The 233,731-nt window shown below is 41.5% G+C and overlaps 1 protein-coding gene and 1 long non-coding RNA gene across 2 annotated transcripts; both read left to right on the top strand.

The window, feature by feature from the left end:
- Positions 1 to 27,131: 27,131 nt before the first annotated feature.
- On the top strand, positions 27,132 to 191,373 carry LOC124466116 (glutamate receptor ionotropic, kainate 1). The gene is made up of 16 exons (XM_047017796.1): positions 27,132 to 29,358; positions 112,974 to 113,141; positions 113,323 to 113,580; positions 118,901 to 119,082; positions 119,349 to 119,402; positions 119,776 to 119,949; positions 120,184 to 120,327; positions 148,567 to 148,674; positions 148,865 to 148,906; positions 149,219 to 149,332; positions 149,432 to 149,635; positions 149,886 to 150,109; positions 150,275 to 150,393; positions 189,880 to 190,097; positions 190,685 to 190,910; positions 191,084 to 191,373. Exons 1-16 carry the CDS (start codon positions 29,274 to 29,276, stop codon positions 191,371 to 191,373), a joined length of 2,610 nt encoding a protein of 869 aa, XP_046873752.1. The 5' UTR covers positions 27,132 to 29,273.
- Positions 191,374 to 203,239: 11,866 nt separating this feature from the next.
- LOC124466126 lies at positions 203,240 to 204,064 on the top strand. The gene is made up of 3 exons (XR_006955889.1): positions 203,240 to 203,358; positions 203,864 to 203,957; positions 204,025 to 204,064. It is a non-coding gene; the product is annotated as an uncharacterized LOC124466126 (long non-coding RNA).
- The last annotated feature ends 29,667 nt before the right edge of the window (positions 204,065 to 233,731 follow it).

Here is a 233,731-nt window from a genome sequence, read left to right as displayed (position 1 = left end):
CAGGTAGCCAAACATGAAGCATACATTGTGAAACCAAATAAGTCCCAAAGGGAAGAACAATGAGAGCATGTAGTTAGACAAGTTACAATTAAACAGGAAGAACCTCAAAAGTGCAAGAGCGTACCTGTGGAAAAAGCAAGCAACAATAATATATTTCACAGCGAGTACAATAATCTTAGGAAAGTTACAACAAACCAACAAGTCTCTCAATAAGAGTCATTGTGATCCTGGGGAAAACTAACATTAGGTCCAGCCAATCATTCCTAAGTGCCGTTGTACTCCCGGAACAGAGCTTTTTCTTGAAGGTGGGTAAACAGTCAGTTTCCCTGATGGAGGTGTGGAGTTGATTCCACCATTGGGGGGCCAGAAAGGAGAAGAGCTTTTGTTGGGACCGTCGCTCTTTAGCGGTGGGACCACCAGATGGTTGTCAGAAAAAGACTGTAGGTGGTGGGTGGGGGTGTAAGGCTGGAGGAGAGACTTGATGTAGTCGGGTGCAGTCCCGTTCACCGCTCGGAAGGTCGGTACCAGAGTCTTGAATCTGATACAGGCCATGATGGGAAGCCAGTGGAGGGAGATGAGGAGCGGGGTAACATGGGAGCTTCTGTGTGGTTTGAAGACCAGACGGGCTGCCGCATGAATCCTCTGGAGAGGGCAGGTTGCGCATGCTGGGAGACTGGCGAGCAGCGAGTTGCAGTAGTCCAACTATCAGGGATTGGGTTAGGGTGAAACACTTGTCTTTTTCTGTGTGCACAATTCTCAACAGGTTCTATCACTCCTTGAACAACAAAAGTGCAGTAGAAGAAAACCAAAAAATGTGTTAGAAAAAGAGAAAAAGTTGTATAAGTATATCTTGCTCAACTCTCTTCGCACATGACTTCTTCCTTAACAAAGTCCCCTTTTTATACCTTGCCTAACATAACCAAATAAATAACAATGTAGCATCATAGTCTTCCTAAAATGTTTGTAAAAAAATCCTGCAAATCCATTTTTTTTAGGCAATATTGTCAGTACACAAGCGTCCATTTGTTCTGGTAATGAATATTTTTATAATTTGCCCATATGTATGATTTTTAGTTTTAATTGTCTTTCAAAATGTTGTATGACAAAAGCAATACTTATGTCAAATGACATGACAAAATGTAAAAGTATTGTAATTGAAAGTAGAAATGTCACTTGACCAAACAACATATTTTTTTTTACTTTTGAAGGTCAATGTGACAGTCAAATTGGTCAACTTGAGATAAGAAAAGGACGCATTTACGCAATATCAGCTAAAAATGCATCTCAGATCGTACAACATTGTGGACAGCACAGGAAGCATGTCATTGACGGTGTGGAGTAACAAATTACTGTCAACTGAAACCAATTATGAAATCACGAACACATCTGTACAAAACTTCCAAAACAAGACCTGCTTGTTGTCAACAACTGAGTTGTTTTACAATTTTGGAAGATCAATTTTGGAAGATCATGATTCTAATGTAGCACCGGTCATAGATGACAATGAAACCAAACTTGGGAAAAACACTACAGTTTTTCTCAATTACTAAAACACTAAAAACCCATTGGCTGAACAAAGTGCTCAGTTGCCTGAACTCATTTAGCTAATGTGCTTGTCTGTTGACAATACCTTAAACCATTTCAAAGGTAAAACACAATTTTCAGATCTCACTTAAACTTTTCAGCAAAACTCTACACACATTCTCATTCTCAAAACACATTCTGCACTCTAATGGACATGTCATCCATACTGGTAAACACAAGTGCCAACAATCAAATACAAATAGAGAAAACATGTCAGTGATTACAGTTTTTCACGATTACTAAAACACATTTCTCGAAACAGTCAACCATTTTCTCAAATTTTCGCAAGCACAACGATTCTTCCCCTGTTGCATCGCAGGGGAGAACTTCAGATGTGATGTCAATGAAATATGTGGCCAGACAGACAAGAGTGCAAGGATGAGCAGGAGAGTGAGGACAACAACTAGTGAAACTCCAGCTTTGCTTTACTTTCTTACTGTATGTGTTTCCTTCTTGCCATGAAATGCACCCTCTGCAACTCTGACTAGGAAGGGGTCACATGCCTGAAAATGACCATGGTTACTCATACTAGTCCCCTCAGTGTACAATAAGAATCATTTGATGCTGATGTAACAGACGTGGTCTTGCAAGTTCCATTAGAGGTATACAGGCCTCCGTCAGATTGATACGGGCCTCCGTCCGCTCCCACCGGGAGTCGAACTCACCACCTCTGACTTCCCAAGCGCCACCACTACCAACTACGCCAACGAAAAGCTAGCAATTTGTTGACGCAGGTGGCCTATAACATACTTGAGGAGTGAGTTTCAACACACACTGGTTACATTCACCCCTCAAACTCACTCCGGCCGGCTAGCTGATGCCAACCTAGTGTTCCGGGTCACGGCACCAGTGTAACAGACGTGGTCTTGCAAGTTCCGTCAGAGGTATACGGGCCTCCGTCCGCTCCCACGGGGAGTCGAACTCACCACCTCAGACTTCCTAAGCACCACCACTACCAACTACGCCAACGAAAAGCTAGCGAATTGGTTGATGCGGGTGGCCTATTACATACTTGAGGAGTGAGTTTCACCACACATCGGCTACACTGGGATATACCGAACAGACAATAGAGGGGGTGCATTTCATGCCAGGCTTACTGTAATGCACCCCCTGCTAACTCTGACTAGGAAAGTGTCACTTGCCTGAAACTTACTGTGGTTACTCATACTACTAGTGTAGGTTATACATAATGTTAGTTTTGATGTGCTTATTGTATGATAGTATATTTTGCTTTACACATTTCCTGTTACAGTAACCATGATATATGGCAATTACAGTAACAATTTCCATGGCAGTTTAAGTGCAATATGTGATGTGAAACCTTGTAGGCTACTCTTGAATTACTGTAATATTTTTTCTGTTTGATACACATTTACATTTTACATGTATCCATTTAGCAAACGTTTTTATCCAAAGCGACTTCCAAGAGAGAGCTTTACAAAAGTGCATAGGTCACTGATCATAACAACGCGATAGCCCCAAACATTGTGGGTAGCCAAAACATGAAGCATACATTACAGTATTGTTGCTTGCTTTTCTACAGGTACACTCTTGCACTTTTGAGGTTCATGTTGTTTACTTGTTTAGCTACATGCTCTTATGGTTCTTCCCTTTGGCACTTACAGTTTTTTACAATCGCTATGACACTTTTTTCAATACCTTTAACAAGTTTCCTAAACTCTTGACACATTTAGCACAACATCCGCCTGTTGGCTATACAATCACAGTTTTTTACAATTACTTTGACACAAATTTCAGAACCTTGATGTCCTTTTTCAAAACTCTAGATACATAACTTGAAACATTCATTACTTGTAACACACACTGCCACAAAAAAAGCATAGCATTGTATGTTCATATCTTTAAAGACACCTTGCGCATGTAGAATCATTAGTTCAAAAAATTAATTGATCATGAAATACCATAGGAACATTCACTTAGATCATCCACACACAATATACCCATAGTTTCACCATGTAGTTGTTTGTACAATCATTAAATATTATACTACAAAATGTGTGATACATGTTTCATAAGACACTACATCACATAAATGGAATAAGAGAAAATACTACAAACAGTGGCGGAACCAGACTTGTATATATAGGGTGGCCAAAGGGTGGCCAGGGCTACTTCAGGGGGTCCACAGACCAAGACTGAAAATGTGTGTGTAACCTTAGCCTGGCATCTAAGCAGCGTAAATTATTCATATGATTGCTGATGAGAAATGTAAATTGAAATTCACTTAGCCTGAGTTCTTCAGTGTGGCCTAGTATCGTCCACTAGGGTTACTTTTATCAAATTATATATTTACTATGAATAGACTGTCTCTACATTTACATTTATGCATTTAGCAGACGCTTTTATCCAAAGCGACTTCCAAGAGAGAGCTTTACAAAAGAGCATAGGTCACTGATCATAACAACATCATGTCTGATCATGTCTCTACATCTGAATTGCAACTCATTTCTTTCTTACACACTAGAGTGTAGGCTACTCACAAACTGGAGAGACGTTGGTCACTCTGTTTTCATGAATACACTGTATAATCTGGGTCTAACCAGGTTGGATCCTTCTTTTACATTACAGTTTTTTACAGTCGCTAGGACCCATTTCTCAATACTTAAGTCACGTTTTCAAAACTCTTAACGCAGTTGTCCTAACCAACTTTCAGCTCAGCACAGCAGTTAATTTCACATTCAAAATGCACTAAAACTACCAAATCACTTCATACATGTCTCAAATCAACTCATTCCTCCATAACACTAGCAAAGGATGACAGCCAACAAAAAATACTTTGTCACCCACAAAACAATGACCTAAAAAACACTAACAACAAGTAGCATTACACAATGTTTTATACAATGTAAAACCAGGACAACTGTCTACTGTTTAGAATGTACTGCAATATATGTTACTGGAATGAATCAGACATGATGCAGTATGCTTCAATGTGTTGTATATCTTTCTTTTTTCCCCCACTAGTAATTCCAGAATACAAGAATTTGTATTCACACCATCCACTGATACAGATACAATAGGAATGCTACTGTAATATTCTGCATTTGGCCATAGGTTCTCATCCACACCACATCTTATGTCATCTAAGGCAATACACCTAGGAAAGAATCTTCTGGCATGCCTGATCCATCCCTGGCAATGTCCAGGCATTCAGCATTCATTGCGTCCAGGAGGGACATTTGATCATGTGGATGGTGGTCATACAGTAAACCTTCCACCTCCATGAGGAAAATAATTATTCTATGGGGTTGAGGAATGGAGAGTAAGGTGGGAAGAAAAGTGAGACCATTCTGGGATGGGCTGCAAACCACTCGGTGACTGCACTGGAGTGGTGAAACGCCACATTGTCCCATACAAATGTTGTCTTTCTTCTCTCTGCATCCTTTTCCTCACCAAGCACAACCCTTTTTGGAGAGATCATTTTATAGCATTTAATTTTTTTATTCTAAATATATTTCATTATAATATTACTGTAGAAATGTAGCTAATTTCTGTCTCATTCAGCTTTGTATTATGTTATTGTTTTGAACTGAAGTTTAACAGTTTTGAAACAGTATGTAAGCATGTGCAAATTGGCCTATAGGTACATAGAGTTTTGGCAGTTGTTGTGTCAAAGTGAGAAAAGAATGAATGAAATTTGAAAGATGTAGTCATTGAATGCATTTTGTGCCAAAGCAATGATAAATGGTTCACAGTTTAGTCCACATGTACTTCTGTTGTGCCCGCTGTGTGAAGAGTTTTGAAAACGTGACTTAAGTATTGAGAAATGTGTCCTAGCGACTGTAAAAAACTGTAACACAGTTAGCACAACATCCGTCTGTGTTGGCTATACAATTAACACATTTCTTGTTGCTTTGACACAAAATGCATAGAGTAAACACATTTTAAATGCTTGAACTTCTTTTACACACAAGCTCAACCAAGACCAAAACAATCGATTTTTACGGACCAATGTACCAATGCTTTAACACTGTATGTCAAAAGTCAAAGTGAACAGCTCATCATATTGTGAATTGAAACACAAAAATATCCCCTGTATTTTATTCAATTGCTACTCAGAAAAAGCTGGTTGAAGTTATGCAAATACTATAAATTACAGTTGATTCCCAACTTGGAAACACTATGCTGTTGAGGTTCTTTCAATCGCATGACAATATGGTATATATAATGCAAAGTGGAGCTCTTTGTCCTAATCTTGTGAGAAAAAAAACAATATAGATGAACACGAAGAAAGTAACAATACAGTAATACCTGCACGAAGGAGAGGAAGACAAGTACCAGGACAAGGGAGAGGAGTTAGAATGTGTGGTGGCGCTCAGAGGCCAGGGCTAGGGTAATACTGTAAATGGAAGCTATATTGTATATTTCTTGCAGTAATGTCCTGTTGCAAATGAAGCCTTTACTGCAGCAATTATGTTTCTGTCTTCTTTTTTTCAATACAGAAACCATACATTCTATAAAGCTACTCTGAGGTGGGTCATTCTTTTTTTTTCTGAATTTATGCAGCAAAAGAAACAAAATGCATGCATTTACAAAACCCAACAAAACATAAATGTAGAAGGGATTCAAAAGAAACTGCATTGCAAACACAATCTATAATCCATATACTGTGAGACCTGACACATAACTACATAAATGACTGCAGTTTCTGTAATTCCATCTGATGTTAGTTTTTTATGACATTGTGCTATGATTGACTAAATGTTCCTGTGAAAAGAGAACGTATGTTAGTGTTTGGTAGACATGGTGTCATGGTGCTATGATTGACATTTAATCAATGGCCATATGGTCATGTGATTGAAAGAACCTCGACATCTGAGTGTTTCCTAGTTGGGAATCAGCTGTGATTTACAGTATTTGCATAACTTCAACCAACTTTTTCTCAGTAGCAATAGAATAAAATACAGGGGATATATTTGTGTTTCAATTCACAATATGAACAGCTGTTCACCTTGACTTTAGCCAATAAGTTAGGTTTTGAACACGATGTTATCTGTTCTGACATTTACAGTTTTTTACAAAAGTTTTCTAAACTCTTAACCCACCAACACACCTACCACACACAATTGGCAAAACTGTTAATTTCATGCTCAAAATCACACATTGTAAACTAAACTCAAACACTAATTGTCATTACACAAAAATACACTAAACATGACACCATGTCTACCAAACACTAACACATGTTCTCTTTTCACAGGAACATTTAGTCAATCATAGCACAATGTCATAAAAAACACTAACATCAGATGGAATTACAGAAACTGTATTTTTTACAGGTCAGGTCTCACATTATATATAGATTATCGATTGTGTTTGCAATGCAGTTTCTTTTGAAGCCTCTACATTTTCGTGTGGTTGGGTTTAGTAAATGCATGCATTTAGTTTCTTTTGCTGCAGAAATTCAGAACAAAAAATGAATGACCGATCTCAGAGTAGCTTTATAGAATGTACGGTTACTGTATTGATAATTGATACATAATTGCTGCAGTAAAGGCTTCATTTGAAATAGGACATTACTGCAAGAAATATGCAATATAGTTGCCATTTATAGTATTACCCTAGCTCTGGCCCTTCTCTGAGCGCCACCACACATTCTAACTCCTCTCCCTTGCCCTTGTCCGACTCCTCTTCCTTGTCCTGGTACTTGTCTTCCTCTCCTTCGTGCAGGTATTACTGTAATTTCTACTTGTTGCTCTATACTGTTTTGTTCCACACAAGATCAGCACAAAGAGCTCCACTTTGCAGTATATATACCATATAGTCATGCGATTGAAAGAACCTCAACACCATAGTGTTTCCCAGTTGGGAATCAACTATGATTTATAGTATTTGCATAACTTCAACCAGCTTTTTTCTCAGTAGCAATGGAATAAAATACAGGGGATATATTTGTGTTTCAATTCACAATATGAATAGCTGTTCACTTTGACTTTAGCCAATAAATTAGGTTTTGAACATAGTGTTATCTGTTCTGACATACAGTGTTAAAGCATTGGTAAAATGGTCCGTAAAAATTGATTGGTTTGGTCTTGGTTGAGCTTGTGTGTAAAAGAAGTTCAAGCATTTAAAATGTGTATTTACTCTATGCATTTTGTGTCAAAGCAACAAGAAATGTGTTAATTGTATAGTCAACACAGGCGGATGTTGTGCTAACTGTGTCAAGAGTTTATGAAACTTAATAAAAGTACATTTTCTTGCTGTGAACTTAATCAAATGTTGTGTCAAAACAAATTGATTCAGGTAGAAAAACTTATATCATACATGTCAATGAACTTCCAACATATAAAACCATGTGATTGATGCTAGCTGAACATTAGGCTGAATTGCTAAGAGATGTTGTTTTTTCTAAAATAGTGGCTATGGGGTAAAGTAAGACAAATACTATGGGGTAAAGTGAGACACTGTCTTACTTTACCCCACCATGAAGCACAAGTTAAGTTTAGTCTTAAACATAATTTAGTGTAATATTACATGACATATGTTTTATTTTTAATGTCATAAACATTGTAGAAAAGCCATCATGCCAAGGAACTACACCAGGAAGACAACCTGGGGCCAAACACCCCTCGCAGAGATGGAGAGTGCAGCCGCTGAGGTCATGCAAGGAAAGAAGTCCTGGGAAGAGCTACAGCCTTCAATAAGACTACAGTGGGGGAGTTCTTTGAAAATCTGTCTGTAGTGATGGACAGGTGACAGAATTAATTCTTTAGTTGCAAATGTTTTTTGGAGGTTGTACCTGTAAGTTTTGGTTTTGATGAGGTTTTCCCTTGCCTCTCTTCTTTAACAGGCACACATTCCCTCCACACATGATTTTTAATGTGGATGAAACAGGCGTCTTTACTGTACAAAAGCCACGGCAGGTAAGCTACACATGATACACTAGAAAGCACCAGACTGATACTGAGTGGCTTGTGATAATGAGCAGCTAGCTATTGGCAGAATGGTGAAACTAATGCTATTAGTAATGTTGTGAATCTGTGAACTGGGAAAAATGAATGGACTGAAACGAAATGGACCAATAGTAGCCTACTGATTGCACATGCCATTGATTCTAAACATTCTATTTGATTCAGGTTGTGACAGAGAAAGGAAAAAAGCAAGTTGGTTCTATCACATAGGCTGAGAGAGGAGAACTGGTGACTGTGGTGTGTGCAGTGAATGCTGCTGGGAATGCCATACCTCCCATGTTTGTCTTCCCCCGAGTTAGGTTTAAGGACGACTTCATGATAGGAGCACCTCCAGGAGCCAAAGGTGCCTCCACCAGAACGGGATGGATGAATGAAGGGAAAAAGCAAAATTGCAAAGAAAAGGGAAAAAATTATTCTGTTACAAGTCCAATATTAGTTTTGGAATGTGTGGTTGTCAATCTAGCTGTCAGGATTTTAACGATTACAACATGTGTTGTTATGGTAGTTTTAAAGTGGAAAATGTAAGTGTCACGGCCACAGCCGTGCCCCCCGATTGTTTTTGGTTTTGCCCTGCCCTAGTGTTTCCCTGTCATTGTCGTCACCTGTCTCGTTCAGTTGTCGTTAGTTTCATTGTGTTCACCTGTGTCTTGTTTGTTTCTGTGTATTTAGGTTCCTGCTTTGTGTCCAGTCTTTGTCTTAGCATTACCCTTTGTCATGTGTGTACCCTGTCTGTTTCCCGTTTTGAGAATTAAACCTGTGTTCCTCGCTATGCCTCGGTACTCCCCTGCATTTGGGTCCAACCCCACCTCACAACGTGACAGAATGCTAAGACCAAGATGGGACCCAGCAGAGAGTTCACCCAACCCTTTCCTAGGGACCCGCCTGGCCTTTGGTGGACCCCGAAGCCTGCAGCTCAAGGCCCACCCCAAGTCCTGGTTCCAGCCCCAGCCGGAACTCCGACTCCAGCCTCGGTCCTGCCCTGGGCCCCTGCCTCGATCCTGCCCTGTGCCCCTGCCTCATCCTGAGGTTGTGCCGCCCTGCGCCCGGACAAAGAAGGTTGCGCCGCCCAACACCCAGACCACCAAGGCTGTTCCTGCCAGGGAGTTTCGGCCGCCTGCCGCCAGAACCCAGCCCCGTTCCTGCCCTGTACCCCTGCCTCGTTCCTGCCCTGTACCCCTGCCTCGTTCCTGCCCTGTACCCCTGCCTCGTTCCTGCCCTGTGCCCCAGCCTCGTTCCTGTCCTGTAGCCCAGCCTCGTTCCTGCCCTGTACCCCTGCCTCGTTCCTGCCCTGTAGCCCAGCCTCGTTCCTGCCCTGTGCCCCAGCCTCGTTCCTGCCCTGTACCCCAGCCTCGTTCCTGCCCAGTGCCCCAGCCTCGTTCCTGCCCGGTGCCCCAGCCTCGTTCCTGCCCGGTGCCCCAGCCTCGTTCCTGCCCTGTGCCCCAGCCTCGTTCCTGCCCTGAGCCCCTGCCTCGCCCCGAGGTTGTGCCGCCCAGTGCCAGGCCATCCGAGGACTCCTGGCCGCCTCCTCCTCCTCCCGAGGACTCCTGGCCGCCTCCTCCTCCGCCCGAGGACTCCTGGTCGCCGCCTCCTCCGCCCGAGGACTCCTGGTCGCCGCCTCCTCCGCCCGAGGACTTCTGGCCTCCTCCTCCGCCCGAGGACTTCTGGCTGCTGCCTGCCATGGTGCCCGCGCTCCCATGCGCCCCGGTGCCCGCGCTCCCATGCGCCCCGGTGCCCGCGCTCCCATGCGCCCCGGTGCCCGCGCTCCCATGCGACCGCGCTCCCATGCGCCTCCTCGTCCGCGCTCCCAGACGCCTCCTCGTCCGCGCTCCCAGACGCCCCCTCGTCCGCGCTCCCAGGCGCCTCCTCGTCCGCGCTCCCAGGCGCCTCCTCGTCCGCGCTCCCAGGTGCCCCGGTGCCCAGGTGCCCCCGTGCTCTGGCGTCCGGGCCGCCCCCCGGACCTGCCTCTACCCTCTGCCCTGCCTCCGGGTCGCCCCCCGGACCTGCCCCGACCCTCTGCCCTGCCTCCGGGCCGCCCCCCGGACCTTCCCCGACCCTTTGCTCTGCCTCCGGGCCGCCCCCCGGACCTGCCCCGACCCCCTGCCCTGCCTTGTGGGTCGTCGGGTGACGTCCCTTGAGAGGGGGGTACTGTCACGGCCACAGCCGTGCCCCCCGATTGTTTTTGGTTTTGCCCTGCCCTAGTGTTTCCCTGTCATTGTCGTCACCTGTCTCGTTCAGTTGTCGTTAGTTTCATTGTGTTCACCTGTGTCTTGTTTGTTTCTGTGTATTTAGGTTCCTGCTTTGTGTCCAGTCTTTGTCTTAGCATTACCCTTTGTCCCTGTGTGTACCCTGTCTGTTTCCCGTTTTGAGAATTAAACCTGTGTTCCTCGCTATGCCTCGGTACTCCCCTGCATTTGGGTCCAACCCCACCTCACAACGTGACAGTAAGTTTACCCATAGCTGGTCCACTTTACCCCCTTGATTTCTCTGGTCTGTCTCACTTTATCCCTAAGCTGGAGTAAAGTGAGACACAAGACCACTTTTTTAAAACAATCATATTTTCACTGCCCTTTGTCCTGAAGACATTCTGATAATTTCCATTGCTAGGAAACATCTTGAATTAATGGGAAGTGTGTATATTTTACTGATACATCATTTTAGCACGCCTAGAGGGGAGCAAATGTAAATAATGTCTCACATTACCCCGCTCTCCCCTACTGTCCTTATAACTTGCGGTGGCAATGAGCAAATGGTCGGAACAGCACCTCTTTCCAGGTTCAGCTTCCTAGCAAATCCTGCTTGAAATTGTCCAAGGTTGTCAAAACTGTCTTGGGTGAAATGTTCAGAGCGAATGATTGAGTGTCAAACTTCGCCGGGAGCTTCTCATAGACAACAGCAGCCATGCCTGTCGAATGTTTGGCTCCTTGGGAAGACAGTGAGTGTTAGCCTTCCCTGTACAGCCTGGAACTCAGCATTTACGACCGTGGTCCATTTTCAATATCCTTGTTATAATTCAAAACGTTCTTCTTTGTAATTCCTTATAAGTAGCATACACAGAGCAGCGCGCAGCTAAACTAGTATCGGAGATAGACCGTACTTTGGGCTGGTCTGGATGTACATTTTGGGGCGTGACAAAGATACAGACCAGAGCCAAAAAGGGTGGTCCTACGTCACACCGGTGGCTTTGTTGAAAAGCTAGCGTTTTACAGCAAAAAAAAATATTTTTGAGATTCGCATAGGAAAGAGGTGTCAATGGATTTTGTTACTCACTGTATGTTCATGTTACCCACGAACTGTCGTTATTCAACTATGACAAGGTAAAATCGGTTTTGCAATCAATCGACCCTTTAAGGTTTTCTCCTTATCTTGGTTGTATACTTAAGGATTCCCTTAAAGTTTGTTAAAGCGTTGCACGAAAGACCTTAGCAAACAAAGTAAGGATTATTGGGGTCAGATGGCTGAGCGGTCAGGGAGTCGGGTTATTAATCAGAAGGATGTTTTTTTTTTTTTTTTTTGAACCGTCAATTGTTGCTGTGTTTGGCTGTTCGTCGAGATTGGGGAAGAACAAGTTGTCAACAAGTTTAAATTTCCTATAAAAACGGGACTACGAGATGACTGGGTTGCTGCTGTAAACAGTGTTGGGGTAGTTACTAGTTACAAGTTACTAGTTACTTCTGAAAATTGTAACTAGATTACTTTACTAGTTACTGCATTTGAAAAGTAACTTCACTACTAGTTACTTTACTTTCAAATTTTTTAAGCAAATGTCCAAATTTACCGCAAAGATACATGGACAAACATCATGGCCCTTTCATCACTTTATTTTTCAATTAAGCAATAAGGTACGAGAGGCAGTACTTTATCGTCAATAATGTACGGGTTCCAGGTTGTTGTTAGGCCCGACGCGCAGCGGACACATTGTGTATTGTAATTGTAAAGATGTAAAACAAAATGGCATATAAAACTCAGCAATTCACTTTAACAAATATTAAGCCTGTACACACTCTGACCAAAGAAATATGCCTCACTTTAAAATCTCATTGAGTTGACAGCAGTTGACAGACAGCTCTCGCCTGGACATGAAGTGCATTTTACTGTAATATTTTTGTCCTTTCGAGCAACAAAGTTAAAATAATGATAATATCGCCACTGGCTGAACCCTCCTGTCTCCGTCTCATCCATTTTCCCGCTTCCCTACTTCCCTACTTCTAAAAAGCGCTGTTTGCTTACTTGACTTTATAATTTAACTTGGTCTTTCCTTAAAAATGTGTTGAAGAAAGGGTTTTAGTCAGTCTTCACTAACGGAAAGACTAAGTTAAATTATAAAGTAAAGTAAGCAAACAGCGCTTGATCGGCCATGACTGACATCAGCGCAGCAAACCACGAGAAGCTGGAATGTCCGACTTCACAGAGCCGTTTTTAACTCCTCTTCGACTGCAAGCGGCTACTCTCGCTGGTCGTTTCATGCAGCCGCAGTCCATGTCGAACGCACCTAATAGACTTCATGCAACGCAGGCGTCGTCTGCAGCCGCCTGCAGCCCGGCTGACTTGAAGCAGCCAATGGCATTCTCAGATTCAAGGCAGCCCATGTCGAACGCGCCTAATGTCTACGCACCAGCAGCTACGTCACTCAAATCACTCAAATCGGTCTCTGTGGCAACGGTGGCCAGACAAGCAAGCACACAGGCAAGCATGCAAGCACCACTAAAAGAGAACTTTTCGGACCGCCAAAAATGGCTTGGGTAACGCAGGAAAGCGCGTTCCTTAGGTCTAGTAAAGTAGTGTAGTTACCAATATTTTGAATGTAATGCGTTACTTTACTTCGTTACCTATAGTAGTAATATCGTTACTGTAATCCGTTACTTTGTAACTCGTTATCCCCAACACTGGCTGTAAATAATGGCTTGTTGATCTTTCAACGTTGTTGAAAGTAGTAATATTGGTGGAAATTCCGTTAGAATCGCGTTGGTTTTTTATCGTTGTTTCAATATTAAATAAGGGTGCAAAATGATGATGGGTCAACATAGTCTGACGTTGGTTTAATGAAATTAGCGTTGAAAGTGGAATGTTGATTCAGCGTAGTTTCAATTAAGTTTGCTATCTGGGTTAGTGCTTTAAAAAGGTGGTTTGGGGTGCCATAACTTGTCATGGAAGGAAATTTCCAATTATGCCTAGCATCAGTGGCGATGTGTCCTGGCTTAGGTTACTGAAATGAATTTGCGCAACAGGTAAGGGATCCACTTGAACAATGACTATACTTCAGTAGAGATAACTCGGTTGTGGATCTGACACTGCATACGTAGTCCTAGGCTATGGCTAACTCTCATATCCACCTGTTTTTTTAACCCTCAACCATACACTGGGTTCAGAAATGACTGGTGGGTGATGTAAAAACAACAGATCATATTGAACATTTATCGGTGCATTTATTAATTACTACAATTTCACAGCAGTTATTCAACAAGTAACCAGCAGATATAGCCTACCCGCTGCACACCTCCCCGACCGTTGCATTTAGTATGCAGGCATCATAGCTGGTCTAGGTCTTATTAAATCGTCTCTATCTTCTCCCGAGTCGGTGATCGCGCCGGCGCGATCAGAGCGCAGGTCGGCTTTCGGACCACGCAGCATGATGGCGGAAAAGACGAAAGAGAGAGCGGTGATATTCTCGCCATCTGAGCAAACTATTATAATGAGTCTCTACGAAGACAATAAGCATATTATTATGGCTAAGTCAAACACCGCCACCGCTGCCAGAGCAAGACAGGCAGCTTGGCAAAAAAATTGCCGATAAACGAAATGCATATTTTGGTAAAATGTATAGGCTCATCTTTAGTGCCTTATTACCCCGATCAATCAGATCACATTTCTTTAAATGTGCCTGCTGGCAGTAGGCTTAATGGAAATTAATCATCGAATGAGATCTTGCTAGCGAAAATAATGATATCAACTCTTTCAGAATAAGTATAAAAACAAGGCCGAATAGTATCTAATTGATACGAATTCATAGACACTTATGAGGATACATGTAGGCCTACTGAAAGCGCATGTACTAGGGTGATATCAGGTAAAATGGGCCACTTTTTGGTAAATCGTTTGGGACAATAATACATTACCATATATGCGTTTTCCATGTGTTTTATGATAACTAATGACTGTTTTTGATAATTTTTGTTGAAATGATGTAATAAAATATAATTATTTAGGCCCTACAGTTCTTGAAACATCAGCTGTGCCAACTTTTTTGGCACAAGCAGTTTCAGGTAAAATGGACCAGCTGTTCAGGGAAAATGGGCCAGTGAAATTGCAAAGGGAAATAGTAATTTATCATCAATTTAAATTTTTAAACACAGTTGCTTATACAGCTACATACAATTTAAACTGCATTAAACAAACATATTCATATGTGCCATAATAAAAAAAAATGTCCTGAAGCCCAGACTCGTCACAGTTCCATATATATGTGACGGTGTGCCCTCAATACCCAGCTTGACCAAAAGGCTCTCATACTGGTAAAACCACTGGCTAACCACCTCTTTGTTGAGTCCAGCATCCCGTGCTGCAGACAGGACCTCTGGCTTGCGCAACCCAAGCTCTGGGTTGCGCTTTAGAAAGATCTTAAACCAGTAATATCCGGCCCTCCCTGCTGTCTTGGAGAAACCAGATATGTTGTTCTTGGCTGCAAAATCAAAGGCCACTTGCTGGACATCACGTTTTGTGAAGGAAAACCCCCTCTGCGCCAATGTCTTGAGGGCGGCAGCAAGCTCCCTTTCTACTTGCTGTGGAAGATAGGGCTTCCGCCCTGACACATGTTCACTGCCAGTCACCTTTCCACTGATGCGTCTTTGCAATGTGGATCGCGGCACACCCCATGCTCTTGATAAGAGGTGCACACTCACTGTAATTCCTTTCTTCTCTCCCTCCATGTATTCATCTAAGGCCCCCTTCATCCTCTCCTCTTTCTACAGATTGTAATTGTTTGGCCTTCCTTTCCATCCCTGTTTTGTCTTTGTATCCTTTCCTCTCTGGTCCTTGCTCCTCTTATTTCTCTCTCTTCCTTCTCCCTGTCTCCTCTCGCTTCCTTCTCGTTTGCCATACTCACTGTACATAAAATATCTACTACCATTATTACTGTTGGGGGAGTCATGATGTGACACACACACACACACTCACACACACACACTCCAACACATGTGTATGTGTGTTTGTGAGTGACACAGATGACAGCCCATTTCATCTGAAACCATGTTGCCCATTTTACCTCAGTGGGTTAAGGTAAGGGTGTTGCATTTATTTTAATATGTTTCTCGTTTTTTGTCCAAAAATGAAACAGAGAAAAACGGGTGATTCTACTGACTCATAGCTATAGGATGCATGAGAAAACGAGAGGACAAAGAGACGTCTAAGAAAAAACTAATTTGGTTTATTATGACTAATTTTGAGTAGTTTGGGGGAGATTTTTGAGTTGTTTAGTTATACATTTGGACTTAATTGGGGGGAAATTAGGCGGAAACGCTGTCCAACATGCCCTTCGACTTGCTATTTCAACCTCAGAGCAAAAAAAAAAGAAAAGATGGGCGACCAAGATTTTTTTGTTTACAACGAGAGGTGTGAAAAACATTAATTGCTTTCGTTTATCTTATTATATTATTCTATTCTACTTCACTGTAGTACAAATGCCCCTGAACATACTGATTTTTGAATCTTTTACATAATCTTTTTTTTTTACGTTTTATTGAAATACAGAGAAAAAATAGCCATTGTGGCATAGACGGTCTCTGCGGAGGTCAAAGAGAAGGTTATAAATGAGCCAAGTCTGACATCTAGTGTAAGACTTGTAGTTTTTAATATTTTGTCAAATTTTTTATAATGGGACAAATATGGATGAATAACAGTGCATATGGATAGACCTGCTCTCTTTGTAAATAGCTTGATTATATATCAACTTTACCTTTTTATGTTCACATATACAACTTGTGCTTCAATTTCAAACTTTTGAAATGCTTCATTGAGCATGTGTGTGTGTGTATTATAGTCAAAAAACCATAATTTTTCCACACAGAGCTTGTGTTTTTTTGTCTGTTTGGGTCCAGTATGTTGAAAAGTATGCCAAAGTGAAAAACTTAATTTAACTGGTCATGTAGGTGAGATTGTTCTGAAAAAAAAGATACCAAACATTGGTATGATGAACATTTCTTAATGTAGTATATCAAGGCAAAATCAAAGGTACTCAAAAAAGGCCAAAATAGCTCCAGACTCCATAGACATTGTTTGTTGACTCCCATTAAAAAAATAGTTGTAGGCATCAGACTTTTAGGCTCCTCTTTACTGAAAGTAAACACACTTTACCAAATAGTATTTGGTAGGCTAATGTAGCTACTATTTGAAATAGTGGTAGACATCGGGATAGATTAGCTCTAGCTCTACTTTAGGTAGGCTATCAATTTCAGATCAGCCTAAAATAAATTATAGCCTAAAATAAATAACGTTCTGATCCAGTGGGTTGGTTAGGGGACACTATTCGATGCATCTCTGCTATTCACAGCCAGTTAATTGATGGTAATATGCGCTAGTCATGTTAACGCGTAGCTAGTAAAGTAGCTAGCAACTAATGTATAAGATGCGCTAACCGGATGTAGTTCAGGGCCTTGCGTTCTAAACTGGTCTGTTATTGTTTACGTTTCAAAAAGGTCTATAGCACTCTGTTAGGCTACTGGGCTGCAGTCTAAATATGAAAGCTATTTATGCGTCGGCTAGTGCTGTAAATAAAGTAGCTAGCCTAGACTCACGCCGGTAAATGCAGGACAGTCAAGTTATCATATAGCTAGCTATATATTTTATTTCTTGAATTGGCTGCTTCACCAAACTTCTGAAATTTATTTTTGATGCAATTTCGTCCTACATTCGTTGTTTTTTGTTTGCCGTTATTTGTGGATCACATTCTGTTTTAGTATGTTTTCTGTTTTTGTATTCCTGTAGAAGCACAATATTTTCCTCCTCTGACTAATTTGGTTTTCTCGCCTTCTATTCGCAGGTCCGCTACCTAGATCTAAGCTAGAGCTAACTAGCCCTGACTACTAAGGTGATGCACTAGACTAGTGATACAACTGACAGGGACGTGCACAGGAATTTTGAAGGGCAGTTGCTCTGGCCTGAAAAAGGGGCACCCCCCCCCCCCCCCCCGCCAAAAAAAGAAGAAAAAAATGCATTACTTCCATCATTTATACTTTTTGTTAAAACAAAATGTTATAAACTAACCATCAGCGGACATGTAGCTTTGTTTTCCGACCAAAAAATTAGCATGTGATAACGGGCTGGTTGTCTGGTAGGCAAGCTAGCCGTCTGCTTATTTAGGCTAAACGTGGCAAACAGAGCTAGCCTGGTCCTAACCAGACCCTCGTACATTTCATTTGTACAGATCTCTCGAATGACAAACGTTAACTTCCTTGAAGGCGGGTCCTCTGTTGAAGTTTAAAACTATTGGATCCGCCCAGAGCCACTCTGATTTGCCATAACCAATCGCAAGCGTTCGCCTTAGCCAACTCCTTCACCACTACTGTAACGGAGCTAGCTGCCGCAGCTGGAAAATCATAACTTTTCCCAAACCCCGTGGGGAGGAGGGCCACAACATCATGGCCACCAACAAAACTCAGCAAGGAATGTTCTTGCTCCGGCTTTAACCTATATTCGGCAGCGTTGCCACAACCGCAGAATAGTTTCGCTCGCATCTTTCTCCGCCGCCATTACTGAACTACTCAAACAAGTGCACGACATTAACGTCATCGTTCTCTGCCACTCCCTCTGTTCGCTGCTTGGACCTACAAAAAATGTGTTTCTGGAAACCGACTTAACCGCTCCCAGACCTAGTACAGAAGCAAAATCTAAATTGAGCGGAAGTACGTAGGAGGGCAGAGCCAGGCTAAAACAGAGCCTGGATTTACAAAGATTTTAATTGATTTCATAAAACTTGATGATGATTGTTCGTTTGTTATACATTTCTCCAACTTAAAACTCACCTTTTCTGACAACTTTAAAGCAGTTTTTTATCGACACAGAATAAAACAACCGTGACCGTCTCTTAAGTGCAAGAAAATGCAGGCTCAGGTGGCAGTGCCGTAGCTACCGCAGAGTAAACAAAGTAGGGGGCATACCCCCTTCCCCCTTGTGACTTCCACTCTCGTTGCCCATAGGCTTATCGATTGGAAGTGAATAAGGCTAGTTTATGAAATGTTTCGAGTGGCGATTTTTAAAATCTAGGTCTACATGAAATTCTGCAGCTGTTTAAATTCACTATTATTTATTTATTTTCCTCGGAGGGGCACTTTGACTCGAGGAGAGCAAACGGGCAGTTGCCCGGGCAACCTTAGCCATAGCGTGTGCACGTCCCTGACAACTGAACAACGCAGTCTCCGTGGAAACGATTGATTTTACTGCTGTGAAATCACGTTCAATGTAGTAAATCCCTTAACGTTTCACCTTGGCTAAGGAAACCATTTAAGGGATTCTGAGCAACCCCCTTAAGTAAATCCCTTAGCTAAGGAGAAATTTACCCTAAGTGTCATAATTAAGGAAAAAACTTAAGGTGTTTTGTGCAACCAGCCCCTGGAATAATGTTTAGGACAAAAGGTTAGGCTGTGATGTTTGTTTTAATAATGGTATTAGTTCATAAAGAGTGTTATCATAACCTTCGTTCTGAAATGATTTGGGAAGTGTCAGCGGGTCTGATGGTTTCATATGGTTTCATGGGTGAACATGTTCATATCAGGGGAGTCAGATGGCTGAGCGGTTAGGGAATCGGACTAGTAATCTGAAGGTTGCCAGATCGATTGCCGGCCATGCCAAATGACATTGTGTCCTTGGGCAAGGCACTTCACTTGCCTCGGGGGGAATGTCCCTGCACTTACTGTAAGTCGCTCTGGATAAGAGCAACTGCTAAAATGACTAAATGTAAATATACTTTTGTGGTTATGATACAGTTCAAACTAACTGGCTATTTTGTCTGCAGCAAAGTAGTTATGTTATAATATGTATGTAGGCTTATTGTGGGGAAAATGGTCAACGGTAAAAGGGTGAACATGTTTGGTTTATGGCTATGTTAAGAAAATGATGTGGACTATATTTCATTTGAGAAGCATACATACTAAATTCTGGTTAGTGGCGATAGTTTTTCTCATGTGTTTAACAAAATAGATGTGATTTGGTAACGTATGAACAATTCTAATGATGCTATACAACAGATGCAATGATTTCAACTGTTCCACCGGTAACAATGCAATTGCTGAACCAACTAGAGGGGAGTGTAAATGATAGTATGAATTCAGATTTGCAGATTGGTTCTTTGAATACATTTGTTAAGTTTTCTGTAAAGCAAGTTATAGGAAAGGAAGATGTTCTATTGGAAGTCGCTTTGGATAAAAGTGTCTGCTAAATGAATAAATGTATTGATTATGCCAGTACTATTTAATTCGACTAGTTGTTATGATTTCAGTTATAACCAAGTATATACGTAAAACCATAGTGAGACTGCTCACTGAATCAATTGAGTAAGAGGGGAGAGAACTTGTTCCAGTTAATTTTATTACTGTTCCAGAACGGAACTTTGAATGATTTGAGAAAAGTTATGCTGATGTCAAAGAGGAATTTGTAGTGGTAGGCAAAGGCAGGAGTTTGATGTATGTTGCACATATATTCCATTACAATGGTTTTTATGTCTATTGTTAAGGAACATCCTGAGACTTGGCAGAAATGAGTTGGGGCAACAGGCACAGGCTGAAAGGGAATGCATGTTTGTCCAGAGGCTTCTCACCATCCTGTGGGACAGTAGACCCTGGGTCATAGGTGTGGTTTGGGCGTAACATGCAATAAACCAATCAGAGCGTCATCTCACATTCCCTTGAAAAGCAGGCGCACTTGTTCCATGGCGGATTGTTACTATAATGGCGGATTTGCCAGAGGCACGCCAGAAGCGGTTCACAGCCGAGGACAACGACGTTCTCGTCAGGGCCATAAAAGACAGAGAACTGACATTGTATGGGGATGGGAGAAACCCACCCAAATTAGTTTTGTCCTTACATACCTATGTGTCTTGCCACTATTGGTAAAACAGGTTTGATCCGTCATTACTGCAATTAGCCTGAAATATTTGGGTAAATGTGTTTGCTAGATTTATGCCTTTTTTAACATCTTCATGAAAGAAGCAAAGTATGCTTGTTGTGCACACGCTACATTATGGCCAAGCATGCGCCCTTAAAATAGCATCTGAATAACGCGCAACTGACTTTAGACTACTTTTTTCCTGGTCTGTGGAGGAATTGTTTTCTGAAAGTGCAAATAGCACCAGGGAACGTTTGTGCCGGAACACACCTCCTCTTTTAGCTGATCTGCTCCCGGGAGCGCAAGTTTATTCCCTAATTTACCGGCGTGCTAGCCTGGCTGCCAGCCGAACTTCGTCCCGCCCTCAAAAAAATTTGGTCGGGAAGTTGGGTCTGGAGGGTCTCGTATTGGGGACAACTACAGAAAACCAGGATCTGGGCGGACCAATTATATTGTCAGGGCAGGCTTTATACGATTATGGACAGATGATCAACAGTAACGTAATCAACAACGTCACCAAAGAGCGCTTGGGTTGAATTTGTTTTCAACAAACAACATATTACGTTGCTCTGATTGGTTGTAGGTCTATCCAATTGAGCGAAGAGGCATTTGTTTTACGAGCTCGGTTGACACACGCCCCATAGTCACAGCCCAACGGAGAGTTTTCAGACTCATATTCTGACTAGAATTATGAGTATGACAACGTCAGGCTACCGGCGTGCATCTGTGGAGGGAAAAGTCCGCTGTGCGTCGGGTGCAAACATAGGAATGATAAATGCGTCAGTGTACAAAGTAAATTGTGCTGGGTGCAAGATAGGACCCTGGGTGTGTATTTGAGTCGGTATCACTCGACTGAAACGACACTAGCGATATGTGTCCTTCAGTGGATCGATCACAGAAGGTTCGGTTAGGTAATGTACGCTACAGATTTTTTATTTATTTATTAATCCGGCATCCTGACCATTCGAGTACACAGTGTCTTCAGATTTTCCACCACAGTCTGCAACGATGCTTAGGTAGCTTGTCACGGCTTGCCTTGTTACCAATGTGCATCCTGGTGCCATGTGTTATCCAGGTAAGCAAAGAACAGGCACTGAAGGACTCAAAATCTTTGTGTCTATAACAATATGTAATTATAGTATTCAATGCTTCTGCTTCCGGTGCGCCTAAGAGATGGCCGCATCGACAAGAGCTCCGCAAAAACCCAGCTTTTTGTTTGTCATTTTAGTGTTCGTTACTTGTTTTGTCAATGTTATATTGTCGTTTATTCAGTATGACCGGCAGACACTTCTGGACATTAAGTTGTCACTTGGCAAGGATCATTTTACGAACTTTAATTCCACTTTTCGGAGTGCGAGCTCGGACTGCAGCTGGCCCTTTGTCGTCATGAGTGCAGTCTACATCCCCCCCCACGTAGACAAGGCCGCTGCTTTGGATGAACTGTATGGGATTATCAATGGTCTGGAAAATGTGCACCCAGAGGCAGCCTTCATTGTTGTTGGTGATTTCAACAGAGCTAACATGAAGAAAGTCCTGCCCAAGTACTATCAGCACATTGACTTCTTCACACGTGGAGACCAGATCCTTGACCATTGTTATACAACATTCAAGGGCAGTTACAAACCCCTCCCCGCCCTGCTTTTGGGAAGGCTGAGCACACCTCCATTCTTCTCCTCCCCGCATATGAACAAAAGCTCAAACAGGTCAGACCGGTTGAGAGGTCAGTTCACCTATGGAGTGACGATTGTGTGGCGACCCTCCAGGACTGCTTTGACACCACTGACTGGCTGATGTTCAAGGAGGCAGCAAATGGGGACATTGATGAATACTCAGACACTGTTTCCAGCTACATCCAGCACTGCATTGACAATGTTGTCCCCAAGAAGGTTGTCCGGTCTTTCCCAAATCAGAAGCCCTGGGTTGATGCCGCGGTCCGGGCCAAGCTGAGAGCCCGTACTGTCGCCTTTAATTCTGGGGACCCTGATGAGTACAGGAAGGCCAGTTACGACCTTCTGAAGGCCATCAAAGCAGCGAAAAGGGCTTACAGCCCTTACGGAAGGAAAATATATTGCAGTATATTAGAAAATATCATGTGATATATTAGGCAATATATGTCCATATATGGGATGTCATATTTTCATGAACGTTTATGAATTGTACGGAAATACATGGGATAATATATTGATGATGAATATATATTATAGTTTATAATATATTAGTAATATATTTATGTAATACAGCAATGATTGCCGTTTTCCATATACTGCAACATATTCAACATGAATATATAATTTATGTGTTTATATATCCCAAAATATGTGCAATTTTATATCTATAAAAACCACCATAATGTATGCCGATTTATATGGGAAAATGTATTGGTAATATATGTAAAGATATAGTGTCACATGGATGTTTAATATATGGTAGAATATATTTGAATTATATGTAAAAAAATATAGCTGCAAGCAGCAATGGCAAATGGCAATTCCTCCTTCAAAATGTCAAAATATTGTAAAATTGACATAATACATAGTTACACAGGGATTACCCAGAAAACCAAAAACTGTTTTGTAAAAAATAAAAAATGCCTATGTCTGGAGTTGAACCTGGAACCCTTTGTTTACCAGCACAAATTATCATCCAATTGAGCCATTCCAAGATCTAGACTTTCCCGTGTTCAGTTACTGAATAATAAAATAAGACGTTTCTCCTATGGCAATCATAGTCACATTTGGTCCAAGCTCAAACAGCTCAAATTCAGTCATATTTTCACATATTAAGGTGAAACTTTGCAGGGTACTTCAGGCGGAAGTCACCTTAAAGCCTATTCCTGACGGGGGAATCCTAATTATATGGAAAGATATACATGAAATAAATGTACAGATATGTGTTCAATATATTGTGGAATATATTTTAAATATAAGTAAAATTATATGGAAAAATATTTGAAATATATTTGAAATATATATGACAATGATCGCTTCCAGCAAACTTCTTTTGAATTAGCCATTTCCCCCTAAATAAATGTCAATCTTACGGTATTTACGTTTTTGGGGGCACATTTTCAGTTAGCAGGTGGTACTGTTTGAATCGGGATTCCATTCGCAATAATGCCGTTGACAACCTTCTTAGAATACCTTCTAGATGGCTGAGCGGTTAGGGAATCAGGCTATTAATCAGAAGGTTGCCAATTCGATTCCCGGAACCGCAAAAATGAAGCTGTGTCCTTGGGCAAGGCAATTCACCCTACTTGCCTTGGGGTATGTCCCTGTACTTACTATAACTTACCTGTAAGTCACTCTGGATAAGATCGCCTGCTAAAGGACTAAATGTAAATATCACCATATATGTCTGTACATTGTATGGGCATGTTCACATTTATATACACATGCATTGTACAATATATCTTTCCATTAAATTTGACATATATTTAAAATAAAGTCTACCATATATGAAGCATACATGTGACACTATATCTTTACATATATTACCCATACATTTTCCCATATAAAGCGGGATATAAATTGCATATATTTTGGGATATATAACCACATATATTATATATTAATGTTCCATATATTGCAATATATGGAAAACACCAATCATTGCTGTATTCTGCAATATATTGCAATATATGACATGAATATATATTATAGTTTATAATATATTAGTAATATATTTATCATCAATATATTATCCCATGTATTTCTGTACAATATAAATATTACATCCCATATATGGACATATATTGCCTAATATATCACATGATATTTTCCAATATACTGCAATATATTTTCCTTCCGTAAGGGAAGGACATTTTTACTGCACACTAGTCACTTATACACTGTCACTTTCAGCTACTGGTTGCTCTTTCAGTAACATTGCAATACTGTACCTCACTGTACCTCGCCACCAGGCTCCTGTTTGGTCATTGACATAGTCACTGATCTGTAAATTTGCACTATTGCACTGTACTCCACCTAGGTTAGAATAGGTTATAGGGTTGAAACATTTTTTTTTTTGTGCATTAGGGTTAGTATAGCGTACTATTTATTGTTATCTGTAATTTAGGAAGTTTTTGTGTTAGGGTTAGTATAGGCGTTTATTTATCTATTTGTATATTTAGGAAGTTCACTTATCTAAGCTCAGCATAGATGTAAATTTGTTCCGTGTACTTATATGTTATGTTATGCCAGGTGCTTGCGTTGTCTTGTCTTCTGTGCATCTGACAAATAAAAGACTTGAACTTGAACAATGACAAAAATATGTGTTCTAGAAAGAGTGGTCTGGAGTCGCAGAGGTCCGATAATATCAGCTTTAATGCAGCAGTTGGAAATCAACAACAGTGCAGTAAAACAAAAAACACAAGAAGAGGGTTGAGCTTGTTCTCCTGTGCAGTAGGGAGTTGTTCTTGCCTACGAGTCCCACCTTCTCGGGTGCTGTCTCAGCCCGGTTTCAAGGTTGCTTCTGAAATGGAGAGATAACGACACAAAATACAGCCTGTTTCCCGCACCCTGTGTGAGACACAATGTTTAAGCCTGAGCACACTTCTAAGTTCATAAGACATAACTTTAATAAGCACAATACATAACTTTAATACATGCATCCTTTATAGAGTCGTGCGAGCATCGATCCCGTTGCTATATTCACTAGTGCACAGTGCCCGTGATGCAGCTAATGATTATAGTTCTAGAATTGTACTGTAATGTTTTATAAATTCTTTAGCACCCGGCCATCCATGTGATGTAAAAGAAAATGTGATTCATCAGACCAGGCCTCCTTTTTCCACTGCTCCGTGGTTCAGTTTTGATGCTCACGTGCCCATTGTAGGTGCTTTCAGCAGTGGACAGATGTCAGCATGGGCACCCTGACTGGTTTGTGGCTACACAGCCCCATATGCAACAAATTGTGATGCACTGTGTGTTCTGACACCTATCTATTAGAACCAGCATTAACTTTTTCAGCAATTTGAGCTACAGTAGCTTGTCTGATCAGGCCATGCGGGCCAGCCTTCTCTCCCCACGTGCATCAATGAGCCTTAACTGCCCATGACCTTGTCGCCATTCAACGATCTTCCATCCTTGGGCCACTTTTGACATGTACTGACCACTGCAGACCGGGAACACCCCACAATAGCTGCAGTTTTGGACATGCTCTGACCCAATTGTCTAGCCATCACAATTTGCCCCTTGTCAAGTCGTCATTTTTACGCATGCCCATTTTTCCTGCTTTAAACAATTCTAAATTTCTAAAACAATCATTGTAAGGTGACATTGATTTTAATGATAAATGAAATATGTAATAACTTGAATGCAAGTATTTAAGACCCACATTTGTAATTCAGTAAAATGCAAGATTGGTCAAGAGTAAATACTTTTGTTTAAATTCACCAATATTATTTTCCACCAGATGGCGCCTAAGAACAAGTGCTTGTACAGGTCTGATTATGTAAACTGTAAGGTACATGTTATGCAAGGGAAGTAAGTATCCATAAGATAATTAAGTTTGACTAAGGAACTCACTAGGTTCTCTATCATCACAATCATATGGAAGTAAAACAAACAAGAACACTGTAGACCCCCTTAAATATAAAATGTCAACATGTAATTAATACCATATAACCCAGATAAATGAATTAATTTAGCAGATGCTAAGAATTTGAACCTAAGACCTCTTGATCTGCAATGAAATAATAGTCAAATACTGTTCTACTGAGCTATAACCATCCTCTCATCCCACGCCACCCATTCCTATACTTGTAAAATTAGCAGACAGTGGCACAACATGAGAACACTTCTGACTGTACTATGCTTGAATAGATGTTTAGATATTCAGATTGACCTTCTAAGATGTAATGTTCCTTCTTCTACTTACAGTGTAGAAGACATACAGTGAAAATTCAAAGACAGAAATGGGAATGGCAGCAAAGTTTAAATCAACACAAATTTCAACATAGCTGGCACAGCATCCTACAATAGCCTAAAACAAATCAGCCAAATATATCAGTCAATATATTTTCTCTGTGATTTCTTCGTTTTTCATCAACCATTCCATCCTGAGACAGAGAAAAAGACACTAGTTCCATCGCATCTTAAACTTCTTACTCGTTGGGCACCAGGACCTAGAGGAGGCTGCTGCAGCATAGGCTGCTACATGCTCTTGTGACAGTGGCCTACTTGTTTTGGTTAGCTACTTATGGGGGAGTAAGTCCAGACCCCCTAAAAGAGGCTTAGCCCCCCTACCCATTAATCTCTAGTGATGTCCCTGCGTACAAACACAACTCAACATACCAACACAAAGATAAGAAACACACGGACAGTGAGAAGAGTGTGCCAGACATGGCAGACTTTTATTTAGTCAGAAACAATAGTTTGATCAAGTTTATGCAAGCGATACCTTTTTGCACATAATTTGATGGTACATGGACATGGTTTCAGGTCAGGGGTAACCTGATAAAATTTACATTTAGTCATTATACTCTTATCCAGAGCGACTTACAGTAAGTACAGGGACATTCCCCCCCGAGGCCAGTAGGGTGAAATGCCTTGCTCTCAAGGACACAACGTCATTTAACACAGTCGTGTTCGTTGTCCGTGTCCCTTGTTGGACTTCAAGGAATTTGGTCAACCTAGCTTTGGAATTTCAATCATGTTTGTTTATATTTCATATAAGATTGGCGTTATTCGTATTGCAACTTGGAAAGCCATTACCCAGCTCTGGTTTTCTAATCACACAAGCAGTGGTCCTATTGAAAAACTTTAACACAACATGCTGAATCCAACATGCGTGTCCAATGTTTCCATCAAAACATACAATAATGTGAAAACAATAATAATTTTTTAACCACATCCACCAGAATTACTTTAACCCCTCCCCTTCCAGTTCGTATCATTGGGGCATTCACCCCACCAGCAACCACCTGCTCATCCCAGACATCCCCTTCCTGCTAGCCCGATTCGCTAACCGCTCAGCCATCTGACCCTCTTCGGATTCCTGATTAAGGAAGTGTACGATCCCAAGTTAACTTTTGCGCATATCATCAAATGTGACCCCCCTTCGTTGTCCGTGTCCCTTGTTGGACTTCAAGGAATTTGGTCAACCTAGCTTTGGAATTTCAATCATGTTTGTTTATATTTCATATAAGATTGGCGTTATTCGTATTGCAACTTGGAAAGCCATTACCCAGCTCTGGTTTTCTAATCACACAAGCAGTGGTCCTATTGAAAAACTTTAACACAACATGCTGAATCCAACATGCGTGTCCAATGTTTCCATCAAAACATACAATAATGTGAAAACAATAATAATTTTTTAACCACATCCACCAGAATTACTTTAACCCCTCCCCTTCCAGTTCCTATCATTGGGGCATTCACCCCACCAGCAACCACCTGCTCATCCCAGACATCCCCTTCCTGCTTTCAACAAAACAGCACCACAATCCCTCTGCCTACCATGCAAACAAGGATACAAAACATCCAAGCTATGTTACCCCCATTCAAATTGTATTATTTATGTTCTTCTTCACGCCCCTGTCCCCTGTGGATGGGGGCACTGTCATCCTGAAAGCGCACTCCCATCAGGTGAGAAATGTTTCATAGAGAATTAATATATTCAATCAAAGGTCGTATCTGCAGTTACCCTTTCCTCCAAGGGCACAACTGAACCCAACCATGCGAGGAAAATGCCCCCCACAGTATTATAGTGCCATGTATGGCAAGCATCAAGCCTGTTAAAAAAGGACAAATGAACACTATTCTGTCTAGCTGTAAATGCAATGTATCTGAGTAAAAACACTTACTTTCATCAGTTAAACAGAAGGTTTTCGTCATGGTTATGAAAAATTACTTGATGGATTGGATAATGTAGCAAAGGACTGCTGAGGCATTACAGAAAACATACAATCTCAAATATAGAAAGATCCCTCCCCGATACCTATCCATTTAAAAACAACAATAAATATATGAGAATGAAAGCCCCTTGTAGAGTTAGTTGAACTTTATATAAAAATTGGGAACAACCATACTCTACTGGATGATTTTTATTATAAAATAAATAAATAACATGCATCCTTAAAGAAGTGTGGAGAGTATAAGTTAAACTGTGAGAAAGAGGTAATGCACGGAATGGTTTTATCATACTTTAGAAAATAAACAGTTTGGGAGATGGTTAATCTTCTGGGAGCGCTTCTTACCATAGAGATTAGATCTGCGTTTCCACTGGTGCTAAAGCAAAGATTTAATCATTCCTCGGTGTACCAAAGCAAAGACATTGTCGAGGTCGAATGTTGCCAGATTTGAAGTTAATCTTCAGAATGTATCCATGTTTGAGGATCAGCCGCTCGGCGCTGACCTCAATTAAGCGTGTGCACAAGAGAGACTCACTGGCTGCGCACGGCTCGCACAATTTCTATCACAATTCAAATAATGACAGGGAAAAATTGTACTTTGAATATATACTATAGATACTCATTCTATTGGGGACCGTACTCTTTACACGTGTCATTTTTGCATGGTAAAACTGTGCTACAATTGTAAGATGATGTGCGACGGAGAGATGTGGACTGGATTACAGATTTTTTTAATTACGGACACAAAGACTTTATCAGCATGAATTAGATGAAGAAAATATATCAATGTGAAATCTGATCTTGAATTTAGTACCATGGCGAATAGGAAAGGACATTTATTTTCCCTGTTCTACTTCATCGTGGAGTTTTGTCTGAGTTCGCAGCAAGTCCTAAGAATTGGTAAGTGGATCTATGGAATCTGGGGAATCTGTATGAATTTGTCTCATAATATGTATAAAACAAACAACAGTTCACCTGCTAGGAATTTTTAAGATAATTTTCTATCAGCTCTTATTCCTAGATTTTTAGGTGCCAAAAAAATATTTTATATAGACATAGAAATATACATTTTAAGGAGGACTAAAAAACTGATGTGGGGCTGTGCATATTTGTGAATGAGTGAACAAATGGCTGAATGGTGTTATTTTTAATTAATTAATCAATTGCCAAACCACCTCAAATTGCAACATGGAATTTGGACATAAGATAAAGGATCAAAGGGTTCGTTTTATCACAGTAATGTAGTGAAGAAAGCAAACTCTAAGTAAAATATCAACATTGATTAAAATATTTTTTTCTGCTGCAATCTAATGGTTTTAATCACATTGTGCCACTCATATTCATAGTGATTTCCCATTAGTTCCTATATTTTCTCATAACTTTTGAAGGACTTTTCTGACTTTTTATTGCATTAGTGCACAACAACTGACTGATTTTACAAATGTATTTATATTTTTTACTTACTGCAATTTTACTGTTGTATAACAGAATGGCTAACTAGATATCATATCAAAACTACATCCTGTCCTCCCTCTCAAAATTCTAAATCCTAATCAGTTTTTCATATTGTTAATCTGTCTAAATAATTTCGCACTGTCTGAGGCTGCTCCATCTTTGTAATTTCCTTCATGATCCCCGTGCAAGCTCTTAATCTCTCCCATATTGTATGTGTGGTGTAGAACATTTCCACTTATTGTAGCAGGTCAGATTGTCCCGAACATAATATCCCTTCGCTGGAGCTAGTACTAATTGTGAATAAGTTCACCAAGTCCTATAAACAACCAACATTCCTCTTTATGTAGGACTTTTTTTCTTAAATGTGGTACTAGTGTCAGGGACAGCTCACCAATGGTGTTTTCTTTACATGATACACTCCTTTCATACGCTGTAAGAAAATAATTCCTTCCAGTTCGACGCATTTTGCAGATTTTGTGACATTTTGTGACAACATAGTGCGATGGCACTATGTTGGTTCTAGTTTTGTTATACTGAACAGAGAGAGCTCAGTATCTCACATCAAACGAGGTAGTATTGCAAAATTAGACTTTGTAATAGAGCCCACAGTATCATTAGTGACTATGTTACTAATGTGAAATGCTACTTTAGTTTGTTGCTAGCAGCAGACTTTGAAAGCTGATTCCTGTGTTTTCTATATGTATATATTTGAAAACATACCCACAAGTGTATCAGTATGCGGATACAAGACAGTACTACTACGTTGTGTCGGCTCACGGAAATTCAATGGCATCCAGGGTGGTGGGCCTTCTTAAAAATCCTCCGACAACTGAGAAGTGTACTGCACTCAAAGCACACCTGTTGAAAACATTTGAACTGTTGGATGCTGAAAGGGCCAGCAGGCTTTTCTCCCTTCAAGGACTGGGTGACAGCAACCCGTCCGAGCTCATGGACCGTATGCTGGATCTCTTGGGTGAGCACAGACCCAATTTTCTGTTCGTACAGCTTTCCCTGCATCAGCTGCCTTCCCAAGTTAGAGCTGCACTAGCCAACACCACAATCACTGACTGTTGGAGAAATGTTTCCGGGCGAGTCAGGGAAATTGTGTGGCTTGTGTGCGCTTGTTTACGCGCACGTCGCTCCTAAGATGGAGGCGGTCACACAGTTCCCACGCCCACTCACTTTCAAGTCCCTGCAAGAGTTCCTCGGCATGGTGAACTTTTACCACCACTTCATTCCTCAAGCCGCTCAGCTCATGCGGCCCTTGCACGAGGCCTTGAAAGGTAAACCCCAGCACGTTGTGGACTGAATTGAGGGCAGGGACAAGGCTTTTGCTGCCAATAAGGCACCCCTGGCTGACGCCACCATGCTGGCGCATCCTTCTCCTACAGCCTCCATCGCCACCACCTCTGCGCCTCGGAATACGCTGTCGGTGCTGTCTACGAGCAGTGGGTTGGCGGGGCCTGGCAGCCACTGGCGTTCTTTAGCCGTCAGTTGCACCCCAGTGAGCGGAAGTACAGCACTTTCGACCGGGAGCTTCTGGGTCTCTACCTCGCCATCAGAAACTTTTGTTCCCTGCTGGAAGGTCGACAATTCACTGCTTTTGTGGACCACAAGCTTTTGCCATGACCAAGGTGGCTGAGCCGTGGTCCGCCCGCCAGCAACATCATCTGTCCCACATTTCTGAGTTCACTACGGACTTGCAGCACATTCCAGGTAAGAACAACCACTTGGCGGACTGTGTCACAGCCTCTGGCAGCGGCAGTCCATCTTGGTTTGGAGTACGACCCTACAGCAAAGGATCAGACCACAGACCCGGACGTGCAGCTCCTGAGGACCTCGACTACTGGGCTGCATATTGAGGACGTGGTTTTTGGCGATGTAGGCACCACACTTCTGTGTGACAGCAAGTTTTTTATGCCATCCATGGTCTCTCCCACCCAGGTTCAAATGCGTCACATAGAGTTGCAGCAAAGTTTGTTTGGCACGGCCTCAAGATTCTTGAGGTGTTGTTAGACATAAAGCCCTACTGGGGCACAGGCCCCTATTCATATCCCTTTTTTTTCTTTCAAGCTTGCTGCGCACAATGCACTGCCAGGCTATAGAAACTCACTATACAACAGTTCAGGGATGCAAGTTTGATATCAGCTTTGGCAGGGACATCAATAGTTAATGCGAGCGCGCACATTTTTTTCAGCTTCATGTAATATTGTTATGTTTTAGTCTAAATAAAATGATCGGTAGGCCTATCATTTAGAAACTCTTTAGTTTTGTAATGTTTTCTTAGCCTACCTCAATTCTGACGTGCGGAGTATGACACTTGTGTGTGCGTGCTGCTGTGGCTATTTGACAAGCTCAGAAGAGCGCCCTGACATGGAATTCTGTGTGCATCAGTTTGTGTTTTCGGTTAAACACTTTTACAAGCGTTGATTGGGATACTGCATTTATTTATTTCGGGATTATCAATCTAAATGAATGCACTGACTAATAAAGTACATTGTTAAAACTCAAACTTTAGATTTTACTAGGGCACAGTAGATTTATACTGGGGCACGTGCCCCAGCAAAAAGGGTCTAACGATGCCCCTGCTCAAGAAGGACGTTAGGGTCTGGGCTAACACCTGTGTGTCACGTTTGAGCATGTACGCCATTCCTACAGAGGGCGACGCATATCTTAGGACACCCCTTTCACCTTTGACTGACTTCCTATTTAATGGATGGATTCATGGATTCTCGTGAGCGCACGTGAACTGAAGTAGGTGACAACTATGCTGCCGTGGATTATTGTGGACTATACTGACTGTTCTGCTCTGTGAAGCTCACAGTAGCCAGATACAAAATGTCATTGTTTTTGTTTCCTGTGTGGATTACCCTTTGTTGATTATATTGCCTGCTCTGTTTCGAGGAAAACTCAGCATCAATGAACTTGTTGAACATTTCACCTGCATTCTGCGCTTGTGCATCAGACCTAGCCTGATACTGCGTTGAGTGCCAACGGGCCAAAGTACCACTAAAGCCCCATTAGAGTTGTTCCTGGTTCCGGAGAGACGTTTTGGCAATGTAAAAGTGGGTCTGGGGTGCGTTTCCCAAACGCGTAGCTTAAGTTGATCGCAGAGTCCATGGTACGATGGATCTTAGTTTTATGGGCTGTTTCCTGAAGCCATCGTAGCTAAAGAGGTACTTGAAAATGCTTGTAGATTAACGAGAGCTCCAGAGCAGTCGTAGATCGCTAAATGCATCGTAAGCAAAGAGACTCAGTGGAGACACATGTGGCCGACTATGAAAACTACATTAGAATTATGCTGAAAGTTACTTCAGATGGAAAATAAGATTCTTTTGGTTCTATTTTTACACCAGTTACTCTGGAACTGGGGTATTTGTTAGTGAACCATACAAGTTTAAGTGCCGAAAAAATATCAGAATCCGGTTTATTCTCAAGTAAATTGAGGCTACACAAAATAATTTGATTTGGTGGGTTTGGCGCATGCAATAAACAAAGGTTATTCAAAATACTATAACATTGAAATATGGCTGTTGTAAACTGCAATTGTAACTAGAAATGCATTAACGAAATGCTTTTAAGAGTGCAATAACACAACAACAATTGAACATTGAAGATGTTTATTAGAATTATATGGGCTTCCTTATTAGCCTCTGCAGGTCTGCTTCTACGAGGTTCAGGAGCATCATGATGTCATCTGACATATCTTACACTCATAATGAGTATAATTGGAGATATGGTGATACCATATTTATATGCATGGTTTTTAACCTTGTAGTTCAATCAAGTAGTGTATATGTATGTGTATATTTGCCTATGGAAAGTGGAGTACCAAGAAGAGTTAAAAACCAAGGCACAAGTAATTTGAGAAATAGTGGTTTTATTGGAGTTTGTTGTCCCTGCTCCTCACATGGATCTATAAGTTGAAAAAACTAAAATATGTAAGGATGGGACAGGCAACACTGAATATATGATAGGGGTCAGATGGCTGAGCGGTTAGGGAGTCGGGCTATTAATCAGAAGGTTGCCAGATTGATTCCTGGCCATACCAAATGACATTGTGTCCTTGGGCAAGGCACTTGACCTTACTTGCCTCGGGGGGAATGTCCCTGTACTTACTGTAAGTCGCTCTGGATAAGAGTGTCTACTAAATGTAAATGACTAAAATGACTAAATGTAAATGATAAAATACACAATTCAGCCTTTACTTCAATTAAAATAAACATTGTATGCTTGGGCTATAGGTAACCTAAATGTGACACAACCTTGTTGGTTGGGCAGAAGAATAAGCACAGAAATGGAGGGCCTTGTGAACTTCATCTCTTCAAACAATAACTTCCTCTCCTCAATTTGGAGACAAGCCCACTTAATTTACAAGACCTCCTCTTGGTATTTAGCATACTGTGTCGCTGATTGCAGGGTCCTGACACCGGTGTAAAATTCATATGCAGCACAGTTTGCATGTTCACCTTATTGTCTTTGCCTTTATGTAGCATTATACAATCTACATTGAAAAGTACTCAAATAAGTAGCTTATAATACATATGAAACGTTTACTGTAGTGACAAAAAATATTTGTGTACCGTAATTCGTCAATTATTTTGGTTAATGTTTTAATTTTAAATTCTTTAAAGTTAAGTCAGAAGAATTACATTTCAGTACAATAAACAGCGTCTTGTTAAGTGGAACTTAAGAGACACGTACGATGGTTCTCCTTACGAGCATGTTCGAGAAACGCACATAAGAAATAACGATGGATCGTTATTTTGATCGTAGAGAACCCTCGTAAGAGCTACAATCCATCGTTATTGGGAAATGCAGCCCTGGTCGGTCCCCTGCCCTCCTCTCACGGTTTCACATACCTGTTAACCATGGTTGAAAGCACCACCTGCTGGCCTGAGGCTGTGCCACTGACGTCAGTGATGTCTGTCGAGATGACACAGGCATTTCTCGTCACCTGGGTTGCCCGTTTCGGCACTCCTTCAGACATATCCTCTGACCTGGGCACACAGTTCACGTCTGAGCTGTGGAACACTGTCGCACAGAGCCTTGGCGTGAAACTCCACTGCACGACCGCATATCACCCGCAGGCTAACGGACCCTGAACGTTTTCATAGGTCGATGAAGGCTGCCCTCTGTGCCAGCCTTACAGACAGCAATTGGGTCGACAAGCTCCCATGGGTGATGCTGGCCATCAGGACTGCGCCAAAGGACCTCAGTCCTCTTCTGCGGATCTCGTTTATGGACAAATGCTGTGGGTTCCAGGGGATTTTGTCCCGAGCAACACGGTTCCTTGGGTCTCCTACTCTCCAGCGGTCTACTCTGCAAGGCTTTTCGTACCTGTCCCCACTTCCTGTCATGGCCTCCCTCAGTCGCACATCCCCACTGGGCTTCAGACGGCTGACTATGTTTTCATTCAACATGACGCCCCCAGGGGACCGCTACACCCGCCCTACGAGGGCCCACCCCCTGCCTCCCCCCCCACACCCGTGTCATGACTAGTCACCGGCCGCAGTTGGGCCTTGTGTACTTACACAGAATTACAGAGAAGAACGTTTTTCAAGGAAAATGGACTACGGTTGTAAATGCAGTGTTCCAGGCTGTACAGGATATGCTGACACTTCTAAGGAACCAAACACTCGACGGGCTGTGATGTTTGTCTATAGTATGAGAAGATCCCTGTGCAGTTCGACCCTCAATGACACATTTGCTCGAACCATTTCACCGAGGACAGTTTTGAAAACCTGGGACAATGTAAAGCAGAATTTGCTATGAAGCTGCTGCTGAAAAGAGGTGCTGTTCCGACTTTAAGTTCATCACAACCGCGAGCTGTGGTATGATGTTGTCGTTAACAGTTATTAGCAATGCTAATGTACCTGCCTGTATCTAGCATTGGTAGAATGTGTGATGATTTTGTTTATTGGCAATGGGGCTAACGTTATTTCATGTTTCTTTCAAGTAAATAACCTGTGTTGTCATTTAAATCTACAATTCAAGATGCATGTTTGTAATTGTTTTGCAAGATAGCTAGAGCTAACTGAAGCTGAGTTGAATCATGATAGTTTGTTTGCTAAGTTGTAGTGCTAACGTTACCCACCTAAGTCGATCCTGTTTGCTTCGAAAACAGAAGTGGAAACAACTAACGTTATCATTTCAAATGATATCTAGTAAATCGGTTGAAAACGGTGTTGTGTAGACAATAGTTTCATTTGTACGTTTTTATTTCAAGTCTCCACCTTCGATGTTTCAGTGAGTGCTGTTGGCTGTGTTGCGTCTTTGCTCGGCAGCTTGACTCGTTGTAAACCAACCAATCAGCGTTCAGCTCATCTATATATTCATGAGCATACCAAAAAAGGGAGAAAACTTTCACAGGATGCATCAGGGATCATAAAACAGCACCCACGCCATTTTTAGCCCAACCAATGTTACATATCCTATTCGGAGACTTTAAGGAACAGGGTGAAATACCCCCAAAAAACGTTAAATACATTATTTAATGTGACATAACTTACTGTACATGCAAGTCTTGAATTGATTAAATGTATGATGCTGCTAGTACACCCCGGCACGACAAGATACTTGTTATGCAACAGTCTTACTAGCACATCTAGGCATTCGTATCTATGCGTCGTTGCTAACGTGTGCTGACGTTGTGCTACCACTGAGTTCCCTTTGTGCACACAAAGCACTTTTTCCCAAAACATTTTGTAACCTCCTAAACCGTGCAACGGAACGTAAATCCCAACAAGTGTAGTGCCCTCTCAGGCCAGTTGACTACGCCACCCCTTGAAGTGGACTAAATCATCTTGGAGCAAGGGGAACTCAATGCTATTACACTGTTTATTTTTGAGAAAGTATACAAATTATCTTTATTAATAAATATCGCACAACAGTGGAGTTGGTTGGTCACCAGATAAAGAAAATAATAATAACATACATGGACACAGTATGGGGGCTGGGGAACCTTGGCAATGGGCCACTAGAAGAACTGATGTCAGGCCAGGTCTCTATAACACACGTGGTCTTGTGCACACTAAATAACATGTGTTTAAATGCACAACAATATTCAATACACTCAGGTGATTCGTGACCAAGCATTTAAGAGTTCCAACTACAAGCACAATGCAATCTCTGTAGGCTACTACAGTGAGAAAACTACAGAGACTGGCTATGGGTAAGTTACTAATGGCCTTATCAGCACCGAGGCTATTAGCTGTGAAGGGGGAAGGGAAACACATGGACTGGAAATTAAGTTAAAAACAAAATAAGTCCACTCTAGCCTGCGGCTCACATTTACACCTATACATACATACATACATACATACATACATACATACATAACACAGGCCATAAAGTAGAGAATCTATGAGCGGCACCAATGATTCAAACACACATAGAAACAAAAAGAGAACAGCAACTAGCACTCCTGTGTAGCTGCGAGGGTCTGACACTGCAAGCATATAATACAAACACTGGTAGAAGATACATAAACACTACATCATGATTTGCCCATATTATACTACAACTAGAGTAGTACAACACCGCGGCTACGTTTAATAACGTCCCTTGTTACGCACAACAACAACACAGCGTCACTCCCCCCGCGCACATCGACATTCAGCGGTTCCGCCAACGTCTGCCTTCCTATAGACCAATTATCACCCTACGTCACACAACTGTCAAGCAGGCTCAACTGCGCATGTCGGTTGCTAAAGAAGAAACTTCTCCCCATTCTATTACACTTGGAGTGTCGATCAGGTCATCATATATCTCCACTGGATTGTAGAGTTTGATATTAACTTTTTGAGGCTCTTGGCCTCTGGACAAATACATTTACGTTTCACTTGTCTATGCACAAAAGTCACTTGACCCTGATACCCTTAAATAGCCTGACCAAGTGATCGGGCAAAATTAGCCTGGCTAACGGAGGTCGCTTTCTCAGGCAAATGAGGAATGAAACAGGCTCGATGAAAGAAATCCGAGATGCTGGCTATCTTCATCAGGCTCGTATCTACATTAGGCTGTCCTCTCTGACGTTTCTGGTGTATAATTGAGTGAAATACAACATTGTGCACACTGCCAGTGAACGAGTCTGACTGAGGCTAACGTCAAAACAGTGTAACGGGGACGCAGTCTCAGATTGCCAGTTTAAACAAATCAGAAAAATAATCGGACAAGCTGGCTAAAAGCAGAATTTGCATATCTCTTGAAAGCTGCCCTGCTCGACTTTTTAGATGTAAAATTGACTGTAAAACTGTATTAACTTTGTGACATGACGTGAAGACATGGTTGCCGCTCGACTATGCGGTCTGTATATGGAGCTAGAAAGCTGACAAAAGTATCTGAATTTGAATATGAAATATCTGAAACATTTGTGTGTCGAATTTCATAAAACAGAAATATTTTGCTGTTGAATATATAATATCTGAATTATTTGTATGCCGAATTTAATAAAACTGAATTATTTTGATCCAAAAATACAACTTTCTAAAATTCAGATTCTTGAAATTCAGATTTTGTCTGAACTAGGCCAAAGGTGAAACAGCTTGCTTTCACAGGAAAAAGTAGATGATTTCTACTGGCTGGGCTTCAAGACTGGCCACTCCACAGAGACTGCCCTTCTTTCAGTCACAACTGTCCTCCAGTCTGCCAGAGCGGCTTCCAGGTCATCCGTCATCATTCTGCTGGGCCTTTCTGCAGCGTTTGACACGGTTAACCACCAGATCCTGCTGTACAGACTTTCTGAGATGGGCATCACTGGCACTGCACTCCAGTGGATCTCATCCTACCTATCGGGAAGATCCTACCAGGTCTCCTGGGGAGGCAAACTGTCAGGCCCTCGCCAGCTCTCCACTGGTGTCCCACAGGGCTCCGTCCTTGGCCCCCTCCTCTTCTCTCTGTACACCACCTCACTTGGACCAATCATCACCTCCCATGGCTTCTTCTACCACTGCTACGCTGACGACACGCAGCTGTACCTGTCGTTCCCCCCGACTGATCCGGGGATCTCAGCTAGGATTGAGGCCTGCCTCACAGACATCTACGCCTGGATGACCGAGCACCACCTCCAGCTGAACCTCGCCAAAACAGTTCTTCTCATCATCCCTGCTAAACCCTCCATCTCCCATGATCTGTCAATCACCCTGGGATCTGCGATGGTGACCCCTTCATCCTCTGCCAGGAACCTTGGGGTTACCATGGATGACGAGCTCTCCCTCACGGCCCACATTGCCGCAGTCTCCTGGTCTTGTAGATTCACCCTCTACAACATCTGGAAGATCAGGAGATACCTGTCTGAGCACTGTCTGAGCACTTCAACCTGGATTTTCTGTGTGGGTATTATAATTAAGAGACACAATTGAAGTTCATGATTTTATATCAGGCTGGATGTTGATGCCACCAAGCTCTTAAAAGAACTCCAACACAGAAAAGAGAACAACGGAACATAAATATATAGGCTATAGCTTTGCCAGTTGTTCCGCGTCTTCCATCGGTCTCGCCGCCCTCCGACTCTGTCTCGACTCACTTGGTAACAGTAACTGCCGATTTTGGTAGAGAAGACACACGTTTTTACAAGTTTCATAAGCACTTAATCCATACTCTTCCTCCAACGAGCAACTCTTAGCTTTTGTTCTGAGGTAAAATTCGGTCAGAGAATGTCTTGATTTGGTAGTTCTGAAATCGTCTCCTTTTACCTGTGAAAGCAAGCTGTTTCACCTTTGGCCTAGTTCAGACTAAATCTGAATTTCCGCAATCTGAATTTCAGCAATCTGAATTTCAGCAATCTGAATTTCAAGAATCTGAATTCCCGCAATCTGAATTTTAGAAATTTGTATTTTTGGATCAAAATCATTCCGTTTTGTTAAATTCGGCATACAAATAATTCAAATATTATATATTCAACAGTAAAATATTTAAGCTTTATGAAATTCGACATACAAATATTTCAGATCTTTCGCATTCATACTTTTGTCAGCTTTCTAGCTCCATATCAAAGTCAAGTCAAAGTCAAAGTACTTTATTGTCAATTTCCGGCATGTCAGACATACAAGGAATCGATAAAAACGTTTCCCACTCTCCCACGGTGAAACATATAAAGTGCACAGGCACAACAACAGACAAGACAAGACATTTAGATACATATAGATATGCATATAGATATAAAAAAAACATACAGATACACGTACAGCAGCAGCAGCATAAGTTTTTCTTCAAAGTGAGGTTATGGTAGTGCAAAAAAGGCAATTTAGTAATGGCAGCAAAAAGACATCCTGTAAGATGTATTTGTCACATTCCCAGTGCAGGTATAACAGTAAGTGGTTAATCAAATCAATTTCTGATTCCAAAAGTGCAAGAGACAGTTTTGTTGCAGTCCTGAATGATTTAAGAGGGGGGGGGGGATTTCAGCCGCATGTCAGACTGACGGATATGGCTGGGGGGAGTGAGGGGAGAGAATTTAGCTTTCTGACAGCTTGGTGTATGAAGCTATCTCTGAGTCTGGTGGTGCGGCAACTGAGGCTCCTACACCATCTTCCGAAGGTTAGGAGGCTGAACAGACTGTGTGCAGGGTGGCTGGTGTCACTCGCAATCGAGGTAGCTTTCCGGGTGAGGCGGGTGTTGTATATGTCTTTCGAGGAAGGGAGTGGGAGTGGGGCACCAATGATCTTACCAGCTGTGTTCACTATGCTTTGCAGTTCTTTCCTGCTGTTTTCAGTACAGCTACTGCCCCACACAGTGATGCAGCTGGACAGGATGCTTTTAATGGTGCCCCGGTAGAATGTGTTCAGGATTGGTATGGGAGCTTTCACTCGCTTGAGCTTGCGGAGGAAGTAGAGGCGCCGCTGCGCTTTCTTCGCCAGTGATGTAGAGTTGGTGGCCCAGGAGATGGTCCTCACTGATGTGCACCCCCAGGAATTTGGTGCTGCTCACTCGCTCCACAGCAGCACCATCGATGGTCAGTGGTGGGTGTTCAGTGTGGCTTTTCCTGAAGCTAACCACAATTTCCTTAGTTTTGCTGATATTCAGCAGGAGGTTATTGTCTCTGCACCACAAGGTCAAAAGGTTGACCCCCTTCCTGTAATGGGTCTCATCGTTCTTGGTGATGAGACCTACCAGAGTTGTGTCGTCCGCAAACTTCACCATGTGATTGGTACAGTGGGTTGTTGTGCAGTCGTGAGTCAGCAGGGTGAAGAGCAGGGGACTGAGCACACAGCCTTGAGGGTCCCCTGTGCGGAGTGTGATGCTGCTCGAGATGTTGTTGCCGACTCGTACTGCTTGGGGTCGCTCGCTGAGAAAGTCCAAGGGTGGGGGGGAGGATGGACTAGATGTGAGACATGACTAGCCGTTCAAAGCACTTCATTATGATGGGGGTCAGTGCCACAGGGCGATAGTCATTGAAGCAGGATGGAGCCGGTTTCTTTGGCACAGGTATGATGATGGAGGTCTTGAAATGTGATGGAACAGCAGCTTGACTCAGAGAAGTGTTGAAGATATCCGTGAAGATATCCTTAAAGGGGCAATTGACTGCAAAACCGATTTTACCTTGTCATAGTTGAATAACGACAGTTCGGTGGGTAAACTGAACATACCGTGAATATCAAAGTCCATTTACATTTACATTTATTCATTTAGCAGACGCTTTTGTCCAAAGCGACTTCCAAGAGAGAGCTTCACAAAGTGCATAGGTCACTGATAATAACAACAAGATAGCCCCACAGCATTGCGGGTAGTCAAAGAAAAGAAGTACATATTGTGAACAACCAAAAAATAGTGCTAAAGGGAAGAGACCATAAGAGCATGTAGTTAAACAAGTTAAAATTACACAACATTGATCTTTAAGTGCAGGTGTACCTGTAGGAAAGCAATAAAAATAGGATTAACTAAAAAAGAAGAATACAACAGTTTAAATCAGCTACCACTAACCAACAAGAGCAACAGTCTAAGCAAGAGTCATTGTGAACCTTGAGGAAACTAGCGTTGGATTCAGCAAACCATTCCTAAGTACCATTGTACTCCCGGAACAAGTGCGTCTTGAGCCTTCTCTTGAAGGTGGAGAGACAGTCCGTGTCTCTGATGGAGGTGGGGAGTTGATTCCACCACTGGGGTGCCAGGCAGGAGAAGAGCTTGTGCTGGGAGCGGGCGGTCTTGAGAGGTGGGACCACCAGGCGGTTGTCTGAAGAAGACCGTAGGTGGCGGGTGGGGGTGTAAGGCTGCAGGAGAGACTTGATGTAGTCGGGCGCAGTTCCATTCACTGCTCGGAAGGTCAGTACCAGGGTCTTGAATCTGATGCGGGCCGTTATGGGTAGCCAGTGGAGGGAGATGAGGAGCGGGGTAACGTGGGAGCTTCTGGGTAGATTGTAGACCTCTTGTAGACCATTGACACCTCTTTCCTATTCAAATCTCAAAAAGAAAAAATTTGGTTGTAAAACGCTAGCTTTTCAACAAAGCTACCGGTCCAACGTAGGACCGGTGATCGCCCTCTTATTGGCTCTGGTCTGTATCTTTGTCACGCCCCAGAATTTACATCCAGACCAGCCAGAGGTAGCGTCTATCTCCGATACTAGTTAAGCTGCGCGCTGCTCTGTGTAGGCTACTTATAAGGAATTACAAAGAAGAACGTTTTGAATTATAACAAGGATATTGAAAATGGACCACGGTCGTTAATGCTGTGTTCCAGGCTGTACAGGGAAGGCTAACACTCACAGTCTTCCCAAGGAGCCAAACATTCAACAGGCATGGCTGCTGTTGTCTATGAGAAGATTCCGGCGAAGTTCGACACTCAATCATTCATTTGCTCTGAACATTTCACCCAAGACAGTTTTGACAACCTTGGACAATTTCAAGCAGGATTTGCTAGGAAGCAGAACCTGGAAAGAGGTGCTGTTCCGACCGTATGCTCATTGCAACTGCAAGCTATAAGGACAGTATGATGTTGTGCTAACAGTTATTAGCAATGCTAACGTTTCCTGTATATAGCATACCAGGTAGAATGCTAAATACGTTTCTACACACATCCAATGACTCTAGCTAGACTAGCTGTAGTCGGCATTAGACGGGAAGCTTCCGAAAAATAGCCAGAAAACGAACAGCAGTCTGGCTTATTGCTAACGCCTGTCTAGATAATCTATTTGAAAGAACTGGAGAAAGGCAGGTTCTAGATACAGGATACGTTAGCATTGCTAGTAACTGTTACTAGTAACACCTAGAATGTAAGCATGTAAACAAGTTTAGCTTGCTAGTTAACGCAAGAGCATAGGTAGAATGTGTGATAATTTAGCCTAGTTTATCGCTTCCCTCTTGGCTCTCGACGAAGGCGGTCGCATTTTTCTATCCTCCCCTCCCTGACCTTCCCTGCTTCGCTCTGTCTTGTCTGTCTTGTCTGTCTCAAGATACTCTCTCACCATCACTCTCCGAAACTGGAAGCATGGAATTAATTAGCTGGTCTCTCAATGCAATTGACACCATCTTCTCGAAGAGAAGCTCGGGTTCGGGGGAACCCAAATGTCCCGACGGGACGTTTGCAGCTGGCTACACGATGGACGCGTGGGACAATTGGCGTGTTGTGTGTCTAGCGGCGCTTTCCGTTGAGGATGTTGAAGACATCTTTATTTTTCGGAACCATGATTACAGGCTTTCTGCTGTGTGGATTAGGCGGTTGGCTTGTGTATCGGAAAGTCAAGGAAACGGCTGCAGCCATCAAAAGCCCCCTTAGGCTGCCCGACCTGATTGAGACGGTGGGCAGAGCTGTTGGAGCACTGACTGTGAACTTACAGCAGAATAGGGAGTACAACAGGGATAAGTTCGCGGCTCAGCAAAGAAGGTTTGAGGATCTGGAGGCCTTCCTGAAGGGTGGACGTGAAAATTGAGTCGCATCTACTCGTCTAAACATCTACACCAATCTCATCTACTTTCGGCCCCGTAACCAGCTCAGGCCTTGGCCAAGGCCGTTGCTGGAAAACAACTCCCCTGGAGAGCGCTGAAGCGAGACTATCTTGCCTTCCCTTTCCACTCCCCCACCATCAACATCTGTGGCTTGGTCTCTACCCGGGTCATGACCAAGGACGTCTCCTTGCCAACACTATCTGCATAGAGAGACTCGGACTGATTGTGGCCTAGGTCGAGGGCGCCAACCCAGACCTACTCACACACTAACTTTCACCTACTACAGATACCACCACCCCCCCACCCCCATCCAACGCCTTCGATTGCTTTTCCCTGGGTGGCTGGCGGGTCTGTGTCCAGCGCCTATTACGGTCGCAGGTCCAGATGCTGCTGGTCTACCCCACTGCCCTTTCCCATTGCAAGTGTTTGTAATGTTGTGTTGTTAATGTTTGTGGGCTTATGTGCTGAGGTTTTTGCCTGTTCCCATACTGTACTCCTCTAGGAGCATTGTATGGGGGTTGCCTTTTTCTCTCCTCCTCTCTCCTCATGTTATGCTTTGCTGTAATCTTTCTGGTGGGCGCCTTTGATGGCTGCCTAGGTAGGCTCTCCTGCCAAATCAAATTCCGTGTCTGTGCAAACTTTCATGGCCAATAAACATCAATTCAATTCAATTCAATTTATTGGCAATGGGGCTAACGTTGATTCATGTTCCTGACTGTGTTTCATTCAAATAAATAACCTGTGTAATGAAAATCTACAATTCACGATGCATGTTTGTCCAGATCTTTGTCATGTTATTTTACAGCAAGATATCTAGAGCTAGCCTAGATAGCTAACTGAAGCCGAGTAGAATCATGTTATGGTCTGGTTGCTAAACTGTAGCCTAAAGTCTACCCACCAATCCAGTTTGCTTCAACAACAGAAGTGGAAACAAGTAATGTTATCATTTCAAATGATATATAGTCAATCTGTTGAAAACAGTGTTGTGTAGACGCAATAGATTTATTTACGCGTTTTTATTTCAAGTCTCCAACTTGGGTGTTTCAGCGAGTGCTGCTGTTGGCCGTGTTGCGTTTTTGCTCCCAGCTTCACTCGTTGATAACCAACCAATCAGCGCGCAGCTTGTCTAAATATTAATGAGCATACCATAAAAGGAGAAAAGCTAGTGTTTTTTCCCGGGAACATTTCAGAGGATCTGTCAGAGGGCATAGAACAGCACTCGGGCCATTTTCAACCCAACCAATGTTACATACCCTATTTGGAGACCTTAAGGAACAGTGTGAAATACCCCAAAAACCCAGTCAATTGCCCCTTTAAGCTCCTCTGCGCAGTCCCTCAGTACACGGCCTGGAATGTTGTCAGGGCCTGTTGCTTTTCGGGGGTTGATAGTGGAGAGTGCCCTCTTCACACTTGGGGCAGACAGGCACAGGGCCTGGTCGTGGGGGGGGGGGGGGGGGGGGGTGGAGTTTTCTGTGGGCTTGTGTGATTTGTTGCTTCGAACCGTGCAAAGAAGCTGTTGAGGTCGTTGAGCAGAGAGATGTTGTCGTCGCAGGTCTGTGATGCAGGCTTGTAGTCCGTTATGGACTGGATGCCCTGCCACAGGCTGCGCGTGTGTCTGCTGTCTTTGAAGTGGCTGGTTATTTTTTTGGAGTAGTCCTGTTTTGCTCTTCTGATGCCACGGGACAGGCTGGCTCTCGCTGTTCTCAGGCCAGTTCTATCCCCGGCTCTGAAGGCTTTGTCTCTGGCCCTCAGCAGCCGATGGACAGCTCCTGTCAGCCATGGCTTCTTGTTAGCCCAAATGATGATGGTCTTTGTGTGCGTCACATCATTTGTGCATTTGCGGATGTAAGAGCAGACAGTGTCTGTAAACTCCTCATTGTCTATGTGGTTGTTGTGTGTAGCTGTTTGCTTGAACATGTCCCAGTCTGTTGTCACAAGACAGTCCTGAAGAGCACACATTGATCCATCCGGCCACACTGAAATCTCTTTCCGGACCGGTTTTTCCACTTTTACGTTTGCTTGCATTAGCATAACAGTGATGTGGTCAGAAAGTCCGATGTGGGGGAAGGGGGAGGCCTTGTATGCTCCCTTGTGTGAGGTGTAGGCCAAGTCCAAGGTGTTTTTCTCCCTTGTTGGGAAATTGACATGCTGATGGAGTCTTGGTAGTACAGTTTTAAGATTAGCATGATTAAAATCTCCGGCGACGATAATGAATCCATCTGGGTGTGCCTTCTGTTGTTCGCTGATGTCATGATATGGTTCACAAAGTGCCGCATTCCTGTCACTGCTGCTGGAGGTTGGAGGGTTATATACCGCGATTAGCAGGACCGCAGTAAATTCCCTCGGCAGATAGAAAGGACGGCACTTTATGATCATAAACTCCGCCAGTGGTAAGCAATGTCTGCATACTACCACAGCGTCCTGGCACCACGCATCCCGTATGTCTGTACCGGGCGACATTCTCACTCAAATTTCAAGACTTTCATGACCCAAATCAAAATTCTGATGCGACAGGGCAATGGGTAATCGCTTTCTCTCTTAAAGACTGTCCTCCTCGACCTTTTTGGTCTTTTTAAATGTAACTATTTGTATTATCCGTGTGGTCCTTTTGCCATTTAAAATGCTATCCTTTCCTGGTTTTCTGCAACCACGTTGCGCGCGCATTCCGAATGTTTACAAACAAATAATTGGTCTATACAATAGTTAAACAACTAGCCACTTAGCAAGCTAGTCATCAGTGACGGTAGAACTTAAAGAAACCTTTGCTCAGACATACCTGTCGATTTTACGCAGCACCCGTGACTCTGCTACACAGCCCCAGAACCAGTGGTGTTGACAATGAGCTACCGGCTTTATGACCCCGGGTGTCTATTTATAAGCCTGTGGGTAATACGTCAGGTAGCTTAATTAATCGCATCCCCTTTCCCAATTAGCGACACACTGCTGTATGACAGGAAGAGAGAGACTGAGAGAACTAACTGTGCAATTGGAGAGGGGCAGGGAGTAGGCGCCAAACTACTACTACTTGCCCACTTGCTACACAAGCAACCCAATTGCTAACAAGACAAACCTTTTGACAGACGTTGTCTATGTAGCCCAAATATTGGGGTCTCCTTAGGGGTGGGAAAATAATTACAATAATAATATATATGTGAGAGAACAATGGTTGTGCTCGCCGAAGGCTGGAGCCCACCCAATAAATATAACTGCAAGCAGCAATGCGGGTTCCTCCGCAAAATGGCAAAATATTATAAGAAAGTACATTGTAGAAGATCGAGAGTTAGACAACAAGAGAGCAAAACTTCTTAATCTTTTAGACAAACCAGTCTCCTTAGGTCAGGGACCTCACTGGACTGAGACATCATCTCTCTCCTGTCTGCGAATTTCACAAGAAGTAGACTACACAGTAATTGGGGTGTGCTTGCCTTCGGCGAGCACAAACCATTGTTATCTCACATATATATTATTAATATTATTTCTTTTTGCCCCCCTAAAACTTTGTTAATATTTGGACTACATAGACAACCTCGGTGTTAAATGTTTTGTTTTGGTAGGAATTGAGTTGCTTGTATTGGGATTTACGTTCCGTTGCACGGTTTAAGTAGAAATTACGTTTTTGTGGCGAAAAGTGAAGCTAACGGTGGCTAACTTGCTAGCCACAGTCACTGACGCCACTAACGTCACAAAAACTCGCGTGACTATCTCTAGCAGAACATTAGTTTAGCAGCTCGTTAACTTCTGGGAGATGGCTAGGCTAACTGCTTTACTGCAAGGCAGCTGCAGAAACGCCACAAGCAAAGAGGTCTGGGTGATAACTATTTGCTCATTTTACTTCGTGATATGACACACAATTGTAATGTGTATTGTACAAAACACGCTAATATCATTAAGGAAGTATATCTACTTTCGGAAACAGTAGTCTACTATTTCACTGAAGCATTGATGCTAATGTGACTATCTCTGGCAGAACATTAGTTTAGCAACTCGTTAACTTCTGGGAGATGGCTAGGCTAACTGCTTTACTGCAAGGCAGCTGCAGAAACGCCACAAGCAAAGAGGCCTGGGTGATAACTATTTGCTCATTTTACTTTGTGATATGACACACAATTGTAATGTGTATTGTACAATACAAGCTAATATCATTAAGGAAGTACATCTACTTTCGGAAACAGTAGTCTACTATTTCACTGAAGCATTAATGCTAATTAGCATCATGACATTAGCCTATGTTGCCACATACTACAGCGGTCTATGATGCATCTGTATTCAATCGTTAATAAACATTGCTCACAAATACATTTTCGTTGTAGGATTTATTATGACATTAGATTACAAGTAAACGATTTGTGGGTGAAATTATCATTACCTGTGGTTTCAAACCAGTGTAGTTCACTGCATTGCTGTAGCTACAGTAGCGTAGTCTAGCAGCTAACAAAAACATCTCCACAGCTGTTTACAGTACTAGGAAGTCAAACGGCGGCACATGTTTGGCACTACTGTACCCTTACTTAAATAAAAAGTATTTCAATAGGTGAAACTATCTGACTAGCGACTACTAACCTGAACTCCATTGCCACAGCCTAAACTTCAATCTGTTCATGAAAATAATTCATTTCAGCCTAGACCGTACAACGGAAGTAATGTTCAATCGAATTCAACCAACGCAATCGCTACAAAGACAGTCTAGTAGTAGTAGTAGCCTACAATTTACCGGGCCAGGTTCTCCACACAGCAGGGCTATATCGCATTTTGCCTTGTTACTGACAATGATCGCTACCACTGACATTTTTATGAATGAGTGATTTTCCCCTAAATAACTGACAATCTTATTTACGTTTTGGGGGCATATTTTCAGTTAGCCTATGGTAGCCTACTATTTGAATCGCGATTCCATCTGAGATAGCTACTGCTGGTAACGTCGTTGTTAAAATAAGCTTCAAATGGGGTTCTTTATTAATGAATGAATGCAATATGAGTAAGCTAAATGCCTGAAAATATCACGAGAAGGGCAAAACTTACAATGACGTTTAAGTCATAGAGATTAGGTCAATTTTTACACCAGTCTGCCAAATGTATTGGTTTTGATTCAACTATGAGGTTGCTGATCACCATTCCCTCTTGCAGGGGAAGTAACAACTTTGTTGCACGAGCAGTCTTTGCTAGCTACAAACTTCTGCTGGGCGTCTAGCATATGGTCTAGCTCAGAGCCATAGAAAAATATATTTTTTTCTATGGCTCTGGTCTAGCTGGCTATTTGTTACTAACTAACAACTTTGTTGCAGGAGCATTCTTTGTGCATTGCGAGCTAACAGTGTCCGGTAGGCTTCTTCGCTATAAATGATGATGTCGCTATAAATAATGATGTAAACCGAGACCACTATCCCTTAAAGAAAATGATAGGTGAAAGAAACAAAAGAAAGGTTTGAGGTTACTCTGAAAATTATTGATAAAATAGGCTAATGTAATAATAAAACTGCTAAATCCTTCTCTAACTAGGCTCCTCTATCTTGCATAATGAAACAAAACGTTTTTTAAGTAATCAATAAGCCTGTGCTTGCCCTCATTACTCAAATGATGCCGATCAGGGTGGTAAAATTACAAAATAGGACACGAGTGTCTCAGAAATAATACAGAGCTATTTGTCTTCTAGGCCAACCAATGAGAATATTGTGAATAAAAACAACACAGACACAGGCAGCAAATAATCAGGCAGATGTTAGCCTTGCATTGTTTGAAAAGCGGGAAGCCAGCTAGAGGCAGATGTTGGATGTTGGATCACACCATGGAAAACCACAGTCGTCCCCACGTCTGGATCGTTGGCAGCTCGTTGGTATACTGGCTTGCGCAACACGCGGAGGAAGTCGGACTGTACCCCAACCTTGCACTGGAGTGCCATATTGAATGGGTAGGGGTGAGGGGCATGAGGTGGGCAGACCTTGTGCCTAAGCTCCGTGAGAAGCGTGGCATGCTTCCCAGCCCGGACATAATGGTGCTCCACGTCGGGGGAAACGACCTCAGCCAAGTGACTGGGCTACACCTGACGAGGCGGATGAAGCGAGACCTGGGGGCCATCATGGAGATGTTCCCAAACACTCTGCTGGTGTTTTCGGATATCCTGGAACGCTGCGTCTGGAGGTATCAGATGAGCACCAGCGCTTCTGGTATTGACAGGGCAAGACATCGAGTCAACGCAGTGGTGTCTAGCTTCCTGGCCGACCGTGGGATGGGGAGCATTCAACACCCCCAAATACGACACGGTTTCGTGTGGATGTACCGACCCGACGGTGTCCACCTTGATCACGTTGGAAACAATGTGTTCTTGGGAAACATCCAAGACGGTCTCCGACGACTCCTGTGCTAGCCACAGCACACACAACAACGGCTCTTTTAAGAGCCACACATAATGTAAAAAAAAGAGCAATTAGACCGTTCAAAGTGCCGTTGTAATTTTACAACCATGGGGTCTTACAGGGTTAAATGGTACCATCTTTACATCTTTGAAGTGTGTCATAAAAAGCGGCGTCACGTAGGCTAGGCATTGCGAGCTCAGCTCACGGTGTAGGCTATACGGTAGGCTACTCCATATAGCGAGCAACTCTACATTCATACGTCTCTGAGCTTGCTTTAAAATAACAGAAAACATTAATATATTGACGTTGATAGGCCACATTTAGATGCTCTTATGAATCAAAACGTCCTACCACTTGAGAAATACGGTCCTACACATAATTAGACAAATGCAATATTAGATGTCCCATAGCCTACAACCTCATAACCAGGTGCAACAGTTGCCTCGAGAGGATTAAGGAGTTGAAGAAGCAGATGCTGTGTCTTCCTAGCCTGGCTGCCAGCCCAACTTCTCCCCGCCCCCAAAAACATTTGGGTCGGGAAGTTGGGTCTGGAGGGTCTCGTATTGGGGACCAACTACAGAAAACCAGAATCTGGGCGATCCAATTAAATTGCCAGGCGGGCTTTATACGATGATGGACAGATAATCAACAGTAACGTAATCACCCACGTCACAAAAGAGCGCTTAAGTTGAATTCGTTTTGAACAAACATTGCTACCACTGTAGATCTGGGATGTTATGATTCTGCCATCGAGTCTGTTTTAGAAGACATCGACAGCGCATTAATTTTGAAAGAGGAACAGAGAGACGCAATCAAGGCATTTGTGATGGAAAATATGTTTTTGCCGTCCTTCCTACGGGGTTCGGTAAAAGTTTAATTTATCAGCTGGCCCCGATGGTCGCGAAGAAGATGGGACACAATGAAAACCCAGTGGCCATTGTGGTTTCTCCATTTCTTTTGTGGAGTTGTAATCCTAAACGGAGAACTTGTTCGTATATGCATTGCCCTTTATTGTTTCGCTCAAAAAGGTTGACCGTGTGAACAAGTACTCCCCCTACCCTTAAATTAATTTTACAACACCGGCAAAAATCTTTGTATTCATTCTTCAAGCATACTTCAAGTCTGCTTGCAGTTTAGTCAGAGAATGTATAATAAAGATCCTTAAACAGGCTCTGGTTTAGTTCTGTTGACAACAACTATGCGGCGCTTAACATACGTCACATACTCTGTTGCTCTGGTTGGTTGTAGATCTATCCAATTGAGCGAAGAGGCATTTGTTTTCCAGGCTCGTTTGAAACACGCCCTGTAGTCAAAGCCCAACGGAGAGTTATCAGACTCATATTCTGACTAGAATTATGAGTATGACAACGTCAGGCTTGTGTCTTCCTCTTGTTAGGCAACCAACAAGTTGTTTATATCTGATTACAATTTAATAAGTTACCTAGCGCTGCATCTTCATGAGCTACATTTGGCCTCCTCCTTACCAGTATCACCTCTCCTCCATCTGAGTGATACATGTAATTTTTACAAAATTGTTATCAAGGGAACACAATGGTCAGAAGTATGGAAGCAAATCGTGACCAAAATTCAAATGAAAATGCATTTCCAGAAATGCATTTTCATTTTAAGAATGTGGCTGCATTATTTGACTCATAAATCAAATTAGTATTCAATCATCCTATTTGCATTTTCATTTTCTTCTTTAAGACTGCTCATTCTTTCCCTTAATTAAAATGAAAACGAAAAAGACATTTGAAATTTAATTTTCAAAACATGCCCCAGCAAATAGATACCAAAATTCAATTTGAAATGTAAAATTTGAAAATGAAAATGCATTTCCAGAAATGCATTTTCATTTTAAGAACGTGGCTGCAAAATCGTGACCGCAATTCAAATTCAAATGAATTTCCAGAATTGCATTTTCATTTTCAAGAACGTGGCTGCAAAATCGTGACCACTTCAAATTCAAATGCATTTCCAGAAATGCATTTTCATTTTAAGAACGTGGCTGCAAAATCGTGACCACAATTCAAATTCAAATGTATTTCCAGAAATGCATTTTCATTTTAAGAATGTGGCTGCATTATTTGACTCATAAATCAAATTAGTACTGATTAGTACTGAGCGGACATTGCATTTTCATTTTCATGTTCTGCCCGCAAAGAACTGCCCATAATTCGAAAACGAAAATGCATTCTGAGCGGCGAAGTAGAGTGACGTCAGTAGCCGCTCTTCTTCAGCTCCCTGCTGACCGAGCTACCCATCTTGTTCGGTAGGGGGCGGTGTGCACATACGCATTGCATTACATGACAAATGTGCCGGGAAATTGATTGAATTGCCGGGTCTTTAGAGGACGCATCACAGATCATGGCGCTCCCTCAAATTGTGCAGACACTGATAGAATTAGCTGAGCTGGTAGAAACTAATAATATATCTGAGTCTGATGCCCGTGACCGAGTAGAACAAGTCACAGAGAGCTTGGCTGCATACTCTGCCGTCACAGACGTACACATTAATGAGGTTGCCATAGTAAACCTCTCTTCAGTCCTGGAACGGCTGGATGCTGTGGAGCCTCAAATGGGACGGGGACGACCAACCATCCACATCCCGTTCGAGTCCATCGAAAACTATTTATTAAATGGTCTACTTTTTCCTGTGAAAGCAAGCTGTTTCAAACAATTTCCCCAGAAATTGTTTGCTCTCTAGTTCTATATAAACTATCGTTATCATCATTTTGTTTCATGAAATCCATGTTCGGACAGTTAAAACTGCTTCCAGACCTAAATCACTCATGCCAGTATTACGCTCCATAATCACGTCAACCAAACAATGCACTTAAGACACAAGAAAATATAAAATCTCCCTTTTTCTTTTTAAACCTTTAATTCACAATTTGCAAGAGTAACAAGCCCGTAAAACAAAACCGTATTCTTTAACTTCTCAAAAGTCTCATCAAAGCATACAGAGAATACTCCTTTGAATATAGGCCTATATTTACCAGCCATTACGCTCTCGACATGCGTAATGCGCGGACAATTCTTCAAATCTCGATTTTGCGGACCAAAAACCCTAAATGAAAATATTTAATTGGAATATTTTGTAGTTTGTATTATGATTTAATTGTTACTCTTGTTACTTTCTCAATTACTCTTAGTTTTGACGTGAATAACTCAAATCTATCACCTTTTTTCCATCAGCGCCTGCTTCAAACTCAAATCAAACAAACAGCGCGCTCTGGAACAAAGCAAAAACTCAAAACCTTTTTTTTTTCTCCTCTTTGAACAACACAGATGGTTGGCGTTTACCTTCTATTCACTTAATTTTGCTCTAGTATAACTCTTCTGATTGTAGGTATTAGCACGTAACATATTTCAAAAGTAAACCAAATTAATATAAAATTCGACTATTTCTCTAAATTTGCGTCTTTTCAATCTGTGGTTTCTCATCCTAGATCTCAAATGTCAAGCTGCAATTCCTTTGCTAGCCTGTACCCGCCGCCATCGCTGTTGAGTCTGTCTGTAAATTTGTTAGCTATAAATGTCGTTGCCATTGTTGCAAATTCAACTTCCTGGACTCTCCTCGGTCTCAGGACAGCGCAAAATGTACTTTCTCCATGTTTTCACGGTTAGCCATTAGCTATTAGCTAACCAAGCCACATCATTGATCTTTTCCTTTCAGATCCCAAAGCTATCCTAGCCATTTGTAAAAGACTCAACAGACAGCGGACTGGCAAATTCGCTAAAATCATGTCAGCATTCTGATTTCCTTCTAGGGACACATTTGAGACTAAATTGAACACATTCTCCTCACTTTATTCTTTTAACTTAAAAAATCAGAACTCAAACAAAACTTCAATTTCACCACTGAACCCAAATTTTGGTTTCCATATTTCTAAGCATTTAACACTTCCTCTGTACAATTTTTAAAACAATTAACCATGGTTATATTTACCTATATAGAACTTTGATATTTGCAAGTCTATCAACCCTTAGTACTATTTCAATTTCAACATAAAACTTGGTCCAAAGTCTACATATGCACCTAATATTACTCGTCAGAGATGTTTATGTTTAGAATCAGAGTTCTGGTTGGACTAGTCTTCAACTAGTCTATTTTATAAGGTAAATGTTAATACCACCAAACTCATACATTTTAGCAAAACAACCTCAGCAGCATCAAACACATATATGAAGCACCTTTGCCCTTAACAACATGTAATTTAAAAAATAAGTCACGCGTCTATCCTCAATAAGGCTATTAACTTTTACAGGTTATATTTACTTCAATGGCATTCTCACAGAATTAGCAAAAATCTTTCCATTTGGTTAGGTATTTGAATATCACCAAACACAGATATATTTCAGTATAGTCAGACCGTAACAAATTCTGCTTCCCAGATGATGGATCTCTTCGGTTCTAGGGGCTGCTATAGACTCCAATGGCAGAAGAAGTGTAATAATAAATATAGCTGCAAGCAGCAATGAGGTGTCCAAGCCGGTTACACAGGTAAAATGAACTAAAAACATTTTAGACATCCTCAGAACAGGGTTCTGAGTAAATGCAGCTTTGAATCCATCAAAGATTTGCTGAGATACGACCCAACTTCCTGTTTGCCGGCTTTGGCGCAGATTTTGATTGGCTTTACCGATCAAACCGTTTCGAAAATTTAAAATAATTTTGATAGTTTGTGTGAGGATTAGGGATGAGATAAGATTTTAACAATTCCGATTCCTTATCAATTTCTGCTTATCAATTTGATTCCTTATTGATTCTCTTATCGAGTCTTTGCGGGCAAGGGGGGGGGGGGGGGGGAAAGAGCACAAACGGGTTTATTGTTGGAATACTGTTTCAGCATTCAAAGTACTGATCTTTGAATCTTTATTCAACTTCTACTATTTCTTCCGTGACACCCTTCAGCACCTTTAGATATTCAGCTATTAAAACCGTTCAACTATCAAAAAATTCATCAGTTTCAGGCTATGACTGCTGTGATTTTTCAGCTTTCTACCTCTTATGTTTGAATTAATATAAATCAATATTCATAATATTTTGTACATGGTTTTCCAATGGAGTTCTTTTTCAAATCTTAAACTTCTTCAACTTTCAAATCCTTTTTCTTCCTCAATATTTTAGCTGCAGCCACCATTTCAACTTTAAAATGTTGACAAAACTCTAAAAAAAATGTTTTATTCAGCTTTTTGATATCTATTCAACTTTATTCTATATCACTGATTATGTTCTATGAGTTTTTCAAATAGTTTCTGAGATTTACATGGGTGTGTATGTGGAGAGCCTAGAGTGCTGACTAAAACGCTTAGAGCTTAGAAATCTGTTTCAAAAAGTATTTAAAATTTGCCAGCATTGCAACAACTTTCACTCTTCATGCTTCATTTTTGGATCAATAGATAACTAATTTTGTGTTGGTCATAGACAGTTGTCTGTGGAATCCAACAGACTTACACATTTTTTCAGAGCCCCACGAAAGCGAGACAAAGTCCAACTCTTGCCCCATAGAGACCAATGCAAATCTGGTGACAAATTCGTCAGAGATAGCAGAAGGAACACGTTTTTGAAACTGCCGGTAGAGTAGTATTTCTGTTTCTATAATTTCAGCTACTAAAACAAATATTTTACTTCTTCTACAGTTTAACAGTTCAGCTTTCTGTTTCTCCCGCATTGAATTTTAGCTCTTAGCATTGTTAGATGATGGAGTTTAGCTTCCACACTGCCTCTTTTGTGTGACTCACACATTTTTTAAGTTCATTTCAGCTTGTGGATATTTTCTCATTTCTGTATTTTCAGCATTTTTTTTAAATTAATTTCAGCTTTCAGCATTCCAACGCATTTTCTGCAGGAAATGCACTTTCTAGTTTACTTTAATATTCTTTTATATAATTTTCTATAATGCTGCACACCATATACAGTATGTATACATACACATTTACATTTTTCCGTTGCTCTTCTTCTACACTTCTATTAGCTTCGCTAGCTTAGTTATAGGATCTTCAATTTTCAGCCAAGGTTAAATCATATAATATGACAGTGTCAAACATCGGCCATTCTGTTAAACAATTAAAATGCAAGTTCAATGATGGAATAAAAATCGATATGCTCAGTTTAATAATGGGTTGACACGACAACGCGAACATTGCTGATAACACACGCCCCCCGATAATTAACGTGAAGTGATCAACAATGGGAGACGAATGCCGGAGCTAAAATGTATGCTTCAAACGACGGGACAGAAGATAACTTGATCGACTATACAAAATAAACGCAAATTGCTTTACACAGTGACAAGTGGTTGTGATCACTTTTGAGGAGTTTAGCTCCTTTGATAGTTAGAAATGAAGTGCAAACGTTAGCTGCGCTGCTGCATGCATCTAACACGACATTCCAGTAACTTCATTCCATGCTGTGTGTTCAAATACTTCTTCATATTTGTTGTATTTCCTCCCTTCAACGAAATATACTTTTTACACGCGTTACAAGTGGCGTTGTTGTCATTTTGTCGTGTGAAATACAACCAAACTTTAGAACGCTTCTGCCTAGTTGCCATGTTTGCTAGAGGGTTTGAAATGGAGACATGAAACTTGGTGAAATTGATGAGGGGAATGGCCCCAAAGAGTGTGCCAAATTTCACAACTTCTAACAATACGGTTCTAGGGGCTGACAAAGACTCCCATGGCAGAAGAAGATGTATACTAATAATAACTAGAGAGTGCTTGCTTGCTTCAGATGCAGGTGGGTCCGTTTTCCCTTCTAGTGATATTTTCAAGTATTTAGCCTACTCATATTGCATTATTCATTAAGAACACCCTTTGAAACAAGGAACCCCCTTTGAAACAAGCTACTGTAACAACGTACCGTCTGCTATCTGGAAAAATAAGTCCCCCTAAAAGTAAATAAGTTCCATATTAATTTAGGGAGACATGGCTAATTCAAAAGCAGTTTGCTAGAGGTAAGCTAGCTGCCGTTGCTATCCACACTTCACTGATTATTTGAAAGCGCAGGAAATTAGAACGTTTCTTTTGTAAGGGATAATTAAGCAATAAGCCCCAAAAGGCCGTGGTTTGCGCTGATTTTAGAACAGGTAAGGGGAGTTGTTAGGCACGACGCGAAGCGGAGTTTTCGCCAGTTTTGGTTCGCCATGAAGGGGCTTATTTCCCCGATAATGACCGGCGTTCTATACATTATCCCGCTTATTACACAGCTACTCGCCAACAAAAATAACTTAACACAGTGTGTCTTTTTTACAATGTATTTGTTACCATTCGTATTGTTGATCAGCAGAGAAATAGTTTGCCAAAGAGTTGAACTTCATATAGCTTCACATAGCCATGGGCGTCAGCAGCATTTTGAGAGTGGGGGGGACACATTATGCGGGGGGTCTGGGGGTTTCTCCCCTATAATTTTTTTTTTAGATGTAGATGCAATTTCCCACATTCTGGTGCATTTACCACAACTATTTACCATAGTTGTTATACATATACTGAGGGACTGGACATTAAAATATTTGGAAAACTAAACTTCACAATAAGCAATGGGACATCTTCAACTACCTGTCACCTCTCAGTGTCAGCACTCACCTCAGCAACAGAGCTGTCTCCACGTGCCCCTGCATGCTGCCCCTGCCTCACTCTCAATGTCTACCACCTATATCAGGAGACATGGAGATGCATTGAGCATTCTTTCATATTGATAATAATAAGCTTAATGTAGATTTTTCATATGAAGATTTCTGAGATGTAAATCGTGTTATCAGCATATAAAATTCCCAATTGGTATAGGTTTAGTAGCCTAATAATTATGTAGGCTACATTAAAAAAAATAGCATCTCCCTAAAGCATGACTGGTCAGTTCAGAAATGATCATATTTGTGTTCAAACCTGTAGTCTTTTCCACAGATCACATCCTTAGGATGTAAGCTTTCAGAAAATACATGGTTTAGGTGGTTGAATCAGTTTCCCTAAATGGCACAGCCCAAAAAAGTATCAGCCATATAGCCTACTCCATTTACCAATACCGAATTTATTATGCATGGGCAGTATACTAATATGGAGAGATGGACGTGTCTCTTGTCTCATTAGATAACATCCTGAGAGTATAAGCTTTCAGAGGATATATGATTTTAATGGTTGAATCAGTTTAGCCTTCCTGTTACAGACTAACATGTAGCAATAAAATTATGCGAATTGCCAAAATTACAAGTTGAGCAACCTTATTTAAATTGGAAGACTATTCCGAAATAACGTTTTTTTTCTTCTTTTTTTCAGTCGTTAGAAAAACTAGCATGTACGCTAAGGTTAACTCCAGATTAGCTCACGGTTGTTATGGCAATATAAAAAAAACACCAGCAATTTATTTTGTAGCTACTTGGAAAAAACATACTTGTCATCTCTTTCTGCCTGAAACAGACGCCTAGGTCTGACAATGGCCAAAAGCACAACATATTTCAGACCCAGATTAAGAAATCAACAAATGCTGTTCCAATTGTAATGGGTAAATAAAGTATGGTATTGCCTAGTGCTAGATGTAGGTAAAGAGCTTGCTTATCTAGCTAGCAATAATCATAATGTTTGCAGAACGATCTTTGTGACTTAACTAATGCTATTATCATCAGAGAATGTCTCATAAGATAAGGGTACTTTGGCCACTGAAGGGAAAACTGGGCAACTTTGACTTACTTTCCTCTTCCTCAAAAAAACCCTCCTTATGTCCATCTGTCTGTGGAACAGTCATGTCTGAAGTACTAGCTACAAGCCCGATGCGTCGATCAAAGAGTATGGGAGTTGAATCTGCGTGCGTGATGCTGTTTTTCTAGAAAACGTGGAGTGGAATTCTATTGCTATGGGTAGTCTCCCTACCAGGGCCGGATGCAGCCTGCTTTGACTGGGGGGGCAGTGAACATTTCTGGGGGGGCATCATGATTATGGAAGGGGATCGTATAATTTTGTTTATAACCATTGTTATCATTTTTGAGTCTGCTTAACGATCCGAGTGTTATTCAGGCATGGAGCCGGACGTTATACACATTCGGGGCTTAACCCAAACCCATGACATATCCTGGGTTTGATGTGATGCTGGATAGGATCCTCCACAGTGCGAGCGCGTGCAGCGAGCAACATTTTTGAACATTCATTTGAGCGCAAAATAGTTTTTTGAGCTCTATGTAAAATAAACCGCCGCCGTTTTCCAATTGGTAAAAAACCTTCTCTATGAAGGTGATGTCTTTATCATTCTGGCTCCAAATTGTCGACAGGGGAAGCAGAAACATGCATGTAGCTTGGCTAAGTATTCTAACTAAGTTTGAGAGCGAGACCAAGGCCGAAAATGCGCATGGGGTACGTTTGCAGAACAGGCTGCATTGGATTGCTGTCATTCAAACCATGCTCGCCTTCACCCACAGCAGCGGTAACGTTGGTACCGAGAGACAGGGAAGTGCTTCCACTAGGACCAGCAAGCTCTGCCTGCTCTGGAGTATGAGTTTAATATCCCTTGTCGCAGGGGCTGTAGTAGATGGTTTGGGGATCAGAAATCGATGCATGATAAAAGGTTTTTCTCTGTAGGTAAAAACACGCATGCAAAGAACTTATGGCTAACAAAGCTAAAAGACTGTAAATGTGTTTAACCCGTGTATCTTTTATGAAAACAAATACAGATTACAACTGAAACAGAAGTATGAAATTCCAGGGTCTAACATTTAACACCAATGCTGCACTTTACTATTCGTCAAAAGCCCTCCACAGAAGACCGATATACATTAACTTCGAGACCAAGTGAGTGGCAAGAGATTCGAGGTTGATTTCACTTTTATCCGTAAACGTGGATGCGGAGCTCTAACCTACGTTGCCCATTATCAACCAGACAATCACTGGGGAATCTTTTAAAAAGATTGGTTGAAAAAACAGCATATTACTGAAAGCACTAACAGACTTTTTCATAGCTTCAATATGTAACTATTTAGGCTGAAGTCAGAAGGAACTTGGGGCTGGAATCTGGTGGGGCGCGGCAGAAATCTGGGGGGGGGGCACAGGCCACCCCAGCCCCCCCCTGGATCCAGCCCTGCTCCCTACTGATAAAGTGGAACGGATTTGATTGTGAAGCAATGGAAAGATCGCTGGACTAGTAGACCAGTCATGCACTAATATTTTGATCGCAAATGTGGGAGGGTCCAAACAACTTCTTTGGGGGGACCCACCCAAGTTACATTGCGGCGACGCCCATGACTGTAGCCAACTACTACACACTGCCAGTGAGCGAGCCGAGTCTGTGACTCTAACGTCAAAACAAGACAAGACAAATCACGTCATGAAGCGTGTTCTGTCAGGCCACCTGTGCTCTGGTGAGGCAGAGATCCATTCTTTAAAAGCTTTGATTACAACAATAACTTTATGAAAGGGAAGATACACTTTAGCAAAGGACGTGTATGTAATGGTAGGACGACAACTACAATAAGGCTATAAGTATAGTTATATATGTATTATATGTTGTATACAATATAGCGATAATAATTCACCAACATTTTGAACAATTTCATGCTCCAAACTTTGTGGGAACAGTTTGGAGATGGCCCCTTCCTGTTCTAATATGACTGTGCACCAGTGCACAAAGCAGGGCCCATAAACACATGGATGAGCGAGTTTGATGTGGACGAACTTGTGTGGCCTAACCTCAACCCAATACAACACCTTTGGGATGAATTACAGCAGAGACTGCGAGCCAGGCGCTTGTTGACATCAGTGTTGAAACTCACAAATGCACTTCTGGAATAATGGTAAACATTTCCATAAAACTCTTAAACCTTGTGGAAAGCCTTCCTAGACGAGTTGAAGCTATTATAGCTGCAAAGGGTGGGCCGACATCATATTAAATCCTATGGTTTAAGAATGGAATGTCACTCAGGTTCATGACCGTGTAAAGGCAACCGAGTGAATACTTTGTCAATTTAGTGTACAAAATAGATACAAATATAAAATGTTATCAAGAGATTGTGAAGCATAGTACAAAATGCCGATATTCCTAAACGATCAAACCATGAACCCAAATTAAGCTAGCAAATAAAACAACCATGGTACCATTGCTACTTGTTTAATGCTAGGTAGCTCTAAATATGCAGCAAACTAGGCTACCTAGCTACAGTTTCGAAAAGAATAACTCACGATGTGAAGAACGTCCAAAAAACTTGGAACGCACAAACAAAATTACATCAACAATGACATGTAGCTAAAAATAGAATAACACAAGCGTAGGTACGTACAGTACATTCATTCGAAACGCCGTCCACAGACGCAAAAACTAGCCCATATGTTAAGGGTTATAGCTTGCTACGCTGCAATACAGACATAGCCTACTTTAGCAAACACGAATTCTTGGCTCAGCTAAAAGAAGCGTAAGAACAGTAAGCTATAAAATCATGTTCAAGTTATCATACAAATTAAAATGCTATAATACATTTGGTGTGTTGCTGTTATAGTTTTGCTGTCCTTACTTACTGTGCGGTCAAATGTAAACAAAAATCGAAAAAGCTGTCGAATGAAAGATTGTTCTTCTCTCGGTAATGAAGGTGGTATTTATCTTGTGTTCACCTCAGACTCTGGCCCCTCGGTTTGAGGTAACAGCACCGGTGTGTTGGTGGTATTGCATTTCCAATCTGGTACCCAACCTGTCGACTTTATTCTATTAACTCCAGTCAACTATCCAATCCTATCTCCCGCAATAAATTTGATTTGAAACCAATCCAAAGAAAAGTTGCCTAAAAATGTCTAATAATCTAGGGGAGAGCGGGGGCGAAAGTACAATTTTTCAGAAAAAAATTAATTTTAAAAGAGAATGTTTAAGACATAGATATATTTTTGCTTGGGTCCATAATTTATAAGTGTGGTCTATCAATACCGGTGGTATTTTGTAGAAATGTCCAACAATTTCAGTATAATTTCATCTTGAACACAAGTTGCACATTGTTACTTTCAACCCCATCAGTTGGGACGAAAGTAACACAGGGGTGAGTCAAAAGTAACACAACGATACAAGCTAGATTTTTTGTGTTACTTTGGTTTTTATTAAATATACCTGACTATGATCTTGTTAATATGTAACTGCAAACATATTTTGTCCATTAGTTTTGCAAAAAAACTATGAATTTTACATTTCAGTTGCATCAAATATTTATTATAATTTTTTACTGAATCAGACCTCTGTCTGTCTTTCTGACCCTCACTCTTGGCATATTCTGTTATAATATGACATAAACATGTTTTAATACATGCTTTCCACAAACAGAAATTCACCACATACTATTGCATTCGCGGCGGAACAAAAGTAACAAGTGTTACTTTCGTCCCGACAGGAACTCCTGACATTTAAACCAGATTTACTTTTATACTGAACATTTCTGACAAGGCAACCTTCAGAATGTGTTACAGCACTAAATAACCTGTATATTGATCTGTGACTGTGACACATGAAATGGGAAACACAACTTGTAATTAGCAAAAAAGGACCGCCTCAGTAATTTACTTTGCGCACTCGAAATGTGCTTCCCGCACCTAACCGCGGCAAACGATGATGACATCACGTGAAATTTGGCAGTTCCATCAATGGTTGCATGCTGAAGGTGCTATCATAACTTGGAATGCAAATGAAGTGAGGGCTCTGAGAAAATCAATTCGTTACTTTCGTCCCGTGTTACTTTTGCCCCCGCTCTCCCCTACAGTGCGCCTGCCTTGCTGTAGCCAGTTTTACAAATGGTTGCACACATACATGACGGTTGTTTAAATAGTTAAATATTTCCGTTATTTTAAAGCAAATTAACAGTTTGTAATGAATAATAATATGTTCATAGCATGACAAACGTAACTAGAGAGCATACAATTTCTGGGGAAAATGTGAGGGTGTGCTTGCGGCTGCCCCAGCCGCCCATAGTCTCCTGGTGTTTAAATATTTCAAAAAGCATTTAAATGTATGACTGCAGTTCTGACCATTGTGTTCCCTTGATAATAATTTTGTAAAAATTACATGTATCACTCAGATGGAGGAGAGGTGATACTGGTAAGGAGGAGGCCAAATGTAGCTCATGAAGATGCAGCGCTAGGTAACTTATTAAATTGTAATCAGATATAAACAACTTGTTGGTTGCCCAACAAGAGGAAGACACAGCATCTGCTTCTTCAACTCCTTAATCCTCTCGAGGCAACTGTTGCACCTGGTTATGAGGTTGTAGACTATGGGACATCTAATATTGCATTTGTCTAATTATGTGTAGGACCGTATTTCTCAAGTGGTAGGACGTTTTGATTCATAAGAGCATCTAAATGTAGCCTATCAACGTCAATATATTAATGATTTCTGTTATTTTAAAGCAAGCTCAGAGACGTATGAATGTAGAGTTGCTCGCTATATGGAGTAGCCTACCGTATAGCCTACACCGTGAGCTGAGCTCGCAATGCCTAGCCTACGTGACACCGCTTTTTATGACACACTTCAAAGATGTAAAGATGGTACCATTTAACCCTGTAAGACCCCATGGTTGTAAAATTACAACGGCACTTTAAACGGTCTAATTGCTCTTTTTTTTACATTATGGGTGGCTCTTAAAAGAGCCGTTGTTGTGTGTGCTGTGGCACAGGAGTCGTCAGAGACCGTCTTGGATGTTTCCCAAGAACACATTGTTTCCAACGTGATCAAGGTGGACACCGTCGGGTCGGTAAATCCCCACGAAACCGTGTCGTATTTGGGGGTGTTGAATGCTCCCCATCCCACGGTCGGCCAGGAAGCTAGACACCGCTGCGTTGACTCGACGTCTTGCCCTGTCGATACCAGAAGCGCTGCTGCTCCTCTGATACCTCCAGACGCAGCGTTCCAGGATATCTGAAAACACCAGCAGAGTGTTTGGGAACATCTCCATGATGGCCCCCAGGTCTCGCTTCATCCGCCTCATCAGATCCAGCCCGGTCACTTGGCTGAGGTTGTTTCCCCCGACGTGGAGCACCATTATGTCCGGGCTGGGAAGCATGCCACGCTTCTCACGGAGCTTAGGCACAAGGTCTGCCCACCTCATGCCCCTCACCCCTACCCATTCAATATGGCACTCCAGTGCAAGGTTGGGGTACAGTCCGACCTCCTCCGCGTGCCGCGCAAGCCAGTAGATCAACTAGCTGCCAACGATCCAGACGTGGGGACGACTTTGGTTTTCCATGGTGTGATATGATCCAACATCCAACATCTGCCTATTATATACTAGCTGGCTTCCATTATTACATTAGCCTATTGTAGCCTATTGTATTGATAATTTTTCGAGTAACCTCAAACCTTTCTTTTCTTTCTTTGACCTTTGACCATTTTCTTTAAGGGCTTATGGTCTCGGTTTAACATAATTATTTATAGCGAGGAAGCCTACCGGACACTGTTAGCTCGCAACGTAGACAAAGAATGCTCCTGCAACAAAGTTGTTACTTAACTTCATTGCCACAGCCTCAACTTTGTCAATGTCAAAACTTTGTCTGTTCATGAAAATACTTCATTTCAGCCTAAACTGCTAGCTAGGATATACATTTCACTGGGTCTTGCAGCGCTGCTTGATTGAATTAGCCGGTCTGTAGAGATCTTGGGACGAAGCCACTTTTTTGGTTTTTTACTGATGCAGAATTCAGTCAAATAAAATCAATCGACGTAGCCTAATGAGTGGCACATAACTTGAAGTAGGCCTAACATTGCATTTCATTTTATTTGAGTTTTAATAACTTGTCCAGTGCAGTGGGGCAAGTAGCACTAGCCTAAATTTATCTTCCAGATTTCGAAAATCCACTCTTCCCGGAGAAGGCTAAGCTACATGGCTAGACTGTTGCTACAGATCAGAATCCTTCATATCTTGGACACCCAAAATCAGCAAATCTTGCAGCCAAATCAAGTAGCCTATATATATAGATAGGCCTTATATGGCTACAAACTTCTGCTGGGCGTCTAGTATATGGTCTAGCTGGCTATTTGTTATTAAGACAACTCTTTAATGTGACACATTAGGCTACTTATATGCAGGTTTTAAATTGTCTGAATATACCGGTGTAAAAAATGACCTAATCTCTATGATTTAAACATCATTGTAAGTTTTTCCCTTCTCGTGATATTTTCAGCCATTAGTAGCCTATCATTGCATTGATTCATAAGCTTCTTTTAAAAAACGTTACTGTACTGTACCAGCAGTAGCTATCTCAGATGGAATCGCGATTCAAATAGTACCATCTGCTAACTGAAAATATGCCCCCCAAAACGTAAATAAACTTGACATTTATTTTGGGGGAAATCCCTCATTCATAAAAATGTCAGTGGTAGCGATCATTGTCAGTAACAAGGCAGAATGCGATAAGCCCTGTGTGGAGAAGCTGCCCCGGTAGATTGTACTACATACTAAACTGTTCGTCTTGGTAGTGTAGCGATTGCGTTGGTTGAATTCGATTTAACGTTACATCCGTTGTACGGTCTAGGCTGAAATGAATTATTTTCATGAACCGATTGACAAAGTTTAGGTTGTGACAATGGATGTGCCGCTGTTTGAATTCCTACTGTAAACAGCTGTGGAGATGTTTTTGTTAGCTAGTGTTAGTACACTAGGCTACAGCGTTGCAGTATCGTGAGCTATACTGGTTTGAAACCACTGGTAATGATAATTTTACCCTCAAATCGTTTACTTGTAATCTAATGTCATAATATATCCGTGTGAGGAATGTTTATTTTAACGATTGAAAACAGATGCATCATAGACAGCTGTAGTATGTGTTTCCCGGGCAACAGAGGCTAATGTCATGATGCTAATGCTTCAGTGAAATAGTAGACTGTTTCCGAAAGTAGATGTACTTCCTTAATAATATTAGCTTATATTGTACATTACACATTACAACTGTGTGTCATATCACAAAGTAAAATGAGCAAATAGTTATCACCCAGGCCTCTTTGCTTGTGGCGTTTCTGCAGCTGCCTTGCAGTAAAGCAGTTAGCCTAGCCATCTCCCATAAGTTTAACAAGCTGCTAAACTAATGTTCTGCTAGAGATAGTCACGCGAGCTTTCGTGACGTTAGTGGCGTCAGTGACTGTGGATAGCAAGTTAGCAACCATTAGCTTCACCTTTCGCCACAAATTCTTAATGTCTACTTAAACCGTGCAACGGAACGTAAATCCCAATACAAGCAACTCAAACGCTACCAAGACGAAACTTTTGACACCTAGGTTGTCTATGTAGTCCAAATATTGACTGACTTTTAGGGGTGTGAAGAGAAACAATAATAATAACTAGAAAAGGCTGTTCCTGCGAAACAGCAGTGAGAATGCTGAAAACCTGAATGGGGATAGATGACCATGCTAAAAAAATCTGAACATAGTGAACATTTAGTAGAAAGTTATAAGCTGAATGTCTTGTGAACATTTTAAAGGTTGAATGGTGTCTCTATCTGAAAGTATGCTGAAGTAGTTAAGTTTGAAAGAGGAGGAAGCTTTTTTAATGATTTGAAAGGATTTACCATTACTTTTAAAGGGAGAATAATTTGCACAAAAACCTTAATATTTTTTTAAGTATAAAAGGGAGAAATACCAAAACACATAGCACACATCTCCTGAAGGAGCTGAACGTTTTTTTGAAAGATTTTTTTATTTTTATTGCTGAAAATACAGAAATGAGAAAATACCCGCAAGCTGAAAGCTGAAATGAATTTCAAAAATGTGTGAGTCACACAAAAGAGGCAGTGTGGAAGCTGAACTGCATGATTTAACAAAGCTAAGAGCTAAAATAGCCTACAATGCGGGAGAAGCTAAAAGCTGAACTGTTAAACAGGAGAAGAAGTAGGCTAGCTAGTCGTAACAAGAATATTATCGTTTTAACAGCTGAAATTATAGCCATACCATTGAGTGCATTTACTCGGCTTTCTTAGTAGGATTCAAACATACAGCAGTAGGGCCGATACAAGAAGACACGGCGACACTTTGTTGCAGAAGGATGATGGTGCAAATTTCGTCCGTGGAGCATACAACGATTAATAAAAAATAATCATGTAGACGTGTTTATTGAGTAATCGCATAACTAATTACACATGTAAACGGAGTAATTGTATTATTGGCATAAACCGACAATTGCTAGTAATCGGGTTTGATGAATGATGAACTTCATTGGTTCGTCGAGAATAACAGAAATGTGCCTAGCATCCAGACCTCAAACAAGTTAACCTAGACGCAAAACTATACGTCCAATCCAAAAAATAAGGATATTTTCAGAGACCCAAGACTCTGCCGAAACCATTGATATCCTTTCTGCGTCTGTGCGGTCAGAAATACAACTCTTTTTGCAGTTTCCAAAACGTTACCCAATTCTGCTTTCATGGTGCGTGTCTGTTTGGTTGTCACGGCAATGGAGCAGCTGTACTCGCTAACGAGCTGGGCAGAGAGAGTGACACTTTCAGCTAGCATCCACACCTCAAACAAGTTAACGTAGACGCAAAACTATACGTCCAATCCAAAATATAAGGATATTTTCCGAGACCCAAGACTCTGCCGAAACCAGAGATGTCCTGTATATGTCTCTGCGGTCAGAAATATGACTCTACCTGCAGTTTCCGAAACGTTACCCAATTCTGCTTTCATGGTGCATATTTGTTTGGTTGCCACGGTGATGGTGCAGCTATGATTGCTAACACGCTGAGGGCAGAGAATAACCAACATTTACCTAGCATCCACACCTCAAACAAGTTAACCTAGAAACAAAACTATACGTCCAAAAAATATCCAAAAATTAGGATATTTTCCGAGACCCAAGACTCTCCCGAAACCAGACATGTCCTTTATATGTCTGTGCGGTCAAAAATACGACTCTACCGGCAGTTTAAAACCAGGTCTACTTTCGAAATTCTATGACGAATTTTACCCACCTCTCCATTGAAGTTAGTGAGAGAATTTGAAAGGCTGCTCTCGCTTCAAGCCTCAAAGCTGAAAATCTGTAAATGTGTGCTCTTTAGTAGTTAAATTGGCTGAAAGAGGACAAGTTTTCCTACATTTTAAGGTAAAACTTGTTTCTGTAAGTTAAACTATATGAACGTCAGAGGAATTTGTTTAACAATTTAGTTGAATATCAGATCAATCATAAAAATCAAGGAGCTACATTTTTCATGTATTTCAAACTGTCACAATTCAAAATTGGCTGAATATATTTGAAAAAGCTGAATCATTTGGGAATAGCTAAATGTCTTGTAAACATTTTTAAGTTTGAATGGTGTCTCTAGCTGAAAGTATGCTGAATCAGTTAAGTTTGAAAGAGGAGGAATCTTTTTAATGATTTGAAAGGATTTACCATTACTTTTAATGGGACAATAATTTGCACAAAAACCTTAATTCTTTAAAATGTATAAAGTCATAGCCATCATCTCCTGAAGGAGCTAAACATTTTGATACAAAAATTGTAGGAATCGGAGAAAGTATGCAGAACTAGTTAAAGGCCAAAAAACGGCGGAAGAACTAAGAAGTTGATATAATAACAATAATAATAAAGAGAAACAGCATTCTCACAATAATAAAAATAAAGAGAAACAGGAAAACAATAGTGAGAATGCTTAACAGCACTCTCACAATAATAATAATAATAAAGAGAAACAGGAAAACAATAGTGAGAATGCTGACAGCATTCTCACAACTAGAACATGCATTTCCTGCTGAAAATGCGTTGGAATGCTGAAATCTGAAAAAAAAAAAATTTAATGGCTGAAAATATAGAAATAAGAAAATACCCGCAAGCTGAAATTAATTTTAAAAATGTATTATTCACACAAAAGAGGGAGTGTGGAAGCTGAACTGCATCATCTAACAAAGCTAAGTGCTTAAATACAATGCGCGAGAATACGTTTGAACGTTGTGAAGCAATCAAAGAAATAGTTGAATTTCAAGAGGCAGTGTGGAAGCTGAACTGCATCAACAAAGCTAAGAGCTTAAATAGCCTACAATGCGGAAGAAGCTAAAAGCTGAACTGTTAAACAGAAGAAGAAGTAGGCTAGTTAGTCGTAACAAGAATATTATAGTTTTAACAGCTGAAATTATAGTTGGGATAGTAATATCAGTAGCAGATGTAGCCTATCATTGAGTGCATTTACTCAGCTTTCTTAGTAGGATTCAATGTACAGGAAGACACGGCGACACTGTTGCAGAAGGATGATGGTGCAAGTTTTGTCCGTGGAGCATACAACGATTAATAAAAAGAATCATGTAGACGTGTTTGAGTAATCACATAACTAATTACACATGTGAACAGAGTAATCGTATTATTGGCATAAACCAACATTGCTATCAGGTTTCTAATGGTCAAGTGAACGCACTCAGTGGCGTTGTAGAACAAAACAGTTCCATTAGAATAGTAGTTGGTAAAAGAGATATTTGCAGCATCTGCAGAATTAGTAGTTGTAGTAGTGGCATAAGATATAGCAGTATCAATAGTGGTAGTAATTGTGTTGTGGTGCTCTTATTCTTTGAATGAGACGAGTTGACTGAATAGCTTGTCTTGTGTCTCCACTAATCAGCTAATACCAATCACCTGTGTAAGAGACTGGCGCTTGTTTGTGTGGTTGCCACGGTGATGGTGCAGCTATGGCTGCTAACGTTCTGAGGGCAGAGAATACCAGAAATTTAGCAAGAATCCACACCTCAAACAAGTTAACGTAGACGCAAAACTATACGTCCAATCCAAAAAATAAACATATTTTCCCAGACCCAAGACTCTGCCGAAACCAGAAGTGTCCTTTATATGTCTGTGCGTTCAGAAATACGACTATAACGGCAGTTTATAAATCTTGTTATTTTTTGTTTTCTGTGACGAATTTGTCACCACATTTGCATTGGACTCTATGGGGCGAGAGATGGACTTTGTCGCGCTTTCGTGGGGCTCTGAACAAATGTGTAAGTCTTTTAGATTCCACAGACAACTGTCTACGACCAGCACAAAATTAGCTATCTATTGATCCAAAAACGAAGCATGAAAAGCGAAAATTGTGGCAATGGTGGCAAACTAGAAATATGTTTTCAACGACATCCAAAGCTCCCCTCCGCTCTAAGCGATTCAGTCTGAACTCAGGGCTTTCTCGTAAACACCTATGTAAATCTCAGAAACGGTTTGAAAAAGTCACGAAACATAATCAGTGATATAAAAAAAAGTTGAATAGATATCAAAAAGCTGAATTATGTAAAAATAGTTTAGGGTTTTGTCAACGTTTTAAAGTTTAAATGGTGGCTCTAGCTGAAAGATTGAGGAAGAAGGAGGATTTGGAAGTTGAAGAAGTTTTAAGAAGTTTGAAAGGATTTGAAAGAACTCCATTGGAAACCCATGTTAAAAATATTATGAATATTGATTTATATTAATTCAACCATAAGAGGTACTAAGCTGAAAAGTCATACCGCCCATGGCCTGAAACTGCAGAATTTTTTGATAGCTGAACGGTTTTAATAGCTGAAGATTTGAAGGCGCTGAAAGGTTGCGCGGAAGAAATAGAAGAAGTTGAATAAAGATTCAAAGAACAATACTTGGAATGCTGAAGCAGCATTCCAACAACAATAAAGAGAAACAGGAAAACAATAGTGAGAATGCTTAACAGCATTCTCACGATAATAATAATATATATGTGAGATAACAATGGTTTGTGCTCGCCGAAGGCAAGCACACCCCAATTATAGCCTAGTATATTTAGTGATATCGTGGCATGTTAAGGCGTCATTGTAGATTGTTGACATGTTCTTCTGGAGCAAAGACAAAGATAAATAAATCATGTCAGATAACCACAATATTGTTATGGTTATGCAACGTTATATCAGTTAAGACCACAATGATGGCATTAACAATGACATTAACAATGACAGTGAGCTAAAGCAACACTCCTTGAATGTGTGTGAGTCTCCCTAAGCTTGCGCGAATGTGTGTGTGAGAATTTAATGCAGGCGCATTTGGAAGAATACCTAGCAATTAGCCAAGCATGCATATTTCTAATATTCACAATAAATCTACTTCAAACCAACCCAAAATGCCTGTAAAGTAGCCCAATATTTGCCCAACAAAGGAGTTACCACTAGTTCCAATAGATGCCTCCATATTTAAAATGTAAAAATGACTGGTTGATTAATATTTTCCTTGTTTTCTGCTGTTTTTGGGGACTTTCCACATCAGCACCCATTTCCCAGTGTCATGTAACTGGATCTAGTTAATGGCGTATTGTTATGGGCATGGAGGTGAGGCTTCTACAAGGGAGAACTTGGAGAACTTTTTACCATTGCATACAAAATCGGAAATAAAATACCATTAAGATCCACAAGGCCTTTGCTAGAGACTAAGGAATGAGTGGGGGCTTGGTCAGCCCACACGCTCCTGAAATGTTGCGTGTGCGTCTTGTCAAGCCCGCGCGTGTGTCAAGGGAAGGCTGAGTGTGTGAGAACTTGGAGCAGGCGTGGGCAGGAGCAGGGGACACATTTCATTGTAAATATCCCTAGAAATTAGCCAAGCATGCATGTTTCAAATATTCACCAAAAATCGACTTTTCATCCTACAGTCAACTTTTTCTCAGATTTGTGTACTAAACATTCTCAGGTGTCTTCATATGAACTGGTGATAGTATCAGGTTTTGTTTCGCCCTGAAGGGGCTTATTTTCCCAATAATGACCGGCGTTCTATACATTATCCCGTTTGTTACACGGCTACTTGCAACGGCTACTTGCTAAACAAAAATAACTTAATACAGTATGTCTTTTTACGATGTATTTGTTACCATTTGTATTGTTGATCAGCAGAGGAATAGTTCGCCAAAGACGTTGAACTTCATAGACTTTGAACATTCTTTAGGCTTCAAATCAGCTGACGTCGCTAAGCAAGAGAGTACGCTGGTGTTGAAAAGTTACCTGACTACTTGCGGAGTGCTACGAAAGACGTGAATCCGAGGCAAAAAGGCCACTTCCCTTGACAGCGGTCAAATATGCATAGCAACGGTCAAATATGAGAGGGAAGCCCCATTCAAGTGAATGGAGCATTCTACAGCTTTAAGAACAGCCGTGTAATAAGACATAATAAAGTTTAGTCATAGCTGTGGCATTGAAGACAGTACTGTAGCCTACTACTACATACTGCCAGTGACAGTGGGCGAGCCGAGTCTGTGACTCAGAGGCTAACGTCAAAACAAGACGCGGTCTCACTCAAATTCCAAGTTTTACACAAATAACAAAAATATGCTGACCCGCTGGCTGTCTTCACAATCGCCATATCTTTAAAACACTGCTCTCCATTTGGATGAAGAATTGACCCTGGTACGAAATTAAGTTACTGTGTGACTGATAAGTAAGCTAATCGCTAAACATTATGTTTTAATCTAATTAAGCGCATGATCAGACCTTGCATTAAAAAGTGCAGTTTTCAGTTGTCGCGCATGTTCTCTTTCTCAAACACAAGTACGTGTACCAAGATGTGGAGACAACCCTAAACCATAATTTATTGTTGTGGAGGGAGTTAGCTAGATTAAGCTGATGCGAAAATAATAAAATGGAAGGGATTATGCGCGCTCGCATTAATGTGAAGTTCCGATTTCACATCACATCAAAACCTTGACTAGGTCCTAGTAATCCCAGGGACGTGCACAGGAATTTTGAAGGACAGTTGCTCTGTCTGCTCTGCAGATATTGTAACTCTTCTTGAGTTGATCTCTTTCCAGAATCTCCGTGAATGCACGATTAACAATAGTCATGTGGGCAGAGCTCATATTCAGCTCCTTGCGTGAATAGGATATGTCAGTACAGTAGCTGACTCTCTGGTCCTATTAAAATACACAACATGCACAATCAGGGTGACCAACAAGATTATATAAACTGATAAACAATACAATTACAAACATGTAACTGAACAAACACAACAACTGAAATCCCTCGCACGGCTGTTGTAACCGCACTATTTTCCACAAGTCTTTGCCTATTTGACATACCGCACTGCATGCTGGGTACCCAAGGGGCGCTGACGCTGATTATCTAGCTATGCTCCGACTGATTTGAGTATTAGCTTTGGTCAGCTTTGGGATAAAGGTTAAGAAACGGTTGACATTTCAAGGTGGAATTGTGACCTCGCTCCTTGCAGTGCACTGTCTTGGCTTATTGAGCTATTCTCAGTGTTGAGAACCATTGGTTTGAACAGCTGTAATTCAGTGATCTTTTGAGATATCAAGGCAGGGGCATGGAGGCAGGGCAGGCCAGCTGGATGAAGCTGTCTTGGGGGCAGGGCTGAAGAGAAGCTGTCCAGGTAGAAAGGGGTAGTCCAGTAAGGGGTCTGTGTTGCTCCAGCATCCTCTGTTGCATCCTCTGTTACACTTACCATCCTCTCTTTTTGCTCTCATTATGCTCTGTTGCACTCTGTTGAGCAGGCCTCTGCATGACCTGTAAAAGTGAAGAAAGGGTCCATGTCAGTGGTGAAAAATGAAGCTTTTTCCATCTACACTTGATACAGACTTCAGTTTTGACTCTGAAATGCAGTGGCAATACTTGAACTGGAATCCCAAGGTGTTGGAAACCCATGCAAAGTCACTCAAAACACAGGCTCTAACAAGAGTATTTAGCTCTAAACTGGTCAATATATAGACTAATTATTTGTTTGTAAACATTCGGGATGCGCACGCAATGTGGCTGCAGAAAACCAGGAAAGGATAGCATTTTGTATGGCAAAAGGACCACACGAATAATACAAATAGTTAGATTTAAAAAGACCAAAAAGGTCGAGGAGGACAGCCTTTAAAAGAGAAAGCGATTACCCATTAATCTGTCGCATCAGAATTTTGATTTGGGTCACGAAGGTCTTAAAATTTGAGTGAGAATGTCGACCGGTACAGACCGCATAGTCGAGCGACAACCATGTCTTCACGTCATGTCAAAGTTCATAATTTTACAGTTTTACATTCAATTTTCCATTTAAAAAGTCGAGCAGGGCAGCTTTCAAGAGATACGGGAATTCTGCTTTTAGCCAGCTGGTCCGATTGTTTTTCTGATTTGTTTAAACTGGCAATCTGAGTGAGACTGCATCCCTGTTACACTGTTTTGACGTTAGCCTCAGTCAGACTCGCTCACTGGCAGTGTGCACAATGTTGTATTTCACTCCATTCTACACCAGAAACGTCAGGGAGGACTGCCTAATGTAGATACGAGCCTGATGAAGATAGCCAGAATCTCGGATTTCTTTAACCGAGCCTGTTTAATTCGTCATTTGCCTGACAAAGCGAACTCCGTTAGCCATGCAGCCAGCCATGCAGCCTTACACCCCCACCCGCCACCTACGGTCTTCTTCAGACAACCGCCTGGTGGTCCCACCTCTCAAGACCGCCCGGTCCCAGCACAAGCTCTTCTCCTGCCTGGCACCCCAGTGGTGGAATCAACTCCCCACCTCCATCAGAGACACGGACTGTCTCTCCACCTTCAAGAGAAGGCTCAAGACGCACTTGTTCCGGGAGTACAATGGTACTTAGGAATGGTTTGCTGAATCCAACGCTAGTTTCCTCAAGGTTCACAATGACTCTTGCTTAGACTGTTGCTCTTGTTGGTTAGTGGTAGCTGATTTAAACTGTTGTATTCTTCTTTTTTTAGTTAATCCTATTTTTATTGCTTTCCTACAGGTACACCTGCACTTAGAGATCAATGTTGTGTAATTTTAACTTGTTTAACTACATGCTCTTATGGTTTCTTCCCTTTAGCACTATTTTTTTGGTTGTCCACAATATGTACTTCTTGTTTTTGACTACCCGCAATGCTGTGGGGCTATCTTGTTGTTATTATCAGTGACCTATGCACTTTGTGAAGCTCTCTCTTGGAAGTCGCTTTGGACAAAAGCGTCTGCTAAATGAATAAATGTAAATGTAAATGTAGCCAGGCTAGTTTTGTCCGATCACATGGTCAGGCTATTTAAGGGTATCGGGGTCAAGTGACTTTTGTGCATAGACAAGTGAAACGTAAATGTATTTGTCCAAAGGCCAAGAGCCTCAAAAAGTTAATATCAAGCCCTGCAATCCAGTGGCCAGAGATATATGATGACCTGATCGACACTCCAAGTGTAATAGACCGGGGAGAAGTTCATATTTTGCAACCGACGTGCGCACTTGAGACTGCTTTACAGTTGTGTGTCGTAGGGTGATAATTGGTCTATACACATCTGACAAAAGACCAGCTCAACTTTTGCCTGTAAACAGTGATTCTGACTGTCAGAGACCTTTAAATAGGCTGACCGAGTGAAACTAGCCTGGCTAACGTAGGTCGCTTTATCAGGCAAATGACGAATGAAATAGGCTTGTTTTGAAAGATGTATCTATGTACTGGCTATCTTCAGCAGAATCTTGTTACAAAAAGCAGCCCTCCCTGACGTTTTAGGAGTAAAATTGAGTGAACTACAATATTGTTTACACACTGCCAGTGAGCGAGCAGAGTCTGTCTCTGAGGCTAAGTCAAACCCCCGGGACGCAGTCTCACTCCACTTGCAAGTTTTCCACAAATCACAAAAATAATCGGAGCATCTGGCTAAAAGCACAACTCCCACATCTCCAAAAGGCTACCCTCCTTGAGGTTTGGTAACAAACACATTTTTGGTGTCCACTGAACTGTAAAAAGGTGAACTTATGAACATGACACGACCAAAACATGGCTGCCGCCTAATTGTGTGTTCACAGTGCAGCCTTTTTTACTGCTCAGCACCGCCGGCCTTCCCACAGTCCACCACGCTCGGGGGCGTGTCAGACAGATTCATTCAGAGCTGTAGTTCTCTTAAATCACTGTTGTAGTTTGTATAATGTCAGACAAATAGAATGGCGCACAATAGATTTATCTTTTTCCACTTCTTTTAGGCCGAGTGAAAGATTAAATGCCACCCGCACTCTATGTAACGGGTCTTGTTCCGGCTGGAAAAAAAGATGCATCTGACATAAACATTGACATGTGTAATCTTTTATTATATTACTCGAATTCTCTGTAAATCAATCGCTAGATTATGACTTGCCACTACACATTCACTGTATGGATAGCGAGTGGCTGCCAGCCAGCCTTTCAGCGTTGAATGTCAATCGTGTGCCGGGTGAGCTAGCTAGACTATGCAGCTAGCACAGAAGAAAGTTACGTAATGTGAAGAAACTGAATTAAAATACAAAATACAACACACCAGGGACGCCGACAACCTCATCAACCCTGCGCCAGGCATCATTTTTTTTTGATAACGTCTCTGTAAACGAACATAGACGTATTATACAATACTGGGTATGAAGACACACATACGATGAGTAGCTCTTCCATCTTGAAATTGTCAAACCTAGAAATGTTTACCATGACCAACAGTTGCTACGTTACAAGAAACAAGAAACCAACCCGATTGGCCATCGCTGGCGTTTGCACGCTCCTCATTTACATGAAGTTGAGAAAAATCCAACTTTCGCCGCCCCGCTCGCCTTCCCACAATGCCCTACGCGAGCGTCGACGCCCCGCTCGCCTTCCCACAATGCCCTACGCGGGTCTCAACGCCTGGTTTAATTGTAAATTAATTGGAAGCCGACGCCGCGCTCTGCCCGCCCCTCTGCAGTGTGAACGCACGCATAGGCTTATTACAAAGACTTTTATGACCCAAATCACAATTCTGAGCGTGCATTTCTGTGGGGAATCGCTTTTTCTCTTGAAAGCTGCCCTCTTCTACCTTTCCGATGAATTCGCCGAGATGCTAAATGACTCACTTGTTACACAGAGGGAAAAAGCTAGCTTCTTTTTGAGTTTGGTGTTCCGTCACTTCAAACTCACGATTTAAAGGTCTCAAAGTGCTCAAACCTTCACCATAATTCAAGAGTAGTGTACTTTCATGAACCCAATCATTGATTCTAGCTTAAAATGTGTAAAAATTGGACTTACCGAATGTGGCTGCCTTCAACACGGCTATTGGCGATTCCAGTTGAAAACAACAATGGCCGCCGAAAAATAATTTATATTCGTAACGGCGAGCTGCGATTGGAAGCGAAACTAGAGAGGGTACAATTTCTGGGGAAATTGTAGGGTGTGCTTGCTTGCGTCAGTTTCACAGGGGTCCGTTTTTTAATGACATTTTTACAACTGATATTTCGGTATATTTTATATAAAAATGCATAGGGCCTACTTATTATTTAGAAAGATTAGATTAGATTACATAGATTTAAAAGCATCTTTTTTTGCTTCTCAGAACTGCTCTTTTTCAGAGCTATCAAATTGGGAGCCTATCAATTCGACGTGTGAGTGTTTTCTTATGCTTTCTGATTGATTGTTTACAACTCAAAATACGAGTGAAGTGTAGAATGAAATATGATGTCTTCTCATTTCCCCTGGAAAAGGCTTCCTCATAGCTGAATAAGCGAATACATTTGTCAGACCAGTGTAAAAATTTACCTAATCTCTATGACTTAAACGTCCTTTTAAAGTTTTCCCTTCTCGTAATATTTTCAGGCATTTAACCTACTCATATTGCATTCATTCATGAGTAAAGAACCCCCTTTGAAGATTATTCTACGACGTTACTGGCAGTAGAAGATGGAATCGCGATTCAAACAGTACCATCTGCTAACTGAAAATATGCCCCCAAAGACGTAAATAAGCTTGACATTTATTTAGTGGAAAATCGCTCATTCATTAAAAGCTCAATGGTAGCGATCATTGTCAGTAACAACGCAAAATGCGATATAGCCCTGTGTGGAGAAGCTGCCCCCGTAAATTATACCACAGTACATGTGGTGTGTTAGGAATCACACACACGAAAGTATGTCCGTTTTATGGAGCTTTAATAAACACATTCACCTCGCATGGACACGTGTTTCAACGGTTCACTCTCTAACATTCTAGTCTTGTTATGATCTCGCGATAGTATACTTCTATTATAAAAACGCTACATCTTCCCTCTTTTTAATAATGAACTTCCTGGAGGTAGACTGAAAGAAAAATCATATCTACATCACTGTAGCTGTACTGTATTAACTTAAGTGTTCTTTTCTTTCCTAGATCTGAATGGAAACATAAACTTCTGTTTAAACCAAACTTAACAGTAATTCACCCTTCCCTCCTTCTTAACAACAAAATCATTCCTTCTATTTCCGTAAGAGTTCAGGCAGACATCACAGTCCTTCTGCCATGCAGGTGGGGACCTGACACGAGTCGACGTCCCAAGAACAACAGGCGACGGTACCGCTGCCATTGGCTCTGGACCTATGGAAGGGGGAAAATGGGTGGGCACGGGAGTGGTGACAGGGACAGACTCAGCTGGTGTGGTAACTGGGTTTGGAACGGAGGGGGCGCTGAGACTGACATCACCGTTGAACCTCTTGACATGAGCGGCGTTTCTCATTTTGGGTGGGCTGTTGGGTTGTTGAATAATGACTGCATTTCCTTGTTTACTGATGACTTCATATGGTTGTGATTCAAAGTTGGGGTCTAGCTTGTTGGACTTGTGTAGGTTCTTGCAAAGAACAGTGTCTCCTGGTTGTATGTCCTGATCCTTGGCTCCTCTTCTCTGATTAGCAGCGATGTTGCGTTTCAACTTGTGCAGAGCGTCCTTGTCATGAATCTCTTCTAAAGCGGTGGCATGGGGTTCATCACCGTCCGCAGGCATATTGGTGAAGCTTGGCAATTTGTCGCGGAGATCTCTGTTCATCAACAGCTTTGCCGGGGTCACTCCTGTGACTGAGTGAGGAGTGGAACAGAAAACTTTTCAATCTTGGCTATTTTGACTGATTTCAGAAAGGTTCTGTTAAATCTTTCCACTTCTCCGTTTGACTGAGGCCAATATGGTACTCCTTTCAGCTGCATGATGCCATGTGTAGTGAGGTAATCATGGAACTCTCTGGATGTAAAGCGTTGACCGTTGTCACTTCTCAGGTACTTAGGATAGCCATGAATTTGGAACATCATTTCCAGAGCATTAATCACATTGGTTGCATTTGTGACTTTCATGTAGGCAACTACATGGCAACTCCTGGAGTAGTAGTCGACTACAGCAAGCAGGTAGTTATCTTCGGAGATGCTCAGCAGGTCAATTGCAAGGCAAGTCCAGGGCTGGTCTGGCAATGGCGTGCGCTCTAACTCTTCTGGTGGAGCGTTCTTGCCACTTACTTCACATGGGTAGCACTTCTTTACTCGCTTTTCAACCATTTTGTCAATTTCAGGCCACCAGACTTCGCAGTCGGTTCTTTTTTTGGCCCATTCCTTGATGTCCTTCATGTCCTAACTGTATTACGTGCTCTTGCAAGGCTTCGGGAATCATGATCCTGTTTCTTCGCATGACCAGCTGTCCAGCCGACCAAAGTTCATCTTTGACCGCCTGGTATACTGTGCCTTTAAAGCAGGTCCAGTCATTTTTCTGTATGGCTTGACGTAGCCTGGAGATGCTCAGATCATTCTTTGAAACCTGCTCGATCTCACGGGGGGTTAGAGCGTGAGGTGTGGAATCTTTGATGATGCTGTAGATGTACTCATCCGTTTCCCTCTCCTCAGCTTTATCGCAATGACCAACGGGTTGACGACTCAGGGGGTCGGCCTTGTTGGTTTTGCCGGGAATGTGGACAATTTGGAAGGTAAACTGTTGCAGGTACAGCAACCACCGTTCCACTCGGGCTGATGGGGGTAGTGAGTTGGGTGATAGCACTTTCACAAGCGCCTTGTGATCTGTGAGGATCTTGAATTCACATCCGATGAGGTACAAACTGAATTTTCGACAGGCCCAAAATACTCCGAGAGCTTCTCTTTCGAACTGAGAGTAGCCTGTCTCAGTAGGCGTGAGCTTCCTGCTGGCGTAATAGACAGGCTTCCAGACTCTGTCTGTCTGTTGTTGCTCTAAGGTGCCACCTAAGCCGATAGGAAAAGCGTCACAGGTGACTCTGGTTGGTCTTCCAACTGAGTAGTATGCCATGACGGGGGCGTTGATCAAAGCGGTTTTGAGCTGGTCAAATGCACTCTGTTCTTCCCTCTCCCATTTCCACTCAGTATCTTGCTTAGTGAGCTCCCAGAGAGGCGCAGTTATGGTGGCGAACTGTGAGACAAACTTTGCACAGAACTGGGCCAATCCGAGGAAGCTGCGCATTTGTGACGCATCAGTTGGTGGGGGGAGCATGCGCGATGGCTTTGACCTTTTCATCTGACACCTTTAGGCCTTCTTGTGATAGTACATGACCCATGTACTTGATGTCAGTTTGATCTGGCATTTCTTCTCATTGACTGTCAGTCCTCTTTCAGCTAGCTGTTGCACCACGGTAGCCAGCCTTGTGTCATGTTCAGCTTCTGTGCCGCCAACTATGACTATGTCGTCAGACATGTTGTATGCACCTGGGCAGTCTTTGATAACTTGGCTGATTATCTGTTGGAATTTTTCAGATACCATGTTCACTCCGAACAAGAGCCTCTTGTATATGTAGAGTCCTCCTGGTGCAGCGAATGTTGTGATTTCTCTTGAGTCGGGATGGAGCACTACTTGGTGATACGCCATGTTGAGGTCAATTTTGGAAAATTATTTTCCTCCGGCAAATTCCTTGATGTTCTCGTCGATGGTAGGCACTGGATGACGCTCACGGATGATGGCCACATTAGCTCTTCGCATGTCAATGCATATTCGCACATCTCCATGTTTGCGGTCATTTTCTGGCCTTTTCTCCACGGTGACTAGTGGATTTACCCAGTGAGCTGGTTCTGACACTCGCTCAATGACATCTAGGTCCACTAGCTCTTGTAGTTTTTCGATGACGCGCTGTCGTCGATTGAATGGAATCCTCCGCACAGGCTAAATGACTGGAGTGACGTCTGGATCAATTTTCAGTCTGAGCTGGTAGTTCTCGAGTTTCCCCAGCCCAGTGAAGACTTGAGGTTACTTTGTGCGTAGACTTGACCATACGTCGGCTCCAGAACAGCTCAGGATGTTTGCGTCGATGCCCACTCTCAACAGTCCTAGGTCTTTGCTGGTTCTGCTGCTTAAGAGTGATGCTTGTGCTTGTGGCACCACGAAGAACGAAGCAGTGGCACGCCGTGTTGTGTTTGGGACTTCAACTTCAAGTGTGCACTTGCCTAAGAGCGTGAGGGGTTGTTTGCTGGCATAAGAATACAGTTTGGTGGAGGCAGACTGCAGACTGACTTCGGGCCTAGCCTTCTGTAATCTTTCGAAATCATGCACGGACAGTGTGTTGTGGTGAGCACCAGAGTCTATCACCATGGGTAAGGTGAAACCATTCAGGCGCAGGTCTAAGGTGTCCTCTGTTTTAGATATTCTGAATAGGTAGAGATCTTCAGAATCACTCCGTGAGTCATTACGTTCTCCTTCTTCTACCCTATGTTGGCCTTTTTTGTTTCGACCTTTGCTTTGCTCTGGATCATCCTTGCTGCGACCTGAGGCTCTGCTGCGACCCTATGAACTCGGCATGTCATCTGGGTTTGACTTGCATTTGTCTTTGTGGAAACAGAGATCATCAAAGTGAACCCTTTTTGCCACAGTGGCTGCACTTGTGGTTCTTGGATCGGATGCATTCGCGACCTATGTGTCCTTGTGCACCACATTTGTAGCACCCTGACTGTGATGCTGACTTGGGCTTTGGTTTGGTCCTTGCTCTGCTGGAGACATGGTTTGTGTTGGATGGAGGACTGAGAATTAGAGCCTCCTTGTGGTGGTATGAGCCAATTACTTGGATAAGGCGATCCAATGTGAGATTATCTTCTCTGTATAATTTGGTTTTTAAATCTGATTTTTTTATGTGCAGTAGTACTTAATCTCTTACATGGTTATCAGCTTCAGCATTGAAGTTGCATGTTTTCACTAGCACTTTGAGGCGAGTGATGAAATTATTTATTGTTTCACCAGCATTAGGCTCAGTTTCCCAGAATGTTGTACGGGATTTTTGTATGTTCTCCCTTAATGCAAAAGCGTTATCGAAGATTCCGATGGCTACTTGATACACATCTCGTGCATCTCGCTGATCATTAGCAGGTTGGTGGGCTTTCTGCTCGTCAGTGAAATTTTTCCAAATCTCACGCAGTCCCTCTCCCCCTGTTAGCAATAACACAGCTCGCTTTTGTGCAATGCTGTGATGTATATTTCAAGTTCATCCTTCCACATTTCCCATCATTGATGTAAAGTTTCAGGCTCGCCAAAAGTGTCTAATGGTTTCGGTGGCGCGAGACCATCAAGGGCAACATGAGCCATCTTTACTTTCGATTTCAAACGAGGCTTCTAACAGGTTTCGTAAGCAGTAATTCTGGCATATTTATGCTCAATTTCGGTTATTAAACGTTTTGGCATCACACAGAAAACTTATTTCACTTCCCTGAAAGAGTGTTGTCGAATTTTCCAGTGAAGATCCGGAATTGTAGATCCGACATTTGTTACAATGTCCTTGCGAGGTCGTGAGTTGCAGATATATTTTTTTTCTGCTTCCTTTCCGTCCACAGCTGAGAGGGATTTTTTAATTCCGTCCTTCTATGCTGTCGGGTATGGAGGACCAAACCTGCCAAAATAAAAAATAAATAAATAAATGTATAAATAAATGTACTTATACATAAAAAAATTTAAATATATAAAAATAAATGTATGAAAAAATACATGGCCATTTATTTCTGTATTTATTTATTTTTGTATTTATTTATTTCTGTGTACATTTATTTCTGTATTTATTTATTTCTGTGTACATTTATTTCTGTATTTCCTTGTCCTTAAGCTAATGAGGTAAGCTGTCAATCAATGTATGTCACGGTGTCACCTTAACCCCATTGGTTGATTGGTATCAGAGTGCGAAGATGGACTTTCCATGCCTGGGGTTGCTATGAATACCTTGGTAAACAAAAGACTGCACACACGCAACAGATAGCCAGAGATTTGAGTTTTGGCTAGCTAACCTTGCTAAAAAAGTGCTAGTCAAGATGTTTTACTTTTTTGCGTTGAGGCTCTGCATACCAATTTGTACCATTTAGCTGCATGCAGAGTCATAAAAAGAAAGAGTTGCATCAACTGATTGGCTTTACGTTCATGGTACTGCACTGTAGGTTAGTTAGAACTAGAGCGAGCTAGCATCAGTTTCAAACACAGCAGCATCGTCGTTGTGGAACAGTTGTACTGCATTATATGAAGGAGCTGTGCCAAGGTAAGAATGTGTAAGTTCTTGGCTCATTTTCTGGCATCTAGTACATTTAATATTTCAGTATCTTAAAGTGCCGAGATTTTTTGATGCTAGCTAGAAATGAAGAAGCCAGAACGTAGCAAAAACAATGTGCTACGAAGTGAGTGATGACCTGTTTATGTAATGTTAAGTGTAGCTTGCTAATTTAGTGCACTATTTATGTTTATTGAGAAACTAATGCCTACAAACAAGTTTGTGTGAGAGGAAAGCTGTATTTAATCATTAATTCATGAAGGTGGTCGCTTATTTGCACCAAAGTCTGGGAGTTAGTACGGTAAGAAATTGGATGATATTATACAGTATCAAGGAACCATCAAAGAACAGAGTACAACATGGTTAATCTATTCATAAAGTGAATGTTTACTAAGCAAACTATGAGTTAGAGACCATTGTAACATTCAGTCCATCATGAGAGATCATTAGCTTAAGGATGAAGAAATACAGAAATAAATGTACACAGAAATAAATAAATACAGAAATAAATACAGACAGAAATAAATTATGTAGAAAACAAAAGACTATAGTAAAATAATTGTAAAATTATTTCTATGTATGCAATATATTTATTGATAGATTTATTTCTGTCTGTATTTATTTCTGTATTTATTTATTTCTGTGTACATTTATTTCTGTATTTCTTCATCCTTGAGCTAATTAGGGGGCGGGATCAGGGCGGGATCAGGGCAGGACGTTCAGCCAAGCATCATGCCATAGCAAGACCAGATAGATTAGAGACGTAAAGTCACAGTAAACATGTCCAGACGGATATTGGAGCTACTAAAGGCAGCTGATCAAACTATTGATATCTTGTCAGATGATATGTGGATATTTTGAAGTGTAGCCCACTTATCGCGTACACGGCAACCACAAATTCAGATGAATTTAGCTCTAGCTAGCAATGATCTGTCATAGGGGTTAAACTAAGGAACTCGTGTAAATGAGTAAAACGTAGCTCTAATAATTTTAATCCAATGTTGTAACATTAGGCAGGTAGCCGGTAAACTTCCCTAGCAGGTTAGCATGGTTATACTGTAATACTCTGCAGTTTGACCGACACAATTTAGTCATAGTTTATGGAGTGCATTTGTAGTGGCGTGTTCTGCATTTTTGTCATTATCAACAGCAAGTCCATGAGGCAAATCAACCGCCACATAGATGCAACCAGAGCTGTACTCCAACTTAAGAATCTCTTCATACCCTTCATGTGTTGTCATTAAATGTAACTTACAAACAAGTAGTATATTCTGCATCTTTATTTAATCTTGCCCTACTTATTCCTTTTTATTGAATCATCAATAACTGACAGCACACAAGGTGATTATGACCATGTAATGATAGAAATAGGAAACAGTTTAATAACATTTTAAGCATGTGTAGTGCACAATTATTAAACCTCAAGGACTTGGTTGTGAAAGGCTACAGTACAACTACATGATAGTCAACATGACTATACAAATATGTACACGTTATTTTAGTCTCTGCTATGAAAAGAGTGTCACAATAAAGGTAACACTTTTGTCTACACTGCGCTGTCTTGGTCTTGCACCAAGCATCTTGGATGTATTGCATGCTCCAAATAGGGAGTCGTGATGTAGGCTACAGCTTCCCAGCTGATAGTGAGAGAAAGAGGTGGTTTGCTAAAGTCAACAGGAGCAAACTCAATATAACTCAATAACGACCACAATTAAAGCATAGTAATGACAAAAATACTATGGTTCAAATATAAGACAGCCCACTCCATCACATTTTCCCTCATCCAGTGGTCCCCCTTCCAGCTCTCTCTCATCCAGTGTTCTCCCATCCAGCGCTCCTTCAACTAGTGGTCTCCCATCCAGCGCTCGTTCGTCCAGTGGTCTGACATCCACCTCCAAGGCACTGGGCCTCCTTTTCAGCTCACATCAACCTCAGTAGCAATGCCAGACTGCAAGGGCCATAACCACAACACACACATAAACAGACAGTAAGCTGTAATGATAATCACATGATGGACTGAATGTTACAATGGTCTCTAACTCATGATGGACTGAATGTTACAATGGTCTCTAACTCATAGTTTGCTTAGTAAACATTCACTTTATGAATAGATTAACCATGTTGTACTCTGTTCTTTGATGGTTCCTTGATACTGTATAATATCATCCAATTTCTTACCGTACTAACTCCCAGACTTTGGTGCAAATAAGCGACCACCTTTATGAATTAATGATTAAATACAGCTTTCCTCTCACACAAACTTGTTTGTAGGCATTAGATTCTCAATAAACATAAATAGTGCACTAAATTAGCAAGCTACACTTAACATTACATAAACAGGTCATCACTCACTTCGTAGCACATTGTTTTTGCTACGTTCTGGCTTCTACATTTCTAGCTAGCATCAAAAAATCTCGGCTTTAATTTACCGGCTACCTGCCTAATGTTACAACATTGGATTAAAATTATTAGAGCTACGTTTTACTCATTTACACGAGTTCCTTAGTTTAACCCCTATGACAGATCATTGCTAGCTAGAGCTAAATTCATCTGAATTTGTGGTTGCCGTGTACGCGATAAGTAGGCTACACTTCAAAATATCCACATATCATCTGACAAGATATCAATAGTTTGATCAGCTGCCTTTAGTAGCTCCAATATCCGTCTGGACATGTTTACTGTGACTTTACGTCTCTAATCTATCTGGTCTTGCTATGGCATGATGCTTGGCTGAACGTCCTGCCCTGATCCCGCCCTGATCCCGCCCCTATCCCGCCCCCTAATTAGCTCAAGGATGAAGAAATACAGAAATAAATGTACACAGAAATAAATAAATACAGAAATAAATACAGACAGAAATAAATCTATCAATAAATATATTGCATACATAGAAATAATTTTACAATTATTTTACTATAGTCTTTTGTTTTCTACATAATTTATTTCTGTCTGTATTTATTTCTGTATTTATTTATTTCTGTGTACATTTATTTCTGTATTTCTTCATCCTTAAGCTAATGATCTCTCATGATGGACTGAATGTTACAATGGTCTCTAACTCATAGTTTGCTTAGTAAACATTCACTTTATGAATAGATTAACCATGTTGTACTCTGTTCTTTGATGGTTCCTTGATACTGTATAATATCATCCAATTTCTTACTGTACTAACTCCCAGACTTTGGTGCAAATAAGCGACCACCTTTATGAATTAATGATTAAATACAGCTTTCCTCTCACACAAACTTGTTTGTAGGCATTAGATTCTCAATAAACATAAATAGTGCACTAAATTAGCAAGCTACACTTAACATTACATAAACAGGTCATCACTCACTTCGTAGCACATTGTTTTTGCTACGTTCTGGCTTCTACATTTCTAGCTAGCATCAAAAAATCTCGGCACTTTAAGATACTGAAATATTAAATGTACTAGATGCCAGAAAATGAGCCAAGAACTTACACATTCTTACCTTGGCACAGCTCCTTCATACAATGCAGTACAACTGTTCCACAACGACGATGCTGCTGTGTTTGAAACTGATGCTAGCTCGCTCTAGTTCTAACTATCCTACAGTGCAGTACCATGAACGTAAAGCCAATCAGTTGATGCAACTCTTTCTTTTTATGACTCTGCATGCAGCTAAATGGTACAAATTGGTATGCAGAGCCTCAACGCAAACAAGTAAAACATCTTGACTAGCACTTTTTTAGCAAGGTTAGCTAGCCAAAACTCAAATCTCTGGCTATCTGTTGCGTGTGTGCAGTCTTTTGTTTACTAAGGTATTCATAGCAACCCCAGGCATGGAAAGTCCATCTTCGCACTCTGATACCAATCAACCAATGGGGTTAAGGTGACACCGTGACATACATTGATTGACAGCTTACCTCATTAGCTTAAGGACAAGGAAATACAGAAATAAATGTACACAGAAATAAATAAATACAGAAATAAATGTACACAGAAATAAATAAATACAAAAATAAATAAATACAGAAATAAATGGCCATGTAAATAAATAAATACGTAATTAATATTTTTTCATACATTTATTTTTATATATTTACATTTTTTTATGTATAAGTACATTTATTTATACATTTATTTATTTATTCATTTATTTTTAATTTTGGCAGGTTTGGTCCTCCATAGTCGGGCACATCCTCGTCGCCAGTTGTGGTGTGTTAGGAATCACACACACGAAAGTATGTCCGTTTTATGGAGCTTTAATAAACACATTCACCTCGCATGGACACGTGTTTCAACGGTTCACTCTCTAACATTCTAGTCCTGTTATGATCTCGCGATAATATAATTTTATTATAAGAACGCTACAGTACAGTACTAGACTACTGCTGTGTTCGTCTTGGTAGTGATTGCGTTCGTTGAATTCGATTTAACGTTCCGTTGTACGGTTTAGGCTGAAATGAATTATTTTCATGAACAGATTGACAAAGTTTAGGCTGTGCCAATGAAGTTCAGGTTAGTAGTCGGATAGTTTCACCTATTGAAAGACTTTTGATTTAAGTAAGGGGTGTGCCTACATGTTCTGTCGCCATTTGACTTCTTAAACAGCTGTGTAGCTGTTTTTGTAGTGTGTCTCGCGTAGGCTACAGCATTGCAGTGAGCAACACTGGTTTGAAACCACAGGTAATGATAATTTCACCAACAAACCGTTTACTTGTAATGTAATGTCATAAATCCTACAACAAAATGGTATTTGTGAGGAATGTTTATTTTAACGATTGAAAACAGATGCATCATAGACCACTGTAGTATGTGTTGCCCGGGCAACAGAGGCTAATGTCATGATGCTAATGCATCAGTGAAATAGTAGACTACCGTTTCCGAAAGTAGATGTGGGCCTACTTCCTTAATTATATCAGCTAATATTGTAAATTACATTTCACAATTGCGTTTCACATCACAAAGTAAAATTTGTAAATAGTTATCACCCTGGCCTCTTTGCTTGTGGCGTTTCTGCAGCTGCCTTGCAGTAAAGCTATAGTTAGCCTAGCTATCCCCCAAGTCAACAGATGCGAAACTAATGATCTGCTACAGGTAGTCAGGCGTGTTTTCGTGACGCAAGTACCATCAGTGACTGTGGCTAGCAAATTAGCCACCGTTAGCTTCACTTTTCGCCACAAAAACTTAACTTGAGCCTAAACCATGCAACGGAACATAAATCCTAATAGAAGCAACTCAATCGCTACCAAGACGAAACCTTTGACACCTAGATTGTATAAGTAGGCCAAATATTGACTGAGTTTTAGGGGGGCGAAAATAAACATTATTAATAATAATAAATATATATGTGAGAGAACAAAGGTTGTGCTCTCGCCGAAGGCTTGAGCACACCCAATGAAACAGGAGCTAAAGACCAAGGGTGGGGCTTGGTCAGCACAGCATTTCCAGAAAGAATGTGTGTGCGTCTCACCAAGCTTGCGCGTGTGTCAAGTAGGGTGACCACCTGTCCCTGTTTGCGCTTTGTCATACAGCATTTTCAATGTGCGACGTGCGGGACAGGGGTCAAAATGCTGTGCGTCTAGTGTTAAGGGGCAGAATGAGTCTGTGAGAATTTGAGGCGTGCGCGCCTTGGAGCAATTAAACCCCAGCAGTTATTAGCAGTCAAATGACCCTGAAAACATTTGTAGACATCCTCAGAAGAGGGTAAAGAGTACACGCAGCAAGTTTGGTGTGAATACATCAAAGATTTGCTGAGATACGACCCAACTTCCTGTTTGCTGGCTTAACGGCACATTTTGATTGCCTGTACCGGGCAAACGGTTTTCCAAATCAAAAAACCATGTGATAGCTTTTGTGAGGCTTGGTCTGAAGATAATCTCTGACAACTTTGGTGAAGATTGGACAACAACATGTGTAGAGAAAAAAGTTTTTTAATTAATTCAAAATGGCGGCCGCATCAATTCGGTTATTATCACAAATTATGTGTCACACACGGGACGTCCCAAGATATCATGAGACAAAGGAATCACTTAATAAAGGCAAACAAATCAACAGTTATTGGCCAAAACGCATTTTTGCTTCCTGCGGTGGAATTGTATGAAATAGCCCATGGTATATCAGAATGATGTCATCCTGTTTAACTAAACAGATATTCAAATTTAAGACCGGCTAAAAGACTGTGGCTGGATTCAAACCTACAACCTTATACTTTGCAGGTCACTGTCCCAGTCCATTGAGCTATTCTCAGTGTTGAATATTGTCATGTTCAGTTACTGTATAAAAAAGAAAGCTGTTTCGTCTGTGGTAAGCGTTGTTAGATTCAGGCAAAGTTTAAACTACTCAAATTCAATCATATTTTGACATACCAATGTGAAATTGTTGATGGTACTTCAGAGTGATGTCATCTTGAACCCAATAAGGTTTGATAATAATAATCAGTCAAAATGATATTTGATTTATTGACACAAATATATTGAGGCAATGTGGACATTTAAATAAATACACCCCTTTCAGACATTTTGTATTATCTTTCTCATTCCATTTCACCCTACATAAAAACACACTTGCCCGCACACAATCCCAATCCGTGCCGTTTAAAGTTCAAGTTTTAAGTTTATTATCATTTACTCATAAACAGCATTTATCAGTAATAAAATTCTTTGTGCTCAATGTCCGTTCAATTTAGAGAATAAATAAATTAAATACTGGAGAATGGAGAAAAAGGGTAGGAAAAAGAGAGAAAAAAATAAAGAAATTGTAGTGCAAAAAGATATTTCAAGGACAGTTCAGCATCCTGATAGCCTGACATTGTCATACTCATAATTGTAGTCAGAATATGAGTCTGAAAATCTCCGTTGGGCTGTGACTACGGGGCGTGTTTCAACCGAACTCGTAAAACAAATGCCTCTTCGCTCAATTGGATAGACCTACAACCAATCAGAGCAACGTAATATGTTGTTTGTTGAAAACAAATTCAACCCAAGCGCTCTTTCGTGACGTTGTTGATTACGTTACTGTTGATCATCTGTCCATCATCGTATAAAGCACGCCCTGGCAATTTCATTGGTCCGTCCCGATTCTGGTTTTCTGTAGTTGTCCCCAATACGAGACCCTCCAGACCCAACTTCCCGAACACATTTTTTAGTGGGCGGGGAGAAGTTGGGCTGGCAGCCAGGCTAGCATCCTGATGGCATGTGGGTAAAAACTATCCCTGTATCTGCTGGTACGGGACCTTATACTCTTGTATCGCCTTCCAGAAAGCAGGAGGGAGAAAAGACTGTGGCAGGGATGACTAGGGTCAGAAATAATCCGCTTGGCCTTCCTCCTGCAGCGCTGGCTGTAAAGGTCCTGAATGGATGGCAAAGCAGTCCTTGTAATACGCTGTGCAGATTTGACCACTCTTTGTAGTGTCTTCCTGTCCTGGGCAGTGCTGTTGCCAAACCATGTTGTAATTCCACCAGTCAGTATGTTCTCAATGGTGCAGCGGTAAAAATTGGTCAGTACAGTGCAGTCCATGCTAAATTTCCGCAGTCGCCGCAGAAAAAAGAGCTTCTGTTTCGCTGTCTTTGTAACCACACCAATATGGTGTGTCCAGCTCAGATCCTCACTGATATTGATACCAAGAAATCTGAAACTTTTGACTCTCTCCACAGCCGTGCCCCCGATGTGAATGGGTGCATGTTCTCCCTGCAGCCGCCTGTAGTCCACTATCAACTCCTTGGTTTTTGCTACATTAAGCAGCAGGCTGTTATCCTGACACCAAGATGTCATTGTTGCCACCTCTGCTCTGTAGGCAAACTCATCACCATTCTTGATGCAGCCGATAATGGTGGTGTCATCAGCAAACTTAATGATGGTGTTGGAGCTGTTAGTGGTTGCACAATCAAAGGTGAACAGGGAGTACAACAGTGGACTTAACACACAACCCTGTGGGGCACCAGTGCTGAGTGTTAGACTGGTTGAGGTGATGTTACCTAGCCGTACTGCCTGTGGCCTGTCTGTCAGGAAGTTCAATATCCAGCTGCACATGGAGGGACTGATGTTCAGGTCCTGTAGTTTCATGATGAGCCTGGATGGTACTATGGTGTTGAAGGCGGAGCTGAAGTCGATGAAGTTGATCTCCCTCCGTTTACCTCCCTCCCTGCGCAAGTCACGCCCAAGCAGAAATGCTATTGCGAATGCATGAGGTTAAGATTTCGACCATGAATTACCTCCCTCAATCAAAACACATTAATCGCAACACTGTTTCCAGAATTTTTCAAAGATGGCTCAAGACCGCTTTCCAGAACCACAGTCAATTTCCAATCAAGAATATCCTCATTGGCAATAGTTCTATGGCACAACCCATGCACAAGTCCTTACAAATAGTAATGTACAATGGCCGACTCTCAGTTCCCTTTAAACCACACAACATGCACTCTCAGGGTGACCAACAAGATTATTTTAACTAACAAACAACAATATTACAAACATCTAACTGAACGAACGCAACAACTGAAATCCCTTGCATAGCTGTTGTAACCAAACTATTTTCCACAAGTCTTGGCGTTTTTTGACATGCCTCACTGCATGCTGGGTACCCTGATTATCTAGCTGTGCTCCGACTGCGTGATATGACGAGATGCTAGTAACTCGCTAAGGTCTCGGAGTTTCCTGAAATGGAACGCGTCTTTCTGCCTTGAAGCTGCGTGCGCATCATCATCAAAACCCCATGTATATGTCAAGATAACATCCAAGCAAACAATTGACATTTACATTTAGTCATTTAGCAGACGCTCTTATCCAGAGCGACTTACAGTAAGTACAGGGACATTCTCCCCGAGGCAAGTAGGGTGAAGTGCCTTGCCCAAGGACACAACATCATTTTGACCCGGCGGGGAATCGATCCGGTAACCTTCTGATTACTAGCCCGAATCCCTCACCGCTCAGCCATCTGACTCCCTGACTCACGATCTTGTTGCTTCAATTTAGCCAAATCTGACTGCTTTGTATACCATATGTACTGTGTTATGGTTGTTTGAGTTAAACAACTTGCTTAATGAATGAAATGGCTGTTAAATGTCAAATCCAACTATAAATGTATAAAAGAGAGAGTTCCAATCAAATCCGAATTATTTTTAAACCTAGCGGTCCCGCCCGCGGCCCGAAACACTGCCCCCTCCTCCCCCAGTTACTACGCACTAAGTATCAACAAATATATTTTTTAGACTGCTACACATGTTATATATCATTGGAAAGCTACGATTCTTGTGCTTCCATTGAAATAAACCAATTAAAGATCAACTCGCGACAGCAAGTACCGTCAACGTCTTTGTCCGGTGACCGTTCCTTCAGCAAAGTCAGAGAAAAAAGTTACTACTTACCTACGATTACTTCGGAATGTCGAAGGTTCAGAAAATCAGAAGGTTGCTGGATCGATTCCCCGCCGTGCCAAATGACGTTGTGTCCTTGGGCAAGGCACTTCACCCTACTTGCCTCGGGGGGGAATGTCCCTGTACTTACTGTAAGTCGCTCTGGATAAGAGCGTCTGCTAAATGACTAAATGTAAATGTAGTTCTAAGTACCACCTTTCATTAGAGATAACAATTATACCTTTTTATCCTAATAATTTGACCTTGGTTACAAGGGTCATTTCTGGAGTCTCCAAAAGGCCCTTTTAGAAAACGCCTGGATGTACTCTTATGAAAACATGTGACAAATATGAATATATTGTGGTATTATGTTTGACTTTTGATTTGAATTAGGTAAGGCTTCAACCTGTGGTCCAATTCTGTCTTCCAGCTAATACATTCCATCTCTGGGCCTCTTCAGGCCTCTGTTTTCAAAACAAAATCTAGGCGGAAATAGAAACGTTCACTTTCCTTGTGTTCAAGCTTCTATTACTGAACACCAGTAGGACTGATAGGGGTCCTGACAACAGGGGAAATAACAAAGTGCATGTACTCCAAATGGTTCAAGAACAGCTTTCAATCTACTTTGGGCATGCTGTTTAGGAGTTTTTAGGCACACTTAACAGGTTCCCAGAAAAGGTTGAAAGACAACCTTTGCCTAAACTGACATGCACCAACTCAGAGAACTGAGTTTCAACATCCATTTACACATTTAGTCTCTATTTTTTACTCTACTCTTATGGCATAACTATGTTTAACTTAATGGCTGCACCTCTCTGTCACCAACTTTCTCTGGAGTGGGGGGTGGTAGAATGACATGGTAAAATGACAAAAATCTGTTAAGTTTAAGAACATTGACTAAATGTGTGTAATGCGAAAGGATAACACCAAAATGGAATTGCTGTCCTAAATTATATTTTTTATTAAACAACGTAGCAACTAGCAATTCCATGAATCCCATGGAAACAAAGGCAAATGTGTGAGATGATCTGATGTGGAGCACAAATCATCCAAGAAGCAGTACTTCTCTTGAGTGTTTTTTATTCAGATTACTTATAATTGGATTCAGGTCAAAAGTCTATAACTTGAACTGGTTTCATTACTTAAGACACTAAAAGTCAGCAGCTTGGCATGCTGGAACATGGAAAGGATTAAACATTTAGACTTTCATCAAAGTAAAAATTGCTGGTTTGTCCTTTTTCATCAATGTCCTCAAAAAAGCAGTCTGCAGAGCTAATGTGTCTGTGGGGTGACTGTCTGTCTCTGGAGGGCTGGCAGGCAGGGGCAAGCAGGGCCTGCAGGCAGGCAGTCAGGGCAGGCCAGCTGGATGAAGCTGTCCTGGGGTCAGGGCTGAAGAGAAGCTGTCCAGCTAGAGGGGGTAGTCCAGCAAGGGATCTGTTTTTCTCTCAGCATCCTCTGTTGAACTCTGTTGAGCAGGCCTCTGCATGACCCTCCAAACCTGTAAAAGTGAAGAAAGGATCCATGGCAGTGGTGAAAAATGAAGCTTTTTACATCTACACTAGACAAACTACAGTTTTGACTGTGAAATGCAGTGGCATTACTTGAACTTGAATCCAAATGTGTTAACCTGATGGAGACCCGGCCATGCAAAGTCACTCAAAACATTTGGCTCGATTCCAGGCTCTGGCAAGAGTATTTAGCTCTAAACTGTTCAATATACACTTCTGACCAAAGACCAGCTCGACCTTTGACTGTAAACAGTGATTCTGATTGTCAGAGTGAAACTAGCCTGGCTAACATAGGTCGCTTTCTCAGGAAAATGACAAATGAAATAGGCTTGTTTTGAAAGATTCTATATACTGGCTATCCTCAGCAGACTCTTCCTCAGCAGTCTACAAAAAGCAGCCATCCCTGACATTTTAGGAATTGAATTTAGTGAATTACGATATTGTTTACACTCTGCCAGTGAGCGAGCCAAGTCTGTCTCTGAGGCAAAGTCAAAACAATGTACCCCCAGGATGCAGTCTCACTCCACTTGCAAGTTTGTGGTCACCCTAGTGTCAAGGAGCAGGATGAGCCTGTGAGAATTTGGAGCGCGCGCTGTGGAGCAATTCAATTGAATTCAATCATATATAGACATACCAAGGTGAAATTGTTTATGGTACTTCAGAGTGATGTCGTCTTGAACCCTATTAGGTTTGAAAAACCATGAGTCAAAATAATATTAGATTTATTGACACAAAAATATGAGGCAATGTGTACATTTACATAAATACACCCCTTTCAGCCATTTTGTATTGCATTTCTTATTCCATGTCACCCTATGTAAAGACATGTATTCTACACATCTGTAACACATTTCAAGTCGATTAGATCTATGGTTCATAAGGAGAAGGGTTCTGAAGTTTGGACCAAATTTGGACAGTACAAGAAAAGTCTGACAATATGGTTCCTTGAGGCTTTTTTGTTCCCATGAGAAATAATGTATACCAATTTACAGGCATTTTAGACTAATGGGGCGCTGGGGAAATCACGTAGACTTTGGGCGTGTTTTATAGCGCCACCTATGGGCGCACATGGGCCACTAGCCGTGTGGTAGTAGTGAGGGACCTGTTGTTTCATTGGGCCAAATTGGAAAAAATTGGGTCCAGGACTTTTTGAGCTATTGGGCCATTTAGCGGAGAAATAATATCATTAATCATAATAAGAAGAATACTGACAAAAACAATAGGTTTCCTCCTACCGGAGGAACCCTAATAAGAATACTAACAAAAATAATAGGTTTCCTCCTACCGGAGGAACCCTAATAATAAGAATACTAACAAAAACAATAGGTTTCCTCCTACCGGAAGAACCCTAATAAGAATACTAACAAAAATAATAGGTTTCCTCCTACCGGAGGAATCCTAACTAATAAAAACAATAGGTTTCCCCCTACTGGAGGAACCCTAATATATATGAGAGAGAACAATGGTTGTGCTTGCCGAAAGCTTGAGCACACCCAACTAGCAGTGGAATCGCGATTCTAGTACCACCTGCCCACTGAAAATAAGCCCCTAAAAATGTTTATAGCCTAAGCTTGAAATGTTCTGGAAAACTGGCTAATACAACAAGTTTACTGGAAGCAATCATTGTCAGTAACAACAACAGCAAAATGCGACCATTTGGTCGCAGTCTACAGCCCTGCCTGGAGAAGCCAGCTGTGCTCCGTTTTGCTCCTAGTTTCAGACTTCACCCCCAGTAATTTGTACAGCTGAGCTAGCTAACTACTACACTACCACTGTGTGGGAATCGCTGGAGCTAACCAGGGCGTACAAAAATAAAGGGTTTAGATATTACAGCCTGGAAACATTGCTAGCTACTCTGGCCTTTGACCTGCAGGGCTCTACATATGCGACCAAAATGTGTACGGGTGCGACTTACATTTTTCCTAGGTCGCACCAGTGCACCTAACCTCCGCTGTCTCTCCAGGACCGAAGCGTTTGTTTCTTCTTTGACGGAACTCACACTCATGGTTGGATCATATTGTGGTCTAAACTAATCAGAGACAGAGATGGGGCGGGTCTTTACCTCTGATTGGCTGTGGTCCAGATATTCCAGTAGGCCTACACTGCTCCGTGCTGCGTGATTGAAATTACAAGTTGAGCACCAGAGAATCAGTTATGGCAGACCTGGGCATTGTATGGCCCGCGGGCCACAACCGGCCCACAGGCTGTCCCAATCCGGCCTGCGTGAGGTAAATCAAAAATTAAAAATAAATACATGTGTTGAGCTGTAGTAAATATGTAGTCCTGAAAGAGTAGTGATCAGGCAATTTACAAATGTGCGCTTGTGCAACCTCACCGACAGGAGAGTTAGCTGTTGGTTAGCCCTCGAAAATGAAAAACGAAAGGTTGACACAGAATGTAGAATTTTTAACAAGACACAGTCCTGCATTTGTGCAATGGGCAGGAGGGGCTGCTGCCCTGGGCCACTAGGGGGCCCCGGCACGGGAGATTAAAAAAAAACTTTTTGATGCATTTACCCACCTGTAGTGAAGTCCACGTTCTATTAGCGTCACGTGTCGTTGCCAGTATCAAAGCATGCAAGACAACAATGGCTTCGCATGAAGGCGATGTCAAACGAGTTTGACCTGCTTCGCCAAATTGACTTCAATTATTTGATTTGTGACTTTGCCTTCAAAAAAAGTAGAAGAGTGGACTTAAACTTGTCCCACACTGATTATCTAGCCTATGTTCTTTTTAGTAGGCGGCCACAGCCTGATAATTAAATTGTTCAATCGAGTTGTTTATAAATATGTGTTCACTACCCTTACGGAAAGAAAATATATTTACCAATACATGATTTGAAATACATTTTAATATATTGTAATATATTATTTTCCATTACATTGACCAATATATTATATATGGATTACATGAGATAATATATTGATGATAACTATATTACTAATATATTATAAACTTTGATATATATTCATTTAATATATTGCAATATATTACAGAATACAGCAATGATTGCCGTTTTCCATATATTGCAATATATGGAACATGAATCATCATTTTTGCGCTTCCGGGAATCAAACCAGCAACCTTCTGATTAATAGCCTGATTCCATAACCGCTCAGCCATCTAGAAGGTATTCTAATAAAGTTGTCAACGGCAGTATTTCAAATGGAATCCCGATTCAAACAGTACCACCTGCTAACTGAAAATGTGCCCTCAAAAACGTAAATACCGCAAGATTGAAATGTATTTAAGGGGAAATGGCTAATTCAAAAGAAGTTTGCTGGAAGCGATCATTGTCAGTATATATTTCAAATATTTTTCCAAATTGTACCTATATTTCAAATATATTCCACTATATATTGAACACATCTGTACGTTTATTTCATGTTTATCTTTCCATATAATTACGATTCCCCCGTCAGGAATAGGCTTTAAGGTGACTTCCCCCTGAAGTACCCTGCAAAGTTTCTTAATATGTAAAAATATGACTGAATTAGAGCTGTTGGAGCTTGGACTAAATGTGACTATGATTGCCATAGGAGAAACGTGTTATTTTATTATTCAGTAACTGAACACTGCAAATTCTAGATCTTGAAATGGCTCAATTGGATGAGAGTTTGTGCTGGTAAACGAAGGGTACCAGGTTTAACTCCAGACATTTTTTGTTTGTTGACAAAACAGTTTCTAGTTTTCTGGGCAATCCCGGTGTAACTATCTATTATGTTAATTTTACAATATTTTGCCATTTTGAAGGAGGAATTCGCCATTGCTGCTTGCAGCTATAATTTTTACATATAATTCAAATATTTTCTACCATATATTAAACATACATGTGGCAGTACATCTTTACATATATTACCAATACATTTCCCATATAAATCGGAATACATTATGGTGGTGGTATTTATAGATATAAAATTGCATTTGTTTTGGGATATATAAACACATATATTTTATATTCATGATGAATATGTTGCAATATATGGAAAACGGCAATCATCGCTGTATTCTGCAATATATTGCAATATATTACATGAATATATATTATAGTTTATAATATATTAGTAATATATTTATCATCAATATATTATCCCATGTATTTCCGTACAATATAAATATTAAATCCCCTATATGGACGTATATTGGCCAATATATCACATGATATTTTCCAATATACTGCAATATATTTTCCTTCCGTAAGGGCATTTTGTAAAATGTCACAGAAACTATTCAAGCTCAGTCCCATCTCGGATTTTGCAACTGTAGTTAAAATACAAACTGCAGCCACCTATTTCTTGGTATTTGCTTGGCGAAATTGCTAACAAATTGTCATCGTAAATTTCATACAATTATACACTACGTTCTTTGTTTCAGTTTTACCTAATTTCCACATTTCCTCCTTGATTAATATTGTTTTGTTAGATCGTTCATTCGTTCATTCATTAATTCATTCAGTAGGCTAGGCTTGTCGTAGGGGTGAACTAGCCAAATAGGATGCTGGCCGAAAATGAGCTTCCCCTCTTTGAAAGACCAGCAGCCGCCACTGATTACAATGTATCACATACTGATATTTTTGTCTGTCATATAATTACCAATCCCTCTCTCTCTCTCTAATAGGTATTGATAAAAATCATTATATATTTATATATATATATATATATATATTGTGGTGGGCCGTTATCTGCGTTAACACGCTGCGACTTTTATCGGCGATAAAAAAAATATCGCCCTTAATTTAATCTCAAAATTGGGTTGGGAGCTGGGTCTACACCACGCAAGCTATGATGACTTTCACCTTGATATTTTTGCGCGGATGTATACCTAGCCGAATTGCACTGTAAGGGGCAATAACGAGTCTTCGAACGTGTGTGTATGCCTTGTGTATGAAATTATCACATCAAACGTGACGTGGTAACATGGATGCAGCTATGAAGCCGCCGGGTTTGCTTCAGGGAAAATGTATTATTAAGAAGCTTCCCAATGGAAACCTCTGCTTTTTGTATAAAGATGATCCATTTCATATTTTTAACATACAGCAAAACAACTTTTTAGTGTTTGTGAAGATTAACTAGTTAAAAATAAAATGAAACACTGATGTAATTATTATTTTAGTTTTTACTGTTACTTTGATAGTCTTTTCCTAGTTGACCAACATGTAAAATATTTACATAAATATTTATAGAATATCCTAATTCTTCTGATAACCAGTAGCAGCTAATCAAAATATATACTTTACTGCTTTTTACAATGGGGGAAAATGAATAGTAAGCAGAATTAAGTTCAAGTTATTGTTGATGCGGCCCTTCAACACATTTCAAGTTTCTCATGTGGCACCTTGTCAAAATTAATTGTCCACCCCTGAGTTACGGAGCTGGGCCATGGAGCTAACCCATGGAGCTGGGATTTTGATGCTAAGGAGGGTGTGGCAAGCTGGTTTAGCCAAGGCCAAAGGGCAATATAGCCAAATTACAGGTGTGGCCATCAGAAGGGCATGCGACAGCAAGGGGGGACCCGCTATAAGACTTTGAGCCATGAAATGTTAGGTCAGTAGCACTTTCTATTTTGAAATGTTTTATTTTGCTTGCAATGTTTTAGTTTGGCAGCTCATTGAAGCACTGTTCACAATATTTTTATTTGATATACTGTTGAATTGTCCTTCAAATAAAACCAATATTTACCTACACCTTATTCTTGTTTAAGATTATTTACATAATATATATGAATGCATATGGAGCGTGATAAAAAGGTGACCTTGAAATTCTGGCGACGCAAGGAAAAGTTTGGGTGCACCTAAATAAAAAAAGTTAGGCGCACTAGGGGGGTATTCCAAGTAGCGGGTTTAATGAAAACAACATTCTCAGCCCTTGGGTCTTCATCGATAGTGTTACTCGCCGTGGATTTGCACTCAGAATTGACCAAATACCTTTTGCCACTGAAATAAAGAAAAATAATTGAAATTATATTTGGTCTTCTTTATTGCCTACAAATAGAAATCTAACAATGAGTAGCCTATTTCTATCGGCTATTGTTCCTACAATTTACATGATTCATATGATTCCTACAATTTACATGATGTAGGCTGAACAGACTGAACAGTGTATTAACATTAACCAAATAATGCCAATACCGATGGAATTACAGTTATTTGACTCTTTGGGTTAAATCAGAGCAATAATGGTCAAATTAAGGTTAAATAATATTATCATTTTATCATATTGCAAATGAATGCAATCAATTAAGTTAACTCGTATGCCTACTCTACCATGATTATTGTAAACCAGAGATAGAAAGCATGAGGTGAGGAAGAAGGAGTAGGCCTAGGCCAGGCCAGAGCTGAGGAGAGGGTCTCAGGAGATCAAGAATCCACAGAACAATACTTCACAATTCCTTTTATACCCAAGAACAACTACAATCACCCCAGAATCTTGACCCTTACTTATCAACATGACTAGCAATGCTACAGTAAGTTACACAATGAGATGTGAGAGCCATCAAGTTGAGACTCCATCCAGTAACTCCATATTTTACCATATGAGAGGTGGGGGCAGGTTGATAGCCTTACAAGATCAGCCTTTATTCTTCTGCCCTAAGTACACCATCTCTTGGTCAAAATAGAAATTCAGAAAATTCTACTATTAATATTCATATAGGTTATTGTTCCTACAATTAACATCACCATGCATCCTCTTGTAACTTGTGTTCCAGTAAATCTTTTTTGAGATTAGCCTTTATTCTTCTACCCTAAGTAGGCCTACACCATCTCTTGGTCAGTTTTTGGCACTTTCTTCAAAAGGTGCAATTTGTACAACTAATTTACTTGTAACATGAGATTACATTAGCTACATTTCACTGTTCCACATGCAAAATTCACCTGCCATTAAATGAACATCTCACTGTATACAGCATGCCCTGTTGTCAGAATGTGCAAATCGTTTTTATATTAATTATTCTCATAATGTCAGTGTAACTGACAATAAAAAAAGCCTGTAAATACAAGTAGCCTACATGGAGAGAGAACTACCAGTAGCTACCATACATAGTAATTCTCTGCATCCATTTCTGCGGCAGCAGTCATTAGGTCTCTTTGTCATCTTAATCATCATCATCATCCTTTGATAAAAAGCATTCTGTTGAGGGAAACTCCTACTACCAATTGAAATAGCAATTGATATTTAAACTTTGTATCATGTCGAATATGATTAAAACCATGGTGACGTCGAGGCTACAATCACAAGCGTAGCCTATAAGCAAAATATGCATTACCTGTTCGTAGTATGTTTTTATATGTAGCCTAATATAACATTGAACATGCTATTTTAAGTCCACCACTTTTTCTCCTGTAATATTAACAGACAGTGGGGTTAAATGTTCAATGTATGGACTGGCTATTGCATTCAAATAGTAAATGCATTGACTCGGCAGTCGGCAGCAATTGTTTCCCACGCCAATTGTAGTTAAAGGCTACGCTGCTACAGCCGTGTTGCTTTTTTTCTGGAATATGTGCTCAGATTGACCATGAACACGAAATAAAACGTATATCTAAAGTGTGGTGAAGTATGACAACGTTTTTTGTCGGCGGTTGCCATGGTGAATCCTAGTATCGGAGCTCCATAGATGTTGGCTTTTGGTAGTATTCATGCACACGCTAAAGTTGCCGTACTCCGAGTTGAGTTAACAAGTTCATATCAGCTTTTCTGGAACCGAATTTTCGGAGTTTCCCATGTTAGAGTAACTCAACTCAGAGATCAAGGTTAATCTCAGAGTTTGTTAAACCCGCTACCTGGAATACCCCCCAGACCTGTTCTCCGTACGTCGCTTATGACATCCGAGATCAAATGACACATCCAAGATGACATCATCATGCTAATCATGATCTGGCTAATTCGGTTTTTCCAACACCCTTGTTGTTTATGATTAGTATAGCTGGATTGAGTTGTGCGTTGTTCTAAAAGGGGGTATGTATCGATAGTAGAAACCTTGATCAGCAACGCTGCTACTGGCTGCTCACATAAGTCTATGGCTGATCAACATGGCCAAAAAGAACGCCCCGTGTTTTCCGCAACAGAGCAAGAGCTTGCTCGAAAGTTACTCCAAATTGGAAGATTTAACCGAGCTGCAGGGAACACCTCAAAGTCTGCAAAATCCAGGAGAGGGCTGGCAAAAAGTAGCAGACAAAGTAAATGTAGTGACCACGTTAGATGTTTTATCGTATATTACAGTAGGCTATTTGTCTTTGTATTTTCTTATTTTCATAAATACTTTGTTTATCATCTAATGTCATATAATAATTTAATGTGGTTCCAACAATTAATGATGTAAATGACACCCTCACGAGAACACCGATAGGCTATCTCTCATAAAGTACGCTATAGTACCCTGTCTCGCTGTGCTAATTAGATCTATCTATCACGCAATGTGCGATTAATATTAAATTCTACTAATTATTTGTGCACCTTCTGCAACAGGTTTTTGTCATAAAAACGGACAAGACATGGCTGTGACAGACTTCCTGTATCACCTCTGCTTGTAAAGCCGCAATCAAATCCTGTTTACATAAATTAAACCTGCCCCCGAGCAGTTTCAAGCTTACGGACATGTTGCTATGACAGCAAGTCCAGGATGAGCTTCGAAGAACCGAACAATCCAGAATCATGACAAATCGTCAACAATCAAATCCAGCTAACTGAGTTACCGACGTACAGAGAACGGGCCCCAGGTCACTTTTCTTAATTGATTGAACAAGCTACATTGTTGACCTTATATACCTGCAATGCCGGACAGTTGATGCGTTTGCAACGTTACTTGCATGATCAATTTCTCCGATTTCATCATCTGGCTCACTGAAGAGGGTTTTAGTGCAGGGGCGGATCTAGAACAAATATTCATGGCGTGGCAAAGGGTGGCAGGAGATTTTGAGGGGTGGCACCCCCGTGGCAGAATATGCTGATTTAATCGCAGTCATATTAATCAATGTTTATTTTGAATCAATGTCTATTCAAATGGCTGATAGGTTTTTCAGCATTCAGGCTGTCTACTCTTTTACCCCGGTCCCTAAATATGACACGAGGTACGAATATGACTATCTGTTGAATCTCGAATATAAAACTGATTTCACCTTGGTCTCAGTCGGCGCAGTGGGGAGGGTGGGTTGGAGTCGTCTAGTCCTGCATTCACTTGCAGTGGGATATTAGCAGGCCCGAACGTAATTCACGAGCGCAGAATTTTCGACGAAAGACTTTCAAATAGACTGCATTTCTCTAAGGATTTTTTTTTTATAAGCTTGTCAACTCATATTTTGTCTCTATTCTTTCTAAATATTTTACCTGTAAACAGCCCATTGCCACCAGTGTAGCCAGTAGGTCTGTGATAGCAATCAATGGAAGTATGTCAACCCTGAAACTAATACAGTTAAGTCTACGTTTGACTACCTACTGAAGCCAATATTAAAACGTTAGGCTAGTCAAAAATGCTCAGATTCAGAATCCATTCAGCCCTGAAGAATTGACACGGAAACACACCAAAATTACAGGAATACACTGGGCCAGGGAGTTTTCAGGCGATCTTTATGAGGATGGATCAATACTTTTCTGCAAAGTGTGTCAACATTCAATCGAGATCATCTTTGGTCGCTCTGACAAAAGAACAGGACGGCTATCGGAATTACGCAGATATTTAACCACAGAAAATTTGAAAAAAATCTGCAGATTTTGTTTGGGCTTGTATATTAGAAATTCGCTCTCATGTCCGACTCAGCGGAGTGGGTAGGGGTGTTGGAGTCATCTAGTGCTGCATTCACTTGCAGTGGGATATTACAAATTCGCTCTGGAAAATGTCCAACTCGGCGGAGTGGGGAGGGTGGAATCGTCTCGTGCTGCATTCGCTTGAAGTCGGATATTAGAATTTCGCTCTCGCAAATGTCAGATGAGCCACAACTTTTCTTTGTTTTCAAAGCTGCCAACTGGGTTGGCAAGGCTATTTTTAGGGTGGCAGTTGCCACCCCATGCCACCCCGGTAGATCCGCCCCTGTTTTAGTGGATTACTTCACAGTCATGCCCTTAACAATTATATCATGAATTAGGTAAAATAATATAAGGCTACCTTTCCAAATGACCACCGCTCTCTCCTTCGCCAGTAATCCTAACCATAGTCCTAATCCTAACCCATAGTAGGTGAGTCGCTACCAATGATGTTCACTACCATCACTGCCTCATCTGAAAATGTTTTTTGGAGGTGGACCACCACCCTAAAGTGTATTCCAAACTAAGTGTATTTTATGTTAATGTAGTTGTTGTTTCATAGCACTCTGTTAGGCTACTGTTAGGCAGTGTAAACATGAAAGCTATTTATGCTTCGGCTACAAGTAGTTCTGTAGAAGAACAAAACGTTACTGTGTAGCAACTAGACCTACAAGTAAAGTTGATCCCACCAGTTTTATTGGACTCCTTCCTGTAATTCGTAATCTCTTTTTTGGACATATCTTTTTTTTTTCTCTGGAATTGACCGCTTCACCAAACTTCTTGAGTTTATTTTTGTTGCAATTTCGTCTCACATTTGTAGTTTTTTTGTTTGCAGTTATTTGCGGAACAAATTTACTTTTAAGTGTGTGCTTTCTTTTGCTGTATTCCTATAGAATGACAATCTTTTCTTGCTCTGACCAATTTGGTTTTCTTGCCTTCTTTTCTTCCATTTTTACCTCTAGCTCTTGTAACGTGGTGTACTAGCAATACAAGTGAACAAACGCGGTCACCGTTTTACTGCTGTGAAATCACGTCCAATGTAGTAAATCCATTAATGTTTCTCCTTAGCTAAGGAAACCATTTAAGGGATTCTGTGCAACCCCCTTAAGTAAATCCCTTAGCTAAGGAGAAATTGACCCTTCAGTGTCATAATTAAGGAAACAAAATTGATATGCTGTAAAGCATGATTTGCTTCTCAGTACATTATATACGTGTGAAATCAGTTGCTGAAAGCATGTGCAAAGCTCAAAAATGTGTTTCACTGAAATGTGGAGTTAGACCGTTGAACAGTTTCTCACCCGTTTTCAGCTCAGGTTTTGTATAGGCAGGGCAAAACCCAACCTGCCTGCAAGACAGGCAGCTTGGCCAAAAAATTGCAGGTAAACTAAATGCGTATTTTGGTAAAATGTATAGGCTCATCTTTAGTGATCAATCAGATCACATTTCTTTAAATGTGCCTGCTGGCAGTAGGCTAAATGGAAATTAATCTTGGAATGAGATCTTGCTAGCGAAAATAATTATATCAACTCTTTCAGAATAAGTATAAAAACAAGGCCAATAAGTATCTGATTGATACAAATTAATAGACACTTAGGAGAATATATGTAGGCCTACTGAAAGAGCTTATATCATGTACTATAAATGTGTATATCCATGTAGGCCTTATTGTAAATCCCTCTTTGATTTCATTGACTGGGACATGGCCAGGGAATATGATGAATTGATTCCTCAGCTGTTTAATCGCCAATAGCCTACACTTTTCTTACAGCAACGCATGCTGCGGCTTTGCCAATGTTTTCTGCATCGCCTATACTGTATAAAAATTTACCTGACGCCAAAAAAACTCATAGCAATGCATAGAATCTGAAGCACAGTAAAAGTTTCAAGTAGCTTTATTGTCAATTTCTTCACATGTCAAGACATAAAAAGGAATCGATATGACGTTTCCCAATCTCCCACAGTTAAACATAAAAAGCACAGGCACACAGATAAGACAAGACATTTCTTAAAACATATCGTTACATATTCACATGCAGAAGCATACGCTCATGAAGCATAAATCTTGCTGCGGCGTGTGATATTTGCAATGTACGGCCTTGCAAATAAATGAATCCTTGTCGGCTGAATCAATATCGCTCAAACAAGAACTCATCCATGCGAAAATAAAGGAGACTGCCCTCCTTTCAGTCACCACTGCCCTCCAGTCTGCCAGAGCGGCTTCGAGGTCATCCGTCATCATTCTGCTGGACCTTTCTGCAGCATTTAATACGGTTAACCACCAGATCCTGCTGTACAGACTTTCTGAGATGGGCATCACTGGCACTGCACTCCAGTGGATCTCATCCTACCTATCGGGAAGATCCTACCAGGTCTCCTGGGGAGGCAAACTGTCAGACCCTCACCAGCTCTCCACCGGTGTCCCACAGGGCTTCGTCCTTGGACCCCTCTTCTTCTCTCTGTACACCACCTCACTTGGACCAATCATCACCTCCCATGGCTTCTCCTACCACTGCTACGCTGACGACACACAGCTGTATCTGTCGTTCCCCCCGACCGATCCGGGGATCTCAGCTAGGATTGAGGCCTGCCTCGCAGACATCTCCGCCTGGATGACCGAGCACCACCTCCAGCTGAACCTCGCCAAAACAGAACTTCTCATCATCCCGGCCAAACCCTCCATCTCCCACGAACTCTCAATCACCCTGGGATCTACGACGGTGACCCCCTCATCCTCTGCCAGGAACCTTGGGGTTACCATGGATGACAAGCTCTCCCTCACGGCCCACATTGCTGCGGTCTCCCGGTCGTGTAGATTCACCCTCTACAACATCCGGAAGATCAGGAGATATTTGTCTGAGCACTCCACCCAGCTGCTTGTCCAAGCACTTGTCCTCTCCAAGTTGGACTACTGCAACTTGCTGCTCGCCGGTCTCCCAGCATGCGCAACCCGCCCTCTTCAGAGGATTCAGAACGCAGCGGCCCGCCTGGTCTACAATTTACCCAGACGCTCCCACGTTACCCCGCTCCTCATCTCCCTCCACTGGCTACCCATCACGGCCCGCATAAGATTCAAGACCCTGGTACTGACCTTTCGAGCAGTGAACGGGACTGCACCCGACTACATCAAGTCTCTCCTGCAGCCTAACACCCCCACCCGCCACCTAAGGTCTTCTTCAGCCAACCGCCTGGTGGTCCCACCGCTCAAGACTGCCCGGTCCCAACACAAGCTCTTCTCCTGCCTGGCCCCCCAGTGATGGAATCAACTCCCCACCTCCATCTAAGACACAGACTGTCTCTCCACCTTCAAGAGAAGGCTCAAGACGCACTTGTTCAGGGAGTACAACGGTACTTAGGAATGGTTTGCTGAACCCAATGCTAGTTTCCTCAAGGATCACAATGACTCTTGCTTAGAGACTTGTTGCTCTTGTTGGTTAGTGGTAGCTGATTTAAACTGTTGTAATCTATTTTAGTTAATCTTATATTTTATTTTACTGTTGCTTGTTTTTCTACAGGTACACTACAGGTGCACTTGCACTTACAGATTCATGTGTTTTAAATTGTAACTTGCTGAACTACATGCTCTTATGGTTTTTCCCTTTGGCACTTATTTTTTGGTTGTTCACAATGTGTGCTTGTTTTGGCTACCCACAATATTTTGGGGCTATCTTGTTGTTATTATCAGTGACCTATGCACTTTGTAAAGCTCTCTCTTGGAAGTCGCTTTGGATTAAAGCGTCTGCTAAATTAATAAATGTAAAGGATCTTGGCCATCGCGAAGAACTCTATTGGTATGGAAAGCTAATCGAACTAGAATATATCTCCTTGGTCAGCTGGGTCTCTCAAAAATGGAGCTGCCAATTATTTTCAGGGGGTGTGGCAAGCTTATCCAGCTACACTTACATTAGCCTGCTCTGGAGCAGGTTAGTGCTAATTGATATGTTACTATGGTGATTTATCTAAGTTGCTTCCACGAACCAAAAAGAGGGGCGTTTTTATCTTAGCCTGAAAATTAGCTCGCTAAACCACCATCATACCTTTTTTTGAGCATTTAAATATTTTTCTTGTTCTGCCTGTTTTGTAATATACGTGCCTAATATTTCAATACTAAAATAATAGGCCTATCGGCATTATAAGTATTATAACTATTATGATATTTTAGTTGGCAATTTTTTGGTGCCCCCTCAAGAGTTGGTGCCCTACGGACAGCGCGTAGAGCACGTAATAAGAGCGGCGGCACTGGCGACTAGTCTACACAAACACTGTTTTTGAAGTGATTTAACATAATATTTTTATCGAACGAGTTGCAATAAAGTACTCACATTAAGGAAAGTTAGGAGTGCGTTCATAACGTGATATAACATTTTAGTTGACATTGTCCAGGGCCCCTTAGATGTCATGTGCACCTGGGCAAGTGCCCAGTTGCCCTAATGGTTATTCCGGCCTTGCCTGATTTAACATACTTTTTTTTCATTCGAATTTGGATGGGTAGTTAACAACACATTCTTCTGTGGTGTGATGAACTTACAGAAGCTTTTATTCAAGCTGTTAATTTATGTCATACCTAACACTGGAAGAGGGCAGTACAGTGGGGAGTGCAATGGGATACAGTGGTGGTCATAGAAGCAGTAGAATAGGAACTACTATAAAAGCCTGTGTTCCCTGGATTGCTGAAACACTTCCAGGACTTGTCCACATCATTAACTGTGCGAAATACTGTCATTGTGGCATAGAAAATATTGTGGTGCCAGTCTGGACATTATTTATGGCTGAGTAGGACTGGTACAGTACTAGTAAATACAACCATTGTGCAAGCCTAAACATTACTAGAGAACCTTAAAATTATTGACATGCCACATTTTAAAGTCAGCCAAGTGTAATATAATTTTAGGATGTATGTACAATTAATGTGTTTTAAATGTGGTTCATTGATAAGAAACATGCTGGAACAACAACTTGTGTGGTTTGCAGAAAGGGGAGATAATTAAGCTCAGTTTGTAGAAGGTTGAGAGGTTGTAAAGTGTTAGGAATTGTTGGAGGTTTGTTTATAGTAGGTCAGATGGTTATCTGTTAACTATTTCTGAGGGTAATCAGGGGCGCCGTATAGGGGGGAAAAGTTAGGACAATTCCAACAAATAGAAAAACTAATAGAAATGATAATCTCATAAATAATAAATGATTCATGGGGACCAAAATTCCTGGCGACGCCCCTGAGGGTAATGACCCCACAAAGGACAGTTGACCATTTTGGATGACCATATTGTATTAATAACAATAAATAACTAATTGAAAGACAACATGTCTACACATGTCTATCAAATGTCCATTTGGACATCCTACCAAAAGGTAAATTGAACTTGCGGTTCAAGAGGTTTTCCCAAATGTTCACTTTACAAAGAAAATCCATCATGGCGGACCTTTTGGGTCTTTGAGGCTTTTTTGTTTGCATAGACTTACACAGTAGACACAGCAAGCCTGCTCTTTAAAGATGGCATCCCTATTAATTTCTATAGAAAGTGCTCAGTGGCGCAGTGAGGCAAGCGAGACCACGAAACTGCACGCTTGCAACTAGCTGTACACGTGATACTTTGCGACAACCTGTCGCGAGTGAGCTGAGGCATTGCAATAAAGTCAGAAAACTTGCAGATTGGGGTACAAGTCTGATTAAGAATCAGATACATGGTGCGGTTTTTTGTAATAAACACGCACCACTTAGAATGTTTCACACGCACTTAGAATGTTCTTAAGATGCTCTTAGCGTTAAGAGCTTCTTAACGAATCTGGGAAACCCGGCCAATGCCATTATTGTGGCGTTAACTGACAAGTTCAAGTTCAAGTTCAAGTCTTTTATTTGTCAGGTGCACAGAGCAACACAAGGTTAGACTGGGCACTGAAATTCTTAAGACAAGACAACGCAAGCACTTGGCATAACATAACATATAAGTACACAGAACAAATTTACATCTATGCTGAGCTTAGATAAGTGAACTTCCTAAATATACAGATAGCAATAAATAAACGACTATACTAACCCTAACACTAAAACTTCCTAAATTACAGATAACAATAAATAGTACGCTATACTAACCCTAATACACAAAAAAAAAAAAAAAAAAAAAAAAAAAACCTGTTACAACCCTATAAACTAATCTAACCTAAATGGAGTACAATGCAGTAGTGCAAATTTACAGATCAGTGACTTTGTCAATGACCAAACAGGAGCCTGGTGGCGAGGTACAGTAGTGCAATGTTACTGAAAGAGCAACCAGTAGCTGAAAGTGACAGTGTATAAGTGACTAGTGTGCAGTAAAAATGTCCATATCAGTGTCCATTGAGAAGCCTGATGACCCTTGGGTAGAAACTGTTGTCCAGTCTGCGTGTGCGCGACCGGATGCTGCGGTAACGCCTGCCAGAAGGCAACGGGGTAAAGAGACTGAAGGATGGGTGGGAACAGTCTCTTAGAATCCTGCTGGCTTTCCTAAGGCAACGTGTGTGGTAGGTGTCCTGTAGGGCTGGGAGCTTCCTGCCGATGATGAACTCAGCAGAACGGACCACACTTCGTAGGGCCTTGCGGTCCCGGTCTGTGCAGCTCCCATACCACACTGTGATACAACCAGTCAGAATGCTTTCTATAGTGCATCTGTAAAAGTTAGTAAGGATGACTGAGTCCATACCAAACTTCTTCAGTCTCCTCAGGAAGAAGAGGCGCTTACGGGCCGTTTTGACCACCTTGTCCGTGTGAACAGACCAGGTGAGGTCATTGCTGATGTTCACCCCGAGGAACTTGAAGCAGCTGACCTTCTCCACTTCCGATCCATTGATGAATAGGGGTGCATGCTCCTCCTCCTGCCGCCTCCTAAAGTCCACAATCATCTCCTTGGTCTTGCTGATGTTAAGAGAGAGGTTGTTGTCCTGACACCATGATGTCAGGGTGTCAACCTCCTCTCTGTAGGCTGACTCGTCACTGTCAGAGATGAGGCCCACGATGGTTGTGTCGTCAGCAAACTTAACGAGGAGGTTGGAGCTGTGCGTAGCCGCACAGTCGTGGGTGAACAAGGAGAACAGGAGAGGGCTGAGCACACAGCCCTGGGGGGTGCCTGTGTTGGTGATCAGTACAGATGAAGTGCGGTCACCGATTCTCACCACCTGTGGCCTCCCCGTCAGGAAGTGGAAGATCCACTTGCAGAGGGAGGTGCTTAGTCCCAGGTCCACAAGCTTGGAGACCAGTCTGGAGGGGATGATGGTGTTGAATGCAGAGCTGTAGTCAATGAACAGCATCCTCACATATGTATTCCCCTTGTCCAGGTGGGAGAGAGCGGTGTGCATGGTCAGAGCGATGGCATCGTCTGTAGACCTATTGGACCGGTATGCAAACTGCATAGGGTCCAGTGTGGGGGGCAGCGAGGAGCAGATGAATGATTTGACTAGCCGCTCGAAGCACTTCATGATGATAGAGGTCAGTGCTATTGGGCGATAGTCATTCAGACATGTGACCTTGGTGTTCTTGGGCACAGGGATGATGGTGGTCCTCTTGAAGCAGGTGGGGAGTACAGACAGGTTAAGGGAGAGGTTGAAGATGTCACTGAAGACCCCTGCCAGCTGGTCAGCGCAGCCCCTAAGGGCCCTACCTGATATGCCGTCTGGGCCAGGTGCCTTGCGAGGGTTGATCTTCTTAAAGCATAACCTCACCTCAGCTACAGTTAGTGTAGGCACACCACTGGCTTGGCCTTCAGGTAGCTCCACTGCAGGGGGTTCACTGTCCCTCTCAAAGCGAGCGTAGAAGGAGTTCAGCTCGTCTGGCAGTAGGACAGAAGACTGGGTCTCATTGTAGCCTCTCCCTTTGTAGTCTGTAATGGCTTTAAGTCCACTCCACATGCGCCTAGGGTCAGAGCCATGGTAGCTGGACTCCACCTTGGTCCTGTAGGCCCTTTTCGCTGCTTTGATGGCCTTCAGAAGGTCGTATCTGGCCTTCCTGTACTCATCAGGGTCCCCAGAATTAAAGGCGACAGTACGGGCTCTCAGCTTGGCCCGGACCGCGGCATCAACCCAGGGCTTCTGATTTGGGAAAGACCGGACAACCTTCTTGGGGACAACGTCATCAATGCAGTGCTGGATGTAGCTGGAGACAGTGTCTGAGTATTCGTTAATGTCCCCATCTGCTGCGTCCCTGAACATCAGCCAGTCAGTGGTGTCAAAGCAGTCCTGGAGGGTCGCCACACACTCGTCACTCCATAGGTGAACTGACCTCTCAACCGGTCTGACCTGTTTGAGCTTTTGTTCATATGCGGGGAGAAGAAGAATGGAGGCGTGATCAGCCTTCCCAAAGGCAGGGCGGGGGAGGGGTTTGTAACTGCCCTTGAATGTTGTATAACAATGGTCAAGGATCTGGTCTCCACGTGTGAAGAAGTCAATGTGCTGATAGTATTTGGGCAGGACTTTCTTCATGTTAGCTCTGTTGAAATCACCAACAACAATGAAGGCTGCCTCTGGGTGCACATTTTCCAGACCATTGATAATCCCATACAGTTCATCCAAAGCAGCGGCCTTGTCTACCTGGGGGGGGATGTCATAGCGTTGCGTAACCATAAAATTATTGTGGCTATCAGACATGATTTATTCATCTTCGTCTTTGCTCCCGAAGACCATGTCAACAATATATAATGACGCCTTAACATGTCACAATATCACTAATTATATTAGGCTATAATTACGTTTGTCATGCCATGAACATGGAATGGCTACAGCAGGGCAGGCAACTGTAGATTATCAAGCCCTTTCTCCTTGTGCTTATTCAGCTCAGCTCGAGCAAATAAATGGGGTGCTAGTTTACCCATTTTGGATTGGTTTCAAATTTTACCAAAATCTGGAAAAATTATTCTATGAAAAAGCTAGAAGCATGAGCCAGGTTTGAGAATAAAAGAGGGTACAAGCACAAGGGAACATTGGCTGATAGACCAGGATTTCAACAGAAAGCCTGGTTGATGTTCCAAATCATTAGTAAATATTCTTATATTTTTTATTCAATATGAAAGTTCAGGTTGTTTTTATTTATGTCATATATACATTTTTATTTTATTTTTTTACCACAAAACGGTTATCTGTCTTTCTCTCCCTTTCTTTCTGTCACAGGGGGTATATTTGAGACCTTGGAGAATGAACCCATTAGTGTTGAAGAATTGGCCTTCAAATTTGCTGTTACCAACATTAACAGAAACCGGACCTTAATGCCAAACACCACCTTGACCTATGACATTCAGCGAATAAACCTTTTTGACAGTTTTGAGGCTTCTAGGAGAGGTAAAATTTAAATATTTTCCTATTCACTCTATCAATTTTTTTATATAAATGTACTTATAACAGTGAGAAACATTTATTCTAGGTTTTTGATGCCTCTGTGGTTTTCATACTGAAACATGTCATATGACCTTTCCTTTACGCCTGCCGCTTTTGCATATTCATCACCTTTTCTACTTTCAAGCTTGTGACCAGCTGGCACTTGGTGTTGGAGCTGTCTTTGGGCCCTCTCACAGCTCTTCAGTCAGTGCTGTCCAGTCCATCTGTAACGCTCTGGAGGTGCCTCACATCCAGACCCGCTGGAAACACCCTTCTGTGGATAACAAAGACAGCTTCTACATCAACCTATACCCTGAATATGCCTCCATCAGCAGAGCTGTGCTGGATATTGTGCAGTATTATAAGTGGAAGACAGTCACTGTTGTGTACGAAGACGCTACTGGTTAGTGAACAGACATGTAGACCTGTATATAGAATCTGAGTACTTGAGATTTCTAATGATTTGTGAGTGTTTCCAAATTGCCATTATAGATACCTTCATTGTATATGTTTGCATCAGTCAAGAATCAAACATAGATTTTCTCAGACAAGAGCGCTGGCATTTGATAATTTTTTTTTAAGCATTTAAAAAAAGCTATGGGAGTTCAACACATGTACTTCCTCATTATTCATGTGAAAGTATGTATTCATTTTCTAATGTGATTTTTGGCGTAACCTTTCTTTCATGCTTATCTCTTCAATTTGACTCAGAGAACATCCTACATTGATTGATTGATTACCTTAAAGGTCCCATGATATGAACATTTCACTTTAGGGTTTTATTTAACATTAATATGAGTTCCCCTAGCCTGCCTTTGTTCCCCCAGAGGCTAGACTTTTAGATAGGTGTAAAGCAAGCCCTGGGAATTCTTCTCCGCTTTTGAGAAAATGAAAGCTGAAACGCTTGGTTTTGAAAATGCTGGTTTTATGATTTTATTAAGCCGAAGGTTACCTCCCCTTTCTCTGCTTTGCCTGCCCAGAGAATCTGGCACGCCCATGAGAAACTGAGCTACTACGACCGTGCGAGTGCAATATAAATTTTTACTCGAGACATCATGGCTTGCAAACAAACGAAGTACACGAAAAGTTGCTCAGTGTTTGGATGTACAAATGAAAACCAAAAGTGCTTTTTAGTTCCTTCATCTGAGCCTCTGAAGACCCAGTGTTTTAATTTTATTTTACAATTACATTTCGCAGACGCTCTTATCCAGAGCGACTTACAAGTACAGGGACATTCCCCCGAGGCAAGTAGGGTGAAGTGCCTTGCCCAAGGACACAACGTCATTTGGCACAGCCGGGAACAGAACCAACAACCTTCTGATTAATAGCCCGACTCCCTAACCGCTCGGCCATCTGACCCCATTTTCTCTGGAAATGCGCCGACACAACTTCCCAAAGTTTTGTATGTCTGCGCCAAACATTTTAGCCACGACTGTATCCTCAACTTGGGCCAATACAAAACTGGCCTTGCTGACCGTCTGAAATTAAATTCTGGATCAGTACCAACTCTCCTTGGTCCAGCTACAAACCTCTGACAAATAAGTCAACTAACGCTATATCATTTTGTTACTTTACTTTATATGGTTACCTAGCTTGCTACCCTTAGAATGTGGCTGTAACATTAGCTCTGCTGCTAACAGCTTAGTTGCTGTCGCTAATGTAAAGGTAGATAGCATCAAGTATGTGTGTGAATAGACATACTCAAGTGTTGTTATTTAGATAACCATTCTGCTGTTGGTGTTATGGCGCGCGCGATATCCGCCTTTCCCGTCATTGAAATGACTGAGTGTGCACCTCTGCAAACCAGGGTGATCAGATGAGAATGGGGAAATTTGAGGCATCTTACAGCAACGGGGCTACGAGCCATTGCAATACATCCACTGTAAACATTAGCACATGTTGCCACCCCTCTCCTCATCGTAAGTGTTTAATGGAGTCAGATGGCTGAGCGGTGAGGGAGTCAGGCTAGTAATCAGAAGGTTGCCGGATCGATTCCCCGCTGTGCCAAATTATGTTGTGTCCTTGGGCAAGGCACTTCACCCTACTTGCCTCAGGCGGAATGTCCCTGTACTTCCTGTAAGTCGCTCTGGATAAGAGCGTCTGCTAAATGACTAAATGTAATCCTACAGAAACAGCACGTCTTGAGGAAAGCTCATAGTGGGACTGCTCATAGTGGCTGAAATCATGCACCAAGGCTGAATTTTGGGAAAGAGACTTCAGATACAGTATTAGGGGACCACTAAGGCCTATATAAAAGCATCCAATAACCCCAGAATCAGAAGGGATTTTTATTCGCCATGAACGTTTGCACAAACAAGGAATTTACTTTGGCAGGAAGGTGCATACATTAAACATATAGGAATATTTAAACTTAAATATGTGGACGAACTATACAAAAGGAGCAAAGTCTAGCTAATATTAAGGGGGGTCTGGCTAATACTAAGGGGAATAAAAAATACAATATAAGTAGCCATAATTTACAATCTAACCTAAAAATACAGATAGTGCAAGAGAACGATACAATAGTGCAATGTGCAGGGTGTCTTTGTGCAGATTGTGATTTGATTGTCAGTGTGAGACCTTGGCCTTGTTAATGAGGCCAACAGCGGATTGGAAGAAACTGTTCTTGTGGCATGAGGTTTTTGTCTTGTTGGACCGCAGCCTTCTGCCGGAGGGGAGTAGCTGGAACAGGGAGTGTTCAGGGTGGTAGGGGTCAGCCACTATCTTCCTCGCTCGCCTCAGGGACCTCGAGGTGTGCAGATCCTCGAGGGAAGGCAGATTACAGCCGATCACCTTCTCAGCAGTGCGGATGATACGCTGCAGTCTGCTGTTGTCCTTGGCAGTGGCAGCAGCGTACCAGATGGTGATAGAAGAAGTGAGGATGGACTCAATGATGGCTGTGTAGAAGTGCACCATCATTGTCTTTGGCAGGTTGAATTTCTTCAGCTGCTGTAGAAAGTACATCCTCTGTTGTGCTTTTATGGTGAAGGAGCTGATGTTCAGTTCCCACTTGAGGTCCTGGGAGAGGATGGTGCCCAGGAAGCGGAAGGACTCCACAGTGCTGACTGGGGAGTCACTCAGGGTGATGGGGGTGAGTGGGACTGTGTTCTTCCTGGAGCATTGCGCTCTAAGTTGTTCTGGCTACACCAGGTCACCAGGTTGTCAGCTTCCCACCTGTAGTCAGACTCGTCCCCATCAGAGATGAGCCCAATAAGGGTGGTGTCGTCCGCAAACTTCAAGAGTTTGACAGACGGATGACTCGAGGTGCAGCTGTTGGTGTACAGGGAGAAGAGCAGAGGAGAAAGGACGCAGCCCTGAGGATATCCGGTGCTGATGGACCGGGAGTGAGAGACTTGTGTTCCCAGCTTAACGCACTGCTTCCTGTCAGACAGGAAGTCTGTGATCCACCTGCAGGTGGAGTTGGGCACGTTCAGCTGGGAGAGCTTGTCCTGGAGCAGGGAGGGGATGATGGTGTTGAAGGCAGAGCTGAAGTCCACAAACAGGATCCTGGCGTAGGATGCTGGGGAGTCCAGATGCTGCAGGTTGAAGTGGAGGGCCACGTTAACGGCATCATCCATGGCTCTGTAGGCAAACTGCAGTGGGTCCAGGAAGGGGTCTGTGATGGATTTGAGGTGTGCCAGCACAAGGCGCTCAAAAGACTTCATTACCACAGAGGTCAGGGCAATGGGTCTGTAGTCATTAAGTCCTGTTGGCCTTGGCTTTTTGGGCACAGGGATGATGGTGGAGGACTTGAGACAGGCTGGCACATGGCATGTCTACAGGGAGGTGTTAAAGATGTTTGTAAACACAGGAGACAGCTGGTCAGCGCAGTGCTTGAGGGTGGCAGGAGAGACAGAGTCCAGCCCAGATGCTTTGCGGGGGTTCTGCCTCTTAAAAAGTCTGTTAACTTCACCCTCCTGAATGGAGAGAGTCGTCACTGTAGAGGGGGGGGGGAGGCCTCCTGGATGGGAAGGGGTAGTTCAGGACTGTCCAATTGTCTTTCATATTTGCAGTAGAACTTGTTCAGGTCGTTGGCCAGGCGGGAGTCATTGGTGGAGTGGGGGGCTCTTGGTTTGTAGTTGGTGATTTGCCTTGGCCCTCTCCAGACAGAAGTAGAGTCGTTAGCAGAGAACTGACGCTTCAGTTTCTCAAAGTAGTCGTTTAGCCACTCTCACCGCCTCGCTAAACCTGTTCTTCGACTCCTTGAATCTGTCTCTATCCCCACTCCTAAGAGCTTCCTCCTTCTCTGACCTCAACCTTCTCAGCTCTGCTGAGAACCAGGGCTTGTCGTTGTTGTAGCTCACCCTGGTGCGTGTTGGTATACAGCAGTCCTCACAGAAGCTAATGTATGATGTCACAGCCTAGGTGAGTTCATCCAGAGTATTGGTAGCAGTGGTGAACATATCCCAGTCAGTACAGTCCAAGCAAGCCTGCAGATCCTCCGTAGCCTCACTGGTCCACTGTTTTGATGTCCTCACAACAGGTTTACAGAGCTTTAATTTCTGCCTGTATGCAGGAATGGCAGATGGACCATGGTATGGTCAGAGTGGCCCAGTGCTGCAAGAGGGATCGCGTGGTAGGCTCTTCTGACTGTAGTGTAGCTGTGATCCAGAGTGTTCTCTTCTCTGGTTGGGCATGTGATGAATTGTCTGTATTTAGGGAGTTCGTGGCTGAGATTACCTTTGTTAAAGTCGCAGAGTACAATAACAAGGGAATCCGGGTTTGCTCGCTTCACACTCAGAATCTGGTCGGCAAGCGTGCGTTGGGCCTCTTTAACCTGTGGACCGGGCTCCATGTAAACTCCGACCAAAATGAGCGACGCAAATTCTCGTGGCGAATAAAAAGGTTTACAGATTATAAAAAATGATTTCAGATCCGGAGAACACTGTTGCAGAATCACTGTCACATCTACACACCAGCCACTGTTGATGTAGAAACAAATACCACCACCTTTGGTTTTGCCAGAGAGTGCAGTGTCCCGATCAGCTCTCACGAGTTGAAAGCCTGCCAGATGTAAGGCGGTGTCCGGGATCAAATCGCACAGCCATGTCTCCGTGAAGCACAAAACCGAAGATGAAAGAAAGTCTCTGTTTTTCACCATCAGTAGCTGAAGTTCGTCCATTTTATTGCACAGTGAACGTACGTTGGAGAGGAAAAAACTTGGAAGAACTGTTCGGATTCCACGTCTGCGTAGCCGAACTAGCGCTCCCGCTCGCTTTCCCCTTCTTCGGCGTTTCACTGCATGAGCAAAGCCTACCGCGGCATTGGCTAGAATTCCCACTAAATCTGCCGCTGGAAGCAGAAAAGTGGGAAATAAGTCCACAGGAGTTGTGGTCCTTATGTTCAGAAGTACTTCTCTTGTTAGAGAACCCCGGAAATCTTGGCAGAACACTGAATTAACAGACAAAACGAGACAAGACAGAGCGCACCTAGCATCCACGGCCACCCTCACCGACGCCATCTTCATCTCAAGCAACAACATGTCATGGGACCTTTAACATTAGATCCCCACTAAAATGTATTGAAGTATTAGCAATATGAAATCTCCTGAAAATCCTTTTGTTTATCGACTATTTGGAACTCAAAATGCCAGTATCATAACAGACACAAGATCATTGTGTCTTTTGCACTATTACTACTACTTCAACAATATTTGGCTTGTCGTTCATAGTCTTGTTAACTTTTAATTTAGATACACAAAATGTTATTTTTCTTTCTAAAAGGGTTGATTCGTTTGCAAGAGTTGATAAAGGCTCCATCCAGATACAGCATAAAAATCAAGATTCGCCAACTTCCCAGTGGAAGTAAAGATGCTCGTCCACTGTTAAAAGAGATGAAGAAGGGGAAGGAATTCTATGTCATTTTTGATTGCTCCTACCAAACATCAGCAGATGTCCTAAAGCAGGTGAGTATTGTTTATATCCCTGTAGAAAAACTTAAATTAAATTCCAGAGCTTCTTCCCACCCAGAAAGGTTGTTGCAGTCATTAATTGGAAGTTGGAAGATGCATCTGTTTGGGTAGATGTACTGATCTGATCTGCACACAATACAAGAAAAGGTTGAAAAGGTGTAATAATGGAAGTTATATAGTGAGTGAGTTTTGATACTGACCATATTTAATTGCTTTTGAAATAAGCTAATTATTCCAGTCAGTTGGGTCTCTTCCTGCAGATTTTGTCAATGGGCATGATGACTGAATACTACCACTTCTTCTTCACGACACTGGTAAGCGTCAACATTTGGCATTCAATAGGACTCTTATAGTTAGTAATTTGTTTATACAGTGATCCATAAATAAGTCACTGTGTGATTTTGTTCTGTAAGAATGGTATACAGTTTTTATTTATAGATTTATTGATAAATGGCATGATATTGTTCTTCCATGGTCATGTTAAGTCAATCTCCGGGGTCTCCAACTGTGCTCCTGGAAAACTACCTTACTATAGTTTTAGCTCCAGTTCTATTCTAGTACACATCACTCAAGGTAGTTACAACTAGGGTTGGAGCAAAAGAACTACAGGAAGGTAGCTTTCCAAGAACAGGGTTTGAAATTCTCGCTTAAGTGTTTGTTCTGAAGGTTTGGTTTGTGCCTCATAAGGACTTGTTTGCCCTGGACCTGGAGCCTTACCGTTACAGTGGTGTGAACATGACAGGGTTCCGCCTTCTCAACATAGACAATTCCCAGGTGGCCTCTGTAGTAGAGAAGTGGTCTATGGAGCGCATGCAGGCCCCACCAAAACCTGAGACTGGCATGTTGGAGGGCATGATGACAGTATGTTAGCCTTCACTGCACCATACATGTTTACAACTCAAGTTAAATTGTAAACTTGTCATCCACACAGACTCAACAACAATTTGTAGTTTTGTTGTGGGACTGAGCCATTCATCAGTCTTTTTGTAGATAACTGTATAGGGATACTGTTGCACTGACACATCTAAAGTATTGATTTGCATTTGCATAGGTAGTTTCACGTGAGTTGTTCTGATGTGTGTGTGTTCCCCCCAGACAGAGGCAGCTCTGATGTATGACGCTGTCTACATGGTTGCAGCAGCGTCCCAACGCTCTTCCCAAATCACTGTCAGCTCCCTTCAGTGCCACAGGCACAAACCATGGCGCTTTGGATTACGCTTCATGAACATGTTCAAAGATGTACGTTTTTACGTTTATGAATGTATATTCTTTCCCTGTGCCTCTTCTCCCTGTCACAGCTGACTGCCTATATTTAACAGTATTGATTAGAGCATGCAGTAACACGTTCCAGAAGATACATCTTGATGATACAGGAGTGATGCTTTTTTCTAAAGATTTGGATTCTAAATTAATGTTAAATAAATGTACTTTACAGACAGTGACTGATGTCATTCTGTCATCTGTGCTGCAAACACAGATGGTCATGTCACTGCTGTGGAAAGTCTCAGGACAAGTTCATGTTGAGGGTTCTTTATTAAACTAGTGCAGTGCCCATGAAGCCTGTGCCATTGATGGAGCTGGTGATTAAGTAGGCCTACTGTAGTTTATTTGTTGGTAATTTAATTTGACATTTTTGTCCACATGGGCTTCAAAGTTGGATTAATAAATAATTGACAGGCAACTAAACTAAAAAAACATTAATTAATAACCAAAAACTAAACAAAACCAGAGCATATCAATCCAGCAGAATAGATAAACGGTATCGGTCATTTACATATATATATATAGGAGAGATCAGTCACTGAGGCAGGGAGTTCATGATTCTTACAGCCTCCGGAAAGAAGCTGCATTTGAGCCTTGTTGTTCTTCACCAATTCTTTAATTATTATTATAAATTTTTAGGATTCCTCCCAATCCCTCCCCCTTCCTACACCTATTGTAATGGTTAGGTTACTAGAATAATGATAAATATAGCTGCAAGCAGCAATGTGGTGGCCAAGCAGGTCAGATGACCCAGAAGAAACTTTCGACATCTAGTGACTGCGGTTTACCTGGCTTTCTTTGCAGTGGCTTATAGTCTCGCTAAACAGAGAATCAGAGACATGACAAGCTTGTCAGCTTTGGCTGGATTTGAACCTCTGACGTTGCCAGGACACCAATTTATCCTAGTGAGCTATTCTCAGTGCTGGAAATCAGATTTCAGTGACTGCGTAAAAATATAAAGAATTTTTCCTGTGGCAAGCGGTTGTCAGATTTGTCCCAAGTTTAAACAGCTGTAATTCAGTCCTATTTTGATATGTCAATGTGATTGTGGTCTGAAGATAATCTGTGTAAAAGTTGGTGAATATTTGATACATTTTGAGTAGGACAAAAACGTTTTATTAATTAATGAAAATGGCGGCATCAATTTGGCTGGTATCACAAGTTAACATGTGTCAGACATGGGATCGCCCCCCTAGAGGTTAGAGGACACATATCTGTAAAGCACAATAAATCTGACTCTTCTTGAGTATAGATCCCCTGAGATTGAAACATTATCATTACCATTATGATTATACTGTTAGACAGCTACTGTGGCATACCTGGCTTCACTAAACAGATAAACAAGTATCATGACATGCATGATGACTTTGGCTGGATTCGAACCTATGACCTTACACTTCAGAGGAACCCGTCTTATCCCAGTGAGCTATTCTCAGTGCAATGAATTACTGTGTTCAGTTACTATGTAAAAAAAAGTAAGCCGTTTTTCCTGTGGGAAGCGTTGTCAGATTTGAACCAAGTATAAAAAGTTGTAATTCAGTCATATTTTGACAAATCGAGGTGATTGTAGTCTGAAAATGATTTGATTACATGTCCATGAAAATAGGAGCAACGGCAAACGAGGAGTTCAAAAAAGTATGTTTTTATGAAAATTCCAAATGGCCGACGCCCAAAATGGTGGACACGGGACAATGTGATATATTTCGACTTGGTATGCCACGTAGAATCAGAAGAGACCAATCTTGTGATTTTTGACAAATCTGTTCAGAAGTTATGATGCAAGAAATCCGATGCACTGGCTAGATGTAGATTCACTATATCTACAAAGCACAATAAATCGGATTCTTCATGAGTATAAATCCCCTGAGAATGAAACATTATCGTGGCCATTATGATTATACTGCTCGACAGCTACTGTCACATACCTGGCTTCACATATCTCAACAGATAAACCAGTATCATGACATGCCTGAGACTTTGCCTGGATTCGAACCTACGACCTTGCACTTCAACGGAGCCAGTCTATCCCAGTGAGCCATTATCAGCACTGGGAATTGCTGTGCACAGTTACTGAATACAAAAAGGAAGCCGTTTCTCCTGTGGCACACATGGTCAGATTTGGCCCGAGTTTAAACAGCTGTAATTCAGTCATATTTTTACATGGCAAGGTGATTGTGGTCTGAAGATAATCTGTGCCAAATCTGGTGAATATTGGATACATTGTGTAGGAGTAAGGAAAAAAGTTTTATTCATTCATTCAAAATGGCGGCCTCATCAATTCGTCTGGTATCACGCGTTAACATGCATCAGACGCGGGATCTCCTAAGATATCACGAGACATAGGAATTGCTTAAATACGCCAAACAAATCAACAGTTATTGGTCAAAACACAATCCTACCTATTGTAATGCCCCCTAGAGGTCAAATGACACTACCTGTCTCAAACCTCTTAATAAGAGGGCCTTGAGTCCATACACCAAGTTTGGAGTCAATGCATCAAAGCTTGGCTAAGATATTACCTCACTTCCTTTTTCCGGATCAGTTGCTCAATTTGATTGGCTGTAACTAACAAACGGTTGCAGAAATCAAAACGCCATGTGATGTCTTTTGTGAGGCTTGGTCTGAAAATGTTTGATTTGTTTTGATTGGCTGATGACTTTGATTGGCTGTTCCAGTCGAGTGTAGAAAGTCTAAAAAATATGTGATTTCTTTTGTGTGGCTTGGTCTGAAGATGATCTGTGCCAAATTTGGTGAAGATTGGACAAACCTTATAGGAGAGGTAGCGAAAAAACGTTATATTCAAAATGGCGGCCACATCAATTCAGCCACATAAATTTTATGTGGCTGTAACTAACAACGGCAACGGTTGCGAAAATTAAAGCTCCAGGGGATGATTTCTGTGAGGCTTGGTCTGAAGATCATATGTGGCAATTATGAAGAAGATTCGACAAGAATTGTAGGAGGAGTAGCGAAAAAAACGCTTTTCCTTTACATTCAAAATGGCGGAGAATCTATAGAGCTGGGTATGATGTCATAGAGTGCGTTGAACTCGTCTTGATCCAGGGAATCCAACGATACCTCATTTTGGACAATGGGGCATATGGTTCAAAAGTAACATGTGTAAACACACCTTCAACTTTGACCCATTGGTGGCGCTAGATGGCTGGAATGGGAGACATGAAACTTGGTGAAATTGATGAGGGGACTGGTCCCAAATAGTGTGCCAAAATTCACAACTTCTGACCATTTGGTTCTAGGGGCTGCCATAGACTCCCATGGCAGAAGAAGATGTATAATAATAATAATAAGATTAGAACAGGGTCCTGAGTCCCTGTACCAAGTTTGATGTCAACGCAGCAAACATGAGATATTACCTCACTTTTATGGCAGCTTCGTTCACAAGTTTTTTTGGCTGTACCTGATAAATGGTTTTGAAAATCTAAAATGACTTTGATAATTTGTGTGAGGATTGCTTTGACTATATCCAGCAAGAATACATGTAGTTAGCGACTGCGTTGTACCTGGCTTCCTTTGCAGTGGCTTACTGTCTCGATAAACAGAAAACCAGTGAGATGGCAGGCTCGTTGGCTTTGGTTGGATTTAGTTTTTCAACTGCTTATATCAACTGTCAGATTTGGCCCAAGTTTAAACAACTGTGATTCAGTACTATTTTGACATGTCAAGGTGATTGTGGTGTGAAGATGATCTGTGCCAAATTTTGTGAATATTGGATACATTTTGTTGGAGGAATAGGGAAAAAACCTTTTATAAAAACATAAAATGGCGGCCGCATCAATCAGCTGGTATCACAATGTGTCAGACACGGGATCGCCCTCTAGCGGTTAGATGACACAACCTTCTGTGGACCTCTTTGGAACAGGGTCCCGAGCACCTGTACCAAGTTTGATGTCAATTCAGCAAAAATTTCCTGAGATATGATCTCAGTTCCTGTTTTGGCGGTTTCATCGCCGACTTTGATCAGCTTTACCGGAAAAACAGTTTTGAAAATCAAAAACCATCTGAAAACGTTTGTGAGGCTTGATCTGAAGATACTTTTTTGCTTATTGCAGTGCCACCTAGAGGTGAAATGGCATGACCTATTGGACCTCTTTAGAACAGGGTCCCTAGTCTTTTTACCAAATTTGGTGTCAATGGAGTAAGGAGGTGCTGAGATATGACTTCACTTCTTTTATGGTGGCTTGGTTGACGACTTTGATTGACTGTTCCAGTCAAAAGGTTTAGAAAATCAAAAAAACGTGATGTCTTTTGTGAGGCTTGGTCTGAAGATGATCTGTGCCAAATTTGGTGAAGATTGGACAACTATATAGGAGAGGTAGCGAAAAAACGTTACATTCATTCAAAATGGCGGCCACATCAATTCGGCTGGTATCAAAAGTTAACATGTGTCAGAAACGGGATCTACTAAGATATCATAAGACAAAGGAATCACTTAAATAAGACAAACAAATCAAAAGTTATTGGTCAACACACAATCCTACCTATTGTAGTGCCCCCTAGAGGTCAAATGACACTACCTGTCTCAAACCTTTTAATAAGAGGGCCTTGAGTCCATACACCAAGTTTGGAGTCAATGCATCAAAGATTGGGTAAGATATTACCTCACTTCCCTTTTTCCGGATCAGTTGCTCAATTTGATTGGCTGTAACTAACAAACGGTTGCAAAAATCAAAACGCCATGTGATGTCTTTTGTGAGGCTTGGTCTGAAGATAAATGGTGCCAAATTTTTGCCTATTGCAGCGCCACCTAGTGGTGAAATGGCATGGCCTATTTTGGACTTCTTTAGAACAGGGTCCCTAGTCCCTATACCAAATGTGTTGTCAATGCAGTAAAGAGGTGCTGAGATATGACCTCACTTCTTTTATGGTGGCTTGGTTGACGACTTTGGCTGATGACTTTGATTGGCTGTTCCAGTCAAAAAGTGTAGAAAATCAAAAAAACATGTGATGTCTTTTGTGAGGCTTGATCTGAAGATAAATGGTGCCAAATGTTGCTGATTGCAGCGCCACCTAGAGGTGAAATGGCATGACCTATTTTGGACCTCTTTAGAACAGTGTCCCTAGTCCCTATACCAAATTTGGTGTCAATGCAGTAAAGAGGTGCTGAGATATGACCTCACTTCTTTTATGGTGGCTTGGTTGACGACTTTGTTTGGCTGTTCCAGTCAAAAGGTTTAGATAATCAAAAAAACATGTGATGTCTTTTGTGTGGCTTGGTCTGAAAATGATATGTGCCAAATTTGGTGAAGATTGGACAAACCTTATAGGAGAGGTAGCGAAAAAACGTTATATTCAAAATGGCGGCCACATCAATTCAGCCACATCAATTTGATGTGGCTGTATATAACAAACGGTTGCGAAAATCAAAGCTCCAGGGGATAATTTTTGTGAGGCTTGGTCTGAAGATCATCTGTGGCAATTTTGAAGAAGATTCGACAAGAATTGTAGGAGGAGTAGCGAAAAAAACGCTTTTCCTTTACGTTCAAAATGGCGGAGAATCTATTGAACTGGGTATGATGTCATAGAGTGCGTTGAACTCGTCTTGATCCAGGGAATCCAACGATACCTCATTTTGGACAATGGGGCATATGGTTCAAAAGTAACATGTGTAAACACACCTTCAACTTTGACCCATTGGTGGCGCTAGATGGTTGGAATGGGAGACATGAAACTTGGTGAAATTGATGAGGGGACTGGTCCCAAATAGTGTGCCAAAATTCACAACTTCTGACCAATTGGTTCTAGGGACTGCCATAGACTCCCATGGCAGAAGAAGATGTGTAATAATAATAATAATAATAAGAAGAAGAATACGTAGAAACACTTAAGGTGGCTTCGCGGCTTCGCGGCTTGGCCACCAATAATACTATCTCAAACTCATGGGTAAAAAGTAGTGGTGGGCCGTTATCGGCGTTAACGTGCTGCGTTAACGTGAGGCTCTTATAGGGCGATAAAAAAATATCACCGTTAATCTATTCTCAAAGTTGGGTTGGGAGCTGGGTCTATACTACCCAAGCTATGATGACTTTCACCTCGATATTTTAACGCCGATGTATACCTAGCCGAATTGCACTGTGGGGGGCGAGAACGAGTCTTCGAACCTGTGTGTATGCCCTGTGTATGAAATACACCACATCAAACGTGACGTGCTAACATGGATGCAGCTATGAAGCCGCCGGGTTTGCTCCAGGGAAAATTTATTTTTAAGAAGCTTCCCAATGGAAACCCCGACAAGACTTAGGTTGTTTGCACCTTGTGCTATGCGGAATTAATTTACTGTACGAGTTCTTCCAGTCTAAATACCACCTAAACGCAAAGCAGTGTGCGAAATACGGGGGGGTCCGGGGGGGCTCAACCCCCCCGATTAACCCATGAGGGGGGGGAAAGCCTCAGAAGCAAAATTTGAAGGGGGTCTCAAAATTTTTTATAAATAAATTGTCACTAATGGTCACTTAAGTGTTTTTAATGTCACCATGTCCAGTATTCAAAATAAAAACATTTATTTTTGCGAAGCCAGCCAGTCCAGTGTACGTGTAGTTAACAATGTGCGCCAAACAGAAACGTTGAGAAGTCAATGGCTAGCACGCAAAAGCAGAGTATATCATTCACACACTTTGGGTTCACATCCAAAAAGGTGGCACTCAGAGATTAAGAAGAGGCATCGAATGACAATGCTGTTGCAGCTAGCGCAGTGGGCCCACTCACTACCAGAACAGAGGATCCTCTCCCACCTAGTGATTCCCCAGAAGAACAACGTTTAGTTGAGGCCGAGATGCCAGATGGTTGGTCAACAAAGCAGGTAGGTGCATGGAAAGGCTGCAACTGTCTCCGATAGGCTACACCTGCCATTTATTCAGTTAATTGCTCTTGTAAATGTGCCAGATTGGTGCTTGATCATTTGATCATTGATCATTTGTCATGTCTGCATTATAATGCACAACTTTGCCTTCTTGTTATAAAACAACATGCATCCAAACAACTTTAGCCAAGGCAACCTCTTATGTCAGTGTTGCTTTACGAATACTAGCCTACCATATTGAATAATACTAGAATAATAGCATATCGGATTATCAAAAATTGTTAAGTTTGTATGTGTGTTTTGACATGTACATTTACATTTAGTCATTTAGCAGACGCTCTTATCCAGAGCGACTTACAGTAAGTACAAGGACATTCCCCCCAAGGCAAGTAGGGTGAAGTGCCTTTCCCAAGGACACAACGTCATTTTAGCACAGAATTTTTGGGGGAATCGATCCGGCAACCTTCTGATTACTAGCCCGACTCCCTCACCGCTCAGCCATCTGACTAACGATGAGGTGAATTATAGACTGATTGTCTTGGCTTGGTAGCGCCATGTTTATTTTACATAAAGCTCCAAAACACATTTTCGCTCTAATCAGCCCAAATTTTTTACTGTGGAACTCCCTACTAGCATCATATTAAAACGCAGAATGTACATGCATTAGCAGGGCACTGTGGTTACGTATACGGGGGCCGGTTCTGGTGGACCGGTCTGGATCAAAGTCCAGGGCCTATTTTTACTCCCAGTCCGTCCCTGCCTACTGCATATTGAGCATATTTAGATCGGTATTGCGCAACAATCGCGAGATGGGGACCCCCGAATATTGACATGTATTTCGCACACTGACTCAAAGCATCCCTTAGGTAATGCGGAAGGTGCCGGGCCAAGCACTTATGTAGCGCAGGGGAAGAGTTGTCATCAAACTACTGTTTGAGTGCAACCGAGGCAGGCCCGTCAGCACAGCTCTATCAGCCAAGATAACTAATCTCCTCGCTCACCTGGCTTGAGAAACCCGTTCTCAAAGACATACTTTTATTCATTATTTGGGTAGCACACATTCTGAATGCCTTTGGCGGAATTCAAATGAGCCAGTTGAATCTAGATTGAGCTACATGAATTCCAAGATTACAGTGAGATTAATCTCGAAAAAAAAAAATCATCTATGCCCACCACTAGTAAAGTTTTGAAATTTTGCACATTGATACAACATGCCACAACTAACACCCACACCAAGAATGGCCCAGAACAGATCACACAGGCCACGCCCATATGTCCATTTGTGAAAGTGATGGCATTTCCACCTCAATACTCCAATTATCCTGAAACTTGGTGTACATGCCAAATTTTTTATGAGGAACAAAAAAGCCTCAAGGGGCCATAAGGTCTGCCATGAATGATTTTCCTGTACAGTAAAAAATTGGGCAAAACCTTCAGAATTCTTCTTCTCTTGAACCAAAGGTCCAACTGACTTGAAATTTCATACAGATGTGTAGAATTTATATTTTTCAAAACATTACTCGGGAAAAATGAAAAACATGGCTGAAAGGGGTGTATTTATGTGAATGTCCACATTGCCTCAATATGTTTGTGTCACTAAATCAAATGTCATTTTGAATGACAAACCTAACAGGCTTTAGGATGACACCCCCCTGAAGTACAGTGCAAAATTCAAGGCCGTAGCCATGGAGGCAACATGGGGGGGGGGGGGGAATCTGCTGGGGAGTCTGAGGGTCCTCCCCTGAGAACTTTTTACATTTAGTTATGAATATGATTTTTTTATGATAATTTTGGACAGCGTGCGTGGTTGCCTGTCGTAGCGTAGCATTTATATTTTTATATCAATATATTGGGGGGGACATTTTGACCAGATTTGAATATTGGGCGGGATGTGTCCCCCCCAATTTACATTATGATTACGGCCCTGGCAACATTTCACCTTTATATGTCAAAATACGACAGAATAACAGCTGTTTGAACTTGGACCAAATCTGACAATTCCTGCCATTGGAAAAACAAATTATTTTATCAAACAGCAACTGAACGCAGCATTGTCCAGGTCTGGGAATGGCTCAATTGGATGAGATGCTGTGCTGGTAACCAAATGGTCGAAGGTTAAAAACCAGTAAGAGCCATAGTTTTATTTATTTTTTGTTTCTGACAGAAAGAAAGGTTTCTAGTCTTCTGGTCAATCCTGCGGATGTAAAACATAGCAAGCCACTAAAACAAGCCAGGTTCACCACAGTAGCTAGGTACTTGTACTCTAGATGCTAGTGAAAACTCAAATGTTTATCTCTGAGGGGATTACTACACCAAAAAAACCAGAACTATTGTCTATTATTGAACGACATCTAGTTAGCAACCCAAGGGAGCGGTCGTTTTGTTCCATTGCGCTGTTGGCGCAAGGGATTGTGGGTGCCTCAAATTCATGTTCAGATTGTGCTTTATTAATGTTGTGTTTATGTTCTAGTCAGTGTTGTAGTAATCTCAGCTAAGGTTTAACATTTGAAAACAGTGGTGGTTATTAGGGGTGGGGGAAAAAATAGATTTGCATTTGAATCGTGATTCAGTCATCTAGTAAATCATATTGATTCACATAGATTTTTTTTTTTTATAACAATGATTTTACTTCACTGCAAGAAAAAATATACATTTCAAGGTTTTGATGCAGTGGGATTTTTTTCTTCAAAACTTAACTGCCTATCACAAGACAAATAGAAACAGGTAACAGTAATCAGCAAACTAGAACTCAAATGTAAGCATATATTGAATCGATGATTATAAATCGTGAATGTAAAAATCCGTGACTAGAAGAAATTTATTTTTAATCGAATCGTGACCCCAAGAATCAATTTGGTTGGTTAGATGTACAGTTTTTCACAATAAAAGCCTGTAGTTGTACTCTCAAGTTCAAGTTCAAGTCTTTTATTTGTCAGGTGCACAGAGCAACACAAGGTTAAACTGGGCACTGAAATTCTTAAGACAAGACAACGCAAGCACTTGGCATAACATAACATATAAGTACACAGAACAAATTTACATCTATGCTGAGCTTAGATAAGTGAACTTCCTAAATATACAGATAGCAATAAATAAACGACTATACTAACCCTAACACTAAAACTTCCTAAATTACAGATAACAATAAATAGTACGCTATACTAACCCTAATACACAAAATTTGCAAATTTACAGATCAGTGACTTTGTCAATGACCAAACAGGAGCCTGGTGGCGAGGTACAGTAGTGCAATGTTACTGAAAGAGCAACCAGTAGCTGAAAGTGACAGTGTATAAGTGACTAGTGTGCAGTAAAAATGTCCATATCAGTGTCCATTGAGAAGCCTGATGACCCTTGGGTAGAAACTGTTGTCCAGTCTGCGTGTGCGCGACCGGATGCTGCGGTAACGCCTGCCAGAAGGCAACGGGGTAAAGAGACTGAAGGATGGGTGGGAACAGTCTCTTAGAATCCTGCTGGCTTTCCTAAGGCAACGTGTGTGGTAGGTGTCCTGTAGGGCTGGGAGCTTCCTGCCGATGATGAACTCAGCAGAACGGACCACACTTCGTAGGGCCTTGCGGTCCCGGTCTGTGCAGCTCCCATACCACACTGTGATACAACCAGTCAGAATGCTTTCTATAGTGCATCTGTAAAAGTTAGTAAGGATGACTGAGTCCATACCAAACTTCTTCAGTCTCCTCAGGAAGAAGAGGCGCTTACGGGCCGTTTTGACCACCTTGTCCGTGTGAACAGACCAGGTGAGGTCATTGCTGATGTTCACCCCGAGGAACTTGAAGCAGCTGACCTTCTCCACTTCCGATCCATTGATGAATAGGGGTGCATGCTCCCCCTCCTGCCGCCTCCTAAAGTCCACAATCATCTCCTTGGTCTTGCTGATGTTAAGAGAGAGGTTGTTGTCCTGACACCATGATGTCAGGGTGTCAACCTCCTCTCTGTAGGCTGACTCGTCACTGTCAGAGATGAGGCCCACGATGGTTGTGTCGTCAGCAAACTTAACGAGGAGGTTGGAGCTGTGCGTAGCCGCACAGTCGTGGGTGAACAAGGAGAACAGGAGAGGGCTGAGCACACAGCCCTGGGGGGTGCCTGTGTTGGTGATCAGTACAGATGAAGTGCGGTCACCGATTCTCACCACCTGTGGCCTCCCCGTCAGGAAGTGGAAGATCCACTTGCAGAGGGAGGTGCTTAGTCCCAGGTCCACAAGCTTGGAGACCAGTCTGGAGTCTCTCTGGTGTCCTTCAAATTAATGGATGCTGACTTCTAGTTAGCCATACAGGTAAAGTTTAGTTTGTTGGCAACAACGCTAAAATATTATTTTAATTGATATTGTGAAACTGCATTGGACAGTGTATTTCCATTTACGTCACTCAGTACACGTCGAAAAACTTTCATAACATGCAGGTGCCTGTGGTTCAGTTGTCTAGAGCGTGTAGCATCTGTAGTCCAGGGGGTAGTGGTTAAAATTGTGATGCATGCAGAGAATAATTTTTTTCGTTTCCTTTGTCGACAGTTAAGTGTAACCATCTCTTATGTCAATTTTACACTATTTTTGAATTTTGAGGAGGAATCCGCCATTGCTGGTTGCAGCGATTTTTGTTTTTGTATTTTTGTATGATTGTTTTTGGGCACTAGGGGTGCATCTCACTTAGGTAGTTCAGTAAGGCTATTTTTGGAGCAAGGGATGCAGTGGCCTTTATGTACTTTAAATTGTGATTTTAATGAACAGAATGCCACTATAGTATATAGCTCTGGGAATTTTGTTATGTTCATGACTTATCGTGTCTACTCCACAAGTCTGCTAACATTAGAAAGTTAGCATATAGCCCTCGACTGAACTACGTGTTGACCTCTAATTAACTACATGCTCACCTTTAATAAACTACATGCTCACCTCTAATAAACTAGATGCTCCAAATCTAGCACGTAGACTCAATTTAAGGCATATTTACCGACCTGTGATTTACAATAGAAGACAGTAATATTAACACTCTTGCCTTCATTCCATCAGTATTTTCCTTACAGGGCTTAAAGTATTCTGGCACCGTGAGAACTCTTTTGGGGGGGAACTTGCATGCTGTTTAATATTTTCGAGTTAATTGATTCCCCCTACCAATCATACGGGAAGAAGGCAGCTATAGCTAACGTTACAAGCATATCAGAAGCAGAGCAGGGCGGGTCCTGGCAACACATTAGGTGTATTCGACTTCATGCAGCGCCGGCAGCGCCGACAGTCGACAGTTTTTCACAGTCGCCTTGAAGCTGAGAATGAATCGGTTGCTTCAAGTCCGGGCTGCAGGCGGCTGCAGGCGACACCGGCGCTGCACAAAGTCGAACACACCTATTATGAATGAGATCCATACGCCACGTTAGCATTGTCGGTGAAAGCATGGAGCGCAATTTCATGAAGCATGGGGATGATGTCCCAGAGATAAATGGCACTGGGCGTGGATAGAAGAAGGTAGAGACGGCGAGCCTTTTGGCAGTTGGTGCAAGAAACTGAGAGAGGTTCTTGCACGTTTTTCTCGAGGAAGCTACTACTACTACTATATGCCAGCAGCGGTCAAAAAAGTGCTTGCTCATCATGTCATAGAGCAACTGCCCGTGCACTCAAACTTACCACGACGTAAGTTGCTTGCGGAGCAACTGTTAAAGCTGTTACAGTTGTCTATGACTGACCGTGTCTGCGAAATACGATTGTGCACATTTATTGCGGAACATGACTTGTAATTCACAATTTCTTAGCCACTGGTCACCCAATGTAGAAAACTAGCAGAAGTCAAAAAAGCGCTTCTCTCCAATCCCCCCCTAGTTGTATGGAATTGCAAAGACAGCAGAATGGATAGCAGAACCCCATTCCAGAAAAAATCCCTGAAAAGTGTAGGGGTTGTGAGGCAGGTTACCATACACTTTTGGGACATTAACCTTGGAAAGCTACATGCCGTGCCTGACAAAGAAAAGTGCAGTCCCGGGAGCGATGGAAGGGAGCATTAATGGTGCTGTTCTTCAGTGGCCCCAGAAGTTTGTCTCAGACAACTCATCTTTATTTCAGCAACTATCCTGAACTCCTAAACTACAGGCTCTGAATTGTAATGGGTCCTGAAGCCCACTCATTGAAGCCACCTCAAAACTATAAAGAGATGTGATCTTTTTCTACACCTTGGATGTGAAAGCGCTAAACTGGAATCTAGAGCTACCCAACAATCACAGCTCAAGCCCATATTTGAAACAATTCAAACAGATGTGGTAACTCAAAGGCTGCATCTAAAACTAGAAATTGTAGGGTGTGCTTGCTTGCGTCGGTTGCAGATGGGTCCGTTTATTATGAAACAATCTATTCTAACTACGTTGTCACCAGCAGTATTTTTCAGATGGAATCGCGAATCAAACAGTACCATCTGCTAACTGAAAATATGCCCCCAAACACGTAAATAAGCTTGATATTTATTTAGGGGGAAATGGCTAATTCAAAAGAAGTTTGTTGGCAGCGATCATTGTCAGTAAAAAAGCCAAAAGCGACCATTTGGTCTCAGTCTAGAGCCCTGCGTGGAGAAGCTGAATTGTGCTATGAGCAAGCTAGCCTAGCTGCTGTTGCTAGCCAAACTTTACTGATAGTGCCCGGAAATAAAAAACATGTTTTTTATTATAGCATTGAAGACAGCGACGCACCACACAAGCTTGAGTTTAAATACAATATTTAATGTGACATTATTTACTGTACGTGCAAGTCTTGAATTGCTTAAATGTATGAGGCTGCTAGTACACCACGGCACGATACGATAGTACATACTTTGCAACAGTCTATCCAGCCTAGCACATCTATGCACGTCGTATCCATGCGTCATTGCTAACGTGTGCTGACGTTGTGACATAGGCTAGCACTGAGTTCCCTTTGTTGACACAATGCACTTTTTGCCACAAAAACTTAAATTCAGGCCTAAACCGTGCAACGGAACGTAAATGAAAATTCAAGCAACTGAATTGCTACCAAGACGAAACTTTTGACACTGGCGTTGTCTATGTAGTCTAAATATTGATGGATCCTTAGGTGGGCAAAAATAAACAAGAATAAATATATGTGAGAGAACAAAGGTTGTGCCCTTGCCGAAGGCAAAGCACACCCCCAAAAATTATAATAACTAGAGAGGTGACAATTCCTGTGGAAATTGTAGGGTGTGCTTGCTTGCGTCGGTTGCAGATTGGTCTGTTTATTACCTGTAATTTTTTAGCATTCTCATATTGCATTCATTGATTAATAAGAACCCCTTTGAAGCTTATTCTCACAACGTTGTCAACGGCAGTATGTCAGATGGAATAACGATTCAAACAGTAACATCTGCTAACTGAAAATATGCCCCCAGAATCAGAAAGGGATTTGTTTGCCATGAAAGTTTGCACAGACAAGGAATTTGCTTTGGCAGGAAGGTGCATACAATAAACATATAGGAATCTTACATTTAAATATGTGGCCTAACTATACTAAGAGTACTTAAATTAGCAATGCTGAGTGGGATAGAATTAAAATAAAATATACAATAAAATAAGTTGCCTTAATTTACAATATAAATACAAATATTACTGGAGATACAAAAGCGTCAATAAGTTTGAGATTTATTTAGGAGGAAATCGCTCATTCAAAAAAAAAAGTTCACTGGTAGCGATCATTGTCAGTAACAACGCAAAATGCGATATAGCCCTGTGAGGAGAAGCTGCCCCGGTAAATTGTACTTCTACAGTATAATACTAAACTGTACAGCTGTGTTTATCTTGGTAGCGATTGCGTTGGTTGAATTCGATTTAACATTCTGTTGTACGGTTTAGGCTGAAATTAATTATTTTCATGACAGATTGACAAAGTTCAGGTTAGTAGTCAGATAGTTTCACCTATTGAAAGACTTTTGATTTAAGTAAGGGGAGTAGTGCCGAACATGTTCTGTCGCCGTTTGACTTCCTACGACTGTGTAGATATTTTTGTTAGCTAGACTAGCTATAATAGTGTGTATCGCGTGGCGTTGCAGTGAGCTACACTGGTTTGAAACCACAGGTAATTATAATTTCACCAACAAATCGTTTACTTGTAATCAAATGTCATAATAAATCCTACAACAAATTTTATTTTAACGATTGAAAACAGATGCATCATAGGCCGCTGTAGTATGTGTTGCCCGGGCAACAGAGGCTGATCTCATGATGCTAATGCTTCAGTGAAATAGTAGACTACTGTTTCCGAAAGTAGATGTACTTCCTCATATCAGCTTATATTATACATTACACTTCACAATTGTTATCACCCTGGCCTCTTTGCTTGTGGCGTTTCTGCAGCTGCCTTGCGGTAAAGCTATAGTTAGCCTAGCCATGTCCAAGAAGTTAATGAGCTGCTAAACTAATGTTCTGCTAGAGGTAGTCCAAGTGTCTTCATGACGTATAACGTCACGTCAGTGACTGTGGCTAACAAGTGAGCTACCGTTAGCTTCACTTTTCGCCACAAAAAGCAAATTCTTACTTAAACCATGCAACAGAACATAAATAACCTAAACTTTACAACCAAAACAAAACTTTTGACACTTACGTTGTCTATGTAGTCCAAATATTGACAGATGCTTAGGGGTGGGAAAAGAAATAATAATAATAAATATATATGAGAGAGCAAAGGTTGTGCTCTCGCCGAAGGCTTGAGCACACCCAATAAAACTAATAATAACAATAGGTTTCCTTCTTACAGAGGAATCCTAACTAGAAAGGTACATTTCCAGAAGAATATGTGTGTTTGCTGAAAGCAGTTGAAACAATTTTGTTTTGATGGCTTGAATAGTGAAGAAGGTTTTACAAACATGTTAAAAGAGGTATGTGCTTTAAAAGAAGGTGAGATTTTTTTTGTTTGTATATCTGTCATTGTTATGCATTGCGATAGTTTTTTACAGATGAAAAAGAATGCAAAAACAACTGGAAACTGGTTTTGAGCTTAAATCACAAAAAGGTTTGAGCACTTTTTCTAGCTCTCTAGTTAGATATAGTGATGAAGAGCGTTGGCCAATTGGATTGGTTCTTTGTTTCTTGTAACGTAGCAACCATTGGTCATCGTCTTTCTAACCTAGGATCTAGTTCTCTGTATCAACATGGAGGAGAAAATAATCATGTGTGCCTGCACACCCAGTCCTGTTCAGACACTGAATTTAAAGATTACATAAAATAATAATCCATGGTGGAGGGTTGCCGATGTTGTCGTTGTCCCTGGTGAGTTTATTATACTTTTTAATTCAATCTCGTCACATTACGTTATTTTGTTGTGCAACAGAAAAGGCTCACAACGCACTTGTTCCGGGAGTACAACGGCACTTAGGAATGCTTGGCTGGACCTGATGTTAGTTTCCCCCAGGATCACAATGACTCTTATTGAGTGACTTGTTGCCCTTGTAGGTTAGTTTTAACGAAGTTAAGTCTTGTACTCGCTGTGAAATATTTTACTGTTGATTGTTCTTCTACAGGAACAGTCCTGGACTTTTTGTGGTTCATGTTGTTTGAATTTGTAACTTGTATAACTGCATGCCCTTATGGGTCTTCCCTTTTGGCACTTGTTTAGTTTTTTCACAATGTATGCTTCATGTTTTGGCTGCTTGCAATGTTTAGGACTACCTCGTTGTTATGATCAGTGACTTATGCTCTTTTGTAAAGCTCTCTCTTGGAAGTCGCTTTGGATAAAAGCGTCTGCTAAATGCATAAATGTAACTGCAAAAGCTACTCCAACTCTGATTAAAATGTTGCTGCTTCTGCTGCAACAAGGCTGAACTATTGTGGGTAGTAGATAAGGTCATGTTACATCTAGCCAGCGGATCATATATGTCAAAGTGGTATTTGTACAGACTGTGTTAACACTGTAGGCGTGAATAATGCCTGTATTGTCGTCCATCTTTAGCGGAAGCGTAGCTACAGTTGAGAGAGGATTCAAAGGGAGATTTCCTGCAGTAATCTAGATACTGCTTTAAATTGAAAACGGAAACTATCTTTTGATATAAGTTCCTTAACCTCTGTTGTCAATATCGCCAATAAAAAGTAAATACTCTTCAGTTACGAAGCATTTGTTTGTAGCTAGGTAATGAACGTTAGTTATTACTGGAAGACCGTAGCTATGTGACCTGGTTTCGCCGTTATATCGGCAGCCATGATGACAGTAGGTGGACTGATACCCCTTTTCCACCAACGCATTTTGGGAGCCGGTGCCTAATCGCGAACCAGTTCTTCCTCTTTCGACAGACTGGGAACCGGAAAAGTGGTTCGTACGTGGTTCGCAACGAGCACCACTTCGGAGCTGGTCTAGTTTACGAACCAACAAAGAACCGCTTGGGGCGGGGTTACCGTGACCAACATAACGCTTTGGCCGCCATTGCAAAGTTTTTACAATTCATATTTCAGCTAAACGGTACTTGTAAATCAGAATCTGAATGAAAATGTATCGAGAAGTGGGCAGTGTAGTTGCTGAAAATGTGCTTATTTTATTGATGAAACTGCTCATTTGTAAATTTGCTCCGACTTTTATTATTCTCGATTGTAATGTAAACATTCGGGATGCGCGCGCAATGTGGCTGCAGAAAACCGGGAAAGATTAGAATTTTTAATGGCAAAAGGACCACACGGATAATACAAATAGTTAAATTTAAAAATACCAAAAAGGTCGAGGAGGACAGCCTTTAAAAGAGAAAGCGATTACCCATTGATCTGTCGCATCAGAATTTTGATTTGGGTCACGAAAGTCTTGACATTTGAGTGAGAATGTTGCCCGGTACAGACCGCATAGTCGAGTGGCAACCATGTCTTCGTCATGTCACTAAGTTCATAATTTAACAGTTCATAATTTTACAGTTTTACAGTCAATTTTACATTTTAAAAGTCGAGAAGGACTGCTTTCAAGAGATATGGGAATTCTGCTTTTAGCCAGCTGGTCACATTGTTTTTCTGATTTGTTAAAACTGGCCATGAGTGACACTGCGTCCCCGTTACACTGTTTTGACGTTAGCTACAGTCAGACTCGCTCACTGGCAGTGTGCACAATGTTGTGATTCACTCAATTTTACACCAGGAACGTCAGGGAGGACTGCCTAATGTAGATACGAGCCTGATGAAGATAGCCAGCATCTCGGATTTCTTTAACCAAGCCTGTTTAATTCGTCATTTGCCTGAGAAAGCGACCTCCGTTACCCAGGCTAGTTTTGGCTGATCACTTGGTCAGGCTATTTAAGGGTATCGGGGTCAAGTGACTTTTGTGCATAGACAAGTGAAACGTAAATGTATTTGTCCAAAGGCCAAGAGCCTCAAAAAGTTAATATCAAGCCCTGCAATCCAGTGGCCAGAGATATATGATGACCTGATCGACACTCCAAGTGTAATAGACCGGGGAGAAGTTCGTCTTTTACAACCAGGGAGTCAGGTGGCTGAGCGGTTAGGGAATCGGGCTAGTAATCTGAAGGTCGCCAGTTCGATTCTCGGCCGAGCCAAAATTATGTTGTGTCCTTGGGCAAGGCACCCTACTTGCCTCGGGGGATTGTCCCTGTACTTACTGTAAGTCGCTCTGGATAAGAGCGTCTGCTAAATGACTAAGTGTAATGTAAACAACTGAAATGCGCAGTTGAGACTGCTTGACAGTTGTGTGTCGTAGGGTGATAATTTGTCTATGGGTCAATGACGTATAAGGATTTTTAACAAGCCAATTTTTAAATACAATAAATATATTTTTTTATTGCATTTGTTCAAACATTAACAATGTTGTGTATGTATGAATTTATATAAAACAATTATTTAAACTATTTTTAGTGTTTTTTCATGTTCATGAATTGGCCATGACCTTTAAAAATGTCATGTGGTGCGACCGTGAAATATTAAATAAATTAACATATTTCCTTAACCTATTTACATTTATTTGTTAAGTTCTCAGTAATATGAAGTCTTTAGAAACTAATTATTTGGATTTCTTCTGAAATTCTATAGTTGTTGATATTTGTTTTTGTTCAATAACATCACAGTCACCTACCTACATGTAGTTAACATACGCATTTTTCCTATGAATTGCACAAAACTGAAAACAAATTCTAAACAATATAATTCCCTTCAGCATACTTGATCAGAGATTCATATTTTGGCCTCAGAAATGTCATATTGCATTTAGATTTTGATACAGTTATTGCCATTTCTGGTCGCACCACATGATGTGTGGTCGCACCAAATGATCAAAAATCAACATATTAGGAAACAATAATTTCCATGCAAAAATATAACAGATTTTTATTCAAATTTAACAGATTTTAGTAAAGCAAACATCATTTCGTCGTTTCATCCATGGCATTTTGTAAACATTTCATTTTCAAAACATCAAATTTTACTACTTCAACTTATTCTGACGGGACGATTGGGTATAGGCATTTCTTTAACCCCAGGAACTTTTGAACTTTTCCCAGTTAATTTTGCTCAACTTGGAGCAGCGAGAGGTTGCTGGCTCAGGGTATAAGATCACTGACTGACTGAAGTACAAAAATCAAAAACAGATCACTAACTGACATGCAAAAATCTAAAACAGATTTTTATTAAAATGTAACTGATTTTTTTCGGTGAAAGCAAACATTTAATTTTCATTTCCACAACATACCATTTTCATAAAAAATAAATTAAAAACTCTTCAGAGAAATTCATTCATGGCATTTTCAAAACATCAAATTGCTCCTTTTACTACTCCTACTCATTCTGCTGTGACCATTGGGATTGGTGTATAGGCATTTCTTTAACCCCAGGAACTTTCTAACTTTTTCCAGTCATTGTTGCTCAACTTAGAGCAGCGAGAGGTTGCTGGCTCAGGTTCTTTAAGGTGCCCTTCACAGCCATAATCTTGTCTGGAATCAGCTCATCATACTTTTGTATTGCCTCTTCGCTTATCCAGTGATGATGAATGCTTGATCCTGACTTTTTAGCCAGCATTTCATACAAATCCTGTGGAGTCTGCAGCTCGCCTCCTCGTAGAACGTATTAATCGGCCTCCCTCTTTACGGCACCACCAATACCGTCCGGGGCACCCTTTCCATGGGATCGTTCAGAATAGTTCCATGAAACATACTCAAATCCAGACAGGAAAGGTACGGTACTAAGCATGTAAAAGTTTGCTTTGTTCCTGTACTGTGTAACCGGTCCATCACTGATAACATGCAAAGCTGTAATCTTTGGGTAGGTTGCCCGTAGCTCCTTCAGTATGGGCTCCAAATGGGCCCATACTGCCCGCTCATCATGACGGAGGCTGTCTGACAGTGTTGCAAAGGATTTTGTGCCATGGACAGTGTAGAGGATAGCAGTGTGGATCGTGGCTTGCTTTCGACTGCCTCCAAAAAGATAAGCCTGTATCTCTGTGCTCATCTTGCATGCATAGTTCTCTGAGAAATCAAGGTGAAGAACCGCTTCAGAGTCAGTGAGATTTTGTTTAATGTATCGAAACTGCTCTGTTTGGTGGATCCAATTGAACTGATATATGGCTAAAGCTTCTAGCTTTTTTTGGAACAGCTCTTTCAATTCCTGTATTGGCCTGGTATGTGTGCGCTTTACAACGTTTGCAAAGGTTTTCTCTCCATTTGTTGAAGTTACCCGCTCCCATTTTTCCCAAGATACCGTAATACCGTCTGTCTCAGGAAATTCAACTTCGTCAAAGCAGCACTTAGGACAAACACGATCCATACATGCCTTATTTTTGGGGTCACATACAATGATTTTCACCAACTCTGAGATGCTGGTTGTCTTTAGCAGCCCTCTCTTGGCAAGTTTGTTCACCAACAGACGGATGTTTTCGTGTTCTGAACATGCACAGGTATCTCGGTCTTTGGACTTGGGCTCTGTAATGTAAAATGGCCGCCTTCGAACAAATTGTCTGTAAGACATGGACAGATGCTGTTCGACCTCAGTCTGATACTCTGTGTGGAGCTCAGTGAGGGGCTTTGTTAGAACTCTTCTTTGTACCTTCTGTTTATTTTTGGTGATGGTGTCTTTTTTCCCAGCTAAAAGAGTACTATTTTCGTCTCTGGACAAAAACTTGATAACAGCCTGCTTTCTCTCTCCTGACAGTTTCTTGCCTCCCCTTTGCTTGAATTTTTCACTTAGGCCTTGACTTTGTCTTGCCATCAATCTCTTCTCTCTCCTTCTACATTTATCCTTTAGTTTTCTCATTTCTGCCAGCTGTTTCCTCAGATACAAGACCTGCTTTTCTAGTGTTCCCTTCTCCTTCTGCAGTCTTTTGCTACGTTTCTTAGCTGAAGTATTCTTCCTCTCAACTCTCTCTGGCGTGGACGCGACTGGTGGATTAAAATCCTCATTAAAAGGTTCTGGGTCTAAGATAGGTAGACCTGCATTTTCTGATGGCTCTGGAGCTACAGCTACATCAGGCAGAACTGGCAGGGTGTTGTCCATAGATGGTGGTGTGAGGTCTGGCGGTGTGAGGTCTAACACAGCATTCGCCATCTTTTTCCTATCCCTATATGAATTGGATGCAGCCCTCCACTTCTCTCTCTGCTTCTTTTTCTCTCTACCAGACAGCTCACTTGAGTTAACATAGTGAATCTTTCCCTGCTCTTTTCTTCTCTGGTAGCTGAAACAGATATAATGTCATAAATCTACGGCGTAGTGTTTTCTTTTAGACAAATGACAGTAGATGAATATTTCAATGCAAAAATCCATGTCCTCCACACAAGAACAATATGTAGGTCATGGTGCTTTTCAATTTATTTTCTGCATTTTACAGCAAACCTTTCTTTTCTCCTGGCAAGGTACTGTGCTCTTGCTGCAGGGTCGGAATTGACGCGTTCCCTGTGGCGAGCAGTCTTTACCTTACTTGGCAGCGGCATCTGATAAAATGGATTAAAATATATTATTATTATTAAAATGTTATGTTTATGTATTTTTCTCATTATATTGTACAAATACTCATCATTAACCGTTGTCTCTGAAATACATGAAAAAATTGTGAAAAGCCTTAATCTTGTTTATTGAAGATTAAAATGAATTACTATTTGTATATAAACCATCAAAAGAATAGAAAAGCACAAAACTTGTCGATATTGGATATATATCAGTCTTGGAAGGCATAATTTAATGGTCGCACCACATGATATTTGGTCGCACCACATGATTTTTTTTTATTCAGTCAAATTTTACAGGCACAGCATTGGCCACCTAAATAAAACTAGCTAGTTTCGCGCAGAAGGCCACTACGATATTTCCTATCAAAACATCAATTTGTAAATATAAATTAACATTTATTGTCTTTTTGAGGTCATACCACATGACATCCAAAAGTGGAAACTACATACCAGCCATTCAAAAAGTTACTTTCTTCAAAAATGAGAGAGGGTTACAAACCTGCTTGTTGCTTTCAAGGGTAATTTGCAAACTGATGTATGATGCAACTTCCTGTCGTTCAGTGGAATTCAAAATAAAAGCTCCAAAATAGTCATTTCTTGATGGTCGCACCGCATGACATTTCATAAAATGGACATACTCGGACAAAGTTTGTTTGTATATTATAACAGAAATATCAATAAAAGAGTACTGTAATTTCATATAAGACTACAAAACACTTTGGAAATGATGCCAAACAGGGCAGAAAATGCATTTTAATACATTATGAGCAAATTTCCAGAAGTTTCCAAAATGGCACTCATGCCTGACCGGTCGCACCACATGATATTTTGACACTTTCAGTAACAATTTTTTTTTAAATGCCATATGATTTTTGAAAAATGAATGTGGTTACATAAAGTGGAGAGACACTAAATATAAATAGTGTTTTTTTCTATAAATCTTAACAATTTTTTACTGGAGAAAATGCAGTCGGACAGTAAATTTAGGCGTCATGTCATTGACCCCTATACAAATGGCGAGTTGAACAAACACGTCGGATGCGCCGTGTTTTTTATGCCGATGTAGGTTCGCAAAACCATGAGCAACAACAGCAACGAAACTTCCGCCATTGTTTATGTTGTGTTTGGCGCTACCGCGCTAGCGTTGCTGGGAAGTATGAGACGTATACAGTGACGTAATGACGTGGCTCTGTGATGGCTCTCCCCCGTGAAATAGCAAACCGGTTCTTAGTAAGCTCCGTTCTTGAGCCAGCTACGAACTGGCTCTAGCACCAGCTCCGAACTAGCTCCCGGTTCACTTTGGTGGAAAGGGGGTATGAGAAAACATATTTGTTAGTCAAAGCGAAGCGAGCGGATATCGTGGGAGAATTCCTACTGTGTTAGATTTACTGTTTCAAATTGAAAACTGAGAAGATATTTAGAGTAAAGACAAGTTACTTAACATATATGTGTTCAATATCGTCAATTAAAAGTAAAAACCTTCCAGTTATGAAGCGTTTGTTTGTAGGATTAACGCCAGCTGCACCAAGCACTTACCCCAGCCCCGGTTTGGCTGTTCGTGACGGTCAGCTATGACAGTTTTGAGCCTCGATTTTTGCAGATTTCTGTAAAACTTGCAAAAATAAAAATGATCTAGCTAGATTATGTACGCTTTAAGCTCCATGTACATACCTTATTTGGCCAATTGGGTTGGGTTGGAAAAAAAGCCTAACCGTTTTTAGTTATGAAGAGCCATCGCGCTAGCTCGATTATGAGAATAACAGAAATGTAGCTACAATCCACACCTCAAAAAAGTTAATTTAGACGCAAAAATGTACGTCCAATCTCAAAAATAAGGATATTTTCCGAGACCGAAGCCCTGCCGAAACAAGAGATATCCCTTATAAGTCTGTGCGGTCAAAAATATGACTCTACCAGCAGTTTCAAAAACTTGTTCCTTCTGCTTTCTCTGACGAAATTCTCTATATTTCTCACCAGATTTGCACTGATCTCTATGGGGCAAGAGTTGGACTTTGTCTAGCTTTCGTGGGGCTCTGAACAAATGTGTGAGTCTATTGGATTCCACAGACAACTGTCTACGACCAGCACATAATTAGGTGTCTATTGATCCAAAAATGAAGCATGAAGATTGAAAATTGTGGCAATGCTGGCAAACTAGAAATACTTTTTTAAACTGATTTCGAAGGTCCACTCCTATGGAGTCAAATTAGGGTCAATAATAATTTGCAGGAGCAGAAATAAGTTTGCATTCGTAAATAAGTGTTGTATAATGCAAATTATTTTTGACGCACACTTTTTTACGGATGCAAATCTTTTTCTGCTCCTGCAAATCTTGTTTCCTGCTAATCTTGTTCTGCTCCTGCTAATCTTATTCTGCTCTTGCTAATCTTGTTCTGCTCCTACTAATCGTTTTCTGCTCCTGCTAATCGTTGTCTGCTCCTGCAAATCTTTTGCCATGTCAAAATCGGGTCAAAAAGGTGTCCTATCAGCATGTTGCTTGTTGAGTAGCCAATCAGAATGCTGATCACCGACCATCCAATAATGGGGCGCCAAGTTCTCTGGAGTCATTCAACATGGAGGAGCCTGAGGCGAATGCATCAGTGACACAGGTGGGTCAATTACAGGTTAATTATATCACGGAACATGCCAACAAAGTTTTATAGTTAGCTACATTCATGTAAGACACCTTTGCGTGCATTCCAGAGTTTCTTAAGTTCCATAATTGGGTTATGTGGTCGCTGCTAATGTAAACACTTATCCTACTAATATGGGAAGAAAAAGGTAGGCTAGCGGAAGGTTGACTAGGTTCAGTTTCCAATCGGAATAGCTATAAGTGGTCACAAGTTAGAAAATAAGGTAACGTGGGCTACTTTATGCGATCATTAAACAAACTATTCTAGTGGAGTTTGTTGGCTCAAAAGCGCAGCCTTTTTGAGCTTGGATTGGATTCGGGTTGATGTGTGTTTGTCTGATATATTGTGGCCTTTCAAAATATTATTGTTGCAATTGACTTAACTGTAAATGTAGTGAAACACAGGTGATGGCAATGCATACAGAGAGCTTTTAAGAGTTTATAATTTGCGGAGGATGTAGGCAAGGCTATTATACAGAAATTGTTCATGGTATAATTAAATTAATGTATTTTCTTTGCAACTTTGTCAGGTGGGAGGTCATCTTCTCAACCGACTGCAGTCGAGATTGGAGCAGACCTCTCAATGAAAGCCCATGGATCTGGACATTTTGGAGTTCATTTGTTCAAGTGAAATTACTCATTGATAAACTGTTAACACTTCTCACTAGTCACTTTACACACTGTCACTTTCAGTCACTTGTTGCTCTTTCAGCTACTGGTTGCATCAGCAATATTGCACTAATTGTAGGACACACTTGTCTCAGGTTACCTTAGGTTGTATATTACATGTATATTGTATGTATATTACAGGTCTAGTATACCGTTTTGTATATTATTTTGTATATTAGGAAGTTTATTTTGTATTTTGGCTTATCATAGGTGTAATCTATGTTTTGAGTACTCATGTCACGTTATGCCAGGTTGTCTTGTCCTAAGAATTACAGTGCCCAGTCTGACCCTGTGTTGTTCAGTGCATCTGACAATAAAAGACTTGAACTTGAAAAACAGTAGACAAAAACATTTGGTCAATCCCTGAAATAACAGTACTAATCACTATACTATATACTACACAATACTAATCCTCTCAAGATGGTGCTATATTTATCACTAGTCTCATTTTAAACATTCTGTGTTGTGCGGTGGCAGTCTAGGCCTTACATTTAATGGGTAACTCTTACTTGATAGAGTAAGGTCAGCTTTATGTGAAATTGTTGGCAATATACATGCTGCATAACCAGTATGTAAGAGGAGAAACGTATTACTCACACAAACACACACTCTCAGAGCACAAGAGCAATGTGAAGGTTATGAATCGACAAAATAAGTTACTCAAATCAAACGTTTGATCTTATTGATGTAACCTAGACCAGACTGAAGCTTGGCTAAGAATCAGAGGTAGCTAGGAAAGGGGTCATGGACTCGGTATTCCCTGCTATGGGTTATTCAACAAATGAATGAGGAAGGAGACGGCCATAATGCACTTTATTTTCTGATGTCTTGTTTAAAGGTAAAGATTTAAATAGATGTACATCATTCATTAGGCCTACTTAAGTTAGTGTGGCAACAATTCCCATATAGTGCTCACACAAGCCACTAAGCAGCTCCAAAGCTGCGGTTCAGCTACTGTGCCTGCTACAACCGTACCACCAAAACCACACCGACCGTACCACAGCTTTGTCTCCTGTCCATCCTGAACAGGTACAGTAATCTGCAAAAAGTGTGTATTTCATGGACAAGTAAGACTGCACCCTGACAGTGACTGTCTACCAACTCAAATACTATTGAACAAAACATTAGGCTATATCACAACACAGTATCACATCGAAATAAAAAGGTATCTTTACCTGTTGGTATTCTAGCATTTTTTTTACATTATGAATTTCATTACGCTTCTTTGGTGAGACCTCTAGGTACCCTGTTAGCGTGTTAGCCATTAATACATTAATTTTCCAACATGAAATGCACAGTTTTACAGGTGTGTGTGAACAATTTAAAGTTTAAACTCAGTCTTGAAAGCAAATTTAGATTATGAAATTAGGCTGCTTGTTTGACTGTGGGTAACATTGAGAATGTTTTTTGACAATCTTACCAGACATCCCAAGTCTCCCGGAAGGTCAGATTTTGACACGGCAAAGGATTTGCAGGAGCAGAAAACGATTAGCAGGAGCAGAAAATGATTAGCAGGAGCAGAAGACGATTAGCAGGAGCAGAAGACGATTAGCAGGAGCAGAAAACGATTAGCAGGAGCAGAAAACGATTAGCAGGAGCAGAAACGATTTGCGGGAGCAGAAAAAGATTTGCATCCGTAAAAAAGTATTTGTCAAAAATAGTTTGCATAATAAAACACCTTTTTACAGATGCTAAACTATTTCTGCTCCTGCAAATGGTTTTCTGCTCCTGCTAATCGTTTTCTGCTCCTGCTAATGTTTTCTACTCCTGCTAATTATTATTGACCCTAATTTGACTCCATACCCTCCACTCTAAGCGTTTCAGTCAGCACTCTTGGCTCTCACATACACACCCATGTAAATCTTAGAAATGGTTTGAAAAACTTAATATATGATAATATACACATAATCAGTGATATTAAACAAAGTTTAATTGATATCTAAAAGCTGAATAAAAATTGTATATCAACATTTTAAAGTTTAAATGGTGGCTGTAGCTGAAAGAGACAGAAAAAGTTTAAGACGATTGAGAGGATTTGAAAAAAAACTCAATTGGAAAATTGATTTATATTAATTCAAGCATAAGAGGTACAAAGCTAAAAAGATATAGCACCCATTGCCTGAAAGTGCTGAATTTTTTGATAGCTGAACGATTTTAATAGCTGAAGATTTGAAGGCGCTGAAAGGTATTGCGGCAGGAATAGAATAATATTAATATAAAGAATATGAATAAGTTGAATAAAGATTAAAAGAACAATACTTGGAATGCTGAAGAGCAAGATATGAAATAAAAACGCGCAAATAAATCTATTGTGTCTATACAACGCTGTTTTCAACAGATTGACTAGATATCATTTGAAATGATAACGTTACTTGTTTTCACTTCTATTGTGGAAGCAAACTGGATTGAGTTAGGTGGGTAGAACGTTACAGCTTAGCAACCAAACTATATCTTGATTCAACTCAGCTTCAGTTAGCTAGCTCTAGATATCTTGCTGAAAAATAACCTGACAAAGATCTGGACAAACATGCATCGTGAACTGTAGATTTACATAACAACACGGGTTATTTTAATGAAACACAGTCAGGAACATGAAACAACGTTAGCCAATAAACTAGGCTAAATCATCACACATTCTACCTATGCTCTTGCGTTAGCAAGCTAAACTAGTTTACATGCCTACAGTCTGGGTGTTTTTGCTATCTAAATCAGCGTTAATAAAAAGCAGATGACCTAGAGTCTAGCTAACATTGACTAAACAGTCATGGCTGATGTTTGTCTATACCGTAGCGTAGAAGATCCCTGTGTAATTAGACCCTCGACACCACACAAAAGTGCGCCTGAAACCAAAATGGACATGTCATATCATTAACCCCAATACATGGGGAGGCTCAGTAGATGTCGTAAGGGGGTAGCGTTGGGGTGAAAGGGACGAGCCAACAGCCCACCAAGGTTAGCAAAGGTTGAGGCCAAAAAAGTGGTACTGGGATGGATGGGAAAGGTCAAAGCCCCCAGGGGCCTTTGATAATTCCTTTCAGTGGCTAAAGACATTTATTCATTGTTTTGAAACGGTAAATGTCTTTTATTCTGGTTTTGTTAACTCTTAACGTTTCTTTGTTCCAGCATTGGAAGTTTATTTGTTTACCTTTATGAGACGATACACATTCAAGAATAATTATACTCACCCCGTTTTACCTCTACCTCAGGCTCAGTGGAATGGCTTGACAGGGCAAATTATTATTAACAAGACAGATGGCTTACGGAAAGACTTTGACCTAGATGTCATCAGTCTAAAGGAGGATGGCGTGGAGAAGGTGAGCATTTATCTTACTTCAGTGTGTACTCTGATAGTAGATAATTTTAGCATTGAATTACTCTTGAGAACTTCACAAGAAGACGGCAACAACCACAAAATGGGTATGTTGACGCAACTACACACAGGTACAGGTATTTGTCTAGATATGAAATGTAATTCAAATGCTTTCTTTCTATCATTTTTACAAGACAATCGCGGGCAATAGTCGACTGAATAAAGTGTGGAAAAAGGTTTGTATTGTGGTTGTAAGCACTTTTTGCCATAGGTACTCAATATCAATCAAACTGTTCTATATGCTTAGGTAATTTGACTTATTGGATTTAGAGATATATATTTTCCTCACACTTTCTTTAGCGTTTCTTTCAGCTCCTGTCCTAAATGTGCTCTGTTTTGTTCCCAGAATTGTATATGCACGTATTCATTCCATGTCTTCTTTAGACTTTATTTCGATTTCTATACTTTCACAGGAAACTCACAATGTCAAATATTTGTACATGTTTTTTAGTGAAGTGCAGTTTTGATGATTGAGGTTATGTTTGTAGATTGCTGTATGGAATTCCAACACAGGCCTTAATTTAACTGACAGCAACAAGGACTTGTCCACAAATGTCACAGATTCCATGGCCAACAGAACCCTTGTTGTCACCACTATTTTGGTAAGAACATTTTTGACATGAATATGCTGGTCAAACATCTGCTTTTCATGTGGAATAGACAAATGCTCTGATTAATGTATATACTATGTCATCTTGCAGGAAAATCCATATGTCATGCATAAGAAATCAGATAAACCATTGTATGGGAATGACCGGTTTGAGGGCTACTGTCTGGACCTGCTAAAAGAGCTGTCCAACATTTTGGGATTTGCATATGAGGTCAAGCTGGTGTCTGATGGGAAGTATGGCGCTCAGAATGACAAGGGAGAGTGGAATGGCATGGTCCGAGAACTCATTGACCATGTAAGTCCTGTGACTGTGTTTTTGTTATTGGCATCTACTCCTTCAGTTCAGTTGCCATTCGTTTGGTATTGCATCTGGACCAAATGTAAGCCTTCTAGACAGTGGCCATTGCATCTGGACAAAACGTCAGCTTTGTGGACAATGGCTTATAATGTATAAATATGTTCAATGAGTCATACACATTGTGTGAATCAAGTACAGTCTAATTAAGTTTTTCTTCAATGTGTTATCTCCCTGCTCACCGTGTCAGGTGGCTGACCTTGCTGTGGCTCCTCTCACCATCACCTATGTGAGGGAGAAGGTCATCGATTTCTCCAAACCATTCATGACTCTTGGCATCAGTATCCTGTATCATAAGCCCAATGGCACAAATCCAGGAGTTTTCTCTTTCCTCAACCCCCTTTCCCCCGATATTTGGATGTATGTGCTGCTGGCATGCCTTGGTGTCAGTTGTGTGCTATTTGTCATTGCAAGGTAAATGGGCACTTGATAATTGCAAGTAAAACATTCTGTACACTGCATTGGTTGATATTAATATTATAATGCAATTTGAATTTTGCTGGATTTTCTGTTACATCAACCTACTTTTCTGAACTAAAGTAACTCAGTTAGAGTAACTGTGTCCTGGTTTGACTGCAGGTTTACACCATATGAGTGGTACAACCCTCACCCCTGCAACCCTGACTCAGATGTGGTGGAGAACAATTTCACTCTAATCAACAGTGTCTGGTTTGGAGTTGGAGCACTTATGCAGCAAGGTACTGCTTCCAAGAGGCTGAGTGGTATCTGTCATATATAATTACATCTCAAAAACCATTTAGGGTTTGTTAAAAGCATAAAAAGAAAGTAAAATCAAGTGACAACAACCCTTATGCCGCCAACGAACAAGGTGCTTTGTGATGTATGATATTTGAGGTACAGTAGACTATTGTTCCTAATTTTTTTCCATTATGACAAATCAGGTGAAGGACATATTCAATTATTTCATACTGTCCTGTGGTGTTGGATGGTGATCCTGTACTTCCCAGCCCTGTAGCTAACCCTTGCCCAAACTGACAAACGCCCGTGCAGAGCAATTGCAGCAAATGCTCTACTAATTCAGAACCCTGAACACTCCACCATCCATTCACTTGTACATTTTGTACATCTATTCTTTCTGCATAATTGTATTCATCCTATGGTCTGCACCTTTTTGTATCCACAAAAGTCTCTAGAGGTGAGGATTCCTTACTGAACTGCTGCTCCAAAAGTTTCTCTGTAGTTTTTTCTTGTCATCCTTGAGTGTTTAGGTTGGCACAGGTGCAGTTCAATGCTTGTAAAAAGAGTTTGACTTGATTAGAAATGTTAAAGTAAAAAAAATCTCAGCATGTTGAACTTATTTAATTAAGACCAGTGTACGTACACATTGTATATCTCTCCACCTTCAAGAGAAGGCTCAAGACGCACTTGTTCCGGGAGTACAACGGTACTTAGGAATGGTTTGTTGAACCCAACGCTAGTTTCCTCAAGGATCACAATGACTCTTGCTTAGACTGTTGGTCTTGTTGGTTAGTGGTAGCTGATTTAAACCGTTGTATTATATTTAATTATATTTTTATTGTTTTCCTACAGGTACACTTGCACTTAGAGATTCATGTTGTGTAATTGTAATTTGCTTAACTACATGCTCTTATGGTTTCTTCCCTTAAGCACTTATTTTTGGTTGTTCACAATGTGTACTTCTGTTTTTGGCTACCTGCAATGCTTTGGGGCTATCTTGTTGTTATTATCAGTGACCTATGCACTTTGTAAAGCTCTCTCTTGGAAGTCGCTTTGGATAAAAGCGTCTGCTAAATGAATAAATGTAAATGTAATGTATATGTAATGTCAGAATCAGAATGGGATTTATTCGCCATGAAAGTTTGCACAGACAAGGAATTTGATTTGTCAGGAAGGTGCATACAATAAACATATAGGAATCTTAAATTTAAATATGTGGTCTAACTATACTAAGGATACATAAACTAGCAATACTAAGTGGAATACAATAAAATATAAGTGGGCATAAAATAAAATATAAGTTGCCAATTTACAATATAAAACATGATATAAAATACAAATATTACAGGAATTGAATGTAGTGCAAAATGTAAATAGTTTTAAGACATGAAGTCATTTAAAGTCAGTGTGAGCTCTTGGCTTTGTTGAGGAGGCCAACAGCGGAAGGGAAGAAACTGTTCCACACTGTGTGTGGCATGAGGTTTTGGTCCTGATGGACCGCAGCCTTCTGCCGGAAGGGAGTGACTGTCAACCTTGTTACAGACAGTTACATAATAAAGTGATTTTAGTGCTGTCAGTTTAACGCGTTATTAACAGCGTTAAACGCAAACCCATTTTAACGTCATACATTTTTTATCGCACGATTTACGTTTTTTTGGTCAAGCAAACTTTTTAGTTTTTTTCACATGCTGTTGCAGCAACTACTGACGTTAGCAAACCTACAACACCACACCGGATCTAGCTAGACCGAAAACAAAACAACAGGCAAGCTGCACACACTTGTTTGGGCTTGCGAGCTGGATAATTAGGCTAACATTATGCTTTGAGTGGATGACGAGCGGAAGACGCCAAAATGGATGCCAACACAATTCTGAATGTACTTGCCAAATGCCAAATGGTTCCATTGACAAGACCAAAGTGATCTTTCTGTTTTGTCGTTGTGAACTGAGCTATCATAGCAGCACGTCCGGTCTGAAATACCACTTGATGGCAAGCACACAGCTGATGCAAATTCTCCGCCCCCCGTCAAAGTCAAGCGATTGCAAAGTAGTTTTCAATAAAAAAATTAAAAAAACATATACACTAAGCAATCCGATCCACTTTTCAATGTTGATAAGAGCATCAAAATGAGAAAAGATAATGGGACAAAAAGAAATCCATGGACATTTAGAATAGATAAAAATGTGCGATTAATTGCGATTAATCGCGAGTTAACTATGACATTAATGCGATTAATCGCGATCAAATATTTTAATCGTTTGACAGCACAAATTGATTTAGGTGTGTGTGTGAGTGAGAGTGCCTACTCATCCTCTGATGCATCAGTGGGTGTGTGTGTGTGAGTGCTTACTCAACCTCTGATGCCTCAGTGTGTGTGTGTGGGTGTGTGCCTACTCATCCTCTGATGCCTCAGCGTGTGTGTGTGTTTGTGTGTGAGGGAAAGTCTGTGTGACTCATCAGGTGGAGGGTCCTCTCTCTAGGTACAGTAGTTGACTTTGTCAAGGACTTATGCAACACTGCTATTGTGTCAGCATCCCTGTGGAGGGGCAGGTAGTGTGGATTACACACACACACACTCCCCTATACCTATGGGAAAACACACATGGATTTGGCAAAGCATCACGAAAGCTTGTCCCTCTCTGTGCCAACCTGACTCCGCCACGCCTTTCCCACCCATGCCGAGAGAGACAGAATTTTGAATGTTCAACAACTTATTATAAGCTTTGAATGTCAGATCATTTTGAGACCATATTGAATGAATAAATATATTGAAGTTTGTAAGTTTATGGGCTGTTAAGTCCCATTAATAAAAAATAATTATACATAAATTATGTAGATGTATTGATAATGTAACATAGTTGTTAAGTTGTTGTCTTTTAATAGCTTGGCTTAGTTACACTGACATTCTGTGACTGTTTTTTCTTTTTGTGGGGTTCACCAGAGCTTTGTGTACATTATATAACCCAAACCTGAATGCTCTGCTATACCAAATTGTGAGAAAATTGAAAATTAGATTAGATTCAACTTTATTGTCATTGTACAGAGTACAGTACTGAGGCAACAAGATGCAGTTTAGCATCTAACCAGAAGTGGAAAAACAGCAAGAAGTGCAGAGCATGGCATGTGTAAAGTGCAATAAGTGAACAAATAGACAGTAAATACAAACAGCAATTGGGACAAGAATAGCAGCAATGAATAAGAGGTGTAAATAAGTATGCAAAGTGCAGGTGCAATGTAGTAGTGGTATAGTGCAATGTTCAGTGCTGCAAGAGTGCGTGATGACAGTCAAGCCAGGATGGAGGGGGGGAAGTACAGTCACTGGTGGGGGGCTATCCCTGTTGAGTTTAGTAGAGTGACAGCCGTAGGAATGAAGCTGCTCCTGAACCTGCTGGTCCGGGAACGTAGGACCCTGTAGCGCCTCCCAGAGGGGAGGAGGGCAAACAGTTTGTGGCTGGGGTGAGAGCTGTCCATTTCGATGCTGTGTGCCCTCCGCAGACATCTCTTGCTCTGGACAGCCTCAATGGTGGGGAGTGAGGAACCGATGATGCGTTGGGCAGTTTTCACCACCCTCTGCAGTGATTTGCGGTCCGCGACAGAGCAGCTGCCATACCACACTGAGATGCAGTTCGTAAGAATGCTCTCTATGGTACAGCGGTAGAAGTTCTCTAAGATCTGAGGAGACAGATGGGCCCTCTTTGGTCTCCTCAGAAAGAATGAGAAGGATGAGATGTTGAGGGTCCAAGAGAGGTCCTTAGAGATGTGGACACCCAGGAATTTGAAGCTGGCGACACGCTCAACCTCCATCCCGTTGATATGGATGGGGATGTGTGTGCCAGCTTTTTTCCTGAAGTCCACAATCAGCTCTTTGGTTTTTATCCAGAAAAAGTATTTCCTATCTAGAAAAAGTATTTCCTATATTTTAAATACAAAATGTATTGTATTTTGATACATTTTCTGGCACTAGTACGTTTATTTTAATACATTTATTTGAGGGGTATTTTGCATTAAAATACATTTTGATGTATTTTTGCCTATCTCTGTGTGTATGCACACAGGCAGTACCTATTCCAAAGCCCCTGTGCGACTGAAGGAAAAACCAGCGAAAAGCACAATACAGGGTACTGGCATAAACCTGAAAACTAATAGAATGATACAACTAACTAGAAACACGCACTAAACTAACACAGAACAGTTGACAGAAATGAAATACATAACCATAAAACCTGTCAAACACAGAAACAAACGACTCAAAAACAGTCGGACATGGGGGTGTTCCATCAACGTAGATTAAAGTAGGCTGCAGGTTCACAAGCCTCTGTATTACTGAATCCTCTCCTTCAGGCTTCCCCAATGTAATAGGTGCAATAGACATGTGCATATCCAGGCTCCTGGAAGACTTAGGGGGGTGACCACCTGGTGCCCCCATGGTTGAAAAAGCATTGCTAAAATGCCCTCTAGAGTGGTAAAAACTAGAGTGCCCATTTGTTTGCCTCTACATAATAAATGATAGTGTGCCCTTTAGATCTTTTTTAATAACATGTCTTAATGAGTTCCTGTCTAGTGAAGAAAATGTGATGCTGTGGCCTATAAGGTGCCCTTACAATGGCCTAAACTTGACTTCCCGTGCCCTTTCTTACAATGGAAAAGGGTGCTATTATGAAGTGCCCTTTATGCCGCCCCTACTTGACAGTGTCCCAATTGATGCCCTTTCCAGAAGAGAAAATTAGTTCAGTCAAGACAATCAGGTATTAGATTTGAGCATTTATTGTTACATGACATGGACATGTAGATTTACTTTGGCGGAGTGGATGATCTAAGGGAAGCACTCCCTGCCTCCTCGATGCAACACATACATACATGACATATGAGGCAGGGAGCAATAGAGATATAATCCCCCTGTTGGATAGATACACAGACAGCATGGGGGAGAAGGGGACGGTGGAGGGTGGCAGCAGCACTGATCATACAACGACCGGGGTGAGTGTGTGCATATCCGCGCGTCTTTTAAAGGCGCCTTATCGGACGTGGCCCAATGGATATGCGCTGCTTCATGGGTGTGGTAGTGGGAGGAGTAAGGAAGGTGGAGTAAGACGCCTTACGTCCCCGATCACTGACTGACACGCGCTGCCCGATTGCCCTGCCAGAACTAGCTGCGCTTATTTCAGTCAAGACAATCACGTATTAGATTTGAGCATTTATTGTTACATGACATGGACATGTAGGTTTACTTTGGCGGAGTGGATGATCTAAGGGAAGCACTCCCTGCCTCCTCGATGCAACACATACATACATGACATATGAGGCAGGGAGCAATAGAGATATAATTCCCCAAACACACGCCACCACTCCGCCATGCAGACTATGTGTAGAGCGGAGCGCCGCTGCTCCTGAGCCACAGGAGGACCCCCTGACATCCCACTACGTACGTACTAGTGGCAAAAACAGCGTTTTATGGATGCGGGGGTCATGCTAACATTGACGATGACTAAGACTATGTGTGCATATCCATCGTGTTACATACCATCTGATGTGCGGTTTACCGAGCAGTCCCACACGCACATCCCGTCCAGACCCGGCGCTGGACGGAAGGTGAACCTGCGACAAGCCAAATACACCGACCATCTCCCCGGTACCCTTCTCATCCGACATCGGGCAGACAGCTACCTCCAGAGAGCTGCCCCTCTTTGCGCCCGTCAGCAAACCCATCAGGATGTACACAAAGGCAGCATGTACGCCGGAACACGAAGATATGCTTATCTAGTGAGAATGACTAGTGTCAGCAGAGCACCTGCTGTTCCCTGGCCGGTATCCAGGGTGTCTCCGCAGATATCTTGACTCGGCCGCTGGATTCTGATTGATTGCTACCGAATCAGAGCACGTCTGCGGATCACCAGTGCTGAGCCAAGATCTACAGGGACATTCTACAATGCTTGTGATCCGGTAACCTCTCATCCATACAGGGCAGAGTTACAGCTGTCTCTAGAGACCCATTCCTCTAGCGCCCGTCGGCAACCCCAAAGATGTACGCGAGGCGCATGTTGTACCATCAGTGTTCCTATGTGAGAATGAGATAAACAAATGTGTCGGCAGAGCACCCGCCGTTCCCTGGAGTCCAGGGCATCTCTAGAGATATCTCGATTCAGACACTATGGATTCTGATTGATAGCTACCAGATCAGAGCACGTCTGCGGATCACCACGCCTAAACCGAGATCTAAAGAGATATTCTACTGTTATGGGTTAACAAGCCGACCCAGTCACCATCTGCAATGCAGGCTCGTGTATTGACACACTGCGATTAGTCCTTTGACCACATGGCCGCAAGCTCATTCACGTCAAGCTCATAGATCTCTGGACTCCTACGATGTCCAGGGAATTGGGGCGTACATGGCGCTCGTAAGCCGAGGACGACCAGTCCCCATCATTTCAGCGTGGCTAGGCACTTGGAGATGCCCAGGTGGCAGCCCCAATCCGGAAGCTTTGCGATGTATACCAATCCTGGGACAGCCCACAGCGAATCGTTGAGCGAACCAGGATTTCGTCATGGCCTTGCCGGCATCGGTGACAACAGGGACACGGAAGGCGGGACTCGGAAGGCGTCACCCCGGGCGACACCGCGTGACATAGGAGAGTGGACAAAACGCAGTTAGATCGAAAAATCACAATAGAGGCACCTTGCAAAGTATCAGGTTGGAATGTTCAGGACACTAAACGTTCACTGCACAATAGTGGTGAATTCCCCACACCGTGAAACATTAAAAGGTTGTGAAAACACTGACTCGAGTGTTATCGCCGTATAGGGCCTATAGTACCCTTGTTCAGTCGGACACCAGTAATTTGAAGAGCATAGCCCTATGACAAGCAATGTCACGGAAGGCTCACATAAGTGGCCCTTGACCAACATAACCCTCAGTGGCCTATGTGCAAGATGGGTAGATGATAGTAGACGTAATCTTGATCCGAATTCTGCTCTCTTGGCCCGTTCAGCAGCTTGCTGAGGGCTCCAAACACCTTAATTGAACACCCCGATACCAGTGTGTAACACGTCTGCGCTGTGCGCTCATTGCCCCTGCTTAGACCACAAAGTTGCATCCTTCATCCATCAGTGTGGATTGAAAAACGTCCTCATGTATTCGCCGGCAGACAACATAGGCCCTACATGTGCACCGCGCACTCACCCCGGCCTAAGGTCTAGCACCATCCAAGAAATGGCGGCATGCTTGCCAATCGGAACTCCTGAAATTAAAAAGACAGTGAGCCACTCCGTCTCTATAGCCTGAAAGAATGCGGTGCGCAATGAGATTCCCACACTCTGGTCCAAGTGAGCAGTCTGACTAGATTGATATGCACAGACCTCCTTATGATGTGGACCTTGCTTCAATATTATAACAGTAAACTTTTCCTACGCAATAACAAGCATCACGATGGAATGCAATTCGTGTAAAGCCGTGAGATACGTCTCAAGAGCCAGGAAGTAACCCCGTGGCCACAAGGCCTTGTCCGAAGAGCTCGATAACCCCCAACCTAAAGAGGCAGCCGCGTCGATACGAAAATCGAGGCGGAGGACAACTCCACGGAATCGTGATAAAAGAACCGACGCCGCGCCAAAGGCTGCACAGCCCACCCAGAACGTATATCCGACCGCACCAGTCAGCATCATGAAAACTAGCACGGGTTGAGAAGTCCAACGGACGGGACACGAACTCTGGGGCACGATGCATGCATAGAAGCGGTGCCCGAGCGGCCACAACGACGCAGAGGACACGCTCCGAGGGTAACGACGCCCGCATGAAACGCTATCAGGAAATGCCGAGACACCTAGAGGCAGCGCGGGTGGAGATCACGGAACATCTTGACAATCGTCCAGCAGGTGCACGATGCCGACTGGTGCTCATTACCAGGATCCAACATGGAGCCACCGACAGCGTGTCGATGTGTGCGGGCCGCTGCGGCGGCCGATACCACCGAGAGTAGGCTACAGCTGCCGCCCACCGACGCCAATTAGGTGCCACTGAGAGGCATGCAGCAGAATGCGCGGACCACCGGTCGTTGACCTGCAGGCAGCCTGAGAAATAGCTGTCTACTTGAGATGTGAATGCCAGAGTTAAATCCAGTCCTTCAGAACAGACAGGAGGGACCGTTGCAATCGTTTGGTTTCTCGTAACTGATAACCTATGTACTCGCGGTGAATCTAAATATTGGCACTCGGAATAAAGCGTCTGCTAAATGACCAATGTACCGCAGTCACATTAACACTGACGATGTCAGTCGTCCCAACCTGCAGAGACCCATTTCCGGGTGGCGGCTTCTCCCACCGGGAACTCCCGGGAGACGTGGAATGTCTGTATCGGAGTATATTGAGTAGCCTACTATTGGATTCAGACCCCGAAAATGATTGTTCGACTGCAATTTGTAAATTTAAATATACAGTATATATGTTTTACCTCCCAAAAAATCCCAGACCTTGTACAATGTATTTATGTATTATTTTCGCCCCTACCACTAGTAACTTCAGGCACTTGTTTAGTTTTCCACAATGTATGCTTCATGTTTTGGCTGCTTGCAATGTTTGGGACTACCTCCTTGTTAAGATCAGTGACCTATGCTCTTTTGTAAAGCTCTCTCTTGGAAGTCGCTTTGGATAAAGCGTCTGCTAAATGCATAAATGTAATGTAGTAACACTAAATCAACACTTGGTCCAAGGGTTCTTCCCAAACTACCTCAGAAAGGCGGGGTTAATCTCATTCAGTTTTTATATCAAATACGATTCAATATAGTAGTGCATTTGTACACGCGGTGAATCTAAATATTGGCTTCTCCCGCCCGGAACTCCCGGGAGAAGTGGAATGTCTGTCTTGACAGTTTCAAAGCATGTATGCAGATAGACGTACTTTCATGCGATGGTGCAACAGTACCCATCGACCCACTAGACTATAGCCACAGCGTAGGGGCACTCTGACGGCCCATCACACGTCAAATACACCCGCAACGATTTGCATAGCCACACTCCGCACATTAGATGCGTGAGTCCAATTATCCCCACGCTCCCACAGCATGAGTACGGTGGGGCCCACAGCTTGCTAGCTTGTTCCTTCCGGCAAGTACGTAGCATGACACTCGTAGCTAGCAACGCTAGACGCTGGTGTTTACCGTTACGGTACCCTCTTGCCAGAAGGCCTACATGTTTTGCCACACCAGCGTAGTGCATAGAGCTAGATAACCGGACGTTCATTTGAAATGTCCGAAGTCACACATCCGAGATGGTAGTCTACGCTGTGGGCCCACACACGACGACAGACAGATACTGTGACGCTACTCAACTGGTTAACCGATAATATAGGGATACCATATTTCACCTTAGTATGTATTTGACGTTTGAAGTAATTTGGCTGCCTTAACATCTGCCCGGAGACAGCAAACGAATTTAGCGTCTCTGGCTAACTGCTCAATTACACTTTCTATTGATCAGTGCGCACCCCTGAAATTAAGAAAATTACAATGAACAATATTGGCAAGCTGTTACGTAAGCATCGGCTAATACATTCCTGAAATCCGAGTATTCCGTTGCACAGCGTATACTACTGAATGCCATGGCAATCGAGCAATACAATCCATTTAAAGAGCCGCAGATACACAACCCTCTCATTCGGGTACGCCATTCCTGATTACCAGCCGGTGGTGTCCTAAGACACGGTACCACGTCATTCCTCCCCTGAAGTCAATGCGAAGTCGAAGGCCACGTGAGCGCCTCCGAAGCAGTACCGGGGATCGGCGGATCCACCGCTGTCGTCGACCCCTCCTCCAGCGCGACGACCCGAGCACTCGTTTCCGCCAGAGACCTCGACGTCCAGAGGGGCCAACAGCACCGGGTCTTCCTCCCTGGACCAGAGCATTCTCAGCGGGCACCGTTCGGGAAGCGAAGGAAGGAGAAAGGAGCGGCCTTGCAGCACTCCACGAACGTGCAGTTCATCATGATTACACTCAAGGAAAGAGACACGACCAAGACATAGTAGAGTCCAGGATGCGTTGAACCGCCAATCCTGGTAGTAAGCGATCTTTGAGCCGACGCGAGTTACGCCGGGCCTGGCTACCTGCATCGTCGCAACCGCCGTCGGGGTGGTTCTCAGAGGCTGCGAATCCAGGCGAATGCCCGAAACCTCCCGAAAACACCCCCAACAACAACAGGTCACACCCGGATCGCAAGAGCCGGACACAGCAACACAGGCGAAAGCATCAACCGACAATGCAGGAACACAAACACATTGGCAGCAGCACTGATCAAACAACGACCGGGGTGAGTGTGTGCATATCCGCGCCTCTTTTAAAGGCGCCTTATCGGACGTGGCCCAATGGATATGCGCTGCTTCATGGGTGTGGTAGTGGGAGGAGTAAGGAAGGTGGAGTAAGACGCCTTACGTCCCCGATCACTGACTGGCGCGCGCTGCCCGATTGCCCTGCCAGAACTAGCTGCGCTTATAGGCTGTGCCCTACAGTCTCCCCTACAATGTTTAAGATTCCTATATGTTTATTGTATACACCTTCCTGCCAAAGCTAATTCCTTGTTCAAACTTTCATGGCAAACAAATCCCTTTCTGATTCTGATGTGCTCACCAGTGTTGGGTATAACGCGTTGCGTTACAGTAGTCAGACTACTTTTGTTAGGTAACGAGTAACTTAACGCGTTACTTATTTACATTTAGCAGACGCTCTTATCCAGAGCGACTTACAGTAAGTACAGGGACATTCCCCCCGAGGCAAGTAGGGTGAAGTGCCTTGCCCAAGGACACAACGTCATTTGGCACGGCAGGGAATCGATCCGGCAACTTTCTGATTTCCCCGACTCCCTCACCGCTCAGCCATCTGACTCCCTATTTAATTGAATGAATCCGTTACTAGTTCCTTGTTCAAACAAGAAACGCGTTACTTAATTTAGTCCTTTGGTCGAGAGCACTCAGCATGTAGCTAAAAATCCAGGAAAGTTGAGGCTACTTTTCGCTAGGTACCTACGAAAATGTCTTAATCTGCTAGACAGGTGGGTTCCCCTTCGTTCTTTTGGTGCGCAGTCTCACAAGCCCAATATACCCGGCGTCATGGAGCCGACCAGCTAAATAGTTATTTAAGACTTGCATGTACAGGCCTACGTAATGTCACATTAAATGTTGTATTGAACTCAAGCGTGTGTGATGTGTTCCTGTATCGTTCAGTGGTTTCGGTTTAGGATTATATTACAGTAAGTAAAATATTCCGGTTCAGTACATAAGTGAACACCATTTTGCTACCATATACCTAGCTATAGCTTAGCTTCGTTTAACTCCTGGATTCAAACCTAGCCCTTGTAGAGCTAGCTAACTGCAAAACTTTTGCCTGACATTTTACAACATTATTTATTGATTAAAGAGTTTTTTTTATCAAATAACTTCATGCCAATATTGCTTGTCATTATAGTGGATTATTTCCTTGATCCGTCTTGCTGTAAAATGAGGATTGATCATGTTACATGCGATTGACACTTAATATTCAGTACAATATGTGCTATTGCTGAGGTCAACCCATTAAATGTGCCTTCTGGGCATAAGAGTGACCAAGGTGAATTGTCTTAGAAATAAAATACTTTTCTTAATGTAACGCAAAAGTAACTCAACGCCTTACTCTCTACAGCAAGTAACTAAGTAACGTAACTAGTTACTTTACAAGGAAGGTAACTAATAACTGTAATTAGTTACTTTAAAAAGTAACGTTACCCAACACTGGTGCTCACAAGGAAATGGTTTCCCAAAGTGAGGCTGTGACGACACGAGAGGTGACATCACATACATTCATACACATTTGATAAGATTTAGAATTTCTGGGACATGCACAGGTACGGGCTTATTGATGCTTGGGCAACAGTCTTTTTGCCCTGATTGGCTGATCTGCCTCTCTGAAGAAAGAGCCTAAAAAAACGTTGTTTAGTTTTTGTGGCTGCATCAATACGATAAGCCCATCATTAGTCAGAATCAGTGTTGGGTAACGTTACTTTTTAAAGTACATTTATTCATTTAGCAGGCGCTTTTATCCAAAGCGACTTCCAAGAGAGAGCTTTACAAAGTACATAGGTCACTGATAATAACAACAAGATAGCCCCACAGCATTGCAGGTAGTCAAAAACAAGAAGTACACATTGTGAACAACCAAAAAAATAGTGCTAAAGGGAAGAAACCATAAGAGCATGTAGTTAAACAAGTTACAATTACACAACATGAATCTCTAAGTGCAAGTGTACCTGTAGGAAAGGAAATAGGATTAACTAAAATAGAATACAACAGTTTAAATCAGCTACCACTAACCAACAAGAGCAACAGTCTAAGCAAGAGTCATTGTGATCCTTGAGGAAACTAGGGTTGGGTTCAGCAAACCATTCCTAAGTACCGTTCGTTGTACTCCCGGAACAAGTGCGTCTTGAGCCTTCTCTTGAAGGTGGAGAGACAGTCTGTGTCTCTGATGGAGGTGGGGAGTTGATTCCACCACTGAGGGGCCAGGCAGGAGAAGAGCTTGTGCTGAGACCGGGCGGTCTTGAGAGGTGGGACCACCAGGCGGTTGTCTGAAGAAGACCGTAGGTGGCGGGTGGGGGTGTAAGGCTGCAGGAAAGACTTGATGTAGTCGGGCGCAGTCCCGTTCACTGCTCGGAAGGTCAGTACCAGGGTCTTGAATCTGATGCGGGCCGTTATTGGTAGCCAGTGAAGGGAGATGAGGAGCGAGTTAACGTGGGAGCGTCTGGGTAGATTGTAGACCAGGCGGGCCGCTGCATTCTGAATCCTCTGAAGAGGGCGGGTTGCGCATGCTGGGAGACCGGCGAGCAGCGAGTTGCAGTAGTCCAACTTGGAGAGGACAAGTGCTTGGACAAGCAGCTGGGTGGAGTGCTCAGACAGGTATCTCCTGATCTTCCGGATGTTGTAGAGGGTGAATCTACACGACCGGGAGACCGCAGCAATGTGGGCCGTGAGGGAGAGCTCGTCATCCATGGTAACCCCAAGGTTCCTGGCAGAGGATGAGGGGGTCACCGTCGCAGATCCCAGGGTGATTGAGAGGTCATGGGAGATGGAGGTTTGGCCGGGATGATGAGAAGTTCCGTTTTGGCAAGGTTCAGCTAGAGGTGGTGCTTGGTCATCCAGGCGGAGATGTCTGCGAGGCAGGCCTCAATCCTAGCTGAGATCCCCGGATCGGTCGGGGGGAACGACAGGTACAGCTGCGTGTCGTCAGCGTAGCAGTGGTAGGAGAAGCCATGGGAGGTGATGATTGGTCCAAGTGAGGTGGTGTACAGAGAGAAGAGGAGGGGTCCAAGGACTGAGCCCTGTGGGACACCAGTGGAGAGCTGGCGAGGGTCTGACAGTTTGCCTCCCCAGGAGACCTGGTAGGATCTTTCCGACAGGTAGGATGAGATCCACTGCAGTGCAGTGCCAGTGATGCCCATCTCAGAAAGTCTGGAGAGCAGGATCTGGTGGTTAACCGTATCAAACGCCGCAGAAAGGTCCAGCAGAATGATGACGGATGACCTGGAAGCCGCTCTGGCAGACTGGAGGGCAGTGGTGACTGAAAGGGGGGCAGTCTCTGTGGAGTGGCCGGCCTTGAAGCCCGATTGGTTGGGGTCGAGCAGGTTGTTCTGAGAAAGGAAATTAGACAGTTGGTTAGATACAGCACGTTCAATTGTTTTAGAGAATCAGGGTAACAATGATACCGGTCTGTAGTTCTGGAGGACGGCAGGGTTAAGGAAGGGTTTTTTGGGTAGAGGGGTAACTCTGGCCTGTTTGTAGGCAGAGCGAAAGGTGCCAGAGGTAAGAGAGGAGTTTAGAACATGGAGCAGAAAAGTTATGATAGAGGGGGAGATGGTTTGAAAGAGAGGGGAGGGGACAGGATCAAGGGGACAGGAGGTGGGGCGATGAGAGAGAATGAGGTCAGAGAGCTCTGCCTCGGAGAAAGAGTTTAGACATTTAGTTGGGTCAGTAATGGAGGGTGAGGGGGTAGGAAAGGTGGGTTTAGGGAACTGACTGCTAATGTCGGCGACTTTTTTCTCAAAGAAGGAGGAGAAGTCGTCTACTGTCAGGGTGGAGGGAGGGGGTGGGGGAGGTGGATTAAGAAGGGTGGAGAAGGTAGAGAAAAGTTTGAGGGGGTTTGAAGCAGATTTAATTTTGTTAAGAAAGTAGAGGGTTTTGGCACCAGTTATGTGAGAAGAGAAGGATTTAAGGAGGGAGTGATACTTATCAAGGTCCAGACCGTCTTTGGACTTGCGCCATCTACTCTCAGCTGCTCGAAGGGTGGACCGTTCTTCACGAATAACATCCATAAGCCACGGGCAGGGGGCAGAAGATCATGCAGGCCTGGTTGACAGGGGACAGAGAGAGTCAAGTGATGCAGTTAAAGTGGTTAACAAGGTGTCGGTGGCAGTGTTAGTGGGGTGGGACGAGAACTCGTCAATGGGAGGGAGGGAGGATGTTACAATAGAGGAGAAATGGGAGGGGGATAGGGAGCGGAGGTTGCGCCGGAAAGTTGGGAGGGGAGGTGGGAGGGGTTGGAGGGAGAGAGACAGAAAATTGGATAAAGTAGTGATCAGAAATGTGCAGTGGGGTTACAGAGGTTAAGTCAATGATACAGTTACGTGTCAGGATGAGGTCTAGCTGTTTGCCTGCCTTGTGGGTTGCCGGTGTGCTCAGCAGTGTCAGGTCGAAGGAGTTCAGGAGAGACAAGAAGTCGACAGCCTGCGTTCCTTGGAGGTGGATGTTGAAGTCCCCAAGGACTATCAGGGGGGTTCCATCATCTGGGAGGACGCTGAGGAGCATGTCCAGCTCCTCCACAAAGTCGGCTAGCGGTCCTGGTGGGCGATAAAGAACAATTAAGCATGCTTTGATAGGATCAGTTAGCATCACATAATGGTGTTCAAATGATTTGGCAGTAACAGAGATTGGTGTGGATGTGTATTTAATATGTGGGGAAAGAAGCAAACCTGTCCCACCACCCCTGAGCGGGGTGAGTGAGTGAAGGAGTGGTTGACGGAGAGAGCAGCTGGAGTTGCAGTGTTTTCTCTGGGCGGATCCACGTCTCTGTCAGTGCAAGGGCATGAAGAGAAGCATGGGATGCAAACGCCGGGATGAAGTCTGCCTTGTTCACAGCAGACTGGCACTTCCAGAGCCCTAAAGAAAGAGAGAGGGTAGGTGGAGAAGATCTGGATAGGTAGTGAAGGTTAGAAGTTGACCGAATATACTTTGTGACATCTACGTCTACGGGTAGTGTAATGAACAGGAATGCTAAGGAAACACATGCTAGCTATGTAACTATGTAAAGGAACTATTTACAGTTACTAGTTACATTCCTTGTAAAGTAACTAGTTACATTACTTAGTTACTTGCTGTAGAGAGAAAGGCGTTTAGTAAATTTTGCGTTACATTAGGAAAAGTACTTTATTTATTAGACAATCCACCTTGGTCACTCTTATGCCCAGCAGGCACATTTAATGGGTTGACCTCGGCAATAGCACATATTGTCCTGAATATTCAGTGTCACTCGCATGTAACAATATATATATATAACAATATCAATCCTCATTATACAGCAAGACGGGTCAAGGTAATAATCCACCATAATGAAAAGCAATATTTGCATTACGTTCTTGAATCAAGAAACTCTTTAATCAGTAAATAATGTTGTAAAATTCCAGGCAAAAGTTTAGCAGTTAGCTAGCTCTACAATTTACCAGGGCTAAATTTGAATTTAGGAGCAAAACGAAGCTAAGCTTTAGGTAGGTATATGGTAGCAAAATGGTGTTCACTTATGTACTGAACCAGACAATTTTAATTACCGTAATATAATCTTAAACCTTAACCACTGAAAGATACAGCAACACATCACACAAGCTTGAGTTCAATACATTATTTAATGTGACATTACGTAGGCCTTTACATGCAAGTCCCCTTTCCTGCCGGACCATTCAAATATGGGCATTAAAATGCCCATGGTTCCCGCCTTAATATCTTTGCCGTCCAATCACCGATTTTATTTCTGAAAACTTTCAGACACTCATGACAACTTAAGCTCAAAGTACATATCATTGGTTAAGGGGTTACTGGGAGGGGAAAATAAATGTATCGTCAGCAACGGCAGCCATTATTTTCCGAGGCGGAGCCAAAGCGGAGACCATGGGAGATTGCCAAGAGTTAGATTTACAGCTTTGAATTGAAATCGGAGACAATATTATGAGTAAACACTAGTGATGGGAAGTTCGGATCATTTTACTGATTCGGTTCTTTGAATCTCGTTCAGTAAAATGAACAAATCTTTTTCTCGAGTCATTCGTTCATTTCAACGGGGGGGGGCATGTAGGTTAGTGCATGACATGTGCACCAGCAGATACTATTTCAAAAGAAATTCCTGCATTAAAATAATGTATCATGAGAGTTTGTGGGATTTGGTCATTTATTAACACACTAGCATTTAATTATCACGGCAAACGATTACACTGCACTAAACTGTAAGTGTAAATGTAAAGTGAAAAAATGAAAAGGTCAGTATGCTGATTTGAGCGAATAACATTCATGTTTTACTTCCTTATGCAAAAGGGAATGAGGAAACAGTTTCCTTTTCAAAAAAATACAATGCGGGTCACGTGAAAAAATTATTCAAAGACTTGTAGAAAGACCGAGTCTGGAAATGAACGAATCGTTCGTTTCCTCTAGCCACCATTACAGAGCCTATGCAGGTCACGTGAAAAATGATCCAAAGACTCGTAAAAAGACAGAGTCTGGAAATGAACAAATCGTTCATTTCCTCTAGCCACCAGTACAGCTGCACCTCCAGTCATCCGTCCGTGAAACTCCTGAAGTTTGCAGACGACACCATCCTCATTGGGCTCATCTCTGGTGGAGACGAGTCTGATTATAGGTGGGAAGCAGACAACCTGGTGACCTGGTGCAGCCAGAACAACCTAGAGCTCAATGCTCTCAAGACAGGGGAGATGGTTGTGGACTTCAGGAAGAACACAGCCCCACTCACCCCCATCACCCTGTGTGACTCCCCAGTCAACAATGTGGAGTCCTTCCGCTTCCTGGGCACTATCCTCTCCCAGGACCTCAAGTGGGAACTGAACATTAGCTCCCTCACCAAGAAAGCACAACAGAGGATGTACTTCCCTCGGCAGCTGAAGAAATTCAACCTGCCAAAGACAATGATGGTGCACTTCTACACAGCCATCATTGAGTCCATCCTCACCTCCTCCATCACCACCTGGTACGCTGCTGCCACTGCCAAGGACAAGAGCAGGCTGCAGCGTATCATCCGCACTGCAGAGAAGCTGATTGGCTGCAATCTGCCTTCCCTCGAGGACCTGCACACCTCGAGGACCCTGAGACGGGCGAAGAAGATTGTGGCTGACTCCTCCCACCCTGGACATTCCCTGTTTCAGTCACTCCCCTCTGGCAGAAGGCTGCGGTCCATCAGGACCAAAACCTCACGCCATACAAACAGTTTCTTCCCTTCCGCTGTTGGCCTCCTCAACAAGGCCAAAGCTCACATTGACTGAATGTCTTTAAAACTTTTTACATTTTGCACTACACTCATTCCTGTAATATTTGTATTTTATATTGTATTTTATATTGTAAATTGGCAACTTATATTTTACTTATTGTATATTTTATTTTAATTGTATTCCACTTAGTATTGCTAGTTTATGTATCCTTAGTATAGTTAGACCACATATTTAAATTTAAGATTCCTATATGTTTACTGTATGCACCTTCCTGCCAAAGCAAATTCCGTGTCTGTGCAAACTTTCATGGCGAATAAATCCCATTCTGATTCTACAGAGCCTATGCGGGTCACGTGAAAATGATCCAAAGACTCGTAAAAAGACCGAGTCGGGAAATGAACAAATCGTTTGTTTCCTCTATCTACCAGTACAGAGCCTATGCAGGTCACATGAAAAATGATCCAAAGACTCGTACCCGAAGACCGAGTCGGGAAATCAACGAATCATTTCTGTTTACTTGGACGAGCCTATGCAACAGTCCCGATGCACGGCCACGAGAAAATGAACGAATCACTCTTTGAGAGGACTCGTTACTCCCGAGTCCTTGTAAGGGTTCAGAATGAACGAATCGTTCACGAACGACACATCACAAGTTTCTTAATATGTGTTGTTAATATTGTCAATTAAAAGTCGAAACTATGAGTCTAAACGTGAGTTTTTCAGAAAAGAATTACGTGACCGGTTTGGCCGTTTGTGACACAGGCAGCTATGACGGTAGTGGCACTGTTTAGCCTCGATTTTAGCAGATTTTAGTGAAATTTTGAAAAACAACATTAACTGGCTAGATTATGTACACTAAAAAACTAAATGTACATGCCTTGTTAAGCCAATTTGGTCGATTGAGGAAGAAAGTTGAACGTTTTTTCGTTTTCGAGGAGTATCCAGCCATAGCGCTAGCTACTTTTGGGGAAGGAGAATTCCGGTTTCCCCCATGTTTCCACTAGTCACTAGAATGGTCATAACTTTTAATCAAAATATGATATTTCTAATCTGTCTTCTGTTCTACATTGCCTACAGATTTGTGGCTATTCCACCCATTCATAGTTTTCCTCCATCTTGTAATTAAAGTGGTTAACAATTAAGTTGTCTGATGAGGTATGGTGGATGGAGAAGTTTTTGTAAAAAATGGCTGCCTGAAACCACCTTGATAAAATATGATTTGCTATAAGTAATCATATGTATATATTTATTCACATCATAAAAATCCCTTAGTTCTCCTCTTCAATATGGTATAAACAGTTAAGGTGTATGATTTAATATGAACATTTATAAAATATTAATATCATGTTTCAACAGCATATGGAATGTTCGGAATGTTGTCTAACTATTTAGCTGGTCGGCTCCATGACGCCGGGAAAATTGGGCTTGTGAGACTGCTCACCAAAATAACGAATGGGAACCCACCTGTCTTAGACAGTGTCTAGCAGATTATGACGTTTTCGTAGGTACCTAGCGAAAAATATCCTCAACTTTCCTAGACTTTTAGCTACATGCTGAGGGCTCTCGACTAAAAGACCAAATTAAGTAACGAGTTACTTTGAACAACGAACTAAAAACTGATTCATTCAATTAAATAAGTAACGCGTTAAGTTACTCGTTACCTAACAAAAGTAGTCCGACTACTGTAACGCGTTACATTGTTACACCCAACACTGGTCAGACTCAGAATGGGTTTTATTCGCCATGAAAGTTTGCACAGACAAGGAATTTGCTTTGGCAGGAAGGTGCAAACATTAAAAGGTCACATGACATGAAAACTTCACTTAGGAGGTTATTTAACATGAATATGAGTTCCCCTAGCCTGCCTTTGGTCCCCCAGTGGCTAGAATTTTCGATAGGTGTAAACCAAGCCCTGGGTGTTCTTCTCCGCCTTTGAGAAAATGAAGGCTCAATTGCTGTTTGAAAATCTCCTCCTTGTGACGTCACAGGGAGCCAGGCTACCGCCCTTCTCTCCGCCCAGATAATCTGGCCCGCCCATAAATACTGAGCTACGATCGTGCAAACGCAAATACGATATAGTTTTTTCCTGGAGAGATATCATGGCTAGCAAACGAACGAAGCATAACAGTTGCTCAGTGTTTGGATGTACAAATCAAAACAAAAGTATATATTTTTTTCCTTCATCCAAGCCTCTGCACAACCAGTATCTTAATTTTATTTTCGCTGGAAATGCGCCAACACAACTTCCCAAAGTTTTGTAAGTCTGCGCCAAATATTTCAGCCACTACTGTTTCCTCAACTTGAGCCAATACAAAGCTGGCCTTGCTGAAATTAATTTCTGGATCATTATTAACTCTCCTTGGTCAAGCTACAAACCTTGGACAAGTTAGTTAACTAATGCTATATCATTTTGTTGCTTCATTGTATATGGTTACCTAGCTTGCTACCCTTAGAATGTGGCTAGGACACATCAAGTGTGTGTGTGAATACAAACGCTGTAACGCCATTGTTGTACACTTCTTTGTTATCCGGATAACCGTTATGCTGTTGGTGTTATGGGAGTCAGGTGGCTGAGCGGGTAGAGCATCAGGCTAATCTGAAGGTTGCCAGTTCGATTCCCGGCTGGTGCACATGACATTGTGTCTTTGGGCAAGGCACTTCACCCTACTTGCCTCGGGGTGAATGTCCCTGTACTTACTGTAAGTCGCTCTGGATAAGAGTGTCTGCTGAACGAATAAATGTAATGTAAATGTTATGACACGCGCGATATCCTCCTTTCCCCTCATTTAAATTATTATGAGTGTGCACCTCTGCACACCAGGGTGATCAGATGAGAATGGGCAAATTTGAGGCATCTTACAGCAACGGGGCTATGAGCCAGCTGAGATACTGTCGCTAATGTAAAGGTAGATGGCATTAAGTGTGTGTGTGAATACAAACGCTGCAACGCGAGTGTTGTACACTTCTTTGTTATTTGGATAACCGTTCTGCTGTTAGTGTTATGGTGCGCAATATCCGACTTTCTCCTCATTGAAATGACAGTGAGTGGGCACCTCTGCAAACCAGGGTGATCAGATGAGAATGGCATCTTACAGCAAAGGGGCTACGAGCCATTGCGATACATCCGTTGCAAACATTAGCGCATGTTGCCACCCCTCTCCTCATCATTAGCATTTAAAGCTACAGACACAGAAACAGCGCGTTTTGAGGAAAGCTCATTGTGGGACTGCTCGTAGTAGTGGCTGTAATTATGCACCAAGACTGAATTTCAGGAAAGATACTTCAGATACAGTAATAGGGAACCACGAAGGCCTATATAAATGCTTCCAAAAACAGCATATCATGTGACCTTTAAACATATTGGAATCAAAACATTTTATATGAGGACTAGCTAAACTAAAGGTGCATAACTAGCAATACTAAGTGGAATTAGAATTAAAATAAACTATACAATAAAATATATAAATAAAAAAATGTATAAAGTAAAGTTAAATACAACTAAATTGCAATATCATCCAGTTCTGTGTCAATTTACTTTGCCACGATTGCCCTCTGCCCCCAGTCACATGACATTGTTTGTATTCTCACTTTTTGAAGTGAGAGATGGAGATTATGACAAATGCCCTGTGAATAGTAATAAGTAGCTACAGCAACTGGCTAACGTAGCTACGTTATGTCCAGTCTGTTACATTATTGTGCGCTCTGTAGAGAACAAAGAGGCTCAGGTGATATTACTGTACTGTACTTTATAACATGGTATAGTACTGTAAATAAATATAGGATTCAAAATGTTGATCGCTATATTGAGCTTGTATGAGAAAGAAAGTGACTGCGGGGGGGGGGGGGGGGGGGGGTTAATGTTAGAGCAATAGCCCCTCCAAATGTCTGTGCACGTACCTGCTCTCACCCCTTGCTTACATTCAAAACACACTGTATAGGCCCCTGACAAATCTTTTCAGTGTTTTTGCAAAGGGTTGATAAGTACATTGTTGCCAACAATGACATAATAACAGTGTACAATGACTGAATAAAGATATTCTATTCTAAATATTGCTGCAAGCAGCGATGCAGGTTCCTCCGCAAAATGGCCAAATATTATAAACATGTACACTGTAGAAGATCGAGACTTGGACAACAAGAGGGCAAAACTATTTCATGTTTGGCCAACAACAATACGCTGAACGTAGATTTGAACTCATGAGCACAAGGTTACTAGTCAGTCTCTCTAGCCTCTCTGCTCACACGGCGCAGAGATTTTATGATTACTAAGGGCTCATTATTAACTTTTCATAGATTATTAAAACTCTTCTTGAGTTGATCCCTTTCCAGACTCTCAGTCAATGCACAATTAACAATAGTCATGTGGTCCACTCGGCTAGGGCAGCGCTCATATTCAACTACTTTTGAGAATAGCCTGTGACAGTACAGCAGCCGACTCTCTGGTCACATTAAACTACACAACATGCACAATCAGGGTGACCAACAAGATTATATTAACCAACTATCAATAACATTACAAACGTCTAACTGAACGAACACAACAACTGAAATCCCTCGCACGGCTGTTGTAACCAAACCATTTTCTTTGCGTCCAAGTCTTTGCGGTTTTTGACATGCCGCACTGCATGCTGGGTACCCAAAGGGGCTGACACTGATTATCTAGCTGTGCTCCGACTGTGATTTGAGTATTAGCTTTGGTCAGGTTTGGGACAAAGGTTAAGAAACGGTTGACATTTCAGGTGAAACTGCACATGGTATATCAGAATGATGTCATCCTGTTTAACTAAACAGAATCAAAATTATGACAGGCCAAAAGACTGCAGCTGGATTTGAACCTGTGACCTTGCTCCTAGCAGTGCACTGTCTTAGGCCGAATCCCAATACTCCCCCTTACCCCTTCCTCTTAGTTTTGCGTGTTCCCGTGAGAGCTTGTGGTGACCCAATAATGGAGTTAGGGGTAGGGCTAAGACGAAGGGGTATACACCCCTGAAAACCAAGTAAGATCGGGAGCTTACTTGAAACCGAGGGCTATGTGAATACCGCGCGACCGGCAACAATGGCGGCCAGATCATCCAAAGTCCGATGAATGTTATATTTTCGGCTTAATTAATTGATTGAAAAATTATGACAGCCCTGTTTTGTGATATACAGTCCTGTACATATATATTTGTAATATAATCGAAACGTTTCTAAAAATCGCACATTTTGCACAAATTGCACAGTTTTAAGTAAACTCCATTAGCAGCGAATGTCGTTTGATATCAGTGCATAACACTACTTGCTTTGAAGATATCGATACGTGCTAGATGACGTACCCGAAACCAAGTGGCGTCCCATTTCTTAGGGATATATAGCTCTTACCCCTCAGTTTCGAGGGCTAGGGGTAAATTAAGGGCTATGGTTAAAGGGAAGGGGTAATGGGGAGTATTGGGATTCGGCCTTAGCCTACTGAGCTGTTCTCAGTGTTGAGAACCATTGTGGTCAGTTACTGTATAGAAAAGTATGCTATTTGTTCTGTGGCAAGCATTATAAGATTTGGCTGAAGTTTAAACAGCTGTAATTCAGTGATCTTTTGAGATATCAAGGCAGGGGCAGGCAGGCAGGGTAGGCCAGCTGGAAGAAGCTGTCTTGGGGGCAGGGCTGAAGAGAAGCTGTCCATGTAGAGAGGGGTAGTCCAACAAGGGGTCTGTGTTGCTCCAGCATCCTCTGTTGCATCCTCTGTTACACTCAGCATCTTCTTTTGTTGCTCTCAGCATGCTCTGTTGCACACTGTTGAGCAGGCCTTTGCATGACCTCCATCAGGGACACTGACTGTCTCCCCACCTTCAAGAAAAGGCTCAAGACGCATTTAACTTGCAAAAAAGATGTGTGTACTTGCAAAAAGATTTGTATACTTGCAAAATCTATTTGTAACTTGCAAAAAAGATGTGTGTACTTGTGAGAAAAGGTTTTTTGTCCTTGCAAAAATGATTTGTAACTTGCAAAAAAGATTTGTGTACTCGTAAAAGAAAGTTTTGTGTCTCAGTAGAAGAAGGCGGGAACACTGCTCCCAAAACCATCTAAGCCAATCAAATATTGCCATTTCTGTGTCTAGTATCATTGGACATTTTCGTCTGTCTATCACACAAAGAACGTCAGTGTACCCGCCTTCTTCTACGGAGACACAAAACTTTTTTTTACGAGTACACAAATCTTTTTTGCAAGTTACAAATCGTTTTTGCAAGTACACAAAACTTTTTTTCACAAGTACACAAATCTTTTTTGCAAGTTACAAATTGATTTTGCAAGTATACAAATCTTTTTTGCAAGTTACAAATCGTTTTTACAGAGCTCGCTCTCCTGGCACTAATTTCACGCCATACTATCAGGCGATTCCAGTTGAAGGCTGTATTGCACAGCATTTTCAATATGCAGCATGCGGGACAAGGGGTCAAAATGCTGTGCGTCTAGTGTCAAGGGGCAGGATGAGTCTGTGAGAATTTGGAGCGCGCTATGGAGCAATTCAACTCCACCGGTTATTAGCAGTCAAATGACCCAGAAAACATCAGGACATTTTATCCTCAGAAGAGGGTAACGAGTACATGCAGCAAGTTTGGTGTGAATCCATCAAAGATTTGCTGAGATACAACCCAACTTCCTGTTTGCTGGCTTGAGGGCACATTTTGATTTCCTGTAGCGGGCAAACGGTTTCGAAAATCCAAAAACCATGTGCTTACTTTTATTAAGGATTGATCTGAAGATAATCTATGCCAAATTTGGTGAAGATTGGACAACATCTGTAGGAGGAGTAGAGAAAAAAGTTTTTTAATGAATTCAAAATGGCGGCCGCATCAATTCGGCTATTATCACAAATTATTATGAGTCACACATGGGATGTCCCAAGATATCATGAGAGAAAGGAATCACTTGATAAAGGCAAACAAATCAATAGTTATTGGCCAAAACACATTTTTGCTTTCTGTGGCCACGCACAGTGATCACATGACACCAAATTGTGTGCACATCCTCAGAAGAGGGTTCCAAGTTCTCATACTAAGTTTGGTATTGATATCTCAAAGATCTGCTGAGATATGACTTCACTTCCGGTTTGGTGGCTTTTCTGCTGAATTTGATTGGCTGTACCGGACAAACTTTTGTGAGGCTTGGTCTGAAGATCATCTATGGTAATTTTGAAGAAGATTTATTGTAGGAGGAGTAGGCTTTCAAAGGTTTTTGATAAAACCGGAAATTGCGTAAAATCTATATAACCGGAAATTGACGCCATAGGGTGTATTGAACTCGTCTTGATCCAGGGAATCCAATGGTACCTCATTATTGAATATAGGTCATACGGTTCAAAGGTTGCGTGTGTAAACACAAGTCCAACTTTGACCCCTTGGTGGCGCTAGAGTGGTCTAATGGGAGACATGAAACTTGGTGAGTTGGACCAGGGGACTGTCCTTAATGAGTGTGTCAAATTTGTCATAAAGTTACCATATGCTTCTAGGGGCTGCCATTGACTTCCATGGTACAAGAATTAAAATAATAATAAAACTAACAATAACAAAAGGTTTCCTCCTTATGGCCACGCACAGTGTTAACATGACACCAAATTGTGTGCACATCCTCAGAAGAGGGTTCCAAGTTCTCATACTAAGTTTGGTATTGATATCTCAAAGATCTGCTGAGATATGACTTCACTTCCTGTTTGGTGGCTTTTCTGCTGAATTTGATTGGCTGTACCGGACAAACTTTTGTGAGGCTTGGTCTGAAGATCATCTATGGTAATTTTGAAGAAGATTTATAAACAATTGTAGGAGGAGTAGGCTTTCAAAGGTTTTTGATAAAACCGGAAATTGCGTAAAATCTATATAACCGGAAATTGACGCCATAGGGTGTATTGAACTCGTCTTGATCCAGGGAATCCAATGGTACCTCATTATTGAATATAGGTCATACGGTTCAAAGGTTGCGTGTGTAAACACAAGTCCAACTTTGACCCCTTGGTGGCGCTAGAGTGGTCTAATGGGCGACATGAAACTTGGTGAGTTGGACCAGGGGACTGTCCTTAATGAGTGTGTCAAATTTGTCATAAAGTTACCATATGCTTCTAGGGGCTGCCATTGACTTCCATGGTACAAGAATTAAAATAATAATAAAACTAACAATAACAAAAGGTTTCCTCCTTATGGAGGAATCCTAATAATAATAATAAGAAGAATACGTAGAAACCCTTATGGTGGCTTCGCCGATTCGCGGCTTGGCCACCAATAATATATTTCACAGCGAGTACAATAATTTTAAGACATTTACAACAAACCAACAAGAGCAACAAGTCTCTCAATAAGAGTCATTGTGATCCTGGAGGAAACTAACATCAGGTCCAGCATCTGATGTTAGTTTCCTCCAGGATCACAATAATTTCTAAGTATTGTTGTACTCCCGGAACAAGTGCGTCTTGAGCCTTTTCTTGAAGGTGGGGAGACAGTCAGTGTCCCTGATGGAGGGGGGGAGTTGATTCCACCATTGGGGGGCCAGACAGGAGAAGAGCTTGTGTTGGGACCTGGCACTCTAGAGCGGTGGGGACCACCAGACGGTTGTCAGAAGAAGACCGCTCGGAAGGTCAGTACCAGAGTCTTGAATCTGATACTGGCTGTGATGTGAAGCCCGTGGAGGGAGATGGGGAGCGGGGTAACATGGGAGGTATCGGATGTTGTAGACAGTGAATCTACACGACCGGGAGACTGCGGCAATGTGGGCTGTGAGGGAGAGCTTGTCATCCATGGTCACCCCAAGGTTCCTGGCAGAGGATGAAGGGGTCACCGTCGCCGATCCCAGGGTGTTTGACAGATCGTGAAAGATGGAGGGTTTGGCCGGGATGATGAGTTCTGTTTTGGCGAGGTTCAGCTGGAGGTGGTGCTTACATTAACATTTATTCATTTAGCCAACGCTTTTATCCACAGGGTTCGTACGGTCATGGAAAACCTGGAAAAGTCATGGAATTTTTAAATGATTATTTCCAGGCCTGGAAAAGTGCTTGAAAAAAATTAAATTCCAAATGTTTTGGAAAAGTCATGGAAAGTTGTTATAATCATATTTTCATGTTGTTCATTTAGGCTGAGTTTTAAATAAATCACATGCGTTTAAAAGAAATACGTTCAAAATATAAGCAGGCATACGCTCTCATACTAACTGAAAAGTTAGATGGCCATAGCAACAGTAACTCAGAGAAGCGCGAGGGATAATTCAAAATGCCAGGAAAGTGTAGCTTTAACGATGCTTGGCTACAAATGGAAAGATACATTAAACAGACAAAGACCCGGGACGAGCAAAATGTCGGTTGTGTGGTGGAAAATCATTCGACATTTCAAACATGGGGGCGGCGGCATTAACTAGCCATTCCAAAGGTAGCAAACATCAGAGCGCTGCTGCTAGCAAAGCTACAGCTTTCTCACCAGAGCGAGGTCCACTGCTACGCCTACTAGCAGCAGGGGTCGATAACCGATGCTGTGACAAAAAATGAAGTCCTAACTGCGGAGGTAGTGTGGGCTGAAGGGGCTTATTTTCCCGACTATGACCGGCGTTCTATACATTATGCCGCTTATTACACGGCTACTTGCCAAAAAAACTACTTAACACAGTGTCTTTTTACAATTTATTTGTTACCGTTCGTAGTGTTGATCAGCAGAAAAATAGTTTGCCATTGAACTTCATAGACGTTGAACATTCTTTAGGCTTCAAATCAGCTGACGTCGCTAAGCAACGGAGTACGCTGGGGTTGAAAAGTTACCGGACTGCTTGCGGGGTGCTACAACAGATGTGAATCTGAGGCAAAAAGGCCACTTCCATTGACAGCGGTCAAATATGCATAGCAAAGTTCAAATGTAAAACAAAAATTCACCGAAGAACGTTGGGAAGCCCCATTTAGGTGAATGGAGCATTCTACAGTATTACGAACAGCCGTGTAATACAACTTTTTAACGTATACACCACGATTTCACAAAAAGTTTGGTCATGGAAATTTGGTTTAAAGTCATGGAAAAGGCATGGAAAAGTCATGGAAATCCGTTGGTCAAAATGTGTATGAACCCTGTATCCAAAGCGACTTCCAAGAGAGAGCTTTACAAAGTGCATAGGTCACTGATAATAACAACAAGATAGCCCCAAAGCATTGCGGGTAGCCAAAACAAGAAGCACACATTGTGAACAACCAAAGAATAATTGCCAAAGGGAAGAACCATAAGAGCATGTAGTTAAGCAAGTTACAATTAAACAACATTAATCTGTAAGTGCAAGTGTACCTGCAGAAAAGCAAGCAACAGTAAAATAAAAATAAGTTTAACTAAAATTGAATATTTCGCAGCGAATACAACAGTTTAAATCAGTTACCACTAACCAACCAGAGCAACAAGTCTCTAAGCAAGAGTCATTGTGATTCTTGAGGAAACTAGCATTGGGTTTAGCAAACCATTCCTAAGTACTCCCGGAACAAGTGCGTCTTGAGCCTTCTCTTGAAGGTGGAGAGACAGTCTGTGTCTCTGATGGAGGTGGGGAGTTGATTCCACCACTGGGGGGCCAGGCAGGAGAAGAGCTTGTGTTGGGATTGGGCGGTCTTGAGTGGTGGGACCAACAAGCGGTTGTCTAAAAAAAGTGCCTGTGGGACATCAGTGGAGAGCTGGCGGGGGCCTGACACTTTGCCTCCCCACGAGACTTGGTAGGATCTTCCCGACAGGTAGGATGAGATTGTGGAAGAAATTGCGATTTCCTGTTTGCGTACATTATTCACTAATCAATCGAACTAGTCATTGGATACTAGTTAGTATGTTCTCATGTAAGCTTGCTTTAATAAAAGTAGATTGTGTCAGGGTTAATAGATGATTGGGATAAGGAGAAAGTACTGGCTAAATGTTCCTTGTCATGACTACAAGGAGAGCTCCAACTATGAACTCTCTAGTCTGAGAGTGGTCATGTGTTGGGAGATGTGAATCTTTTTCTCTGAGACTGTTGTAACGTCATTACTGCCCGACTGTCACTATCTATGTTTACATTCTTGTGCCCTATAAAAGATGGCCCTCCAGCCTTCAGCGTTGAGAGAGACATCATTGAGACCTAAGCCTGGTGTTGTCATTTATTGTCAGAGGTCTGGTTCTCTCCCAATCTGCAGATTGATAATACTTATTGAAATCCAGAACTCAACTGAACTTAGTCACTCCGTTTATGAAGAGACGGACTTAACACTTTCTTCATCAATATCCACTGAAGTGCAGTGCCAGTGATGCCTATCTCAGAGAGTTTGGCGAGCAGGATTTGATGGTTAACCGTATCAAATGCTGCAGGTAGGTCCAGCAGAATGATGACGGATTACCTCGAAGCCGCTCTGGCAGACTGGAGGGCAGTGGTGACTGACAGGAGGGCGGTTTCTTTGGAGTGGCCTGTTGGTTAGATACAGCGCGTTCAATTGTTTTAGAAAAGAAGGGTAGCAGTGATACTGGTCTGTAGTTCCGGAAGACGGCTGGGTTGAGTGAGGGTTTTTGGAGAAGAGGACTAAGGCCGAATCCCAATACTCCCCCTTACCCCTTCCCCTTCATTTTGCGTCTATCGGAAAATAGTCCCGTGAGAGCTAGTGGTGTCTCAATACTCTTTTTGAGCTAGGGGTAGGGCTAAGACAAAGGGGTATACACCCCTTGAAACCAAGTAAGATCAGGAGCTGACTTGAAACCAAGGGCTATGTGAATACTGCGCGACCGGCAACAATTGCGGCCAGATCATCCAGAGAATCCGATAAATTTAATATTTTCGGCTTAATTCATTGATAAAAAATTAAGACAGTCTTGTTTTGTAGTATACACCGTCCTTTACATATATTTGCAACCATTTTCCCAATTGAAACGTTTCAAAAAATCGCTAGTTTGGTACGCTAATGTTACAGTGCTGATTTGCACAACAGTCCCACATTTCTATGACTAGGCTGTCTACAATTTTAAGTAAACTCAATTGGCAGCGAATTTCATTTGATGGACGGAGAGAGACAGAGAATTGGATGAAGGAGTGATCAGAAATGTGTAGTCGGGTTACAGAGGTTAAGTCAGTGATAGAGTTACGTGTCAGGATGTGGTCGAGGTGCTTTCCTGCCTTGTCAAAGGAAGTCAGAAGAGATTTGAAGTCGACGGCCTGCGTTCCTTCGAGGTGGATGGTCAAGTCCCCAAGGAGTATCAGCGGTGTTCCATCATCCGGGAGGACGCTGAGGAGCATGTCCAGCTCCTCCACAAAGTCAGCTAGCGGCCCTGGTGGGAGATAGAGGACAACTAAAAATGCTTTGATAGGATCAGTTAGCATCACATAATGGTGTTCAAATGACTTTTCAGTAACAGAGTGGGGTGGATGTATATTTAATGTGTAGGGAAAGAAGCAAACCTGAGCGAGGTGATGAGAGAACGAGTAGTTGACGGAGAGAGCAGCTGGAGTTGCAGTGTTCTCTGGGCGGATCCATGTCTCTGTCAGCGCAAGGGCATGCAGAGAAGCATGGGATGCAAACGCTGGGATAAAGTCTGCCTTGTTCACAGCAGACTGGCAGTTTCAGAGCCCTATAGAAAGAAAGAGGGCATGTGGATAAGATCTGGGGCCTCATCTATAAACGTTACGTACGCACAAAAAGCTTGCGTACGCTTGTTTTCGCGCACACTGTGTGATGTATAAAGATTTACTTGACGTGAGAATGTGCGGGCCATCACGGAAAGTTTTGAGTAGACGTGAGAATGTGCGGACCGTCTGCAAAGTCTTGTCTGGCTCTGTAACATGGCAAATTCTAACTGAAAAGTGCCCAAACTCACCAAACAATACAAGATAAAGTTTAACCTACTACGTTTATGATGTTGACTATTCAAAAAAAATAAAAGTTCGATCATTAATGTGGATGATCACATCAAAATGCCAAAACCCAAAACGGAAAATGTTATAGCCTTCTGTTTAATCTGCCACCACTAAATCAATTCTGTTAAACTGGAGGGTGTCAAACAAATGACAAAATCACTTAGGAAATGCATGTCACGCTAACCTTAGCTGCCATGCTGTTACGATGCGCCACCACTCGTTTCTTCATTTAAAGTTTTACATCGGACCATTTCTTCTTAATTTATGCCATGGTCCGGTTCTCTGAACTCACAGCATTTATGGCCCTATAATAATAATAATTTTATTTGTAATGCACTTTACATACATTGAATAAATGCTAAATCTCAAAGTGCTACAGGTTAAAACAAGAAAAGGCGCAAATGGTGACAGTTTTCCACTCCGACTTTCTCTTGTCGCTAGTACCTGATGACAGGCCGCCAAACAGGGCACATTTTCTCTCCTCCACCTCTGTTGTCAGAACCTCAATCTCACAGTCACCGTATTTCTTCCAATAAACTCTGTGGCTTTTAACGTTCATTTTCGGTGCCGCGTTTATTCGAGGGCGGCGTTCATTCAAGGACATACGGTCATTCAGACAAAGAAATTACCTCAGGAGCACATTTATAGGCATCTGCATATTAATTTATGGGAGGAGGCAAGGCGGGGTCAGTGGCTTGTTCACGTGCGGTCAATCTCACGTTGATTGTGATTTATAAAGGAAAGGTGCTCAGGACCTGGCGTACGACCGGTTTTATACATGTGAATATTTCTGTGCGTAGGTACATTTCGAGTTTTAGCCGTACGCCATCTTATGGTATGAAAGCTGCGCAATCCTTTATACATGAGGCCCCTGGATAGGTAGCTAAGATTAGAAGTGGAACGCATATACTTTGTGACATATCTACGTCTAAGTCTGCGAGTGGTGTAATTAGTGGGAATGCTGAAGAAACACATGCTAGCTATGAATATGTTCTAGGTGGATTAGAATACAAATAGGTTGATACCTATCAGACCTTCATGAAAAGGCTCACTTGTTCCGGGCGTACAACGGCACTTATAAATGCTTGACTGGACCTGATGTTAGTTTCCTCCAGAATCACAATGACTCATATTTTGAGACTTGTTACTCTTGTTGGTTAGTTGTAATGGATTTAAATTCTTGTACTTGCTGTGAAATATTTTACTGTTGATTGATTTTCTACAGGTACACCCTTGCACTTTTTGAGTTTCATGTTGTTAAATTGTAATTTGTTTAACTGCATGCTCTTATGGTTCTTCCTTTTGGCACTTATTTGGTTTTTCACAAAATATGCTTCATGTTTTGGAATGCTCGCAATGTTTGGGGCTATCTCGTTGTTATGATCAGTGACCTATCCACTCTTGTAAAGCTCTCACTGGGAAGTCGGATAAAAGCGTCTGCTAAATGCATAAACGTAAATGTAATCAGAAGAGGTGATCCGCCTCGTCGGCCATCCTCGGTGGACTCCCGCAGATAGACTCCCTGTCTTCGTGCACCGAGGCTGCCAGACAAGGCTGCCTCTGCAGTGCTAGGCGCTTTAAATATGCTAATGCACAGCTGACGATGACACTAATTGCTGAGGTGCTGGCACACCTCAAATCCATCACAGGCCTTCTTCTGGACCCCATCATCTCTGGTGGGTATGAGACTGCCGACAGTGGAGATGCTTCTGGACATCAGGAAAAACCCATCCCCACTCAGCCCTATCACCTTGTGCGATTCCCCAGTCAACACTGTGGAGTCTCTCCGCTTCCTGGGCACTATCGTCTCCCAGGACCTCAAGTGGGAACTGAAGATCAGCTCCCTCACCAAGAAAGCACAACAGAGGATGTACTTCCTGTGGCAACTGAAGAAGTTCAACCTGACAAAGACAATGATGGTGCACTTCTACACAGCCATCATTGAGTCCATCCTCACCTCCTCCATCACTATCTGCTACAGACTGCAGTGTCTCATCCATTTATTTATATATTTGAAACACCAAAATCCATTGTTCAACTTGGTAGATGTAGAAAGGGACCGGGAAACTCGCTATTGCCTGTCATGGAGACTGGTTTCCGGTTGGCGACCAGGTCCAGCGTTGGCAGACCGACGACCAGGCAGGTGCTGACAGCTCAAACCCCCCCACACCACAGGGGATGAATGGAGGGGGGACAGAGAGAAGAGAGCAGGGATTAGAGAATGCCAGGGGCAGCTAACAGTTACAGTCATATTAGAATGAGATCCCCACCAGTCAAGTGTGTACTAGTGCAGCAATTTAGCAGAGCATAAAAGGGTATTTGATGCAGCCCTAGACACTAAGACAGCACCAGCCCCCCTCTGTTGGAACATTAAATCTGTTCCAGGGGAAAGAACTTTAAAATAAATTATATTTATAGGATAAGGGTGAGAATGCCCAGTCCCCCGTTGTCACCAACTAGTAACAGAAACTATAACAAATATAGCTGCAAGCAGCGATGCCGGTTCCTCCGCAAAATATTATAAAAATGTACATTGTAGAAGGGCAAGAGTTGGACAACAAGAGAGCAAAACTACTTCATGATGGGTCTACTACAACAGGCTGAATGGGGATTTGAACTCATGAGCATTAGGTTACAAGGCAGACTCTCTATCCTCTCTGCTACATACTAACTGTTGAGAATGTATGAGTAGAAAGGGGACAGTATTAGCTTTGGTCAGCTTTGGGACAAAGGTTAAGAAACGGTTGACATTTCAAAGTGGAATTGCGCATGGTATTTCATAATGATGTCATCCTGTTTAACTTAACAGATATTCAAATTTAAGACAGGCTAAAAGACTGCAGCTGGATTCAAACCTACAACCTTATACTTTGCAGGTCACTGTCCCAGTCCATTGAGCTATTCTCAGTGTTGAATATTGTCATGTTCAGTTACGGTATAAAAAAGTAGGCTGTTTCTTCTGTGGTAAGAGTTGGTAGATTGAGCCAAAGTTTAAACTACTCAAATTTAATCATATTTTGACATACCAAGTTGAAGTTGTTGATGGTACTTCAGAGTGATGTAATCTCGAACCCAATAAGATTTGAAAACCATCAGTCAAAATGATATTGTATTTATTGACACAAAGATATTGAGGCAATGAGGACATTTACATAAATACAACCCTTTCAGCCATTTTGTTTTGCATTTCATATTCCATTTCACCCTATACAAAGACACATCTGCCCACACACAACTTCCATCCATGCTGTTTCCCTATCTCCCAGCACAGGTCATGCCAAGGAAGAAATGCCTCCCACAATTGACACAATTTTCCCAAGATGGCTGAAAAACAGCAGATATTGTAACTCTTCTTGAGTTTATCTCTTTCCAGAATCTCAGTCAATGCACAATTAATAATAGCCATGTAGGGAACCGGGCTACGTCAGAGCTCATACTCAGCTCCTTGCGAGAATAGCCTGTGACAGCACAGTAGCCAACTCTCTGGTCCCATTAAAATACTCAACATGCACAATCAGGGTGACCAACAAGATTATATTAACTGATAAACAATAATATTACAAACATCTAACTGAACAAACACAACAACTGAAATCCCTCGTACGGCTGTTGTAACCGCACTATTTTCCACAAGTCTTTGCCTATTTGACATACCGCACTGCATGCTAGGTACAAAAGAGGCGCTGACGCTGTTTATCTAGCTGTGCTCCAACTGTGATTTGAGTTCTAGGTTTGGTCAGCTTCGGAACGGTTAAGAAACGGTTGACATTTCAAAGTGAAATTGAACATGGTATATCAGTATGATGTCATCCTGTTTAACTAAACAGATAATCAAGATTATGACTGGCCAAAAAACTGCAGATGGATTTGAACCTGTGACCTTGCTCCTTGCAGTACACTGTCTTAGCCTACTGAGCTACTCTCAGTGTTGAGAACCATTGTGGTCAGTTACTGTATAGCAAAGTAAGCTATTTGTTCTGTGGCAAGCTTGATAAGATTTAAACAGTTTAAACAGCTGTAATTCTGTGATCTTCTGAGATATCAAGGTAGGGAAAAGCAGGCATAGCAGGCCAGCTGGATGAAGCTGTCTTGGGGGCAGGCTGAAGAGAAGCTGTCCAGGTAGAGAGGGGTAGTCCAGCAAGGGGTCTGTGTTGCCCTCAGCATTCTCTATTGCATCCTCTGTTACACTCAGCATCCTCTCTTGTTGCTCTCATTATGCTCTGTTGCACTCTGTTGAGCAGGCCTCTGCATGACCTGTAAAAGTGAAAAAAGGGTCCATGTCAGTGGTGAAAAATAAAGCTTTTCCCATCTACACTTGACACAGACTTCTGTTTTGTTCCCCATGAGAAATTAGGCATGTATACCAATTTTCAGGCATTTCGGAGTAATGGGGCGCTGGGGAAATCACGTAGACTTTGGGCGTGTTTTATAGCGCCACCTATGGGCGCACATGGGCCACTAGCCGTCTGGGAGTAATGAATGACCTGTTGAATCATTGGGCCAAATAGGAAAAAATCGGGTTCAAGACTTTTTGAGCTATTGGGCCATTTAGCGGAGAAATATAAGAATAAGAATAAGAATACTAACAAAAACAATAGTACCTCCTACCGGAGGAACCCTAATAACAAGATACAGTAACAGGTTTACTTTATTTGTAAAATCTAGATGGGGCAAAGTGAACATATAGAAGCTTTAATAGCAATAAACAAGTGACATGTGATACACACAGACAAACACACACCCCAGGTTTACATAGAAAGTACATACCCACATATTTACCTTTTCGCAGTCATAGAATTGACTAAACAAGAACATTTTTAACCTCATTTTGAATGTCGAAACAGTATCAGCCTCCTTAATTGAGACAGGTCATTTGTTCCGCTGGTGCTCTATATAACGCCGTGCCTCCAGCAGTTTTTTTCTTAATTTTGGGAACCACCAGATAGCCGGCATCTTGAGATCTAAGTGTCCTTGCGGGGAGATAGGGTGCAAGGAGACCGGAGAGGTACAGTGGTGCCAATCCATGCAGATATTTGTAGGTTAGTAATAAAGCTTTGAAATCAGCTCTGGCTTGAATAGGGAGCCAGTGTAAAGAGACGAGAGTAGATGTTATGTGATCAAACTTTCTGGTTCTAGTCAATAGTCTAGCAGCAGCACTTTGCACCCGCTGTAAATCTTTTAAGTAAGTCATTGGGAGGCCAGAGAACAACACATTGCAGTAGTCCAGTCGGGATGTAACAAATGCATGTATTTGTTTTTCAGCATCATCCTTTGAGAGGAATTTTCGTATTTTGGCTATGTAACGTAGATGGAAAAATGCAGTTCTGGTCATTTGCTTAATATGGTACTCAAATGAAAGGTCTGGGTCCATTGTGACTCCTGGATTTTTTACCAGCTGGCTTTGAGAGACTTTCACGCCGTCTAAGTCTAAGCTCAGATTGGATGAATAATTTCTGTATTTTTTAGGACCGAAAATTTGAACCTCTGTTTTATCCGAATTGAGAAGGACATTTGCTGTCATCCAAGTTCTTAACCAAGAAACACATTTTCCATAGCGTGTGGTAATTCTCCAGGCTTTATAGACATATATAGCTGAGTATCATCTGCATAACAGTGAAAATTTAACCCAGAACTTCTAATTATGTTTCCTAAACGCAACATGTAGAGCTAAATTAACAGAGGGCCTAGAACTAAACCCTGTGGTACTCCGTATTTTACAGTGGAACTCCTGGATGAGCAGCCATCATAGTGGACAAATTGTGATCTGTTAGATGCAACCTAAACCACTGAAGTGAAATACCAGAAATCCCAACATAGTTCTCCATACGTTCCAGGAGAATCTCATGATCCACAGTGTCAAAAGCTGCACTTAGGTTTGGAGAACCAGGACAGAGATAGAGCCTGCGTCGGAGGCTAATAGAAAATCATTGACTACCTTGGCTAATGCAGTTTCAGTGCTTTGGTGAAGACGAAATCCAGACTGGAGAGGTTCAGAAAGCTGATTTGATGAGAGGTGCTCAGTGAGCTGTTTTACCACAGCTTTTTCCCCAAAAATCGCGAGAAATGGCAAATTTGAAATGGGCCTGTAGTTGCTAAGACAACCTGGATCCAGGTTTGTTTTTTTTGAGAATGGGCTTAATAATTGCTTGTTTGAAATTGTCGGGGGACTTGGTCAGTTACGATAGATTCATTTATAATACTAAGCATGGTTGGTCCAATAATAGGTAGAAGAAGGCAGCTGGTGGGTTTCGATGAATCTATCAGCTCCATGAATGCTTCCATAGAAATAGGGTTAAAGTGAGTGAGAGCCTCAACATGCAGCATTCTGGGTATAGAGGAAAATTCAGTGTTCATGGCCATTCCTCCAGGGCTAGCCTGTAGTTTGTCCCTTATTGCATAGATTTTTTGGTCATAAAATTCTAGGAAATCATTGGGAGAGAGATCTGTAATAACACCATGTGTACTTTTCTTACTGAGTTTTGCAAAGGTATCAAATAGGAACTTAGGGTGGTTTCACACCTGACATGTTTGGTCTGTTTCAATCGGACCATGGTCCATTTTTTCTGAAAGTCTGGTTCGTTTGGAGAGGTGAGAACACGCATTCGAACTCTAGTGCGGACCAAACAACTGAACCATGGTCGCCCTAAAAAGACGGGACTCGGTCCGGTTCTAAGTGAACCATGGTTCGGCTCGCTTTAGGTCTGAACGTAATCTGACTTAATATTGACCGATTCCAGGAAGCAAGCCAAACTGTAGCGCATTGTTGAAAAAGGAATTAAACTTGGCGGAGACAGCCGTGCCACTCATTAGCAGCGAAATTACTTAAGGGAAAACGTGTGGGAATGATGAAGTGAAGACTCTTCGGCAAATATGGGCTGACTATCATATTGCAGAGATACTTGTGGACACACATAAGAGTAGCGAGGTATTTTAATTATTTAGTGATATACTCAAATAAAACGTCATTATTGCACAGTGGACCAATGTTGGTTGAAAGTTACAAATGTTGACGCTAAAAGTGCGTGATGTTCTATGGAAAAGTGGTAGCTCGTCGTACGAAAACATAATTCCCATGGTTTGATAACCTGGATATAATCCTGAGTAAAAGACCAACGAGCAGCCCAAAAAACTTGGTCGTGCGACACCAAATCATAACAATTTAAGATAGTTTTGGAATCGTTGCTCCATTGTTGTTTGTGACAAGGAAGTGATTTCCACTCACACATTTTCTGACCAATAGATTAACAACCTGTATGACCGCGTCATTGTTTTTTTTACAAACGTTGCTGTGAACACTAACCGGACCAGGTAACAGGTGTTAAAGCACCCTTAGAGAAGTATTCTGATCTGGACCTGATGAGGACTTGCTTGTACTCAATTTGGCTGTCCTTCCAGGCTAGGTGGAAAACCTCCAATTTAGCCACTTACGTTCTAGTTTTCTAGTGGACTTCTTGAGAGTGCGGGTATCCTCTGAATACCATGGAGCAATTTTCTTATCCTTTCATTTTCTTGGTTTGAATGGGGCATCACGGTCTAGGGATAGCTGAAGAACCAAATTCAGATCCCTCGTTTTAATATTTAATGATTTATTTGGGACGTCAAGTGCTTATAGTGCAGCGGGTAGAATACTAGCCAGTTCCATAGCTGTGTTGGGGGTTATGTAACGGCTAGTAGAAAGTGCTTCCAAGGCTCCGGCAGAGGTCCATTTTGAAGGTAACCAGGCAATGGTCTGATCATATAGGATTGTGGGGGTGGGCAATGATGTTGCTAATCTTAATTCCCCGTGTGAGAACTAAATACAATGTATGCGAGTGAAGATGGGTAGGTTTGGAAACCACCTGTGGGAGACCTGTGGAATCCATTAGAGCAGTAAATGCCTTACTCAAAGGATCTTTTGGGTCTTCCACATGAATTAAGATGTTATCGATGTCACGAGATCAGCACAGGAAGAGGGAGTACCTGCCAGGGGGCCGGTAAAGAGTAACTATACAAAAAGAGGGTGGAGGGGCAGGAGTAATAGCATTACTCGTCTTTAATGTAGTTGGTGGTTTCATGCCAATTATTTCAAATGTTTTAAAGGTGTTCACAGATTTTAGGCTGAGGTTGAAGCTGGCTTCATATCTCACAGCAACACCACCACCTTTTTTTGAAACACAAGGAATATAGCATGCGAAATCTGGAGGCGATGCATCAGTCAGGGGGCAATATTTGTCAGGTTTTAACCAGGTTTCAGTGAGTCCAATCAGGTCCAGGCTGCATTCAGATATCAGATCATTAATCAAAACGGCCTTTGTGGATAGGGATCTGATGTTTAGGAGCCCAAAATTCCAGAATGGGTTTTTGGCAGCTTTAGACGTTGTAGTAACCCAGGGGACTTGAAGGCCCGATACACCATAAAATAGAACTCAGACACGGGGGTTAACATAAATGGGTTTTACTAAAGGTTTCAGGGTAAGGATAGTGGGACAAACTTCAAATTAGGCGTCTTCCCATCCGGGGTCTGGGGTCCTTTTCGGAGTGCGGTTCTGGGGGGTCAAAGCATAGGGCAAGGTTAATGGCAACGCTCATCCAGGGTTGTCTCTCTCGTTCTCTCTCCCCCTGCGGCCTTGGTCTGGCTCCCCTTTAAGCCCTTGCCTGATTGCCTAATGGGCTCAAGGTGTGACCAGTGCCATGTACCCAGTGGCTGCTGCACCTCGACCGGCAGGTAGACTCCCTAGCGTCCAAGGAGTTCCAAGGAAGAATGCCGCGCCGAGTAAACCTATAAATTAGACAATAAATGTGTAGATTAAATCGGGAAGGACAAAATAAATGAAGTAATATGTAATATATAGCGATTAACAGGAAAAAGCTTGGGAAAAGTTTGGAGCAGCAGCTCGGGTGTGCAGCGCGGTATATCGTCAAAATCTTTCAAATGTCTACTTTCATGGAATGACCCTGCTACAATGCTGTTACTTCAGCTTGTATAATAGCTGTATACTGGATAAACCTTGTCTTTACATCGGCTGCCACTCTGTCCATGACTAGTTTTTTTTAGGACCATTTCTAGTTATGCTTACTGTGAAAAGGTCACATGTTTTGAAAGTTCAGGAATGTCATTTACATCATCGTTTCTCCAGTTCTCTCACTTTGTTTTCTTTAATGCACAGGATCGGAGCTGATGCCTAAAGCCCTCTCCACAAGAATTGTTGGAGGAATATGGTGGTTTTTCACGTTGATTATAATCTCATCATACACTGCTAACTTGGCTGCCTTTCTGACTGTGGAGAGAATGGACTCACCTATAGACTCAGCAGATGACTTGGCCAAGCAAACCAAAATAGAGTATGGTGCAGTGAGGGATGGGTCCACAATGACTTTTTTTAAGGTAAAATGTCATTCTCTCAGAAAACAAAAAACGCTAAAATATATATATTTTCTTGAAAGCAGACTATATTGGCAAATTGAAGATTGATACAGAAATACTTTAGATGTGCCTTGTTTGGAAAAATAAATTCAGACAAAATAAAACAATATGATTGGGGAAGACATGGTAGGAGTATGAAGGTTTGGATTCAAGCTAAGTGTTTGTATTGTATCATGTTGCCATCAATATAACATGCTGTGGAAAATTGTTAGGAAAGATTACTGGCCCAGCATATAATACTTGAATGTACACAGAAAATCTAATCAGGAGTGCTAGATTTGCATGGAGCTGTCACATCATAACTGATTGAGGGGATGAAAAGTCAAATAAACAAACACATTTATCACTGTATAACAACAGGGTATGTGTGTCCAGAGTGGTAGAAAACCTTTGTATATTCTGACTAATATAAATACCTAATGCTGAAGTTAATTAATAACATTGCAGAACATTTTTGATTGCGGTAAACATTTTTTTTTTCAAAATGTTTCTTTAATATGTTATTGTGCCATGTCAGTTGCAGTCATATGCTTCCTGTCATTTCCCAGAAATCAAAGATCTCCACCTATGAAAAGATGTGGGCGTTCATGAGTAGTAGGAAGAACACGGCACTGGTGAAGAATAACAGGGAAGGGATCCAAAGAGTCCTCACCACAGACTACGCTCTTCTCATGGAGTCCACCAGCATCGAATACATCAGCCAGCGCAACTGCAACCTCACTCAGATTGGTGGACTAATAGACTCCAAGGGCTACGGAGTGGGAACTCCCATTGGTAAGTTGGAGAGGTCATCTGCTTAACAAAATTTTGAGGAGGAAGTAGTATTCCTGTAATTCTACACATATTGTCACGTAATTAAGAAACCTACCTTCATGAACTTCATGAACATTATCAGTTGAAAAAGGAATACATCAGTTTTCTCATACACCCATGGACTACATTTTTAGGTTCCCCCTACAGAGATAAGGTGACTATAGCCATTCTCCAGCTCCAGGAAGAAGGGAAGCTTCACATGATGAAGGAAAAGTGGTGGAGAGGTAATGGCTGCCCTGAGGAGGACAGCAAAGAGGCCAGCGCCTTGGGTGTAGAGAACATTGGAGGGATCTTCATAGTCCTGGCTGCTGGGCTAGTCCTCTCAGTTTTTGTAGCTATCGGAGAGTTTATATACAAATCCAGAAAAAATTTGGACATTGAGGAGGTGAGTGTTGGTCAGTGTGAGTGGCACAATAAGTATTAACACATTGGGTTAGGGTTAGTTATCTAATTAATGTTGTCCTAATCCATTACACAGTTGCTTTTAAGTTGTTTTCAATTGACAATTGTTTTGTCAGGTCAACAAATGTTGAATATTGAACTGCAGTCCTACAATCACACTTTATTGTAGATTAGTGTTTGATGTAGTTTTATTTCGAAAAACGATGTGCATTTACTCTTGATTGGAATAATACCATTTAGATCCTGTTTACGTCACCGTTTTTTCAATTTAGAAAATATATTACATCTTGGCCAAGGTTTTCACAATACAGTTTTAAATGTGTTTATTGTGAACAAAATGTAATGGTAGTGATGGAATTAACAACAGAGGCCTGTTCCATAAAGCGAGTTTACCAAATAAGCCAAGCTTATGTCAGTTAGTCAACTTCATTTCCAATTGATTCGGTTCCATAAAGCCAGTTTAATGTAGTTCGAACTCAGTTACCATGGCAACTTCTGCCGCAAAACTAAACTGGCAGAATAACTGTGACTTAGCCCATGTTGTTGCTTAACCAGACGTTCCTGTAAAAAGGGGAGATTTGTGGTGAGAAATAAATCATTACAATTAATTACAAGATTATATTGCAGACTTGTATTCTACGGTTTTAATTACAATTACATTATTTTATTACATTAAATGAAGATAGTCAGTCGTGAACTAAAGTGGGTCGGTCTAAGGCATGTAACTCCAGGACTGAAAATGAGTCCCACTCTGGCCCTGGAAGCAAATCATGGAATTTGCTTTACATGATCTTTAAACACTGATGAACAATGATTTCAGAATGATACAAACCCACATTTTACTTATGGTAGTTTGTGAAATCAAATGTTTAGGCTGATGCTACATAAAATATGTCTCCATTACCTCAATAGAATGATCATAGCTACATAAATCATGTACAATTGCAAAAACAAATCTAAATCCATGCCTCTTTCCTCCATTTTCCCAATACAAAAACCATGTAAAAATGTTTTTATTGGATAATTGTAGGCTATTTATGTAAAACAATGTAAAAGTAAAAAGTCTACGTAGATATGTTTAGTGGGCTGATGGTTTTTCTAATCAATTAATTAAAGGTCTATAATAAACAAACTCAACCTACATATTGTTCATGTCAATCATGGCATATCTTTTTGATGAGGTGGTGGATAAGGGAGCTGTCATAGTACGCACCTTAAAGAGAACAATATTTTGGGGAGATGGCACGTGCCATGGTGGATCGATATGATCTATTTTCTACCTCTCCGGTTGCTATAGAATATGGTGCACCCACAATAATCTTGACTACTTTAATCTGACTCGAATTACTCGGATTGCGTGAACTACAATTGGTCTTTATGGAACCGATTTAGCCCCGACTGACTTGTTAGGTTAACTCAAGTCAGGATTGGGACTCTAATTCATTTTCTTTTGAGCGGCCTATATGGAACAGGCCCCTGGAAGATAGTGGAGCTGAAGAAACACCAGATTGTAAACAGTTTGTTGATCACAAATACACAGTAATTAGTTAATTTTAATATCCAGGTATTTTGCAGGATAACAGTGCTCATTACTACGTTGCATGTTTTGATTAATAGCAAAATATATTTTTAATTTGTTAATGCTTGACACAAGTCAGTTTTTCAAAATTCTCAATGGATCAGAGATCTCTCAAGATCTCTCTTTGCTATACATTGCTTTGATTGTGTATACTTATTTTTTGCTTTTGTATCATTTGATGCATGTAAAAGTGTTGGTATAAAAATATGTAAGATCATTTGATTTGTCTTTATTTGTGTCTGTGTTGATTCAGTTTGGATCTGTTTTGTACTGACGTTTTGTATTCAATCTGCGGGTTATTTGTGTCAAATCATTTTACAATATATAGGCTTAAGCTACATCACAGTAGCTATTAAAGGAATAATTTGCCCAGCAACTTAATTACAGGCAGGGTGGGCAAGTTTTGCAAAGCTAGTTATTTGAGCTTCTGTTTGACACAATTCAAACCAAAATAACCCACAAAACTACAGTAATGCACATTGAGTGCAGGGGCAGAGGGACAGGTAGCCCGTCCAATCACTAGTCAGGGTACCCTTTAGTGATTGGTTGTGATTATTACAGTATTGCGACACCCAAAGATGTTGGAATGATATAATATTACTGTCAAATCTTTAAACATATTGGTTGCTATCAAGACGTGAAGTTACTTTCGGCAAATATGACAAAAAGTGCTTCTCAACCACATTGCTTACCCTGAACATTGATGCAGCTATGCTTTTGTTGGGGTCTTTTTTGGGCCTATGTTTGGGTGAGGTGGTACGTGCAGGGAGTTGCCCAGGACAGAGGTCAGCTAAGGCTGAGAAACAGCCCCAGTAAGGAAATAGTCTAAAGTTGAGACATGATGTTCAGTTATGGGACAAGAAATTCTTTGTGGTTCACTCACCCCTCCCGTTAGAATGTTCTTACCATCAGGAAGCCAGGTCAGGATGACCTGACAGCGTGTTCCCCTAGTTAGAACGACCCTGGTATCATAGGAACCCAACAAATAAGCGGATGGATCTGTTATCTTGAGCAAGTATTTGATTGTCTGTATGGCGCCAAGATATTTGTGTGACGTGGGTAGGACTGTATAATAGTACTTGTCTATGATTACATGTCAGACTTCTCTGGCTAGAGAAGTTCAGCGTGTGTTCCCAAGAGCCTATGCAATAAAGACGAAAGCATTTATAATCAACTTCCTCGACTCCAAGCCTGTTATTCTTACACCATTAAGAACCACTTTTGAGCCTCCAACACTTTGTATCCAGGGGATGACATTGGCACCCGCCCACCCGCCAAATGCGGGTAGAATTCGGCTGTGGCGGGTAAAGCAGTCACTCTTACCATCCACTTTGGCAGGTAGAATTCTATCTCTTGCTATAAGATTTTTTATCGTAGTCTTTTAAAAACAAAATAATGAACTCATTGCAGGGTTTTCAAGCCTCACGCATTGACCGTGAGACGCACGCATTTCAACCAGCATGTATCATTTCCCCCTGTGTTAAACAGTCTCGGCCACTGTAAAGTTCTTGCTAAGCAACATAGACGTGCGAACACACGCGAAAGCTCGTCTCGTGGGGCTTTTGATCAAACTTGAAGACCCTGCTCAGTGCAAGGCAAGGATGTGGAGGCTACATAACAGGTGTAGGAAAATTCCGGAGAGAAGACAAAAAAAATGAGAAAAACTGTTGATGAAAGTGAAACCGAAAATAAAGACACAAAAATAATTGTATTGTTTATAAATATTTAACCTGACAATTTTTTTTTTTGTTTAGTTCATATATTTACACCCCATTATATGCAATGAGCTACTCTTTTTGTCTTTGTCTTCATCGTTTGCATATTTTCGAACAAAAGGAGCTTTACACACTTATAAGAGCTGAAGATTTGGCGACAGAGACATTTGCCCCCCTATTTTGCTGATCTGAAACGCAAGTATTAAAACGCAAAGCGCAAGTAACTTTGTGGGCGTGACTTCAGCTTGGTTGTTATTTTGCCGGCGGGATAAATGACTTTGCGCTTGGCGCAAATCTAAAAAGGGTTGGTCTGAAGTAGCTACATTACTAATGGGTATGGTTTGGGCGTAACGTGCAATAAACCAATCAGAGCATCATCTCACATTCCCTTTAAGAGCAGCACTTGCTCCATGGCGAATTGCTATTATAACGGCTGATTTGCCAGGCGAGAGAAGTGACATTGTATGGGAAAGGTAGAGCAGTTTTCTCATTGCACTAAGTTGCCCACTCATGCTGCTCATTCAAAATATTATTCTTATTTATACATATATTAAATTGTTTTAATTGTTATATTGTTTAGTTCTTAGAATGAGTTTAACTAATGTACTTTTGTACCTGTATATGTTTATTGTTTGCACCTTCCTGCCACAGTAAATTGCGTATTTTTGTAACATAGGCTACATGGCGAATAAACCGAATTCTGATTCTGATGGGCATGGGAGAAGAAACCTAACCAAATTAGCTTCATGGGAGGTAATTGCCACAGTTGTTACAAATCAAGTTCACATACATAGAAATTACTTATGAAAATCTTTTTATAATCATTGAAGAAATGTAACATGCCATAAATCAAAACAATGTAACGTAGCTTCGCAGATAGAAGACCCTGGCCTTGCCAGCAGTGGGCACGGACCAAGCTTGTGCCCTTAAAATAGCATCTCAATAATGCGCCATTGACTTTAGACCACGTTTTTCCTGGTCAGTAGCGGAATTGTTTATAGGAAACTGCAAGATAGCACCAGGGAACGTTTGCGCCAGAACACGCCTCCTTTTTCGCTGAACCGCCCACGGGAGCGCAAAGTCATTTCGACGTGCGTCTGTGGAGGGAAAAGTCAGCTTTGAGAGTTTGACAGTGGCTGGTGAGCAAACATTTTAATGTCAGGCCCTGTTTGTATCCCCATTCAGAGTAGGGCTACTACCTAAATTAAGTGAAGAATATAATGTGTGTACAGCTGTAAAATGTTGTCAGACTAAATTACATTTTGTTTGGTTGGTTAGGTAGCTAGACCAAAGCTATGTGCTTATACAGAGCACTGTGCTGTAGCGTGGTTTGCACGGTTAAGATTAGCAATACTTAATTTATAATAAAGTATATAGTTGGGGGCACCACCTCTGATTTATTTAAGGGACAGAGGAAACCTTATTGAATAATATTGAATAATAGCATTCGTAATTAAATTTCAATTCCATGAAAGTAGAGCAGATCAGATAACGTGAGGGATAACGCGAGTATTATAAACAATGATTTATTTAAGAAAATGTAATTATGATGAACAAATACCAAATTAGTTATAGGCTAGTTGAGAGTGAGTTGAGTTAAACAGTATACAATAGGTCCTAAACTATGATGAGAGCGGAATACTAGATGGTGGGTTGAGAGCGCGTGGGGAGGGGAAGAGAGAGAGTGATAGGCTTCAGGAGAACAATGGAGGGAGTCTATTTTAACTAATCCTAACGAAAGTTAGGTTAAATCATTTGCAAACTAAAAATCAAACGTAACAAATTAAATCACAATATGCCAATGTTCACAAGTAAGAAACGTAGCAATATCGCAGTTACTGTTGTCAGTTTGAAGAAGAATAATCAAAGTTCCGTTCGTCGTTGTCAAACGGTTAGAGCAAAGGAATCTTTCGTTAAAGTTCCTGGTGGTCCAGTGAGTTGCTGATTGAGAAGGATAGGTCAGATGTGTCGCGAACATATCCGGTGAATCCTTGCGAAAAAGCAAGGTTTGCTTGTGCGTCAGGGTTTTATAATCCTTGCGAAAGGGGGGTAATCCTTTTGGAGGTGAACTCTTTGATTGGTCTGTTACTCCCACCTGGGCGTCCATCCTGAGATTGACCTATGGGTGTGAAGTAGTTGATAACTTTTCAGAGTTCAGCTATTTCAAATGTCCATGTATTCCTAATACTTCAAAATATAACAATACAACATTAAAAAATTGTTATCAAATTATATCAACACAGCATAAAAGGGAAAGCATACATTATAACACATCAACTACTGTCATTGAAATAGTGTCCATAAGCCATGTAGTCCTTGAGAATATGTTTGTAAATCCAGAAACGTTAGTCTTTCCTTAAAATCTTTTGTCTCCATACTGTAAGGCCATTTTGGTCTACCTTCTGACCCCATGCTGGGCCAGAAGCTTTGAAGGTCCTGCTCTGGAGATAAGGACAAGGGGGGAAACCCCCTTTCTCCTTGTCGGGGGTAGGGGAAAGGTGTGAGGGTATGTGGTTTGTCTGTTGGCTCTGCTACAGTGCAAGCACCTTTATGTTTGTCTAGTATGAATTTAGGAATGTAAAGCTATGTCAAGCTATATCACTACAGCATCATGGAAACCAAACTTCTCTCCTTTGTCTTTCCACATCTAGTTAATATTAAACTAAAAGTTTGTTAGCATCCCACTCCCACCTCCACCTCCCACTTGTAAATAAGCAAGAATTATGAAGTTTAATTAAACATCAGTTGATGTTGCTTATATTAGCACTATTTACATACTTATTTTACTTCAGATAGCATTCTTGCACGGAACATGTTTAGCCTACATATACCACATATAGTCATTCAATCCAAATTAAAATCATTTTAAAGGCCTAATTCATCCGTCTTTTGTAATAAAAACTAAATAAATCGAATTAGCCTATAATAAATAAACTTGGAAAAGGTAATTGTAAAAAAAAAAGTGAAAATATGATTTCGAGATGAGAAAAGGGGTGCTAACTCGTCTCCTTTCGGCGAAATTCGCAGTTTTTGATCTAAAATGGGTCATTTGTGTGATTCGTGTAGATCTGCAATAAAACCATTTGGGGGTTCTCCAAGTAACCTGATCTGCGAACGCAAGCTGTCATGATTATTTTTTTCAAGTTTGTTGTTTGGCCAACCAATGTCAAAATGACACGCACACTGTTTATTTCGAGTCTTCGGTTCTGTCTCCCAGAGCCCCAGACATGAAAACTGAAATGCGTTGTCACAAAATACTAATTTGTGGCCAGTTGAAAAGATGAATAGTGAAGGTTTTTAAAACTTTCTAAAAGAGGTATGTGCTTTAAAAACAAGTGGTGAAAAAGTTTTAAAAGTATGTCTGTCATTGTTGTGCATTGTAATAATTTCTTACTGTTGAAAAAGGAGAAAAAAAAGAGTTCTGAAAACAGTATCTTATTGACTTTCATACATATTTAAGTGTTAAAAGTATTAAAGAATGAAAGACTGAGAAACAGAAAAAAGTTTGAAGTTAGAAAAATTGACCAATTTTAGTGATTAAGATGTATTTGCATAACAGTTATCGATATCATAGCAGACAAAAGTATGTCAACAGTATGAAAGTGAAAAAAATAGTTGCTTTGAAACCAAAATGGTGAGACAAAGTGTTAAAGGCATATCTGTCATTGTTTTGCATTGCAATCTTTTCTAACGGTTGAAAAAGGAGAAAAAAAGCGATGAAAAAAAATCTTGAAAGAAAATCTTATTTAATTTCATAAATAAAGTGTTATGTTATGCTCTTAAGACAGTCACCCCCATTACCCTGTGCAACCCCAGTCAACTGGAGTTCTGCCGTGATTGAGAACTGAACATCAGCTCCCTCACCAAGAAAGCACAACAGAGGATGTACTTCCTACGGCAGCTGAAGAAATTCAACCTGCATAAGACAATGTGGTGCACTCCTACTTCCACGCCTGTTTTACGTTTCTTGGCGAATAAAACCCATTCTGATTCTGAAAAGTATTAATAATTAAAAGATGTACAAACAGAAATACAGTTTGAACAGTGGAACAGTGTTTCTAGCTCTTAAATATAGTGATGAAGAGCGTTGGCTAATCGCATTGGTTCCTTGTTTCTTGTAATGTAGCAACGGTTGGTCATTGTCAGCAAACCTAGAACCTAAAATCTAGGATTCAGGTTCAAGGTGGAGGAGAAACTAATCAGTCACCCAGTCCTGTTCAGACACTCTAACTCAGAATGCTGGTGCAAAAAAAGCGGAACTATTGTGTGTGGTAAATAAGATCATGCTACATTTAACCAGCGGATCATTTCTTGCAAGTGTGTCAAAGTGGTATTTTTACAGACTGTATTACAGTAACACCGTAGGCATGAATAATGCATGCATCGTCCTCGTCGTCCATCTGGCATCGGACTTTAGCCGAAGAAGCTAGAGAGGATGCAATGGGAGAATTCCTACAGTAAGCTAGATACTGCTTCAAATTGAAAACTGAGTCGATCTTTTGATTAAAGACAAGTTCCTTAACCTCTGTTGTCATTATCGCCGATAAAAAGTAAATACTGTTACTAAGCATTTGTTTGTAGGTTACGAACGATAGACGTAGCTAGTTTCGCCGTTCTATGGCAGCTATGATGACAGTCGTAGCTAGCCTTGTAAGCACTCATCACTAGAATGGCCATAACTTTAAAACAAATTATAATATTTCCAATCTGTCTGCTGTTCTACATTGCCCACACAATTATGTATATATTTATCAAATCTAACATGGCCTGTATCTTGCATTGAAAGTGTTCGAAAATTAGCTTGTCTAATGTATGGTGGACTGAGAAAACATATTAGTCAAAGTGGAACGAGAGATGTCGTGGGAGAATTCCTACTGTATTAGATTTACTGCTTCAAATTAAAAACGGAGAAGATATTTAGAGTAAAGACGTTTCTTAACATCTGTGTTCAATATCTTAAATCAAAAGTAAAACTTTTCAGTTACGAAGCATTTGTTTATAGTATGGCCAGCTGCAATAAGCCTTTTTGTGAACCCCGGTTTGGCTGTTCGTGACGGTAAGCTATAACAGTGTTGAGCCTCGATTTTTTCAGATTTCTGTGATACTTGCTTAAATAACAATTATCTAGCTAGATTATGTACGCTCAATGTACATACCTTGTTTGGCCAATTCGGTTTATTGTGGAAAAAAGTTGAACCGTTTTTATTTATGGAGAGCTAGCGCTAGCTTGGAATTGCGTTATACCACTCATCACTTCAATGGTCATAACTTTTAAACAAAATAGCGTATCTTAAATCTATCTTCTGTTCTGAATTCATAACAAAATTATGCACATTTCATACACTCTCACCTGTCCTCTATCTTGTATTGAAAGTGGTTAAAAATGACGTTTTCTAAAAAAGTATTGACGACAGAGAAGATTTTTGTCAGAATGGCTCTGCGAAATCGTCTTGATGATTTGCCTAACATAATCATATAAATATTTACATAATTAGAAAGCCCTACATCTTGTCTTCAAAATGGTATAAACATTTCAGGTATATTATTTAATAAAAGTCTGCATATTCAGGCAAGAAAGTGTTAAACAGTGTAAAACATTTACTCGTGAGAAACAGTTCTGTCAGAGCATGACGTCACAATTAACTTTAAACTCTAATAGCTTAAAAACTTTAAAAGTTATCTGTGAGAAATTGAATAGCTCACTAGAAGAGTTCAGACTTTATCAAGTGAAGTTTGAACAGTGTTTCTAGCTTAAACGGGGTGAAACTAGTAGGCGACGGAAAAAAGTGGGAGGAAAATTAATAACTAGAACATGCATTTCCTGCTGAAAATGCGTTGGAATGCTGAAATCTGAAATATATTTTTTTAAATGGCTGAAAATACAGAAATCTGAAAATACTCGCAAGCTGAAAGCTTAAATTAATTTTTAAATGTAGGGAGTGTGAAAGGTGAACTGCATCATCTAACAATGCTTAGTGCTTAAATACAATGTGGGAGAATATGTTTGAATGTTGTGGAGCAATTGAGAAATAGTTAAATTTCAAGAGGCAAGAAGAGGAAGCTGAACTGCATCATCTAACAAAGCTAAGAGCTGAAATATGGAGCTAAATCAGGGCCAAAAGTTTGACATAGAAAATTTATGTTTTGGTAGAAAACTTGAAAAATAAAACTATATATATATATAAATTAAAAAAAGTGTACCAATTTTTTTTCCAGGTTGAATAACATTTCGATTAATTTTTGGAATAATTTGGAATAAGTTATTCATTTTCATTTTTCACTTTCATATTTTCACATAGTTTCACATTTCATGTTTTCAGATTCAAAACGTTTTTTTACGGCTTCAATTACATTTTTTGGAGTTTAATTTTAAATGTACATTTTAGCAGTTTTTTCAGTTTAATTTAGTTTTTTTAATTTTTTTCAGACTTTTGGCCCCGATTTTGCGTAGGGGGCGTGGCTTCAACTCAGAGGCGGGAATTATGAGTGACAGCCTAACAAAGAGGCAGAATACTCGACAGTCTGCATGGCGTCCGCTCCGCCAACCCAGTCTCATACTTCTGCGTATCTATGACACAGGTTTTGCGTGCCATATATACGCCAAATCACTGTTTTGCGTGCGGTTTATACTCAGATTCAATGTGTTGATTGAATGAGACATAAAGCAGTAGGGCCGATACAGGAAGACACAGCGACACTTTTTAACAGAAGGATGATAGTGCAAGTTTTGTCCGTGGAGCATACAACGATTAATGAAAAGAATCATGTAGACGTGTTTGAGTAATTGCATAACTAATTACACATGTAAACTGAATAATCGTATTATTGGCATAAACCGACAATTGCTATAGGGTTTCTCATGGTCAGTGAACGCACTCAGTGGCGCGGTAGAACGAAACAGTGCCATTAACATAGTAGTTAGAAAAAGAGATATTATCAGCATCTGCAGAATTAGTAGTTGTAGTAGTGGCATAGATATAGCAGTAACAGTAGTGGTAGCTACTGCTAATACCAATCACCTGTGTTAGAGAGAGTGGCGCGTGTTTGTTTGGTTGCCACGGTGATGGTGCAGCTATGAATGCTAACGCGCTGAGGGCAGAGAATAACAGAAATGTAGCTAGAATCCACACCTCAAACAAGTTAACCTAGACGCAAAACTATACGTCCAATCCAAACAATAAGGATATTTTCCGAGACCCAAGACTCTGCCGAAACCAGAGATGTCCTTTGTATGTCTGTGCGGTCAGAAATACGACTCTACCGGCAGTTTCTAAATCTGGTTGTTATTGCTTTCTCTTACGAATTTGTCACCAGATTTGCATTGGACTCTATGGGGCAAGAGTTGGACTTTGTCTCGCTTTCGTGGGGCTCTGAACAAATGTGCAAGTCTGTTGGATTCCACAGACAACGGTGGAGCGACCAGCACAAAATCAGCTATCCATTGATCCAAAAAACAAGCATGAAGAGCGAAAATTTAGGAAATGCTGGCAAACTAGAATTTTTTTTTCAACGACGTCTGAAGCTCCCCTCTACTCTAAGCGTTTCAGTCTGCACTCTAGGCTTTCACGTACACAACCATTTAAATCTCAGAAAAGGGTTGAAAACTTATGAAGCATAATCAGTGATGTTGAAACAAGTTGAATAGATATCAAAAAGCAGAATTATTTCAAAATAGTTGAGTGTTTTGTCAACACCAAGTTTAAATGGTGGCTCTAGCTGAAAGATTGAGGAAGAAGAAGGACGAAGTTGAAGAAGTTTGAAGGGATTTGAAAAAAAAACTACATTGGAAAACCATGTTAAAAATAATATGAATATCGATTTATATTGATTCCAGCATAAGAGGTACAAAGCTGAAAAGTCATAGCACCCATGGCCTGAAACTGCTGAATTTTTTGATCGCTGAATGGTTTTAATAGCTGACAATAATGATTCAAAGAACAATACGTAAGGGATAATGTATAGAACGCCGGTCATTATCAGGAAAATAAGCCCCGACAGGGCGAACAGCACCCCGACGCGAAGGCGTTCTATACATTATCCCGCTTATTACACGGCTACTTGCCAACAAAATTACTTAACACAGTGTGTCTTTTTAAAAAAAATTTGTTACCATTCGTAGTGTTGATCAGTAGAGAAATAGTTCGCCAAAGACGTTGAACATTCTTTAGGCTTCAAATCAGCTGACGTCGCTAAGCAACGGAGCACGCTGGGGTTGAAAAGTTACCGGACTACTTGCGGAGTGCTACGAAAGACGTGAATCAGAAGCAAAAAGGCCACTTTCCTTGATGTTTCCTTGATGTCTGTTATTCATAGCTACGGTCTGTTATCAGAAGATATCAGACCGCAGAACGTTGGGAAGCCCCATTCAAGCGAATGGAGCTTTCTACAGCGTTAAGAACAGCCGTGTAATAATTAACAATAAAGATTCAAAGAACAATACTTGGGCTGTGTTCGAAATGTCTTAAAATGCGTCCTTCCTTCCTTCCTTTTAAGACAGCGATATTACAGTTCGAAATTCCTTAAATCTTCTGTTCCTGTCTAATAAGATACCTTAAAATACGTCACATAACAGTCATTTTTTAAGAGAGCATCTGAGCTGCCTTGCTGTCTTAATGGCGGCACGTATTACCCATAAGTCTGTGCGCCAGAACCCAAATCAGATTTTATTTTAAAAAGATGGCGACCGAAGTTCACAACAAAAGTGTTCATAAATGTAAGTTTCTTTGCTTTTTTTAATTTTTTTTATTGAAAAGTTACCGAGAAATAAACAGTAAACTATGTAATTATGACATGATTTATTGACAAAAATAGTCTGAATTCGTTAGCGAGGTATCCGTTAGCCAGGTCGCTATCGGTAGCTGAATATTGTTAACGGGCTTGCTAACGTTGGCTGTATTTAATTCAAGATAGTTAAGAAAGTGAACGGTTGTTTATGATGTGAAATTGTAAATGTGCACTGTAACTGCACACAAAATGTACTGTAAAAAGAACCTGCTATTAAAAAATATATCAAAGTGTCTTACTAAGTAACGCTAACTGTCAGTTGGTTGCTGTTAGCTAACTGTTAGCTGTAGTTCGTCAACAAGATAGCTAGTTAAGAAAGTGAACGATTGTTTATGTTCTAGAGAATGTGCATTGTGACCCCATACAAAATGTACTGTAAAAATAATCTATTTAAAAATATCAAATGTTTTTCATAATATTTTATATTTATGTAGGGTCTTCAACAGAGGTATGTGCATTCATCAAGGCCAGAGGGGAGGCAGAGCACCTTTTTACGGGCCACAAAAACAGTGCCATGGACGGATGGAAGTAAGTACTCCAAAAGCACTCTTCAGCCACAGAGCTACATGTCTTATACAATTGGCTGTCTGTTCAGACAGGTGCTTGATACCATTGGCCTTGCGGGCGTGGTCAGCCCACTTCAGGCCCGTAAGAAGTGGGACAACTTAAAAACTAAATACAAGGTATTTAGATAGTCACACATGACCTACCATTGGAATACTGCATGCACCGTTGTGGTATTTACTGTAGTATTTATCTGTAGGAGCTGAAGTGCCCACCTACGGGCACGGGGACAGACAATGGGGAGGATACGGCTGCCTCGTGGCCATGGTACTCTGCCATGGACGAGCTGCTTGGCCAGAGGCCCGCCATTGTACCACCCGTACTGCGTGCCTCTTTGCCCTGCAGCTCATCCATGGCAGAGCCCAACTCTATGGGTGCCGTGTCCTCCCCACCAAGAAGTGCGTCTTCCTCAACACCGGGAGAGGAGAGCAGCCAGGAGGTTTCCAAGAAGAGGAGATACAGCTTGGCCTTTGTGGGAGAAATGATGGAGAGGGCGGAGGCCTTGGAAATCGAAAGGCAGCGGAGGCAGGTGGAGCGGCAGGAGAGGGCCGATGTTCGACTGGATAGGCTTCTGGCTGTCATGGAGCGGTTGGCCGAAAAATAAAAAATTATAAACATTACCAATTATACATTTACAGCATTAGTTTTTTTTTAAATAAGTACATGTAAATGATGAGACAACAACAGAGTTCAGTTAAGTTAAAATAAGTGTATTTTATTGGAAAGCTCCCCAAGCAAGCACAAGGGCAACAGTGACGAGGAAAAACTCCCATGTAGGAAGAAACATCGGGAGGGCCCAGGCTCAGGGAGCGACCACCCTCCATGGTCATTTGTGTGATTGAGTGTAGTGAGTAAGGTGGGTGGAGTGAGTGCGGTGTTTCAGGATCCTGTCTGTGTTCCTGCAATGACATGAATGGTGTTATAACTTAATTAATGTAATTACAATGCATCAATCAAATAACTATATAACAATGTATTCATCAAATAACTATATAACAATGCATCAATCAAATAACTATATAACAATTTATTAATCAAAAAACTATATAACAATGTATTAATCAAATAACTATATAACAATTTATTAATCAAAGAACTATGTAACAATTTATCAACAATAATCGTGTCCAGAGGGGAGACACTGAAGTGCGGACAGCTGATTGAAGTGCGGACAGCTGATCTGCAATGCTGTCTCGCAGGGCACCACCACTTGATGTTTCGCCATGGTCCTCTCCCCCGACGGGCTCTTCAGGGTCCTCTTCATCCACCGGTAGGACATCATCATTGCCCAAACATACATTGTGAAGCATAGTGCAACACACAATGACATCTGGCACAAATGAGTCCACCTCCAAGGCACAGAAAAAGATGGACCTCCACCTGGTCTTCATCATGCCAAAAGCCCGCTCAATGATGGAACGAGCTCTGGCATGATGCGCGTTGAACCTACAAGTGTGGGGAAAAAATGAATGTCATTTTTACTCTACTTAATCTCTGTGTCATTGCAATTAAAATCACATATTTTAATGTACCAACCTCTGTTGTGCCACTCCCCTGAGTGGATTCTTGTATGGCATGATCAGGGATATGGGCCTCAGCAGACAGGGGTACCCCCCATCACATTTACATTTAGTCATTTAGCAGACGCTCTTATCCAGAGCGACTTACAGTAAGTACAGGGACATTCCCCCGAGGCAAGTAGGGTGAAGTGCCTTGCCCAAGGACACAACGTCATTTGGCGCGGCGGGGAATCGATCTGGCGACCTTATGATTACTAGCCCGAATCCTTCACCGCTCAGCCATCTGACTCCATCACCCAACAAGAAGGTATCAGGGGGTGGGTACGCGGCAGACTGGAACAGGGGGCTGTGCCTCAGGACCCGGGTGTCGTGGACAGAACCTGGATAACCCACAAAGACATCGATGAAGCGCCCTGCATGGTCACACACCGCCTGCAGCTGTATTGAATGGAACAATTTCCTGTTGAAATAATCCTGGCCATGGGGCTCTCCCGGGGACTTGATACGAACATGGCAGCCGTCAATGGCTCCCATGGCCCTGGCAAAAGCCCCATGCCTAGCCAGTCGGGCAAAACCCTCTGATACTTCTCTCTGCCCCTCTGCAGTGGAAGGCAACCTGATGACTCTTGGCATCGCCACGACTACACAGCCACAGACCCGATGGACAACGTTGTGCACTGTGGTCTTGGGCATGTCGAATGCCCTCGACACCACGCGGTACAAAGCACCTGTTGATAGAGCAATTCACAGTTTCTGACAATCAATATTTGTTGAGTATATTGAGATTAAAAATGAGCCTCTTGGGCTCTGAGGGCCCAGGTAAGACGTACCGCTGGCCAGCCAAAACAGCAACACCAGGACCTCTATGGTTGGCCCCCATCCATGGCACCGCTCCTGGTTGAGCAGCTGCAGCAGACTGGTGATGGAGGCTCTGCTGAGCCGGAAATCAGGGCGGGTGTCTTCCCCAGCAAAATAACGCCGGAGAAGGGGCACTGCCATGTTCAGGCTGGCATACCGTACACCACCCTGAAATTGATGACATGTAAACAATGTTAAACAGTTGTTCATCGAATATGCTATTTATTTAAATTCATCCATCCATGACATGGACAGTGCACATTGATGAACAAAACTGTAAATATCACATAATGGTTGTACGGTGATAATTGACATTTTACTATAATCACGGATAGTATGAACCTATCGTGAGCGACTACTGTATTTACCTCAGAAAGGTAAGGTTGACGATAGCTAGCTAGATGCTGTACGTGGTGATTGTGTCTCGACGATAACTACATACTATAGCAGAATTATGTCACACACGGCGATAATTGACATTTTACTATAATCACGTATTTTCAAAATGATATTTGAAAAACCTACCTCAAAGGAGTACGCTCCCAACATCTCCATCCTTGCGCGGTAGGCTCTGCGCTGAGGCCTGTCCTGCTCCATTCGGCACCTCTCCTCCATCCACTCCTGCATAAGCTCATGAACAATGTGCACCATTCTCGCCATTTTAAGAGTATTTCAAACCTAAAACTAACTAACTAAAGTTTCTCTTAATAACTTTATGTAGATTACCTTAGTTTAGCTTACCTTACAGTACTAGCTAGTACCTAAGCTAACCTAGCTTACCTTGCGGTAACTTAAATTACCTCAACTTTACCTCAAACTACTTTATGGAATCTAACTTAATTTAAATTTTAGCTAAATTTAAGTTTAAATACGACTATAACTTGACCCTATTGTGACAATAAACTTGAGTTATAATGAAGTCTCGATATCAGTTGAAAGGCACGTTAAAACCGCTGGTCGCTGGAAGATGCAATGCAAATGACGGCCGTCTGACAGAGAGTGTGAGCGCTTAAGTACACGCAGCGCGATGACGTACATCCTGTCTTAATAGGCCGTTCGAAAACAACGTTTTTTAAGATACCTTACCCCGAAGAGAGCTGTCTCGTTAGACACCTGTCTAGTAAGACATCAAGGATTAAGACAGTGTCTAAGTTTTCGAACACAGCCTTGGAATGCTGAAGCAGCATTTCAACAATAATTATAAAACAATTGGGTTCTATCGACTTATTTAGCTGTTTCTGATTGGACGAGAGACGTTCCATGAGTTGAAATATCCCAGAACAACCCAACTCATGCTTTTCACAGCTAATAATAAATCACTCCGTGATGAAACAGGAAAACAATAAATATATATGTGAGACAACAACAGGCAAAGCACACCCAATAATAACTAGAGAGGGTACAATTTCTGGGGTAATTGTAAGGTGTGTTGCAGAGGGATCCGTTTTTTAATGACATTTTTTCAACTGATATTTTCTGTATATTTGATATTAAATGCATACTTATTATTTATAAAGATTACATAGATTTAAAAGCATTTTTTTTTTTGCTGCTCATTTACAACTCAAAATACTAAGAGTGAAGTGTAGAATTAAATAGTTGTCTTCTCATTTCCCCTGAAAGAGGGAATGGTGATCGGCTATATACAGTAGCAGCCTCATAGTTGAATCAAAACGAATACATTTGGCAGAACAATGTAAACATATACCTTATTTCTATGAGTTTTTCCCTTCTTGTGATATTTTCAGGCATTTAGCCTACTCATACTGCACTCATTCATCAATAAAGAACCCCCTTTTAAACTTATTCTAGCAATGACGTTACGGGCAGTACTGTAGCTAGCTATCTCAGATGGAATCGCGATTCAAACAGTACCATCTGCTAACCGAAAATATGCCCACAAAAAACGTAAATAAGCTTGACATTAATTTAGGGGGAAATTGCTAATTCATAAAAATCTGGTAGCGATCATTGTCAGTAACACGCAAAATGCGATCCCTGTGTGGAGAAGCTACCCCGGTAAATTGTACTACTACAGTAGTACAGTTACAGTACCTGTGTTCGTCTTGGTAGCGATTGCGTTGGTTGAATTCGATTTAACGTTCCGTTGTACGGTTTAGGCTGAAATTAGTTATTTTCATGAACAGATTGACAAAGTTTAGGTTGTGGCAATGAAGTTTAGGTTTAGTAGTCAGATAGTTTCACCTATTGAAAGACTTAAGATATAAGAAGAGCTAAGGGGAGTGCAAAAAATGTTCTGTCGCCGTTTGACTTCCTAAACAGCTGTGTGATGTTTTTGTTAGCTACTAGTGTGTCTCGCGTAGGCCACAGAGTTGCAGTGACTTACACTGGTTTGAAACCACAGGTAATGATAATTTCACCAACAAATAGTGTACTTGTAATCTATTGTCATAATAAATCCTACAACGAAAATGTATTAGTGAGGAATGTTTATTGAAAACAGATGCATCATAGACCGCTGTAGTATGTGTTGCCCGGGCAACAGAGGCTAATGTCATGATGCTAATGCTTCAGTGAAATAGTAGCCTTCTGTTTCCGAAAGTAGATGTAACTTCCTTAATAATATCAGCTTATATTGTACATTACACTTCACAATTGTGTTTCATATCTCAAAGTAAAATGCGTAAATAGTTATCACCCTGGCCTCTTTGCTTGTGGCGTTTCTGCAGCTGCCTTGCAGTAAAGCCATAGTTAGCCTAGCTATCTCCCAGAAGTTAATGAACTGCTAAACTAATGTTCTGCTAGAGGTAGTCACGCATGTTTTTGTGACGTTAGTGACGTTAGCAACGTCAGTGACTGTGGCTAGCAAGTTAGCCACCGTTAGCTTCACCTCTCGACACCAAAACGTATTTTCTACTTAAACCTTGCAACAGAACGTAAATAAAAATACAAGCAACTCAATCGCTACAAAGACGAACCTTTTGACAGCTACATTGTCTATGTAGCCCAACTATTGACTGCTGCTTAGGGGGGGAAAAAGAATCAAGAAAGGTACATTTCCTGAAGAAAATGTGTGTTTGCTGAAAGCAGTTGAAACGATTGTTTGGATGGCTTGAATAGTGAAGGTTTTAATTTGTTTTTCTAAGAGGTATGTGCTTAAAAAACAAAATGGTGAGAAAAAGTGTTAAAAGTATATCTGTCATTGTAATGCATTGCGATATTTTCTTACTATTGAAAATGGAGAAAAAAACTGTGATAAAAAGTGTATCTTATTGACTTTCATAAATTTTTAAGCGTTAAAAGTATAAAAGAATGAAAGACTGAGAAACAGAAAAAAGTTTGAAGTTAGAAAAATGAACAAATATAGTGATGAAGAGTATATTGCATAACAGTTATCAATATCATAGCAGACAAAAGTATGTCAGCAGTATGTGAAAAAAAAGTGTTGCTTTGTCAGGTGGCTGAGCGGTTAGGGAATCGGGCTAGTAATCTGAATGTCGCCAGTTCGATTTCCCGGCTGAGCCAAATGACGTTGTGTCCTTAGGCAAGGCACTTCACCCTACTTGCCTCGGGGAATGTCCCTGTACTTACTGTAAGTCGCTCTGGATAAGAGCGTCTGCTAAATAACTAAATGTAAATGTAAAACCAAAATGGTGAGACAGTGTTAAAAGTATATCTGTCATTGTTATGCATTGCAATATTTTCTCACGGTTGAAAAAGAAGAAAAAATAGTGATGAAAAGGGTATCTTATTTAATTTCATATGTTAAAGCGTTATGTTAGAGCCATTTTATATTTGATTTCATTCTAAACCTTTTACATTTTTAATCCCTTAGTATTATTCTTGTACACTTATTTAAGATTCTTGTATGTTTAATGTGTGCACCTTCCTGTCACAGTAAATTCCTTGTCAATAATAATTGAATTGTTCAAAATAGTTTGAACAGTGGAACACCGTTTGCTAGTTTGAGGTGTATGCAGGCTAACCATTAAATTAACAGCACATTTCCCATATTTAACAATGATTAAACATGGATTTACCTGAAAGTGATGCATGGGCACCATCTCGCAGTCTTTTTCTTTCTTTTTTTCTTCCCCTGACTCTTGTTATCTTTTTAAGCCCATTTTAGAAAAGTTGACCTAGCCTACTGTCAAAGTTCGTCAGGCCACTGAGATAGGAAAGGGCACCATCGTAGCTTTCTTTGAGCATTTAAATAGGTTATATCTCTTGTTCTGCTTGTTTTGTAATATACGTGCCTATTATTTCTATACTCAAATAATATCGGCATTATGTATTATAACTATGATGATTTTTCAGTTGGCTAATTTTTGGTGCCCCCTCGAGAAATGCTCTGAAGTTTCAATCATTTGGATAGTTTTGATGATATTACTCAAAATCAAGTACTTCTGATAGGGGCAAAGTGGATCGACTACAAGCACAAAAAGGAACAACCTGAGGGACTGAAGCCAAAGGAGAACAGAAGTATTTTTGGCTGCTCTCCCAGACTGACAAGCAAGCTAAAGCTTGTTCCCTGTAGAACTATGGCTTGCAACGACTGCAAACAAGTTACTCAGAGGATAGTCGCACTGGAGCTAAGAGTCAGAACCCTCTTAGATACCAGAGAGACCGAAGACTTAGATAGATTCCATGCTACCTCGCCCGGAGGCTGAGCTAACGGCTAATGAGCCACCCTTGAAACCAGCTTTCTCTCCAGTTGACCAGATGAGTCATGGCCTGGTCTTGGCGCTAAACCAAAGAAGCCTAGCGCCGCTTCTACCTTCATCGGAGATGGGACTGGCGCCAAACATAAAAAGCAAAAAAAGCGAGGCAGTAACTCTTCCTGCATCACCTCTTCTCCTGTCCCACTGAGAAATAGATTAGAACCACTAGGAACTCTCTCTCCCTTGTGTGTGTAATCCAAGGTGAAAAGGCCCATGAGTGCTAGCCACGCAGCTAACAAATATGAAGGGCCCAGATTGCCGACACACCATGATGGTAGCTACTACACACATGCAAATCCAACACATCATCGTGTGCTGCGACCGGGAGTCCCCAATTTCACTCCAAGCCCCTCTCGGACAACTCGGGGCACTGTTCGACCCCCTATCAAGCCTTATCAGACAACAATACCACAGGATTATCAAGATCCAAGGTATGCTAAGACTACCCACAGTCCATTAGAACTTAGAAGAGCTAATGCTGCTAGCACTATAGAATCTACTGCTAGCACGGACACAGTGGCTAACCTTGGTCTAGCACAAGGTCCCATAATTGCTAACCCAAATAAGCTAAGAACTGGCTCCGCACCAACTGATAAGGCAAATGTTAGAAATGCTAACACAATACCACAAATGGCCACTATCTTGATTGGAGATGCCATGACAGCACATGTTAAACTGGCAAAGACAGAAAATATTAGCAACACATCTGTCGAGGAACTGTCGTCAGAGGTACAAACAATCCTCAACAATAAACCAAACAACCGTAAGATTATCATCCACACTGGCTCCTTTGATACCCTACACAAGAAAACTGGCACTGAGATACTTAAAAAACATTTCACCCAGCTACTGAACACACTCAACATATATCAAGATGTATTCATCAGTGGACCGATTGCATGCTTTTGCAGAGAAAAAGAAGCCTTCAGTAGACTCCTATCTTTCAACACGTGGTTGGCATCTGTCTGTCTGGCACACAAACTGAGATTTATCGATCATTTCAATGTGTTCTGGAACTGTGCAGACCTTTTTCAAGCGACGGACTCCACCCAACCATAGAGGGTCTCGGCTACTAACAGCAAACATCAGTCACGTGCTCTTGAGCACCAATAAAGCTTCACCCCCTATCCCTGTTGTGTCTAAGCTGACGCATCCCAAACAACCTCCCATGGAACAGAACATTCAAACAGCCTCCTGCAAGGACTTGGGCTCTGCACTGAACTTCACCCCCTGACGAATTTCCTTGCGATGAAACGGTTCAGTGATATAGATTTTCCCAAAGAAGAGCTACGCTAGGACAGCCACCATGCTATTTCATTAGACATACCGGTCATCATCACAAATAGCAAATGGCATGGTAAAATGCATGGTTACAAACCTGAAGCTTGTGTTAGAAGTCTCACAACTATCCGTATTCTTCCTGCAAATCGATCAACTCCTGTTTTATCTGTTAATACCCCACAGATTAAAATGGCCCTTCTAAATGTTAGATCACTAAATAACAAAACATTTCTAGTTAATGATCTGGTCAAAGAAAACCACTTAGACTTAAATAATTTATAATACATTAAAGTACAACTCTAGAACTATAATCATTAGCTGTATCACGGGCATGGCACTATCTATAATTCTAGAACTACAATCATTAGCTGTATCACGGGCATGGCACTATCTATAATTCCAGTCATTAATAATCATTAGCTGTATCACGGGCATGGCACTATCTATAATTACCAGTTATTAATATTTCTGGCAACTTAATCACCAAATACATCACAGGCACTGTGCACTATATAGCAATGGGAACAATGCTCGTAAGACTTTATTAAGAATGCATGTCTTAAAGTTATGTATTGTGCTTATTAAATGGATGTCTAATGAACTTAGAAGTGTGCTCCGGCTTAAAACATTGTGTCTCACACAGGGTGTGGGAAACAGGCTGTATTTTGTGTGTTATCTCTCCATTTCAGAAGCAACCTTGAATCCAGGCTGAGACAGCACCCGATCAGAAGGGATGCGTAGGGAAGAACAAACTCCTTGATACACGAGAGAACAAGCTCAACCCTTTTTGATATATCTGTTTCAATTGCACTGTATAATATATGCTGGGGCAGGGACAGATAGCCAGTTGGACTTCGTGAACCAACCCAAACTCTGTTGCGGGTAGGGAAACGTAGACAACCCCAGACCTCTGCTTGTTGATTTCCAACTGCTGCATTAAAGCTGATATTATCGGACCTCTGCGACTCCAGATCACTCTTTCTAGAACACATATTTGTGTCATTGGATATCATCATTACATATTGGATTAGACACAAAGATTTTCAATCCTTCCGACTGCATCTGTCTAACAGAAACCTGGCTCAACAACAACACGGCATCGGCAACTTTGATAAAAGCGTGTCCGCCCGATTACAGCTTTCACCATGTTTCTAGGAAATCAAAAAAAGGTGGAGGAGTCGCAACAATTTCTCATCTAAACTGTTGTTCAAAATCACTGAGCTAGGTGAATAATCCGTGTACCCTTCGTTCTTTCATTTTTCCGTTTCAAAACCAAATCGGAAAAAACGAAAAACAAACTTGTTTTTTGGTTTTTCTGTTTTAAAACCAGAACGGAAAAACAGGGGAAAAGAACAACAGAAATCACTAGTTCTGTAGCGGTTTTTCTGTTTCAAAACCAAAAGGGGAAAGGGAAAACTGAAAATCAAGGCATATAAATTCACTTCAAGTTTGGTTTTCCCCATAAATGCAATATGTGGAACTTTTTCCGCCCAAATCACCAAAGTCCTATCCTATTCCCGACTACATGCTGCTGAAAACGACATGTAAGCAGCCTAACTTTGGCAAATGTATATTATTTTTTTTGTTATTTAAATTGTCACATTACATATGCATGCACTGAAGGACCGACGAATCAGCGTTAAGCATATTCCTCTTCTATTTAAAGGGTGTCGTAATTTAAATCCCATCCCCTACCATGCCGAATACATGGGCCATAAATTACACATGGAAAAATTTGCATGTTTGGGGCCACCCACGTGGCCACAATTGTGGCAATTGCAACCATGCCCATTAAAAATAATGTTATTATTTATGATGAGGTGTACAGGTGGTACTATACTATGCAAAGCAAAAGTAATATTGTTTTTCTTAACAAAGGAGCACAGAGGGATGATTGACAGCTATCACTCACCCCATTTCTACTTTGTAGAACATTTTAGCCCTCCTTACCTGTCATCACATGCTTCAGTGCTGCAGAGTCTCACCTCTTCCCCTTTCTCCTCCATGTCACTATATCTAAACTCACATTACCCTTTATCTATAGGGGGTGTCGCCACTTACACACAGTACCCCTCTCCGCAATTAGTAGGCACCCCTTTAGGCATTGGCCAGCTACCAAGCCAGACATGCTTATTATCAAAGCTCCATTTAAAACATGCTTTTTAGCGCTCCCTATCAAGCACTGAATTAGTGAATTTGAAATTGTGGTTTGCAAATTAAATGTATTTTCAGTATGTCTGGTCTATGAATTGTACATCATTGAGTGTAATGCATTTAATGGATTTGTGTATGACTGTTGCACAACTGGACATGTTATATTACCATATACATTTGTTCCAGATGTATAGTAGTCAACAATGGGATGTGAAACCAGGTGAGGGTCGACCATGGAAATGAGTTTTACCAGTGCCTGTACATGCAGGAAATCCCCCGAAAAACAATGAAGCCTTGCAGCCATCTTAAACTGAGCACTAGATGCGCCTGCACCTACACATTTCCACCAGAATTCCACGATCAAAATATTACAATAACGAAACAATCAAAACCTTAATTGTCCCGTTTTTCAGTTTTGGTTTTGAAACACAAAAAACGCTACAGAACTAGTGATTTCTGTTGGTCTTTTTCCCAATTTTTCCATTCTGTTTTTAAAAAAGAAAAACCAAAAAACATTTTTGTTTTTCGGATTTTCTGATTTGGTTTTGAAACGGAAAAATTAAAGAACAAAGGGTACACGGATTGTGAATTTAAATCAATTGAATATCTTGTTATAGAGCCCAAAAATGAATCAATACTTTTTGTTATTATATATCGGCCACCTAAGCACTCCCCAATATTCATACAAGAATTCTCTGAACTATTATTACTATGTGTCACTAGATATGACAAAGTAGTTTTAAGCGGAGACTTAAATATCCAAGTAAATTAAAAAGCAGAACCAATAACTATTGAGCTCTTAATTCTCCTGGACAGTCCCGATCTAACTCAACACATAACAGACCCAACACACCAGCAGGGAAACACTAGATCTAGTAATAACAACTGGACGAAACATCAATAATATTTCCATAACTGATCTACCCCTCTCAGACCATCATTGTATACTTTTTAATGTCGAAATTATCTTAACAAAAAACACAAAATAATTCTTAGTCCAAAGAAGACATCTAGACGATAGAGCTATGATGAAATTTTCTGAAGAATTTGCACTATATGAACCAACTAATCATGAATGCTCCCTGAATGAAATGGTAGAGAACCTTAATAATGCACTATTATCTGTGTTAGACTCAATAGCACCACCAAAAAACAAAAAGAAGTCCACAAGCAGAACCTCCTGAGAAATAAAAAAAATTGTGAAATGAAAAGAAAATGCTGTGCAGCACGGAGAAAATGGAGGAAAACAAAGATTACTATCCACTACAATATCTACAAAGATAAACTAACCACCTATAACAAAACCATCCATCTAGCAAGGAAAGAATATTTCTCTAAAATTATTACAGAAAAAACAGAAATTCCAGAGTCCTTTTCTCCACCATTACACAGCTGCTAAACACTGTCTCAGCCCCCCCTCCAACCTCAGCAGTTAAATGTGAAGAGCTTGCTTTGTTCTTCAAGAACAAAATAACTTAGATCAGAGCTAGTATTATTAATAGTGGGGTTGAAACTGACATCAGTAGATTCTGCAACATGACCATGAGCATATTTACATGTATCGCACTAAGTGAACTTTCCAAAATCGTCAGCGAATCTAACTCCACAACCTCAGATATTGATCCTATACTCACAACAGTCTTTAAGCGATTGTTTGATGGTGTCTCAGGTCCGGTGTTAAATATTATAAACATCCCTTAGAACTGGCATCCTCCCAGACACCTTCAAAACAGCTGTGGTAAAGCCCCTATTAAAGAAACCCAAATTGGATAACAGTATACTTGCAAATTACAGACCTATATCAAACCTTCCATTAATTAATAAAGTACGGGAAAAAATAGTATTAGTCCAATTAAATTATTTTCTTGAAGAAAATAACATCTTGGAAGTCTCACAGTCAGGTTTCAGGAAATATCACAGTCCTGAAACTGCTCTTACCAAAATAATTAGCGACCTCAGACTAAACTCTGATGCAAATAAAGTCTCTATCCTAATCCTGTTAGATCTCAGTGCACCATTTGATACCATTGATCACAACATCCTAATCAATAGACTGGAAAAGCTTATTAAGTTCACGGATATTGTACTGAACTGGATGAAATTATATATCACAGGAAGGATAAGAGCATCTGCTAAATGACTAAATGTAAGGAAGTTGTATGTTAGTTTAGGAGACCATACGTTTAAGAAACGAGAACTGCTACGGGGTTGCTCAAGGAAGCTGCCTAGGTCCATTACTTTTTTCTCTTAATACGTTACCACTCGGTAACATAATCAGAGAACATAACATGAATTTCCATAGCTATGCGGATGACACACAACTATATATATCCACTGAACCCAACGATGCAACGGCCATCAATTCCATTACCAGCTGCCTGTCGGCAATAAACAAATGGATGAATGATAACTTTCTTAAATTAAATGAACACAAAACTGAAGTCCTACTATGTGGCCACAAATCCAAAAGAGAGATGCTTACTAAGAATCTAGGAGGTTTAACCCCCTGGCTTAAACCAGAGGTGACAAGTCTTGGTGTTATCCTGAACTCAGATTTGAATTTCAACTCTCACATTAATAAAGTGGCCAAAACTGCTTTCTTTCACCTGAGAAATATAGTGAAGGTACGACCATTCATAAACCAAAATGATGCAGAGAAGTTAATTCATGCTTTTATATCAGGCCGGCTGGAATACTGTAACGCACTTTTTGCTGGTCTTCCCAAGAAAAAACACTTAAAGACTACAGCTCATTTAAAATTCTGCAGCTAGATTATTAACCAAAACTAAAAGGAGAGAACACATTAGTACGGTGGCCCTGAAGTGCAAAACACAATGGCAAATAGCAAAACGCAATGGCAAATACGAAAACACAATGACATTAACTTCTGACGGAAAAGGTAGGGCCTATCTAGCAGTAGACAGACCCTCCTGATTGGACAGACGGACTGTCTGTCTTTTAACAGGAAGGAGCGGTGAAATACACGAACAGCTACTGTTTTCGACGGGACAGACAGCAGCACCACCTCGATTTACTGACATTATCGGTATACTAACACATAATATCAATTGAATACTGGTGTGTGGCCTATATGTCTCATACTTTATTAACATTCATGTATTACATGATTAACCTATAACAATAGGCAGCCATATTGTGAAGCAGAGCTAGAAATGGCTATGCTAGCAGCCCATTGTAGCCTAATGATTGAGGACTATTGTTCTACTGAACATTTATCTTTGACTGTTGAAGTAAATGGGACTTGTTTTATCCATCAGCCCACTTACAATTTACCACGTTAACAACATGCGTTATGTTCTGTGTACTTATATGTTATGCCAGGTTGTTTTGCTTCTTGTCCTAAGAATTTCCGTGCCCAGTCGAACCCTGTGTTGTTCTGTACACCTGACTATAAAAGACTTGAGCATGTATATTTGTCATAGCCTACTTGATGCAAGTTGAATCTAATCTAGATAGCAATCACACCAGCGACTGCTCAATTTAAGACAAGAAAGGAGTTTGTAAATAGAACAGAATATGCAAGGCAACCAATTGCATTCATTAAAACATTTTATTATACAATATGTCCAGTGAGAGGGTCATTGTTTTTAGTGCGTGGACCTGAAATTTCTGCCAAGCGTTGAGAGCTAGCTGGACGATAGGAACCCTTGATCTGCAATTCATTGTTGCTAGCTCTAATCACTAACTACGCTAATAAGAGAAGACTAACTTTGTATGCCAACAAACACCGATAACTAGAACTAATTTGACAAACGTGATTTCAAGTGCTTATACTCATCCTGATGTTGTGATTAGTTGACAACATATCAACTATCACGTGGTATGTAGCCAATGCCTAGCATCAAAATCATTCTTAAAAATAGCGAAAGTATCTTCGAGGGATTCATGTTTTCAAAATAGGCGTTCTCCTTCCTGTTAAAAGACACACAGTCCGTCTGTCCAATCAGGAGGGTCCGTCTTCTGCTAGATAGGTCCTACCTTTTCCGTCAGAAGTTAATGTTGTTGTGTTTTCATATTTGCCGTTGCGTTTTCCTATTTGCCGTTGTGTTTTGCTATTTGCCGTTGTGTTTTTCTATTTGCCGTTGTGTTTTGCACTTCAGGGCCACCGTACATTAGTCCTGTCCTAGCTACTTTAAAGTTAAAAATTCCTGGACCCGATTTTTTCCAATTTGGCCCAACAATTCAACAGGTCACTCATTACTCCCAGATGGCTATTGGCCCATGTACGCCCATAGGTGGCGCTATAAAACACGCCCAAAGTCTACGTGATTTCCCCGGCGCCCCATTACTCCAAGATGCCTGAAAATTGGTATACATGCCTTATTCCTCATGGGGAACAAAAAAGCCTCAAGAACCCATAAGTTCCGCCATGATAGATTTTGCTGTACTGTCCAAATTTGGTACAACCTTCAAAACCCTTCTCATGAACCATAGATCCAATCGACTTGAAATGTTTTACAGATGTGTAGAATACATGTTTTTATAAATGTTCAAATTGAATAAGAAATGCAATACTAAATGGCTGAAAGGGGTGTATTTATGTAAATGTCCACATTGCCTCAATATCTTTGTGTCAATAAATCTAATATAATTTTGACTGATGGTTTTTCAAACCTAATAGGGTTCAAGACGACATCACTCTGAAGTACCATAAACTATTTCACCTTGGCATGTCTATGTATGATTGAATTATTTCTGGAAATGGTGTGCTGACCAAGCCCCCACCCTTGGTCTTTAGCTCCTGTTTCATTTCGCTTCCAATCGCAGCTCGCCGTTATGAATCTAAATAATATTTTGGCGGCCATTGTTGTTTTCAACTGGAATCGCCTGACAGCCGTGTTGGAGGCAGCCACCTTCGGTAAGTCCTATTTTTACACATTTTAAGCTAGATTCAATAATTGGGTTCATGAAAATACACTACTCTTGAATTATGGTGAAGGTTTGAGCACTTTGAGACCTTTAGATCGTGAGTTTGAAGTGACGGAAAACCGAACTCGCAAAGTAGCTAGCTTTTTCCCTCTGTGCAATTTGTGAATCATTTAGCATCTCGGCGAATTCATCAAAAAGGTAAAGGGCAGCTTTTAGGAGAACAATCAATTCCCCACAGACCTGTCAGAATTTTGATTTGGGTCGTGAAAGTCTTTGTAATAAGCCTATGCGCCAGGGAGACCACATAGGCTTAGGCGGCAGCCATGCTTTGGTCGCGTCATGTTCATAAATTCACAATTTTAAGGCCGATTTATACTTCTCCAACTCGGTCCGTTACGGACAGACGCACTCACGGAGTTGGACGGATTGGTTGAATTTATACTACACCGACGGTGCTGAAAGCAATTCACCGCCAAAACAGTAGGTGGCGCTGCACTGAGATGCTAGCTAGGTTATCGAAAAGTCGGAGCAAATGTACAAATTAGCCGTTTCATCAATAAAATAAGCACGCTACACTGCCCATGTTGAATTCAGATGCTGATTTACATGTACTGTTTAGCTGAAATGTGAATTGTAAAAACGCACAACAATGGCGGTTTAAGGATTCTGTTCTCTTGTTGGTCACGGCAACCCTGCCCCTGACGCAAGCGGTTCTTAATACGGACCAATCACAGCCAAGGGGTATCCGTGAAATGACGGACGGATAGTCAGGAAAATCAGGAGGTGCACGTAGAGATCTCCAAGGGGCTCGGAGAGGGGGTTCCTCGTCTGACAGGGCGTTCCCTGTGTGCGTGTCCGTAAAAACGCAGAAGTATAAATTCGGTCGACACCAATAATGTCGAGGAGGGCAGACTTGAGGACATTTGGGAATTGTGCTTTTAGCCAGATGCTCCGATTATTTTTGTGCTTTGTGGAAAACTTGCAAGTGGAGTGAGACTGCGTCCCGGGGTACATTGTTTTGACTTAGCCTCAGAGACAGACTCGGCTCGCTCACTGTCAGTGTGTAAACAATATTGTATTTCACTCAATTTTACTCCTAAAATGTCAGGAAGGGATGCTTTTTGTAGACAAGAGCCTGCTGAAGATAGCTAGTATATAGGATATTTCAAAACAAGCCTATTTCATTCGTCATTTACCTGATAAACAGGGTTCGTACGGTCATGGAAAACCTAAAAAAGTCATGGAATTTTAAAATGGTTATTTCCAGGCCTGGAAAAGTGCTTGAAAAAAATTAAATCCCCAAAGTTTTGGAAAAGTCATGGAAAGTTGTTATATCATATTTTCATGTTGTTCATTTACGTTGAGTTTTAAATAATTCACATGCGTTTAAAAGAAATACGTTCAAAATATAAGCAGGCATACGCTCTCATACTAACTGAAAAGTTAGATGGCCATAGCAACAGTAACTCAGAGAAGCGCGAGGGATAATTCCAAATGCCAGGAAAGTGTAGCTTTAACGATGCTTGGCTACAAATGGAAAGATACATTAAACAGACAAAGACCCGGGACGAGCAAAATGTCGGTTGTGTGGTGGAAAATCATTCGACATTTCAAACATGGTAGAGGCGGCATTAACTAGCCATTCCAAAGGTAGCAAACATTAGAGCGCTGCTGCTAGCAAAGCTACAGCAGCCCGGTGATGGGTGCTGCTAGCAAAGCTACAGCAGCCAGGTGATGGGTGCTGCTAGCAAAGCTACAGCAGCACCCTTCACCGGCTTTTTCACCACAGCGAGGTCCACTGCTACGCCTAGCAGCAGGGGTCGATAACCGATGCTGTGACAAAAAAAGAAGTCCTAACTGCGGAGGTAATGTGGGCTGAAGGGGCTTATTTTCCCGACCATGACCGGCGTTCTATACATTATGCCGCTTATTACACGGCTACTTGCCAAAAAAATAACTTAACACAGTGTGTCTTTTTACAATGTATTTGTTACCGTTCGTAGTGTTGATCAGCAGAAAAATAGTTTGACGTTGAACTTCATAGACGTTGAACATTCTTTAGGCTTCAAATCAGCTGACGTCGCTAAGCAACGGAGTACGCTGGGGTTGAAAAGTTACCGGACTTCTTGCGGAGTGCTACGAAAGATGTGAATCCGAGGCAAAAAGGCCACTTCCCTTGACAGCGGTCAAATATGCATAGCAAAGTTCAAATGTAAAAACATTGTTCACCGCAGAACGTTGGGAAGCCCCATTTAAGTGAATGGAGCATTCTACAGTATTACTAACAGCCGTGTAATACAACTTTTTAACGTATACACCAAGATTTCACAAAAAGTTTGGTCATGGAAATTGATTTAAAGTCATTGAAAAGGCATGGAAAACGCATGGAAATCCGTTGGTCAAAATGTGTATGAATCCTGGATAAAGCGACCTACGTTAGCCAGGCTAGTTTCACTTGGTCAGCCTATTTAAAGGTCTTTGACAGTCAGACTCACTGTTTACAGGCAAAGGTCGAGCTGGTCTTTTGTCAGATGTGACATGTATATATTGACCAGTTTAGAGCTAAATACTCTCGCTAGAACCTGTGTTTTGAGTGACTTTGCATGGGTTTCCAACACATTTGGATTCAAGTTCAAGTATTGCCACTGCATTTCACAGTCAAAACTGAAGTCTGTATCAAGTGTAGGTGGAAAAAGCTTATTTTTTCACCACTGACATGGACCCTTTCTTCACTTTTACAGGTCATGCAGAGGCCTGTTCAACAGAGTGCAACAGAGCATGTTGAGAGCAACAAAAGAGGATCCTGAGTGTAACAGAGGATGCAACAGAGGATGCTGGAGCAACACAGACCCCTTGCTGGACTACCCCTCTCTACCTGGATAGCTTCTCTTCAGCCTTGCCCCCAGACAGCTTCATCCAGCTGGCCTGCCCTGCCCGCCTGCCCCTGCCTTTGTAATGGTGATAAACGTTGGGGTTGATGTTTTATGATTTGAGTTTGGTGGTCGATTGCTTTGGCCTTTGGCTATAATAAATGGAAGCAAAATGTAAATATGTTGGAGGGAAATGATGTGTGTTCAAAAAAGAAACTGAAGGTGGTTTGCCTGTAACATTTGATGCATTTGAAATGGCATTTTTGCAATCTTTCTAATTTCCTAAGGTTTTCACTTGTTTTCTGTTTTGTCTGTTTTGATTGCTAATGCCTCATTCTGCCTGTAGGATAGACAGCGTGTAGCTTACGTTCGTCCATTGCAACATTGGACTTGACAAAGTAACATTGTGTCCGTTGTCTGCTTTCTATAATTCTCCTTTGCAGGGGCACAACATTTGGAGGCACCACTGGAATCGTGTGCAGCATGGTCCAGCATCTATCAGAGATGTCCCCAGCCGTCACACATCTCTATTAAACAACTCAGACCAGATCAGGAGCAGGTGGATCAGAGGCAGTGGAGTTTGACTGTTTTGGGGGCAGATTGCATGTGATCTGAGGTATTTCTAAATAATAGGAGCTCTGCCACTACCACCCAAATAGTAAAAGATACCACTGCTAGTACCCACACTCTGCTAGAAAGATGGAGTCGACAGAGTTAGAGAAACTACAGCTCGAAGTAATAAGAGAATTGTGTCTGCTGCTCAGAGAAGATTTGGTTGAGCTAAGTGACTATCTTATCATTGCTGGAGCAAAGTTTGAACATGTAACTGACAAGGGCCGAACGGCTCTCATCACACTGATTTCAAACCACATCCAGAGAGGAGAGTTAGAAGAGCTCGAGGATGAAGGAATGTCTAAATTACTCCACCTTCAAGACAACATTTCTGAACTCCAGGTAGCTTGCAAAGCTGGCACACGAGAACAAGTAGCAGCAACAGGAAAAACAGAATAAAGAGGAGGAAACGTTTGTGGAAGAAATCGAAGCATTGAAGCTTCGGTTGGAAAACACACATAAACAGAATAGAGAAATGAAAAGTGTAGCTTCCACAAGGCAGCCACAGCAGAGCTCAGTCTACAGTGCGGCACCTCACCCATGGTACAAGGACTTTAAAATCGCTGGCCAAATTGGTGAGCCTGGTCAGAAAGACAAACTGACTTTTTCAAGCCTAGCACGACAAATTGAACATGGCTTAAGCAAGGGTTTTCCTGAACTTGAGATTATAGATGCAGTGATCAAAGCGATATCTCCTGGCATGCAGCTTCGAAGTTATTTAGAAGGCAAAGCCAACTTGACCTTATCCACATTGAGGCGAATACTCCGTTGTCACTATCAAGAGAAAAGTGCAACCGAACTTTATAAGCAGCTGACTTCAGAGGTGCAGGGCATTAAAGAAACACCACAGAACTTCCTTATTCGCACTTTTGACCTGAGACAAAAGATCTTGTTCGCTTCACAGGAATCTGAGTCGGGTCTCCAATATGACCCTGGATTAGTGCAGAAAATGTTTCTTCACACTGTTTTAACTGGCCTGCAGAATGACAATATCAGGCAGTATCTTCAGCTTTATTTGGAGCAAGCGGACGTTTCTGATGAACTGTTGCTCGAGCGGATGAATACAGCATGTGCCTATGAGATAGAAAGGCAGAACAAGAAAAAATTGTCGGGACAACAAAAGCCGGTGACCACACTCAGTCCAGTCGAGCGATGCTCCTGCTGAAAAGAAAGAAAAACTGCCAACTCAACATAGTCCTAAAGTTTCCCCAGTTGTTCTTTCCCAGCTTGAGGAAATTAAAGCGGAGATGGCTCTGTTGAAAAATCTTATTGTTGAAGTGTCTCAATTTAGGGAGTCCATGCAACAGCCAAAGCTTATGGCTAGACAGCCACAATCTCCTGGACTCTTGTATAAGTTGAGTGTTTGTGTCTGAACTGTTGCAGTTGTAATGTGATGATATGTCCGCTGGTGAACTGCTTTTACCATTACCTGCCTGATAGTTGGGATGTCGGGGACGACATCTGTAATGAGGGGGAGTGTGTAATGGTGATAAACGTTGGGGTTGATGTTCGGATTTGAGTTTGGTGGTCGATTGCTTTGGCCTTTGGCTATAATAAATGGAAGCAAAATGTAAATATGTTGGAGGGAAATGATGTGTGTTCAAAAAAGAAACTGAAGGTGGTTTGCCTGTAACATTTGATGCATTTGAAATGGCATTTTTGCAATCTTTCGAATTTCCTAAGGATTTCACTTGTTTTCTGTTTTGTATCTGTTTTGATTGCTAATGCCTCGTTCTGCCTGTAGGATAGACAGCGTGTAGCTTACGTTCGTCCATTGCAACATTGGACTTGACAAAGCAACATTGTGTCCGTTGTCTGCTTTCTATAATTCTCCTTTACAGGGGCGCAAAATTTGGAGGCACCGCTGGAATCGTGTGCAGCATGGTCCAGCATCTACCAGAGATGTCCCCAGCCGTCACACATCTCTATTACAACTCATAACTCTATAACAACTCAGACCAGATCAGGAGCAGGTGGATCAGAGGCAGTGGAGTTTGACTGTTTTGGGGGCAGATTGCATGTGATCTGAGGTATTTCTAAATAATAGGAGCGCTGCTACTACCACCCAAATAGTAAAAGATACCACGCTAGTACCCACACTCTGCTAGAAAGATGGAGTCGACAGAGTTAGAGAAACTACAGCTCGAAGTAAAAAGAGAATTGTGTCTGCTGCCCAGAGAAGATTTGGTTGAGCTATGTGACTATCTTATCATTGCTGGAGCAAAGTTTGAACATGTAACTGACAAGGGCCGAACGGCTCAAAAGATCACTGAATTACAGCTGTTTAAACTTCAGCCAAATCTTATAATGCTTGCCACAGAACAAATAGCATACTTTTCTATACAGTAACTGGCCACACGTGCATGCAGTTACATGTGGGCTATGTCCAAACCCAGTTTCCCACGGGCTGTTTTGATAGTGGATGGACTGAGGTCCTGGAAAGAGATCTTCTCAGGGCCAGTCACTATATATGGTTAACACGCCATCTTTGAGACATACTGTGTGAAAATGGCTGAAAGGGGTGTATTTATACAAATGTCCACATTACCTCCATATCTTTGTGTCAATAAATCAAATATAATTTTAACTGATGGTTTTCAAACCTTATTGGCTTCGAGATGACATCATTCTGAAGTAGTTACCATGTGCAATTTCATGCAATTTGACATTGAAATGTCAACCGTTTCTTAACCTTTGTCCCAAAGCTGACCAAAGATAATATTCTTCCATTTCCATTCATAAAATTTCAACAGTTGGTGTGTAGCAGAGAGGGTAGAGAGACAGACTTGCAACCTCATGCTCATGAGTTCAAATCCCAATTCAGCCTTTTGTTGTTGGCCAAACATGAAATCGATTTGCTCTCTCGTTGTCCAACTCTTGATTGTACATTTTTATAATATTTTGCCATTTTTCGGAGGAACCCGCATCGCTGCTGGAAGCTATATTCATTATTATATATTGTTTACTTTGTATTTTGTATTATTATTAATATAATTAAAAAATATATATTTTTTATTTTTTATTGGGAAACCACAAAGACTGTGTATCGAGATACTGCAAAGACTGCGACTTGTAGTTTGTGGAGAGTGTTTTGTTGTGTTATATGTTTTGGAAACTGCACTAGGCAGCTCGGATCTAAGACGGATTGGAGAGACTGTAGATAGAGTGCGGCTTGTCTGGGTTGTTATATGTGTGGAATCTGTAAGTGCAGCTCGGATCTAAGATGGATTTGAGAGACCGCAGGTAGAGTGCGGCTTGTCTGGGTTGTTATATGTGTGGAAACTGCAAGTGCAGCTCAGATCTAAGACGGATTTAAGAGACCGCAGATAGTGCGGCTTGTCTGGGTTGTTATGTGTGTGGAAACTGCAAATGCAGCTCGGATCTAAGACGGATTCGAGAGACCGCAGATAGAGTGCGGCTAGTCTGGTTTGTTATATGTTTTAGATCTATTACATTCATGACTTGTATTATTGTTTTTGTTGATTTTATGTAAAGCACCTTGAGCTGCAATTCTTGTATGAAATGTGCTATATAAATTAAGTCTTACTTACTCAGGAGTTGGTGCCCTACGCACAGCGCGTAGTGCGCGTTATGGGAGCGGCAGTACTGGCTACTAGACTACACAAACACTGTTTTTGACGTGCTTTAACATAATATTTTGATCGAACGAGTTGCAATAAAGTACTCACATTAAGGAAAGTTAAGACTGCATTCATAACGTGATATAACATTTTAGTTGACATTGTCCAGGGCCCCTTAGATGTCATGTGCCCCTGGGCAAGTGCCCAGTTGCCCTAATGGTTAATCCGGCCTTGCACCCAATTATAAGAAAAGGTAGAAACACTTAAGTGGCTCCGCAGCTTTGCTGCTTGGCTACCAATGAAATTATTTTGATTATTCTTTTACACTGATATTCAACTGAATGTAAAACAAAGACAATATGTGAGGCTTGTGTTAGGACTAATTAACTTTTTTTATACTCATTTGGTCCTTTGTTTTTATTTGTTTTTCACAGCATCCCAACTTTTGGGAAATAGAGGTTGTAATAAGTAAAAATTAAAGGAAAAGTTGACTATCCGTTTGATTAATTAGCATTTGTTTAAGAGAGAGAGAGGAGTTTGTCTACAGTCTATTGATATCACATATTGATATCACAAACTGCAGTTTCTAGGGGCAGAAATACAGCAGCAGATATATGGATCGCAAGTCCCCAACACTTGCAATTTGTGTCCATATATTTCCTTTTCTTTGGCTGAGAGGTGATCCAAAGAAACGTGCAAAGGTAAATTTGCTGGCTTTTGCTGCGTCTCAACAGTGTTAGCTGCCATCGCCAGTAGCGTTGGCACCGTGACGGTAAACTATGAATTGGACTCTTGAATCTTTCAGGCATCTTGCCTGCTGAAAATCACCCCCCCCCCTGCTTATCTTGACACTTTTGGGAGTCATTATGGTACCTCATGTTGACCATTAGACTGTGCCACAAAAAGTATTTCTTTCCAGTGAGAAGGGAGGCGTATCTATCATATCTTGCCTGTGGCACAGTCAACATGTAGGACCATATATCATCACGTATGATATATGTTCTTATTTACATTTTGGGGGGCATATTTGGGTGTGCTTGCCTTTCGGCGAGCACAACTTTTGTTCGCTCACATATATCTTTATTAATCTTTATTAATGAAATGCAATATGAGTAAATGCTCAAAAATATCACTAGAAGGAAAATACTTGAGGGAAAGTTTAAGTCATAATGGTTAGGACCATTATTTTACTCAGGATTGCCCAATTTCTTGTTTTTCATGCGACTGTTTCAACTATATTAGGCACCATTCTCTTTTGCAGGGTATGAGAAGATTCTCAGGGAAATGAGAAGAGAACACAGTTTCATTCCACACTTCACTCTTAGTATTTTGAAGTGTATATGAGCAGCAATAAATGTAAGCTTTTTAATCTATGCAATCTTCATAAATAATAAGAATGCACAGTTATTACAATTATACAGAAATATTAGTTGTAAAATGTATAAAACATTTTGCAACTAACGTAAGCACACCTCACAATTTCCCCAGAAATGGTACCCTCTCTAATTTTATAATGTCCTCTCTTTTGAAACAACTGTAGGCTGACTGGTCAAGCATTGCCTCATTTTGTTTTGTGCACATTGTCAGAGGTGGGTCGAACAGAAGAAAAAGAGAAGTGAGAAGGCAATTTGTCACTGTACAACCAGATGTTGGTTAATCTCAGCTCATTGATCCTTTCGCTACACCTGAATCTGTGACAGTGAGACCAAGGTCTGCATGTCCAGCAGTCCCTCTCATTTCACATGGAGATTATAGTATTATGGCCTCCATTCTGTAATCCTGTCAATGGAATACAGCCCCCCTTCCTATGCATTACCCTTCAAATCAAGTCCACTGTGCGGTTTGTAATCGGTCAGAATAGCTTAACAGCAGACAAAACTTGCCTTGGGTTGTATGCAGGCTGTCCAAATCAGTAGGGCAGTCGCCAACTAAGGTTTTCTTTGGTCTACCACGACTCGACTAAAACGTTTGAAAATCGACTAATCGAACTTTGAAACGCTTAAAAAAAAAACGTACAAACATTTTCGTCATCTGACTCAATGGCTGCTGGACATTGCAGATTCAGCCGCTAATAGCCTACTAATAATAAGACTTGTATCACCAGTCCTGTTGTAACCGAATGCCGATGGTATTTAGTATCTCTTACAATGTACTACAAATTTAAAAATATTGTTTGTTTAACATGCAAATCCTCAGAGCGCGCTTATCACTGCCTGAAAACTTGCAGCATCCAGCAAGCTGAGTGGGGAACGTTTTTTTTTCTTGTTGTCTTGGACGGAGAAGATAATATCATTCGATTTGGATGTGATTCTTATAATAGGCATATTCATTTTTCAACCCAGCGCGTTAGCATGAGCGAAGTAGGGCTAGACCAACTTACGTTTTTCAGGTGGTGGGCAACATCATATTCGACGTCGAACTATGAAAAATAAACCGTTGTTGACAGAGTTTGCATTCAACGTTTTTCGAGTCACCCGGTACTTTGTAAATGTAAATGTACTTCAATGAAATGCTGCCATACCAAAGATTTCTTTGCCATTTTGACTAATAACACTGACAAATTAGGCTATGGCAGAGTTTGTAGTTTTGCAGCCAATTGTGCTTGTGCCGTGTTCAAAATACCAAAACAAAACAAAGCGCAGATTAACGAAAGTGAAAACAGTAACACCTTTTCTTTTAAATTATATATTTTTTGAGTTGGTTTGTCTTAAATAATATAATCTACAATTTATGTTGAACATTTCGTTAATTCAGCAATGATGATACAAAATCTTTGTTGAACAAGAGCATATTGCCCAGAAAATCGACTAGTCGACTAAGTGGGGACAGCCCTACAAATCAGCCTTAACGGAAATGGAGTATGGACACTGAGGTTTTGTCCCTTTCGTCTGACCTGCAACAGACAGAAAGTCACATGAGGACATCTCACTGCAGGCTCCCAACATCAACATGCCTTTGCATATACCCAGGCCCAAACGGAATACGCAGATTTTTTTCAAATATTCTGCGGTTATTCAGACTGAAAATCTGTGTAATTTCGCTAGCCTTCCTGTTGTTATGTCTGAGCGACCAAAGATGTTCCACAACAGTTTGACGGCAAATATGGTCGATTGAATGTTGACAAACTTTGCTAAAAAGTATTGATCCATCCTCATAAAGATCAGCTGAAAACTCCCTGGCCCTGTCTCTTGCTGTAATTTGGGTCGATAAATGTTTCCTTTTCAATTCTTAGCATCTTTGGCTAAAGTTTTAATAATAGAGACGTAATATGAGTTAAAAAGTGTATTTACATTTTGCCTCAGACCAATGCGTTCTACTTGAAAATCTGCGGGTTTTCGTCGGAATTCTGCGCCCGCGTATTCCGTTTGGGCCTGCTCACAATACGTGGAATTGATTAATATTGCACAGCATGAAATCTCCCGTCTTGAGAGAAACAAGAAGAACATTGAAAACTAGATTGTGAGATGTTTTCAAGTCAACCTGTTTATTGAAGCAAGGACAATTCACAATATACAGTACATAATCTTACGCTTAGATATCAGGCAGGAGTTAGTTGATCCTTGAAAGTTATGGTAGCAGCCTTATCTTGTCTATGAGAACACTTCTAACATTAAAAAAATTGAGATGTTTCTTCTGTAATGCCTTTAGGATACAGTTATTATGTTTGGATATTAATCATAGGAACTATGGAACTGTTTATATCCACAGCTGATTGATATGTGAGAAAAGCATACGTAAGATGTCTTATCTTATTCAAAGTGGGTCAGAGAATGTATCCATCATCGCAATAATTAGTTTTTGTTAGGGCTGGCTGGTGGACCCAAGCGCATGACACGAGGCATAGAGGTGCATTTATTGAAACAAGAGACAGACCGGAGGAACAATGAAGGGTAGGCGGCAAACATAGGTGAACTAGAGAGCATACAATTTCTGGGGAAATTGTGAGGGTGTGCTTGCGGCTGCCCCAGCTACCCATAGTCTCTTGGTGTTTACATATTTTGAAAAGCATTTAACTGTATGACTGCAATTCTGACCATTGTGTTCCCTTGATAATAATTTTGTAAAAATTACATGTATCACTCAGATGGTATCGCTCAGTAGGTAACTTAGTAAATTGTATTCAGATATAAACAACTTGTTGGTTGTTTAACAAGAGGAAGACACAGCATCTGCTTCTTCAACTCCTTAATACTCTTGAGACACCTGTTGCACCTGGTTATGAGGTTGTAGGCTATGGGATGTCTAATATTGCATTTGTCTAATTATGTGTAGGACAGTGTTTCTCAAGTGTTAGGACATATTGATTCATAATCAATATATAAGCATCTTAATGTATCAATGTAAATATATTAATGTTTTCTGTTATTTTAAAGCAAGCTCAGAGACGTATGAATGTAAAGTTGCTCGCTTTAAAGAGTAGGACACAGTGAGCTGAGCTACATGACGCCGCTTTTTATGACACACTTCAAAGATGTAAAGATGGTACCATTTAACCCTGTAAGACCCCATGGTTGTACAATTACAATGGTACTTTGAACGGTCTAATTGTTTTTTTTTTACATTTTGGGTGGCTCTTAAAAGAGTCGTTGTTGTGTGTGCTGTGGCTAGCACAGGAGTCGTCGGAGACCGTCTTGGATGTTTCCCAAGAACACATTGTTTCCAACGTGATCAAGGTGGACACCGTCGGGTCGGTACATCCACACGAAACCATTTCGTATTTGGGGGTGTTGAATGCTCCCCATCCCACGGTCGGCCAGGAAGCTAGACACCGCTGCGTTGACTCGATGTCTTGCCCTGTCGATACCAGAAGCGCTGGTGCTCCTCTGATACCTCCAGACGCAGCGTTCCAGGATATCCGAAAACACCAGAAGAGTGTTTGGGGACATCTCAATGACGGCCCCCAGGTCTCGCTTCATCCGCCTCGTCAGGTGTAGCCCGGTCACTTGGCTGAGGTCGTTTCTCCCGACGTGGAGCACCATTATGTCCGGGCTGGGAAGCATGCCACGCTTGTCACGGAGCTTAGGCACAAGGTCTGCCCACCTCCCTCACCCCTACCCATTCAATATGGCACTCCGTGCAAGGTTGGGGTACAGTCCGACCTCCTCCGCGTGTCGCACAAGCCAGTAGACCAACGAGCTGCCAACGATCCAGACGTGGGGACGACTTTGGGTTTCCATGATCCAACATCCAACATCTGCCTTTTATATACTAGCTGGCTTCCCGCTTCTTCTTTTTCAAACAATGCAAGGCTAACATCTGCCTGTTTATTTGCCGCCTGTGTCTGTGTTGTTTGTATTCACAATATTCTCATTGGTTGGCCATGAAGACAAATAGCTCTATATTATTTCTGAGACACTCGCGTCCTATTTTGTAATTTTACCGCCCTGAACGGCATCATTAGAGTAATGAGGGCAAGCGCATGCTTATTAATTACTTAAAAAACGTTGTTTCATTAAGCAAGATAGAGGAGCGTAGTTAAAGAAGGATTTAGCAGTTTTATTATTACATTAGCCTATTTTATTAATACTTTTCAGAGTAACCTCAAACCTTTCTTTTGTTTCTTTGACCTCACATTTTCTATGAGGGCTTAGTGGCCTCAGTTTACATCATTATTTATAGCGACATCATTATTTAAAGCGAAGAAGCCTACCGGACAGTGTTAGCTTGCAATGTACAAAGAATGCTCCTGCAACAAAGTTGTTACTTAGTAACAATTATCCAGCTAGACCATATGCTAGACGCCCAGAAGTTTGTAGTAACAAAGAATGCTTGTGAAACTAAGTTGTTACTTCCCCCTGCAAGAGGGAATGGTGATCAGCAACCTCATAGTTGAATCAAAACGAATACATTTGGCACACCGGTGTAAAAATTGACCTAATTGTCAGTAACAAGGCAAAATGGGATATAGACCTAGCGTAGAGAAGCTGCCCCGGTAAATTGTAGGCTACTACTGTACAAGACTGTCTTGGTAGAGATTGTGTTGGTTGAATTCGATTTAACGTTACTTCCATTGTACGGTACACAGTACTAGACTATAGGCTACAACGTTGCAGTGAGCTACACTGGTTTGAAACCACAGGTAATGATAATTTCACTCAAAAATCATTTACTTGTAATCTAATGGCATAATAAATACTACAACGAAAATGTATTTGTGAGGAATGTTTATTTTAACGATTGAAAACAGATGCATAATAGACCACTGTAGTATGTGTTGCCCCGGCAACAGAGGCTAATGTCATGATACTAATGCTTCAGTGAAATAGCGGCCGACTGTTTCCGAAAGTAAATGTACTTCCTTAATGATATTACTTTATACTGTACATCACAATTGTGTGTCATATCACAAAGTAAAATGAGCAAATAGTTATCACCCACGCCTCTTTGCTTGTGGCATTTCTGCAGCTGCCTTGCAGTAAAGCAGTTAGCCTAGCCATCTCCCAGAAGTTAACGAGCTGCTAAACTGATGTTCTGCTAGAAATAGTCACGCGAGTTTTCGTGACGTTAGTGGCGTCAGTGACTGTGGCTAGCAAGTTAGCCACCGTTAGCTTCACTTTTCGCCACAAAAACGTTGAAACCTACTAAACTGTGCAACGGAACGTAAATCCAAATACAAGCAACTCAATCACTACCAAGACGAAACGTTTGACACCTAGGTTGTCTATGTAGTCCAAATATTTACAAAGTTTTAGGGGGGCAAAAAGAATAATAATAATAATAATGTATATGTGAGATAACAATGGTTTGTGCTCGCCGAAGGCCAGCACACCCCAATGAGGATCTTGTCAATAGCAATTAATCTGATCATAGCCAACAGGACTGACTGAGTAAACAGAGCAGACGATCTGGCGGTGAGTGGAGGGAACACCAGGATTGAAGTACTGTTGGGTTGATGAAGTGATGGATGGCAGGTGTGTGGGTTCGACGGGTAAAATGGAAAAGATGGTCTGGAATAACGGAGCCTGGAATCAGACATCAGTTTTGCTTGATTTGCTGATGTCCTCTTGTGTAAACTGTAAACCCTTATTTTGTTCTGACGTAATCTTTACCTCAACCTGACAGGAAAATGAAAAAGGACATAGAAAAGGCACAAATACACACAGAATCTTCCATTAATTGTTCTGAGAATGACTAGAAAATTTTCAAAATGGGTTGATATGATGACAGAATGAACAGAATATTGTATGAAACATGCTTTGTAGACTTGTAGGGTTGGGATTTAAATTTGTATTTAATTGCAGGAACCTGATTGTATCATAGCATTTCTTTTTAAAATTCATACTAATCACA

This window comes from Hypomesus transpacificus, unplaced genomic scaffold (genome assembly GCF_021917145.1).
Source record: "Hypomesus transpacificus isolate Combined female unplaced genomic scaffold, fHypTra1 scaffold_65, whole genome shotgun sequence".
Lineage (NCBI taxonomy): Eukaryota > Metazoa > Chordata > Actinopteri > Osmeriformes > Osmeridae > Hypomesus > Hypomesus transpacificus.
This window is presented reverse-complemented; position numbering and strand designations above follow the sequence as displayed.

Excerpts from the sequence above, each read along its gene's own strand:
- LOC124466116 (XM_047017796.1), top strand. The coding sequence starts at position 29,274 with ATGGCGAATAGGAAAGGACATTTATTTTCCCTGTTCTACTTCATCGTG. Across the intron at positions 148,675-148,864 it reads AGGAGGATGGCGTGGAGAAG|ACAATCGCGGGCAATAGTCG; the intron begins GTGAGCATTTAT and ends CATTTTTACAAG. Across the intron at positions 150,110-150,274 it reads GTGCTATTTGTCATTGCAAG|GTTTACACCATATGAGTGGT; the intron begins GTAAATGGGCAC and ends GTTTGACTGCAG.